Below are 284,305 nucleotides of genomic sequence, written 5' to 3'. Positions count from 1 at the left end.
GTAGTACACAGCCATACTGCAGAATATTATTCAACCATAAAAAGGAATGAAGCTTTGCTACATACTACACAACGGGGATGAACCTTGAAAGCATTGTGCTAAGTGAAAGAAGCCAGACACAAAAAGCCACATATAGTATGGTTCCATTTCTATTAAATGTCCTTACTGGACAAATCCAAACAGCCAGAAAGTAGATTAGTGGTTGCTAGGAGATGGAGGCAGGGGCAGGGGGAGTGACTGTTAAATGGGTACAAAGTCTCTTTTGGGGATGATGAAAATGTTCAAGAATTACATAGAGGTCTTTGTTACACAACCTAGTGAATATACTAAAAAACAATGAACAGCACATTTTTAAAAAGTGAATTTTTTATGTAAATTTCATTTCAAGTTTTAAAAGGCTGCTGTGAGGGTTGAAAATTATATATGGGAAGCACCCATCTGGGCACATAGCACCTTCTAAATAGCCATTATTGTTAATACATTTATTTCATCCTGCCAACAACCCTAAGAAGTAACTATGTAATTCAACTCATTTTACTGATGGAAATTAAGGTCCATCAAAGTGAAGTAACTTGCTCAAATTTGCTTAGCAAATAAATGACAGCCTCAACAACTGTGGGATGAATTAATTTATTCACTCGGCAGATGTTTGTCAGACATGTTTCTAGGTATGAATGAATAAATGAATGAATGGCATCTCAATCACCTAGAACTAGTATCTGTCACAACTTTGTGTTCAATAAGTATTTGTCAAAGGTTAAATTCTCTTTCATTACTTCTCTGGGTCTTTTGTGTGAAATTAAGAAAATAAAACCTGCCCTAATTGGTTTGGCTCAGCGGGTAGCGTGTTGGCCTGCGGACTGAAAGGTCCCAGGTTCGATTCCGGTCAAGGGCATGTATCTGGGTTGCGGGCACATCTCCAGTAGGAGGTGTGCAGGAGGCAGCTGATCGATATTTCTCTCTCATCGATGTTTCTAACTCTCTATCCCTCTCCCTTCCTCTCTGTAAAAAATCAATAAAATATATTAAAAAAAGAAAAAAGAAAAGAAAACCTCACCTACCTGCCTCCACAGAAAGCTACTGATGAAAGGTTTGAGTATCTCCTGTGTCACCACCTCTCTACGTTGGTAAATGTAAAAAGTAAAAAGAGTTGGACTCCCCTCTGAAGAAGTCCATTCCTGCTGAGAGAGACTCAACTCCCTAAGACCTAGACAGGGCAGTTCAGGGAAGAAGGAAGCCCCAGTGTGCTAAGGACCGGTGGAGGGGGCCTGGGGTGGGGCTGGGTTCTGCAGAAACTAGAGGTTCAGAAGGACAGAGTGCGAGCTCATGGGGCAAGAAGGCAGGAGGGACAGACACAGCAATGGCTTGGGGTATGGAATAAACAAAGCCCTGAGCACGGATAGTTTTCAGGAACCTTCAGGAACCCGTGATGAATCTGATGCAGCTACAGGGAAGGGAAGCAGCGCAGCCTGCAGCCCCCAGAGGGCGATGATGGGGACCCCTGTGTCCTGCCAGAGAGCTGGAGGGGCCAGGGAAGGGTGTGGAAATGATCTGTGAGCTCGATTTGTCCCTGGGGCATTTCTCTTCTTAAGTGAGTCTCTTGGTTAAGGTTTTCACACCCTGACTGAGCTGAGGAGGTGGCATTGCCTGCCTGTCTATGGCCTCTGGAGGTGGCCCAGCAGAGGCAGCCAGAGCCCAGCAGAGGGGGACAGAGAGCCTCCAGGCAACCAGGGCCTGGACCTTGAGAGGCAGAGCCCAAGGCCAAGCAAACCCCAGCCTGGGGCAGGGCCTTGGTACCTCCAGCATGTGGAGGGCAACTCTAGGTTCCCAGATCTCAGGGACTCCTGCTTTAGCCTCTCTGTCCAACATGACTGCTGCCCCCGGGACTGTGGTCCAGCCGGAAGTCCTCCCCAAGGCCTGGACACAGTCCCATTAATCCCTGGCAGTACCACCGAACCCAACTGACCAGTAAAGCCACCACTTCTGCTCTGGACTTGGCTGTGTAACCTCAGGGAAGCCATCAGGCACTCTGAGCCTCTGTTCCTAATAATATAGTAACAACCAACATTGCCTAAGAGCACCCGTGTCCTGAGCTCTGTCCTAACCACTTTATATACAGGATCTCATGATCATCATCCTAGGCATCTAGAATGTGCCAGACACTAGGAAGACAGGTGATCAAGGGGCAGACACAGTGCTTGCCCTCAGGGAGGCAGCAGTCCCTCAGGACCATTCATCATTAGACCACTTTTCAGATGAGGAAACTGAGGCCCAGGTAGGCCAAGTCATTGATTCAAGGTCACACAGCTGGTAAGTGGTAGAGTCGAGATTCAAACCACATCCCTCCAGCCCCCGACCAGACACAGCACCACTTCCCCGACCCCCTGATATTTCTGGCCCAGCTGGAACCCAAGTCCCCGTGTTCCCCAGGGCTTCGGCAGAGCAAAAACGAGGTTCCTTCCTCAAGGATTCTCGTCCTCATAAGCCGGTCTCTTCATCTATCTTCCTCTCAATCTTCTCATTTGCAAAATGGGAGAAGCTCATGGACACCAAGAGAGAGCATGCAGTGTAAACTGTAAAGCCACCCATTCATCCACTCATTCATTCATCCCGTCACCCAGGATGTATGAAGCCCCTCCTTGGTGCTTGGCTCTGTGCCAGACTTGGCAGGTGTTGGTCTGGGAACTGTACCTCCAGGTCACTGTGCCAAGTGCCCTAAGGGACATGTGCCAGAGCACAGCCAAGAAAGTACTCCTGAGTAGGCCCGAGGCAGCAGGGTGGGCGCCCAGAAGACGGGAGACCAGAGGGTGTATCAGCCTACATTTTCCAGGGGCTTGGCAAACACCCTCCCCCAACCTGCAGGCTGCTAGGAACGCAGCGTGGGCTAGGGCCTAGAAGGCACACCCATCCTCTGTCAGGATACACACACATCCGGGGGTGCCCCCCACAAGAAGACTTGGCCATCTTCCCATTGCAGGAAAAGCAGCCCATGATGCTCCTGGTTGCTAAGGCAACGGAGCCCTTGTTTTTCCTTCTTCATAAATAATCTATAAATAGACAAGGCAAACCTGGGCGCCTTCCTTTGCATGAATTAGAGCAGCTGCTCCAGGCTGCAGGGCCCGTGGCACAGCACCCAGGTGCCAAGCCTCGCCGCACAGGCCACGGCGACACCACGACACAGCTCCAGTGGGAGGGCACCAAGGGTGGGTTCCTGCCACCCGCTCCACACTCTCCTGGGGCACTTAGCAGGTCCTGGGGCCCTGCTGAGACCCACAGAATCCCAATCGCGGTAAGCAGGGCCTGGGATGGGTGTTTAACTACTGGCCCCCCGGCGATGAGAGGAGCCATGCGTTGGCCAACCCCAGCGGATGGTGACGGGAGTGGATCTCCTCCCCCCTTCCTCTCCAGGGCCTGTGCAGCCCCAAGGCACTCATGCGAATACCACCTTAGAGTTTACGAGTCCTTTCCCCAGGGATCCCGATAATAATTACCTTTAGGATGTTTGTGGTCTGGGATCCAATCAAGGATCTCACATTAAATATACTTGTCCCTAAAAACTTCAGCAAGGGTCTCCTAAAAACAAGGGCATTTGGCCTGGCTGTGGTGGCTCCGTGGTTGAGCATCGACCTATGAAATGTGAGGTCACAGTTCAATTCCCTGTGTGTGGAGGGGAAGGGGACACCAGGTTGCTGGCTCAATCCCCAGTGGGGGGCGTGCGGGAGGCAGCAATCAATGATTCCCTCTCATCATTGATGTTTCTAACTCCCTCTCCCTTCCACTCTGAAATCAATAAAAATATTAAAACAAACAAACAAACAAGGGAGTTTGCCTACAAAACCACAATACCATTATCACATTCAGGAACTTTGGGTTCAGTATTATTACCTGATACACAGTCCACACTCAGATATCCCCAATATCACCTTTAGGGTTTTGGTGATTCAGGATCCCAGCAGCACCCTCTCCCCTCCACTGAAATCGGCCGCCATGACGCTTCAGGCTGTTCCATTCGGAACAGTCCCCAGGCTTCCTTCCGTCTTCATGAGGAGCCAGCCTGCTGTTCTGAAGGATGCTCTTCAGGGTGGATCTCTCCGAGGACTGGGGCAGGTAAACATGTTTGGCAGGAGCACCTATAAGTCATGCTGCGTCCTTCTCAGGGCACCCTATCGGTGTTCAGTTTAATCCTTTGGGCAAATCGGTGTCTGTCATTTCCCCCATCTGTAAAGGTATCTTTTCTCATAATTAAAAAGCAGCATGAGGGTCATTCTCCGAGACGGTGCGTGTCCTGTGGCCGATGGTCTTCTTCCCAATGAGCTAGCACCCACCTGATGATTTTTACCCAAATCAGTTATTGTGACGTCGACTGTGAGATGCCACTTTCTGCTTTTTACTCCTTCTGTAAGGAAGTCCTTTCCCATATCCTGCCCCCTCTGTTTTTTAGATTATCTTTTTTATTTCAAGGATTTTTTTGTTGTTGTTCTATGTGTTACAATCCATTCTTGTTATTAATCGTCTTGATCTCCAATTGTCCCGAATTTGGCTCCGGGAGCACTTTCAAACTGGCCCCCAACAGTCTCAGTTCTTCTTCACTTCCTGGCGCAGTGAGATGTCCCAGGCGTGGGGTGGAGCCCTTGCTGGGTGCACCCAGCCTCACGGACCACAGAAGCAGCCTCTCGCCTCTGGGGTGGGGGGCCCTGAAGGAGGTCCGCAGGCAGCGAGGGAAGCAGCAGGGCTGGTGGGCATTCGGGGTTCTTTGTCTCAGAAGCACCCCCAGCCCAGCTTTAATTCATGGCCCGGCTTCCAGGAGACAGGGCACCAGCCTGCGTGGGCATCTCATTTCACATCTCACCCATTTGCTTTTGGCTCCCGGAAGGATGTCAGTTATGGTGCAAAGATGAAGAAAAGCTGTTCTTTTCAGCTTCACTGAGGAAAGGTAATGTAGACGATAAAAGTATGTGAGTGAGTGAGTGAGTGAGTGTCCCCAGGTTCTCCAGGCCTCTGAATCGCCTTCCTTCTTCTTCTTCTTCTTTTTTTTTTTAAATATATTTTTATTGATTTCAGAGAGAAACAACAATGATGAGAACCATCAATCAGCTGCCTCCTGCACGCCCCCTACTGGGGATCGCCGAGCTCACAACCAGGGCCTGTGCCCTCACCAGGAATGGAACCATGACCTCCTGGTTTATAGGTCAATGCTCAACCACTGAGCCACACTGGCCAGCTGGGCTCCTTCCTTCTTCTTTACCTCCCTCTTTTTCTTGTCGAGGTATAGTGTGCACAGAGTACAATGCACAGATTTTAAGGATACCGCTGGATGGGTTTGGATAAATGTGTACCCAGCACCCCAACCAAGACATGGCGCCTTTCTGTCACCCCCAGAAGGTTCCCTCCTGCTCCTTGTAGTCCATCACTCATAAAAGCAACCGCTTTCTAAAATCGAAAAATGCTAGCACTTCCCATGAACGGAATCATACAGCGAACACACTGCTTCCTCTAACTGCCAAGTACAGTGGTGGGGGAAGCCCAGCAGCGCCCCGGCGGCCCCCAAAGTATTTCCGAGGCTTTCCTGCGGAGAGAGGAAGCCGGACGCTGATGTCCTCTCTCCATCCCCGTTTCCAGGCTGGTGCTTGGGAAGGGACCCAGACCAGGCTCATCACCGATCCAGAAAAAACACCTTCCGTGGCCCAGAAACTATGGCCTAAAAACCCACTGGACAGGGCAGGAGTCTGCCTACCCAGCAGTGAGGCTCGACACTCTGTCGGCCCCCTGAGCCCCTGACCGTGGGGACCCCCGGGCCTATGGTTCTGTCCACCTGCCAGCAGGAGCGGCGAGCGCACCCGTGGCCGGCCCATCCTCCGGCGTCTCTGCTGTCAATCTGCCCGCCGCCCTGGGTTGTTTACTCGGAGCCGGCCTCCCTGCAAGGGTTCAAAGCCCTGGCCCTGGGCACGTCTGCGGCAGGAAGCAGGCCGGGCGGTAATTGGCGGCGCGGTTGTGCTAAGCGGCCGGCACTGACCCAGTATCCTCCTCCCGCAGTCGCCTTTGAGTTGCTCCATACTGACCTGCCAGGCCTGCAGGGACTTCCTGCTGAACACCAAACCGGCAACAGCAACAAATTACTCGTTCCCCGAGAAATCTATTAAAAGGTGACAGCAGTTTGGGGGCCAGGTGGCCAGGGGGCCCCCAGCACAGGAAGCCTAATGTCTTCTGTCCCCAAGAGCCAAGAGCAAACTCCTGCTGAACTGAGAGGAACTGAACTAGAACTCTAAATTGGGGACAGAAGGAAAAATGACTCCGCGTGGAGGGGAAGCTGCCATCCTTGAGGCCCAGCTATGGTTTCACGAAGCGGGAGGTGGCAGGACCTGGAGTCCCCTGGATCTCGGCTCCTATCTGCCACTTCCGCTCTGTGTGACCTCGGGCAAGCCACTTGGCCTCTCTGAGCCTTCCATTCCTGTAAGGGAGATAAGAAGCCCACCCTTCAGGTTGGCAAAAGGCCATGAAGTGCCGGGCACAGAGGCGCTCCTCGGTGAGAGTTGCTGGGACAGAAGCAGGCTGTACTTATTTCCTTCTCCAGCCGAGAGAGGAAGGCCCAGAGTGACGCGCACGTGTGTGTCCACGTGCGCAGTAATGCAGTGGCCGAGCCACGAGACCAAGGGCAGTGGAGCTGCAGCTGGACGGCCTGGGGTGGGGGCAGGACAGGGCAGCCTCTGGTTTTCCCTGGGAAGGAGCTCCTACCATCTCCAGCAAGGCTCTGCCTGCACACTGGACCATTGGATGAATGAATGAAACGAATGAATGAAGGAAGGAATGAATTCCCACATCATTGGTAGAGGCATGAGGCTGAATAATGGCCTCTCAAACATGTCGATGCCCTAATCTCCAGAACCTGTGAAGATGTCACCTTACATGGTAAAAGGGACTGTGCAGAAATGACTAAGTTAAGGATCTGGAAATGGGAAGATTAGCCTGGGTTATGCGGGTGGGTTCCATGTAATCACGTGGGTCCTTAAAGAAAGAGGCAGGAGACTCAGAATTGGGGCCTTCGGTGTGAGCTGAGGAGGCATGTAGGTAATAGACCTATGACATCCACACCTGGGCCTCACAGTCATATAACTTCTGTCCTCCGGACCTGATCAGGCCCAAACTCCAATGCAGGTTTTTCATCATCTGATGGAGGGCTGTTGTGCCCACCTGACCTTCTGCTTTGGAGGATCAGAAAACGCCAGCTCATGATGGACAGCTCGGATCTCACAGTTACTCCATGTCCCACAGTCAGGTACGCAGTAGAAAACCAGGAGCTGATTTTCTAAGGGTGAACAGTTCTCTGCTATAGAGTCATGGACTTGCTTCTAAATCCCAGTTAAAATAAATGATTTTTGTTAAATAGATACATTTGACTCATTTGGCAAATTGCACGTTCCTTCGGTGACTTAATCATTTGTTAATTGACTCTTGGTGAACTGGCCTTTGGAGAATTGGTTCTTAACAAAACTGACCGGTGCTGGCTTCCGAGCCGGCTGGAATGGCCTCAAGAACTCTTTCCCGCTCTTGACTTTGCTCTCTTGCGTGGGCTTCGCTTTCCCCTGACGCTTCCCTAACGTGTGGCAGAGGTGGCCCCATTCTTCCAGTGTGGCTGCCCTAGTTGGAGCAGGAGTTTCCCAGCAATTCCAGTATTAGATCCAGCAGGCCCCCTGGGTCCTTGGCCAAGGGGGTTGCTCTGACCTCCCGAAAGGAGGGCCACCTGGAGGCCACAGAATGAGGGAGCAAGAAACAGAGGTGTAGAGGGCTCCAGGGTTGACCTCAGGGATTATGTCTCAACCCAGCACTGCCAGTTACTCATGGGAGATGAATGTGAGTGTTAAAGTCAGACAGACCTACCCTGGCTGGTTTGGCTCAGTGGATAGAGCGTCGGCCTGCAGACTGAGAGGTCCCAGGTTCGATACAGGTCAAGGGCATGTACCTTGGTTGCGGGCATATCCCCAGTAGGGGTGTGCAGGAGGCAACCGATCGATGTGTTCTCTCCCATCGATGTTTCTGACTCTCTATCCCTCTCCCTTCCTCTCTGTAAAAAAATCAATAAAACATATATTTTTTTAAAAAGTCAGACAGACCTGACGTCAAAGGCCACCTCAGCCACTCTAGCTGTGTGGCCTTGGGCAAGTTGCTTTACCTCTCTGAGCCACCACACCAACCCCTCATATTCTGTTTCCAGGCCTGCCTTCATTCCCTGCCTCCCAGATCCATACACACCTAGAATCCCCTCTTCCTCCTCTCCCCCTCCCACCCATCCTCCAAAGGCCCACCTCGACAGCTCTAAACTCAGCCAGCCGGGGCTTAGCCTGCGACATGTCAACACAATCTCCTTGATGCCAGGATGTTCCAACATGTCCTGAGAAACAATTAAACTTTATGATTTTTTAAATTACCATGCAAAATAGACAACCTCACCCCCGCCAGAGCCCTGCCCCTGAACTACCGACCCCACCGGTGTGGGGGGTGGGTCACCCATGGGCCAGGGGCTCAATCAACAACCACCCCGTTCCCACCTGGGAGGGGCCAGGTGGTGGAGACATGTGTCCCGCAGGCCTGGCCCTTCGCGCTGGCTCCAGGCTGCCCAGCACACTGCTGCCTCCTGACCACGCAGGCAGGCTACGATCACTCCGGGAGACAGGGCTGATGCCCCTTAGAGACTACGCCAGGCCAAACAGGAAACCTTCCTTTTAAAATTATTTTTATTATGATTTCAATGTGTATTTAATTTAATTTATTATTTATTTGATCTTCATTATGCTTTGCATTTTATTATCTAAAAGAGATTATTGGTATCTTCATTATTGAAGTCCTGCATGCGTATAAAAACAATACGGAAATGAATAATCTAAACCTGGGAGCCTCCTGTAATTGGAGTGGGGCTCAGAGATGTGTCTTGTGCACACTACTTGATTAAAAAAAAACAACAAAGGAGAAAAAGGGAGAAACACAAACAAACCTGATTGTTCACTTTGTCCTTTGGAGGCAGCTGCTTCTGAGCAGCGCTGTGCCCGCACGGTCCCCGCAGCCCGAGAATCGCCCACCCCCACACAGGGCTGTGTGAGGGCAGGGGCCCGCCGGCCGCCCGTCTGTCCCGAGCACCCAGCACAGGGCCTGGTAGAGAGGGGGTGGAAGGGTGGAGATGAAGGGGGGAGACCCCCACTTCCTTGTTAAAACACGGGGACCTACAAAATCCTGCAGGAACCCACAGACAACAACTCACTTTACCTGGAGGGGCGGGCAAGTGGCTGGGGACACTGGGCTGGGCCCCGACACGTGGCTAAGAACCCGCCAGTGTTTGTAGACATCCACCGGGCAGGGAGGCGGGAGAGACAGCGCAGGCGGAAGGCAGGGCATGTGCATGTGCGAAGGCACGGCGCCTGGGCCTGTGTGGGAAGCCTGGTACAGCCAGAGGAGAAGAGAGGGGACAGGAGAGGAGGCCGAGGACATTGGAAAGGACGTCCTGAGCTGGGCCCAGGAGTTGGGACTTTATCCCCTGGATTTCAGGGAGCACCCGCCAGGTGCTCACTGAGCCTCGGTTGAATTTCAGGGACGGGGTCAATTGTTGAACCAGATTAGAAGGAGGGGGCCCCCAAGTCCATCCACTTGGAGGGGCAGAAGCCCGGGACCCCATCCCCTGCCTGGGCCCCCACGCAGCTCCCCTCCCCTCCCACTTACTCCAGCCTGGCTGTTTTCCTCGGCGCTTGATGAAGTTAAAATAAACCCTCTCTGGGGTGAATCACAGGCGTTCAAATTGGATTGGCACGCAGACGTCGAGCAGTTGGTGGCAGGAGCCAGGGGACCCAGAGAACAGGTTTTCGCTGGAGGGGACGTGAGCTTTATTTCCCTCTTGGTTGCTGACAAGGAAGCAGCTGTCCTTCCCTGATTATTTTTACCTCGAGTCACAGGCACTGATGGGGAGTCTCCCAGGCGCCCACCCGCCTGCCAGGGCCAAGGTGCAGAGCTCAGCGCCAGGCCCAGCTCTGCCACGAGTCTTGAGCTCCACCTACCGCTGCCTCCACACAGGACCGAGGAACAGTGCCTGCCACAGGTCCGGGCCCGTCCCCTCCAAGGTGGGTCCCTGCCCAGAAATGAGAGACAATATTTTTGACCAAAAAAAGAAAACATTCATCATCAGTTTCCTTCCTCTAACTGACAGCTCATTTCTTCCCTTTGCTTTAGCTCAGACTTTTAGTTTATTGAAACTAAACCTAAATACCACTTAACTGTTAACTAAGTACTTCCAAATTGGTCGTGTTTTTCTATCCTTGCAAAGCCCAATCGGTAGGAGTTGTTAGCTCCATTTTACAGCTAAAGAAACTGAGGCTCAAAGGGGAAGTGGCTTAGCTAAAATCACACATTAACAGAGTAGGAGAAATGGGGTTTGAACATGGGTGTGTCCGACTCCAAACCTTGTGCACCACCTACTGTATTTTCAAGTCTTTGTCCAATGTGTCAGTCAGAAACGCTCTCAGCTCCACTAACAACAGAGCTTTGAATAAGTGGGGGCTTGTTTTCCCTGGCAGGAGGTGGCCTCTAGGTTGGGAGGCAGCACAATGATGACATGCACCCGGGGTCTTTCAATCTTGTTGCCCCATCCTTCTCCCTCCACCCTCTTTTAAATAGACTTTAAAGCGGTTTTAAGTTCACAGCAAAACTGAGACTCACACATGCAGAGTCTCCCCTACGATCAAGACCCTTCGCCAGAGCGGTACATTTGTTACACTGATGGACGGACCTACATTGCCACATCATTATCACCCAAAGTCCATAGTTTACCTAAGAGCTCACTCTTGTTGTACATTCTATGGGTTTGGACCAATGGATAGTGACCTGTCGCCATCATTGTGGCACCACGCTGAGTACTCCACTGCCCTGCACACTCTGCACTCTGTCTATTCATCCCTCCTTCCCCTCGGCCTCTGGAAACCACTGATCTCTCTTTTTTTAAAAAATATATTTTTATTGATTTTTTTACAGAGAGGAAGGGGGAGGGATAGAGAGTTAGAAACATTGATGAGAGAGAAACATCGATCAGCTGCCTCCTGCACACCCCCTACTGGGGATGTGCCCGCAACCAAGGTACATGCCCTTGACCAGAATCAAACCTGGGACCCTTGAGTCTGCAGGCCGACGCTCTATCCACTAAGACAAACCGGTTAGGGCACCACTGATCTCTTTACAGTCTCCATATGTTTGCCTTTTCCAGAGTGTCATATAGTTGGAATCGTATAGAATGTAGACTTTTCAAATTGGCATTTTCCACTTAGTAACATGCATTTACGTTTTCTCCATGTCTGTTCATGGCTTGTTTCTTTTTAGCACTGAATAATATTCCACTCCCAGATGTATCACCGTTTGCTATCCATTCAGCTACTCAAGGACATCTTTGTTGCTTCCTCGTTTGGGCAGTTATGATCAAAGCTGCCATCCGCGTCTGGGTGCGGTGCCCCATCATTCTCGATAGGCGGCCTTTTGACATGCTGGCCGCCTCAAAGTCACACGGGGCTGCTGCAGCTCCGGGCATCTTACTTGCATCCGTCTTTTCTTTTACTGTCATGTCATTTGCAGTTTCCTTATCACTTTACAATTCTCATTGTTTATAATTTAATCATATCTCTTCAAGTGGTTAAGTTACACTGTATTTGTTGGACATAGGTAGCTTCCAAGTTTTTCAATATTATACATAATACTGGAATGAACATCTTTATGCTCATTTGCTTGGGTATCTCCCAAGCATAAATTCCATGGAGAATTACTTGGGTCAAAGATGTTAACATCTTTGGTGCTCTTAATATAGTACTCTTTTTCTAAAAATTGATTTTTAGAGTGAGGAAGGGAAAGGGAGAGAGAAACATTGATGAGAAAGAGTGATCAGCTGCCTCCTGCACGCCCCCTACTGGGGATCGAACCAGAAACCCCGGCATGTGCCCTGACTAGGAATCAAACCAGTGACCTCTTGTTGCATGGATCAATGCTCAACCACGGAGCAACACCGGCCGAGCTTAATATGTTTACTCTTGATTTCCAAGACAATTGCGCTATTTTACACTGTGTAACAGTGCCTGGATATATTGATTTCACCACAACTGTGCCAGCACAGAGGATTACCATTTTAAAAAGATTTTTACCAAATTAGTGTCATAAAATAGTACCTAAAGTAACTGTTGTTTTTATTCCTTTCAGTAAAATTGAAGAGAAACATACACACAAACCTTAGAGTCCCAAAGTGTCTGTCTCTGTGTATAGATCTGTTGGATTGTCTCTTCCGTATTTCAACAAACACAAAGTGCTCACCCTCTGAACCCCGGGCCCAGGTAAGGGGGCAGAGTAGAGACAGTCAGACTGGCATTTGTAGGGATCTGGGGGTTCCCGAAACAGATTAAGGTGGGGGCAGGGAAAGCATCCCAGAAGGTCCGAGCTGAGACCTGAAGCATGAGTAGAAGTGAGCCGGAAAAGACTCGGAGGAGGGGTGCTCCCACCCATTCCTGGGCAGAGGAAATAGTGCGTGCAAAGGCCCAGAGCTGAGAACAGAAACGCACTGTGGCCACAGGCGGGGCGATGGAGTGTGAGGTGGGAAAGAGGAAGGATACTCACCCAGTGCTTCTCACAGCCCCCCTCGGAGTCCCGCGAGGAAGCTGTGCTTCTCCACATTCCGTGGAGACACGGAGTAAAGAGACAGGTCCAGGTCACCTGGAAGTTGGTGTCCAAGCCCCAGTTCTGTGGGGCTCATGGCCACCCCAAAGTGAAAGCATCCCCGCTGCTGGCTCCTCCTTCCAAATCCCTCGCCCTGGACTATGGCCACTTGGCTGAGAGGCCAGGCCAGGCCAGGCCCAGGGATGAGGGCCCCGGCCGCCCTCACCACCCTCACCCCATCTCTGCAATGAGCCCAAGGACTCCCTGGCTATCACTCACCCACGGCCTCCAGGCCTTGTCTGTGGAGACAAGGGGCCTGTCTCAACCGCCCACCAGGAAAGCCGATGAATGGCCCTTGGCTCTGGGGAGAAGAGATTAGGCCAGGCCTCGGCCCAAACTGCTCGGGGTCCACGGAGCCCCCCCCTTCCCCAGTACCGGCCATCTCCTGGGAAATGCGACCTCACAGAAGCCAGGCAGTTGCGCTGGGGGCTCCAGGGGCAGGGGCGTTGCCAAGGATGGGAAGGTGGTAACTTGGGCTACAGGGATAAGATGTGGGATCCTAAGGCAAGGAGGGCCAGAAGACATACAAAGGACACGGGGAGAGTGGAGTCACCACCAGACTCCCAGAGAGAAAGAGCACAGGCTTAGGGGGCAGCCTGGGCCCACCTCTTCCCTGATGTGTGAGTCCCGCCTTCTTTCTGGGCTCTCCCACAGCCTCCCCTCTCGCCTGCAGCTCCGGTGGCCCCGGGGCGGTGGTGGAGACTGCAGATGGGAGATGCAAGTTCCCGGGGCCCCGGCTGAGCTGGTGGCAGGCCCAGGAGTCCTGTGACCAGCGGTTTGGCCACTTGGCACTGGGTCTCCAGATGTGGTCCTCGCTTCACGCCTGCCCGACCCCATCTGGGTGGCCCAAGGAAAGGCCCCTCTACAAAGAGCCCCACGGAGACGTGAGTGTGGGCCTGGGGGGTGGTCGAGGCTTTGGTGACCCCAGAGATGGGAACGCACAGTGGAAGCCCTTACAGGCTGAGCCCAGAGGAAGTCCCAGCACATTGACTCCTAGGCATGGGCACCTGAGCCCTCACTGCTTCCTTCCCGAGGGAGGGAGGGAGGCACCAACCCCCAGAAAGGACCCTGCAGCCTAAAGGGTCGTCAGGGGTAGGGTAGGATGGCGCGCGACGCTGGGGAAACTGAGGTCCCAGCCCGTGCGTCCCCGCAGGCGCACGAACCACGGCGGCGCTGGTGTTGGGGAGAGGACGGCGGACAGGGCGGCGCGGCTGCGGGCACCCGTGCCGGCGCTGGGGGCGCTGACGGCGAGCCTGCACGTGCAGTGGGGGGCCGCCGCGCCCGGCACCAGCACCCACCCCGCCGCGCTCTTCTCTCCGGCGGTCCCCGCGCTGCCCAACGCGCTGCAGCTGAGCGCCTTCGCCGAGCCGGGCGGCACCGTGCATGCCGCGCTCGTGGTGCGCGGGCACCACGCGCCCATCCTCGTCGCCTTCCACGCGGAAGGCCACTGGCACCATGTGTGTGCCACCTGGGAGCAGCGCGGCGGGCGCCGGGCGCTATTCGCGGACGGGCGGCGGCGCGCGGGCCAGCCGGTGCCACCGGGCGGCATCCTTGTGCCGGGTCAAGATCAGGACTCTCTGGGCGGTGGCTTCTCGGCGCGTGACGCCTTCAGTGGCAACCTCACCGATTTCCACCTCTGGGCCCGGGCACTGAGCCCCGCGCAGCTGCAGCGGGCACGGGCCTGTCCCCCCCACCCCCCCACACACACACCCTCCCCCAGGCCTGCTCTTCCGCTGGGACTTGGGCGCCCTGGACCTCACGCCCTCACTCCTGCCGCCGGTGCGGGTGCGCCTTCTCTGTCCGGGTACGGCCCACCGCGCCCCCTGGCAGCCAGACCTCATCCTGCCTTTGGCTGAACGCCCGCCCCCTGTCCCGTGCATTCCCTTTTGTCCCGTGCATCCCCAGAGCACCCCATGCCAACCTGGCCACGGACAACTCTGGCCACTTCTTCTCCAGGGGCGGGTCCCGCGAGGATTCGTCCAGGGCCAATAGCCTGAGCGCGCTCGCCCCCTAGCCGCCTATGGTGCCTGGAGCCGGCTGCAGCCCCTCCTCCCGGTTCCCAGACCACGAGTCCTGGCTCCCGCTCAGGTGCCAGGCACCTTCAAGGCCAGTGGGTCACTGGGACCGCGGAGGAGCCAGGATGCGGCCCTGACACCTCTCCCACCCTGGCCAGCGCCCTCAGAGGAGTGCCCCACGTGGGAGCCAGGACCCCGCATCCAGGGCTCTGCGCCGCTCCCGCCCGGCCCTGGGCTCTGCGGAAGGGGAAGCTGGGTGTGGAGCAGTGTAAGCCCAGGGGCAATGAGCAGTTGGCACAGCCTGGGAGTTTAGGGAGTCAAGACCACAGGTCAGTGGGCCATCCAGACCTCGGGTGAGTCCCAGATATGTGACCTTGAGCAAGTGATTTTGCCATTCTGTGCCTCAGTTTCCCCATCTAGAAACCCATCTGTAAGACTCCAGACACATAGCCGTCCAGGTGTTCTTCCTCCCCGGGCAGCACATGGTGGTGGAGATCTCCGGGAGGAGGGCTGCCCAGAACCCAGCCTGGCATCCCCTCCCTCGCAGAGCCCTATCAGCGGCTGCAGGATGCCCTGCCAGGGCCGGGGCCAGGATGTTATCAGCCGAGTCAACGCCTTGGCCAGCGCCATCGTGGTGAGCCCCCTTCCAGGGTGCTGCAGAGCCTGGGGCACTATGGGTACCTCCCTGCACCTCAGTTTCCTCCCCTGTAAAGGAACACCCCCCTAAGGTGTCTGCAGGGTTTGGGGTTGTTTATGCTCCCTGTTTTGGGACGCTTGAGAACTGGGTGACAAATGAGACCCCCACCCACCAAGAAGACCCTGGCAGAGCCCACGTGTGGTCCCAGGGGATCCCCTCCTGACAGCCAGACCTGCAGTAAGTGGATCCTCTGCCCACAGCTCCTCCCCGACCCCCTCTCTGAAGCCCTCGGAGACCTGTCCCTGGCCAAGGCCTCCGGCTTCCTAGGAATCCTGGCGAGAGTCCTGGCAAAGGAGGCAACTACCCCGGGCCCGGCCGCGCTGCTGGCTGTCGTGCACTTCCTGCGGAGGGTGACAGCCCTTGCGGCTGGGGAGCCGGAGCCCCGGACAGGACCCTGGGGGGAGCTGGGCCGGGGCGTCCTGTCTGTGGCCAGCCTGGTCCTGGAGGAGCAGCTGGCCGGTGCGTGGCTGTCGGTGAGCGAGGTGAGGCTAACAGAGCGGGTGGGGCAGGGCCTGGGCTCTGGTTCCAACTTTGCCACCAGCTTGGGGTGTAGCCCTGACTCCATCTTCCCGTCCATCAAGAGTAGTTCCGCTTTTGTCTGTTTTGTAAGTTGAACTTTCACATACAACTGCTCTTGAACAACAGTTAAAAATTAGTGAGAGCCACTAATCAATCTGGGCTTCCCCCATGGCCAAGAATCTGGGGACCACCTTATGTGGGAGGTCCTGGATGCTGGGTACTCAGCCATCTTGTCTGCCACAAAGGCTCAGACACTCCGGGGAGCCCGAGAGATGCTCTCCAGAGGGTGTGGGTGTTGGAACCTCACCCTCGCAAAAGTGGCTGTGGGCTTGGGAGTGACCAGCCTACAGAAGGGAGAAAGCAAGGGGTCGTGGACATTGCCTGCAATTCTCTGGGGCTGAAGGAGCAGAGACGATCCCCCTTTGGCCTCAGAGGGCAGAGCTGGGGCCTGAGCTTGGGGATATGGAGGGGATGACCCAGCACAGGAGGCTGGTTCCATGGAATGGTTCACCTGTTCAGGTGGTGGACTCCCCATCCTGGGGAAGGTGTAAGCCCACATTTAGCTGGGGACCTGAGGCACTGGGATAGGCTAGGATATGCTGGACTTGGAACCTCAGTTTTCTTCCCTGGAGAATGGGGGTGCTATGCTTAGGCAATGGAGAGGAGCAAATGGGTGAATTGGGTGCCTTGCCCAGCATAGAGCAAGTAGGTGTCCCATTAGTGCATTCTCCCCTCTCTGTCCTGTCCTTAACCCCCACAAGGCTTTCCTTTTAGGATCTAAAAGGTGAGCTGCTATTATAGGTCCAGCACTGAGTCAGACTAAAGAAGCAGGGGGCACGGCGCTGTCTTTAGAATGTGGCCCAGTTGGCAAAGGACAATTCTTCTCCATCTTCCTCCACTTCACCTGCTTCAGCCCCCACCTCCAGCACCGATTCCCTGATCCGGGACCAGCAAACCCCATGCCAGCCCGCCATCTCTGTGGATTCCCAGCCCTATGCCCTCAACCCAATCTCAGCTCCCCCACTCCCCAGCGACTCAGGGCTCCAGTGTCACCCCAAAGCACCAGGCCCGCCCCGCCTCTCCCCAGTGCTCTCAGCATGCCTGCTCCTATAGGATAGCTGTGGGCTGAAAATCTGGAGGGGGCTGGGCCCTGGAGAGGGCAGAATGGGCGGCAAGGTCCTGAGGTCACTTCTCCTTCCCCTAGGGGAGCCTGTGGCCACTGTGGCCATCACCCTGGCTGTCCCCCCCCCCCCCATGACTACGTGGCCACGGGCCACTGCTGGCTCAATGTGCACACAGACACCATCTGGGCCTTTGTGGGACCCGTGCTCTTCGTGCTGACTGTGAGCGGAAGGCCTGGGGGTCCTGGTGGGGAGGACAGACGTGTGAGGGTGGGGGAGGGGGGCCCTTTCCCCCACTGACACCAGGTCTCCAGGCCAATACCTGCATCCTGGTCCGCGTGGTGATGGTCACCGTGTCCCGTGATCGCCGCCGTGCCCGCATGCTGAGCCCGCAGCCCTGCCTGCAGCAGCAGGTCAGGATCCAGATATGGTGAGGCCCTAGCCTGGGGGCAGCAGGAAGAAGTGGGGGAGCCAGGTATGAGGCTCGCTGGGCGGGACCACATATGAGTCCATGTTGGTTGTAGGTTTGGCAATGTATGTTCATGAGTACAAGGCTATATATGACATGTATGTGCATGTGTCCATGCTTGTGTGTGCATGCATTCACATACTGTGGATGTGTGTAAGCACGTGCCCATGGTAAGCATGTGGGATGGTACACTGATCCTGTATATGACGGGGGGTGGACACTAGCCCTGTCCTAGGGGCTCACCACCTGCAGAAGGCAGTGATGACTGGGTAGGGACAAGTAAGGGAGTCCCCAGAAGTTCAGGTTCAGGGGATGATGCAGTCTCCAAGGCCTCGCCCTCTGGGAGGGGCGGCACCCCTGGTCTTTCTCCAGAAGCTCTGACTCCTCTCTGGCCTTCTCTTCCCCACCCACCAAGGGTGTGGCACCCAAGCCGGTGGGTCCCGGAAAAGCCAGGGTGCTCCAGGGGTCCTTGAGGAGGGGGAGAGAAAGCCCTTCCGGTCTCCATGTCCCCCTGGACCCACTGCCCAGGCCTCAGCCCTCCCTCTGGGCAGCTGTCACCCCTTCCTTCAAGTCAGGTTTGGGATGGAACCCCATCTCCCCAGAGCCATGACCCTACTTCATGCTACCTCTGGGTCTTCGGGGAGGGACAGCCAAGTCCAGCTATGCCTGAGTTCTGAGCCGGGGTCCCGGCCTGCAACTCCAGCCCCTCCCAGGCGCTTCCCACATGCCGCTCTCCCCCCACCCCCCCATCACTCCCCACCCCCACCCACCCCCGAACCCTGATCAGCCCTGCCTGCTCTCCACAGGGCCTCAGTGAAGCCCATGCTGGGCCTGCCCTGGCCGGTTGGCATGCTGGCGCACCTCAGCCCGGCCTGGGCCTACGCCGCCGTGAGCCTCAACTCCTTCCAGGTACCTCCAGGGCCTGGACCCTCTGGGACCAGGGCTCTAACGTGCACTGGAACTCAGAGGGCGACTGGTTTGTTGGGACTGGGGAGGGAGTTACCTCCCCATATGGGAGGCACTAACAGCAACCCTGGACATTATCAAGAGGAGGAGGGGAGGATGGGGGTGGGAACAAAACCTCAAATTGAAGAGCAGAATATCAGTGAGGATTTTGTGGCCCATTTGACGGTTGGAAAAACTGAGGCCGAAAAGGGAATCCTTAAGATCCCGCTGCCCTGACATTCTTGGTGAGGCGGAAGTTCCAGCCCGGGCTGGTGCTAGAGCCACTGCAGGCAGCTGGGGGGAGGGGAGCGTGTAGGACACCAGGGACCTTTCCCCTTGGGGTCTGTGCCTGCTCTGAGGTCAGCAGGAAATGCTCCACTGGTGAGGACAGCAGTTCAGCAAAGGGGTTGACCCACATAAATGAAGCAGAAATGGGGGGCCTGCAGGAACCCTCCTGGCGTGCCTGTCGGAGCCTGTGTCCTGAGCCACCGAGAAGGGGTGGCCTCGGTCGCTGTCCTCAGGGGCCTTGCTAAGGGGACAGAGCTGGGATTTGAACCCCTGGAGCTCTGGGAGGGAGCATGGGGCTTGCCTTTGTCCAGCCACGAGCCACCTCAGTTCTCAGCCCTGAGAGAGACCCGGGCTGGGGGAGCTGGGAACCGTAGGCACAGAGGTTGGGGGGACCATGTAGGCCAAGGGGATGGTGGGTTCACATTCCAGCTCTGCCCCTATACTTGTGCCCTTGCCTGGTTTCTCCACCTGGCACAGAGCGGGGAGGCGGGGAGGCGGGGGCAGTGGAGGGCGGGGGCGGGCAGCAGCATCCCGTTGCCATGGTGTTGACTGCAGCTCCATCCCTGCCTGTGGCCCTCGGCTGGACAGAGCTGCAGGCTGCCCGTGCCACCATCCCCGCCCTCTCTGCCTCCCTCCCTTCCTCCTCCGCCTTTCCTCTCTGGTGTCTCACTTCTTTGTCTCTGTCCCTGAATTTTTTTCTAAGAGAGTCTTTCTCTGTCTCTCAGCCTCTCTCTGTCACTGTCCCCATCACGTTTGGCCTCAATCCCACCTGGCTCTTCCTGGGCCTCTCTGTCTCCCTCCTGTGGGTCTTTGAGCCCCTCTTTCTGTCACTTACCCGGCCTCTCCATCTCTCTGAGTGTGACCTCTCCTGCCCCCTCCCAGTCAGCCCAGGTCTGCGGCTCTGTCCCCCACGCCAGGCCTCAGGGTCCCTCTCCATCACATGGGGAGAATGAGTCCACCCCACCACATGGAGCTACTGTGCGGGTCAAGTAAGACCCTAAGGGGTGATGCTTGGTGAGTGGTGAGGCCTCCTGGTCCTCACATGTGTGGGGAGGGGAGCCAGCTATGCCCACGCCACGGCCCCGAGCCCTGCACACACAGCGCCTCCCAATCCCATCAGGAGCAAGTCCTGGCCTCCTCCCCACTTTCCAGATGAAGAGACAGAGGCTCAGAGAGGTGAGGGCCACTGAACTAGAGGCATAGTCAGAATGCAATCCCAGGGCCCTAGCTGGTTTGGCTCGGTGGATAGAGCTCGGCCTGAGGACTGAAGGGTCCTGGGTTCGATTCTGGTCAAGGGCACATGCCCGGGTTGCAGACTTGATCCCCTGTAGGGGGCGTGCAGGAGGCAGCCAATCAATGATTCTCTCTCATCATTGATGTTTCTGTCTCTCCCTCTCCCTCTCTGAAATCAATCCCAGGATCTGACTTAGCCTTGGAGCTTCAGGAAGGTGTACCCCCTCCCACCCCCCACCTTGCAGTGGGGTGAGGCTGTGAGGAGGGGCAGGCCTGGGGGTGGGGCATGGAGGGATGCAGGGCAGAGGCTGCCTAGAGGCGAGAGGCCGAAGGGGCGGGTGGAGTGGGCGAGGCCCTCCCGGTTCTCTGCCATAGAATGCCAGCTGCCCGTCCCCAGTGCCGGAGCTGGGCTGGGCAGGGTTTGTGCCCATCAGCCTGTTTCTCTGAGGACTTCTGCGTGTGTCTCTGCTGTGGCCCCAAGCTAAGTGGTTGGGGAAGGTGGCCGCAGGCAATGACACCCACATACCTGTTGGGTCTGTCCCCAGGGGCCTTACATCTTTTATTTTATTTTATTTTTTATATATTTTATTGACTTTTTACAGAGAGAAAGGGAGAGGGATAAAGAGTTAGAAACATCGATGAGAGAGAAACATCGATCAGCTGCCTCCTGCACACCCCCTACTGGGGATGTGCTGGAAACCAAGGTACATGCCCTTGACGGGAATCGAACCCGGGACCCTTCAATCCACAGGCCGACGCTCTATCCACTGAGCCAAACCGGTCAGGGCAGGGGGCCTTACATCTTCCTGGTCTACGCCGCCTACAATGGGGAGTGGGGGGACATCGGTGGGGGCTGGGGTAAGAGGAGCTTACCTTGATGGGCTCCTGGCCCCTAGGGGTCAGGAGAGGTCCCAGGCCTGACCCCGACGCCCACCCCCAGGTCCGGAGCGCCCTGCAGAGGGTGGCTGAGAAGAAGGCAGCCAGGCGCTCGTGGTGTGAGCAGGCTCAGGGATTGAGGGGTGGGAGGTCCCCCCACAGCCGGGTCCCAGCTGCTACAACCTCTCCTTTCAGGCCCGATCCAGCCCCCAGGGCCGGGCATCCCACCCCAGGCCCTCAGGTCCCTGGGAGGCGGCCCCAAACAACCCCGTAGCCTTGGCTCCACCCCGAAGACACTTGGCTCTCAGAGGTATGGCCTCACCACCCTCTAGTGTGAGTGCCTCCCAGTGCCTCAGTTTCCCCACTGCTCAGGTAGAGCTGGGAGGGCAACAGCACATCTGATAAACAAAGGGCCTGAGGTCCAGGAAATCCTGTCACCGTGGCGCCTGGGGGTGGCTTAGAAATGGCTGGTTTCCTCCCACCACCACCACCACCACCAGGGAACAGGGGCCCTGGTTCCCCGCCCAGGGGTGGCGCTTGCCCAGGGTCGCCTTCCCTGGGTGCCCGTGCAGAAGGCAGGTGGGTGGGTGAGGATCAGGGCCCTGAGACAGGGTATGGGTTGAGTGGCTTGAAGGCCAGGGTAGGAGTTCCAATCCCGGCTTCTGGTTCACCTGCTGTGTGCCCTTGGGCAAGTTACCTTCCCTCTCTGGGCCTTCCACTTCCTCATCATCAACCTGGAGGGTAAGCCCTTGAATGGATTCCTAGGTTCTTTGATATTGAGGTCCCCACCCAGAATGGGGGAGCAGAGAGAGAGAGAGGGAGAGATTCCTGCCTCAGCCCTCCCCAAAGTTCACCTCCTTGAATGTTTTCCCCCCACTAGGGACCCACAGTCCCAGGATCCCCACAACTTTCTCCTCCATTGCAGAACCCGAGAGACCGGTGAGGCTGGGACAGGGACAACCGGGTTCTGCTAGGGGCTAGCAAGTGTGTCCAGCAGGGCTGGGGAAACCACAGGGACTAGGTGGGGTTGGGGTGGTGGGCTCCTCTGGGGACCCAGGGCCCCCATCCTCAGTTATCAGCTGCGAGGGGCTGACTGCACCCTGGCAGGATCTGAATGCCAAGGCCACTCGGAGAGGGGGAGTTATCACCAAGGTAGCTAAGGGCCCCGGGGAAGCGGGGAGGAGGAGTGGGGCCCAGCCCCCTGACCAGTCCCTCTGTCCTCAGGCTGTGGAGTGACAGCATCCAAGGCTTCAGGTAGAGCTCCCACCTCAGGGGTTCCCCTCTGCCCCTGGGCGCCTGGACACCCCTTCCCCACACTGCACCAGAATACTGGAAAGGGATCTGAAAAGCAACCACTCCTGACCTCACAATCCACGGGCCTTCCTCTCACTCCGCTCCTTGGGGGGGCCCGGAAGCCCCCCCACTGGCACCCTGGGCTCCGTCTGTGACAGTGCAGGGCTCCTTGGGAGAGGTCACTTAGCCCGTCAGTTCGGGTCCCCTTCCCAGAGCTGGTGCTTCGGGAGTGGCAGTGAGCAAGAAGCCCGCCTTCCCAGAGTCCGCCTTCCTCTGTGCGCCCACTCTCTCCGGCCCCGAAGCCTGGCCTCCTGGCCTCACCCCCCACCACGCCCCCATCCCGATACCTCGGGCTCTGAGAGGCCTTCCAAACCCAGCGAGGGGCCAGTGGTCTCCTCCAAGGCCTCGGTTTCCCCGCAGGACAGCCGATGGGGGCGTGCTGGGGCACCTGTGGGTAGCTCAGCCCCGCGGGAAAGGAGCTGCGGGGACCCCTGGGCCGGAGTTCCCCCAGTCACACCAGAGCCCACCCTGCTAGGGGCCGGCTCAGCACTGCCCGCCTCCAGCTCCGTGATCCTGTTCAGCTGGAGCTAGAGGCCTGCTGATGGAGCCCTCCCTGGGCTCTGCACCAAACCCCAGGCCTTCGCTGCCTTGAATCTGGTGACCTGGGAAAATGGAGGTGCCGTCCACCTCCCATTGTACAGATGAGGAAACTGAGGCACAAAAAGGAGCCAGGACTAGCCAGGGTCAGTGGCAGAGGTGGGGTCAGGTCCCCAGCCCAGCAGCTGGGAAACTGAGGCGCGGGGGTAATCACACAGGTGTAAGCGTGGGCCCATTTGAACCCAGGTCTGTGACCCCCAGCGTCCCAGCGGGCCTTCATCCCTGCAGTGTCCCCAGCCCCTTGGAGTGGCAGCTTCCCCTTCTACAAAGTGGGCTGGAGGCGCCCCCTGCAGGCCTGTTGGGAGGCCGCAGGCGCCTCGCCGCATGTGCGTTCCCAGGGGCGTGAACTGCTCTCCCACCCTCCGCCCCCCCAGCCCTCCCTCCCCGCGCCCAGCGGCCCCCGGACCCCCACCCCCGCAGGCACAGCGCGTCTGTGGGAGCAAGAAAGCGGCAGCAGCGCCTCTGCGCTCAAGTGACAGCGCCTTTGTCTCCCTTGAATGAGTGGGTTGCTAAGGCCGCTCATAGCAACCGAGCCGCTTCCCCCTCCGCCCCACCCGGCCCCACCCTCCGACTCCCTAGCCCCCAACCCCACCCCGGGACCTACCCTGTGGCCTGAGCCAGGGGTGCGGAGCAGTGCGGGCTGCCCGCGCGGTGCCTCACGCGCCGGCCCCGCCCTCCTGAAGCCCACGGGGCACGCAGGTGTTCCTCGGATGGAGACACAGGCTCAGAGGGGGATGAGGAAGACTCACCAGGGCACCCGGGCCAGGACTCCCACCCAAGGTCCTACCCCAGCCTCAGTTCCCAGCCCCTCCCCATCTTGGGGGGTGCCCTTCCCTCCCAGGTTTCTAGCGTGCTTGGGGACTTTTCTCCAAGCCCGAATGGAGGCCCCGGAGGGACAGACAGCAGCCATAGCCCCTCCCATCCCCCGTGCTCCCACTAAACCCACCCGGTCCCACAGCTCCGTCCCCCTTGCTTTCTGTCTGTGGCTGTCCCTCCCCTCTGTCCTCCCCACCTGCCCTGAAGTTCTGATGGCCCTGTGGTGTCTCGTAATAAAACTGTTCATGTGACCTGTCCCTCTCTGGATTACCTGGCCTGGGGACGGGGACAGGATGCCAGGCTCCCTGGGAGGCAAGGGGGGCAGGGGAGCTGCCACTTTGGCTTTGGACGCTAGATGGCCCGGCTTCATCACCAGGGCAGGTGCAGCCAGCACTTAGCACCTGCTGTGTACCCCGCTGCTGCTGAACCCTCACCGCCTTAGAGCCGCAGGTCCTCACCTCAGCCTGGGGGCCACCATCACCCCATTGTGCAGAGACCCGGTCCCCCACCCGGTTAACACTGGAGCCTGTGAACGGGAGCCACGCAGGCAGGCTGCTCAGAGGAGGCGCCAGGGCGGGCAGGCCTGGCTCCAGGTCTGATGAGAGTCTTGCTTCGGGAGGTGCCTGACTCCAGGTCTGGCTGTGCCACCAGGTCCTGCCGCTCTCCATTCTGTGCGACAGGCAGGATTCTTCTCTGGGTCGGGGTCTCCTCTTGGGCCCAGGTGAGGAACACTGATGGTGTGACCAGGGTAGGCCCCAAGGCAAGGACCAGGCCAAGGGGGCGCCCAGGGGCTGGGGCTCAGGTGCAGAGGCTAACTGTCCTGTTGACCTCGGCCTGGCTCACATGCTGCTGGGGCCAGAGCACGGGCACAGTGAGGGGCACAGGCGAGGAGCGTCAGGGCGGCCACCCTGGGGGGAGCCCCGAGACCCAGCAAGGCATAAGCTGCACCCAGCCCTCTGCAGCCTCAGAAGTTGCTTCTACCCTGGGCCCTGCCTGGGTTTCTTCTGGGACAAAATCGGGGGGGGGGGGGGGTGGACCCACCACACAAGGACAGATATCTGGGCATTTCTTTCTGGGGATGGGGGGCTGTTGAACCTCTGGAAGCCCCGTCCATCATCTGCAGAACAGGGGACATCAGGCTGCGCTGAACTGGGCGAGGCGCTTGGGGGTCCTACTGCCGGCATTTGCAATGCCCTCTGACCCCTTCCCTTCCCTTGCAGAGGGCTCAGGTCTCCCCCCACCCCCAACTAATATGGACTGATCGGGGGAGGGGCCCAGGGGCAGGGACCAAGAAGTCCTTTCCAATCTCCCCTCCACCTGCTCCATACCCTTCCTCCCACTCAGTCTCTTTACTCTCCAACCAAAACTTCTCTTGGGTCCCCAAACACACCGGCTGACACCCCTCCATCCCTTTGCTCACACTGCTTCGCCCCCTGCAGTTGTCTAACGGGTAAAATCCCGAGACTCCTTCAAAACCCAGTTTGGATGACACCCCTCCAATGGAGACTTCCTGTCGCCCCAGGAGCAGAACCAGTCACTTCTCATCATATCTGGCTCAGTCACGTGATGCATCACATTGGGTTCTGATTTGAATAAGCCTCCTACAAAAGTGGACGTTCCTCCGGGGCAGGAGCCAGGGCATCTGCTCCACTTCAGAAGGTGCCACGAGGGAAAGGGATGCTTCACCTTTGCATAAAAGCCACTGCCACGCTACGTGCCTCCGGCTACCTTGTCCAAGAGGGGGCGCCTTTTCTGAATTTGCACAGAGGCAGGATCAGGAGTGGCCCTGGGGATAAACCAGGTTGGTCAAGGAGCGTCAAGGTTTGCATGATGGCTCTGCCCCTTCTCAGTGTGTGACCTTGGGCAGGCCACTTCAGCCCTCTGTACCCACAACGGGCTCTGGAGATCAGATGAGACAAGACTGAGAAGCTGGCGAAGCCCCGGGAAGGCACCTGGAGCAGAGGAAGCCTCGGATGTTGGCCGTGCTCACTGCTGCCACCAAGTGGCTGGGGAGGGGGAGGCAAGGGAATCACGAGAGAACCAGGCCCCGGCCTGTGGCTGACCACCAGGTGGACAGAGAGGACCCGGCCAGGGCTCTCCAGTCAAGTGGACCCAGGTCTGACTGTCCCTGCCGGTCACGGACCGAGGAGCACCCTCCTGGAGTGTAACTCCTTCTCACTGGGCCGCTGTAGGGACAGTAGGTGCTCATTAAATGCTTGCTATCTTCTGCCCAAGAGGGTGGCTGAGCTGCAGGGCCAGGATGGAATTAAGGCTGAGCCCCGAAGGCTCCAGCATCTCCCAGACGTGGCAGGATCCCAGGGATGAGATGGGGCTCAAAGGCCCCCGACAGTGCCTGATATTCCCCCACACCCTGTCCTGCCTGCCCAGAGTTTTGAACCAAAGGTTATCTGAGTGTCACCTCCATCCCAGTCAGAGCATCGCCCCACCTTAGACCACCCACGCCCACACAGGAGGCTCGGCTTTGCTCCACGATGTAAACAGCCAAAGGTAGCTGGAAACTAATTGCAAAATTTATTCCGGGACTACGGGGGCTGGGGACTCTTAAGGGCACTTCTCGTTTGGGGCTGTGGGTCTCCGGCCGTGGCAGGGGCACACGCTTCAGTGGGCAGGGGCGGGGACTGAGACAGGGCGGTGGAAGGCAGGGGGCAGGGAAGCCCAGTGACTCCAACTGGGCATGCTCAGCGCAAGCTGCAATGGCGACGCGGAAGCAGGACGACGGGTGGATGCCCAGCCCAGGACAGAGGACAGCTGGGACCTGGCCCTGGTGCCTGGCCCTGGAGAGTGTCTTTCAGGACAAAGCGCAGGAGGCCAGGGAGCTGAGGTCCAGCTTCAAGAGTTTGCAGCAAGGGACCTAAGGGGACAGGGCCAACGAGGAAGGGGCTTCTCCACAATGTCCCTGATCTGGAGGCCCGTGCGCCCTCCCCGAGGTCACCTGTATTCCCACCCACAGAGCCTCTGAGCCCCACAGGGCATCCTGATGTTCATCGCATGGGGTGAGGGGCAGGCGGCAGCTCTTCTCTGGATTGGAGTGGGGTCCCAGAAATTACGGCCCAGCACCACCGGTGGGGTCCTTAGGGCGAGGGTGTTTGGGGAGGAACCGTGGGCTATACTTGGTGCTAGCCCCAAACCCCAGCCTCAATCCTCAAATCTGCCCCCTAGCCATACACACCTTTCAAGGAGCATCTCGATTCAAAAACAAACAAAGCAAAAAACCTCTTGCCTACTGCCTTGCGGACTTGCAGATAAACAGCGGCCTGGGTGGGCCAGCTGGGGGAGGGGCCAGAACGCTGATGGTGCCAAACTTCTCCGGTGAGAGAGGGATAGAAAGATGATTGTAGCAAAATTCTTTCCAGATAACGTGTCAACGTCCTCCCCGGCAGGAGTCGAAGGGGGCAGAGGGCTAGGGAGGAGGTCTTTCTGTCCTAACCATCTCCCAATGTCCTCTAGTCCCCGTTCGAGTTTGCAAACGGTTATCCCCAGTTTACCAAACAGAGGGCTTCCCTCCTGGTCCCTTGGAGGGGTTCTGGAGACCCCCTTCTCCCCCAGTTGATGCCACTCAACCTCTTTCTGTTTCCGGGAGCGGGGAAGGAATGACCTCTGACCCAAGGGACATCCAGGCCCACCAGGGATTCCCAAACCTCCTCCCCGGACCTGTGCTCCAGACTCCAGGACAGACACCTGGGAGCGGGGAGCAGCAGGAGGAGGGGAAGAGGGTGGCTAGCAGCCACCACCTGGGGGCACTTGAGTGTCAGGCAAGTGCCAGTGGCTAGCGGGGGGCCACCCACCTTGGCCAGGCGCTGCCCACCCTCCCTCATTTCCCAAACACGGGGCTTCAGAGAGCTCAGGGGGCATCGGCCTACAGGGTGGGGCTCCTGGGTCAGCATCATAAAATAAGCCATCTGGAGGGCCGAGGGGGTGGCGTGCCCCTCCCGCAGCCCCGGTCCAGGTCCGGGCCCCACCCGGCCCAGGCTCAAGTCTGCTTGGCCTGCAGCATCTCGATGAGCAGGTTGTTGCGGGGCATCTCGTTGCCCAGGTGCTTGTGGTACAGGTACTCCTTGGCCTGCATGCTCAGCGCCCGCACCTCCACCAGGCACAGCAGCAGCTGCTGGAACTTGTCCCCGCAGTGCGGGTAGTGGCACAGGGTGTAATCGAGCAGGGCGGCGTTGGCCTTCTCCTGAGCGTCCTTCACCAGGCTGTGGTTGTTCAGGAACTTCACATCTGCAAAGGGAGGAGCCCATCAGCACCGCCGCCGTCACGTCAGCCGCCGTCGCTGCGTCACCGGCCCCGGCAGCCCTCTGATCACCAAAGACCTAGGCTCTGCCTCCGTCATCGTTAACAGTGCAAGCAGCTTCCCCGTCTCCACCCATCCCCATCCCCACCGTCACCACCGTGGCTGGTGAACTCTGCCACTATCATCCATCGCCAAGAGTGACATCCCCAAACACGGCCACTGCTGCCACCATCAACCAAACCTGGCTCATCCCCATCCCCACCCTCACCATCATCGCCACCACTGTGAACACCACCGTCGCCTGTGGTTATTACAAACACATCCCCAGCCACCCAACCACAAGCGCCTGTCACCATCAGGACTGCCGCTGCCTTCATCACAGTGGTCACGGTGAACACCTCCGTCCTCACCGAGACCATCACCACCTCACCAGGTGTCTCCCTGGCCTTCTCACTTAACCTCTCCCGCTCCTCATCTGTGCCAGTAAAAGGGGCGGTGACAATGACACCATCTTACAGGACGGGCGGGAGAATTCAGGGAGTTGATGCGTGGAAGGTGTTTAGGAGAAACAGTGTCTGACCTGGAAGAAGGCCCAGCATGTCCGTTGGGCCAGCTATTACCATCCCAACTCTCACCATAGCCCTGATCACCACCGTTCCCATCCCCGAGGTCACCGTCCTGTCCCCATCGTCCCCAGGGTGGTCACCACAGCATCGCCTCCTGGCCACAGTCATCACTGTCCCCATCACCAGGGAGGGCCAGTGGGAGTGGGAGGGTCCCGCCTCAGAGCTGCGAGGCGTGTGCACTGGTGGCCCCATTCCAGGGGGTGGCAGGGGCTCTTGGGTCTACCCGCTGACCATCAGGAGGCTCCCGTACCACCAGGAGGTCCCATGGGCCCCAGGGCCATGGATGCCCACGACAGCGGTATTCATGGTGATGGGAGGTGGCCTGCAGGTAGCAGTGATGGAGCAGATAACACAGAGACAATGGATGAGTCTTTACAAGCAGGAGGCTGAGTGGAAAAACACAGACGAGGCAGATCCAGAATGAGGTCTGTAAGGCAAAGCTCTCTACATAAATTAGAAGCGCTGTGCACAAAGCAGGCAGGTTATGTAAGAACAGGGACAACAAACAAGAGGCCCGAGCTACGCAGGAAGGAACGACGCATGCCCGTGGCAGGGAGCCGAGGGCGCTGGCTCTGCGCGGGCCAACGGTCCTTCGTGCCACGGACAGAGGAGTGTGGTCAATGCACCCCCCACACCCAAGGTCCAGTGAAAAGACCAAAAAAAAAATGTCTTCGGAGTGAGACGGATGGGGGCGCAAATCCCAGCCCCATCATTCAGGAGCAATGGCCTGCATCCCGCCCCTCCCGGCCCGAAAGGCCTTCTTCCTCTGGAAGGGGCCGTGCCCACCTGGCAGGGGCAAGAGCGTGGGTGCGAGGCCTGCGCAGGTCCCTGGCCCCCGGAGTGCCGGGCGAGGGTCAGTCTCCTGTCGCCGCGTCCTCATCCCTGCTGGAGGGGGTCCTACAGCTCCCAGGCAGCACCCCCCGCTGGTGCCCTGCCTGGAGGCTGAGGGTCAGCAGGAAGCCACAGAACTGGTCCCTCGCCCCCTAATCCTAGCAGGGACTCGCCTGGGATGTGGCACCCAGAGGCTCGGAAAATGGCCGTCGGTCGGTCCACACCCCCTCTGCCCCCTCACCCCCAGCCCTACCGCTGCGGGGGAGCCGGAGCCCGACGGCGGGCCGTGTGCGCAGCCCTTGGCCCTTCTAATCCCTCTTAACACCCACTGCGCCAGGAGAGCGGGAGGCTCCTGGCAACCCTGATCCCCGGCCGCCCCCAGAGTGCCCGCTGAGGCCTGTGTTGTCCAAAGTTGGATTTAAGGAAACACGAGCTGGGCCCAGGGCGTATGGCAGGACCTGGCCCCCACCCTCCACCCCCGCTCCCAGCCCCCTCGCCTCCCTTCAGTGAGGAAGCCAGGGTCATCCTCTGCCTTGCCTCCCCAATGGCCTCCCGTCCATAAGGCACCTGTGCCACGTAGACAGCAGTCCCCCCTTGTCCACAGAAACAGCCGGCGGGGGGGTGGGGGGGTGGGCACGCAAGCTGGACTCCAGCCCCTGCTCGCTCCCAGCCTGGGCGCCCTTGCAGCGAGCAACGGGCACGCGCAGCCCTGCTCCTTAGCTTGGCCTGCTCTGGACGCACTCAAAGGTCATGGGGAGCCCCGCCCCCTCCCCACCTAGTTCCATCCCTATCGCAGCCTTTTCCCATCTTAACACTGTCCCCTCTCCCTTCACAGCCACCAACCCCCAGGCTGAGCAGTTCTCCTGACATTGTCTTCTGACAGTTCACAGTAGGGCTGGGGTCCAGGGAAGGGCAGTAGGGACCAGCTCAAGGCCACACAGCAGTAGAGGGGCCCAGAGGAAGTAGCTGAGGGGGCCAGGGGGAGGGGAGACTGGCTAGGATGCTGCAGTAGAGGCAGGCGGGGGAGGGGCAGGAGGACCAGCCGCGGCTTTTCCCGGATTTACTGTTCTCAGCAGCGGGGACAGCAGGGCGGAGGGCAGGGCTGGTGCAGGACAGGCAAGCCTTCAGGGACAGCCCCTCCCAGCAGCCTGAGGGTCCCGCGGCTCTCTGCTGGGCACCCACCAGACACCTTGCTCCCAGCCCAGCTAATCCCCACAGACACCCAGGCAGGCACCCCGCTGGTGTAGGGACAGTGGGGGGTGCCTGGGACAGAGGAGATGCAGAGTCCGCACTCAGACCCACGTCTCTCCGGCTCCAAAGCCCTAAGAGCGAGCAGGGATGGGCTCAAGCTTGGCCTTGGTTCCCGGAAGACTGGACCTGGTAACTTTACGTTTCATCCAGCCCAGGGGTCCCATCCAAGACCTCCCACCTGGGCTCCCGGGTTTCCCCAGGGAGGCTACTCTAGGCTCCGGACTCAACTTTGTGGTCCTCACCTTAGAGGAGACCACGGTCAAGTCCCGCCCCTTCTCCCAGCCTCCCAGCACCCCCCCCCCCAACAGGACTGTGTGAAGACGGAGGGGTAACGGGTGTAACAGAGGCACCATCCTTCCGAACACCATGCCCTTCGCCCATCAGATGAGGAGCAGACCTCACACAAACCTGGAGGTGCCCCTTCATGTGTCAGGGGTTCAAATCCCCACTCCACCTCCAGCTGGGTGACCGTGGGCAAGTAAGCCCCTTCCCCTGTCGGAGCCTCGGTTTCCTGATGGTCTGCAAAGTGGGGGTCGATGAACCTCTGCCTCGCAAGGCACCCAAGAACGGGATCTCCTCTGTGTGCCCCGCTCTGGCGCCGAGCTGCCGCAGCTCGGAGAGGGACACCTTCGAGAAAAGTCTGCGTGGGTCCCTGAGCCCGCTCAGCTCCCGGCAATCCTGGTGGTGGAGGCGGGAGGGGGCCAGGAGATGGCACCCCCGCCTCGGAGAGCAGCCCGCTCGCTCTGCGGAGCTGGGGGCCCCCAGGTTCTCAGAAAAGCCCCCTTTTCACGGTTTAATTGAATATTTGAATAATCCTTTCATTCCAGCGAGGCATAAAGAATGTTGTCCCAATAGCGGTGACTCAGGCAGGCGCCCCCGCGCACAATGGCCCCTCGAGTGGGGCTGCTATTCAGGCTGCCTTTTGTTGGCGCGGAGCAGTGGGTAAATTGCAAACGCTTAAGGGAATGCTGCTGCCGCCGCCTCAATGGAAGTCAGGAAATCGAATGTTAGGTCAATCCATTAAGCTTCGATTAAGTCCTCTGCGGAACAAAGCGCGCCGGGCCATCTTCATAAACACCGTGATTGCCAGGAGAGAGGCACTAATTTTAATTAAACCTTCTTACCTGCCTCCTCGCCTGCCTGAGACGGCTATTTAGACACCAAATGGCACCCTTCTGCGGAGGCAGGCGAGAAGGAGGCGCTGAGTGGGCGGGAGGGGGGGGGGCAGGCATCACCCGGGTCCAGGCTGCGCAGCCCAGGAAGGGGGATGCCCACATGCCAGCTGGAGGTCTGGGGACCCAGCTCTGGTGGTCAGGGAGGAGCCCCCTCTCACTTCCCAGACTCTGGGCAAACCTTCCCCCTCATCGTGCCCACATTTCTCCACTTGGCCCTCCCGCAGGGCTCGGCCCTTTCCCGGCCGCCGTGGGAAGCACCTTGCTAACGTGCAGATGTGCAGATTTGATCCTGTTACTGCAGCTGAAGATCCTTCCCCAGGGCAGGGTCAAGGCACTGGGCCTGGCATTCAAGGCCTTGCCCACGGCTCACGCGGCCTCCTCTCTCCCTGCCCTCCGTGAGCGCCCGCAGGCCCAGGTCCCGGGGCCTCCTCCCCAACCTCTCCCCCAACCCCCTCAGCCCCAAAGGCCAGGCCCCGTGCCAGACACACAGTGCGCAGTCAAGATGGAGACCGACTCGCTCATTCATTCACTCCATCCATTAACTTGTTCATTTGCTCATTAACTTAATAATGATGGTTATGATGAAGGCAATACTGACACACATTCCGAGGGAATTCTCTCATTCAATCCTCGTAGCAAGTTAAGGGTTATTAGGATGGGGCAACAGAGGCTCAGAGAGGGGAGTGACTTGCTCAAGGGCACACAGCCTGAGAGAGCCCAGATTTAGAATCCAGGTGGTCCGTACCTGGTCCCCATTGCTAATCACCACCCCATCGTGCCTGGCATGAGTGCACACATTGCACACGTGTGCGCGTACGCGCACGCGCGCACACACACACACACACACACACGCCCACCCCTCCTGCACCCTACCCCTCCAGCCTGGTCCCATGAGCACTGTGGACTCTGGGCTCTCAGGCCTCAGCTGCCTCCTCGGGAAAACAGGATGAAGGTTGGCATGAAGGGGGCCGGGCACTCCTGGCTCTGAGCCTGGCGCCTCGCCGGGACCCGGGGAGAGGGCTGGGCTCAGCTGTGCTGTCCTCTGGGTTGATCTCCTGCTGAGACTAGATCTCTGCTGGGCCTGCAGCCCCCGCGCCTGGGCTTTGGGGGGAAGGGACCGGGGCCATAGGGCATGGGCCTCAGGCCCGGGCAGCCTGGAAAGCCAAGATGGTCCCCCTTCTGCAGGGTGTGTCCAAGGACAGATGGAGCCCTGGACCAGGGTGGGTGGCCGGCAGCACCCCCTCCACCCAACCTCCCCAGGACCTTCCTGGTGGCCTCTTGATGGTGGTCAGGTCACCTCACAAACCACCCAGACTGCCACAGAGCCCACACTCCAATGCTGCGTGCCCCCAGCACCCAAGCAGCACCCATCAGTCCAAAGCCCTCATCTCCCTTCCCCGTCACTCCCCAATCACACTCAGTCTCCACAATGTGGCGCACAAAAACACAAGCCTGTAGAAGTTCACAGTCCGCACTTGTGTGAAAACAAAGACACAAACACAAAGGCGCGCACACACACACACACACACACACACACACACACACACGCCAAGCTCCTGGAGTCTCCCCATCCCCAACCACAGCGGTCCACGGCTTCAGCCTGAGCCTGTCCCCAGAGCCGGCAGCTCTCAGCAAGGTTGGGAGGAGGGTACCACTGGAGGCAGAGGAAGGGGGGCTTCCCCCTGCTGGAGCCAGCCTGGCCTGCGCCCCTGCGGCTCCTCCAAGGGCCTCAGGGCCCGCTCCTCGCCCCACCATGGCTGTCCCCACCAAATCCTGCACCCTTGCAGATAAGCCCTCCGGCTACCAGCCTGTTGAGTGAGAAGACCCAGCCCGGGCACCCAGGCCCATGGCCATGGGCTGAGTACAGTCAACGCTTCACAATCGCCCCCTCCCAGCCCACTTCTTCCCCGACGCCCCCACTCTTGGGTAGACACACCCTTGCCAGGCTGTGGCTATGATGCCATCTGCCACAAAGACTAAGTCTCAAATCCTGCCTCCTCCCCAGGTGAGGAGGCATTCATGCCCCGTTCCAACCTTCCATCCCATCGACCCCTCTGCTAAAGGTTTATCCCCCCAGCCAACTCCTACTCATCCTCTGAGACCCTGCTCAGATGTCCCTGTTCCCCACCCTGGGTCCCCACATCTCTGTCCCAGTCCCGATGACTGGCTGGAGGCCTTGCCTGGACGGGGAGCCTCCTGAGAGTAAGGAAAACCTCTATGTTCGCAGCATCGCTGGGCACAGGGAGGACAGTGGATAGAGATGGCTTGCTGGGTGAGGGAGGACGGAAGGAGGCCACCCTGCTGAGAGCCGAGAGGACGGTGGAGACTAGAGCAGCACAGGCTGGGCTGGGAGGGAAGGCAACGGGAGGAAATCCCAGAGCCTTGGGGCGTGGGGCAAGCTGGTGCCTGGGCCCCCCTCTCCCCCTCCCCTGCTTTATTTTCCTCCTTAGCATTTATCGCAATCTCTCAGGCTATCCATTTTATCAAGTTATATATTTTAGCCGTCATCTTCTGCTCATTGCCTCTCTCCCCAAGAGAAGGTCAGTCAGGTCAGCTCCTTGCAGAGAGGGGTTTGGGTCTTTTTTGTTCATTGCGTATCCTTGGTGCTTGCACAGGGCAGTTGCTCAGCAAAAGTTTGTTGAGTGAATGAATGAGTGAATGAATGAATGAATGGGCAAAGGTGTTTGGGCCCCAAAGAGCTCAGAGTCAGAATGTGGAGGGCCTCCTCCCCCCAAGAACAGGGAACTGGGAAAAACAGGGACCCCAGGAGGAGGCCAGGGAACAGAAGCCCCAGGAACCGCACGGTGTTCCCTGGAGGTGCAGGGGCACTTTTCTCCGCCTTTCAGCTGGGAATTCACCCAATTCTCAGAAGGGGCCTCATCTCCTAGGGGCCAGGCCTAGACATTATCTTGGCCTGCTGGACTTGCAAAAAGAGAAACTGAGGCTCAGAGAGACAGCAACCCCCACTGCAAGAACAGGTCCCCTCACGAAGGGAGGGGTCTTTGCCCCACGGAGCCCCCAGCACACAGCCCCCTCAGTGCCGGCCCAGCCACCTCCCCGTGCCCTGGCCCCGGCCACTCACCGAGGCTGAAGAGGATGAGGAACTTGAGGCAGACGAACTCCTGGCGGTCCAGCTGCAGCGCGTGCAGCTGCAGGACGAGCTCCTGCGCCCGCAGCACCAGGCTGTGCAGCAGGGAGCCCGCCTGGGCCGCCACCGTGCTCAGCTCCACCTGGGCGGGCAGACCTGGCGTCAGGGCGGCGGCGCAGGCCAGGAGCTCTCATCAGGGACGGGGAGGGCGTGGTGGGAGGCCTCCGGTGGAGGCCGGGGGTCCCAGTGCCCAGCCGTGGAGCTGCGCCAGGCGGGGGCAGCCTCTCCCCAGGCCCCAGGAGCCCTCCCAGCCCCAACACCCAGGGCCCAAGCTTCCCAGCCCTCCTCACACGCCCGCCGAGCTCAGGGCCCTGTGGCAGCAGAGTTGACACCGGGCAGGTGTGTGCAGAGGGAGGCTGAAGGGTCCTTCACGCACAAAGGCCTGCTGCCAGGCCCAGGGGCGCGCGCTGCTTTTGTGCTGTGTCTGCAAGCGAACGCCGCGTTGTGCTGGGCGTGGGGGCAGGTCTGCCTGGATACACGTGGGTGGGGCCACATGACTGCCTGGGTCCCACACGCCCACACGTGGACACTCGGCCGGGGAAGTGGCCACACCTCAGCTCACGTTCACACACACTCACAGGGTCATCCACTTACTTCACGGAGTGAACACACATATACACACACACACCCTGGTATGGTCACATCAGGGCAACACAGACAGACACGCCCATGTCTGTGTTCCCACTGACATGGTGACAGGCAGATCTTGATACCCACACATTTAAGTGCGTGGAGATATTTGCACAATAAAATACAGGACATTGCCATGGCCTCTGAGACTTCCACCTGCATGCTGACACGGCCGACACACACACACATACATACACTCACACCTCAGGCTCTTCATTTGTACTCACAGGTGGCCTCAAAGTCACACCAGTGGGACCAGCATGCCCCTGGCCTGACACCCAGGGTGAGCACTGAGGATGGGGACAGAAGGACAGGCCCTCTCCCACCCCTGCCTCCAGGGCTGGGGTGGAGGCAGGGGTGGGAGAGGGCCTGTCTCCCACCCCCACCGGAGCATCTGAGAAGCCTGCTCCTCCTTCCCTGTGCCCCTGCGAGGTGCTCCGCCCTCCGCCAGGCTAGGCCCTTCTTCCTCCCTCCGTCCTCCTCCTCGCACCTGCTGGCCGTCCTCCTGCTGGAATGGTGCCCGCCAGGTGCCCAGCATCTGAGCAGCGGGCGCTGCCTCACTTCCTCACCTCCCATCTTGCCCCCTCCTGTGCCCCTCACACCTGGCTGTGTCCTTCCCACTAGAATCTGCCCCCTTGCTCCCTGCTCCATCTCGGGAGTGTCTATGCCCTGGGCTCCCATCCTAGTGCCCCTAATTCCCTGCTCTAGGGGGGCCCAAATTCTGACCACGTCTCTTTGGGGCCCAGACCCCTCTGCTCATTCATTCACTCATTCACTCACTCAGGATTTAGGGCCTGCAAAGTCTTGCCCAATCTAGCCCTTAGCAACCTCTCCAGCCTTGTCTCTTACCTTGTGCCCCACCGGCAGGGTCCCCCAAACCCACAGTCCAGCAAACCAGTGGCTCCTGGTGGCTCAGGAGTTCCCAATGTCCCTCTCAGCCTTCCCCCATGCTCCCCCCTCTGCCTGTGTGGAGGTGGGGATATCCCCCAATACCTTTTACTACCTGGTTCCACCATCACTGGGTACCACCAAGACCTGGAACCACCATCACCTCCTCCTAGCGTCTCCCCAACCCTCCCAGCACCCCTGAGCTGCTTCCCCCAGAGCAGGGCTCCCAGAGGCTGCCTCCTCTCAAGGCCACGGCCACGGCCAGTCAGAGGGAGGTTGGACCGGTGGGTATCCCATGAACTTGGGGAAATGGGCTGATATTCAGGGTGCCCAGGGCCAGGCCTGGAGAGGCCCGGGACCTCTTGTGGGCCCAGAATTCTGGGAGTGCACAGTGGGCTGGGGAGGGCGCAGGGTCTGTCACCTCCTGCCCGATGACCAGCAGGATGCTGTCCTCCTTGCCATGCTGGATCTGGCGGTAGATGTGGTCAAACACCAGCAGCTCGCTCCAGCAGTTCTGCAGCAGCGTCATCTGGTCGGCCACCTGCAAGGAGGCGGCGCATGGGGTCTGCATCCAGCATGGCCTGGCTGGGGACCTTCCCCTCACCCCTCCTCCTCCCAACGCTCAGTGCTGAGGCTCAACTGGGTATGTGACCTGGGCAAGCTGCTTAACTTCTCTGTGCCCAGTCTGCCCATCTGTCTACTCCACCAACGTGTGGCAAGGCTCTAGCAAAAGAATAGGAGGGTCCGGCTTCAGGCCCCCGCTCTGCCTCTTACAAGCTGTGTGGCCTTCAGCAAGTTCTGTAACCTTTCTGGGCCTCAGTGGTCTCATCTGTAAAATGGGCAAAGTATGAGAAAGCGGCCTGGCACACAGCACTCAATAAATGCTGGTGCGCTTCGCCACAGAAGTGCTTTGTGAAGGACTCATCCCAATGCAAGGGAAGAGCAATATTAATTGGAACGTGTGCCCATCTGTCCTGTGGTCACATCTCTAGCAGCTCCAATCACTCATGAAGAGAAAACAGAGGGATTTCCCTGGGCCTGGAGCAGAGCCCTAGGGCTCAGGACCAGAAAGGAGGGCCGTTGGCCCAGCCCCGGGAGTGATCAGGTAGATGGCAGAGGTCTGACGTCTGAACAGCACAGACTGTAAACACTCGGGCTGCGGTTTGGCACTCAGCGCAAGGGTGGGGACTGCCCTGGGCAAGCGTCCCCGTGCTCTGGGGAGTCATGCCTTCACCATGGCAGGAGGGGACACTCACAGCTGGGGGAGGGACTCAGAACCATGCGATGACAGAGCCAGGAGGGACGCCCTGATGTAAACCACTACTTTTCAAATGAAGAATCTGCCACCTGGAGGGGGTGAGGGACCCGCCTGGGATCACAGGCCAGGGCCATAGCTGCTACTCTCCATGCACGACTCCCCACAGTGACAAACACTGAGCCCTCCTGGCTGTTCAGAACCGCCACTGGCGCTGTAGGTCACCGAGGAAGACACAGCACAGACCCTGATCCCTCTCAGCCTCTGCAGCTCACCAGCCAGCCACCATCTGCCAGCAGGTACCTCTGGGCACCTCCTGGATGCCGCCCTAGAGCGAACACAAACCAGGAGAGCTAACAGTCGCTGGACTGCAGCTCCACAACCCTATGAGGTTGGTATAACTGTTGTCCCCACCTATGGAGAGGTCCACAGAGGGTCACACAGCTCTGTCTGGCTCCAGATGCGTGCTCCTAGCCACCCAGCATGGAATAAGACCCGCCCTTGCCACCCAGGGTTTCATGGCCGGCTCTTCGCCTCCCCCACGAAGCCCTCACCAATCCTTCCTCCTTGCTCCGTGCCCTCACCATCCTCTGGCTGTGGCACCTGCCACACCTGATGGCATTATTCATGCCTCTGTCTCCCCAGTACCTGTGGGGCCTGGGAAGGCAGGACTGGGCCCCCAGAGGAGGCGTCAATGAGCAGCTGATGGACAAGCATGTGCTCCCCAAGACAGCCACAGAGAGCACAGAGGAGCCACCCCAACCCGGAGGCCGAGGGGCCAGGCAGCCCCTGGCCTGAGCTTTCTCTTCTGTGGGGTAGAAGCCCCTCCTCCTGTCTGCTCCCCTCCTCTCCTGGGGGCAGTCCTGGGGCAACAGGAAGTGGGCAAAGAGCAAAGCGAGCAGCAGGACATACAGTCAGGCCTCCCCGGCCCGCCCCTTCCCCAGTGCACACGGCTGAGGACAGGAGGGGGGTCAGTCTCTGTCCTGCTCTGAGTCCCCAGCCTCCCAGCCTCCCAGCCTCATCCCATCTTCATGGCAAGAACCCAAACCTCTCTCTCTTCTCCGGACCAAGTTCTTCCTAAAGCCCCATTATGGTCAGAACAGGAACCCAGCCAGGGGTCCCCCTGCTCAGCCACAGCTCGCCTGGGCGGCAGGGGCCAGGGAGACGGAGAACCGGGCGAGGGTGAAGCACGAAACCTCCTGTCTCGCCTCCTCTGTCCCCGCAGTGGCCAGGCCCAGAGAGCTGGCAGGAAGCCTGCCCACCCCGTCCCAGGGCGGGAGGCAAGGCGTGGTGGGCGCCTACGACCAGGCCCGACCCCAGCTCAGCCCGGACCCCACCCCTGCCCTGGCAACATTCGGCCCCCATTCCAGAGGACACAGAGGCTCGCCTCGGGCAACAAAGGGAGCTGGGCTCTGCCCAGATGCCCCCGGGGACTGGGCTCATCTTGGGAGGGGGGCGGGAGCCTGGGAGCTGCCTGAGGCCCAAGTAGTGGGACCAGCCCAGGAGTCACACTGGCCCAACCTGGGTGACCCCGCTGGAGGCAGAGGAGAAGGGAGGACGTGCAGGGCTGGGCTCTGCCCCCCACCCTTGGGGCCCTCGGGAGCAGACACCCTTGTGCCTGGATGGAAGGAACAGGAGGTGGGGAGAGGGAAGAGCGAGAGATAAGGGGGAGAATTAGGAGATAAGCGGGCTGAGCCTCAGGCAGAAAGCAGAAGGGGTCACAGTGACCCGGCTGGCCGAGCCCTGCAGCAGACTCTGGACCCAGACCTCAGGCCCCGGGGTGGGGTGGCCCTGCCCAGCGGGGTGATAGGAGCTGCAGGGGCGCAGGCGGGCAATATGGTGGCTAAGCTTTGGCGCCCAGTGCCCTCTGTGGCTTCCCACGGGGCCACACGTCCGTCTCTGCGCTGACTTCCTGTCCCTTTGGGTGAGAAAACGAGTGGGCGCAGTGCCCCAGCCGAGCGATCTTTCCTGCCAGACTTTTCACTCGCGCGTCCCCTAAGGGACAGATGGACACATAAAGACACCGAACGCCCCACGCAGATGAACACACACACACTTCCTTTCTATTAAAATAAAAACACCGAGGCCGCCGCAGCCCCTCTCCATGGGAAAGCAGGTGGCTAAGAGGCTCACTTAACCAAAGAGGGTTGGTTTCACCTTCCACAAGTTTCTCCCGAAGCAGAAGGCTCCTCCTCTGCCCGGTCCTCCCTGCCGCCCAGGCCCTGGGGTCCCTCGTCAGCCTGGCCTGTCGCCTGCCCACCACCACCCATCCCTCCTGCTGTCTGCCGCAAATCTCCCCGGAGCCTTGACACTTTGCAGCCTGCCTCGGAGCCGGGGTATTTATGGGTGCAGAGCTGACCTCCCTCCCAGCAGATCCCCCTCCGGGGCCCTCTGGGGTCCGCTCGGTCTGGCGGCCGAAGGCCAGCGGGCTCTGTAATTCTCCGGCGGCTGACAGGCCGCGGGCCGGCCACAGCGCTCTCCGGCCGAGTGGTCGGCGGGCCCGCCGTTTGTCAGTCCCGGGCTGACAGAGTTACTGCCGCGTAAATGAAACCATATATCTGAGCCGTGAAATCTGTCGCCAGGCAGGGGCCTCGGAGCTGGATGTCGGGGTGAAGCGGTGTCGAGATGGGTCATTAGGCACTCCTGGCCCTCGCCTCCCCTCGCTGATTCCTGTCTTGCCTCCTCCCAGCCTGTCCTTCCTGGGAACTGTCCAGATAGGCACTGAGCAGTAGGTACAGGTGGGTCTCCGCTATGGCAGGTATGAAGTCCTTTACAAACCCAGGGCCAGGTGGGCCCCGTCTCCTCCCAGAACCCTAGTGCCCAGGGAGCCTGCACCCCAGGAGTCTTTTCCCATGCTTCCCAAACCAGGCCGTACCCCGCCTGCACCACACAGTAAAGCACAGAGCGGCAAAGAAGCCGCAGGAGGGGAACGCTGCTCCCTGCGCTAAACGCTCTACCTGCCTCGCTCACTGAACCCTTACAACAGCTACGAGGTGGAATCCACTTCCACTCTCCCCATCTTACGGATAAGGAAGTGGAGGTCTGGAGGAGTAAAGTGACTTGCCCAAAGCCACAGACCCGGAAAGCGGCCGAGCGGGGACTGGAACACGGGTCTCTCTGATTCTGGTTGTTGCCATTAACTTCAGTGCCACTGTCAGACCTCACAGGCCACGAAGTGTGAGATGGGAAAATAGGGGCAGAGGGACATCCAAGCTGAGAGACAGGATGGAGGAGGAGAACCCCAAAAGGGAGCCCCAACAGCTGAGCCCCCAGCACCCCCGACAGCTCAGCCAAGACCCAGGCCTTCCGCTCAACAGCGGGACGTCGTTAGCTTCATAGGGAGCCGAGTGGCCTCGGAGAAGAGGGTGTGGGGCTCCAGCGAGCCTGGTCCATCACCCACTGGTCCAAGCTCTGCTTCTGGCCCTGCCAACCTCCCAGCCCCGACTCAGGGGCCACCTGGAGCTCCCTGACACAGGATGCCTTCCCACCGCTGACCGCTGGGCCTTAGCTAAGACCGAAGAAGCACAGATCAAAGAAGCCTTCCCGAACTCCCTTAGGGCCGTCCGCTCTCCCTCAGCCCCTTCCCATTGCTCTCAGGGCCTGGGCACCCTGTGTGGGCATCATCTGCGTGCACGTCTGTCTCCTCCCTAGTTTGGCAGCCTCCTGGGGCCAAGGTCCCCAGTGTCCAGCTCAAGGGCTGCCCGACGCTCAGAGCTAGGGAGCCCCCTTTGCTGTCGGCTGAAATATATCCTGCCCGGAGCCAGGGGGGTGAATGGTCGGCCAAAAGGGAGGCAGGTCACTCAGCCCCCTCCCACTTCTCTGCCTCCCCACCTGTGGGAGGTGGCCCAGTGGCTGCTGAGGGGCCCTCCAAGGGCTGGGCTGGTACGTATCTGCAAGGCTCCCTTACAGAGGGTGGGGACCATGGTTCAGATTCCTGGGCTCAATTCAGAGACTCTGGGAAGGGGAAGCAGGAAGGTTTGGACCACAGAGAAGCCAGAAGCAGGAAAAAACACTCAGCAAAGCTGGGACAAAAGCCCTTCCCATCCTGCGTGAAAAACCCCGAGAGACTAGGAAGGCGGCCAGAGGAAGTGCCCTGCCCCTGGGTCCAGGGTTCTGGAAGGCCGGGAATGCTCTGCGCCTCCTCCCTTCTGCACAAGGGGCTCATGGGAGGTCTGGCCACCAACCCAAGGGTCCTGGGATCCTCATCCCACCAGGGCCTCCAGCCACGAGAAGCAGGCAGGTGGGATTGTTCGAGGCCCTGCCTCTCGTCCCATCCACGGCACGTCCCACCCACCCCATGACACATGGCATGTCCCCAGGCCTCCGCCAAGATAGGCCCTCCACTATCAAATCACCACCAGTTCTTGACTCCCAGAGTAACCCAGGCCCCCAGCCCCACGATGCCTCAAGGGCTCAGAGCCCATCCTCACCTAATCCCCCCCCCCCCCATGCCCAGCCTGGCAGGCAGCGCCCCCGGCCCATCCGGCCACCTGCCCCTGGAGGAAGCCCAGGCCTGAGTGGCGTCAGCACTGAATGCTGCTCAAGGCTGCAGTGGCCCCAGCAGGGAGGGCGGCGGGTCCTGCTGTTTACACCCAGCCCCGGAACAGCTAGGGGGGCCGGCCTGGGCAAGGCAAACACCAGGAGGCCGGGGCTAAAGAGGGCCTGTGCCCAGGCCAGGGTAGTCGGGCCTTGGCTGGGTTTGGGGTGCCTCTGAGGTTGGCAGCACACTCTGATCATAGGGGGTCAGGGTACTAGAGGGACAGCTGCCAGGCCGTGGGCGCTTCAAACCACTAGGCAAGCTGCCTGGGAAGTTCCTCCTCGTCTGGCGTCAGTCCCTCCCGCTGCTTTAGCTGCAGGTACCTCAGCCCCGGGGGACGGAGGGCTGTGCAGTGGAGGAAGCCGGCCTTCCCGAGGACCAGTGGCGGGCCCTGCCATCTCCACCTGCCCTCTCACTCGCTCCCCACACACACAAACACGCAGATACACATACTTACACATGGGACCGACCATCGTGCACGAGAGAGGCAGGGACAATAAACTCCTTCACCTTAGCTGGGAATCAGGCCCATAAGCATTCCAAACTCCGAGACGCTAAGACCCCCACCTATGACATTTGAGGCTGGCAGGGACTGGGGGCTTCTCCAAAGGGAAAGCCAGGGTGGGTTGGACCCTCTTCCTGACGTTGCGCGGGGGCAGCCCGAGACAGTGTCCCAGGACTCAGCTAGTCCTTTGCGCGCCTCGGGTCTCAGAGGAAGAGAGAACAGTGCCTGTAGAGACCCAGACTAGGAGAGGAAAAGACGGAGACACAAAGGGCTGGAGACACACAGAGAAGCAGAGAGAGAGCACACCAAGGAGAGGGAGAGAGGGAGGGAGAAGGAAAGAAGGAGAGGGAGGCAGAGGTAAAAGGAGCAAAGGCTGGGAAAGATAGAGACTCAAAAAATAGAGGAGAGAGAGGGAGGAGAGGAGTGGGGAGGCCAGGAAGGCTGCGAAGGACCAGAAATACTCCTCCTGTCTCCAGACAGTGCCTTAGCCAGTGGGCAGGACGGCCCCATCCAAGGAGTGACCGAGATTGAGGCTTGGGCAGCCGAGAGGACCCCCCTGATCCAGCTGCTGGACAGGTGGGAGGGGGACTCACCTCCAGCTCCTTGAAGACCATGCACCTGCGCGCCCAGTCCACGATGGAGATGAAGGTCTGGTCAGCCATCCTGCACAGCAGGCCGAAGGGCGCAGGCTGGTCGGAGCGGCCTTTGGGGGGTTCCTGCAGGCAGCCCAGGATGCGCGCCCGCACCTGGTCCTCGTCTGGCTCCAGCTGCAGCAGCTGCAGGATGAGCTCGGGCACGCCAGGCCCCCCGGAGAAGGGCTCTGGGTAGCCGTAGGGCGGCCCGGGCTGTGGTGGGCTGGCGTAGGGCTCTGGGTACTCGGACTTGATGGCGCGGCCAGGGAAGGTGGGATAGAGGTAGCCGGCCAAGGGCCCGTGGGCACCCGGCACGGCCATGGGCAGTGCTGGGGCCCCAAAGTCGCCCAGTGGCCCAGCAGGTGGCCCAGAGGCCAGGCCCTTGGGCTCTGGCGCATGCAGGCCAGGGGGTAGCAAGTAGTCCGGCGGGGGTTGTGGGGGTGGGGGCACCCCCGCTGGGGGGCCTGTCTCCATCTTGAAGCCATTGGCTCGAATCTGTGCCTTCTTCTGCTGCTTCAGGGCCCGGTCCCGCTTGTACATGGGCCCAAATTTGTTCCGGCCACCCCGCATGCGGTCAGCGCGGACAGCTGTGGGCAGAGGGGAGGGTCAGGCTCACCCTCTTCAAGCCACCCTCCATACCACCCCACTCAGGGATCTTCCCCAAACAGATCTGGCTGTGTCACTCCCAGCTCACGCCCTCTGCCTGCAGGTGAAGTCGGTCACTTCAGTGCAGCGCTCAAAAGCCCTGCTCCCCTCTCTAGGTTGTCCCTCACGAGACCCTGTGTTCTTTCCACTCCGCCTTACTCATCTCTCTGCACCTCAACCCGGCACTTCTTCCACCCTCCCTTTGACAGTCCTTTTGCCTCAAACCCTTTCCTTCTCTTCTGCCTGATGAACACCCAGCCCTCAGGTCACCACCTCCAGGAAGCATTCCTGGATTCGCCCAGGCAGACTCCACTGTCCTAGCCCCAGATGTCCTGCCCCTTGCCCACTCTCATCCTGCTGAGTGGCATCCTGCCCATGGGGCCCAGGCTGAGCCCGGCTGGGGGCTTTGCAACGGGTCAGGTCCCCAGCACAGGGACCGGCAGGGAGACAGTGACGGGAAGTAGGGACTGGACAACTTGGCTTGCAGCTGACGCCAGTATCCAGCTGCTCCCGGACTGACTAGTTAACCCTGGCAAACCCCTGCTGCAAAATGACTCACGTTGGCTTTCAACTTCGAAGCTCAGTTTAGGGCTGCCCAGGCTCTGTGCTGGGGGAAGGGACCTCGCTTGCCGACAAGGTGTCCCTCTGCCTGGCCAAGAATATGTCACTAGCCAGACCGAAAGGTCGCATCTCTGAAGCTGCAGTGCAGTCCGGCCCCTGCTCGGACAGGGACCCCACCCTGGGCTCTGGGAGGAGGGAGGGAGCAGGAGGGAGAGGCGGAGGGAGAGGCGATGCTCAGCAAGGGAGGAGTCTTGGGGGCCTGCCCAGCCCCCCGTGCTGCCAGGATTGGGCAGCCCTGCTCTGAAACCTCAGGCCCCACCAGGGTTCCTGCTGCTCACAGCAACCAGCTCTCCTGGCCGCTCAGGACCTGGATCTGGGGACATGGGCTTTGGGGACAGGATAGGAGTCCTTCCTCTAGGTCAGTGGTTCGCTGCCATTCGCCGCTCTGTTGACTAATGAGTTTGCCGACCACTGTCATATACTACCCTTTACCTCTTTGCACACAATAGGCCACAATTGCCTAATCCTCACAGCTTCCAACTACACGGTAACATTTAGTCTAGTCCAGTGGTCAGCAAACTCATTAGTCGACAGAGCGGCAACGCGAGCCGCGGTTTGCCGACCCCTGCTCTAGGCAGCCAGACAGTGGTCTGCAGCTGAGTCACCAGGGCCCTTCTTCGCTGTTTAAGAACTTTAGCCCACAGCTGCCTCTGCCTATGACCGTCCACCCTCAAAGAGCTGGCGTCCTTCCTGCTGAAATCTTTCCTCCCTCTGAACTGAGAGCTGGGGGTGCGGGTGGGGAGATAAGGATGGGCCTGGGACCTCTGGGGCAATGGCTCCCCACTCTCTCCAGGTCTGGCTAAAAACACGGGGGCGGGGAATCCCACCCTCTGAGAGAATGAACTGAGTGAATTCTTGGGATGGATGGGTAGGCTGTAGGAATGAGGGCTAAACTGCCATGACAGACAGATAATAACAACGAACGATAATAATACTAATAGCAAACCCGTTGAGCCTTGACTACGTACCAGGCACGGTACTAGGAGCTATTCAGACCATTCCCTCACACTCATCCAGTGAGGAAGGCACCGCCATGGAGCCCATTTTGCAGACGGGGAGTCTGCCGTTCAGAGAGGAACCTGCCTAAGGTCTGTAAGTGACGGCGTGGGACTTGCACTGCAGCCTGTGGGAGCGCTGACTCCAGCTGGAGGTGGGTGTGGGAGCGGGTGCTGCAGAACTTTTCGCAGAGGGCGGAGCTCTGCGGGGCTCTGCCCGGCGCCGCTCGGCCCTTTGGGGGCCTGGGGTTCACATGCAGGTACTTTTCCCCTCAATCCTGGCTGGTCCTGCATACATCCCTCCCGGCCAGAGCGAGGCCCGGTCTTACCCTTCCCAGGGGATGGGGTCTAGTGCCCCGCCAGGCCCCAGAAACCTGAAGAAGGCCGGCGGCTCCCTCCCTCACCCCCCTCCCACCCTCCCCACCCGCTCTGCTCTCCTCTCCTCTCCTCCGCTCTGCTGGAGGCCCCGGGTCCGAGGCCGGCGGCGCGGGGAGCGCACCTTCCAGACGCATCCCCACCGTCAGGCACTTCTGGAAGCGGCAGAAGGGACAGCGCTTGCGCTGCGTCTTGTCGATCTTGCAGCTCTGGCTCTCGGTGCACGTGTAGTGCTTGTTGTTCTGCACCGTGCGCTTGAAGAAGCCCTGGGGGAGAGGGGCGTCAGCGCGGGCCCCTCTCCGCGCCCGGGGGCGCTTTGCCCGGCGCGGTCCCCATCGCCCCCCGCCCCCCGTCCGGCGCCGGCCAGCCCGCCGCGCGCTCCGCTGCCGCTCACCTTGCAGCTCTCGCATGTGAGCAGCCCGTAGTGGTAGCCCGACACCTTGTCCCCGCACACGGGGCACAGCTCGTCCAGGTCCTCGTCGTACGAATAGTCCATGCCCGCAGCGTCCGCCTGCGGAGGGAGGAGGGGGTCACGCGGGCCGGATGGCGCCTGGCAGCGCGCGGACCCGCTCCCCACGGCGCCCACCTCGTGTCCGGCCCGTGGCCCCGGGACCGCGCCCCGGGCAAGACCGCCGGAGGCCGCCCGCCCCTGGGAGCGCCCCGTGCGGCCCTTCCCGCAGGGCCCCGCGCCCGCCCGGCCCTTCCCCGGGGCTCCCCCAGCGCCGTCCCGGCCGGGCCCCCGCCCGGACCCTCGGATTCGATGTGCTTCGATCCGGATTCGTTCGTCTGAGAACAAAACCCCGATTCTAAGAAAACGAGTTGGGCCGGGCCGAGAGGGAGCCGCCGGGGAGCCGGGGGAGCGGGCCCGGGCTCTGGGGCTCGGCGGGGGACGGGACACGGGAGCGGGGTCCGGGAGACAGAGGTGGGGGGCACGGCTGGGGATGCGCACGGAGAAAGGACCCGGCGACCGACGCGAGCATCAGCGACGGAGACGCAGTCCTGCGGAGCCCGAGGACACTGGGGAGACGGGGGAGATGGAGAGAAAGGCAGAAGCCGAGATGGCGAGAGAACGAAACGGAGAGAGATCGGAGACTCCGGGAGACAGCGGCCGCGGAGGAAACCTGGGGAGGCGGACGCGCGCAGAGACGCGGTGGTGCAGAGACAGGCCGAGCCGGCGAGACCAGAGGAGCCCGGGAGACGATGCGGGGCCCCGAGGAGTGGAACCCGGACGGGGCTCGAGCCGAAAGGGTGGGCAAACGACGGTGCCCGGCACGGAGGGCCCGAGCGCGGGGAGGGACAAAGCCCGCGGCGGTGCCGGCGACGGGGGCGCAGCCGGTGCCGCGGGGCCGAGACGTCGGGCGGAGAGACGCGGGGAGAGCGCCGCGGGGGCGGCGGGAGCCGGGCGCGGAGTCGCAGGCCGGGCGGCAGGCGCGGAGACCTCGGGCGGAGACCCCGCGGGCAGACCTCGGGCGGAGAGGGAAGTCCCCAGCAGCGCAGCGCGCAGGGCCCGGGCCCCGAACAGAGAAGGGCACGACGGCGGCCGCGGCCCGCGAGGCGCCCACCTGGCGGCTCCTGCGAGCGGCAGCGCCCGCGTCCCGCCCGCGCGGAGCCCGCACCTCCGGCCGCGCCGCCGCCAGCGATGAGCCGCACCCGGGCGCAGCGCCTCTCGCCCGCGATGACGGCCGCTCGGGCTCGGGCGCTCCCCCCACCCGCGCCTCCCCGCCCCCGCCGCCTCCGGGGCCGCCCCGCCGCGCACCTGGGACCCGGGCCCCTCCGCCGCCAGTGCGCGCCGCGCGAACCCGCCGCCGGGCCCGGGGCCGGCCCTTCTATACCGGCGCTTGCGGTATCCGGGGGCGGAGGCCCGGCCCCCCCACCCCACCCCAGGCCGGGCCCGCGCCCTCCCCCGCCACCCAGCCCGGCTCGCGCCTTTACCCGCAGCCTCTGGGTCCCCCCATGCACACCCCGTTCTCCCGGAGCCCGGGCGCCCTGGAATCCGGGCGGGGATGGGTGCCGGGCAGCCCCGGCCCCGCGGCGGTGGGAGAAGGCAGCCCCGCTCGCCAACCCAGCTGAGCGGCGGCGAGGGCCGCGCTGCGGGCGCCGGTCGTTTGGTAGCGTGGACAGGGGCCAGGGCGGACGGGTGGGGCCGCAGCCGCGGCTCGGGTTCAAGGCGACACACCAGGTTCTCGCCCCGGCCCTGCCACGTCTCCTCCCCGGACACTGAGGCAAACCTCCCGCCTCTCCGGCCCTCAGTGTCCTCATCTGTGAAGTGGGACTAATGACCGGCCTTCCTTAGGGTGATCGTGCGTGTGAACCGAAGTGGTGTTAGCAAAGCACGGGCCTGAGCCGGGAGACGATCAGTAGTATCGATCCGGGAGACCTGGACACAGCGCCTCTCCTCCTTGGGCCTCAGTCTGCTCGGCGGAAAATGGGAATCACAGTCGTCTCGCCCTGTGAGTCCTCCGAGGTGTGGGGAGGGAGGACCCGAAGCTGCCAAGGTGCGGGAGCTGGGAGGACGGACCGGCGGAGAAATCTTCCCTGGTCCCTTCCTGGGGGCGGGGGAGGGGTCCCGGCCGCCCTGGGGACAGAGGGGTCCCCTGGCCCGTCTGGGGAATGTCCCGGTCACTTCCCTTTTTTTTCAGATGGACAGAAACGAGGAAGGATGGCTCGAGTCCTGCCCCTGCCCCTCAGGCACCTAGGGTGGGAGAGGGTTCAGAAGCCAAAATCTTCAAGCCGAGAAACAGGACAATTACGCGCTGCAGCGAGGGACCGAAAGGCCCAAATCTGCAGGCTCCGACCCTTGGAAGTGTCTGGGCCCCGTGGGAGGCCCCCGGCTGCTCTGGGAGCTGGCACCTTGGTGGTGGGACCAGAGCCCGGGAGGCCCAGAGCAGACCCGTTCTCATCTGGCTCACCCCACCGGAACGAAGGGAAGAATCACTTTGCTTCTCTGAGCCTCAGTTTCTCCGTATGTGAATTGGAAAAGACTGGCCCTGGAGAAGGGGTTCTGCGGTCCCCATGAGATTGCGGACAGTCTTGGTGAGGAGGAAGGAGAGAGGGCCACAGCCCGTTAGTTGCAGACCCCCCCCCCCAAACCCCTGAGAAAGAACAGCATTTGCCAGAGCTGGAGGTGGGGGCTCTGCCTCTGAACCGCTCCCGTCAGGGAGGGGGGCCCTGGGAAAGTGGCAAGCAGGAGGGGCACCTCCTCTGAAGGCGAGTGAAGGAGGCTGAGGGGGGCAAGGCTGGACGGGGTGAGGGGGAGGGTCCGAGGTAGACTCCTCTAGGGTGGAGCCCCTGGGGTCCGCTGGACATGGCTGAGGAAGACGAGGCAGTGTAAGCACAGCCTGGGCAGGCGGGCAGGTGGGTTGGGGCTAGGCTCCAAGCCCGTCCTCCCCTCTCTCCTCACCTGGACTCTCCTCTTCCGGGAGGTTCTTGGGTTGACCCTCCAGGCCCCACTGCACTCACCCCTCAGCCCTAGGTTCCAGCTCATGTGGGGAATCACAGCCTCCCCCCCCCTCAGCCCTAGGTTCCAGCTCATGTGGGGAATCACAGCCTCCCCCCCGCCACTCCCCCCCTCCCCCGTCAGCCTGCCCAGGGAAGCAAACATTGACCTGACCAAGCCACAGACCCTGGACTGACAGATGGACACTGGGGACAGACACACAAATCCACACAGAGACTCAGAGACACCACAGAGACAGCAGACACGCAGGCAGGGAGATCCAGGGACCACGGACACGTTCGCAGACTACTAGCCTGGGGCCAACACAGCCCTGTGAACACTGGCCACCGATCGACCGCGGGACACCACAGACCCCCGTACAGCCTGTCCCCACAGGCCCAGCTCCCCCCAGCAGCCGCCCAGGGAAAACGGGGGGGTAGCAGGGTGGGAGGGGAGGTCTGGGGAGATCCCTGACACTTCTCTGCCCAGAGCGGCGGGCACCGGTCACTCTGCAGAGCAGGCAGTGGCTGGGCCAGGCCGCAGGGAGGCACTGAGGAGGGAGGCTGGCCATTAGAGGCCTGGGCCCAGGCCCTCACTTACGCAGCGGAAGGCGAGCTCTCGCGCCGGATGAGGGTGGACAGTGGGCACCGGGGGTCCAACGGGAGGCTCTGGCGGCCCGAGCGGGGCAGTGGTGACGGTGGACACACGGGAACTCCTTCACGCCACGGCGGGCGGCGGGCGGACAGTAGGCTGGCCCTGTCCAACCGTCCTCCTCCTCCCCGCCCTGGGTGGGGGGGGCCACCGGAGGCCCAATTGGTCTCTGCCCCCACGTGACTCTGCAGGCCTCTCTCCTTCTTTGTTGGTGTTTCTCTTCATTTAGGTCTATTTTTTTTCTCCTTCTAAAAGAAAAAAAATATATCCCTATCTATCTGGGGGCCGCGGGTGGGGGTGGAGGCCAAGGCACTGTGGAGGCCTTGGCCAGCTGGCTGCTCCAGGCCGCTGTGGGAGCCCAGAGGCAGGGACCCCACGTAGGCGGGTAGGCAGCCCCGCTTGTTAGCGACTGGGTGGGAGTGGGGCCTGATTTATGGGCAGCTCCCCCACCCGGCCTGCAGCCCGGCCTCTCTCCCCTTGAATGGCTACCTCCCTGGGCCTGGCCCAGCGGGGTCCAGTCTGGCCCAGACGTGGGAGTGGAGTCAGGTAGGCCTGGCCGGAGGAGGGCATGTATAACCTGACCAGGTAGCCCTGCGACTTCGGCCTGGTCTTTTTACTCCTCCGGCGTTGAAGAAAGGAAGAGGGCGACCAAGGGCAAGCAGGTGAGCTGACGGGCCACCTCCTGCGTGCATTCCACGCTGGCTTTCTGCATGCCACCATCCACCGTGGCTGCTCATGCTCCCGTGGGTCCCTGGGAAAGTTGAGGCTGGGTCAGGGGGTTTGGCTTCGGTGGCCCCAGGTTGGGGTTTTGTATAGAACAGTGGTCGGCAAACTGCGGCTCGCGAGCCACGGTTTGCCGCTCTGTTGACTAATGAGTTTGCCGACCACTGCGTAAGGCATTACCCTTACCCAGAAGTTTTGACTTCAGGTTAAAGACATTAGTACATTATTAAAATGTTTTTTAAGTGTTTTTCCCTAGCAGTGGTCGGCAAACTCATTAGTCAACAGAGCGGCAAACCGCGGCTCACGAGCCGCATGTGGCTCGCGAGCCGCAGTTTGCCGACCACTGGTCTAGAAGGTCAGGCCTCCCCACACAGCTGGACATGTACCTGTCCAACCTCCGGGCTCAGACAGGTCCTGAACTGTCCTGGTTCCATAGGACCAGACTGCTCTGCTCTGTCCCCCCTTGCTCTCCCTCCCCCCATGCATGACGCATTCTTTTGTGCGTTCCTTCACCTCACTTTTACTGGGTGCACGTTAGGTGCCATCACTGGAGAAAAGGGAAGAAGTCTGTCCTTGGAGGATTTACCTCCCAGCCATTCATCCTGGGGGCTGGCAATCTCTGTTGAGAACCCTTCACTTGAGGAAACAGGTAAGTCACACTGAGCACCTCACTTACCTGGCTTGGGACCAGACGATTTTTCTGGGTAATTGAAGGCAACTATATTTAAAACCGAGTGTGTCGCCCTAGCCGGTTTGGCTCAGTGGATAGAGAGAGCGTTGGCCTGCGGACTGAACGGTCCCAGGTTCGATTCCGGTCAAGGGCATGTACCTTGGTTGCGGGCACATTCCCAGTGGGGGGTGTGCAGGAGGCAGCTGGTGGATGTTTCTCTCTCATCGATGTGTCTGACTCTCTGACCCTCTCCCTTCCTCTCTGTAAAAAAATCAATAAAATAAATTTAAAAAAATAAAAATAAAACCGAGTGTGTCTTCCTCATTGTGCCACTCAAAAGATATTTTTATTTTGAAAATACATACAAGAATTTTACTGGCTGTCATAACTGATCCTACCGATAAGTATATTCTAATCCCACCTACGACATGACATTTAACTGATTTCCCAACATTCATGACCTCTTAATATGTATTTTTCACTCTCAGAAGTTCTTACAAGACGCACTTCTCTTCATATGCCTGAACCTAACTAGTCTTCCCCTTTTAATGCAATGATTTTGTTTCTGGATTAATACCACTCATCCTCTGAATTTAAAAGGAAATATCTCACCCTGGCCGGGTGGCTCAGTTGCTTGGTGCATCGTCCTGTACACTAAAAGTTTGAGTCCCAGCCACAGGCTTAGGTTTCGGGTTTGATTCCTGGTTAGGATGTGTATGGCAAGCAACTGATGGATGTTTCTCTCCCCACTCCCCCTTTCCTCTCTCTAAAAAAAATCAATAAACACGTCCCTGGGTGAGGATGGAAATAAATAAATACACAAATACATAAATACATTAATAAATAAATAGAAATATTCCAGAAACACCCTATGACCAACATGTCACATACATGTAACAAGCAGGACATGTCCCTGTCCAACATGTCACATACATGTAACAAGCAGCAGCCAAGGCCCTCTGCACCTCTTTTAATGGAAGACTTTGTGAGACGGGGACCACTCTCCCTGCCTTCTTAAACAGCACACACAGGCTCTTTCAACACGATGGTGCCATGGAAAGAGCCAGCCTGGCTTTGCCAATCTCCCGGTGAGGCATTGAGCCCTAAGAAGCAGAACGGACAAGGGGCTAGTGGTGAAGACTCCGAATAAATGCCAGTTCTGCCATTTTCTAGCCATGTGACCTGGGATCAGTCACTTCCCCTCTCTGGTCTCATGTTCTCTCCATAAAATGGGGACAAAAATGAGACAATACATGTAACGTGCACAGCGGCTGCCTGGATGCTGTTTGGGCTCAATAAATGTTAGCAAACCACGAGCCAACAGCAAGCTGAAGGACCGGCCGTCTATCCTCAGGGCCCCTTTCTCTGTCGAGTCTGAGATTGCAACCTCACCCTCAACACCGCTGGTGCTTCTGGGATAGAGGCTCACCCCAGCCTGGGGAACCCTCACGGAGAGGCCCAGCGCTGCTTTTCCTGTGTGACAGCGGCCAGCACAGAGCAAGCAAGCAGCACTGAGCGTTTATTGACTGACTGCTCCCCTCTGCACCAAAGGGCCCCCACGCTGCCTGAGGTGTGGAGTTCTGCTGCCTGCCTCCTCCTGTCCCATCGCCTTCTCTGTAGGCCGTCAGCTGTCACTTGCCACCACCCGGGCTGGACACGCCTCACCCCTGATCGCCCTGGATATGTTTATCGACACCGTCTTCCTCTGAGCCCCCCTTAAGGATGAGGCATGCTGAGAGTGAATGGCAAGGCCCTGCGTGCTGGGGCTCCTACCAACCAGTCCACACCTTTGGTCAGTCTCGAACTCTGTCCACCATCCTGGGAAGCAGGTGGTATTTCCCCCTCGCCTCCCAGGAGCAGCATGTGGGAGGTGAGGAAACTCAGGCTCAGAGAGACAGGTATCTTCCCAAAGTCACAGAGCAAGGTTGGGATGGAACCAGGATTCAAATCCAGGCCTGGGAGTCCAGAGCTGGGCTTGCTGACTCAGAGTCCTCTCCACTCAGCCAGAGCTGGGTGGCCTATTTGTCCTTTCCTCCAAGCTCCAGCCCAGGTGGTCCCAGGCCATGAGACCCACCCGGAGGGGAAGGAGAAGTGGTGTAGTCCTGACCCCTCCCTCCCAAGCAAACAAAGCCCAGGGTCTCTCTTCTAAGTGGGGACTTTCCCACAGTGCCAGGCCTGTTTCCTGGAGGTGGAACAAGAGACAAACAGATCAGAGACCCAGAAACTGAAATGGAGGGGATTGAAAGACAGACAAAGAGCCCTAGAGGAATGAGGCATAACAGACCCCGAGATGAAAGAGAGAGAGAGAGAGAGAGAGAGAGAGAGAGAGAGAGAGAGAGAGAGAGAGAGAGAGAGAAGAGGGAGAAAAGAGAAGGAATGAGAAATTCAGAGAGGGAGAGAAATGGGGGGACAGAGAGAGAGACAGAGACATAGCGACAAGGAGGCAGAGAATGAGAAAAGAGGGGCAGGGCCCAAAGCTGGAAGCCCAGGGAGTGTGGATGTGGAGACCCCTCACAGGGCAGCAGAGGGGGTGGGGCTGCTGGCAGCAGCAGAGGCTGTTTCCGCTGCACCCCTTATCAGCCTGCTGCCAGATGTTCAGATCCGATGCCAATGTCAGAGAAGTCCATAGTGCCGGGTCAAGGCCGTGGCCAGCGGGAGCCTCAGCTGCGGTGTGGGGAGGGGTGATGGGGGGATGGGGGCCGGCAATAGACCTGCTTGCCCTTCCCCCTCTGCTCATGGCTCTCTGGGCTGGACCACCTGGTGGGGGTGGGAGACCAGGTACCTCTGGGGACTTCTCCAGCCTGAGAGCAGGGACTTGTGGAGGCAGAGTGGGGGCTCCTGGCAACCTGTGGACACAAACATCTTTGCACACCCACATGAGGAGGTACAGGGACACATGCACATGCAATCCACACTTGTGCACGCGGGTGCACTTGGGGCCAGCCCAGTCTGCGCACAGCTGCCGCACCCCGCTCTCCTCTGCCGGAGCCCTGCTCTGCCTGGTCAGCTGGGTGAGCCCGGCCCCTCACCTGAGCCAGGACTGCAGCCAGAGCAGAAGCGGGGACCCAGCTGGCTCTTCCATGAACAGGACACTTGCAGAACCTGCATGCCCTCAAGGGCTGGGCTGAGGCACCTGGGACCTTCTAGAAGAAGAGCAGGTGGAGACCGTCAGGAGCAGATGCAGGGACTGGGTGTCTGGTGGGCTGGCTGCAGCCTTGGGCCCGGGCCTCTCCGCCATGCTCCCGGAGCATGCAGCCGCAGCTGGGCCCCCTTCCTGGGGTGGTTTATCTCACAGTGCACACGCTCGGCCCTCAAGGGGTGACCCAGCCTTGCTCCCCGCATTCCTCTCCAGCCACGCAGCCGGTGGGCCCCCCACAGCTGAGACAGGGCCTGTACTTGGGGGTGGTCAGGAGCAATCACTCAGAGCCACGCGCTGCCCTCTTGGCCCTAGCCCTTCGCAGCCATGTCTTTGCTTCTCTCTCTGCTCTTGTCTCTGAGCATCTCTCTAATTTTGTCTGTGCCACAGTGAATCTGTCTTCCACTGTGTCTGCCTGTCTTTCTCTGGGAAGGTCCCAGCTTGTTTCTGTTTGTCTCCTCTTCTCTCTTTTCCCTTCTCTCCTCTCCTCTCCCCTCCCCTTCCCTCCCCACCTCTCCCTCTTTGTCTTTCTCTTTCTTCCTTTCTTTTCTTTCTCTTCTCTTCTTCTCCTTCTCCTTCCTCCTCCTCCTCCTCGCGCTCTCTCCCCCTCTCTCTTCCTTGCATGGGACCAAGTCTGGGGCTATCTCTGCTCTTCCTTCTGGCCCCCAGTGGCTTCCCTCAATGGGAATGTAGGTGAGAAACCGGGCTGTGGGCCAGGGCAGAGGGCCTGGGCAAGGGAGGCCTTAGACTTACAATGGATGAACTGGGGCGGCCCAAGCAGCAGAAGTCCAGACCCTCAGACCCCGACCTACTAAGTCAGCCCGATAATGGACATTGGTCAGGGTGTGGGGCTGGGGGCTCCTCCCCAGTGTAGTAGAGAGGACTGGGGGGTAGGGTCGGAGAAGGAAGCTGGGGCTGGAGGTCTCCAGGCCTGAGGGCCTCCTTCCTGTTTGTTGGGAAGTGACTGCCTCCGAAAGCTGCTCAGGGGAGAGGAGGGAGGCCATGACGACTTCCGGGAAGCTGGCGCGAGGCCACCCTCCCTGTGCCCACATGGGGCCTGCTGGCCCTGGCTTAAAATAGTGCAGTTCCTCTGCTGGGGCTGCTGCTGCCAGGCCCGGTCCGAACCTCACGGGGCTGCTCGCTGCTGCCAGGACGGGTCCGAACCTCCTGGGGCCGCTTGCTGCTGCCGGTGCTACCAGCCGAGGCCTGGGGTGGAGGGCTTCACCCCACTCTCCAGTCCGCAGACTGAGGCAGGCGGAGAGTTAGAGAGAAAGTAGGGGTTCCCGAGTCAGAAACCCTGCCTTCCAGTCTCCGCCCCAACACTGACCAGCTGAGACTGGATGGTCCATCTTGCCTCCTTGAGCCTTGGTTTCCACTTATGCAAAATAGGGTGAGTGCCTGGCTTTCAAGCTAAATGAGATCACATAGGTAGACTCTTCAGAACCTCGCCAGGCATCAAGTGGACCTAAAAAATGGGAGTTCCCTTTGCCTCTCTTGCTGGCTGTTAGTCAAACTCCTCACCTGAAGAAGGGCCTCCTTGGAGCTTCCCTCCGTTCCTACACGGCTCCTAGGACTAGGTGTTGATCAGGGAAGGTCTGTGGAGAGGGAGCTTGCAGGGAGGGCAAGGATGGGGCTGTGGTCTCCATGGTGAGACTTGTTGCCAAGGGAACAAGACTCCAAGAGCCCTGGGTCTGACAGTTGGGCACTTTTGCCACAGGATCTGAGAGGCTGATTTTAGGTGGAGCTACACCCCTGACGGGCAGCCAGGCCAAGCTAGGAGGTGGCTTCTGGCTCTGCTACTGGGGTGTGAGGGGCTGCGGCTCCCCTCACACTGCTTCCTTTCATGGATTGACTGCATTGAGCCCCAACTTTGAACCAGCCTCAGTGCGTCCTTAAACCCCTAAGACACAGGCACTGCCACTTCCATTTATCTGACAGGGAAAGTGAGGATCGGAGAGTCATCTATCTGGGTCAAGGCCACATACAGCTGGTGAGGGGAAGGGCTGGAATTACAAGACACGGGAGACTCCTGCTTGATGTGCCTGCTGTCACACAAGCTGCCTGAGGGAAATGGTCCCTGGGAGGGCCTTGGGGAGCCACACCCACCCTGGTCCCAGCACCATCCCCGGCCACCACTTCTGGAGGGTCCTGGCTTCAGACTTACATAACCTGGACGAAGCTGTCTCCTCTTCAGTTACACAGAGATGATCTTACCTCGGAGGGTTTGCTTATGAAGAAGGATCTTAGCACTCAATCAGTACTGGTTTATGTTCATTCCTGAGGTCACATACAAGCTCTATAACCGGAGACTAATTACTTACCCTTTCTGGGCCTTGGTCTCCTTATCTATGAATTGGATCATTATAGCACCAACCTCAGAGGATGGCTTTGAGGAATCAGTAATCGAATGCACAGGAAATGCTGGGCACAGTGCTCGGCCTTGCTCTGAATGTAAATTCCGTTATTCTTCTTTACTTCCAGACTATTGCCTGGCACTCAAGGAACCCAAAAGCTCAGCATCAGTTAAGTAGCAATTTATAAATTTAGAGCAGTGTCCTCAATTGTACTCCATGGAATACTGTCCCAACAATTTTAACAGGAGGAAAAAATGTTGCATGCCCAAATACTTCTGGGTAGACCCAAATTTTCTTCAGGCAGGACTTCTCAGTCTTTAATATGCCAACGAAAGTTGGGAATTGGAGAAAGGTAAGAGTAGGTGCAGTATTTCCCCGATTTTTGGCAATATTCTTTTCCCATGGGGCCATCTTGTGGGTCGTTATGTTCTGAGAAACCACAGGGCTTTGGCGTCTATAGCATTCTTCTTATATCTGGGACAGCCCTGCTTTTCACATCCATTTGGTCGGGTCTGTTCTTTCACCTCTTACAGAAATTGACCCTTTATTGTTTAAGTTTTGTTTATTGGGTTAATAGCAAAAAGTTCAACCAAAGGCCATTACTGAGCTTTGTTACAAACCCCAGACATTCATATTCAGCACTATTGAATTGCTAAGGCTGAGCAGGGAGGAAGCCTGTTGTAACTTTGGTATCAGATAGACCTGGATTCAAAAGCCAATTCTGCCATGTGCTCGAGTCATCCTGGGCCAATGGCTTCATTTCCTCGAGCCTCAACTTGCTTAGAGTAAAATGGGGCTGAGCGCTTCCCTTGCAAAGTGGTTGAGCATTACAGGAGACAGTGCAGGTAAAGCACCCGTGCCCGGCACACAACAGCCGGCCGCAGACATGCTCCTCCTCGCATCTCTGGCTTATCTGTCCCCGCTATGGGGCACGGAACAGTCTATTAATTAGTTCTGCAGCTTCTTTTGTTCTAAAACCACCTCTTTCAAACCTCAAGGGCTCTCTGGTCCCTTGTGCTGGAGGAGGCTGAGGCATGGGAAGGCAGCTGGGCTTCCCTCATTTCACACATGAGGATTTAATAGGCTTTGATCAGACTCTCCTCAGCCTTTATCTTCCCAAACCGAGGAGCCTGTCTTTCCCATTTGTCTCCCTATAACCCCCAGCCTAAGCGCGGGCCCTTCTCTGATCATATGAACAGCAAGATTACAGGACAGTCGGGCTTTGGAGTTGGCAGATCTGGGTTCAAGTCCAGACCCTGACGCTTCATCCCTTGACCTCTCAAAGCCTCCATTTCCTCAGCTCCAGAAAAACTTCATCTATTGTCTGGCAGGATAGGCATTCATCGGTGGACCACCGTGATACACTAGGCAGGCCACCCACCAGCACACTGCTGTCTGAGATGCAGCTCCTCCCTGGACCTGGTCCCTGGCTCTCCTTCCCCAAACTCCTGAATGTGCCATTCAATGTCCCAAGGGCTTCTCCAGCTCTTGCTAATCCCTCCCATTTGCCACCATTCCTGCCCAGCAATCCCTTGTTATACCTGAACAGCCCATATTTTTCTCATTCGTAGCTGGGCCTCCTCTGTCTGGTGACTTGCTTCAAGGCCCACCTTCAATCCCCGTCTGAAGTAGCCCCTCTGAGCAGAACCACTCCCTCTGCTAGGCCATTACAGCCCCGTGAGCACCCTCCATCACACCTGAGCCCACTAGACCGCAAAGGGCTGTGCTTGCCTCTCCCACGAGACTCGGTTCCTCTAGTTATGCCACTTTCTGGCTGGGTGGCCTCAGATGAGTCCCTTCACCTCACTTACCTTAGCTTCTTTACTTATAAAACAGATGACAATCCTTTCAGTTCAAGGAGATTCAGGTTTGTGAAGAGTCCCAACAGTGCCAGGCACAGAGCAGGCACCTCGGTCAGTGCTGGTTCAGGAATTCAAGCAGTTCTAAGTGACACCCCCCTACCAGACCCTTAGCAATAGGGTGGGTGTCAGGGACAAGCAGCAACTCGATCTGAAGGCATGAGCCAGCTCCTTAGGACACCCCACCGTCCCTCCCCAGAACCCCAGACAAGCTTCACAGACAGATGCCATGTGCAGGATTCACATTTATTGGTTCAAATACAGTACCTAACATTTTCTAGACATGCATTTCACACTAATTGGTCACATTTCCACAGGTAGTCAATTCACAGAAAAGGGCCCATCCCTTGCCAGCTGGCAGGGTGGGAGGTAGCAGAGGGCCTGGGTGGCCTGCAGAGCCCGACTATCCTTTGGTCATGCAGGGCTGACGGAGCCAGGCTGGCAGGCAGCCCTTGGCCGGCCCTTTGGGGACAAGGGCTCAGAGACATCCCGTTTATTTGATTCCTACACGGACTGTGGGTAGAGGCGGACCTTGGATAGGTAGCCCAGGGGTCGGCTTGTGGATGCCCGTGCCATCAGAGCCTGGCACTCAGGGTGGTGCTTCCTGTGCCCTGGATCGTAGAAAGGAAACGGAGGCCTCTTCCAGGGGGTGGCTGGTCCTGGCTGGGCAGGTGTGAAGGACTCCCTACACTCGGCCCAGACATTACAACGCACCCACAGCCCCTATCGCAGGCCTGGGATGGCAACACAGACAAAAACACCAACACCCCAGGGCAGGCAGGGTTTCTCTCCCGACAGAAACATGTAAACAGAGCAGGAGCTACAGTATTCTTTTCCCACAGGACTTTTCGGAGAGGAATCGACCAGGATGTCACTTAAGAGGTAGTATTTTTTTTTTTCTTTTTCATGGAAATTTGAGTCAACAACATTATCACCTGATAAACATTTCAGAGAAAGAAAATAATGCTCACCCAAGGGCAAAAATGACCTGGTGACAGATCGGCCATGCTGGCAAGGCTGGCTCCAGGACTTGGCAGACCAGCCTCCACCAGAAACACAGCTTTTTTTCTTGGGCTTGGAGCAGGCTCTGGCCTGACTCACAGCTTCCCTGAGCCTGCAGCTGGGTCCTGAGTGGGCTGCGGCCCATTTAGGGCTACAGATCCTGAGGGGGCAGGCCAGACAGAGACTGGACGGGCAGAGCAGGGCCCTGTGGCTCGTGTTCCAGGACAGCCAGAGTCTTCAGGCCTCGAGATAGCCTAGGCACGGCCAGAGCAAGCCCAGCTCGCTCTGACTCAGTGTGCTCGTGGGCTCCTGCCTCTGAGGAAGCAGTCCAGGTCTGGCTCCCAAGCCCAGAAAAGAAGCTGTTTGTGGCAGCCAAGAGAGGGGTTTCTGGGGACCCTGTAATTAAATACACATCCCTGAGCTGTGGCCCTAGAAACCCTTGTCTCAAGGCTAACCAGTTTCCAGCATCTGGTGGAATGATTGCCGTTTCTCATCCTGAGACACAGATAAAACATCATTTCACAGACACTGGACATAGATGCTTCAAGCCGAGGAAAAAGGGAGGAATGATCAACTGCAAAGGCAGAGGGGGGTGCAGGGGGGCACTCATGGGTCAATTTGGGAAAAGAGTAGTGGTGTTTTTTTTTGTTGTTTAGTTTTTTGTTTTTGAGGGTTTTTTGGTTTTTTACTTAAAAAAAAAATCAATAAAGAAAATAAAAGAACTGGTCTGAAAGAGTGAATTTCTTAACGCAACCGCAAAATTTTAAAAAGCAACAAAGAAAACAGACAGACCAGGGGCCCAGAGCTAAAGACTTGGAACCACTGCTCAACTTCTTGCCCTGCTGGGAGGCCAGGGTCCCTTTGCTTTGGCCAACCTTGGACATGGCGGAGATGTTGCCCATGCTGGGCTTGTCTGTCTCCATCTGTCCCACTCCCCAGGAAATCAAGAACAAACAAACTAAAGTAAGAAATAGGTAGCAGAGTAAGGCAGCTAGCTCACAGAGCCCCAGGTTTAAGGACCTGGTGACACAGTGGCCATGGCAGGTCCTCACTTCCCTAAGAAGGGGGTGGCAGGTGAGAGCAGGCTGGTGTGGAGTGGGTGGCTGTCTGCATGCCATGAAGCCCCTCGGTTCCCTCTCCCCCTTCTCTGGCTCCGAGAACAGGACAGGGAGGTTCCTGCTGCTGCTTTCTATCCCCACAGGCTCAGCCACCTCCCTCCTGGGCTGGGCATGGGGGCTGGGGCTGTCCTGCTGAGCCAGGTGGAGTGCTTTGAGACAGGTTCTGGGAAGTTTCTCCAGACCAAAGTCAAGACCACCAAACCTTGTGAAAGACTCCAACGCCTACAAAGGAGCCAGAGAACATGAGTTGTAGGCGAAGTTCCAAGATTCCAAATTTCGTCTTGGGTCAAGAAAGCATTGAAAGGGAAAGGAAGGGGAAAGCCGTGTTTCAATGCAGTGCAAGGAGGTGGGATCTCCTTGACCACACAGCTTCCAGGGTCATATTTTTATGGTGGAAAAATTCTCACTTAAAATGAGTGCTGTTGGTGGCAGGGGATCAGAGAGAGGACAGAAGAGAGGGGAATTAAGAGACCATACACACAACTTTTTCTTCTTCCACTAGCAAAAAGGCTACCTGCTAACCAAAACTTATGGGAAGAAAGGCAAAAACACAAACACAACAAACCCCCTCCAACCTTTCTGTGTGTCCTTCAAACCCAATTTACAAATACATTTAGTGGCTGACCTAACGTCTCCACGCTGCTAGCTACACTCCTACCATCTCCTCATCATACCTGAGTTTGCAATGCAACACATTAATTTTACCCTGTTTCAAAAAGCCCACGTCACAAAAGGACTGGGTGCAGAAGACATTAAAGGCGGTCCACAGGTCAGGCTCTGGCTCAGAACACACGGCCACTTGGCTCAGAGATTCTGCAGGGCACTCGGCAATGAATGGGCTCTTTGTTCTGTGGAATCTGCTGCAAACATTTGTAAAAATGGATTTGTACAATGGCAACTTGCAGAACCTTTCCCCCACTCCACAAATTAACAACTTGCTCTGTTTAATGCTGCATTATTGGAGAGACATGTTCTTCCCTCATCAGAGAGCAATTTCCTTTGATACCCAACCAACTGGTAAAGTTCTTAATTTTAAAGAAGAGCCATTTCAAAAAATAATAACTTGACAGATGGGAGTCTAAGCAAAGAAAGAAGCTGCACACAGCAGCCATCTTGGAGAAGGGGGTGTCGGATATGTGTCTCCTCCCTACGTTGACAAAAGCAGCTCAGAGTCTGACCTGTAGCCAAAGAATGTGATCTAGTTGATTAAATAAAACATGGGGAAACAAAAATATTGTGAACTGAGAAATAAACAGATACACACACACACATCTTCCCACTGACATGTGAAAACATTCTGATCAGAGCTTTTCCTGAGGAACACATCTTTCTTTCTTTCTTTCTCAGAGCAGTCAGGAGAAGGGCTTTGAGGAGTAATGCTCTGAGTTTTAGATCCATCAAAGGACAAAGTCATCCCTCTGCTGGGTACCCGTAACATTTCACTGGAAAGAAAAATTACAATCCGACATAGATTGCTCACGATGAGGTGGCCCACCGGGCAAGTTCGCGAGGCTGAGCTGGGAAGAGAGCAAATGGCCTTTGACTACACAGGCAAAAGGAGGTGCAGGAGGCCCTGCAAGCCCACCCAGGGATGCACCCCTCTCGGTAGTCAGTCTGCTGCATCGGCTGTGCGAGGTCCCTGGGTGGAGGCAGGGACAATTGCTGTGGGAAGGCAGAGAAGAGAAAAGCACCTGAAAGAGTTCCAACAGATATGGTGTGGCTGCTGGCCAAAGCCAAGAGGGGAAGGAATACTTCCTGGGACTAGGTGGGGCAGGTAGTGAAAGAACAAGGGGCCCAGGCCATCATCTGGAGGGGACAGCCAGGCCCTTAGGAACATGAGGTAGTTTAAAGCCCCCCTTCCCCTCCAGGCCTTGGTCAGCCGGGCCACTCTGGGCCTTGGGCTTTCTGTTGAGGAATCCTGGTCTCATTCTGGAGAGATGAGAAGAACTTGGAGTGGAATGTAAGGGCAAAAATTCTGGTGGGTGAATGGCCCTCCACTGTTTAAAAAAGAGACTGCAGGTTTTGGATTCAGTCCTGGGGCGGGAAAGGATGGGATGCGGGGAGAAACAGAGGACTCCAAAGGAGGAGTGTTTAGACTTTTAGCAGTGTGGACTTTGTTCCACTACCCCTTGAAGAAAGCAAGGTGACAGGAAAATGGACCAGTAGTGGGCACCAGGATTCAGAGCATGACATTCTGCTTAGCTGTTTTTTTCCAGAGGGCCAATAGGAAGTCAAATGTGTAAGGGAGAGGCAAGGAGTCAAAGAAGGTAGGCCTTGGTAGATCCAGGTAAGGAAGCTAGGTAGCTGGGAGTCCCAGCGAAGCTGGCAGGCAAGTCCAAAGGATGACGTGATTGCCAGGACTTGGCTTGGGTGAAGTCAGCAGTGGCAGTGGTGGGCCAGATGGTGGGGAGGGGCCCACAGCAGGTGTGAGAGCAGAAACCCTTCGCCCTGAGGCCTTGGGTGGAGGGAGGACACCTAACTTAAGGTTTGGTTGCTGTGCCCCACTTTCAATTTTCATGCTTTCCAAAGGAAAGAGATATTCTACATCCTCCTCTCCTGCCTCGGTCCCCCACTTTGCTCAGAGAACCTCCTGGCACCACTTTGCCCTTTTATGGTGTGTGCTTTCACCTGGCAATTCTGTGGCTAGAAAAAGGCAGTTTGCTCTCTGACAGACAAATGCACGAGTCTGCTGAGAACATGTGGAAAAGGGAGGCATGGTCACACCCCTCCCTTTCCACTGAGGTAGTCGTCTTTGTCAACATTATGGAAATAGTCATCTCAGCCCATCCCACCCTCCCGCAAAATACAAAAGAACTATCTCTAAACAATGACAACACTGTTACATTAAACATCTTCACATTCTGTAAACTGCAAGGAAATGCATCGGCTGCATTCACACAAAAGCATGTGCATCATGTTGAAGGCCATACATTCAACTCTGTCGTGAAATAAATATATAGAAAAATGAGCTTAAAAAAAAAACAGACAAACAAACAAACACTCTTCTTGCTATGGAGGCAACGGGAACGCTGCTGCCCCCATAGCCTCCACCTTGGTCTCTGGCTCTTTCTTCTGGAGCCTGTCCCGCCCACCCAAGGCTTTGTGGCTGGCCTGGGGAGGGGCGCTGGGACAGCTCACTCCTTGCTCACGCTTGTCTTGCAGGAATGCAGCACCACCTTAAAGAGCAGGGGCAGCTGCTCCAAGGGCACATTCACCATTTTTCCTGGGGACAAAGTGGGAAGAGAAGAGTTAGCAGTGGCGCTAGTGGAAGAGCATGTCCCGCTAGTTGGGCTGAAGAACAGAGATGGCCTTTTTGAGTGCCTGGGGCAAGGAAAGTACAAGGAGTATCACAAAGACACAGACTGGCTAACGTCCTGATACCCAGGCCCACTGGGTGAAAAGTTATAATCATTGTTATTATCCAGGGAATACTTACTCTGTGCCGGGTGTTTAAATGCATCATTTCACTTAATTCTCATGCTATTTCTGTGCGACAGATACTACTTTTTACCCCTATTTTACAGATGAGGAATCTGAAACTGAGAGGGATTCCTAGATGTCCTCTTAAAGCCAAAATACCATGAGAAACTTACATCCTGTTTTCTCTTTTTTCCTGATGGATGCTCGATCATTCTATAAAAATTGCTCTTCAGAGTAGTATAATGGGTTAGTAAAAGTACTGAGAAATCCAGGGTTAAAAAGGACCTACAGGTTTCTTTACTGGAGGCCTTCTCAGAGCACTCGGTGTGCTAGCTAGTGTACAAGGTGTACCAGTTATAATGCGGATTCTGTAATCAAAGAAAACACGGTAATTTCAAGAGAAACATCAAAAGTGCTTTATTCAAAGTAATGTCCATCGCTAGCTACACATTTCCTCCATCTTTCAGGTAATTTGTGGTTACCCTCCCAATAGAACTTTTCTTGTTTTGAGGCAAACCATTCAGAGACTCAATTTTCCACTTCTTCGTACGTTTTGAAGTGCTGCTCAGAAAGTGCGTGTGCCATCGATCAGAACAAGTGGTAATCTGAAGGAGCAAGGTCTGGTGAATACAGCAGGTGGGTTAATACTTCCCAGGCAAGATCTTTTAACGTGTCTTCAACTGGTTTTGAAGTGTGTGATGGTGCTTATCATGAAGCAAAATTACTTTGCCGTGTCTTCTGGTCCATTCTGGTCGTTTCACGATCAAAGCGTGGTTCAAATTGATTATTTGTTGTCGGTATCGATCAGTATTAACAGTTGCACCTGGTTTTAGAAGCTTATAATACACCACACCTTCCTGATCCCACCAAACGCAGAGCATTGTCTTCTTTCCGAAGCGATTTGGCCTTGCAGTCGATGTTGATGGTTGACCTGGATCAACCCATGATTTTATGCGTTTGGGATTCTCAAAATAAATCCAATTTTCATCGCCAGTCAGGATTCGATGCAAAAAAGACTTTCTTTCGTGCCGTTGAAGCAACATTTTACTGATGACTTTTCGTTTTTCCATTTGTCTTTCGTTCAGTTGATGTAGCACCCATTTTCCTTCCTTTAAAATCTTTCCCATCGCTTGTAAATGATTGAAAATTGTTTGCTGAACAACATTTAATCTTTCTGCAAGTTATTTTGAGTTTGACACCCATCTTCATCCAATAATGCTTGTAATTGTTGGTCTTCAAACTTTTTCAGTTGACCTGGATATTCTTTGTCTTTCACATTGAAATCATCACTTTTAAAGCATTTAAACCAGTGTTCACAAGTATCTTGAGATGGAGCATGTTCACCATAAGCTTCCTGAAGTATACAATAACTTTCAGCAGCACTTTTCTTCAAAATAAAGTAATGAATTAAAACTTCCCGCAAATGCTCTTTTTTTGGCACAAAATTCGACATTTTTAAGTGTAAAAATATCTATGATATTAACACCTTCAGCAAATTTGACATATGAAGTTTTGAAGCTTGCTGTCAATACAACAATAGCATACATATCAAATCACATATAAACATACGTGTAACTCCAGCTTTTGAAAAAAATCCGCATTATTAACCGGTACACCTGGTATACAATAAATATTGGGCTGTGGTTTTCCTTGACGCACCAAGAGTTACCTGTGGAGTTAAAAAATACTGATGCCCAGGCCCCCTCACACCAATTGAATCAGGCTCTCTGGAGGTGTAACCCACGCTCGGGTATGTTCTAAAAGCTGCCCAGTGAGCCCAAATGCTGCCAGGGCTGAGAAGCCCGCTCTGTTTATTTAAGAGAGTGCCTGATGAATATCTCATTTGGTAGAATATCACTTTGAAAATGCTGAGACATAAATATCAAAACATCCTTAAAATTCTAACAGCTGAGCTCCAGTTCACATCTGTAGATTACTCTGGGCCCAAAAAGTAGAATAAAAATTCCTTTGTCAAACTGAAAAATTTTCCCTTCAAACTTGTACTGCTGAACGTGACATGAGCAATCTCTGTCTAGAGCTCCACTTCTGAGCCCCCGGGTCAGTGCTGGTGACTACAAACAACTATCTCTACCAATGAAGTAAGCAGCAATGACAACCAAAACCAGGCCTTTCCATCTCAGCGGGCCTATTTAAATATCCAACTCTGCAGGGGTCAAGACCACAGAACAACAACAAACATTCCTTTACAAACACAGGATTTGAGGATTATTTTTAAAATATTGCTTTAAATGAATGATCCCCTAAAAACCTAGAGGCAATTCTTATGAAACAAAGTTAATGTTTAAAATTGAGATATAATTAATTCACATACCATAAAATCTACCCTTTCACAGTTTACAATCCAGAAACAGTTAATTTGAGAAACTCTGAGTCATAATACCACCAACCACCAGTCTTGCAGAGCTTGCTCTGAGGTTCAATGATAAAGGCCACAAAGTACCCTGCACAGCATAGGCGCTGAGGAAATGCTAGATCCTCCTCCCCACAAAGAAAACTCGCACTTCTCATTACGGCATGGACTGAAACCGAGGCCAAGGGTAGGACTGCTTTTACGCAGTTGGTCTTGGGCCTGGAATGAGGATCTGAAAACACTGCTTGTCTCATCCTCTTCACACAAGCTAAGAGGAGCAAGGAGGGGTGGAAAGCCAGCACCCAGAATGTTACCTGCAATATACCGAATCTCAGGTAAGCACATCATGAGGTCAGGAAAGCGGTTCGGCTGATGTGTATACTTATATTCAGTGAAATCCTGGCAAATGTACCAGTATCGCTTGTTCAACTGTTCCAGCTGCGAGGCACTGGTCAGACCCCTGATATCTGGGAAGAAAACCACACAGGATATGAGAGAGTTTTCTAATGTGGAGGAAATACCAACTCCTTGAATAGATGCATATTTCAATGAGAAGTTATTAAACACTGCCACACAGAAGATCTGTTCTCTTTATGACATGGAGGAACAAAGTTCTAAATAAGGGAAGAGAATCAGATAAAGAAGAAAAAAAAAATATACAGGACAACCACTAGACTGAGCCCCTGAGAACTAAGCGGTATCTTTCTCAACTTCATACCTGGTTTCCCAGTACAGGGCTTGACACAAACAGGCACCAGTAGATGCTGAACCACTTACTATCTGACAATCTACCTTTCCTAATTTATCCTTCACAGTATCTTTAAATTTGCCCTTTGGTGGAGCCAATCAGGAACTGTGCGGACACCTATACATTCATGCTTGTACAGATACTCACATGCTCTCCTGTGTTTCTGCTCATACTACTCTAGATAAGAGTTCTCTCTCATTTCTTTTCATACACACCTAACCCCTTTTTTATATAGAGAGTATGGATACTCTACATATTAATCTTTCCCAGCCTTTGAAGCCCAACTTAGACTTCTCCTCCAGGTAGTTGCTACTTATCTCCCCCGATCTGAGGCTCTAGTAATGTGTCACGTGCCATCAGAGTATATTTCTTGAGGCCAGAAACCTTGAATCTACTTTATTTTTCATTGTTTTTAATGGTCACCACAGGGCCTGGCCTATGGGAGGCACACAGATCAATGTACGAATGGTGCAGAAGCAGGAGGAGGTGTGTGGGGGGGAGGGGAGGGGGGGGAAGAGTAAGTAACGAGGAGGGCCGAGAGTCTCTGGACAGGGCAACTGACTACAGAACAGAGCACTTCAATGTCACAGGCAGCAAAAGAGCCCAGCTCCACTCAGAGCAGAGCACTCACACGCCGCTTTGGAAAAAAGAGAATACAAATTCTCCTTTGTACTCTGGTTACCAGCAGCTACCAAGCCACACTTCGCAGGGAATACTCCACGTTAATCACATCCAGCACACTTCTAGTTAAAAGCCATGCTTGCTATGCGGGTGTGAGCTTTGGTGAACCCCACTCTGCCCTGAAGGGGACTCAGAAGCACGGCCAGCCTGTCGCAGAGGCCTTATCTCCAATAGGTTCATCAGTCACTCTGCTCTTCTTCAGTCACTGGCGAACTTGGTACATATTTTAAATGACGCATGTACTGTCCTTGGTGTCTGCATTGAATGCATTGAAATTGACTAAACAAAGCGAATCCTCTTCCTTCCGCTATGAGTTATAGAGACTGTGGCATTTAGGTTTGAAGAAAAAAACCAAAGCACGCCCTGCACTACAGAGGGGCACAATGATGATAGGCCCTCTAAGACTGGTACCCATATGGGGTGTCACATTCTGTGTGACAGTGCTGAGGGTAAAGGGGGGCATGAAACAGGGAAAATGTTCACTGGCAAAAAAAAAAAAAAAAAAAAAAAAAGGCCCCTTCTTCCCACCCAAGCCACTCACCTTGATTTAAGAAGTTAATTGCTTTCATGCAAGCATACTCCTCATTGCTGACCTTTAGCTGATGGAACTTGTGATACAGGTAGATGAGCCGCTCGATCACCTCCATCCCTTCATCACTGAATCTGGGGAACAGACACAGGTGTGAACAGTGGGCTCCGATGCCAGCAGAGGTCAGGCCAGGGAAGGCAGGTTTCTGACAACTCTGTAAGGCATCTGACAGAGGAAAGAGGCTGAGCTCGGGAGAAATGGAATCCAGAACTATTAGTGACAGACGGGGGGTCCCTGGTTTGTCTAGAGGCCAAGCAAGGCAGCTCATACAAGCTGTTATTCCTAAAGTCAGGTAGGGTCGATCAAATCTAAATCCAGTTCCATCATGTAAAAGCTATGAGACCTTGACCTGGCCGGGTGACTCAGTTACTTGGAGCGTCATCCTGTACACCAAGCATGTCAAACTCAAAAGGCTAACACAGCCAAATAAACAAGGTTTAAATTTATGTGGGCCACAAAAAAACAAAAGCTTCAATTTTCATAGAAACGTAGGTTTATTTCGATAGAGACATGCTGAATACAAAGGGCTGAAATAAATGAGTAATTGTTAATATAAAATAATAGAACATTTTAATAAAAATTAATATTTTTTTCTTGAACATTAACTTACCAGACACTAAATAACTGCACAAATTAATAAGCGTAACACAAATAAACCTATTTTTCTTGTTCTCCGAAAGCGAAATATTTCCTGTTGCGCACGCCAAACAAGTCAGTGCAAGACTAATGATGTGGCAATTGGCTGCTAAAATATTCGCTGCTAGTATTAGTGGAGAGGAATGGTGCGCCTGCACATAAGTCACGTAAGAGAATGAATGCAACACAATTATAGTAATCAGTCATTAGCGAATGTTGTAGCTCATTATTAATAATTATGTATAACAGGATATTATAAAAAATAAGTTATGAAATTTTTATTAAAACGTTTCTTACATACCATTATATTGGCTGGGCCACAAAAATATTTGTTGTGGGCCGCAAGCAGTCGGCAGGCTGCGAGTTTGACATGCTTGCTGTACACCAAAAGGCTGTGAATTCAGTTCCTAGTCAGGGCACATACCTAGGTTTGATCCTTTGTTGGGGTATGTATGGCAAACAACCAATCAGTGTTTCTCTCTCACATCGGTACTTCTCTCTCTCCCTTCCTCTCTCTAAAATCAATAAAAGCATATCCTCGGGTGAGGATTTTTTTAAAAAGCTGACCCTTGGAAAGTAATTTGACCCCTCTAAACTTTGAGGTCCTCCTCTGTACAATAGTGCCTGCCTGCTCGGGTAACAAGGGACAGAGGAGTTTGGGATGTAAGTGTGGAGAAATATGACATCATTAACACACGGCTACTGTTGAGATGCAGCTTCAGTTTCAGTGGCAGCTGCCTTGTGATTCTATGCGAGCCTCAGCCACATGCAGAGAAAGCTGCTGATTGTATTAACGTAGGTTCACTGATGCCAGCAGGGCTGAGGTTATGCACAGTGACATATTTTATTGGCAAACGACTTCAGCTAGGGAGGAAGGGAAGCGTTAACTGAGCCTCCGTGCCAGGCCAGTCTCTGTGCTAGCACTTTGTGTGCATTATCTCATTTAACTTTCTCAGGCCTACAGGTGAGATGAGATTGTCATCACCCCTGTACAGATAAGAAACTGAAATTCAAAGAATAGAGGGGACTGGTCCACAGCATGCAGCTAGCTAGAACTAGAACTTGGAACCAGGGCCAATTTTCCAAGGCCTTGGTTTTTCAGGTATCTAAGGTGACATCCTCTAGCAGAGAACTCCTTTCTTTAGATTAAGTGTAAGCTCCCTGAGGAAAGACCAAGTTTTAGGCAAAGAGGAGCCCAGATAGGGGACCAATACCCTGGTCATAGAGGGGAATCCTATCTAATTAGAGAGAGAGAGAGAGAGAGAGAGAGAGAGAGAGAGAGAGAGAGAGAAATATGCAAACTGACCGTTACTCCAACACAAGATGGCCACCCCATGTGGTCAAAGATCCTGCCCCCATGTGGACACAAGATGGCCGCCACAAGATGGCCGACAGGGGAGGGCAGTTGGGAGAGACAAGGCCTACAAGGGAGGGCAGTTGGGGGTGACCAGGCCTGCAGGGGAGGGCAGTTAGGGGTGACCGGGCCAGCAGGTGAGGGCAGTTGGGGGGGACCCAGGCCTGGAGGGGAGGGCAGTTGGGGAGGACCAGGCCTGCAGGGGAGAACAGTTAGGGGTGACCAGGCCTGCAGGGGAGGGCAGTTGTGGATGACCAGGCCGGCAGGGGAGGGCAGTTAGGGGCAACAAGACTGGCAAGGGAGGGCAGTTAGGGGTTACTGGGCCAGCAAGGGAGGGCAGTTGGGGGGACCAGGCTGGCAGGAGAGGGCAGTTAGGGGCAACCAGGCTGGCAAGGGAGGGCAGTTAGGGGTGACCAGGCCAGCAGGGGAGGGCAGTTAGGGGCAATTGGGCCAGCAGGGGAGTAGTTATGCATCAATCAGGTTGGCAGGGGAGTGGTTAGGGGGTGATCAGGCTGGCAGGCAGAAGCGGTTAGGTGTAATCAGGCAGGCAGGCAGGTGAGCGGTTGGGAGCCAGCAGTCCTGGATTGTGAGAGGGTGCAGGCTGGGCTGAGGGACACACACACACACACACACACACACACACACACACACCCTTGTACGAATTTCATGCACTGGGCCTCTAGTCTATATATATAAAAGCCTAAGCAACCTTTACGACTGGTCGACCAAACGACTGGTCACTATGATGCGCACTGACCACCAGGGAGCAGACGCTCAATGCAAGAGCTGCCCCCTGGTGGTCAATGCACTCCCACAGTTCCCCCCCCCCCCCCCCCCCCCCCCGCCGGCCAGCCAGCCCCGATTGGGACTGGGCGAGACAGCTCCCATCAGCCCCGATCACTGGCCAGGCTGAGGGACCCCGCCCGTGCATGAATTCGTGCACTGAGCCTCTAGTGTTTGATAACAGAGATAGAAATATCACCAAACCAAGGAGGTGAAGGCTTAATGGGAAAGCCAGCATTTATAAAAGCTGGGGTCAGGCTAGCCTCCACCCTTCCAGGGGTGGGCTGGACTGTGGGCCAAGGAGCATTCCAAACAGGTCTTAGATGCATCTCAGCCACAGAGATACTCAGCCTAAGGCTGCTTCCTGGTAATTGTGTTCAGATCTGGTACTGAACATAACCATACAGCCCCATGCCAGGCAAGAAGGTCCTAACTGGGAAGGGTCCAGGACACCTGGGGATGTACTACTGCTTTCTGCATTGACTTTGTAGGCTTTGCAAGGGATTGGCTTCTGGGGCAAGCTGGCCATTTATCTTCCCTGGGGAAAGCCTGGCTCTGGTCAGGTCCAGCAGCACCTGCACTTCTCAAGCACCAGGGGGAGCCGCAGCAGCAGCTCCTTCCAATCGGATCTCTGACCCTCGGCCTCAAGATTAGGCTCCCAGTCAGTCTGCTGATCTGAAGTTCGATGGCTGATTCCATTTCTCTCTGACCCAATGGCTTTTATGACTTTATGATATTTTCCCAGACTGACTGATAAGGCAAATTTACTAGCTGTACCGCTTAATAATGCGGATTTTTTTCAATACTAGTATATTGAATAACCACTATAAATAAGCTTATCTACCACTGTACCATTTGTTGATTGTTTGCTACTTGCCAGGCACTTTGTTAAATAGTCTACATATGTTATTCCACTGTACATTCCCAATAAATCCCCAAAATGGATGCTATAATCCTCCTTGTTCACAGTGGAAACAAAGGATCAGAGGGCATTCTTACATTTTGCCCTCCTGATAACCTGTGAGATAAGTAATATCACCTCAAGTTTAGGGTGAGGAAGCAGAAGAGGTACCTTCCCAAGGTTACATAGTAATTAAATAAGTGGTGGTAGGCCAAGGTTTAAACCCAAGTTTTCTAATTCCAAACCTGCCATTTTCTCAGCATTACACCGTCTACTCCCTGACTGCCTTGCTCTTAACTGGTAACTACAAAAGGCTACCACAAGGGGACCAGAGGGCCTCTGTCTTCCCATAGGAACTCAAGCACTGTGCCCAGGAGTGAGGATCTCTCCTCATCACAGTACTTGGTTGGCTACTTCTGTTCTGGGGAGGAAAAGGTCTTTAGTGCAAACTCCCTCTAGTATCTGCTTGGAGGGGTGAGGCAGGGATGGCATGGGGTAGGATATAAAAAAGGGGGGGTGTAGGCTGAGCACCAGTATCAGCATCTGTCTGGTGGCCGAGCAGTGTAGCAAGCAAAGATAACACTCTCACCCTCAATCAGCAACCTCTGGCCCCAAGAGCTCACTCTGGCACTACAGCACCTGCAGGTGTGTGGCTACCAGCCAGACCCCTAGCCAGGAGCGCCAATCTGGTTCCTGGCCGAGTCTTGAACTAAGAGACACAAAAGAGCTCCTGAGTGTCTGGCCTGAGCATATGCCCCAGCTCTGCCCTTTCTCTTGGGGAAAGCACATCTCTCTTTTCCAAATTTCTTAGAACTGGCTACCACCATGGACCCGCAGCAGTGGTGGGGAATGGCAGCCAGCCCAGCAGCCCCCACTCACTATCCACAGCCCGACTGCAAAGCTTTCCTCCACACCCGCATCCCACCCCTTGATAAACAAATTGTTCTCTGTTTCATGGGCCGGCTTTCTCCTGCAGCCGTGCCTCCTCCACATCTGCCCACTCCACAGTTCTATCGCCCCTGTATTCCCTGTCTACAAATTATCAGCATTCAAAGCCAGAAAGTTGGACAAAAACACCCATTCTTCTTCTGGGTTCCCATTACACAAGCATGCTAGGACAAGGAAAACATTCCTGTCAGGATCCCCCAAACCACTGGACCATTCAGTCAGCAATTGAAGCTGACACTATATAAGTTATGTCCCATTACGGGGCGGAGAGGCCAGCTGTCTCTTTTTCATTCATCTAAATGCACCTAACTCCCGGGAGCAGTCACCAGCCACAACCTTAGAGGAACTGCCTCTGAGCACCCACACAGACTACAAGTAAGACTGTAGCTCCAGGACACACCCCAGAAAGTCACACTTTTGAGACCGTTAATGAATTTAGTATAGGGTAATGGCAAAGAGCCTGGGCTTTGGAGCACAACCAATTTAGGCAATAATCTCAACTCCAGCTCTCTCTAGCTTCCTAGCCTTGAGTTTTCACCTCTCTGAACCTCATGCTCCTCACTTGAAGAACTGGAATAATATTGGTGCGGCCTCTTAGGGTGGTGTGAGGACTAAAATATGTTTGTAAAGCACTAAAGGTAGAATTTGGCACAATCAACAGCCTATAATTCTTAACTATTACCATTATTAATAGCATCAGCATCAGCGCTCCCATGATCACAGCAAAAAGAAAAGTGTGTGTTTCCTGAATCTTATAGCCAGGGTCTGAGCAGGGAATCTGGGAGGGGCCGCTAGTGCTCATGAGATACAGTGCCCATTAAGGCCCATCTCGTGCAAGACATCTTCTCGTGAGAGTGAAGGAGTGTTGATTAGGGCCAGGAGCAGTCACTGGCTGGTGCTACAATCTGCTTTAAATCAAATTCACCCAGGCTCACTGTCTGATAACAGCCTGATTAAGGAAAATGGGCACCATAAATTTGATTCAATATTTGAGAAGAGAAAAGGAGGTGGTCATGCATCATCTGGGAAAAGCCTTTTCATGACAGCAGGAACTCACTCGCACTCAAGTTGTGCAAGAGTAAAGGCATTTTGGGGGAGTGGGATAGCGCAGAAGCTGGCAAGGTAGGAAAGAGCTATGGCCAATTATAAATGCCACACCCTGGGTTTCTAGCAGAGCGGGGACTGCTTTACAGTGATGAACTTGATTCCAGAGGTTCTCATGGGTCCATTTCCTCTGACCACTTGGGCAGTTCCACATGCATCTCAGATTCAACAGACCCCAAATCAAATTCAGAGTGGCTCCTCTCTCAGCCTGTTCTCCTCAGGCGCCATCATCTTGGCTAAGAGACTGTCAGCATCCCCAACTTTTCCTCTCACTGAAGTCCCACAGACTTTACCTCTTTGCCATTTCCTGACTCTGTGCTGCCCTCTATTCCCATAGTCCCTGCTGCCTTGTCCAGGCCTTGCTTTCTTTTACCTGCGCTAAGAAACAGCCTCCCACCCAGCCACTGTCCTAGAGCCTTGTCCATACCAATCCATCCTGAGCTTTATAGCCATAGAGCTTCCTAAAATGCAACCTGACCATGTAATTACTCCACTTAAAAGTATCCTATGTCTGTCTGTCTGTCTGTCTGTCTGTCTCTTTCTCCCCCACATTTTTTGAGAGGAGGCAACCAAAATTTTTGGTGGCCTTAAAAAAAAAAAAAGTATCCTATGACTTAATACTAACCATTTACACAATAAAATCCAAATTCTTTAGATTGGCATTTGAGCATCTTAATGACCTGTCTTTTCTGTACCTTTCTTTCTAGTCATTTCTTCCCTCATTCCTCTATGTCTCAAATACATTCTCTCTATACCCTAATCCACAGGACTGCTTTTGGTTCCCTGCACAAAGCAACTATCCAGGATCTCAACTTATAGGACTTTGCTTTACTCTCCTATTCTCTATAATCTACCAAGAAAAATCACACTTAAAGATGCAGCTCAAATGTCTTTTCTTCTGGGAGCATTCTTTGATAAAACAAGTAGAGGAACTTACTCCCTATAGATTCCTATCTTTGCTTCCAGCCTAAGTCTTGGCTTGTCTTTTTGCCACATGATTGAGTGTGCCAGAGGGGGATGCATCCCAGTCCTGTGTAGCAACGTGTGGGGACTGTAACCCTCTCCAGCTTTCATTGATGAGGATATCTTTTCTTCCCTTTTTCTTGGTTTTCTGGAATCCTAGTCTATGCTTGTACACTATCTTCACTTGCCCCTCAAACTCCACCAATATCACCTGAGATTGTAGACGGTATCTGCTCTGTGTCTCCCAACCCTCTATACCAAGAATAGGGGCTCTCATCTCAGAGTCCGAAACCACATCTGCACCATCTGTAATTCCCACACTCCTCCCCCAACACAGAGTAGGTACTCAGTAAATGGGAATGGAATCAGAACTAACATGTTGCAGTTTAACTCGAAATTTTCCATTGAAGGCTTCCATAATTGAGTAAGACTCCTAACAACAAATCTATTTCTTATCCTCGAACCCACTTGAGAGCTCAGCAGCAACATGTATTCGAGTCAGCATTGTTCAAAATAACTTTCCATGGTGACAGAAATATTCTGTATCTGCACTGTCCAAAATAGTAACCACTGGTGACATGTGGCTATTGAGCATTTGAAATTGTGACTAGTGCAAAAAAGGAATTGACTTTTTAATTTTAATTAACTTAAGTTTAAAAAGCCACCTGAGATTAGCAGCTACTACTATTGGACAATGTAGCTCTAGATTCTCCTTGGTAAGGAGCCTTCCTAGGAAATAAACATTTCCTCACTAACGCAGCTGTCACTGGCCCCTGGCTTACTCTTGGGGTACAAGGAATTGGATGCAGTGGAATGGAGTGCCTTATGAAGCTCAAAGCCACAGAGTCCTGCATGACCCGTGATCCCTGCCTACCTGCAGAGGGCCTAGGAACACCCATCACTCTAGAGGAAGTAGAACCCACAGACTGACTTTGTAGGCAATCCCAGGATGCACTGGTGGATTCCAGACAAACAGGGGACAGGGCTTGCTTGGCCAGCTCTGCAAACCCTGATATATTAGAGCGGGCTAACTGCTATCCAAACACTCAGTCAGCCGCAAGTTACAGAGCAGGAGATAGGAATCTGTTGGAAACAATGAATTAGAGGCTCAAGACAAGGGGTTAGGTCATTTGCAAAATCAGATGTATCTTTTTACAGGACAAAGTGTCAGCTGGGTTCAAAACTATGCCATTTATAGATCATCCTGAAGCCAGTAGGCATCACTAAAAAGGAAATATTAGAAAACAGGGGAGATAGTCAACACTCCCTCCCTCTGCTGTGCACAGGGCTTGAGGGGGTTGGAGCTTTGCTTCCAGGCTAAGTCTCAGCTTGTCTTTTTGCCACGTGATTGAGTGTGCCGGAGGGAGGTGTACCCCAGTCCTGTGTAGGAAAGTGTGGGGACTGGAACCCTACCCTCTCCAGCTTTCATTGATGAGGATATCTTTTCTTCCCTCTTTCTTGGTGCTATGGAATCCTATGACCTCCATTATTTTAAACTAGAGGCCCGGTGCACAAAACTCATGCAATGGGGGGGGGGGGGGGAAGAATGGTTGGGGGGAGGAGGTCCCTCAGCCCAGCCTGTGCCCTCTCACAGTCTGGGACCCCTCGGGGGATATCCGCCTGCCGGCTTAGCCCAGACAGACATCCCTCTCGCAGTCTGGGGCTCTCACAGTCTGGGATCTCTTGCTCCTTACTGCCCGCCTGCAGCGGAGGCAGGAGAGGCTCCTGCCACCGCTGCTGCGCTTGCCAGCCGTGAGCCCGGCTTCTGGCTGAGCGGTGCTCCCCCTGTGGGAGCGCACTGACCACCAGGGGCAGCTCCTGCATTGAGCGTCTGCCCTCTGGTGGTCAGTGCACATCATAGCGACCAATAGTTCCACCGTTTGGTCGATTTGCATATTAGGGTTTTATTATATAGGATTGTCCAATAAAGGTGAATTATTAACATATCTTTTTAAGCTTTATTTTACATATGGATAAACTAATAAGCCAGAAAGTTGTACCAACAGATCACTTGTCCTGATTTTGGGTGTCACCATGTGATCCAGGTCTCCAGAGTAAGTAAAAGACCTGCTTTACACCAGGAGATTAGAAGGATCCTGGCTAGCTGGGATGAGACTTTATGCTAGAAAACATTGAGGAGGACCAATAGTCTCCTAGTTCCATGCTCTTATCATCTCACTGCATCTCAAAGGCAGTAAAAGAACCTAAGCTTTGCACAGGCATAGGTTCAAATCCAGGCTCAGGATTCAAACCCAAAACCTTCAAGGGCAGGTCTCTCTGAACTTTAGTTTTCTCATCTACAAAACAGGCATAACCATACCTATTATGCTGGAGGCTGTGACAAACATGGAAGACAATCATATAAAGTACCAAGCCCAGTGCCTGGCACACAGTAGGTCTCACTCTCTGATTGTAAATTATATCTCAGAGCCTCTCCCAGATACATGATCTTACCTCAGTAATCCAGATGTGATAAAAACAACAACTTAGCACTCTGCTAAGCTTTGCTGCACAATACCATTTATTCCTCAGAACTACCTGTGGGGAGGTTGTTATTATCCCATTTGTTATTTGTATGATTACCCTATTCTATAAATTCAGGAACTGAGGATCAGAGACTTGACCAAGGTCACAAAGCCAGTCAGTGGCAGAGTAGGGCTTTAATGCTCATCCTTTGGAGTGCCAGGCAAGCCTACTGCCTTGTAGGGATGACAATGGTTTGGTTGCTTGGGAACTGCTCCCCAGCAGCCCTCACCTGTGTAATTCTTCATCAGAGGGTGAATACTTGGCAGTGACATCAGCCAGCTCCCCAAAGATCTGCTTGCTGTAAACGGTGAGGGAGGACAGCAGAATTAATTCCTGCCATGTAGAGCTCAGGAGGCACGTGTAATCCTTGATTGAGAGCTCGCAGAAGAAAGGCAGTTTCTTGATCCAGGCAATCTGCCTAAAGAGCAGCTCGTCAGCTAGGCGGCAAAGCAGGGCAAACAGCTCCGCCTGGGTCACAGCATATCTAAGGCGAGAGACAGGGGAAAGTCACTTCCAGTGGCCAGAGGGTAAGGACGGGGGCACAGGGAGAAGAAACTCCTGGGCACAGAGGGCACAAAGGGGTTCTGGCAGTGGGCTCCTTGCCTATCACCATGGATCTCCAGCTCCATTCAATTCAGTCTGATAAAGGGGCAGGACTGGGGCCAGCAGCAAACTCAGGGCCAGAGAGGCAGGCTTGTGAGAAAAGCCTGCTGAGGGGAATGGAGGCTTAGAAATGCGTGCAGTTATCAGGGATTATGACCTTTAATGTTGGTGTCTACTAATGCTTCATGTGTTAGAGAAAATTCCCAGTCACTCCTGCACTAGTTTTGGTAATGAGGGCTCCAGCTCCATTAGGGGAATCTGGTGCCCACCTAATACAGTGTCTGGCAGAAAAATGAGCCTGGGGCCAAATGGCTGAGAAAGACCAGAACAAATTCAGAAGCTTTTCCTGCTCTCACTGCACCCCCTGGTGGTGAGAGTTCAGGCACTAGAGTCAAGAGTTGCTAAGCCCTTCTAAGCTAAGGCAGGAGGGAAAGAGCAGGGCATTTCTCAGCTCTGGGCTGGAGGACAAGGGGGTTCCAGTGTACTTCTCTCAAGGCCCCTTAGCATGACGCTTCCCCATGTTCAGATTTATAAAGTTTTTGTGTGGTCTTCTTCTAGGGAGATTTGAATTTCCTCTTTGAAATTAGAGACTAGCTTAAGAAATCTCAGGATACCTTCTGGAGGGTTTCTAAGCTTAGAAATACTCAAACAGCATATGCTCCAGGCCAAAGGAGTAATGGGAACAGCAATGGATAGCCTAAAGGCTGAACTATTATCTACTCAGGTAGAGCTGACAGAGGAGTGAAAGAGTATTTTCTTCCATCCACACAGGCCTGCACAGAGCACATGGCACCAGGCTCCATGGGTATTTTGGCTAGGGATGCAGACAGGCTACCAGTTAGTGCCTTCAGTGTCTGGCTAAGGAGCCTAGACTTGATGTATGATTATACCCAGAATTATAGCTCATCTCTCGCTCAGAAGTGCTCAGACCCATTCCAGGGCCTGGCTTGTCTAGGCCTAAGCAGAAACAAAAGCCCTTTATTCCTAATTCCCCAGGGATTAATAAATGGCCCCAATTCTGTAAGATGCTTCATTTTGTGAAGCCCAGGACAAAGCAGCTAGGGAGGAAGGTGGATGTAGGGTAGGGAGCATTTTGAAGCTGCAAGGGCTAAACAGGACAGGGCTCACTCACCCATCTTCGATCAACATGGGCGTGCCCAGTGGCTCCAGGTCCTCAGCTGACACCAGCTGGTGAATCAGACTGTATGACTGGGGATCCAGGCTGCGAGCTTGTGGGGGCAGAAGTGGCGAGTGGGCAGAATAGCTAAAAAGGTGCGGTATGTATTGATAGTGTGGAGGCACAGACATCCCCATGTACTGCTCCCTGAATGCCATGAATCCATTTAGTTCCACAGACCTACTGGAGAGAAAAGTCTCATGTTAGTTAGAACCTGGCAGGGTCTACTTCCTACTCAAAGGGAATGAGCCAGAAGGTGGCTCAGGTGTTCTTTGGCCATGCAGCCTGTCTCCATCAAGCCGGGGACATAATTCATGGTTACATGCACCTCTCCTCTACTAAACAGGGACTCTGCGAGTGTGTGTCCATATAGGTTACCACTGGACACCCAGGATCTGGCAAAGTAGATACTGAGTAAATACTGGCTAAATGAATTCTTAATACAGGTGCCACAGTTAGAGACTCTTTAATGGATACCCACAGACTATGATGATAAAGGTGGGTATTTTGGTTTTTGCTGCTAAGGAAACTGAAGACGATGCCTTGCCAGGCCGCAAACCAAATCCAGCACTTAGCAAACAAATCTGGCATGTGGCAACAACTCCTTAAACATTCAAAGGAAGGAACAAACTAAGGAACAACTGAATGAATAAAGGTTATAATATGAAGAGAAAGGCAGATTCTTATCTTTCTTTTCCCTGTTTTTGGAGAAATATAGCCACCCTCAACCAATTTTTAAAAATCCTATGGTTTTACCTAGATGCACCTCCTATAACAGGATCAGCACACTATGGCCCATGGCCTGTTTTGGAAAATTAAGTCTTACTGGGACATAGCCACTCATTCACTGACATACTGACTCTGGCTGTTTTTGCACTATGATGGCACAGTTGAGCCCAGACCGTAGACCTGCGAAGCCTAAAATAGTTATATAAATGCCTGGCTTTTATAGACAGTTTGTTGGTCCCTTTTCTGTAAGAGATTCTGCGGAAAGAAAGCCTTCTCTGGTAGCTGATGGCTATATTTCACACCTAACAACTAACTTAAGGTACCATTATTCAACCAAAAGTCTCCAAATTGGTATTCCATGATAACAGCAAGTCTTACTAGGTTAAAAAGTTTTCCCTGCCTAACCGGTTTGGCTCAGTGGATAGAGCGTTGGCCTGCAGACTGAAAGGTCCCAGGTTCGATTCCGGTCAGGGGCATGTACCTTGGTTGCGGGCACATCCCCAGTAGGAGGTGTGCAGGAGGCAGCTGATCGATTTTCTCTCTCATCATGTTTCTAACTCGCTATCCCTCTCTCTTCCTCTCTGTAAAAAAATCAATAAAATATATTTTAAAAAATAAATAAAATAAATAAAAAGTTTTCCCTGTTTCTTAAAATTTATAAAGTGAAAAGTTTCACTCTTGCGGAGGCAGAGAAATTATAACTTAATTTAATATTGTCCGTGTGGCTTGTTTTATTTCAGTGATAAAGTAAATGAGAGAAAATAGCTACATTTAAAATGTTATACTGTTAGGTAAAGAATGTATGCACCCAGGTTGCAGCTACAGCACTTTATCAGTCTGCAGAAGAGACCTGACATTTTCAAGGTCCTTAGCAAAAATGGGTTGTGAAATGATGAACCCTACCCCAAAGACTGAGGGAGTAAGAATACAGTGGCTGAGACAGGCTGTCAGGAATACCCAGCACAGACGGTTCCTGGTGGGTCCATTCTCTGGGTGATCTCTAGATGATGCTGGGATGAAGCTCACCTGGAGGACATAGTAGAGCCCGGTGAAGGCTGGTTGCTCTCTGAAGCCCTGTTCCCAGGGGAACTGTGGTCGCTGTCACCATGGTTGCTCCAGTGATTGGCCTCTTCCTCAAATTCCTGCCCAGACATGATCCTTTCGATCTCTTCCTCTGATATCTTTGACAAGGAATTGATACATGTTAGATTGGGTGTTCAGGATTCCTTCTGTTCCTTCAAGACTGAGAACTTATTTCAACTTCATGGGGATTCCCAAACCTTCTAAAGAGAAACCCAGATACCTTTCCCGCTACCCCCATACCCCAGGCTCATCACTAATTTAGGATGGCGTGGTTGCTTGCTTCCCAGCACCGTGGTTCCCCATAGCCTTCCTCTTGCTTATTTACCTCTCTCAAGCCATAAAGCCTCTAGGTTCTTCATCACTCCTCTTTGTCCTCGAGTCTATTCTTTCCTACCTCTGAATTGCCCCTCTTCAATAATAAAGTATCATTTGCCCTTTAGGACCCAACTTAAATGTCACTTTCTTTGTGAACCCTTCTATCACTACACCCAGACAAAATTTTAGGTCCTTTTTCTGTCCACTCGTAATTCCATGCATTCTGAGAGAGGGTTTGAACAGCATAATGGTTAAGAGTATGAATTCTAGAGTGAGACCACCATTGTTCTAATCCAGTTTCTATTTCGGCCACTTTCTAGTTGTACAATCTTGGGCAAGTCATTTAATTATTTGAACCTAAAATCCTCCATATATATGGTGGAGAGAATAATAGTATCTATCTCATAGGTTTGATGTGAAGATTAAATTAGTTAATACATGATCACATGTTTAGAAAAGGGCCTAGCCAATAGCAATAATTATGAAAGGCTGACAATGATATCTTAATCATTAGTGTTATTTTTATAGCATTTATGGTAATGAGGCATAAAAATATCCTCTACAAGACCCAAGACTATGACAGGATTTTAAAAAAACAAACTAGCCCTGACTGGTTTGGCTCAGTGGATAGAGCATCGGTCTGTGGACTAAAGGGTCCCAGGTTTGATTCCGGTCAAGGGCATGTACCTTGGTTGCAGGCACATCCCCAGTAGGGGGTATTCAGGAGGCAGCTGATCGATGTTTCTCTCTCATCGATGTTTCTAACTCTCTATTCCTCTCCCTTCCTCTCTGTAAAAAATCAATAAAATATATTTAAAAAAAATAACTAAGTACTCAATAAATGCATGATGGATAACTGAACAAGTGCTCACTTATTAAATATTGACCACAAACCTTCACATGGATTTTCTTAGTAAGAAAGCTGAGATAAATGAATTGATTTGCCCAAGATCACTGGCATGCCCATGTTTGGGCAGGAGTTTGAGGAAGAGGCCAAAATATCCACGTATTCAGTCCAGTGCTCTAGCTGCTATACTATATAGGGAGTAAATAAACACTTCTATAAAGTGTCTACCCCAACTGGCTAACCTCAGCATGCAGAAGGAGAGTGAGTGCTGAGAAGGAAGGGCCAGATGAATTTTACTTCGTGTTCTTATGAAAAGAATGGGAGGACACTGTCTCCTAAGTCTGTCTAACTCATACCCACATAATTCCTTGCTCCAGGAGCCTGTAAGGAAACTTTGAGCTGTTCTGATCATAACTACAGGTGGCATTTAGAAGTGAAAGCCAGCTAGCACACAGGAATTGGAGGGAAAACAAGAAACATTTAACTGGTGTACAAGTTGAGTGATTGGTCTCAAATGGCTTGGATTGCATATTGAATTGGAGGGGTTGTCTTTCTTTTTTCAGTCACATGTTGCACACACACAAAAAACCCCAAAACCTTTTCTCTTAAGGTCCTCAGAACACTGAAATCACTGTTAGCATTTTTTAAGACATGTGAAGACAGATGGTGCCATCAAACGACAGATATCTACTGAGGCCCTGACCGAAGCAGTCTCAGTGATGGTGGTGAGAGCAAGAACAGAGTGTGGTGGGCATGGAATAACTTGAGCTGGGTAAAAAGGGCCAGTCCTGGTAACATCAGCTTATTCCAGCTGGGAGTCAAAGTCAGCCTGCACCCAACTCTTCCATGGGACACTGGGAAATCACTGATTCATTAAACAGGGGATGGAACATGTTGGGAGTGCTTGAAGCTGGGTTCAAATCTCATTTGCAATTTGACTTACTGCTGGGCAAGTCACTTAAGTTCTCCAAGCATTAGCTTGCTCCTCTTTAGCAGATACTAGAGATAATACAACCTTCCTCATAGCTCAGGGTTCCCCCACAGAGTGCTGGGGCAAAGAAATATGCAGGTTTAAGTCAGATAGACTTGGGAGGTTAAACTAAGATAATTTATAAAGTATGGGTACATAACAGGTGCTCAATAAATGGAAATTCTATTCCTTATTTTTAATTATGCTTAAACACAGTTAAGAACTTGGAAATCACAGCTCTCTCTAACACACCCTCGAAACAGTAAGAAAGTAAAAGGAAAATTATATGCCCAGTATCAAAAAGTCAAATGCAGTGACAGATGAATTAGGTTTCTCTAACATCAGTTCCTTTGATTCTAAATAGAGTTTGGAGGTGTAAGGAGAACCACACAGGGTACTCGCCCACAGTTAACCTCAAACACAATGGTGAAAAACTGAAAGCTTTTCCTCTAAGATCAGAATCAAGGCAAAAATGCCCACTCTTAATATTTCTATTCAACATAGTACTGGAAGTCCTAGCAGGACAACTAGGCAAGAAAAAGAAATAAAAGACATCTAAATAAAAAAGGAAGAAGTAAAATTATCTCTGTTTACAGATCTCTGTTTTGTAGAAAACCCTAAAGATTCCACCAAAAACCTGTTAGAACTAATAAAAGAATTCAGCAAAGTTGCAGGATACAAAATCAACATATAAAAATCAGTTGCACGTTTACACTAATAATGAATTGTCCAAAAGGAAATTAAGAAAATAATCTCACAAGAGTATCAAAAGAATAAACTACTTAGGAATAAACTTAACTAAGGAGGTGAAAAGCCTGCACACTGTTGAAATAAATTAAATACTGCTGAAAGAAATTAAAAACATAAATAAATGAAAAGACATCCTATGCTCATAGATTGAAAGGTTTACTAGATTCCATGCAATCCCTATCAAAATCCCAATGGTATTTTTTGCAGAAATAGAAAAAACAATCTTAAATTCTTATGGAAGTCCAAAGAACCCCAAACAACATAGCTACAGAGGCCTTACAGTTCCCCATTTTAAAACATATTGCAAAGGTATAATAATCAAAAGAGTATGATACTGGCATAAGGACAGACATCCTTATGGGAACAGAAAAGAGAGCCCCAAAATAAACCATGCATATACACTGAGTGGCCATCTCATCTAATAATAGACAAATATGCAAATTGACCGCACCTTCGCTATGCCAAGCCACGCCCACCAGCCAAGCCACACCCACCAACCAATCAGGATGAATATGCAAATTACCCCAACAAAGATGGCGGCTAATTTGCATATCAAGACAGTGTAGAAAGAAGCCAAGAGCTGCAGGAGGGAGCAAAGCTGCAGAGAAGCCAGCAGGCCGTGGGGGGGAGGGAGGAGGAGAAGGGAGGAGCGGAGGTGGGGCCGGGGGAGAAGGGAGGAGCGGAGGCGGGGCCGGGGGAGAAAGGAGGAGCAGAGGCGGGGCCGGGGGAGAAGGAAGGAGATCGGGCTGGTGGAGAAGGGAGAAAAGCAGGGGGGCTGGTGGAGAACGCGGGGCGGGGGACAAGGGAGGAGAGCAGGCAGGGCAGGGTAGAGTGCAGCAGGAAACCCTATTGCAGGATTTTTCCTGCAACGGGAACGCTAGTATTATTATGATTGCTGAATGCATAATCATCTGGCCACTCAGTGTATATCCTATATAATAAAAGGCTAATTTGCAAATTGTCCCCTCGACCAGGAGTTAGGCCAGCAGGCAGGCTGGCCAACCGCCCATGTCCCCTCCCCCTGGCCAGACTGGCCGGACCCCACCCATGCACGAATTCATGCACCAGGCCTCTAATATATATATTTATACACACTGAGTGGCCAGATTATAATGCGTTTAGAAATCATAATAATCTGGCCACTCAGTGTATGGTCAAAAGATCTTTGACAAAGATGCCAAGACTACACAATGGGGAAAGGATAGTCTCTTCCACAAGTGTCGGGTAGACTGGATATCCGTAAGCAAAAGAATGAAATTAGAATCTCATCATACATAAAAGTCAGCTCAACATGAATTAAATATTTAAATATAAGACCCGAAAATATAAAACTTCTGAAAAAGCACAAAGAAAAAGCTTCTTGGCAATACTTTTTAATTGATTTGAGAGAGTAAGAGGGGCGGGGAGAAGGAGAAGAGAGAAACATCAGTTTCATTTACTTACGCATTCATTAATTGATTCCTGTAGTACCCTGACCAATGATCAAACCCAAAACCTTGGGTATTGGTATGACACTCTAACCAACTGAACTACCCAGCCAGTGGAATATGACACCAAAAGCACAATCAACAAAAGCAAAAATAGGTAAATGGGATTACATCAAACTAATATACTTCAGCAAAGTAAAAGAAACAGTCAACAAAGTGAACAAACTACAGAATGACAGACAATACTTGCAAGCCATATATCTGATAAAGGATTAATATCCAAGATACATAGGGAATTCCTGCAACTCAATGTAAAAAAAAAAACAACCTGTCTTAAAAATGGTCAAAAGATTTTAATAGACATTTCTCCAAAGAAAACATACAAACAGCCAACAGGTATATGAAAAGATGTTCAACATGATTTGAAATGCAAATCAAAATCTCAATGAGATATCACTGCATACCTATCAAGATAGCCGTTATCAGAAAGAAAGAAAAAACAGGAAATATATCTGGATAGGATGTGGAAAATTGGAACCCTTGTGCATGGCAGTGTGGGAATGTAAAAATGATGTGGCCACTATGGAAAATGGTATAGAGGTTTCTCAAAAAAATTAAAAACAGAACTACCATATGAACCCACAATCCCAGTAGCAGATGAGAGGATCAAGGTAAGCTTCCAGGATGGATCAGAGTGTGACCTAGAACTCACCTGGACTGGCCCAATGCTCTTATTCCGGCCTCCAGGCATGCCATCTTCTCTGATTGCTGAAAGGAAACACAAGCAAGAGAGTGAGAAGCATGCCCACAGAAGTCTAGGCACTAAAAGAGAACTTCTTTAGCCAAAAGCACAGGGCAGTAATTAGTGAAGCCAAGACTAAAACACAAGTCTTTCTGGCCTCAAAGCACATACTCTTATTCCAGGCTACCTCATAGGCAGCAGATACTTTTTGGGCCCCAAAGTGCTGGGTACACACTATACATCCTTTCTACATTCAATATGCTCAACCAACCTGACTACATTATTAATAGTCCCACAGTTACAAATATCCTATTAGGATGACACATCTGAAGACTTTGGTAAATTCAGGAGAGGAATAGAAAGAATATTTTCATTCTTAAATATTGTTTATTTCCCGTGTAAGTTTGAGTCTAACTTGTTGAATGAGAAGAATGCGTTTTTATTTATTTATTTTTTTAAATTAATCAGAATATTGACTTTCATCGTTCCTCCCTATGAAGGCAGTCAGGAGAGTTCCCTTGCCATTGATTTTCCACTTAGGCAATTCAACAAAAGGAAAAAGTTATTTAGCATTTTCTTTTTTTCAAAAAATATTTTTATTAATTTCAGAGAGGAAGGGAGAGAGAGATAGAAACATCAATGATGAGAGAGAATCATCGATTGGCTGCCTCCTGCACGCTCCCTATTGGGGATCGAGCCCACAACCTGGGCATGTGCCCTTGAGCGGAATCGAAGCCGGGACCCTTCAGTCTGTAGGCCAACGCTCTATCCACTGAGCCAAACCAGCTAGGGCTATTTAGCATTTTCTAACTGTAAAAAGCATCCTTTAAATAGTACTAATCTCATTAAGAATTACAACTACTAATACTATTACTATCATGTTGATGGAGCACTTAGTATGGGGGCAAAAGAAGAAACCCCTAATTTGCAATTTCCAGCCTCTGGTGTCTGGAAAAGCTTCCTAAAAAAGACAACTTCAAAACTGAATCTTAACAGATGATCAGGATTTATGCAGGCAGGAAAAAGGTCTCCAAGTTGAGTGAAGAGCACACAGAAAAGCTGCAAGTGAGCATGGAGGCCTCTTTCTGGGAATTTCCAGTGGTTCAATCTGGATGGACGAGGGGAAGAGAGCCAGAGAGAGAAGAGCAGCAAGAGATGAGGCTGGAGAGGCCAACTGAGGCCAGATCACAGAGAGCTTTGAATGCCAGGCTGAGAGTATGCCCTTTAGCAGAGGAGCCTGAGGATGACAGAATGCAGGAAAGGGATAAGGTCAGGCTGCCATTTTTGAAAAATCCGTGATGGCCACTGCGGAGGGTGGTTTGGAGGGAGTAAGAGGATAAACTAATGACATCATATGAGAACAAGCTTTGCTATAATATACCTACTTGAAAAAAAATTACCATGAAGAATGTAGGAAGTCCTTGGGGTAGGTTTGGTTGCCTCAAAAGGTGAGGGCTCGAATCATAACAGTACCTGTGGTAACTGAAAGGCTGATAGGAAGTTCGTTTTCCTTAAAGCAGACGTCATTCTTGGTATCCTTAGATTATACACTTCAAAATTAAACAAGTTTGGGTCTAATCCTGTTTCTGCCTTGTCTGTACATATAGACAAATTTCTTCACATCTCTGAATAAATAAAACTTCAGAATAAATAAAATTTACTGAAGAATAAAGAGGGGCTTGTTTTATGGGCTATTGTAAAGATTAGATATAAAACAATACAGCTCAAGAACCAAGCATAGAGCCTGGCTTATAAAGTAGGTACTCAGGAACTAATCCTTCCCTCTCCCCAGCCCCTTTTCTCCAAACACAGGAGTTAAAAAACTAAGGTTCCATTCTCAACTTTGCTGGAGCCTTAGTATCTTCATCTGTGAAATGGAGGCAACATAGTCTTTCCTACTGTGAATTTGGAGGGAAAAACATACATAGCCACATACATAGCCCATGTTAGAATCATGTCTGGTTGTCTGGGAGCCCTCTTTCGATGCTCTAACTACTAAGCTACCTGGCCAAGGCCCATCCAGGCTCACCTTACATTTCCCCTGCCTCAGTCCTAGAATCAATCAATTCTCCAAGGATTCCTTTTATTGATATTTAGAAACCAGGCCGGGCATGCTCATTGCTACTGCGTTATCACTGCTTTAGCCACTTTCAATGGACACCTATATATATGTACACCAACTCATGCATCTACACACTTTCTCTCTATATTTTTATCAGTCCTCCTAAGCATGAGTCCATGTTGATCACTCTGATTTCAATCTGGCACCAGAGGTTTCATTCTATTCTTTCCCTTTCCTGATTTATCACTTCTTTCTCTGATGTGAGAAACCTGATTCTCATTATCTACAACATATTTATTTACTTGTCAGTTCAACTCTAGTTCCCAAATAAAGTAGTGAGAACTCTGAAACAAATTTACAAACTAGGGTGTTTTGTTTGCATGCAGTTCTTTTTTTCTTCAACCTTATAGTATAAAATCAATACACTGCTTTATCAAGGTCAGCTCCTTTCTTCCCATTCCCTTCAGTTAGATTTGTTTGTCACAGTCTGCACTTCCTCCCATACACAGGTTACTTTAAAAAATAAACAAACCAACAAACAAACACTATATACAGTAAAATTTGTGGTGTATAATTTTATAGGTTTTGAAAAAGGCATAAAACTATGTGTTGAAAATCACATTTCCATGCAGGACAGTTCCTGATTCCTTAAGTATTCCCCCAAATATTCCAATGGCAACTTTAATTGCACTTTCCCAGCATCAACCAGGAGGTGGCAGTGTTTCCTTCTTAGAGGAAGCCTTCACCAGGCAGCTGAGCCTGCTTGCTCAGCATTCGAATGGGCCTGGCAGGCAGCTCCCATCCCTCCCATCCCTCCCATCCCTCCAGTCATCTGGCTATGGTTACAAAGGTTAAGAGGTTAAGCTCCTTCTTCCCGAAAACAGGTGAGTTTGGCTGGAAGCCTCAGAATCTCACACACCAACCGAATAAGCAGGATGATTCATCTTAGTCAAGAATGCAACCCACAAATATGCTTTGATAAAATCTTCACAGTGAAATAAACAAACAAAACCCCACCAAAAATCAAACAAAAAAAAATTTTTTTTCACAGTGAGGGTAACAAAGGGAGATTAAAAAAAATTAGAGAACAACGCCAAATCAGGTGAAGGTGGGCAGATGACCACAAACTCTCTTCTAGACATTTCTTGTTTGATACTGGTGGCTAGTGTGGACAAAAAAAAAAAAAGGGATTCTATGGAAAGTAACCTCACAAGGTGATCTGATCATAAATTCCTAACTGGGAAGGTCATGGTGGGTAGTCACGTCCCAAACATATTACTTCTTTAGTAAAAGATTTATCTTTGCCTTAAGCAAGCCCTGTCCATTGTTTCTGTGCATCTAGGTTACCACACCTTTGAAATAAACCATCCTCAAGAGAGCACATAATCTTAACTACCCTGTAATCCAATCCACATGACCACCCTGAAGACAGCGCATAATCTTAACTGCCCTGTAATCTTCCTTACATTCCCTTCTTAATCTCAAAATTCGTAAAAGAAACAGCAAACTGTTGTTCTCCGAAGCACTGATCTCTCTCAGTCTGATATACCTGCTTCCAGGTATATTCTCTTTATGGCTCAAATACATTTTTATGAAAATTCTCTACAGGTTTGGCCATTCTTACATTGACACCACCACTAAACTAATAACTGGGGTAAATCATATTACCTCCCTAAACTGCACCTGTAAATTGAGGGTAATAGTAAGAGGGTTGGTTGTGTGTATGAGATAATGCATAGAAAGTGCAGAAGAGTTTTTGGTACACACAGTGCTCAAAAATATTAGTATTATAAATAAATGATTTAAATTTATCTCAATGACCTTCTCCTATATCTCTTTTACCTTTTTTCATAATGGGCAAATTTTCAAAAGATTCTTCTTATCCCACACAATAAAAAAAGCAATCTGGCTCTGGCCAGTGTTGCTCAAAGGTCAAAGCGCTGGCCTAAGCACCAAATGGTCGCAGGTTAGATTCCTTGGTTGCCAGTTCGCTCCCCGCCCCGTCTGGGTATGTGTGGCAGGCAACCAGTCAATGTGTTGTACATCGATGTTTTTCTCTCTTTCTCTCTCTCTCTCCCCCTTCCCACTCCCTTCTACTCTGTGAAAGGCAATGGAAAAAATATCCTCAGGTGAGGATTAACAACAACAACAAAACCCCACAAAAAACAATCTGGATGCCTGCACTCTTTAATGCTATAGATCAATTTGACCAGTTCATTAAATCAGACTAACCTCCCACCCCTGCATATTAATCAACCCCTAACACCTTGCTGGGTACTTCTTATACATTGTCACATTAATTCTCTACAGAACTCTGAAAGGTTAAGTATTATCAGACCATATTACAGGTAAGATAACTGAGCATCAGAGATAAAAAACAAACTGCCCAAGGTCACAGAACTAGTCTGTCACCAACCTCTGCCTCCAGAGCCTCCATGCTTTCCACTGAACTACTCCTCTCCACCATCCATGAAAACATCCTACAGTTGGGACACTGGCTCTCTTCTTCTGTATCCAAGTTCTCTTTGGGTGATTTCTACCCACTAACAAAATCTTACCACTTCTATGCCAACAACTCCATCTTGCAGGCAGGGCTTATCACCTCAGTTCCAATTCTAGATGTCCAATTTCCTTGGTGGACATCTGTATGTACCTCAAACCCGGCATTATCAAGGCCAACATTTTGCCCCACCTTGCTTTTTTATTCTGACTTTTTTTCCTGGGAGGGTCAGTACTATTTTTTAAAATATATTTTTATTGATTTCAGAGAGGAAGGGAGAAGGAGAAATAGAAATATCAATGATGAGAGAAAATCACTGACCAGCTGCCTCCTGCACACCCCCTATTGGGGATTGAGCCTGCAAACTGGGCATGTGCCCTGACCAGGAATCGAACCATGACCTCCTGGTTTATAGGTCAACACTCAACTACTGAGCTACACCGGCTGGGCGGGAGGGTCAGTACTATTAATACAAATCTTCAACTTCAACTTTTGGTGCTGCCCAATAGCCAGTATGTCACCAGCTCCTACCAGGTGAGCTTCTCCCACATCTCCCCATCTTATGGCATTACTTTCCCCTCTTCAAGTCCTTCTGCCCTCTGGATAAATCCTCTTAAAATACCCGTTTAGTTTTGTCATCTGGGCTAATGACTCTTAGAAAGCTTCCCAATAAATTCCAAATTCTTCACCAACATGGTTGCAGACTCCTGAGCATACCTAGCTTCTGAGTTTGCCATGATTCTAACAAACAAAATGATATCACATTCAGAGGACCTACTAACTTCTTATCTTTTCATCAAAAATCCCCGCTTCCTGTCATCACACCCTGAGAGAAGAACTAGTGGAGCATATGAATCCCAGTTAGCACTTGATTGTTAATTGGGGTCTTGCCACATGAAGACTGTGCATTCATTCTCACAGAATCCTTAACATCTCACGAGTCTTTCTCCCCACGTAGTCTGGGAGGTCCCTGTAGGCAGGAACTGTGTCAGATTCATTTTTGGGCTATGAGTACATAGTATAGAGCCAGGCATATAGTGCAGGCTTGGAAATGAATAACTCCAAGGCTTAACAGCTGACACTAAAGGTAAAGTGATGGATGAAGTGTGGATAGTAGAGCCACAAGCACCACTCACCCTTCCGGTTCATCCCCATCTGGAGGCATTTGAGCAGACGGCAGTACTGGCACCTGTTCCTCTGCTTCCGAGACATGACACAGTTCTTGTCACGGCTGCACCGATATACCCGCTTGTTGCAAATGCTCCGCTTGAAAAACCCTTTGCAGCCCTCACAGGAGATGATTCCATAGTGCAAGCCTGTGGCGCGGTCCCCACAAATGAGACAGGTTCGTTGTTCAGCCCGATCATCTGGAACAGAAACTGAACATATTCAAGTTAGAATACAGTGGGAATAATGGCTTTAAGCCTGCAGTTTTAAAACAAACAATGCTGCCCTGGATAGATCAAGAACATTACCGTCTCCAGGATAACTGACAAACAGGGGCATCTTTAGAACCCTTGTCCTAGGAACAGATCCCTGCATCTACCTGCAGATACCACAAATACAGCCTATCAGAAAAAAGAACTCGTGTTCCTCTCCCTAGTTTTTATCATCACTTGGGCCAATATCCAAGTCAGAACTGGGAGATATCCTTGACTCCTCCCTCTCCCTTAGCTTCTTCAGCCGCAGCTCATCACTTTTACCCTTGGCTGCAGTCTTCTAAATCTTAAGAACAAGCTTTAAAATTTTTTAAAAATCAGAAATTATTCTAGTGCAGGAACTATCATATTAAATTTCATTCCTTCTAATTTTAACACCCCTGCTGAGATAAGTAAGGGTAGATACAGAACTTGGTTGGAGTCTCTATGAACACAATTTTTCAGAGGCAAAAACGTCAAATCCAAAGAAATAATGAATAAGGCAGCTGATATGGTTGGCCTAGAAGATTAATAACAATCTGAACCAGGTCCAGAGCCCTAGCAACATCTTTTCAGAGCACCCATGACATACAGCTGCACAAATAAATGCAAGTTCCATCTCTACATTATTTAGCAGGAATAATAAGTAAATGAGAACAAAAATATTTATAAACAAATCTGGTCATCAATCTGACCAGAATTTTACAATTCTTAAGTTCTTGTTTTATAAAAGCAGAAGGACTCCTTACTTATAACTAACCAAGGTTACATTGCAGGTTAAGTCTCAAAGAGATTATTAACAGCAACTTCTGACACCATGATTGCTACAGAGAAAATGCTCATTTTATTGAATGAATGGACATCTATATCCTACCTAATAAAATAGTAATATGCAAATTGACCGCACCTTCGCTACGCCCAAGCCACGCCCACAGGAAAAGCCACACCCATCAGCCAATCAGGGCAAGTATACAAATTACCCAACAAAGATGGCGGTTAATTTGCATACACTGAGGGAGGGAGGAGTGAAGACTGAAGACAACTTAGAAGGAAGAGGGAGGAAAAGCAGAAAGCAAGGTGGCTGCCAGAGGGAAAGCCCAGGCGGGGCGGGATGGAGTGGGGCGGGGTGGGGCGGGGCGGGACGGGATGGAGTGGGGCGGGCGGCAGCGGTGTGCGGGTGCAGGCACCGTGGCTGCAAAGGCGGCGGCAGCAGCAGCGCACGCGGCCACAGTGGCCGCTTGCAGGATTCTTCCTGCAAATGGGCTACTAGTATATATATAAAAGCCTAATATGCAAGGTGTCCCCTCGGGAGTTCGACCGACCAGGAGTTTGATCGCTCTCTATAACGTGCGCTAACCACCAGGGGGCAGTGTAGAATGAAGGAAGGTCCTTGCCGGCAGCTGGAAGCTGGGGAAGGGAGGCCCCAGCTGGCAGCCGGCAGCCGCTAGGGACCCTACCCATACATGCATTTCGTGCACTGGGCCTCTAGTAAATGAAAAAAATGGTATGTGCAGGGCTTTCCAAATTACAAGTCATAACCCATAGTATCATGACTAGTATTTTTGGATAAAATAGAAAATATCAAAGTAAATCTCATGTAGTAAGGATAAAATATTGGGAAAACTTTCTTTTAATTAAGTTGTGTACATTTGTGTCAGTATATACATCTGCAGGAAGCTGGATCACTTCCTAGCTTTGTAACCACGGGCTCAATTCTCTAAGTCTCACTATCAACTGTAAAACAGATGACATTAGCACTCACCTCATGAAGTTACTAGGGAGTAAATGATGTAGGCATACAATAATAACAATTAACATATACCTAGAGCTTATTACATGACAAGCTTTGTTCTATATGTGTTACATATAATAATTCACTCACGCCTCATAACTCTATAAGTGAATATTACTATTATATTCTTTTGCTGGTGGAAAACATGAACTACACATAGGTTAAGAAATATGCCCAAGATCCCATAGCTAGTAGGCAGCAGAGCCAGAAAAAGCAGACAGTTCTGCACCAGAATCTGAGACCTTTCATACTGCTTAATATAATGCCTCAGATATAGTAATACACAATAAATGATAGTTGTGCTATTGTTATTAAAGATAGGTTTTCTGTAAGATTAGAACCTGACAAAAATTTGCAACATTGCTATAGACAGAGCAATTCATACAATGGAATACTACACAGCAGTAAATATATTTGAACTACTGCAACAACAAAGATGACTTGTACAATGTTGGGTAAAATAAGTCAGAAAAAAATACTATAGGATTCCATTTACATTAAATGAATCAAAACAAAACAAAACAAAAAACAAGCACAGAGGGGAAAGAAACAGTGAGGCAAGTGCTGGGGTGAAGAAGAGCTTCTGGATCCTGGCAAAATGTTCTATTTCTTGACTTGGGTGGTGCTAGCTTTATAGTAATCCATTAAACAGCACACTTGTGTTTTATGTATTTTTCTCTAAGTGTTGTATTTCACAATAAAAAGGTTAAAAAGAAAAGCTAGCAGGGCACTTCAGGAAAGGGAAATGACATCATCCATGGCAAAAGGAAGGAAAATGAATATAAGGAGTGTTTGAGGGAACTGCGCAGGATATTATCTATTACAGTTAAATAGTAAGATCTTATGGAAGAACTAGAGGCCCGTGCACAGGTGGGGTCCCTCAACCTGGCCTGTGGGATCAGGCTGAAACCAGCTCTCCAACATCCCCCGAGGGGGTCCCGGATTGTGAGAGGCAGCAACGGGCCTCTAGTATACATATAAGATCTTTGGTTAATATCTTCCCGCCTTCTCCCCTTCCCTCTAAGATTTATCAGTCTGTTCCATGTTTCCAGGCCTGTGCATTGAGCGTCTGCCCCCTGGTGGTCAGTGGGCATCTTATCTACTGGTCAAACGGTCGTTTAGGCTTTTATATACATAGATCGTCAGAGATGAGTCTAGAAAAGTAATTTGGAATAGACTGCAATAGAATTTACCCTACTCATAAAAAGCTACTGAGATTTTAAAATAGAGATATGTCTGGAATAAAGTAAGATTAGGAATATTAATTTCACAAAGATGTGCAGGTGGATGGCATGGGCCATCTAGGTTCCAGAGGGGGATGGAGAGGAGGAGGAGATAAGAAAGTGTCAAAAATAAACTGGAGATTCTAAACCAAGGTGGCTATGAAAAATGTGGTATCGCTAATAGAAAAGTTGAAAAGCAACAGCTGAGTGAGAGACAAAAATCAATGACTTTAGTTTAAGAGAGGATGATGGGTGAGTCAAGCAGAAATATTCCACAGGCAGTTATTTAGGGGGCAATGGTTAAGGCTAGAGTGAAGGATTTGGGAGCCAACAACATATGGAAGAGTTGAAATAATGGCAAATACTCCAAGAAGGAAGATGTGTGGAGAAGCAGCAGAAGGATGAAACCTGAAACAAAGAGAAGGGAAGGGAAGAGGTTAAGGGAAGGAAAGTGAAATGACATGATCAAAGAAGAAACAGGTAAAATAAAAATCCATGACTATAAGAAAGATAAGGAACAAAAGCAGTTTACAAAGAAAAGAGCACTGCCCTGGCCGATTTGGCTCAGTGGATGGAGCGTTGGTCTGTGGACTGAAGGGTCCCAGGTTCGATTCCCGTCAAGGGCACATGCCTGGGTTGCAGGCTTAATCCCCAATAGGGGGTGTGCAGAAGTCAGCCAATCACTGATTCTCTCTTATCATTGATGTTTCTATCTCTCTTTCCTTCTTCCTTCCTGTCTGAAATCAATAAAAATATGTTTAAAAAGAAAAGAGCACCGTCAAATGCAATGTAGGTCAAAAGTGTGAGGAATAAGAAAGGCTCAAAGATCACTACTGAGAGCCTTTCAGGAACTGGTTAAACAGGTGAGTGGTAAAGAAATAAAATTCGTATTTTGAGTAGGATTGTTCCATTCGATTGATAAACATTTTGTAGGAAGCAACAGATTTAAGTATATGTTTTGTTTTGTTTTTAACTAGGAGAGATTCAGGTGCATTTTAAAAAGATAAACATAAGAACAATGGCTTTTAAGGAGAATTACCTGTAATCCGGATATACTTTCAAAATAAAAACTTACTTGGAAAGTAAAAGAAGTTCAAAAACAAAAAGTTAAAAAGTTTAACGTTTTAGTTTTTCTTATGTATTTTATTTTTATTAAGAAAAAGATAGGGTGTTTCATCTTGAAGGGTGTTGCTGGTTTCTGTTCTGTAAGAGCTGCATTTAATACCAGTCATTGCAAGTGACACTCATCATGGTCTCCGCTACTCAAACTGATAATCACTGGGCCTGGTTGCGAAGAATAATGCAGAAAGGATATTCAAGTAGAATCTGCAGGCATCTCGTGATTATTTCTGGTATTATATTTCTCATCATTCACAAATGGATAGCCATTTATGACAGATACCGGGAGTCACAAGAAATTGCCACGATCCAACTAGAATTAGAGGTGTCTCATTAACAAGGATCAAATTGATGCCTCATAAAAGGAAAAACGGACAGACACCAACTCAGGATGATCTTAAATTAAACCTGGATGCCTCTGGGCTTTGGGGCCTTTTTAAAGTCTCTTGAGCATTTTTAAACAGAAATAAATTTGGGAGGGAGGGAGGGAGGGAGGGAGGAAGAAAGGAAAAATTACTTGCCCAGGTTCAGAAAAGTAAAGTGATTCACCCAAGGACACATAGTAAATCAGCCAGTGATGGAGCTGGTGCAACCTTACTACTTTTCCAAAGACAAACTTCCCATAATACCAAACTACCTTTTATGGGGGTGGGTGCAGGAAGAGGATGGTATGAATCAAAATTGAGCTTTAGTGCTGCAGCTTTTTTTTTTTTTTTAAGCCAAAGAAACAACATGAGTCACAACAAAATCTGTGAAAACAAAGAACTAGAGGTATTCTTACCATTCTGTGAGTGAACACTAAGTACCTTCATATTAGTGACCAGTTCTATTTTAATTTGGTTAAATACAGACCAAGCTTTGTAACCAAAACACTTCTTACTCTCATACCTGACTCAGCCCTGCTGTTAACAAAAATACCTCCCCCACCCCCAAGAAGAGCATTTTACCCATTCCAAGGGCTTAGGTTACACATATTACATTTGGAAACTGATTTTTATCAAAACCTGCTTTTCAGACTGTGATGAAGGCCAGATTTAGGAAATGGAGAGCACAGCTGCTCCCTTGACCAAAATTATACTGACATTTCAGGCAATCTGGAACTTGCCTAGCTAACGGGTATTTAAAACAAAGGGGATCTGTTTCAACTGGATTACTGGTTCCAACTCCTTGATCAGCTGCACAGTCTAAGGACTGACTCCACTCAGTTTCACAGGTTGCCACCATCTGAAGTGAAGGCAAAGGCCTCAGGAAGTGTGGCAGCATTGAAATTAGAAATAGGTACCCTCCAAATTTTATTTGCAAACATAGAATTTAACAGAAATAAGTAAAAATCATAGGATGTCTGCTCTACTCATAAACTTCTCCTCCACTACACAATTACTATAAAAATCCATTTCCAGGGGCCACACATGAGTTCCTCAGGAGACATTTCTAAAAAATGACACCAAAACAACAAAGTGACAACAAATATATATCTATCAATAATTGAATCTAAAAATCAAATGAATAAAAAATCTGATGAACAGAATAAATTGGTGAATGGAATAGAATCAGGGGCATAGAAATGGAACAGACTGACGATTCTCAGAGGGAAGGGGGTGTGGGGAGGTGCGAGAAGAGATTAGGCAAAGATCTTACATGCATGTATGCATTACCTATGGACAGAGACAATAGGGTGGCGAGGGCCTGGGGTGGGGTGGGAACCGGGTGGAGGGGAGATATGGGGGGGGAGGGAAAGAGGGATATCTGTAATAATCTCAACAATAAAGATTAATTTAAAAAATTCTTTTTTTTTTTTTTTTAAATTTCTTTATTGATTAAGGTGTCATATATTTGTCCTCATCCCCCCATTCCCATCCCACCCCCCTCCCCATGGATGCCCCAACCCTCTGTTGAACTTAAGCATTGGTTAGGCTCATATGCATGCACACAAGACCTTTGGTTGATCTCTCCCCCCTCCCCCCACCCTCCCCTATCCTCCCTCTGAGGCCCGATAGTCCGATCGATGCCTCCTTGTTTCTGGTTCTGTTCTTGTTCATCAGTCTATGTTGTTCATCATTTCCCCTAGATGAGCGAAATCATGTGTCACTAGAGATATACTTATAAGAACTGAATGTGCGACGAGCAATAATAGTTATGCTGACAGGCAAACGAATCAGTCTGTAGTGAGTTTCTTTCTGGTCCAACAGTTCTTTTGAGACCCAATATCAATGTCCACCAGTTCCTTATGAGTACATGTCGGCACTGACCCCTCAGCTCTGGATGGTGGACAAATGGTGGTAATGCAGGTCCGACTCCCTCTGGTTTGGTCTCGGCCGGATCCAGGGGCACGGCTTCACCCGGATCCAGGGGCCCACGGCCTCACCCGGACCCGGGATCCAGTCTCACTCGGATCTAGGGGCACACAGCCTCGCCCAGACCCAGGATTCAGCTTCATCCGGACCCAGGGGCGCATGGCCTCACCCGGACCCAGGGGCGCGTGGCCTCTCCCAGACCCAGGGTCGCGTGGCCTCACCCGGATCCAGGGGCCCACGGCCTCACCCGGACCCGGGACCCAGTCTCACCCGGATCCAGGGGCCCAGGGCCTCACACGGACCCGGGGCCCAGGCTCACCCGGATCCAGGGGCCCAGGGCCTCGCCCGGACCCGGGGCCCAGGCTCACCCGGATCCAGGGGCCCAGGGCCTCGCCCGGACCCGGGACCCAGGCTCACCCGGATCCAGGGGCCCAGGGCCTCCCCCGGACCCGGGGCCAGGCTCACCCGGATCCAGGGGCCCAGGGCCTCGCCCGGACCCGGGACCCAGGCTCACCCGGATCCAGGGGCCCAGGGCCCCCCCCGGACCCGGGGCCAGGCTCACCCGGATCCAGGGGCCCAGGAAAAATTCTTTTAATGTAAAAAAAAGGACATCAGTTGAATGTAAACATGTGAGCAAATCACAAGACCAGTGTGAACTGAATGATTGGGAGTGATCTTTACAAATCACTGAATAAAAGATGAAAAAGGACAAAAGAATATATTGCTGGCATTAACTGCTTAGGCTTGCAAACAAAGGTCAAATGGTTCACAAATTACAATTAGCTGAAGCCACAAGAAATGAATCTGGGGAAAATGCTACTCCATCACTCAACAGGTGGGGCAAGAAAATAAAAATTCTGACCACAGTCCCTAGTTCCTTCCTGTCTCATAAGGAGGAATTTCTGAATTAAGAATTAAGTTCCTATTTGTGATAAAAAGTTTTCATACTCATGCATTTAGGTTTTCCAGTTGGAGGAAAGAACCCGCAAGTCTGTGGTTTGTCCTATTTGGATTGATACTAGGAAGAGGAAAAAAAGAGTTGGTTGTCTGAGAGTTTTCTTCGAAAAAAAAAAAAGATATTTAATCATTAATAGATATCTTGGACCCACATGCTATAATTCTAAACAAGTAAGTATTTTTGAAGCTGGAAGTATAGACACTGATTCACTAATATTTACTGCTTCTTGCTTCAATCACCTCTTGACATTTATTCATTGATAACTATTTGAGGGTTCCTCTGTGCCCTTCGTGTACCTTACATTACTGGTGAGGATTCAGTGAGGCTTTTGATCTCAGGCTGGTCATTTTTCTGTATATCAGAAAGTAAAATAGTAAGTACAATGATTTTTATTAATACCAAATTTTCTATTTTTTAGATGTATTTTAATATTTATACTTTTGCTCCAGTTTTGAGACGTAATTGATATATAGCACTGTATAAGTTTAAGGTGTACAGCATAATGACTTCACTTAATATACTGTGAAATGATTACAACAATAACGATTAAAAGGATGAGCTAAGAAGTCAAACTGAGTTCAAATCTCTGCTTTTCCATGTATTAAATGTATGGCCATGCTATCTGTTCCCTCTTTGTAAAACTTGGATAACAATAGTACTTATATCACAAAGTTGCTGTGAGGATTGAGTTAATAACATATGTGCTGAGAACAGAGTTAATATATGTGAAGTTCCTAGCACATGGTAAATGCTCAATAAATCTGAGATAGTAATATTACTATTATCATATCATAACCATTTGTCTCAGGATATCCATCAGTAAAATGAGGACAGTGATTCCCCCTGGAAAGTTCCTATGAGGGCTAAATAGAAATGTATGAGAACGTGCCCCATATATTCCAAAGTTCAGGATGCCTATGAAGGGTGGTAATTCACCGGAGTGAGCTTGTAACTCTTGCATGCCTGGGACCTACTGGGTTTTGCCTATCAGTCAGGTACGGAAAAGTGCCTTCGTATAGCAACTTAACGTATCTGACTCTCCTCAGCAGCCACTTTGCTCCCCTTCACATCTACCTATGGTTTTGGAGATTATTGCTTGAGATAGAGAACCAACAACTTATGACCTTTTGCGGTAAATTATCCTTTTTTTTTAAATTTCTTTATTGATTAAGGTGTCACATATTTGTCCTCATCCCCCCATTCCCATCCCACACCCCTCCCCATGGGTGCCCCCACCCCCCTGTTGTCCTTAACCATTGGTTAGGCTTGTAAAATTATCCTTGATGGGTTTTTGTTGTTTATTTTTACTGTAATTATAAAGTCAAAAGCAAAAGCAACCCCAGCTTTGCATCCCCATTAGTCACTATTTTAGCTCTATGACAATCCCTCTGAACTTCAGTTTCCTCATCTATAAAGATAAAAATATATTCATTTTACAGGATAATAAAATGAATGAAGAGATTAAAATATGCAAAAGACTTGTAGTGTACTAGAAATGAAGATGTAGATCAACAAATGTAGTTGTCTTTTATTTTGTTGTATTGGTTTTCCCCAGGAGTTTATTTGGGCAGACCAGGGGACAGGGAGGCCTGCATCTAAAAGAAGGTGTTGGGCCTCTTGATGGTGAAGTGTGGGGCAGCGGGAACTTGATCTTGGAATCGTGAAACTGCCAGTCTGCCGAGATCTCTTCCCCCTTCATGATATGGATTGAGTGGGTGCAGGCACGGTGCCCGGCCCCCATGCCTCAGCAGCACTACGTGACCACACATGTGGTGGTCAGGCCGGTACATGTTGTGGGTGCCACTGTAGGAGTTGTAGCATAGCCAGATGCCAAAGTTCTTCACTCAAAGGGGGTATTTTTCAAACATCTACCCACAGCAGATAATTCCCCCTGCAGATTTCTTCATCTTCTTCAGTTGAGACACAAAGTACCAGAAACAGGACTTGGAGATGACATGGTCAGTTAGGTGCGAAGATGTGTATGTGGTAGAGGGGTGGTGTGGGCAGGCAGCGCCCTACCACTTGTACTCTGGTAGTGTGCCCAAGGCCTTCATAGCATTCTCTCTACATTCACTGCCACCCACAGAAGGTGTAGTTGTATTTTCTTATGATTACAGTTATTATTTCTCTACCAAGGGATCATAGCTCTTTTAAGAAATATCTTCCATGACTTTGAGTTTAATTTATAGGCCTCTATCAGAATGAAAATACACAGACTGCCATTATACCAAACAGTTAAACTAGAGTTGTCAAAATATCCTTTAGGAAATATGTATACACAAAATTGTCTTTGGGTTTATTCCAAAGAGACTCCCAGGGACTTTCATTATTCTTGCGCTTTCATCATCAGACACTCAATTAGAAGTTGATCTGGTACGGAAGGTTTCAATGATAAGGACATTACTAACTTTGAGGGTTGATGTGTTTTTTATGTATCTCAGTCAACTGTGAGTGATTATTCGGTTTGGGATTATGAAGTCATTAAATTTCAGAAACAGAGGAGCTTTAAGAAATATATTAGTTCCGCATCCTCACTTTACAGGTGAAGAAACTGAAGTCTAGAGAATTAAAGTAACTCCCACATGCTTGCCTAAGTAACCTCTACATTACAGCTGCCTCTGCATTTCATTTGGCCTTTATATCTATATAATACTCAATGGCTGCTACTCTGGATCACATGGATTTGCAAACCAAACTATTCTAGTAAATTGATGACTCTGCAAAAATTAAGAATACTGTGGATTCATCATGAGTGTTAAGATGTTCAAGGCAACTTTCTGAAATTTTAATATCAGTACGTAATATAGATGGGCCCTCAGAATCCCTATATAGCTTTCACACTGAAATCCTTAAAATATACAGTCATGCACCGTTTAAAGACAGGGATACACTTGTAAGAAATGTGTCATTAGTGATTTCATCATAGAGTGCACTTACACACACCTAGATGGTATAGTTTACCACACACCTACGCCATATGGTACAGCTTATTGCTCCTAGGTACAAAGCCTGTACCACATGTTAGTATACAAACAAGAGATTTGGTAAACACAAGATGTATAAGGCTGGCTGCCACAATAACATGGCATGTTGCTACTAGTATACAGCAAACTTTTTTTATAAGTAAACTCTTTTTTTACAAGAGTACACTCTAAAATAACAATAAAAAGTATATTATAGTAAATATATCAACCAGTAACATCATTAATTATTCTATGTGATTGTATGTGCTGTACTATGAGTGGCAGCACAGATTTTTTTTTTTACATCAGCATCACCACAAACATGTAATGCCTTGCACCATGACATTTTAATGTCCATGACATCACTACATAAGAATTTTCCAACTCCATCATAATTTTATGGGAACACCACTCATCATATCTGTAGTCTGTCATTGACCAAAATGTTATTATTAGGCACATGACTGTATATGTAAATTATATGTGAACTAGCACATGAAATCTTATAAAATAAAAGAACTCAGGAATGTTTGCTGGATGAATGAAAGAAATTGGACAAGCATCTTAATTTTCTCCTTTTTAAAACACTTTCCTCCCTTGACTTCCAGAATACCACTCTCTTGGTTTCCCTGCATTCTCTCAAACCATTAGTTTCTCAGTATCCTTTATTAAGCACTCTTTGGAACTCCTGAATGTTAGCATATCCCCAGGGGTTAGTCCCTGGAGCACTTTCCTACACATATTCTCTCTTTAGATGACTTTGGCCTTCCACCTATGTTGTGATAATTCGACAGAGTGTATGTTTACCAAAACCTCCCTTAAGTTCCAGACATCTATACCCAAATTATCTATTTAACATTCCATTTGGCTTTCTAACAGGCCATCTCAAATTTACCAAAGTAACACATAAGTTTATAATCTACTCCTATTTCCTATATCAACATGTTTCTTGGATAACCTTCCCCCCTTTTACTAACTGAAACCAATATCCATTAGATGTTCAAGCCTATAATCCAGGAGTCATTCCTTAATCCCTTTACTATATTCTGTCATTCAAACCATCAGCAAACCCTATCAATTCTCCCTTCTTCTCTTCAGCTAGATTTCAGGTGGTTCTGAATGATGGTTGTTCTGTATTTCAGTTGTAATTCTATGTGGTTGAGGGAGGTTGACGAGTCCCGCACTTTCCTATGCTCATTTTGCCCAGTATTTCCTAGCCCAATTCTTTGACTTGATCTACTAGTAATTCTTCCCTTCCTCCACTCACTATGCCATATGCTGGAAAGAATCCTTTCTCACTGTCAAAGAGCAATTTATAACTAAGTAGAGGATTACAGAGGGCTCAATCATAATACATCAAGTAGTTGTTTAACATTTCTAATCATATACAGCACTGTAGAATTGTGGGAAAACTCCACTGTGTCATAAAGGGTGGCTATTAAAGAAAAAGGCAGAGTATTGTAAAAGATCTGAGAATTACCTAGAAATATAAGCAGAACATTTTAATAACTATAGATTGTATCCCTTTTCTATCTTCAGACCTTTAACTTTTGTAAAAAAAAAAAAAAAAAAAAAAAAAAAACTCATCCAAAAAAAGGATTTATATCCAGAACACTCAAAAAACTCCCAAAATTCAGCAAAAACAACAACTAAAAAGTTTTTAAAACTTGGACACTTCACCAAAGAGGTTATGTGGCTGGCAAAGAAGCATATGAAAAGACATTTAACATCATTAGCCACTAGAGAAATGAGATACCACTACATATTAGAATGGCTAAAATTTTTAAATGACAATACCAAGGGATGGTGAAGATTCAGAGCATTGCAAGGAAGAATATAAAATGATACAGTTTGACAGATTCTTATAAAGTTAAACATATACTTACCATATGACCCATCAAGTTCATCCCAGGTATTTAACATAAAACATGAAAACTTAGGTTCACACACAAATTTGTACACGAACATTTATAGCAGCTCTACTCATATTCACTCCCAAATTGGAAATAAACAAAATGTCTTTCAAGAGCTGAATGGATCAGCAAACATACAAGGGAATACTACTCATCAATTAAAAAAAAAAAGAATGAACTGTTGATATATGTAACAATTTGGATGAATCTCAAAGGCACTATAGTGAGTGAAAAAAGCCAGCTTCAAAAGGTTACATACTATGATTCTATTTATATAATACTAGTGGCCCCGTGCATGAAATTCGTGGGGGGGGGGGGGGGTCGGGAGGGAGTGGGGGGTGTCCCTCAGCCAGCCTGCACCCTCTCCAATCTGGGACCCCTAGGGGGATGTCCGACTGCTGGTTTAGGCCCGATCCCTGTGGGCTGCTGGCTCCTAACTGCTCACATGCCTGCCTGCCTGATCGCCCCTAACCACTCTGCATGCCGGCCTGATCAACCCCAACTGCCCACCCCCGCTGGCCTGATCGCACCCAACTGCCCCCCCCCACCAACCTGATTGCCCCCAACTACCCCCCATGCCAGCCTGATCACCCCTGACTGCCCTCCCCTGCCGGCCTGTTCACCCCTAACTGCCTCTGCCTCAGCCCTGCCACCATGGCTTTTTCTGGAAGGACGTCCGGAAGGTCTCCCGGTCTAGTTAGCATATTACCCTTTTATTAGTATAGATGGACAGGAAGATAAAATTATAGTAGCAGAGACCAGATCAACGGTTGCTAGAGGGTTAGGAGTAAAACTGATCTGTATTTTTACTTTAGTGATGGTTACACAATCTATATTCATAGAACTGCACCCTAAATTTTACTGTATGTTAAATTTTAAAACGAAAGCATCTTATCCAACAACATTATTGTAAAGCTTTGGTCACTACGTCATCAACTACTAGTATTTCACCAAGATCTAGGTAAAACTCCAATGATTATCTCGGTAAAACATACACAACTTGTCCTAGAAAACCAAAAGAACCTTTTAGTTCAAACTAGTGAAAAAGTGTGGGTAAGCCACTGAGACACTATTTCTTTTCTTTTTCTTTTTTCTTCTCTTTCCTTTTTTTTGTTAATCCTCACCCAAGGATATTTTTCCATTGATTTTTTTTAAAGAGTGAAAGGGAGGGGGAGAGACAGAGAGAGAGAAACATTATGTGAGAGACACATCGATTGGCTGCCTTCCACATGCGCCCCAATCTGGGCATGTACCTGCAATCGAGGTACATGCCCTTAACTGGAATCGAACCTGTGACCCTTCAGTCCACAGGTCAACGCTCTACCACTGACCCAAACTGACTAGGGCAATGCTCTATTTCTTCATTCATTAAAAAGAAAAAAAAAATACAACAGACTCAATCTCAAGTTTGGAGCATTCTCCAGAAAACATATGGCTCCCAGGGCAGAGTATATAACTTACAACTATTTAATAGAGGACTCTCCTCTGGCAATTTGTAACAAGGTTAAGAAAGGCTACTACATGCTCTCCCTAAATCCAGCAATGGTGTCCAGGCCTCCAGCTCTGAGCAAAGTACACTAACCTCTTGAACATATTTGCAAAGGGAAGACTACCAGGAATGTGAAAAGGGCTCTCTTCTGCGTCCATTCACAGACCAAAGCTCTCTCTAGGGGTTTCCTTGCATCTAAAATCAATCAATCTTTCTGTTTTCTGAGCTTGGTAACTCACCCCATACCCTGCCAGGTTGTTTTCTATGGTCATGCCTTTGTTTATGCTCCTCTTTCTGCCTGGGATACCCATTCCCACTTTACTAGCCTGACAAACACCAACCAATCTCTCACGATGCCTTCCTGGTTAAAGCCTAACCTGACAGCCCAAATAGAAATGAGCACTTCTACCTCTGCACAAACTCTGTATCCCCCAGGACTGCTAACACTCTGCCTCCAACATGCTGCTGCCTTTTATTTATCCCCCTCTACTAAACGGTATGCACCACAGTCTGTATCCCTAATGTATGCCAAGCACAGAGCAACCATTAGTGAATGTCAGTTGAATGAACAGTGTAGCTTCTCTACTGGCAAATCAAAGCACACAATTTATAAGAACTCTAGACAACAAACCAGTGGGCCAGCCCAGAAACCCTGTGCCAATGCTCAAAGCTTACTAGTAGTACTCAGCTCCTTCGGTCCCTGCCCAATTCTAAGATCCTGGTGAAAGAGAGATCAATTAGCATGCTTTAAGTGAAACCATATGTTTCAGGAGAGTGGAAAATGTAGCTGCCACAATGCCTTACCGAAAGGTCACTTTCTCCAGAATTCTGATCAGATTTAGTAGAATGGGCCCAGAACATAGACATGTACATTAATGGAGACTCACATCCTACTGGCCATTAAGTGCTTTTTTAACTACTTCCATGTGTAAAACAATGTTCAGAATAAGTGCTGGAGTCTCTGTGCATTCATCACTAAGACCACAAATTATGAAATTTAAACAGTGCATATGAGCATTACACTCTCATGGTTTACTAATGTAGCCATCAGAACCCAAGGGTTTTGCTTCCCTGAGGCACTGGATCAATCCTTTCATAAAACTAGCACTTCTTCCTCCCCACTCCTTAAGATTCCCTAGATTTCATCATTCTCTTACTTTAGTATGGCTAATGTTGTAGAAATAAGGAATAAAGAAACTGCATCCAAATATTTTTCCACATATGACATGAACTTTTCATATAAAAACTACTCTATGGAGGGTAGTTTTTTTCTAGAACAAGGCTGATAACTTCATAGCAAGTGTCTCAGTGTACATGATCCCAAAAGGCATGTGAGGATTAGAGGAGACAGAATTAATTTCTACGCATTAAAAAAAACAAAAACCACTAGTATCCTAACAGCACAGTGATGGTCAGTTTCTTAAAGTACTGTAGTACTATATGTTTCTTAAACATATAGTACACGATATGGTTAAAACAATGGATGATTGGACTATATCCAGCGACAGGAAAGACACTAATTGTGGTACTTCATCACCTCACCTCTATCCTGCCCTAATCAAATGAAAGAGGTGAGGGTGGTAGATTTTCTTGTCAGCAGCATTTAACAACTATCTCACAGCAAACTATAAAAAAAGCCATGACTGCATATGAAAGTATGTGCATGTAAACATCCTATATAATAAACGTGTAGAATGCAAATTGTCCCCTTGACCGGGAGTTCTTCTGAGAGTTCGACCAGGGAGCAGGGCTGGCCGGGAGAAGGAAGGGAGGGAGGACCTGGCCAGCTGCCGCCAGCCAGCCGCTAGGGACCCTACCAGTGCACTGGGCCTCTAGTACTCTTATAATAATGACAATAGCCAAGATTTCAGGACTAGTGCCAAGCTTTTCATTTATATATCTCCTCTTTCCAAACTGACCCGTGTGTACATGGTTTATGATTAAATGGCCACTGTGACAGTGTTCACTTTTTTCTCTTTTTAAATGTCCAAAGCACACATTTGTTGTACAGCAGTAACTTAATGAACTGTAATTGACTTTGACTAAGTTATCCATAACTTAGCTCCTTTGAAAAGCAAAGCTAGGCTACTGTAGCCATAGCACAGAGGGCACATGCTGAAATCTCACCAACAGAAAATGTTTTGCTAACAGTAAATAGGATGCTAACAGAGAAACAGACATGACATTTCGAGTCTCTCCACACACACCTATGCCAACTACAGTCCAGGACTCTAATTTTACTATCTTAAGAAAAATTTTGAATACTCTGTTGTGCAACCATATATCGGAAGAGCAAAAATGGTTTAAGAAATGCCTGGCAAACATAGTAAAAAACAAAACTAAACTAAAAACTAAAGAAATATAGGGGCCCCAAAGTGAAAACAATTCCCACTGCCAGTTTTAAATAATGCTTTGTTAGCCAGATGTTCCTCTTTTCCCTGTAATTACTCTAAAAAAATCTATGTTTTAAGTGGTGAATAGCTAGTATCTGTTAAGCAACATTAAAATTATTTTTCCCTCTTTGTAATTAAAAAAGGGAGCTGCAATTCAGGTAAGGAATTATTCACCTATGTTCCCAGGGCTTAGAACACAGAAAATGCTCAATTAATGTTGGCTACACAAATTATAATTTTATACACATAGATCAGAATAATGAGCTTCTGAACCCCCCAGAAGGCAGGGAAACTGAAGACTCAAAAAGTAAGCAGAGCAAGGATTATCATGCTAATAGTCCCACCTTTACGGCTTCATGGTAAAGCTTCAGAGAAGGGCTATTATTAAGCATGGCCGTGGTAATTGTCTTGGCATCTATTTATCTACCAAAACATATGGAAGGAGATAGGAATAATGTGACTATCCTTTTCCTGATTATGATTTAACCTGTGTGCTCACATAGAGCCCATCCCCTCTCCTTTTTCTTCCAGTCAACACAATAGTAAAAGACTCTCTTTGGGGAAAAGCCACAAATTTTGCAGAGACCCACTAATTATTTTAATTAGCCCAGGAATACTATTGTAATCCTTTGTAGGAGATAGCTCAAGTAGCTCACCTCACTAGTTGTACAGCATTTTCAAGATAAATTTCCAAAGAGCCCACTGAATAGAGGCATCATTTCCTGGGGATTTTTCTACTTGGTATTTAAACAGCACCAGCCACAAGCTCACCCAAGAATCCTATCCTTCCTAATCTCCCTAATTTGCTACTCTTTAAACTCATTTCAATTTCAAGGCATATGAGAATGTGTTGGGCACTGTGACAGAGGTTCTTTTATTTAATTCTCATTGTAATCCTAAGAGATTGGTATTAATATCCTCTGCTGTGTACATGAGGAAATTGAGGCTCACAGTGACTTGGCCAAGTGACAGTCAGGCTGCTTAGATTCTTTCCCCAACACTGGGAATCCTGTGGCCAAGTTTTTATGAGCCATCTGGGCAGCAGGGGACAAGTCCTTACCATATAGCCCACGGGATCTGCTCAGAGGCCATGGAAGCAGCAGCAGGGTTTATTTTTGGTTTGGTTTGGTTTGGTTTGAATGGCTAAAAATCCTATAGGAATTGTGATTGGCCCCAATGACTATCCACCAAAGCCCACCAGCCGGTTGACTCCTGACCTTCCGTGCTTCTCACCCTAATTAATGCAAGGTCCTTGGATCACAGTGTTAGCATCAAGGCCCTGTTAGAGTTAGCAATGACCTTTACATCTATCCGGCTTTTCAAAATATGTAAAACAGCTGTGCATTGGGAACACCCCCAAACTCTCAACCTTGAAATATGTAAGAGTAGATGCATTTTTCCTAATTATGGTATTTTTACTAAGTCTTTGTGACATGATTTTTATGTGTCTAAAAAACATTTAAAGAGTGGCTAGTTTTTCAATTTCCTAAGCAATCCACTGAAGCATGTAAAAAGAAGATGCTTGCAAATGAACTGATTTCCTTGGCGTAAAAAGAAACCCTAGTAGCAGGGAAGACAGAGAAGAGAATGATCTAAAAAAACTGGGGGGAAGGGAAAATGTTTGGCTTCCTTACTTGTGCCTGATATCCTTTTGTTCTCCCACCGCATTGTATTAAGGACGCTAAATCAAACATGATTGCAGTGATGCTTGTGTGTGAAAATGACAAAAGCAATGGGCTAAAAATCCCAACCTCATCTTGAACCCTGAAGACTTTTATGGCTTTTCCTTCACTAGGCCCTCCCCCTAAAGCACATTAAAGACCACATTGTTCAAAGGGGTCATGGTAGGTTTCATACCCCATTTTAATGCAATGTAAATAGTAACTGAACTTCCAAGTTTTTTTTAGTAATATTTGTATCTCTCTGGAAAATGCCCATTGAAAGAACTGCTCCTTTGGTTTAAATATTAATGCAGATTTATAATATGTCAGACAGGCAAAACAATGGTATTAAGGAGGTGCTGTTTATGGTGATTAGATTTTCTTCCTATACATTCTTTTTCCCTAGGAAAGGGTTATAGGTTAGGGATGGGTTAAAAATATCCACATGATCTTGTGAACTGTCTTAAGTATTCTCCTGAGCCTCAAAAACTGTCCAAAAGAATATGTCAGGTCTCCACTCAAGAAGCATAAAATGAATTAAACTTAGAGCTCATTTCAAATGCAGGTCTTCCTCCCCTCCACCCCCCCACCCGCCGCCCCCGCACCCCTATTCCATTTGTATGTTTGTAAGTCACATTATGCCTCCACCCCAGTGTGTTTATGCATTTATTCCTGGAAGATTTCAAATTGGGAGAAGGATATTAGAGGCTCTTTATAATTCCATTTCCACAGCTGTTACCATCAGTTGTCACCAATACTTTAGGAGTTTAATGGGAAAGAGGCAACAATAACTCCATTACTCTTTCCAACTGTCATAAAGAATTCGCGTCATAGAAGTACCTACAGAATCACTACCTTAGTTGGGCTGAAAAAAGGATACAGCTAGTCCTGGGAAAGAGGATTTGGAAAAATGAAAATCTGGTCTGGAGTAAAAGACCAACAAACATGGTAGTGCTTTTCAAATTATAAATTCATTGGTGGAACTGTTCACTTTCCCAAGCTCAGATTATCTCTGTTTAACACAAATATAATATGCATTAAATGTGGCATGATATCACAACTTAAGTACACTTAAAAATATGACCTATGATTTCTGTATTTTCTTGGCTACAAGTCTGTTTAAACGATCTCAAAATAACACACCAAGAGCATCTGTTTAGCTCAGTTGAACTTTCAAGAGCCAATACCAGCTGCTGGGGGAGGGATTTCAAACATGTGTTACTCAAATCCTAACCAAATTTTTTGTGTGTGTGTTTTCATTTCCTTAATGATGATTCTAATACCAATAGAGTAAAGCAAACATTTGAATAAAAAAGAAAAAAGGTTATGGGGGAAAAAGAGAGAAAGAAGAAAGAGAAAGGGAGAGAGAGAGAGAAAGGGAGAAAGAAAGAGAGAGAGAAAGAAAAAAGATTACTCAATGCTTTGATGCATGGACTAAGACCAAAATGATCATCCTCTTCAATTCAATACAGTATTAGCATGAGGACAAAAGGCATTTAAAAATCAATTTGGAGTTATTTTTAGTGGGAACTGCCTGATTTCAGCAAAGGTGAGGAATGAGAATATTCTTAACATTAAAAAGGGCATTCTTAAGTATTGTTTTTCCTTTAAGAGCAATCTGATTTTCACAAGGAATTCATTTGATGGCATTGTTTTCAGTTTTAGGCGTCTGCCCTGCCAGGCAGGAGCTGTGCACAAGGGCTGCATCTATCTTGAAGTGTGCACAATGGCCTCTCTTGCAGCTTGCTCTCTGTTATTGATCCTTACAGATGCTCCAAGGCCCTTCCCCCACCTTTCTCCAAATCCCAACCCCCATTCTGAAAGATAGCTTAAGAAATAAGACTTCCTGCCTAGCCACTGGCAGGGCTGAAAGACCAGATTGTATGACTCCACAGATCAGGCCTGCCACAGTGAAAGCTTGAATAGAGTTAACCCTCTGTGAACTAAAACAAAACATTTGTATGCCCAGCTGTGACAAAGGTTAATTTAAATGGACAAGGGCCCAATATCTAAAACCAGGCAATGCTTCTTTACAGTAGCATTTTCACTGGTCTCTTTTTAAGTAGTTTGATTTTACTTTTTAAGCTTCCCGAGACCTCCTTCAGCTGGAATAATTCAAAAATTCACGTCCTTGTTTTATGAAAGATCTTGTTTTAATACCGTAAGTTATTTTCTGCCATTGAACAGCTAAGAAAAGTCTAAGTTTCAATACTTAATTAAATAAGCACTGAGGGAGAACTTTCTGTTTAAACCTTTTTTTCTCTTTCAGAACTTGTGGACTATATATCACTAAGAGATTCAAGCTGGCTGGAAAAAGAAGAAAAGGCCAAATCCTCCAAAGCTATCCCATCCAAACTCATATCACCACTGCTCTGGTATCTGACTACCGGTAAACTCCTATTCCAATGGACCCAGGGCAAATCTTACTTCTTAAACTACTCCTTTCTGGGAAAGCTAGTATATCCAAAATAGTTTAACAAAGAATTTCTGTGTGAATTGGGGGAAGAGGAGAAGCTGTTCAAGAGAACAAAATAACAGGTCTTGCATGTAATTGATACTTTCTTACAAACTTGGTTGTTTCTACTAATTTACAACAGAAATCAATCAAGTAATTCTGGTATATAAGAACATATAAGGGAATATTACTATAAAGTGTTACTATAAATAAGAATGCTATGAGAGGGAGTCCATTCCCACTTCCCTAGTTTGTGCATCGAGTGAGAATGAAACTGCAAAGCTGCCTGCGTATGGCAGATGTTAGCTATGCTGCAAGGGGCTGGGAAGCTTTCCCTGGATGAGCTATTTCATAGGTTAATGCCCTAGAAATTAACCAACTACCTCAAGGAATCTGACACTCTCCTGGCTATAGCTCAGCAGTGCTTGCTTATAAGAAACCAAACTCTTGGCAAGCTCTTAGATTCCATACTTTATAAACACAGCAAACAAATACAGCGCATCTTTAATACTAAAATTCATCTTCTAGATGTTTCTTTAGCTGTGTATGTCTTTCTGGCCCAAATAATAAAGGTGTGGGGCACTCTATAATAAAAGTAGGAGCCTATCTCCAAATATATGAACTGCAACACTAACTAGGGGCTATTGATATGAGAGAGAGAGAATATTTACCCTTTTAAAAACAACCCACTTAAAAAGAAATCAGCAGTAGTCTTATGCCCAAACTGCAAAGTATCTAAGTTACCCAAAGTGAATGAGGTTGCCTTATCAACAGCCTTACTATCCCAATTCTACCTATAATTAACAGTACTAAATAAGGCGTTGGCAGACAGGATGGACAGGATTAAGAAATTTAAAATATAAACAAATTCTGTCAAGAGGTAAACAGAATAATTTTTTTAAATGTAAACTTAAGGACTGTGATGTAAAATGAAGTTTAAAATTTTTTTCAAGTGACTATAAAATTTAAATTGTTTTTCCTTTTTTCCTGCTTTCTCTCTTAAAAACATCAACCACAACAATCAATTCAGTACAGTTTCCCTCAATTTTTTCTATTCCAAACATTTCTAGCCAGTTACTACATACAGGAAAACTTGCTGGCTGAATTCTGCCAAAACACAAAAGAGGAGTGGATTGCCTCCCTGCTCCCTCAAAGCTACTGTTTGCTTTAAACCTTCAAAGAATTTCTGAACCTTAGATTTGGCCCCAGTTTAAACAGTCAGTTCCCTTACCTTCCCATGTCTCCATTTCATGCTTCTTGCAGTTTGTTGAGAAGTTCTATTGCAGCCATGAAGAAACAGATCACAGGACAAGTCCAGCTTGATAACCACCCCTCCGACACTTGGCCAATTTCTCTCTCTTAGCAGGGACTACGACAGTCATCCTCACAGGTCAGTTTACAAGCCGGTCATGTGATTAGAAAGTTCAGGCGCTAAGGTCACAACGTGTACGGAGTTCGTTTATTACCAAAGGTTATCTAAGTGGAACTGATAGTCTTATTTTCTTTAGTTAACAATACTGCCTAGCAAGTCTCTAATGGAAACATTTAATGGGAAATACTACTCTGATGTTCTTTAAGCTGAGATTCTAAAATTAAAAGAACATTTTAGGAAGACCTGGTTTTCATTTAATTTTTAAAAGTTCTAATATGTGGGATTTTTCCCCCTTCCCCTTCTTTCTTTCAAGAACTATTCTATACGGAACTAGAAAATTTAGAGTTGAAACCTTTGGCACAAGGAAAAGACAAACAAGAACTCCATGTTACGCATGTGTTTGGGGGAGGGGAGAAAGGGGAGGGAGGGGCGTGGGATTCCCTGCCTTTTGTCATTATAATAAACAATGACAAGGCAGATTTTTCTGAGAAAATTACAATGCGAAGCTCTGAGTTATTTGCTGGGTTCACTTTAACTCTGGTCCTTAATTTCCATGCTCTGGTTATACACACTGGCCTGAAAGAATGTGGAGAAAGGAAACTAGGTCTGCAAAATCCTTTCAGAAAGCAAAGGTTAGAAATTCCATTCCCTGCCCCCAGCCAAATTCTTAAATCTTTAAGTAAGCTTCCGGCTTCATTCCTTTAAAACTCCGAAGATCTTAAGCAATTGTTAAGCTCTGTCTCCCTGCTTTGTGAATGGTACCAGCAATATGCGGCAGAGTGCGTCATGCCCGCTGTGCGTTACACCTTTCAAACGCTGCCACAGAGCCGCAGAGGCTGGCAGATCTGAGTCAGATGCTATCAACACATGACGCCAAACATCCAGTTATCTATTCAGATATCAGAACCCAATAAGAGGGCAAGTTCTGCCTGGGTAGATGGGATGGCCCAGAGACTGATTCCTAGGTATAAATGCTTTTTAAATGCACAGTGTTTCATCCTATGAAATCTCCCTTGCACCCTAGCTTTGGGAATAACTTAAAAGCCAGGCACATTTTACAGCATTGTTCCAAAAAAAAAGGAGACCCTGCTTGGGGTGGAGTGGAATCTGTCACTTGGCAGCCATATAATGAAATGGCAAATATTGCTACTATTGTTTACTAGAGGGCTTTTCCAACGAAGAGAGAGCATTAGGGTCAACTTACAGCATAGGTCCCAAAAACAAAGTGACCAATGATTAGAGAAGGAGAAAAGGCTATAATTTATCTGCCTAAAAATAAATGTTCTGCCACTGCTATAACACACCTCATCCCAAACACCAACACATCAACCAGTTTTCCTACCCCCACTCCTACCCAGTTAAGAGATTAATATTTTCTTCTCAATCCCTGTGGAACTTAACATATCTCTATAAATAGAATGGGGGGAAAGGCTGAACAAGGGGAAGGTCCATCAGCAAAAAGCTATTCAACTGGGAATACCCATTCAAAGGCAGCTCTCTGTTTCTCTGAAGGATACAGATTTACCTGAACTCAGCTCCTGCAAACAACAGAAGTGTAGTAATAAGCCTCTTTGCTTTATGGCACCACTCTTTGGAGGAAAAGATGAAATGGGAAGCTATTAGACTGGCTCCTAGTATCAAGACAGAAGCAGAGTCCTTGATTTTTTTATTTTTATTTTTTGAGAGAGAGAGAGAGAGAGAAGGGAGGGAGAGAGGGAAGGAGGGAAGGAGGAAAGGGAGAGAGATTGACTTTGCTATTTCACTCATCTATGCATTCATTGATTGATGCTTGCAGGTGCCCTAACTGGGGATCTAACCTGCAACCTTGGGGCATTGGGACTATGCTCCAATCCAGTTACTGGGCCCCAAGGCCAGAGTCCTTGATTTTTGAGGGTGGGTCTTAGTAATAATCCATCAATGTGAAAGAGAAACATCAATAAGTTGCCTCCCACACACACCCCGACTAAGGATGGAACCCACAACCTGGGCATGTGCCCTGACCAGGAATGAACCCACAACCTGGGCATGTGCCCTGACCAGGAATGAACCCACAACCTGGGCATGTGCCCTGACCAGGAATGAACCCACAACCTGGGCATGTGCCCTGACCAGGAATGAACCCACAACCTGGGCATGTGCCCTGACCAGGAATGGAACTGGTGTCCTTTTGGTGCACTGGACGACACTCAACCAACTTAGACACACCAGCCAGGGTGGTAAGTCTTATCTTTGCACAGAGTCATATTTCTTTAGCATCCTCAGTCCCACAGGTTTTTTGAGAGCCCTTTATAGGCTCTACTGAGAGGAAGGGGGAAGAGAATAAGACATGCATCTCATGGACCACATGAATATAAAAAACTAACTCTAAATCTTAACTAGGGCTCCCAGTAAAATTGTTAAAAACAAACGCAAAGGGGAAAAATCATTTAAAAAGACTAAAAGGATTCCTGGAATTTATGAGTAGGAAGAGGAGAAAAAGAAATAAGAAATCAGTGCATATTCTACTTGCTAATATTAATTTTGTAATGTAGAGAAAAATAGATGAACAAAATTCTGCATCCAATATCTGCAGCATTTGCATACTGCATATCTAATAGAATTTAAAATTTTAGTTCAAGTTGTGAATAGCAGAACCTAAGTTAACCTTGTAAGAAACTATTTCCACTTTTATTTTAAAGACGGGGAAACTGAGGCCCCAAAAAGGAAGAGGCAGGAGTTATCAGACCAACTGAGAAGAAAACCAAATACCCTACCCTCTCATGTCTTCCATTATACCACATATCTGGGACAGAAAAAAGAGCCTCTTTTTAGATACTATTATTCAAGATAATTTCCCATCTGTTTGTTTATCCAAACAGCAGCTTTCAAAGAAGACTGCATATTTTGAAGCTAAAGGGGGGTATCAAAATGTAATATGCTTAATCCTTCAATGTAAAACAAAAGATAGCAATTCTGGTGGCCACACGATCACTGGAATCACCTCAACCTTACTTGTTTCTAAGAAGTTTCAATGAAAATCTGATGCTAAGTGAAAGCTATATGATCATTCTGATGGAGGGGAACTATCCATTTTAGAAATCCAGAAATACGAAGAAAATGTTTTAAATCCTTTTTAACCTTGCAAACCACACACACACACACACACACACACACACACACACACACACACACACAAAAGAGCCCAAGGCCTCTGGTTCTTATCTGTCAGATCTTACGGCAAGGAAAAGAGTTTAATTAGACCAAATAGGAATAATAAAACACAGCCAAGTGAAATCTATACTATGAACTAACAAGCAAACCTCCTAAATGCAGAAAAAGAACAGAAGCAACAAAGAACATACTCAGATATAATTTCCAGGTTTGCCTTCTATTCCTGTAATTGGAAAGGTGAATTCATAGTTCGGTAAACTAAAAACACTAAGAATTTTAAACTAAAAATGTTCCAGAAATTAGGGTGTTTTTATATAACAAACATTCCCTGAGTGCCTCCTATGAGCTAGGCACTATGCTGGCTGAAGTGACAGAAATGACTTTTATGTCACTCTTGCCCTAGGTGCTAATTATGTGGTATCTCTCCAGCCTTATTTTCCGCCACTCTATACTAACCCACTTGTAGTACAAACACACTAAACAAATAGATGGCAATATGATCTTATGAGCACTGTAACAGAGGTAGGTGTTAGGGAAACAGATGAAGGGACAATTCATTAGACTGGAGTGGAATGCCACAGAGAGGACAGTACATTTGAGCAGAATCTTGGAGTTCTGCCAGTAGATAGGAAAGATATTTCAGGACTCAAGGAATGGGTAGGACTGGGAAAACCTCAAAAGACTTTTTAATGCCTATGCTATGAAGTCTGGAGTTAAATCTGTATGCAAAAGAATAACGATTGGCTATGAAAGAAAAGGCTACAGTGTATGATTTAAGAATAGCCTTATATATAACAACCAAATGCAATGTATGTACCTTTTTTGGATCCTGATTCAAACAAATCAACTGTAAAAAGACATTTCTGAGATAATCAAGGAAATTTAAATTTAGGTGGAGTATTTAAATAGATCAGTTTCCCACCCACAAATTGAAGAACCTGGAAAAAGTAAGCCTGCGCTCCTTTTAAAAATCTCCAGCCCTAGCTGGTGTGGCTCAGTTGGGTAAGCATTGTCCTATGCACTGAGAGGTCACCGGTTTGATTCACAGTCAGGACACATGCCTGGGTTGCAGGCTTGATCCCTAGTAGGGAGCGTGCAGGAGGCAACAGATAGATGGTTCTCGTTCATCAATGTTTCTCTCTCCTTCTCGTTTCCTCTTTCTCTCTCTCTAAAATCAATACAAACATATTTGAAAAATTTTAAAAACATAAATTTTCCAGTTAAGATTTTGCGCATGAGTTTTTAAAGTATCACACTCAAGAACCAATTATGTTAGTCCCTTTTGAAAAGAAAAAGAAAAAAAAACCATATACAGTATACAAACAAAATGCAACCAACTATTATATGTCCTGAAAGGTCTGAACAAGTTGAACTTACTCATCACAATATGGCATCCCTGCCTGTTCACCTTCACAATTAAGACCTAGATCAGCCCAGAGATTAATGCAAATAAATATTGTAACTCTGAGTATAGCAACATCTCAAACTGCTGTTAAGCAACATGAGCAAATAAAGTATACACACACACACACACACACGTTCCAAGTAGTAAAAAGCAGCACTTGAGGTCAGGGCAAATGGACAGAAAGCCTTTTTCCTTTGGTGCCCCTAAAAAGGAAGACCACTTGAAGTCCAATATTTTTTCAGATAAACCCTGGCCTCAGTGCTGACTTCGTAAGTTGTTTCATTTGCCTATCTACCCATCTGTCTGACTTGGGGAGGAGGGGGGTCAGGTGACACAGGAAGAGGCTTCTACCTACAAGTAACTCCTACAAGATAAAAACCTCGAATAACTGTGGCATGATCTCACTATACCTAGTCAATGGCTCCCAGGCATCTATAATATAAAGGTCCACACCCCAAGGCCCTTTACCATCCAGCCCCTGCGGATCTCTCCAGCTTCATTTACCACCACTCCCATAAAAGCACTCATCACTGGAGCCATACTGACTCACCTGCAGTATAAGGATTCATTTGCCTGGATAACTCTTCTCACTACTTCCGTATAGCTTCCACTACCACTTACTCATCTTTCTGGACTCAATTTAAATAACTGAGGTTCTACCCCAAAGTAAGAGGTATTCCAAGACTCCTACCTCCCAGTCCCCAAATCAGAGGTATTAAGACTCCACTGTGAAGTATTCTAAGGCTCCAACCTCTCAACCCCCGAATCAGACAGAGTCAAATCACATCCTTCTTCTATTCTGCTTGGATCCCTAAAGCATACCATGACAATACATATCACTTAGTATTTTATTTTACAGTTATATCTTCTTTATTAATCTGAATGTACCCCAAAGAGTCAAGCCTTGGTACTCCCCGGGTCCAGCCTTAGGTTTAGGTTATAGTAGGCTCTCATAATATGCTAAAGCAATTAGAAGGCTCTAAGTGTGTGTGTGTGTGTTGGGGGGCGGGGGGAGCTGGTGTGCAGTTATTTCATTAAACTTAATGACACATTCATAATATACTTCATTTTCACATTTTCTAACTCTTTCATCTTACTTCAGAGGAGTCTCTCCCCACCCCCATACAAACTCCACTTCAGACTCCTTTATATGTCAGGCCTTTGTTTTATATATATTTTATGATTTGTAAGCCTACCTGTCACTGAATCTTCCAATAATGAAGGTCCAACACTGGTAGTAAAAGATTTTTTTACTAATGTGTCCTATTTTCTGAGTTCCAGTATTAGTGTGCAATCATATATTGCTGGTAGTCTTTTGATTAACGTATTTAACATATCACACTAGGTTCCAAGCTACATGAAGATAGGAACTTTGTCCCCTACTGTTCATCATTGTATCCACAATACGTGACACAAAGCAGGATTTCAATGAATATTTGTTGACTAGAAAAGGGAAGAAAGGAAGGGAGTTGCTTCAGAGAGCAGGATCGTGGGGGATGGAAAGATATCTTTAAGGAATACTGATATTCACAAGAAGATTGCTCTGGGCCATTCCTGCAAAGCCAAAACCAGTTCACACAGCTTCAATTCCAACTCTAGTAAATCCCACTCATACACAGAGCTCTCCTCTAATTGAGGGATTGGGTTTAGTAAATCTGAAAACCAACAAGACAAGACCGGTTGTAAACCAGCCAAGTGGCAATCCTACCTGCAACCAACCCTGTCCTTCCTACTCTACTAGTAATTGAACCTGACTCTCTAAATATAGGCACAATTACGCCTAAGGTGCTTAATATTCTTACTTTGGGATAGAACCTGGATTTAGTTGGCAAAGGGATTGATTTTTATCAAACAAAACCCAATGTAACACACATAAACCCAATCTGAGTCAACCACACATAGTACTCTAGGGCCCTATCCTGGGCCCTAGAGTCATGAATTCTCCCCTGAGCCTCACATCTTGATATCTAGCTGCCTTCTGGGCATCTCCATCTAGATGGATCTAAGCACTTGAGACATATCCAGACAGGTCCTCCCTTTAAAACCCGCTCCTCTCTCTGGGTTCCCTGTTTCAGTGCACAGCCTCAAACACATAAGCCAAAAACCTGGGACTTTTTTCTTCACTCCTTTAAAAAAAAAAATTATTTAAGTTCTTTATTGTTTAACATATTACTTAAGTCTCCTTTCCCCCCATTGACCTCTCCCCTCCCCTCCCGCCCCCCCCCCATCTGTGTCCATTGGTTATGCTCATATGCATGCATACAAGTCCTTTGGTTGATCTCTTACCCCCTCACTCCCTGCCTTCCCTCATAGGTTGGACAGTCTATTCGATACTTCTATGACTCTGGTTCTGTTTTTGTTCATCAAGTTTATGTTGTTCATTATATTCCACAAATGTCTTCATTCCTTTCTCACCCACATTCAACCTATTATTCCTATTTTTTCTATCCTCTCAAAACCTGTCCAATCAGTCATCTTCTCACCACAGATGGGACAATTTGAGTATCCTTAAAACAATTACAATTAACTGAAATGCAAATGTTTAAATCCAGGAGTTAATAATAACTCTAAAAATTTAATTTCTCACCTCAGAGAAATTTAATTTCTCACACAGCATTTTGAAAAACTGTAAATAAAGGGAAAGAATCAAGTATTTATTCTGCCATTTCTAGATTAAATATACCAGAGTAATAAACAGCAATGGAAAAGTTACTCTTTATTCAAGGTAACAGATGAATAAGAAATACTAGAATTAGAATATTACTATGAAATAATAGATCCTAGATATTGATCATCAACCGCTAACATAAAAAGAGAGAAAACAACAGTACATATCTTCTGATGGAATAACTCAACACCCCCATAAAGTAGTCTTGCCAAAAAAGTTGAACCTGACGGTGATCAGGCCTGTAGATCCAACAAGTAAAATAAAAGAACTCAGAGTTTCAGAGGAACACATTCATCTACATCACAAGGATGCAATCAGCAAAACCTGGTAAATTCAACAAGATAAATCACCTAATCTCTTAAATTAAATTAGAAGGGAATAAAAAAGATAAAAAGAGAAATCTACAGATTAAAAAATATTTTAGAGATACACACTGGAATATGAGTGGATGAAATGATACCTGAGATTTGTTTCAAAATAATATGGAAGGGGAAGAAGTGGGTGGAAGTATGGGTAAGACAGAATTAGCCACTGGATGATGGTTACTGAGACTGGGTACATGGCTTCATTATACTACTTTATGTACTTTGATGTATATATAAAATCTAATAATATAAAGTAAAATAAACAAATCTTCTTGAACTCATTTATTTTCATCTCTACTGTCCTTTTCTCAGCCACCATTATTTCTCATCTGGCTTATTTCAAGAGCTTCCTTATAGGTCTGTCTTGTTAGCTATTGTGTGTGTTTTTTCTATATGTCTAGTCCTCCCCCACTCCCATATACCTGCCCCCAAATCCATTCTCCACTCCGACTACTTTCTAAAACTCAAATAAAACCTTGGCACTTTAAAATCTGTCAGGAAGGAATAAAGCACCTTCCCAAGATTACAGGGGGCTTCCTGATTGAGCCCCTTGCCAACCTCTCCATTCTCCTTTCTCCTATTCCCAATGCTCTCAATAAAGAGTGCTATTTAAGTTTCCCAAATGTGCTTTTGCATGTACTGTTCCTTCTGCCTGGCTAGTTTTTATGAGTTATTTAATTCTCAGCTAATTCAGACATTACATCTTCCAAAAATCTCCAATTCTTCCCTGACCTAAAGGTTTTTTCCCAGAGCACACAAAACCTTATAAGCAAATGCTGAACCATAAACCTTTTTTAAAGAGATGAACAGCAGAAGACTGATTATAGTCAATATTCAAATGTTCTTGAAATTTAGATAACTAAAAAGAGCTGTAGCTAGAATAACCTGTCAGAAAACCTGTCACTTATTACTTAAATAATCTTTAATTTTTCACCTGTAAATGAGGATAATTACACTCATTGTCCTAACTCAGGAATGTTCTAAGGAACAAATCAGAATGTGTGGAAACATTTTTATAAACAGAAGTGCCATGTACTTATTATTTTTAGTAAAATTAACTATTGGGAGAAGGAAAAGTCTTTCTATGCATAACATAAAACTCAGACATCACTAAGGAAAAGATGATCATCATATCTGAATTTATATAAATTCTAACTTCTGAAAGGCAAAGACACCTAAACACACACTCTCTCTTTAACACACCCATTAATATTTATAAGCATAAAGAAATCCTATAAATCCAAAAAGACAAGCAAACTCCTCAATGAGCAAAGATGACCTCATATGATTATACACCACTTATTATCCAACTAATTGGCAAAAAAATTAGAATGCTAAGAATATTTCAGTGTTAGAGAGGTTTGAGAACATGGATATGCTTATACAATGTTGGTGGTTGATATACAACTTGAATACAGCTTACAGTGTCTATCAACATTTAAACTGTCCACACTCTTTGACCCAAGGACCCCACTTTTACTACTCTTTCTTACAGAAATACTAACACATGTTCACAAAGATATATGTATAAAGATGGTCACTAAAACATGTTACAATTTTTAAAAGCTGGAAGAAACTCAAATGTTTGTTAATATAGGAAAACTCAAGAAGTGAGAAAATGATTAAGGAGATAAGACACCAGACTTTTTAGACTGTACCTGGTCACTTAGCAAGACTCATTCTAGATTTTAATCAGCCAATCATTCAGCCAGTCCCTTCTCTCCATTGCTACGTGCCTAAAGTGATGTCAGGCTATAGTAACAGGCAGGCAATGCATTCCTGGTCACCTGCACGAGCCTTGCCTGACCATCCCCCCAAACAATCTGGACAGAATCTCCAGCACAGCAATGCAGGCATTTCTTCTGGCGTTAAGACCCTTATGAAAATTAAATAAGGGGCAGCAAAGTACATCCTTGGGGTAGGGGTCATCTTCAGGTAAGTAGATAGCACATTTTAGCAGTAATTTTTAGATCTCAAGTGCAAAACACACTTCGAGGATTAACTCATTAGTGGGCTACTCCCCCTTGTGCTAAACCCACAGCTGAAAGCCAAGTGGTTGACCAAACCTGCTCAACCAGGCAGCCACTTCTAGAGCCCAGAGTCCCTAGGCTCTGGGCCCAGGCTTAGTCTGAGAAAGGATAACGAACAATCTACCTTATCACACCAGGAATGTTTTCCTCAACGTTGAGTACAGGGCCTAACACAGAGACTATTTGAGAAACAGGGTGATCCAGTACTTATATGACCCCAAGAGTGACTCTGCACTTTGGGTGTCTCATTTGCCTCACCCTAGCCCTGGCCCTATTGAAAACTAAGTAATTTACTTGTTAAATGAAAAGGATCCAGACATATGAGTCAATACTTATTATTCCCACCCACCCAAATGTATAATGTGGTGCTTCATTTTAGAAAACAGAAGTTTCCATTTTGCAAAAGGCTCCTCTCCCTCCTCAAGGCTCTTTACAAAAAGAAAATTCTCAGAAATATCAGATAACCTATTCCACTGAGCATCATTTGAAGTGCAGACTCACACAGGGAGGGAAGTCAGATCCTTGTCAAATCACATAAAGTAATGTCTATATTCTACCTGGCCTCTTCTATTATAAAAGAAACCACAGGTGAAGAGACTGCTCAGGAAGTTCCTGTCACAGTTGGGGTGCCTGTTTTAGTCTGTTGTTACCTTACTGTCCTAGGAAATCAGGTCTGAAGGAGGACCACGCATCATAGAAATATTTGTAGCAGGCCATTCAAGTGTCACACAGTGGTTTCAGGAGAAAAGACAGAATATAACAATACTAAAGAAATGTATGGACATACTGTTTTACTAACAATGCAATGAAACAGCAAAGGAAATCATCCCAGCTTTGACAACTAGTTTTGAGGATGCCAGATTAGCCATAGAGATATCTCCCATGACTGCAATTGCTATATTCTGCCTGGGTTTTGTTTTGTGATCTTTTCATCCTTCCATGTTGTCTTTTACATAGCAAATTTTAGCAGCTGTAAGCACAAGGCCAAGTGCTAGACACCTAAGTTTTATTATTTTGGTACTACAGATAATGTTATAATGAAAGTCTCAGTACTTGTATATTTTCTAATACCAGTGGAATTATTTTCATAGCAAGATATCTTAGGATTGGTTCATGAAGTTGGAGACTATGGAAAGCTTTATGACTCTGGCTCCATATATCCATGTCAGTCAGTTCCCTTAGGGATCAGACCTATCCCCAACTGCTGTGGCTGTCCTACAGTCCACCAGCAGAGGGCAGCATCCACCAGACTAAGGCCTTATGATAAAGAAGACTCCAAGCATGGAAGCAGAAGACAAAGGCAAAAAATCCACAGGGCAGTGCTAACCAGGGCTCCCAAGATCTGGAAGGTATAGTAGGCCCTGGCTCAAGCAGGACAATTAGGGATCATCCATAACAACTAGCAACATCGAATATTCCTGTGTCCTTGATTCTTTTACTGGCACCATGATAAAAAATTTACTTGCCCTTAAACAGGTGTATTCAATGCTATATCCTGCTAGTAACAGAGGTGACTGGAGCCTTACCCCCTGGGGGAGACTAAAAAAAGGAAAGCATTAGGCTTCTGGCTTCACTTTGGCTGTTTTTGTTGAAGGAAAGGATTGGAAAGAGTAAGCATACCTATCTATCACAGATGTCCAAGTTCTCATTTCCCCTCTCCTTAACTTCACTTATAAACTGAGTTAGCCGCAAAGTAGAGATATTGTAGGCAGAAATGAGGCAAAAGGTAACCAGGAGACCAGAAAGTTAGGGTATAGACCAAAAAAATAAATAAAAAGGAAACAACTGTAGCTGAAATGTCTCAGTGTTCATTTTAGATTGTCAACCAAGTTGAATCATCTCAAATTAATATACACTACAGCCTGGGCTACTCCAATACTGCAGCTCTTGAGAACCTAGATAAATGCTGAGCCCTTACCTGTCAAAAGGCTGGAAACCACTGGTAAGCAACTCACTACTACCCCTCTCTGGAACCTTTATATGATTGACATCAGAGTCATCATTACAGAGAGAATGCAACATTAATGAGGGTGGAAAAATAGGCTTTCTTAAATCCTGATTGCAGGGGTGAAGGGAGTCTGGGGGAATGGTATTATTTATTTACCACTTTTCAGTGTGTGTGTGGGGGGGGGGGGGGAGGAGGGGAGGGTGATTAAGAGCACCAAAATGTACAAACCCTCTCACTTGGAAATTCCACTTCTAGGATTTTATGCTGTAAAAGTAATGCCACAAGCAAGCAAAGTATTATACAAGTACATTTGCTGCAGCCATGTTCATAACAGAGAACAAAAAAAAAAGCAACCTAATGGCCACTAACAAAAGATGAATTAAACAAATCCTGGCCTATCCATTCAATGTAACCATAAAAATAATGGCTATACCACTTACTAGAAGTGTAACTTTACATTTAATCCTCAAATTTCAGTTTCCTCATAAAATGGGGAAAAACAGTATCAACTTCAAATGATTATTCCATTCATATATTCATATATATAAATGGATTGAATTGCTGCCCTAGATATATGGCAACACAGTGCCTGGCATACAGCCAGCTCAGACCACTCAGATGATGATGGTAACCATTATTACTATCATCACCATCTGTGGGAAGTGTCATTAAGGAGGTGACTGATTTACAAATTTTATACTTCCATATAAAAAGAAACTTTCAAAACAAACACCTACTACTTTTATAGTTAAAATATATGTCTTTTATACTAAAAAAATGAAAACATATGTCCACACAAAGGCTTGTATGTGAATATTCATAACAACATTACTCCTAATAACACCTATCTTGTCCATCAACTGGTGAATGGACAAAATGTATAGTATATTCATACAATGGAATACTATTCAGCAATAGAAAAAAAAACTATTCATCTATGCTATGACAGAGACAAACCTCAAAACAATTATGCCAAATGAAAGAAACAAGACACAAAGAACACACATTGTTTGAGCCATGTATATGAAATGTCCAGAAAAGGCAAATCCATAGACAGTAGATTACGGATTGCTTGGAGTAGAAGTTGGGAAAAGGCAAATCCATAGACAGTAGATTAAGGATTGCTTGGAGTAGAAGTTGGGAAAAGGCAAATCCATAGACAGTAGATTAAGGATTGCTTGGAGTAGAAGTTGGGAATAGGATTAAAGAGTAAAGGGACACAAGGGATTTTACCAGGATGATGAAAATGTTCTAAAATTGATTTATGGTGATGGTTATGCAATTTGGATAAATTTACCAAACATCACTGCATTGTGCAAAGTGAATTATATGATAAGCAAAATATGCCTCAATGAATTTGTAAAAAAAAAAAAAGTTTGGAAAAAAGATGTTTATTAACCATGCATTATTTTATGTTCATATAATGCTTTGCCTTCGGAAAAGAATATCACTTGCATTACCCTATTTGACCCTCATGAGCATCATGTGAAGTAGACAGAGTAAGGATCATGCCCTTTGAAGAGAATAAAAATGATGCTCAAAGTTATATAACTAGACTGTAGCCACTGCTTGCAAGTAAAGCAACCAAAGCGCTGCTCTAAAATACAACTAAATCAATAAATGTGGCAGAAAATGTGCCAAAATTCACCCTAGCCAGTGTAGCTTGGTTGAGTGTCATCCCGTGCACCGAATGATCACCAATTCAGGGCACATGCCCATGTTGCAGGTTCAGTCCAGGAGGCAATGGATCAGTGTTTCTCTCTCACATCTATTCTTCCCCCATCTCCTCCTTTCCTTTCTCTTTTTTATTTTTTATTTATTTTTAATTTAATAAATCTTTATTGTCCAGATTATTACAGTTGCTCCTCTTTTTTCCCCCCATAGCTCCCCTCCACCTGGTTCCCATTCCACCCTCTTCCCTTACCTCCCCCCCACTGTCCTCATCCATAGGTGTACGATTTTTGTCCAGTCTCTTCCCGCACCACCCACACCCCTTTACCCCTGAGAGTTGTCAGTCCACTCACTTTCTATGCCCCTGATTCTATTATATTCACCAGTTTATTCTGTACATCAGATTTTTAATTCACTTGATTTTTAGATTCACTTGTTGGTAGATATGTATTTGTTGTTCATAATTTTTATCTTTACCTTTTTCTTCTTCTTCCTCTTCTTACAGAATACGTTTCAGCATTTCATATAATACTGGTTTGGTGTTGATGAACTCCTTTAGCTTTTTCTTATCTGTGAAGCTCTTTAGCTGACCTTCAATTCTGAATGTCAGCTTGGCTGGGTAGAGTACCCTTGGTTGTAGGTTCTTGCTATTCATCACTTTGACTATTTCTTGCCACTCCCGTCTGGCCTGCATAGTTTCTGTTGAGAAATCAGCTGACAATCGTATGGGTGCTCCCTTGTAGGTAACTAACTGTTTTTCTCTTGCTGCTTTTAATATTCTCTCTTTGTCTTTTGCTCTTGGCATTTTAATTATGATGTGTCTTGGTGTGGTCCTCTTTGGATTCCTTTTGTTTGGGGTTCTGTGAATTTCCTGGACTTGTAAGTCTATTTCTTTCACCAGGTGGGGGAAGTTTGCAGTCATTATTTCTTCAAATAGGTTTTCAGTATCTTGCTCTCTCTCTTCTTCTGGCACCCCCATAATTCTGATGTTGGTACGCTTGAAGTTGTCCCAGAGGCTTCTTACACTATCTTCAAATTTTTTGGATTCTTTTTTCTGTTAGCTTTTCCAGTTGAGTGATTTTTGCTTCTTTGTATTTCAAATCTTTGACTTGATTCTTGCGTTCCTCTAGTCTGTATAATTTTTTTATAACCATGGTTTTGAACTCTATCTCCAGTCGTTTGTTTTCCTCCATTTCTTTGGTTTTTGATCTGTTTCTTTGTCTCCGCATTTTCACTGCTTCCCTGAGTTGGTAGGGTGGCTTTGTGTGGTAGGTGTCCTATATGGGCCAGTGGCTTGGCCTCCCCAGTTACCTGCGGTGAACACTCTTGGTGCACCCCTTTGTGGACTGTGTGTACAGCCTTGTTGTAGTTAAGTCTTGATTGTTGTTGGTATCAGTGGGAGGAGTTGACCTCCAGGCCAATTGGCTGTGAGGATCAGCTGTGTCTACGCTGGGAGACAGCCTTATTCGACTAGACTTGCAAAATTGTAAAAGCCTCTGTGCTCAGCTTGGATGGGGCAGAGTCTCAGGGTGGAGCCTACAGCCTTGGCTTCCCGTCAGCCCCACCCTATGAGGTTCCTGGGTCTCAGTGTCCCTCAGTGTCCCTCGGTAGTAGCTGCAAGCACCTCTGAGAGAAAGGCACCCTGGAGTTTCACCCGCTGCCAAACAGTCTAGTCTCTCCCCCAATGAATCTGGATTCCCAGATTCTCGCCCAGAACTGGGGTTCAGTGCAGTTGGAACTGGGGTTCAGCGCATTCCAGAGCTTTTGTCTCCTTCCCGCTAGGGCAATCCAGCGGCACAGTCAACAGTTTGTCCTCTGTGCGCATTCACGTGCGCGCCTCCTGAGCTCTGCCTTTTGCCGCTCCCCTGAGTTTCCGCCTTATAGCCCAGATTCCCCCAGTACAAGCCTGGGTCCCCAGGGTCTCGCCCGGAACTAGGGTTCAGTGCAGTCGGAGCTGGGGTTCAGCGCAGTCTGGAACTTTTATCTCCTTCCCGCTAGAGAATGCCAGCCAGGCACTCAGCCGCCCCGTCCTCTCCAGCTCCGTCCTCTCCGCACGCGTGCACCCGTGTCTCCGTACCTCAGGCTTTTACAGCTCCTCTGATTTTCCTTGTGGTTTTCTCTTTCCTTCTAGTTGTGGGATTTCCAGTCAGCCAGCTTTCCTGTGGTTCTGGATGATGTCCGTTTTGTCTTTTAGTTATATTTTTGAAATTGTTGTGCGAGGCTGCAGTTTAGGTTTTTAACTATGCCGCCATCTTGGTTTCTCCCCCTTTCCTCTTTCTCTAAAGCCAATAATAATAATTAAAAAACATATCCTCGGCTGAGGATAAAAAACACACAACTTTATCTTTGGTAAGTTCTAAATTATCAGAGGGTTTCAGGGTGGGGTGGGCAGCAACTCAGGCAAGCCAAGAGCTAGGAAAGAAAGGCGATTTCCTTCAGATGACCAAGAGTTATAGTCTATACCTTGTGAGTTCAACTTTTTAGAATTATAATATTTGCCTAAATTTCCCCTTCCTATCCCTGAGTATTCAATTTTAAAAGTCTGGTTTTATAATTCTAGCCATACCTTAGCTGTAAGATAGGGTCTTGAGGGATAAACCACTTATCACTGCTTAGACTAGAGTTTTGAAGAACAGAAGTATAATTCCCCACTGAGGCTGTCTGGTAGACAACTTAAGCCTTCCCACCCCACACTTCTACCCTTACTGGGCCTTTACTTTGTGCCTGGCATCAGTGCTAAATGGTTTATGTGTATTATCTTACCAAAATCTCGTAAGAAGTCTAGAAGTAAGCTTACTACCCTCATTTTAATGATAAACTGAGGTCAGAGAGGTTAGGTAAGTTACCCAAGGTCAAACAGCTCATAAAGGGCAGAACTAGAATATGAACTTAAGAATGTCAGTACTAAAGCACAAGCTCTTAACTACCATGCTGTAGTGGTGGCAGCAAATAATAAGACAACTCAAAGGTATAGTGACTTACAGGGAAGAGAGTCAAACTACTTGTGAAGACTTCTTTCCAGGTAAATCATGAACGTTCTTTTTCTCTTGAGGGCTGTGACAATTTCCTTGTACGTGGTGGCAGCAGTGGGACCACAGTCACAGGTTAGCTAGGCTAGCAAATCAAAGCATCCTGTTCTCAGACAGGTGAAAGTATTACTTTTACCTTTCTTTTGGTCAATTTTCTAATACCAAGTTGAATGTTGGTAAGAATTCTTTATTTCATTCTCTCTCTGAATAATAAGTTTTACATTAGGTATCTTCTCTTCTGAATACCTGTTGGCATCATGATCCTGCCCAGCCTGGGGATGTGAAGGGACATAATCCTGGGATGGGAGTTCTCCTAGAACACACTGACTGCAGAGGACCATGAAGCAGTTTTCCAAAAGCTAAAATCAAGAAAGTGGGTCCCCTGACACAATAGTTTCTCCGAACAACATGAAACAACTCTTTGAGATATCAAATATTGTTCAGTCAAACCCTGCGATTTGAGAGTTGCCATTGGTTGAGTCTCTGCAGTCTGTGCAGTGCCCCGGGTTTTGCTCCAGATCCGTCACATTGCATTAGTGCCCTTCCTCCTCATTGCCTACAGAAATAACAGGCTTGAACATGGCAGCACAATCCATTTGTCCTGCTCTAATTACTTTCTGACATTACTCTTTTTATTGCTATCAACCTCCCTCCCAACTTCTCTCCCCCTTCCTCTCTTTCTTTCTCTCCCAACCTCTCGCCCCTCCTTCCCTTCCCTTTCCTTCTCCTTCCTCCCTCCCTCCCTCCCTCCCTCCCTCCCTCCCTCCCTCCCTCCCTCCCTCCCTCCCTCCCTCCTTCCTTCCTTCCTTCCTTCCTTCCTTCCTTCCTTCCTTCCTTCCTTCCTTCCACCTCAGGGCATCATTACAGTCATCTGAAAAGAAGATGTTTAAGTTCTGCCAATATATATTTTGTTAACTTCCTATCACAAAATGGTTCCAGGAAGAGTAAGATATTAATTGTAAGAAGAAAAGCCACAAGGCTCTCAAAACCATTTCCCGAATTTCCCAGCTGTCGCAAAGAGAATGGCCAAGGGGGAAACACCTGGACTCAAAGTTACAGACTCTCAGTAAATTGTAACTCTGCTACTCACTAGCTGTGAGGCCTTGAGCAAGTCTCCTAATCTGTCTCAGTCTTAGTACTCTCTTCAAACAAATGGGGTTATACCTCCACTGTGATAAACTCACAAGAGCTATGATCAACTGAGATAATGTATGTGAAAATACTTTGAAAGAGCTGCAGTCATGTTATTAAGAGGAACAAAAAAGGTGACCAATATTGATAAGAATATCTAAGTCTTGTGTCCTTCATTTAGCCCAGTGTAGTTTTATGTGCCAATCTGGCTGGCCTTAAGTGACCAGATATTTAGTCAAACATTATTCTGAGTGTCTCTGTGAAAATGTTTTTGAATGAGATTAACATAGAAATTGGTAGACTTTGAGTAAAGTAGATTGCTCTCCATAATGTGGGTGGGCCTCATGTAATCAGTGGAAGGCCTGAATAAAACATAAAGACTGGCCTCCCCTGAGCAAGAGAGAATTCTCCAGAGGATGGCGATGGGACATGAACTGAAATATCAGCTCTCTAGGGTCTTCAGCCTGCTAGTCCACCCTGAAGATTTTGGACTTGCCAACTTCCATAATCATGTGAGTCATTTCCTTATAAAAATTTCTTATCTATGCCCTAACGGGTCTAGCTCGGTGGATAGAGCGTCAGCCTGCGGACTAAAGGGTCCCAGGTTCAATTCTGGTCAAGGGCATGTACCTTGGTTACGGGCACATCCCCAGTAGGTGATGTACAAAAGGCAGCTCATCGATGTTTCTAACTCTCTATTCCTCTCCCTTTCTCTCTGTAAAAAAAAAAATCAATAAAACATTTTTTTTTTTTAATTTCTTATCTACACCTACACAAACACCCACACACACCATATTGGTTCTGTTTTTCTGGAGAATTCTGACTAATACATTAATACTCTAGAACCTTGTTTTGTTTAGATCTCACAGTGATCATCTTATGATCTAATAATTAAGGGACAAAAATGTCACGGATAAATTAAATCCAGAGGTTTATCTCCAAAGCTCTTTTGACATGGCAGATCCTGATTTATAAATTATACTAGTGGCCCGGTGCACGGATTCATGCACATAGAAGGAAATTAATTAGAAGAAATATTTTAGTATCACTATTTGCCCTTTCTCTATAATAGAAGTGTCAACCAAATTCAAGATCAACAATGACATATAGAAACACACGCGTGTGATTGGTGCCAGTGAGTTTTATATGTATTGTGCATGCGCGAGTCAACATTTAAACTAGAGACCCAGTGCACAGATTTGTGCACCGGTGGGGTCCCTGGACCAGGCCTGCAGGTTTTGGCCGGATCCTCACAGGCCAGGTCAAGGGACCCCACCAGTGCACAAATCTGTGCACTGGGCCTCTAGTTTATATATATAAAAGCCTAAGCGTGGGTCCCTCAGCCTGGCCTGCAGAGATCGGACCGAAATCGGCTCTCTGACATCCCCCGAGGAGTCCCCGATTGCGAGAGGGCACAGGCCAGGCTGAGGGACCCCACTGGTGCCTCTAGTATGCATATAAGATATTTGGTTAATCTCTTCCCGCCCTTCCCCCTGTCCCCTTCCCTCTGAGATTCATTAGTCTGTTCCATGTTTCCATGCCTGTGGTTTCCACTCCTGCGTTGAGCATCTGCCCCCTGGTGGTCATTGCATGTCATAGCTACCGGCCAGCCGCTTAGCTTTTATATATATATATATATACTAGAAGCCCGTTGCACAAAGTTTCGTGCAATAGACTTTCACCTGGCTGCCAGCAGCAGTTTTCCTCTGGCCACCCGCCGATCAGAGCACCTCCCGCCAGCGCGATCGGCTACCCCGAGAGGAACTTCAATCGGGAGGCGCTCCGATGGCGGGTGGCCAGAGGAAAACTGCTGCTGGCGGAAAACTGGTGCCGGCAGGCACGCAATTGGCCACCCCGAGTTCCGCCACCAGCGTCTTCCACCGGCTGCATGGGTCCTTCCACAGCATCGGCCGTTTAGGCCAGTGGGAGGAGCGAGGGTCGGGGACTCGCGAGTCCCCGCCCCCCGCTCCTACCGCCAGCCAATCGGCCACCCTGAGTCCCGCCCCCCATGCCTCCAGCCGGCCCAATCGTGGGCGTAGCGGAGTGATGCAATTTGCATATTGCCTTTTTATTATGTAGGACTAGAGGCCTGGTGCATAAATTCTTGCACAGGTGGGGTCCCTCACCCTGGCCAGCCATCAGGGCTGATCGGGGCCGGCTGGCCGAGGGACCGTGGGAGAACTCCAGGGCATCCCCGGCCCATCTCACCCAGTCCCGATTGGCCGGACCTCAGCAGCAAACTAACCTACCAGTCAGAGCATGTGCCCCCTGGTGATCAGTGCGCATCATAGCAACTGGTTGAGCAGTCGATGATCAGTCGAACACTTAGCATATTAGGCTTTTATAAATATAGACTAGAGGACTGGTGCATGAAATTTGTGCATGGGGGGAGGGGAGAGGGGGGAGGGTGTCCCTCAGCCCAGCCTGCACCCTCTCCAATCTGGGACCCCTTGGGGATGTCAAACTGCCGGTTTAGGCCCACAGGGATTGGGCCTAAACTGGCAGTCGGACATCCCTCTCACAATCCGGGACTGCTGGCTCCTAACCGCTCACCTGCCTGCCTGCCTGATTGCCCCTAACCGCTTCTTTCTGCCAGCCTGATCGCCCCCTAACCACTCCCCTGCCAGTCTGATTGATACCTAACTGCTCCCCTGCCAGCCTGGTCGCCCCCAACTGCCAGCCTGATGCCCCCAACTGCCCTCTCCTGCCAGCCTGGTCACCCCTAACTGCCCTCCCCTGCAGACCCAGTCGCTCCCAACTGCCCTCCCCGGCTGGCCTGGTCGCCCCCAACTGCCCTCCCCTGCCGGCCTGCTCTTGCCCCCAACTGTGACGACATGAGGGCGGCCATCTTGTGACGTTGCAGTGGCCATCTTGTGACGACATTGTGCGACGCCACCTAGGCTTTTATTATAAGGTTAGATTGCCAGTGCGTGTCATATGTACCGGCTGGTCAGTCGGTCGGTCACTTAGCCTTTTATATATATATAGACTAGAGGCCCAGTGCACGGATTTGTGCACCAGTGGAAGTTCTTCGGCGTGGCCTGCAGAGATCGGGGCCGAAACTGGCAGTCCAACATCCCCTGAGGTATGTTGTAGTGCGCAAAGTGGCAGGCAGCCGGAGAGGAGCCCGAGCCCAGGCCAGGTGCCATGCCACTCCCGCTCATCCCGGCCCCACTGCGCCTGCCCCTGCCGCCAATGAGTAGGCTCGCTGCCACTCCACTGTGGTCTCTGCACCCATCCTAGGGCAATACCGGCACACCCATGACCAAGAAGCAACCACAGGCTTGCGCCCAGTCAGTCCCGTTGCTGGTCCCAATCCTGGTCCTGGTCTGGATGGGGGAGGGGTGCGCAGGGGGAGTGTCTGCAGGAGAGGCTCGTGCCACACAGTTGTGCTCACCAGCTGTGAGCACAGCGTCTGGCACCCATCAGTCAGCTGAGCAGTGCTCCTGCTGTAGGTGTGCACTGACCACCAGGGGGCAGCTCCTGCATTGAGCGTCTGCCCCCTGGTGGTTAGTGCACGTCATAGCAATGGGTCAATGGTCGAATGGTCGCGTAGGCTTTTATATATAGATATATATGCTCCCAAAGTCACATTTAAGCCAGCTTCCTGGAACTTAAAAGGCTTTTCTCAATAATAATAAAAGGGACCTTAAGGACAAAGGATTGAGAAGCTGTCCTTATAAGAGTGATTAATATAGTGATTAATATATGTTTGTTGGATAAATGCAAGAATCAATATTCTTCTATTTAGAAAATGCTTTTGGAAGAAAAGAATACAACATTATTGAGCACTTCCCATGTGCTAAACACTGTACTGTTTCACATAATTTTTTTCAGCACTTAACACTTATAAGACAAAAACGGTGTTTCCCATTTCTGCAAATGACAAAATTGAGCTCTGAGACAGATGAGATGTTTTGGCATAGGTCACACAACTAGAGTGTGGTAGAGCTGAGATCAGACTGACTCCAGTAACCCATCTCAGACTATAGGATAGACCAGTGGTCGGCAAACTGCAGCTCGCGAGCCACGGTTTGCTGCTCTGTTGACTAATGAGTTTGCCGACCACTGGTAGACTAAATGTTACCGTGTAGTTGGAAGCTGTGAGGGTTAGGCAATTGTGGCATATTGTGTGCAAAGAGGTAAAGGGTAGTATATGACAGTGGTCGGCAAACTCATTAGTCAACAGAGCGGCAAACCGCGGCTCGCGAGCCGCAGTTTGCCAGCCACTGGGATAGACTAATATGTCTCCACCCCCGTTTTTTAAGTGGGGTTGATGAACGATTATGTACCGCTTTCCCTTCTTCCACTCACTCCTAGATGTGAGATGGCTAAAAAGCTCAAAAGGTGGAATACAAGGGCTGCAGCAGTGAGCATTCCATTATAGCAAAATATTGGCTGTAAAGAGCACATCGTCGCAAACACAAGAAAGAAGATTTTTTTTTAAGGAAAGCAACAGACAGTGCAGTGGTTCCAATGAACTAAATGTAGATGGGGACAGATGGTGTGTGTATCTGTGGGGCTGAAGTGGGGGGGCTTTGTTTTTCATCTTAACAAGCCAGCACATCCTCTCTATGCTCACCACAGCAAGTGACCAGTCAAGCCAAAGCCAGGCCAAAAAGGCCTCTGTCTCCTGCAGCGCTTCCCCTTTCTTATCTCAGATGGCTTTCAGGATCCATCCTGAATTCACAGTCTTCCTGCCACAAATGTATGTACATTTAACAAGAAAAACTAATCCTGCATTTTGTACTGTTGTACAGAGCCTACCAACCAGGAACCAGAACCTACAGAACGATGAGTAATGAAGCAAGAATTGTTTGCTACTAGGCCAAATTAATTAAATAAATTAAATTTAAACTACATTAAAACAGGCCAAGTAAAACCAGATGGATGAGAAGGTATTTTCTTACAACTAAGTATGACAGCAGGTTACTTAAATGTAATTACTGTTGCAATTACATCACTGGCAAAATGTTGCAATTCAAGTAGTTTCAAAACATACTCCTTCATCTTGATCATTTAAAAAATCCACTTATAACCATGACTTCAGAATGACTCCATAAGAAGGTATCATTACCCCATTTTATCCCAAGTGGCAGAGCGAAGCCCTGACTCCAAGCGTTTTTCCTTTCTCAAGGCCATTTCCCAAAGCTACCAAGGTCTTGTTTGTTAGGCTTCTCACTTTAGTTGTCCTGCTCCTAACTTCCTCCATTTCCTGGGAGAAAGAATGGTTTCCTGTTGCCTGAACACGTGGTTCTGTGTACAGTGTTGGATCAACACTTCTGTAGTTAGAACTTCTTACACATTCCAATCTAAAGAGTAAAGTCATCCCTGCCAAGTTCTAAATCATTGGCATGGTTGTTCCAGACAAAGTAGTCATTGGCATAGGTAAGATTAGCCTCCAGTGATACCGATTTTCCTCCAAATTTTAGGGCAACTTTATTTCAGAAATCATTTGTTAAATTGTAAATACTTTGTGAACTAAAAGCAAGAGCCTTTTCCAAATGAACACCTGAGGTACTAAAGTATGTTTTCTACGTTTTTTTCATTTATATAATCAAGAAAGTAACAGAACCTGCAAAATGACAGTTCTAAATCAAAACAAGTACTTATGAACACACAGTTATATTGAATTCTATTGTATAGTACAATCTATACTAATAAAAGGGTAATATGCTAATTAGACCAGGAGACCTTCCGGACAAAGCCATGGTGGCAGGGCTGAGGCAGAGGCAGTTAGGGGCCATCAGGCCAGGATGGGAGGGCAGTTGGGGGTGATCAGGCCATGGGGGGGGGCACTTGGGGGAGAGCAGGCAAGCAGGGGGGCCAGTTGGGGGCAAGCAGGCCGGCGGGGGGGGGGGCAGTTGGGGGCGAGCAGGCCAATGGGGGGGGCAGTTGGGGGCAAGAAGGCTGGTGGGGGGGGCAGTTGGGGGCAAGCAGGCTGGCAGGCAGAGTGGTTAGGGGCGATCAGGCAGGCAGGCAGGTGAGTGGTTAGGAGCCAGCGGTCCCGGATTGCGAGAGGGATGTTCGACTGACGGTTTAGGCCCGATCCCTAAACCGGCAGTCGGACATCCCCCGAGGGGTCCCAGATTGGAAAGGGTGCAGGCCGGGCTGAGGGACACCCCCACCCACCCACCCCATGCACGAATTTCATGCACCAGGCCACTAGTACCTATATAAACACCACCACCCCCCATTATATTTTAATTATTGCACCTTTCTGAATTGAGCCATCTTCTTAAAACTAGTAGAGGCTGCCAACTATAGGGAAAAGAGCATGGATTCTGAGATCAGACAGACCTGGGTTCTAATTCTTGTTTTACTATTTCATACTTTTGGCCCTTGGTGCAAGTTACTCAATTGCTTGGAGCCTCAGTTTTCTCATACAAAATGGAGATATCATCTCTTACCTTTCATAGTTATTGGAGCATAAAAGAAAATGAATATATCAGGCAAGTTCAGTTCCTGGAATATAGGTGGTGTTCAATAAATGCAGTATGTGCTTAATGAATGCTTGCTATGAATTGTTTTTAAAGTCCTACAAGGAAGATGCCTATTGTCCCTCATATGACCCAAAGAGAAGGGAATGAAGATTAGTGATATGATACAAAGTGGTAAAAATAATCTCCACTTCCAGCATTTCTATGTCAGCATTTCTTTCCCAAATTAGCTAGAATACAGTCACAACTAGATGTTGACTTTAAGATGAAATCTCTGGATAACAGAATCTGTATCCGTTGATAGATAGATAGATAAATAAATTTAAATATATGTACTAAATAGCCTCTCCAAATTGCTACAAAGCAAAACCATTTCTACATAGCGTGCATTTCTGCAATATAGCTTTAAAAGAAATGAAGCCACTCTGTAATCCCATAGATTATGCCTAAAAATAGAACGATGGGCCAGCTGTCAGATGCATACATTGGAGGGGAAATGGGGCTAAGAATCTCTCCCCAAAGATCATTGCAAGTCTTCTGGCACTTCCTCCCATAAAGATGAAAAACTGAAATCTATTCAATTCCAACAGCTACTACTTTTTTTGAACTAGGACAAGGGTTTAGAATTCTGTAGACTTGTGAAATCTCCCCAAATCTGCAAAATGCTGCTCCTATCAGGCTTATAACAGAAGGGTCATGTGTAATCTGGAATTACTGCTTCAACATAGGACCTTTTTTTTTTTAAGTTTTCCTTTTTTTTTTTTTGTGAACTCTTCCTTCCGGAGTTATTCAACATGTTTTAAAAAAATAAAAAAGATGAAATGTGATCAGGACTGGGTTCTAGTACCGAGCATTGGGCTAGAGTCTGAGAAGGCCCTCAGAAAATGATGGTTATTATCATTATAACTATTGTTCTTCAGACTGGTTATTACACTTCGTGTATTATGCAACTCTGTTCCTGCTAATTGAGAACTCTCTCCCATTTAGTAGAGAAATGCCAACAAGTCCCAGGAACAAATCACCCATCACTGATACCAACTCGTGCCATTGTTCCTGGTTTCTTTGCAGTGATGATATTTGCTTGTTTACATGGATATTTCAGAGCGGTCTTTTCCACTGTACCGTGGTGGCTTCCAATGCAAGACTGTCAGCCAAGAATAGCCATACCTTAAAAGGTAGTGATTTTGAAGATCACAAGGTAGGGAAGGAGTAGGGTGAAAGAATTAGGACACTAATTCTATGGTGTTCTATAGGCCAAAACATAGACTCAATGTGTCACAGAAATTAAATCAGAGGATGAATGTAATCCCTGGTATCCTAATAAGCAGGGCCCCTGGTATCATGTCACTGGCCACGCTACAGCCATACTAGGCCTTCAATGACATCCCGTCCTATATCCCAGGATCATCCTAAATTGAGTAGGCAAAGTCCCTGCTCCTCCAAGCCAAATTCTACAGAGCTCCAATTGCCCCAGAGAGGAAAAAAACAGGATGCCAACTGCTAAATCCATTTTCATAGCTAGAGAAGGATTAAAGAAACTGCACACATGGTGATGTCCAAATCTGAGCAACGAGATTAACCTCCATGTGGACTGCCGATACTTCAGAGGTTTAAAACAAAGAGGTCTGCCATCACATTTTTCACATCTAGAACTCAAACTGGAAGGGCAGTCCCAAGAGAGATACAATAACACACCATGCTGCCTCAGAACTCTAGAAAACACTAACAAAGGGTCACTGTCCTCTAGAAAATGTGGGGGAGACAGACCAGGAAACTACAGGGCCACGAGAAAAGCACAAGCAAGGTACTGACGGGAAATCACAGGCAGGAATGATAAATCTAGGAGGGGTGGAGAGGGTCTAATGAAAACTTCACAATCAGAAGTGGCATTAGAGCTGTTTTGAAGAAGTAGGCTCCCAAAAAGCAAAGAAGGGGGAGGGAATAAAAAGTGCATTCTAGGCAAAAGCAGTAGCATATACAAATACATGGCAGCATAAAAGCACAGGTTGTTCTGAAAGTATGAGTAATTGTTTGTAGCTAGAGATTAAGGCACATGATGGTGAGTGGCAGGAGAGGAGACTGAGGGATGTTGAGGAAGGCCAGATTGGGAAAGGACATATACCAGGCTCAATAATAGACTTCTTCCTGAAGGTGGGAATAACATACATTTACTATTATTACAGTTTATTTATTTTATTAAATACTACAGTGTACTGGGCAAGGTGTTTTACATACTTCACTCCATTTAATGTTTAAAACTCTGTCCATATGGATACTTTTCTCCTCACTGTACACACAAGAAAAAAAAACTCAAGAGAGGTTAGGTAACTTACTCAAATCAAGTCTGTTAGACTTCTAAGACTATACAAAATCTCACCCAAACAGGATTATTGATATAGGAATTCCTAGATGCCTGATTTCAAACAACCTAGGGCTCTTTCCAACATACTACAGGTTATGATGTAAATTAGCACGCTCTCACTTGAGCCTAAGCAAACTGAGTGGTATCCAATCTAATAAAAGAGTAATATGCAAATTAACCACCACTCCACTATACCAACAAGCCACGCCCACCAGCCAATCAAGAGCAAGTATGAAAATTAACCCAACCAAGATGGCTGCAGCCATGGAGCCAGCAAAAGGCTTGGCTCTGCTCAAGGCTACAAAGTTTCAATTATAGAAGATAAATAAATCCCAGATACCAGGGCCTCCGCTTGGGTCGCCGGGGGGGCATGGCCGGCCTGCAGACCACCATAGGCCCCTCGCCCAGGCTGCCCCACGCCCCAAGGGAACCCCCACCCTGATCCGGGACACCCTTCAAGGCAAAGCAGCTGGCCCCCACCCATGCACCAGGCCTCTATCCTATCTAATAAAAGAGTAATATGCAAATTGACCATCACTCCAACACACAAGATGGCTACCCCCATGTGGTCAAAGATGGCTTCCCCCATGTGGACACAAGATGGCCAGCAGGGGAGGGCAGTTGGGAGGGACCAGGCCTGCAAGGGAGGGCAGTTGTGGGCGATCAGGCCAGCAGAGGAGGGCAGTTGGGAGGGACCAGGCCTGCAAGGGAGGGCAGTTGGGGGTGATCAAGCCTGCAGGAGAGGGCAGTTAGGGGTGACCAGGCTGGCAGAGGAGGGAAGTTGGAGGCGACCGGGTCTGCAGGGAAGGGCAGTTGGGGGGTCCAAGACCTGCAGGGGAGAGCAGTTGGGGGGGCCAGGTCTGCAGGGGAGGGCAGTTAGGGGTGACCAGGCCTGCAGGGGAGGGCAGTTGGGGCAAACAGGCTGGCAGGGGAGCAGTTAGGTATCAATCAGGCTGGCAGGGGAGTGCTTAGGGGGTGATCGGGCTGGCAGGCAGAAGTGGTTAGGGGCAATCAGGAAGGCAGGCAGGCGAGCAGTTGGGAGCCAGCAGTCCTGGAATGTGAGAGGGATGTCTGACTGCCCGTTTAGGCCCGATCCTACCTAAACGGGCAGTCGGACATCCCTCGAGGGGTCCCAAATTGGAGAGGGTGCAGGCTAGGCTGAGGGACACACACCCCCGTGCATGAATTTCGTGCACCGGGCCTCTAGGCTATATAATAAAAGCCTAAGCGACCATTACGGTGGAACTACTAGAACGGTCAGTCACTATGATGCACACTGACCACAGGGGACGCGCCACTCAGCCAGAAGCCAGGCTCATGGCTGGAAAGCACAGCGGTGATGGCGGGAGCCTCTCCCGCCTCCGCGGCAGCACTAAGGCGCAGCGAGCAAGCAGGCAGTAAGGAGCGAGAGGGCACAGGCTGGGCTGAGGGAACCCTCCGCCCCGTGCACAAATTTTGTGCACCGGGCCTCTAGTATAAATATGTTCATGAAGCCCTTGAAATCACTGGCATCAAACTAAGTAGGCCCTTCTCTCTTTCTTAGTCTTTAAAACACGGGGATCCTAAGAAATCTAAGATCAATTTTTCTGATGGTCCTTGTCCAAAGCCAAGCCACCTGAGCAAATAAGACGACATCCCTGCTCCTCATCTGCTCTCGTGCACTAACCAAAGCCAGAAAAGCACTAGAACTGATCTGAGGTACCTACATATAGTGACTGTTCTTTGGATTTTCTAAGAATATTCTGCTCTGTGGTCTGCACGAAACAATGTTCTCTAAATTCCAATATTCAGGAAGTCAAATGAAATCTCCATCATAAAAACCCATGTGATATCAGGAGACATTTGTCCAAATCCAAAGAATATACAACACCAAGAATGAACCCTACTGTAAACTATGAATTTTGGGTGTCAGTATAAATTCATCAATTATAAAAATGTACCATTCTGGTACATGATGTTGGGGAGAAGGAGGGAGGGTGATGTGCACTATGTCTGAGAGGGGATATATGGCAACTTCCTGGCAGGATGTCTCAGACCCTAGACATCCTTTCCTGTATCTCAGTGCTGACTCCAAGTCACATTTCAACAGCTCACTTTTGAGAAGCCACACTCTCACACACAGAAGCTAGGTCTTACACAGCTATTATTTTAAGAAGCCAGGATTAGCTCAGGGCTAGACTGAGTAATGAGATACAAGTGCCTTGGGAATCTGTGAGTTCCCAGCATAACTAATGAGTACTATCAACTGTATTCTGTCCAAGATATGGATAGACAACTCCAATCGGCCAAGAGCTCTTTGTAAAATGTAGAGGCAATGATCAGAGGAAGAATATTTCTGTCCCTTCCCATATAGCCTCTACTTGGAAAATGTACATTTTATATAGTTACTATTAAAGATCATTTGTGGTGGGTTTTTTTTTATTCAGTTCCATTAGAGGTTAGTGTCACTTGGAAGCTATATAATGTGGTAGAAAAAAAATAAGGGCTTTGGAATCATGCTTTGCATCGTCCTGGCTCTGCCACTTCCTTGCTATGAACACTGGACAGGTCATACCCTCTCAAAGCCTCAGTTTTCTCACTTATAGTGCTTTTCAAAGTTCAGGAGGCCCTGTGAGTGGGTTGTAAATTATATTTAGTGGCTCACAAATAACATTTTTTTAAGTAAGAAAAAAAGAGAAAATATCAGATGACACTACCTGTAATAAGGACAAGTACTATTTTATTAAAATGATGTTTCACATACATATAGATATTAATATATATACACACAACTATGTGTATAAGTTAAAATATATCTTACTATATAAGTTGATAATGGTCAAAGAACTTGAAAGCCACTGATCTATAAAAATGAGACTGTTGGGTATATGCAGTGTTATTTTGTGTTTTTCAGAATATTTGAGAATTTGAAAAAATAAAATAACATGGGCCAAATGTTATCAATTAACCCTCCTAGAGTCAGAATATCTGAATACAACCTTATTTAAGAATACTGGGACAGTTCCTCTTTACTTGTCAAATTCAGATTCCCATCAGTAGGATTTTAAGTACATCATAAAAATGAAACAGCCATCATCATCTGCCAAGGACATGCCCTGCTCAATTATTGACACAGAAAGATCAGGTCTAATTAAGAACTGAATTTTACCTCAAATTAATATAAAGAACCAGCCTGTAAGAGCCTATCCAGACAACAGTCATGTGTGGAATCACCCAGAAGCCATTCTTTTTTGGATAAGCCTTCTCTGATGGAAAAGCAGTGAAACCAATATCACCCCCAGAACTGTTCTAAAAGAATTATCACTCTGGTAGGACACCAAGAACTGGCTGCTACCATGTGAAAGCCTTGAGAAAGTCCCCACCTTTGAAAGGACTCCAGTTAAAGGTGGTGTCAGGAAGCCTCAGGAACCAAACATAGACAAGGACTTCTTTGGCCTGCAGAACAAGTTACTCTTCTGCTTAAAACCTTCCAATTTAGGGAAAAATACATATGGGGGAGAAATTCAAATTACAAGTTCCTACACGATAAGGCCCCATTCCCACCTCTCCAACCTCACCCTCTATCTGCCTTCACTTTACTTTAGGCCATAATACCCTTCCGGTCCTCAGACACACCAAGGTCAATCCTATCTTGGAGCTCTCAGAGCTCTTCTCACTGCTCAGATAACACTTCTTCCAGCTCTTTGTATGCCGGGATTCTTCTCATCATTTGGCTCTCAGCTGTGTATTTTAGTTCCTCGGAGCAGCATTCCCTATTTCCTCATTAAAGAAGTCCCCCATCAGACTGGGTGAAAGAAGGTGAAAGGATTGAGAAGTACAGATTGGCAGTTACAAAACAATCGTGGGGATGTAAAGTACAGCACAGGGAACATAGTCAATAATATTGTAGAACTACATATGGTGCCAGTTGGGCACTGGAAATATCAGAGGAACACTTTGTCAAGCACATGACTGTCTAACCACCATGCTGTATACCTGAAACTGATACAAAATAATATTGAATGTAAACTGTAATTGAAAAAAATTAAAAATAAATTAGATGAACATGAAAAAAAAAATAAGTCCCCCATCCCACCCACCCCTAAGGCAGTCTCCATCATCACATTACACGATTTTATTTTCTTCACAATAGTTTCCTGTTTTACTTCACACTACTTTGTTAACTTATTTTTGTCTCCTCACTAGAATATAAGCTCCATAAGAATCTTTTCTGTTTTGGTCTTGACTCTCCTTAGCACCTAAACAGTGTCAATTTGCATTAAACAATGCAACTTTCATAGACTAAGCAAAAATGTCACAACTGACAGTCCCAGTGGCCCAGAAAGATGAGAAATAAATCCCAAGGACCTCTAGTTCAGACAGACTGAAGACAGTAGACTGTGGCTGTCATGCATGATTAAAGGCTATGTCACAGCGTGATGTGGTCTGTGCTTTGGTAGCTTCCCCCCAGGAGTCCTCACTCTTATCCCAACTGAGGACTGGGATAAGAGTGACAGCTTCACCCTAGTATGTTCAAAGACTCCAGAATCCAAAACTTAACTTCTCTGCTGTCCATTTCTCCAATTTTCATTAAGAGCAATTTCACATCATCTAGAAAGCTTCAAAGTCAAATGCCATCTTTATTTTTAACTTATCAATTTCATTAAAATCAAGGCAAGGGTGTGATCTGGACATGGGCCTTAGTTAGGATCACAAAAATTCTCCAATCAAATAATTGGTTTAAGTTAGAGTCAAGTTCATCAACAATAAAATGCCAGCTTCGGGCAAAGTCGGCTGTCTTCTTGCATTTCAGAAAGACTAGCATTGCTCCTTACACACACATAGGTGTAAGCAACCCCTGGGTGGGTAATGCTACCAAACAAAAGCAACACCTTCAAAGTCTCTCTCAGTCACAGAAGCAGCCAGACACTCAAACTGCCAGTCCTGAATTACGGCCTCTGAATGGTGAGGGCTTCACATTTCACTGATCAGGGCACAGCCCAATCAGAAGACAAACCCCTGCACTGCCAGGGACCAGCAAATCCGCTTTCTTCCAGTGTGCACATGACTGAATGTGCTTCTGTCCATCATCTGGGTCATATATAGTTCAATGCGAGCTGAGCAGACAGGGCTGTAAGGAAATCTGGCGCGGTTCAATACCTCGTCTAGCCTGGGTTCCAGTATGTAATTTTTTTTTTTTTACTAACAAACTCATTTCTCTACTGGGACAGGATGCTGTGCTGGCTGGAAGTTCCATTTCTACAGCGAGAATCCTATCTGGAAACACAGAAGTTGTCCTCTAGCAACAGCAGCTCGAACTTTTTTGATTGTTGTTGCTGCTTTTCTCCCATCACCCCCATCCCCTTTTGACAAAGATCCAACTGTAAAAAGTCTTACGTAACAGTTCAGGACTACTTCGGTTCTTTTACTGGGTAAGCACTTTCTTTTTTTTTTTTTTTTTTTACTAAAAACCATTTTAAAATTGAATCTGTTAAGAGGCTTAACTAAAATCTTTTAAGTAATTTGTGTAGTGAAATACTGTCAGTGGATTTTTTAGTCTCATTTCTGCACGTGCTCCTTTGTTCTCAGAACAGAAGCTTTTTATACACACCCCATACCGCAGCTGGAGAGAGTTATGAAGTCAGTTATTATAAGGAACACAAAGGTTGCTTTGCATTCTTTGCCTTTAGATAATTAATTTTGTGTTTTCTTAAAACAGAGAATTTAATGAAGGGAGAAATTCACAAAAGAATAAACTGTTGGAGAATCTAGCAAAGTTTGAAGTTTTTACCACCTTTTCTATCTGTAGTTTTGTGTGGCCAAACACTTGTGCCGCCTGGGGCACTGGGGGTAGAGGCAAGCATAGACAGAGAGGAACTAAGCCAGACATGGACAAAGGCATGAGCCAAAACCAGACAGTCCTGGCCGTTCGATAGGCCAGCAGTGGGTGAGACAGGTCAGCCAGCTGCAGGGGCGGGAGAAGGGGGGGAATGGGGCATGGATGTGTGAGGTGCTCATGCATGCGATCGTGACTAGATTCTGAAACTGCCAGCCATTTTCCCAGCTATGCTTTGTGCAATCTAAAGGAATGCATCTCCTGGGAAGCAGTCTTGCCAGAGCCCAGTGATAGAAAGGAGTGTGATAACTACCACAACATATAGTATCAGAAAATACTGGGATCTGGGGTGGGCAAGAGGGAATGCTGAGGGTGTGGAAATTTTTTAGTGATCTGGAATGTGTTGAGTGACAGGAAGTGCCCCAAGCTCCCCCCAACCCAACTCTTCTCAGTCGCGCCTGCTTTTGTCTAACTCTTGTAATCTACACACTACTGCTTACAAAGCTGTCTGAGTTCGAGACAAAAAGAAACATAAAAGGCTCTCCATCCCACAGTACCTGTGATATGGAAGGAATGTAAAAAGTATGGCTCTTCAAACCTGTGGACATTTTTTTTCATATACAGGAGAAAGATAAAATAATTTTCCAAGTATTAATGAAAATTATGAATTATAGCCTAGCTTCCAAATCTGATTTTTAAAATCCTGATTCTGCAATACTTACAGATGCTTAAGTTGGTTCCTAATTTGAAGGGGTATTGTTTTGTTTGGCTAATATATTGCATTTAAAGTTGTTTATATTTTCTTTATATAAATTTGGACTTTGGGAGAAAAAAATGTGAATAAGCAGAATGCACTAAAAAAGGAGGATTTTTCCTCCTCGTTGGTTGGAAGGCATGTTAAAGAACTGGTTTCTTGGAAAAAGCAGCTTGCTCTCTCTCATTTTTGTATGTATGCTATAAAGATAACTTTATGCCATAATAAATATAAGGTGGAAAACTTACGACAGAAAATAATAGTGTTCTAAATGAGAAATAACATTTTCCTAAACTTCCATATTATCAACAGAAACACTAAAACTTGAAGAAAAGTAGCTGCCAAAAAACTGAATGGCTAACCCTACTTTTGGGTGATGAAATGGGAAATTAAGTGTGAATAAAATGATACTTGAAGAATGTTTCTATCTCCTACCACAAAGGATGTTAGTGGTTAGCCTAGGAGTTAATCTTTCCGAGCGTGGCTGAGCCTTCATGTCGAGCAGACGTTATTCACATGACGATTCGAAAAGTCCATTCATATATCTCACTACCTGGATTTGAATAGAAACCAGACAGCAATTCTTTAGTTCCAGCCACCATTCGCCCCACTGGACAATAGCGATTTGTTAGCACAGTCACAGGCTGTGGGACACAAAGCTTGGAGCTGCAGAAAGATGGGGGATTCGGAGAACAGGAAATTACAGGCCCGATGCACTCCTGGCAGCTCTGAGAATACAAAAAAAAAAAAAGGGCAACACAGCGATGCCATGTTTGAGAGCTACTTCTAGCTTTTTTAACCACCTCCAATGTCATAAAAGCTCTATTGTTGGAGTACATAAATTCACGAGTTCCATGTGCTCTCTTTTCTCACTACAGGGAACTTCAATGTCCTGGCACAGTTAGAAAAATCAAAAGTATTCAGGGTTGATTAGTTGTGAGCTCTGAAGAAAGGAGAGGAGCATTTTACAAATAAAATGTCAGAGAAAAAATATGCTTAATAACACAAGTGACACATAATAAAATTTGTATCTTTTACAAATTATTTCATAAGATAATCAAAATGAAACCAAAATGTATCAAGACTCCAGAGAAATAATATTTTCTTAAAAATATCATATGAAACCTATTATTTCCATCAAAAGTTTCTTTGGAAGATATAAATCAATTTAGAAACTAATCTCATATAAAACATCTGATTGGGTTGTATTTTCCAAAACAAAGAACTAAAATCAAAGTCCTATGGACTTATTTTAGAATATTAGAAAGGAAAACTACATTTTACTTTGTTGATTATTAAATTATTGTGGCTTCCTGGATAAATTTAGAAATTGCCTCTACTTCCCTCACTTTAGACATAAAAAAATAAAATTAATGGACATTCTAGGTGAGAGGAGAGAGAGAATTCTCTAATCTCAACCAACGAACAGAAGAAAACAGTAAATGGGTTCCTGTCCAGGCTCTCATACTACAACCTGAGCACCAACAAGGCCAAACTAGTGTCCATTTCAACAGGAGACCCTGCACAAGAAGTGGTAAATGATTTTGTTCTGACTCTTCTTCTGTGATCTGTTAGCAAATACGTCCTAAACAATAGCATACCTGAAATACTCATCAAATGAGATCATGAATGATCAAAAATGCTTTGGAAATATTAATTGTTCTACTCTATTTGGTTCCATGGCTTTCAGTTGAACACATGCCAAATTTGTTGCTGAAAAACACATCAGCAACTTTTCAACTACCAATTATTGGATTTTTCTTAAATTCTATCATTACTCATCAAACACAAGCATCAGTTATGACCTCAAACTACACTGCTGTCTAATATAATAGCCACCAACCACATGCGGCTATTTTTATTTGAATTTAAATTAACCAAAATTAAATAAAATAAAAAATTCAGTTCCTTAGTCACACTAGCCACATTTCAAGCACTCAATAGCCCTATGTTACTAGTGTCTATCATATTGGACAGCACAGATACAGGACACTTCCATTACCACAGAAAGTTCTATTGGACAGCACTGATCTAGATAATGCTCACATCCAGAACACCTGTCCTCACCTATACACCCAGCTGGACAGGAAAGAAATTAACCTCTAAGTAAAAAAATACCATACAAGCATCATGATACTTGAGAAATGTCTTTTTTTTTTAAAAAAAAAAAAAAAAAAGCATTTTGAAATCCAAGGTTTCATTTTTTTCCTTGGTCTACAATAAAAGAGTTTATGAAGACTATTAAGACAGTAGTGACAGACAGGTAGTAGCAGCAGCCAACATTATTAAAATGCTCCAGAATGGCATTAACTTAGTGTCAAAAAGTTCTTCATAAACACAATTCCCTAGTGTCCTTTACAGAATCATTATATGGAATAGCAAAGAACAAGGGCCTTTCAAGTCAGTCAGACCTGAGTTTGATTACCACTATCTATTTTACTAGCTAGATGATATCAGACAAATGAATTCACCTCTCTGAGATTTAGTTTCTTTATCTGCAAAATGGGGAAATAGCTACCCTGCAGGATGTATGGAAGGACTCACAATAAAATATATAAAGCATCTAGTAAGGTGATGGGAATGTAGTAGATTCAAAAAAGGGTAACTATTATTATTTTTCCCCTTACACTTCATGATATAACTCCTTATCGACAGATATATACTATTCAACACTATAGCCTTCATAAACAAGTATCCTAAAATATTAATGCTAGCCATGTCAGTAATTCAACTGGAATAAAATGGAAATATTTATATGCTAGACAGCTTTTTCTAGCCAGTGTGTGACCATACTTGGCTTAAATAACCAGCATGGTTCCTGTGTGTTCAGTCATTATATTTATGGATCTGGGCTGAAGTTTTTGATGGAAGGACAATATTTTATAGCTAAAAAGTAAACTCTACCCCGTGAATACAAAGCAACAGTTTCCAAATACTGGGAACCTGATGCCTGTCTAAGAACATGCGAAAGGCCAATTTAGAAATGCAATGATAAGCCTTATTCTCCCTTGTTGAGAGGACCAAAGCACAAAACTGTTGACTGAATCATTAAAAAAAATATTGAACTGAAGCTTTTTTCAAGGAACACTGAAATAACCTAGATTATGATATACTAAGTCATGGACTGACAAAACATCCAATGTGTTATGAACTTCAAGTCCTATGAACTTGTTTATGGTCAAGACCAGATGCAATGAATGGTGCCCCTCAAGGCTTTAGTAGTTTTTAAAAAATGCAAGTGACTTCCATTATTATTACGTGTCTTAACCTCCAAATAAACTGGATGTAATAAACATGTTTATGAGGTTCTTAAATTTTGAGCCATTCTCAACCCATACGATGCCTGCTAGGTCCAAAAAATGTGGGTCTTAGGGTCATGTTAATATTGGGTTGGAATCCTGTCTTTGTCTCAAACTCTTCATACATAAAATATGAATATTAATGCCTTACTGACAGGTCCTTTTAAGGCTCAAGGATCACATATATAAAACATCTTGAACTGTTTCTGGCATATGGAGAACACTCTGGAAATGTCAACTCTGTGAAGACACAGTAAGGGCTTGAGGTCTCAGTTCCTTATCTGAGACTCTTCCCAAACGGAGAAGAAATAGAACAATTCCATGCTGATATATAGCACAGACCATCCCCTGTTTAAATTTCAATTAAAATAAGCACATAAAGATAAAAGCTGTCAACACTGAACAAAGAATTTCAAGTCTTAAAAACATGTAATGGATTGATTGAGTGAATACAGGAAAAATTAGTATTTGAAAAGTGAGGTGGTACATCAGATTTTAATATCATAAAGTGCAATTTAATACTGATACTATATTCATGCTACTGAGTATAAAAAGCACAGAATCATTTTCTTAAATTAAGAAGTAATATTTCCTAGAGACTCTTTTGGAATAAGATTTCTACTAATTCTTGGTCATTAGAACAAAAACATTGAAAGTCTAAAATACTGCCAAAGATTGAGAAATTAAAATAGTCTCCTGTTGGTAGGAGACTATTCATGTTTTCTAAAGTCAAAGCCCTAGAAATAATTCCTGGGTAAAACATTTTCCTACTACACCTGTACACTCATTTTAAAATAGAAAACAAGCCAGCAGGAACTAGGTGTTTCTTAATAACGCAAAATAACAACAAAAATGTTGGACATGCTACACAACATTTCAGAGTGTGTGAGGCAGATTTCCAACGCAAACAGAACTGTAAGGGAGATAGTGTGGTGGGAGATCTGAAACGGTGCGTTTATCTCCCAAAAACTGGCTGGATTAGAAATGACATCAATCTTAGTTCTGCTACTATTTAACTAGGTGACTTTTAACACGTCACTTCTTAGTCTTTGTTACCAGTGGTAGTTCAAAAGACACATTTATGTTACTGGCTAAAGGACAAATAGGACTTAGAGATGAGGAATTTCAATTTGTTAGATGGTATTTAAATTTCAGTCTGTGCAAAGCCTAGCTACCATAAGATGTTTACAGGACTGCTTAAGCAGGTAGATTAGATAGACACATAGATAGATCTAACTGCAAGGATTTCCATGGATGCCATCAGCAATGATAAATAACTCATAAAAGGTTTCCTCAGCAGGCGTTTCTGGCTTCTTAATAAATGCTGATCAAGCATAACCCTCTTTTTCTAGTCATTCATCCAACAAATACTAAGTTCCCAGTAAGTATCATGCACAGTGCTAGACCCAGGTTGAGTGATGGACAAAACAGATATATTAGCTGCCTCCATGGAGCTGACAAGCCATAAACTTGGATAACTCTGGCTAGAAGCCATAGCACTTAAAAATGGTAGGAATCTGAGTTCAGAAACTTTCAGAATAGTTCCAGTGATTTGGGGAAACTGCCTTGCCATCCTATTGAAGCTGAACTAACATAGTTCATAAGATAATGGAAAAATGTGCACCTTTCGTTCCATTTGATTCAAGCAAAGAAATATACGTACTAAACTACAAGATCTTAATGAATTTCAAGCCATTAAGGAAATGAAACACAAAGGCTGGTTTCACAATGACTACTGCTCAGATCTGCGGTACACCACTAATTCAGTCTCCTTTTGATGAATATTTAAGAACAAGGTAATTTCTGGAGGGGATCGAGTAAAAGGGGTCTGTCTGGGCATGGAATGACATTCCAGGAGCATTAAATGTGATACATATTTCCTTTACTCCCTTCCCTAAGACTACATTCTTAGCATTTATCATTTCCTTTAATGGTACATGCTATAATCATCATGATTAAACAGCTAGTTAAGACTCAACCCATGACTCAGCTGGCTCTTAGCAGTCAAGAATATTTGAGACACAGATGATAAATATAAAGAGAAGGAGACACTAGGGTCACAACAGGGCTTTTATGGCAATTCATCTCACAAACCAGAACACATGTCTATGAGGTGTGTAAATATTTATCTCTTTTCCAATTGCAATATAGTCTTTTGTTGTCATAGGACTATATAAAGAAGTTACTGTTACCAATGGACTAAAATATATTCATGTACCACAATGGCACAATGTTATCTCCACAGAACCCGAGGCTCCCAACATCCAAAGTCCCAATCAAGAAAATTCCCATTCTAGTTGACACTTACAAAAGTTGGGTTTCTACCCAGACTTTTTTCCACAAAAAGATTCAATATCAAGTGTCTTGCTGTTTCATTGGATATCAAAATAAAGTGGAAAAGAGATCTGGCAAATGTACTAAGAACAAATTAGACAGTTACATCAAAAAAGACAGTTACATCTAATATTATGACCCAAATTTTAGTATAAGTACTTCCATTTGGCTTTCTAATAGCATTATATTTTGTCAGGATTACTTCTCTGTATAATTCCATATTACTAGAACAGAAAAATTTCTTCTGTTTGGCCACTTAAAAGCTTCTAGGTATATAGTTCTTCATTCAAGGGGGATAACTGTTGAGTTCTTAATACATGCTAGGTCCTGTCCTAGGCATTGGATACATAATAGCTAACAAGACAAAGGTCCTGTACTTGAGCATTGTAATCACAAGACTTGAATTCACTATCAGTTTGAGCACTCACTGACTGTGTGAACCTAGACAAATTTGCCTCTTTGAACCTCAGCTACCTTCTCTAGGAAAAGGGGAACATAATACCATTTCATAGAGCTGCTGTGAAAATTACATAATGTTTGTCAGTGTCTAGCATAGTGTTTGAAACACCAGACACTTGACAAATAGTAGCTATAATTTTACAAATAGGAGATATGTATTACTATTATATATCCTTTTGTATGCATGTATGAGAATCACTCTAGTTTTATAAGTACCGCGCGCTAACCGATTGCGCGACTGGAGCTCCCACTCTAGTTTTAAATAACAGGATTCAAACACTTAGGTATCCTATCTAATAAAAGAGTAATATGCAGATTGACCATCACTCCAACACACAAGATGGCCGCCCCCATGTGGTCAAAGATGGCTGTCCCCATGTGGACACAAGATAGCCTCCACAAGATGGCCAGCAGGGGAGGGCAGTTGGGGGGGACAAGGCCTGCAGGGGAGGGCAGTTGGAGGTGACCAGGCCTGTAGGGGAGGGCAGTTGGGGGGGGACCAGGCCTGTAGAGGAGGGCAGTTGGGGGGAACCAGGCCTGCAGGGGAGGGAAGTTGGGGGTGACCAGGCCTGTAGGGGAGGGCAGTTGGGGGAGACCAGGCCTGCAGGGGAGGGCAGTTGGGGGGAACCAGGCCTGCAGGGGAGGGCAGTTGGGGGTGACCAGGACTGTAAGGGAGGGTAGTTGGGGGGAACCAGGCCAGCAGGGGAGGGCAGTTGAGGGGGGACCAGGCTGACAGAGGAGGGCAGTTGGGGGCAACCAGGCTGGCAAGGGAGGGCAGTTAGGGGTGACTGGGCCAGCAGGGGAGGGCAGTTAGGGGTGACCAGGCTGGCAGGGGAGGGCAGTTAGGGGCAATCGGGCTGACAGGGGAGTGGTTAGGCGTCAATCAGGCTGGCAGGGGAGTGGTTAGGGGGTGATCAGGCTGGCAGACAGAAGCGGTTAGGGGTAATCAGGCAGGCAGGCAGGCAAGCGGTTGGGAGCCAGCAGTCCTGGATTGTGAGAGGGATGTCCGACTGCCCGTTTAGGCCCGATCCCACCTAAATGGGCAGTCGAACATCCCTCAAGGGGTCCCAGATTGGAGAGGGTACAGGCTGGGCTGAGGGACACCCCACTCCCGTGCACGAATTTCATGCACCGGGCCTCTAGTAACTAAAATATTTGTTTCAGGTGTTATAAATTAAGCAGAATAAAAGCCATTAGAGCAGGGGTGGGGAGTCTTTTTTTCTGCCAAAGGCTGGATATTTATAACATCACTTGTGGGCCATACAAAATTATCAACTTAAAAATTAGCCTGCTGCTATATTTAGTCAACCCTTTCATGAACTCACTCCTAATGCCTTGGCAGGGCCAGACCAAATGATTTCTCGAGTCGTATATGGCCCGTGAGCTAGATGTTCCCCATCCGTGCTAGAGGATGAAATGCTACTTCTGGTTATTAAAAAGCTTCTGGCTATAAATGCTAAACCTAAGATAGCAAGAATTCACGAGAAAAATACAGGGTGGGGCAAGAGTAAGTTTACAGTTGTATGTGAATGCAGTTTATTTTTGTACTATTATTTATTAACTAGAGGCCCGGTGCATGAAAATTCATGCACTGGAGGGGGGTCCCTCAGCCCAGCCTGCCCCCTCTCACAATCTGGGAGCCCTCAGGGGCGGGAGGCGACCCAGCGATTAGGGGAAAGCGACGCCCCCATCACACCTCTGCTGCTGCCACTGCCACTGCCAGCAGTGCAAGCCTCGGCCGGCCCTGGTTACCGGCGCCTTGGGCGGCCAGGGTGGCTGGGCAGCGGCCATCCAAGGCTTGCCTGCACCTCGGGCCGGCCCTGGGCGGCTGAGGGGACTGGGGACTCCAGAGGCAGGCACACGGAGTGGCCGGGCCCGCCTGGGGGCAGGCCCAGCCGTGCCACGCACCTGCCACCCCGGCGGGGCTGAGGGAACTGGGTGCTGCCATCTTGTGGCTGTGGGCACCGCCATCTTTGAGGGCTTGGCAGTCAATTAGCATATTCCCTCCTTATTGGCTGTGGGCACCGCCATCTTTGTAAGGGTGTGATGGACAATTAGCATATTCCTTCTTTATTAGATAGAATATTATATTTTCCATACGAACAACTGTGAACCTACTTTTGCCCCACCCTGTACTTTGAAGTTGGGATGTTAATGGTGAAATAGATCGCTGCACTGCACTCACACAGATCTGAAAGGATAGGGGACCATATCTCTAGCAGTATTACTATTTCAGCCAATTTAACCAGAAATTGCATTAAAAATATATATATAAAATAGTTGGAATCTCAAGTCTACCATAGTCATCAAGAAGGGCAAAAAAAAAAGCATGTTTTTCCTCTAAATATTATAGTCTCACATAGAAACTAATCTGAAAACAAATCCTGGTAGTTATCCAGGTAGTTTCCAATTATTCTCTACTAGAGGCCCAGTGCATGAAAATTTGTGCACTCAGGGGGGTCCCTCAGCCTGGCCTGGCCTCCTTCCAGGAGCCCTCAGGGGATGTCCTACTGCGGCTTAGGCCTGCTCCCCACAGTCTGGCCTCCCTCTGCGGGAGGGACTGGGCAGGCGATCAGGGGCTGGCGCCGCCCCCATCACCCTGCTGCCGCCACCGGCCTCCCTCTGTGGAAGGTGACCGGGTAGCCAATCAGGGGATGGCGCCGGCCAGCGTGCCCCCCCAAAGCCCCTCCGCCACCACTGGTTGCTGTCGCCCACCCCCCCATTGCCGTCCCCTCCCTCTGCCCGCTGGCATGCACCTTGACTGGCCTGGCACCGCCTGCTCCCCGGCCCCAGCCCCGGCCCACTGGTTGTTCCGCCGTTCGGTTGATTTGCATATTACACTTTTATTATATAGGATTATACTGTAGTGAACATATTTATATCACTAGCTACATTTCTGATTTTTTTGGTCTGACCAATTTACACTCCCATTAACAGGAAAGAAATGATAGCACTTACCTCACCCAAAGCTCACAAACACTGAGAATGTGCTCTACATAATTAGCTGGCATCCAAATATAATCACTTCTATTTGTTCAATAATGAGAAAAGAAGAGACTTTTAAAAGAAAACTCAAAGTGAAATAAGAATAAGAAAGTAAAAGAATCTCCCTAGAAAGACAAGTTAGACATCCCTAAAAATGTTAGGAAGTTAATAGAAATCTTGAAAACCTTCCAACAGGACACAGTGTTTAACATTAGGCTCCAAAAGTCTCAAAAGTAAAAGCTAAGCAAATCAAAACAAAGCACTCTATCTCATGGATGAGTTTCATTGCTTGGACACAATGACATGAGTCAAGAATCACTCCCACCTTGGGGAGAAAAATTACATAAAAACTGTATTGATAAATTAAGATGCACAAAAACCAGTATTTTCACATCTGAATTGTTTTCCAATTTTAGTAATGAGCAGAGTATTAAATATGAATATATATTTTTGATATCCCATGTGTAATAGAAAATTCTATAAGTGGTTATCAAGGCAAGAAGATACCCAACAACCATCATTTATCCAACAAATCTTTACTGAATGACAACTTCGTTTCAGATACTTTCATGCATAAGAAATACAAATTCTTTAAGAGTTCTTTACTCAAAAAGCTTGCCTTTCATATTCTTCACAATGTGGCCCTCTAACATCATGTAACATTTGCCTGCCTAATTGCTGAAATAGCACATATTTCAGACCATGGCTAGAAAAAGGAAATCCTTTCAGGGCACTGTACTGAGTGATCAACTCAAAAATCAAGATTCCCTACGAGAAGGAAAAAACTCAAAGTCAATACAATCCAATTGAACAGATATGGCCCCTTAATATTACATGGAAATGTTTACCCAAGTACCTATAGTCAAGAGGAATTCAAATATTGACAGGGAGGAAAAAAATCTCTTACTGCCCGCAGAATAACTAATAAAACTACTATCACTTTCATTTCTTGTAATTTTCCTGTAAATCCTGTTAATTTGAGTCTTACAAGATGGATTTCTCTTTAACAGAAAATAACTCCCCAGGTTTCCTGCAGATGTTTGAGAATATGTGTACCACACAGAAGAGAATTTGTCACAGTAACTGCATGCTCCAGAAATGAAAGCTGATCAGCTCAGTGTGAAAGGTCAGATTCCTAGGAAAGCTTTGCATCTGCTAAAAGACTTTGATACCTGCGTATACCTAATGTGTTTCAGAATCCAGCACTGTTATTAGCCTCTGTTTTATTGATGGAGATGTTGAAGCTTGGAAAGAAATGACCTGTCCATTATCAAAACTGCTAGGAAATAGCCGAGTCCAGATTTACATGCAGATGACTTGTTCTTGGGGACTGGCTCATTTTACTATACCAGTTTGAATTTCTGTGGTTTGGTAGGGCTTTCTCTTCCTTTAAAAGATTTTAACTGCTAGACACTAGATAATTTTTTTTTCTGCTCCTAATTTTAAAAAGACCTGATTTCCAAGGTCACAAGAATACAGTACATACGATGAAAATAGATTTCTGGGTGTCAGCAAGTATACAGTCTAAATTATGCATGGAATTTTAAAAAATAGCTCAATATCATTAATTTATTATGCTTCAAGTCTCCAGAAAAAGTAGAAATATATACTAGTAATCTATTTTTAAAATTTACTTAAGTATAAACAACATAGTCTAATTTGAAGAAATATATTGTTTGCTAAAATCCACTACAGTTTCCATTGCACAGATCCTCTGTGCTAATATTTTAAAGTATTTTAAAAGAATATATAATATCTTAAAAGACTGGCCTCTCTGGATTATCATATATGAATGTGAAAGCCCTTTGTAAATGGTAAAGCAAAATTATCACTAACATTATTATTTCAAGGCATTTGTTCTGCTTTAATATAGTTCCTAGAAATTCATGGTTATCTTTTGTGAACAGATGACCAGATAAGATCCTTAATTTGGGGCAAAAAGCAAAATGTGGAGAAATACGTATAGACAATAAGACAAGATGGGTTTAATCAAAACTCCATTACTAAATTTCTAACTAAAATTCCCTGAGCTTCAGGTGCTCAACTGTAAAATGGAAAAAATACTTAGCTAAACAGGAGTTTTAAATACCAAAGTGCCTAATGCCCAATACAGAGTAGTATTTAATGATCGATCGTTAGTTCTCTTCCTTTTAGGGAGTTTCTTTTTCTTTACAGGAGTCAGACAGAATTCCTAGATTGGTAGTGAATATGGCCTATATAGGAACAAGGATTGCATTGCCCAAAACTTGTGGCTGGAAATCAACTGGCGTTTTAGTAGGTTTGGGATTTTTCTGTTATTTACTGTCAGGCACTTTTTTTTATCAAATATTCATTAACAGTATAATTTATTCATTCAAAGATTCACTGAGCATCTATTCGGCAAGCTAAACACAAAAATGCCCTTAAACCTGCACAAAAGGAGCTCACTGTCTAGTAGTAGAGACAAACCTTAAACAGATAACTAAGTGCTTTGATAAAGGAAAGCCTAGGATTATGGAAGCCCAAAGTAAAAGCACTTAACCCGTAAGGGGAAGAAAAGTTGGAGGAAGAATCTGAGATGAGTCTTGAAAGATAAATAAAATTTGTAGGCCAGTAGAGAAAAAGGAGCTTTTCAGGCATAAGGAATAGTATGAGCAAAAGCAGTAACATAAGAGACCAAATCATATATTCAATAAACCACTTGTGCAATGTGGGTGGAGCGCAGGGAAAACAGAGAAGGTTGATAAGGGATGTAGGGGCTTCTGTCAGGCTCAACCTGTGAAATTCATTCCAACACTATGTAGTAATTTGCTAAATTTGTGTAAAGAGGGTGATTTCAATCTCATTTGAGAGTTGAATGTGCTAGTTCAACATGGATGAACCTTGAGGGCATTACCTTAAACAACAATAACTTGGTTTTGTGATGGGCATATGAACTCTAAACACTATTCACTTTACATCTAACAATCAGAAAACACTACTTGAGAAACCAAAGAAGTTACCTGAGCTGTATAATTACTGAGGTGCATGTAGCTGCTCAAAATGTGCAAACCTCTCTGGCAGTCTTTTACTTTGTTGCCTCATAGGACTGAATACATAGCAGGCCCTCAATACTTACTAAATTAAATCAGAGTGAATGAGAGAAAGTGAGAGAGACTTTTTATGCATTCTTTGTTCAAGGGCCAAGTAAAATGAAGACTTTAAAATAAAGAAACTTCCTTTTTCCCCCTAGCCTTCCTTTCACATGAATTTGGTTAACATATTTCTTAAGATTCTTTTGTTTGTTTTCAGATCAGACTATTTTTAATTGTTGAAAAGGTCTAAAAAGCTAGGAAATGTATTTTATACTAAATTATTACATTCTGACAATAATCTCCAAATTACCTCCATGCAGATTCAGCTGACAAAGATAGTTAGCTTTAGTAAAAGTCATGATTCATTCATGATTCACTGTCAACAAATACTGACTGGGAACATGAAAGGCAGTGTGATTAAGGAAAAAAATTCAGAGTAGATGAAGCAAAGGGTGTGTCTATTTGGGAGCAATGAGGAAAGGATGTGACTTAAGAAGTCAGGTTAAAGCATTTAGATTTTATCTAAATATAGTCAAAAAGGCCAAGTTTTAAACAAAGTCAAATCTGCATTTAGCCACTGAGTGGAGATGAATAGGTTAGAGGTGGGCAAGACTAGAAGCAAGGAGACCATTTGGGCTATTGTCATCATTCAGATGAAAAGAGGATGGTCTTGACCACAGTGGTGGCAAAGATGCAAAGGCTGTGTCACATGCTACAACATGGAATATTATGCTAAGTGACAAAGGCAAGTCACAAAAGACAAATATTGTATGATTCTACTACCACCACCTATCTAAAGTAGTCAACTTCATAGAAAGAGAAAGTAGAATGGTGCTTACCAAGGGCTGAGAAAACGGAAAATGGGGAGTTGTTAATAGGTTCAGATTTTCAGTTTTCCAAGATGAAAAGGTTTCAGATATCTGTTTTGTGTAAATATACTTAACACTACTAAACTGTGTGTTTATTTTAAAAGGGTTAAGATGGTAAATGCTATGTTACATGTTTTTCAACCACAATTCTTTTTTAAAAAGATGTAAAAGGGAGGCAAGGCTTTTTTTATTTTGTTTTGTTTCAATATTCTACTCTATTCAACCTCTGAGGATTGTCTCTTGCTATTTAACTGAACTGTAAGATTAATACAGCTAAATGGGATCTGATTTGCAGGGCACCAAAGTTTCACATTGCCCCAAATATCTTAACCTGATTACTTGTCATGCTACTCAACATTTCCTCCATCAAAGTCATTGTTTATATATATATATATATTTTTTAAAGAATGCTTAAAATATTACTGAAAAATAACTCAAAATGCTTATAAGAAATATTACACAGAATAAAAAGTGAAACCCTAGCAAGAATAATGAGAGAATTTGTTTAACTTCAATTTGTAAAATACACAACATCTGTGAAGCACAATAAAATCAGGTATGCCAACATAGTACATACAGTATTTCAAAAACAGAATTTCACAGATGAGTAAGATCTCCCCACTATAAACTTCCAGAAATCCCCTGAAGATAACAAAAAGAAATCTATAAAAAGTGGTTAAGTCCCATAAAATGGAATTAAAGAAAAAGTCAAAGTCTTAATAAAAGACAAGTTTACTATATGCCATGATTTCATGAAAACATTAGTTAGACAAGAACTCAAGTATTATCTGACACATATCAAGTTTATCTATTGTCAGAACATGAAGAAGTGAGAAAAGCCAGGTCATTGTTATCAACAAACTATGTGAGGATTAAGAATGAGGAAGAACAAAATTTGGAAGTAAGCTCTGTCCTCTGAGATTTACCTCTTCATTGGACTTATCTAGCTTATTACAGCTTCCCACTAAATATTATGTGGTAGTTAAGAGCTTGAGGTCTGGTGTCATGCAAACCTGTATTCAAATCTTAACTCTGTCACTTAGCTATTTGACTCTAGGCACATAATCTTCTCTAGCTGCAGTTTTCTCAAATCCAGAATGAGAATACCAATTACTCACAGAAGTCTTGTGAGCATTAAATGACATAAAAGCAAAGCACTTAGTATCATACCTGACCCATGGTAAGTGCTCCATAAATGTTAGTTGGTATTTTCTACTGTAAAATGTGACCAACTCACATACCCATAAGATTAAAACCACACATATAATATCTGGCTACACAAGAGAAACTCAAATGGTAGATATTGGTACCCCCTACTTTTAGAAAACTGTTTTCATTCATTGTCAAACTGAGTATGAAATGGTATATAGTGAGTGCACTGATTAAAAACACAATGGGTCTGAAAATTCTGAGTTCATATTCTGACCCTGCCAACTTATTATCTATGTGATCTGGAGCAAGTTATTTACCTCACTCTGCCTTCCTGTTCTCATCTGTAAAATGGGAACAATAATAAGTACCTATCTTATTGGGTTGTTGAGAGGATTAAGACAACCCTTCTTTTAAATGCTTTATATATAAAGCCCTAAAAATAAAACCTGGAACATACTATTAAGTACTATATAGTACTAGCTGTTCTTATTTTAATAGCAGCGGTACACATGTTTTGTCTGAGGCTGCTTTGCACCAAAGAAATGAGGAATTAAGTTTGGACGTGAATCATTCCTTTGTCCAGCATAGCCATGTGTATATGCTTCCCGCCCACTAGTCACTTAGGAGTTGTCTCAGTTATCAGATTGACTGCTGCAGTATCGTGCAGTGCTTGTGTTCCAGTAACCCTTATTTTACTTAATAATAGCTTCAAAGCACAAGAGTAGTGATGTTGGCAATTCATATATGCCAAAGAAAAGCCATAAAGTGCTTCCACTAAGTGAAAAGTTATGTACGTACAGTCATGCACTACTTAACGATGGAAATATGTTCTGAGAAATGCATCATTAAGCGATTTTGTCATGTGAGCATCATAGAGTGCCCTTACACAAACCTAGATGGTATAGTCTACTACACACCTAGGCTATATGATATAGCCTATTTCTCCTAAGCTACAAGCCTATGAAGCATGTTAGTGTACAAAATAACACAAGATTAAATCAAGCACAAGAGAAAATGATGCAATAAAGAGATGCGGTAAACAAGGAATGTATGAGTCTTCTGTGGGCATAGCACAGTTTTACCATTTTACAGAAAACTTTCTTTTTAATAAATAGGAAGAGTACACTCTCAAGTAATGATTAAAAGTATATAGTAAATACATAAACCAGTAACACAGTTGTTTATTATTATTATCAAGTCTTATATACTCTACATAATTGTACGTGCTACGCTTTTACACGACTGGCAGAGCAGGTTTGTTTACATTAGCATCATCATAAACACATGAGTAATGCACGGCCCTACCTCATTACGACAGCTACTATATCACATGCAATAGGAATTTTTCAGCTCCATTACTAGAAGCCCAGGGTAGAGTCCCTAGTGGCTGCCGGCTACCCGCCACAGCCTTCCTTCATTCTGCGCCGCCCCCTGGTGGTCAGCACATGTGATAGCGAGCAATGGTACTCCCGGAAGGTCCGCCAGTCGAACTCCCGAGGGGACACTTTGCATTTATTAACTAGAGGCCAGGTGCATGAAAATTCATGCACTGGAGGGGGTGTCCCTAGCCCGGCCTGCCCCCTCTCACAGTCCGGGAGCCCTCAGGGGCGGGAGGCAACCTGGAGACCAGGGGAAGGCGACGCCCCATCACACCTCTGCTGCTGCCACTACCGGCAGCGCCTCAGCCGGCCCTGGTTATCTGAGCCTCGGGCGGCCCTGGGCAGCTGGGCAGCGGCCATTCAAGGCTTGCCTGCGCCTCAAGCCGGCCCTGGGTGGCTGTGGGGCTGAGGGGACTAGGGGACTCCAGAGGCAGGCACGCGGGGTGAGCCTGGCTTTGCCGCACGCCTGCCGCCCCAGCAGGGCTGAGGGGACTGGGCACCGCCATCTTGTGGCTGTGGGCGCTACCATCTTTGAGGGCATGGCAGTCAATTAGTATATTCCCTCCTTATTGGCTGTGGGCACCGCCATCTTTGCAACAGCATGAGGGTCAATTAGCATATTCCCTCTTTATTAGCTAGGATGGGACCACATGTATATTCAGTCCATTGTTGACCATAAGGTCATTGCACAGTGCATGACTATAGAAAAAAAAAATAGCACATAGTATAAAAGGTTCAGTACTATTCAAGGTTCCAGGGATCCACTGGGGATTTTGGAAATGTACCCCCACAGATAAGGGGGGGACTAATATACTAGTATTTTCTTTCCACACTCCACAAATCTTTATCCCTGAGCAAGTCAGAAGAGGTATCTAAAGAAGCAAAAATACAAGCAAGTAAGCATACTTAATACTTAAGGGAAATTTCATGCTTGTTCTTAGAAGGTCATCAAGTCAGTTCTGTGAATTGGCTTTTGTAGCTGACCTACAAAGTGAACAAAATACTAAAAGACATCAGCTACAAATAAAACCGGTGAGTTATAATTTATATATGAGTCTGTGCCTCCTACCATACTATGGGCTTCTTAACAAGATCTTATTCATCACCAACATCTAGTACACTGCCTAGTGCACACAGAAGGTGTTTAATAAATGGTGACTGAATATAGTCAGTGAGTACCTCCCCCTTGTGGGAGATATTATGTTAGGGGCCAGAGAGCCCATAATGGTTCACTTTATGTTGATGCCAAATGTTTTAGACTCTTTAAACATTAAACAAGGCCAGATTTAGTTAAGGAGCTGCAGCTGCAGTTGCACCTGCTCTCATTTCAGACTTATTCCCAACAGCAAAGCTACCCTCCTCTACATGCCTCCTGAAGCAAATCAAATATTTCTCTCCCATGATGGAGAGCCACTTCCCATGCAGCTCTTGGTGGTGTTCTTTCTGCTCAGCACAGGAGGCAAACTCCAGAATCTTTGGTCATAAAATGTAATGGTTGGCAAGAGCAGGTGCTGAGTAAGCCTGGTACACTTCCAAATGAAGTTTTGCCATCTAGAATTCTGAATTGAGGATGCCAAACTCAAGAACATCTGGATTTGCTCCTCTGGCTTCAAACTTTCTCTAAAAGAGGCCAGGAAAGAGTATACTGTTGCCAGTGTGTGTATGTGTAATTGCATACTCATATACTGTCTTAGGATAAGAGTCCAAGACTTGGCAAATAGATGGAATGTAGCACATGAAACTTCCTGAACAGAGAACCATGCAAAGGGTTTCCTTGCAAAACATAAAGCAGGAAAGGTGTAAATTGTCCTTCTGTGTCACATTTTGGAAGAATTCACCCAGGTTAATAAATACTTGGAAGTTAGATGGAGGGAAATGTGAGAGGCAAAACAGCACCATTACCTAAGAAAGCAGTAAGTTTATTATATAACAACTCTTTATTTCCCCCTCCAAAGAGATTATGATTTGGTACATGCAGAAAAAAAATATTGAGGTGTGGACTCTGGCGGACAGATGGTGTTGAAATTAAACAGTATGAGCTTTGGCAGCTGCACTATGTACTTTTGCAAATTCTTACATTACTCTGGTGAGGGCCCTGTACCAACCTGGCATGAGTTCTAATGTGGTTTGGAGAGAGAATTTCTTGGCTTTTTAAAAAAGGTGACCTACAAATAGCCTTTTTTTCATACAACAGGGAAACAAATATTTCTCTTTACTCCAGATTTTGCTTTAAAAAACAAAGCCATATTGCCAAGTTTAAAAAGTATCAGAAATAATCTTGAAATTTTAAAGGCTACTCAACACAAGCTCTAAAAAGACTTCTAAAACAGTTCACAAATGTCTCTAAAATAGTTATTATTCACATCCGTGGCAATAAAAAGTCAGTTACAGAGAATGATAATTACCTTCATATTTATACTCTGACATTGGCAGCTTAGGATGTATCCTTTAGAGGCCAAGAATGGGGCACCCTCCCTACTTCAGCCATGAGAACTTAACAAGTTTCTTGACTTCAATGTCCTCAAATGCAAAATGAAATAGTAACATCACTCTACAAGACAGTTCTCACAACAGCAAGTATATGGCAAATCCTCAGTAGTAGGTATGTTTTTGAAACATAGAACCTTTTAAACTGGTGTTTAATTAGACTACCACATACTTAATGAAGTGGTCTGATTTTTCCCCATTCATATTCAAGAATGGGAAGTATTTATATATCACCTGATTTCAAGATCAAGATTGGGTTTGAGCTCTTTGAATAGTGATATCACAAAACCAGACTTGATTCTCTGTATCTCTCCAGCAACATCAAAGACAAACACAAAATTCCAAACCTGAAAAATGACAGTTAAGGAAGAAGGGGGGTGGAGGGACTTTAGTTCTCATAATGTAGATATAATTTGACATGTTTAGACTGATGGGATTTTTTAACCCTTTGCACTCACTTGCTTTTTTCTCGATTCCTGCTACCGATGCTATCCATGTCGAGTCACACTCGACATCCGAATGCAAAAGGTTAAATCTCATTTTATGACAAAATATTTCAAATTTTCATAAAAAGTGACAATTGTAAAATGAACCATCATTCATATTCAATAATAACCAAGATTTTGATAATTTGTTTCAGATACGATTGATAGTATGTTACTTTTTAAGGTATAATTTACATGTGGTAAGGCTAACAAATTTTAAGTTTGATAAATTTTTACAGTTGTATACACAGGACAAATTATGGAACATTTATAGCAACTCATAAGATTCTCTGATAACCTTTCTCCCTCAAAAGTATCTATTATTCTGAACTCAAAGATCATTATTTTTCACCTGTTAGGTCCATGGTCGGCAAACTGCGGCTCGCGAGCCACATGCAGCTCTTTGGCCCCTTGAGTGTGGCTCTTCCACAAAATACCATGGCCTGGGCGAGTCTATTTTGAAGAAGTGGCGTTAGAAGAAGTTTAAGTTTAAAAAATTTGGCTCTCAAAAGAAATTTCAATCGTTGTACTGTTGATATTTGGCTCTGTTGACTAATGAGTTTGCCGACCACCGTGTTAGGTTTTCCTTTTACTACTAATTAATCAGATCTAGACTTTACTTTTGCCAATGTCTATTTTAATCATACATATTTTAGCCACATTAATCCCATTAAACAGGAGTTTATATTGGACTCTTAATATCAGTAATAGTAGTAAAAACAGACTAAAGACCTAAAAACTGTAGTTTAAAATGTGTACATATTTAGAATGCACAAATGCCCCCTGCAACATTTTTAAAGGAGCAGAAGATTGAGAATACTAGCATAAAAGAGACCAAAAGGAAAAGTGAAATTCACTTTTATTTAAATAAATCCTAAAGAAAATGCATTAGTTATTTTTAATTACTTAGTATATAATTCTAAAATTTTCTAAACTAATTTAAAGAGAATATTTAACTAAGAATTTAAACCCTTAATATGTTAATTTTTATTGCCTGCCAGTGTCTGAATAAATCCCACCCCAATTACACTTTCTTTAAAGTTCAGGCCATGCTCAGGCTCCTATGCCTAGAAGCTGACATTCTTCCTCAATGAGCCAGATCCCTACACAATCTTAGTCCCAGTTACACATACACAAATTAAAAGACCACCCAAACCAAAAACTTTTTCATTGAGTAAAGTCCTAAGTCTAAACGATGTATATATCACCATTCAGTAACTGCAAAATTTAGTATTTCAATCAAATGATACAATCTAGTTGATCTTACACATTTAGCAATTATCACCACTATTAAATTAACATGTGACTGGACAACATATGACTATAAATTGCTTTGACATATGCAAACCAAGCACTTCTATGGTCAGCTGGAGAACTGGGGAGTGGGACAGAATATCTCAGTGCAGTGACAAATGCAATAACCACTACCTTATCAGGAGGGCTACTGGAAGTATTAAACTAAGATAACACAAAGAAAAGGTGTTGCTTCTCTCACCTCCTCAGCACTCCTCACCCTCTTAGACTAACATGGACTAAGCTATGATTTGACAGAAATGTCCTCTCCTCACCTTCACATCCTAGAGCAGCACAAATAAAGATTCTCATCCAACAGCCAAAACTTTTATGAATTCATTTGTATAGCCAAATATCTCTGAGTTAAGACAGAAACTTTGGGATAAATTCCTTTGCTTTTACATAACCTAGTTAAGACTCCATTGTGGAAATAAAAATTTAAAAAGGTAGTTAAGAAAGCCCCAAAGGAGAGGTTCACAATTTGCATGTGGCTTACAAAGAACTGACAACTACTCTCCCACCTCTACCCAGACCTCAAGTTTCCCTTCAAGATGCTAGCTAAGCATTTACAATTAGTCACTTCTATAGATGTTATTCTTCTTTTATTTTTATTATAGATGTTATTCTTGAACTAATCTTTTTATAGAGACTATACAAAAAATGGGACAATTATCATTACTGGCTGCTTCTGATCACTGTTTATTTTGGAGACATAAATAATCACCTGCCACTTACTGGCTTTACGGTAACTAACATATTATGGAAGATGCTTTGATCTCCAAATTGATTTATTAAGCTGAAAATTGATTCTCTCTTACGTTTAAAAGACTAGCAAGCTAGACTTTTATAATTTTCTTCTGCCTTGATCTAAAAAAAACAAATGTAGTATCAACTCAAGTCAGCAACACCTCCCCAAGTATCTTATCATAGAACAATCTCTAAGGGGCCAAAGAGGGCACTACTTAACATTAGCAATATAAACAAAAATGTTCATATTTTTCATTGCTTTTTAAATTTAGAAGTTGAAAATAAGACATTTGACACACACAACCCCCAAAAAATAGATGCACTCTGAAACTTGTAGAATAGGCAGATTGTGGGGTTATTACTCACATCTCAATAAAATACCGAATTTACTTAAAAATTAATAATATATTTGAATGATTTCACTTATATGCTATTTAGATAAACAATGAATGAAGCAAGGAACACTTACAGTTTAATATAAACATTTATCAAATGCCTGATATACATCTGAACAAATGTCTATGTTTTCACTGAGTTACATCATAGAAAAGATACTCTGTGCACACAATTCTAATACAAGGCTCACTGTCAGAAATGTTATAGAACCAAGGAGGAAAAACGGAGATATTGGAAGCCCTGCCAGTTGCTCAGTGGTTAGAACCTCAGACCAAAAGGTCTTGGGTTCGATTCCTGGTCAAGGGTGCATGCCTTGGTTGCGGGCTCGATCTCTTACCCAGGTCAGGGAGGCATGTGGGGGGCAACCAATCAATGTGTCTCTCAAATCAATGTTTCTCTCTTCCTCTTTCCTACCCCACCTCACTCTCACTCTCCTCTTTCTCTTCCACTCTCTCTAAAAATCCATGGAAAAATATCCTTGGGTGAGGATTTAAAAAAAAAGAGATATCAGGAGAAATCTGGAAAGAGGGAGAATTTAGCATTGGGAAAATAACTGATTCTACCCAATCCAGCCCATATTGCTTTCACCCTCTCTGGTCAATAGGCACTTATGAGAAGTTTGGCACCAGACAAGCCAAGGCTCTGTGACTCTGAGCAAATCACATCCCATATTAGTCTCATTCTTCATGTATAAAGTGAGCATAATACCAAATACCTTGCAGGACTCTCATGAAGATTAACTGTGAATGATCAACATATTTATATAAAGTAGATTTACATGTACTACCTATATATACTAGTAAATATATTTAGATATTTTATATTTTTATATATACTCAAAATATATATACTTAAATAAATATATCCTTACATATACGTGACATACATACAGGGGTGGGCAAAAGTAGGTTAAGAACTGTCACAAAGTGTGCTTGAGTATAGCAAGTAGACTACAAGAATGTGTAAATAATGAAGGCTGGCAATTTGAGGACTTACAAGAGTATACCTAAGCGTACTGCACTGTTGTGGCATTCTTTTGAGTTAATAAAGCTATCGCAATAATCTGCAAGTTTTTTTCCATATGAACTGTAAATCTACTTTTTGCCCACACCTGTATACTGAATATATATGTATATTTATATGTACACTAGAGGCCTGATGCACAAAATTTGTGCAAGGGGCTCGTCCCTCACAGCCCCAGCTTCATCCGTAAGGTCGTCCGGAATGTTGTCTAAAAGGTAGTTCAGCCATCCAGTCTAATTATCATATTATGCTTTTATTATTATAGATATGTGTATATGTATAAATTTTACATACATATAGCTATATATCACAATGCCTGACACTCAAAGGATACTCAAGAAACGGAGGTATTTATTACAAATAAATACCTAAATGCTGAGCACTATGCCAGGCACTATTAACCTCTGCATCTGAACACTGCCTGGTAGGTATGCTGTTTAGGAATGTAAAAATTCTTTGTGTGGCAAGAAATCTTAGAGATGCTGATTTTGTCTATCTTTGGTTAGTATAACTTTTTTCATAGAAATTAAAGTAACATATAACATACTCAAGACTTGAATCTGGGTCTTCTAACTTTATTTTCTGTTCAATCTAAATCACAATTCCTGAATTCACTAAGACAATGGTTTAGAAACTCTCATTCCATTCTTTCCAGCAAGCAGGAATTTTAACCAAATAATTACAATAATAACAGTAAACTGAAATTTGAATGTTATGTGCCAGGTATTTTTATATTCCTGTTAAATTGAATTCTCACAACAACCCTGTGATATAAGTGCAATTAATTGCTAACTTCCATTTTACAGACAAGAAATGGAGAATAAACTACTTGCCAAAAGTCACACAGTTACTAAATGGCAGAACTGAGATGTGAAAATAACACATCTAACAGAGATATATCAGTAAAAAAAGTTTTCTTATATTTGCCAATAAAAACATTTGTGTGGTCACCAGCAGTGGCATTTATGGAAATAAAGGACCTGTGACTAAGTATGGCCCAACACACCTTCAGATATAAGACAGAACAAAGTACTAGCCTGGAGTATGGCAAACACAAACTTAATTCTATACAGAAAATGGCAAGAAAACAAGCAACTAAGGAGATGTGCCAAACATAACCAAGCTGCTTCTCTTCTGGACCCATCCAGCATCTCTACCATCACCCATTAAAAAGAAGTGACAGGAGGCAAGAGTGAAGGATTCATCACTGACACACAGCTGGGGCAGTGAAAACTCTTGGCAGGTGTTCTTAGAGAATGCTGTAACTCCTCTCCTATGCAAACTAACCCCCAAGATGAGTCCCCCTGACTTTATCATACTGAGCTTTGACAAGAGCCATCATTAGTGTCCAAACTCCACTTTTTCCAGGCTGATGACATGTGTCAGGCCTTGATTCCTGGTGCCACTCCTGCCTGCCAACTCAGGAAAGGATTCCATAATGCCTTTGTGTTTTTTTTAAAACACCTCAAGTCACAAGGCAGCAGCTGACACCAATTCCCTCCTGAGAATGGACACTTGGCCAGGAGCCCAAGCTTAAGTGGATTTGGAGGTTCTTGATCTTTATTGAAATAATTCCTACCTTCTCACTGGCACAATTAAAATAAATTCCTCCCCAGAGAGCTGCCAGAGGTTCTGCAAGCCTCTTCCATCCAGTGATAGTCAACTTTGATTAGAGAAAAGTGTTAAAGTGTAGCAGCTGCTGGTAAATGTCAGAGCCTGGAGGGCCTTCTCAGAGTTTTGATCACTTACAGCTATTTCTCATTTCATGCTATGGACAGTTTTTAAGCAACTACTCAGCATTGCTTACTTAGTCAGATGCTTCAGGTCAGCATACCAAATTCAAGTCAATGGTCCGGTTGCACTAGTTCTGGGTGCATCCCTAAGGCTAAGTTGTTTGACCTGCCAGGCAGATTGATTTTGCAGATGTACTTTGCAGATGGCCAACAGGACATTAGGAAATTTCTGCAAAAAGCATGCTTTTTCATAATGAAGAGGTAATGTGGTCTAAGTAAACACCACAGCAAGGAAGCTCGCGCCACACACACACACACACACACACACACACACACACACACACACACACACACACGTGCGCGCGCACGCGTGCGCGGTTGAGGATTTCAATTCTCACCTGCTGTGTGTTTGGGTTTTCATTTCCCTTCTAAATCAGCTTCCTCATCTATGAAAGAAAGAGCTTGGCCTAAATCAGAGATTCCCAAATGTCCCATGAAATGGCTACATCCGAGTCCTCTGGGGGTTTTTGAAAACTATAGAACCCACTCCTACGAGATCGGATTTACTAAGTGTAGGATGATGCCCAGGAATATGCATTATTAGCAATCTACATTTCCTAACGCCATTTTTTATCCTGATGCAGTCCGGTTTGAAAATCATTAGACTAAATGATCTCTAAGACACCTGACAACTTGAAAGTTATAAAACTGTAAACTGGAATTTATTTTCTAGTTTTTCATCCCAGAATTTTCCCCCCTATCCATGAATAGCATTCCCATTCAGACATCAAAACTGTCCAATTTCAGGTTAGCAATGAAGACGTAAGTCTTAATACAATATGTCAAGTATTAATAACTTACCCAACCTAATAAATTAGTATTTCATTTATGAAAGTATGAGGTAGATCTAAGTATAGCTTTTCTAGAAAATATACTCAAAAATAAAGTTTTTACATTATATTTTACAAAGATTCAATTATAAGCTGTAACTAGGCATAAAAAAACATTTAAAGAGCATTTTCCCACCCTACCTGGTTTGGCTTGATGGATAGAGTGTCGGCCTGCCAGGATCAGTTCCAGTCAAGGGCACATACCCAGGTTGCAGGCTCGACCCCCCAGTAGGGGGCGTGCAAGAGGCAGCCCATCAATGATTCTCTCTCATCATTGACGTTTCTACCTCTCTCCCTCTCCCTTCTCTGAAATTAATAAAAATATTTTTTAAATAAAATATCTGAAGTAACTTGATATAAAGTTGCCATGTCAAATAGCAAAATATTCCAAGCTATTGAGTTTAAAATTCTATTCCTCTCTCTCAACTCTCTGGTAAAACCTCAAGCAGGGTAAACTAATGTGGAATCATTGGTCATTCTTAAAAGAATGACCAATGATTCCACATACAACCACAATCTGTGGCACACTCTTTTCCCCCTCTTCTAATATTCAAGTAAATACTGTGAATTAAGCAGACTACTTGGCAAGCATTGTCTTGAAATAACACATTCTTTCAGCCTAAGTTTAACTTAAAGCCAGAATTAGTAGTCATAGCGTTCAGATCAGATCCAAACCAAATGGTTGCTGGAAAAGTGGGGTGGGGATTAGGGGTGGGGAAGCTGTTGCAAAATAAGATAGTTAAATTCATTCAAATATTTGTGTAAGTTCTCATCTGGCAACTTATTTTACAAATTCTACTAGCATAAGCAAAGTTATGGATATCAAGATGGAGATCTAGATGCTCAATGACAACCACCAGTAGTGATAAGACTAGATTACAAAATCCTGGTCTACACCTTTAGTCAGGATTTCTTAACCTGAAGTCACAAGGAGGCTATAGATGGTTTCTTGGGAATTCATGACTGAAACTGCTTTCAAAATTTTGTTTAGGTGCGTGTATTTAAGGGAGAGAATCCACAGCTTTCCAGAGTTTTTAATTATATTATCTAACAATCCTCACAATCAATATACGGTAGGTATTAATATGATTCTCATTTTTACAGACTGAGGGAATTGAAGCTTATGGGAGATAAAAACTTCACCTAAGGTCACAAAGTGTAAGAGCATTAGTTTCAAAAATTTATTTAAAATGTACATATAATTAGCTGGTAAGAGATTGTTTTAACTTTAAAAGAAGGTTTTTTTATATTAATGTATATGGACTAGAAAGCAAATTCTGGGCAAAACAAGCAATTTTATTTAGTAACATATAAACAATAGTTGCAAATGATTTTAATTTAAATATTTTGAAATAACATAATACATATAGCTTCTAGCACACTTGACATATTTTACTGCATTTAATCCTCACTACAGTCCTATGAGGTAGATACTACCTCTATTTTCTAGATAAGGAAACACAAAAATAGGGAGGTTAAGTAATTTGCCCATGGTCAAATAGCTAGTAAGTTGCAAAGCCAAGATTCTAGCTTCAAAGTCTGTGCTCTTTATTAGGCTATAATAGTGCTTCTCCAAATACTTCATATATGAACATTTTAAACTATCGTCACTTTAAAGGAAAAAAAGAGACAGCCAAATAAGAATCCACTTTGGAGAAATCTATCATAAGGTACTTTATTTATTCTATTGTAGCACATATGAACCAATAGCAATGAGAAATGTGAGACCCAGCAATTATATTTGCATGCTACTTTCACGTACATAACCTCAATAGCTTTTCACAACTGTGTACAAAAAAAAGACGAGTGCTATTTGTCCTGCATCTTTACTGAAGCTCTGAGGGGTTAATCTCACTACTCACCATTACCTGAACTTTTTTAAAAAAAATTCTTTATTGATTAAGATGTTACATATGTGTCCTTATTCCCCCATTACCCCTCCTACCCGCCCCCTCATGCCCTCACCCACCCTGTTGTCTGTGTCCTTTGGTTAGGCTTATATGCATGCATAAAGTCCTTTGGTTGATCTCTCCCTACCTGAACTTTCTTGCCTCTACAGTTTCCTGTGCAGAGTTTTCCCTCTATTGGAATATCTTTCCTTCTGTGTCTAGTGAAAATTCAATTAAACCTTCAAGGCCCAGATCAAATGTGACCATTTAGATGTACCTTTCCTAATACTTCTTAGCAGGATTAACACTTCTTTTCTCTGTTATCTTTAACATGGATTATATCATTCTGCCAGCACAGCAAACATCCTCTTTGTCATCAGATGGGTCTATGTCTAGTTCCCTGGGTAGACAGTGGGCTCCATGATGGCAAGGGCTGTATGTAGGAGAAAGAATTCTTAGGATTCTGCTGCTGAATTAGTAAAGGAATGAAGAAGAACACTATCAGTGTTCTAAGAGGAACATGAATTCATGCTGACATGTTGCTGTCATCTTTACAACTTTGTGATCAAGGCTAGCAGCATTTCCCTAAACACTTACAGAGATGCTCCCTGCAAAGTGCCTGGGAAGTGTCTGGGCAGTCACCCACCTAAGACAGTGACTCCTATGCTACTAACCCCTAAAATACATTATTTAATTGAGTTTATGCTTCTTGTTTTTTGTTTGTTTGTTTCAAGTATATCAAGAGGCTTCAAGAGGAGTATGAAAACATCTACATCTCCAAGTTGGAGCAATGTGGGTTTCAATATTTTGTAGCACATCTGCAAAAGAAAAGAAAGGAGGTAAGTGAAACGATAAAGGATAGAATGGTGAGTTTTGGCAAACTCAAAACCCATCTAAATCAAGAACTGAATAATTGGCCTAATTTATTAAATCTGTAGCTTCTATAAGGGTAATTTAACCCTGAACTTTTTTAACCCTTAGACTTTACCTTTCCTTTGAGTACATAAACCCTATAGCCAAACTCACTTAAAAGATGCAATATGTACCTTAAACTCACTTTATGATAAAGAATAAAATTAAGGACTTAAAGCAAATTAAAGGAATGAGGATGCTGAAAGCTTTATTGCCATGCAAATTAATTATAGGAAACACTCTTATGTCATTCTAGAAACCTACCTTTCACTCTTCTCTAGTTTTTCAAGTCTATGAAAAGTGTTCTTAGAATGCCATCAATTTAAGCAATGGTATTTTGCAAATATCTAATGGTTCAGTGTAGCAGAATTTAGTATTTTTTTTAAGTCTGAATATTTATCCAAATGGTATAAAGCATTAGCATCTCTTCAGGCCAAGGGGAAGACCATTTAAAATAAACCCAGTAAAGAGTTTTTAAATACTACATAGTAACAGTTGTTTGATTTTTTTTGTTGTCATTTGTATACCATTTACTGCCCTATCACTGAGAACTCAACAAAGCTGGCTAACTGAAGTGTTTTGACATAGCGAGTGGAACAATTAAACTGATGCAGAATGTAAACAGTTTACATTCAAACAAAATTCTCAGAAGTTGATTTTTTAATATATGTACCATTTGGCTACTTTAAAAATAAATTTGAGAACAGTCAACTGTTAATATTTAAACCTAAAGCAAATATAATAACTATCCCTGATTAAAGATTAACCTCAATTCAGCCAGTGGTTCTGTAAGCCCTTTTGCTACTGAGTACTCCTGGATCCCTCCTATTATACTGGTAAACCTTACATTCTGAAGAGTTCCATATAATTAATTCATTTTCCAGATATTTCATCAAGGACCCAGCCAATAGCCAATAAAAATAATCAGTATGACTACAATAAACTGATACCCTTTCTCCAAAAGCAAAGACACCTGACATTTTAGTCCCTCTCTTGTGAACTCACTGAGAAATGCAGGCTTTCTATTAGGTAGTGGGGGTTTTCATTCATTTTTTGTTTTTTCAATATGGAAAATAGCCTGCAGACTACTATAAACCTCTGTGATAATTTAGTAATCCCAGATCTCAGCTAGGGAGATTATAAAGTATAAAGATTAATTTTTTTCATTTTCCTTTATGAAACATTTCACCTACAGACTTACCAACTATTATTACAGGCAAACAAGAAGAGGATGTTTACTCTCACAGAAGGTTCTATCCCCAGAAATTCAACAGTAAGTTTGTGGTGGAAAAGAGAGGAGGCAGTATGATCAGTGAGCTTTGCAATCATAAAGTCCAGTATTTAAGCTCTGGCTTGTAACCTTGACTTTTGGCTATGTAACTTTGGGCAACCTACTTCCTTTCTCTAAGACAGTTTTCTCATGAGATAAAAGTGAGTTCTTGAGAATTTAATGAGATAAAAATAAACAAATCTCAGCACATAGTAGGGTACTGAATTATGTTAATTCTTTCTTACCCTCACCCTTTAATAAGTAACATATACTACTATAAAATGGGGTATTTGACATTTTCAGAATTACAAAGTATCATTCAAAGCCATTTTCTCAAACATCCATCTGATGTGTGCTTGTATAAATACTACAGTCTCACAATCCTGAAGTTCATTAACTCTCTGCTGTACACAAATCAATACAGTACTCTCAACTTAAAACCTGAAAAGAATGTGAGAGCCCACATCAGCAGTGGTATCACTGCTCCTGAAATGTGGGTACGGGCTGAAGGGCTGCCAGGGCCAGGATCCCGCCTTCAGAGGACTCCAAGGAACATTCAACGCTGTCGGTGAGTTTGGTATTTGAAAAAACCACCGACCGTTGACTGTACCTTGGGATCCTTACAGACAACACTATATTTTTGAAGCAAAAGAGCAGGCTGTACCTTCACATGCCAAATTAGATCACCAGAAACAGTCCCAATGCCTGTCCCCCAAAAGTGAATTTTTTAAAAGCTCTCCTCTATTTCTATTGCCCAATATTCTTTGTTTTTTGTTGTGTTTTTGACAAGTAAGTGTTTCCTTCCAACAAGATGAGAAGAGCTCCATGATAATACTTAATGTGCCATCCTGGTAAGAAATAGAACATAGCAAGAAAACGTTTATTAAAAAACATGTATTTCATTTTGGAGCAAAATCTAAGTATTTTATACCCATTTCTCCTACATACCCTCAAACCTTTTCATTAGGGGCAAGGGGAGGATTTAATAAACAAAAATAGCACAAAACTTTCCAATGTCTGCACAGTTCTTATCACATTCTGCCTCCAATTATAGTTAATGTGGGTAAGTTTTGACAGCCCCATTAGAATATGAGCTATTTGAAAGCAGCTATTGCCTCACTATTTCCATCCACACATGCTTATTTAAATGTTTGTTAAATTCAAGTAAAATCTGGTCTGGAGTCAGATCTGGAATGCATCTTGACTCAACTCCCTAACTAGCTGTGTGACTCTAGACAAATGCTTTCATATATAAAACGGGGGATAATAAGAATACCTATCCTCATGGAGTTTTGAGATTCAATGACATAATACATAAGGTGCTTTGTACCATTCCTAGAACACAGCAAATGCTCTATATATGAAAGCTATTATTATTATTTAATCCAAAACATAACCTGTGCTAATTTAACTTGAAAAGCACTCATATTCTCGGTTCTAAAGAGACAGGAAGAACTAGGGTCCTCAACTCTTATTTACACCTCCCAGGATGCAAGCACAGCTGTGTGATCACAGGGCTACTTGCTAGCTTCTCCAGGAGCCCCTTCTCTTCTCTGAACCATGGTTTCCCCATCTTTCAGAACCTCCCAGCTCTACTGTCAATGTTATCAATAATTATGTGGCTCCTCAATGGTTAGTTACTGAGAGAGGCCAGACACAGACCTCAAAGAATCAGTGTGGAAAAGAAGAGCCAAGGCAACTCCACCAAAGGAAACACTGATGGCTGCACTCAACATTCATTGCTGTCGGTGGGTTTGAGTCTGAACCAACTCACTGATCAATGAATGCAAACTGCGGACCAAGCAACCCAAGGAAAACAAAGGCCACACGTGCAGAGAGTTCATCAGCTCCTGTGCTGGGTAGGAGCTGCCGCTGTAAGTATGGCTAATGCCTCTCGTGCTCTCTTTGGTTCTAATATGAAATAATTAACATATACTATTATAAAATGGTATATTTGACATTTTCAGAATAACAAAGTACCATTCAAAGTACCTTTGAATGCCTGGTACTTTCATTTTCTCTTTCTTTAAAGATGTTCTTTTGTTACAGAAATGACATTTTATAAGAATAAACTATACAACTTGACATCACACCATATTTTTAAAAATCAATACTTTCATAATTTTTTAAATTAAAAAGAATCATATGCTGCCCTGGCCGGTGCTCAGTGGTTAGAGCAGGGGGTGGAGGACGTGTGGCCCGCATGCCTCATAAGGCCCACGAAATTATCTGGCCTGGCCCTGCCAAGGCATTAGGGGTGAGCTCATTAAATGACCAAACATAGCAGGCTAATTTTTAAGTTGATAATTTTGTATGGCCCGCGAATGATGTTATAAATATCCAAATGGCCTTGGCAGAAAAAAGGTTCCCTACCCCTCCCTGGGTTAAAGCTTAGGCCCACAGACCAAAGGATCAAGAGTTCAATCCCTAGACCCAGTCGGGGGGGTGTGAGGGAGGAAGCCAATGGATGTGTCTCTCTTTCGCTCTCCTCCTCCTAACTCCCTTCCATTCTCTCTAAAAATCAATAGAAAAAATATCCTCGAGTAAGGATTTTTAAAAAAGAATCACATGCTATTTATTACTTAATATTCAAATAGAGAAATATATAAAGTAAAAGTTGAAAATCCATTTCCTCAATGGAAATCATCTACAAATATAGTAAGTAAACAGTAAGTTTCCTTTGTTATAAAAAACAATAAGTTTAATAACTTATTACAAATAAAATATAATAAACTTATTTATTTGTTATCTATTATGATAATAAAATATCATAAACTAAATATTTATATCCTTAAAGAACTTTTTTGTGTGTTTTTGGAGGGTGGCTTAAACAAAAATGTGTTCATTTTATACTTACTGCTGTACAACCTGCTTTTTCCCTCAGCTATACATTGTATACAGCCTTCCACAACAAACTTTTTACAGCATACTCATTCTTTTAAATTACTATATAATATGCCTTAGTATGACTGCCCTGCTTATTATTATTCAAATGTACTTAAATATTCTCTTTTGCCTTTGCAAACCATGTCCCTCAAATAAGAAAAAAAAAAAACAAGTGAAATAAGAGGTACACAACATTTTTCTTTTTTCTTTTAAATATATTTTTATTTATTTCAGAGAAGGGAGAGAGAGAAAGAGAGATAGAAACATCAATGATGAGAGGAAACCACTGACTGGCTGCCTCCCGCACACCCCCTACTGGGGATCAAGCCCGCAACCTGGACATGTGCCCTTGACCGGAATCAAACCCGGGACCTTTTAGTCCACAGGCTGATGCTCTCATCCACTGAGCCAAACCAGCTAGGGCTCAATTTTTCTTAATAAAATTTAAAATGCAGTATCAATCTTTTGAATCCTATAACATAAGCTAAGATGAGCCACTAAGTTTTTCATTTGATTATGACAGGAAAACAAGAACCCTGGTCATGAATAATTTACCATACACTTAAGTCTGAAATAGAAACAGATTCTCACAGCAAAAGTCCAATTAAAGAAGGCAGTAGGAGGAGAATATTGTCAACTTAGCCTTCCAAAATTTTTGGGACTGCAAGGAAGGAAAAATACAGGTATAGTGAGACAAGAACTAAAAAGAAAAATCAAAGACAAAAGAAAAATGGAGGGGGAAAAAGATGATTTCAGAAAAAATATGGGGCTCAGGTCAGTGTTTGGGCATCAGAATCATCTAGAGCAGTGGTCGGCAAACTCATTAGTCAACAGAGCCAAATATCAACAATACGACAATTGAAATTTCTTTTGAGAGCCAAATTTTTTAAACTTAAACTTCTTCTAACGCCACTTCTTCAAAATAGACTCGCCCAGGCCGTGGTATTTTGTGGAAGAGCCACACTCAAGGGGCCAAAGAGCTACATGTGGCTCACGAGCCGCAGTTTGCCTACCACGGATCTAGAGTTTCTTTTTAAAATGCAGATTCTGGAGTTCTTCTCTACACCAACAATAAGGCCCGCAAATCTGTATCCTATCTAATAAAAGAGTAATATGCAAATTAACAGTACCTCCGCTACACCAATAAGCCATGCCCATCAGCCAATCAGGAGCAAGTATGCAAATTAATCCAACCAAGATGGCTGCGGCCACGGAGCGAGCAGGAGGCTTGGGTTTCCCCGGCAATGGAGGAAGCCAAGCTTCCCGCACACCCTGGCCGGCCCTGGACTCCACTCAAGGCTACAAAGTTTCCATTATAGAAGATAAATAAATCCCAACAAAAAATGGTGGCAGCGCCGAAACTGGTTTGGCTCAGTGGATAGAGCGTCGGTCTGCGGACTGGAAGGTCCCGGGTTCGATTCCGGTCAAAGGCATGTACATTGGTTGCGGGCACATCCCCTGGTGGGGGGTGTGCAGGAGGCAGCTGGTCGATGTCTCTCTCTCATCGATGTTTCTGGCTCTCTATCCCTCTCCCTTCCTCTCTGTGAAAAATCAATAAAATATATATATTTTTTTAAATGGTGGCAGCCATGGAGCTGGAGAAAGCAGGAGGCTTGGGTTTCCCCCAGCGATGAAGGAAGCCAAGCTTCCTGGCCTGCCTTGGCCTCCGCTCAAGGCTACAAAGTTTCAATTATAGAAGATAAATAAATCCCAGATACCAGGGCCTCCGCTTGGGTTGCCGGGGGGCGTGGCTGGCCTGCAAACCACCACAGGCCCCTCACCCAGGCCACCCCATACCCCAAGGGAACCCCCACCCTGATCTGGGACACCTTTCAGGGCAAACCAGCCAGCCCCCACCCGTGCACCAAGCCCCTATCCTATATAATAAAAGCGTAATATGCAAATTGACCGTCTCTCCAACACACAAGATGGCTGCCTCCATGTGGACATAAGATGGCTGCCACAAGATGGCCAGCAGGGGAGGGCAGTTGGGAGGAACCAGGCCTGCAAGGGAGGGCAGTTGGGGGCAATCAAGCCTGCAGGGGAGGGCAGTTAGGGGTGACCAGGCCTGCAGGGGAGGGCAGTTAGGGGCAAACAGGCTGGCAGGGGAGCAGTTAGGCATCAATCTGGCTGTCAGGGGAGTGGTTAGGGGGTGATCAGGCTGGCAGGCAGAAGCGGTTAGGGGCAATCAGGAAGGCAGGCAGGCGAGCAGTTGAGAGCCAGCAGTCCTGGGTTGTGAGAAGGATATCCGACTGCCCGTTTAGGCCCAATCCTACCGGGATCGGGCCTAAACGGGCAGTCAGACATCCCTCGAGGGGTCCCAGATTGGAGAGGGTGCAGGCTGGGCTGAGGGACACACATACACACACCCGTGCATGAATTTCATGCACCGGGCCTCTAGTTTTATTATAACAAACTCACCAGGTGATTTTTGAGCTACCAAAGGCTGGTCCCAAGCAAAGCCAAGCTCACCAACTTAACACCAGCTTCCACCACACCACACTTCATGCCATATACTTTTCAACTATTTCCCAAACTTACCTGCCACCATCTGATATTGCCACAACTCTTCTGAGTACAGACAGGTATAGTCAAACTCATGTTACTATTAATTCTCTCTCTTCAGAGTACATAAAACTTTGCATAATGTTGTGGCAACCACATCATATCAAATTGTGTCTGATGTTATTTAAAGACTGGTGCATTTGAGTTCTTGCACTCTCAAAAACTAAAACCTCCCTAAAAAACTAATGAACAATAAATAAATAAAACATTAAGTTTAGATGACTGTTCCACCCAAGAAGTATTTATAGAAATCAAAGTTTTCTTTCTTTCCTACTGGTAGACACAGAGAAAGTGATTCAGATAAAGCTGTTTTTCAGGATACCTTGTATCCTAGGCCTTTATTTTCAAACACCAATTATTTCCAAATTTTCTGAACAAAACTGAAAAAGAATGTCTGATATGTTCTTTGAAAAATGTACATCTGAACAACATGCCATTTATTTACAAAGAATCAGTAGTCTTGAAATATGCCAATGAAAAAGTGACATATTTCAACCACCAAAATCCTATGCAGTTTCTCTTAGCTAAAACTAAATACTATAGGAAGAGAGACAATTACATGAGTTTAAGGGTATTTTCTACAGATGAGACTGTAAGTAAATACCAGCAATAGAGAAAATATGTGCGGTATATAGGGGACAAGAGCAGAATGGTTCTCAGATTGTGTCAGGGAGTCATGAGGAGTAGCACTGGATAAGTAAAAGAACAAATTACAGAAAACCTGAGAACCAGGCAGAAAAATTTAGAATTAGTACAACAGGGAGCCACTTTAAGTGCTGAGCTCTCAAAAGAGATAATGAAAGCAAGACTTCTGGAAGTTTACCAAGCTGATGAAGTGGGGAAAAGAAAAAGAAATCTGAAAGAGACAAAGAGAGAGAAAGAGAAGTGTTGCACAAATGGGCTGAGGCAGCAAGATTGGAAAGAATAGAAAGGCTATCTCAAAAAGCTATTTTAGCTTTGTTTTTCTTTTTTCAAAATAGCTGTTTTATTTAGTCACTGAAAAATTCATACAAAAGAGAAAACTAAAGTCCACTAGTTAGCTCCTCCCATCATTTTGTTCAATATGTATCCTCTCAAATATTTCAGAGATTTAAAATACATGAATTTATATTTAGATAAAATATCACAATTATACATGTTTCATAACTTTTTTTCAATTAAAATATTGTAGCCATCTTTCTGGCTCAATAAAGCTGATCCAACTTCCAAGGAACTGGCTCAAACAGAAAAGATAGCAAGAAGTCAAAATGGTGCCAAACTCTCTTGACTAGATTAAGAGCCCTGGAGTGCACTAAGCAATTAACAATTTCGAATTGAAAGACACAGGAGTTCATTTTTTGAACAGAGAATACACATTTGTGATTTATAAGCATGGAGCTAAGAGTGAATGTACAGAAAAAAGATAGGTAACAAATAGTTATTAGACACCTACCAAGTACCTCGACTACAACAAATGCCAGAAAATATGGAGGAAACAAAAGTATATAGTACAAATGACAGGCCAAATTCTAATGGACAAATAATTCCAAGTGTGAAAAGTTCTGCAAAACAGAAAACTAAGGTACTATGGAAGCAAATATTGGAAGAGACCAATCCAGTCTTGGAAGTGAGAAAGGTCTGGGAGGTAACCTGAAGAAAGTGACATTTAAAGAAGACTTGAAAGGTAAGTGCAAATTACCTGGGTGTGGCAGGTGGGGTGAGCATTCCAAGTAGAGGGAATGGATGGCATGTGTACATAGGGCATAGTGCTTTCATAAAATTAAAAGTGTGGCTAAAGCATGTAGAAGGCAGAGAAGAGGTCATGAGACAAGGCCAGAAAAGAAGGCAGGAAATTTAAAGTATTACTGATAGTCATAGACAGAATAGTTTTTTGCAATGATAGTCATAGATGAAAATATGTATCTGGAAAGCTAATGGTGAAGAGCTTGAGCCAACTATGTGAACCTCGACAAGTTAGTTCCCCTTTACTAGTAAATCTGTGTCATCATAGGAGATGTGGTAATAGTATTTACTTGACAGGGCTCCTTGAAGAGTAAGAATACATGTAAAACATTTCGCACAGAACCTGATAGATACTAAACAATATACTAAGATCTCTGTGTGTGTGCGCGCACACACACACACTGGCTGGTTAAGAAGTAAAAAGCAGCCCAGCTGGCATGGCTCAGTGGTTGAGCATCAACCAATGAACCAGTTCACGGTTTGATTCCCAGTCAGGGCACAAACCTAGGTGGAGGGCTCCATCCCCACTAGGGGGCGTGCAGGAGGCAGCTGATCAATGATTCTTTCTCATCACGGGTGTTTCTCTCTCTCTCTCCCTCTCCTTTCCTGTCTGAAATTAATGTAAATTTTTTTTTTTTTAAGTAAAAAGCAGACTAAAAGTCTGGAAGCAAACCTGTTAACAATTGAAATCTCTACATTGTAGAATTAAAGGTGACTTTTATGTTTATTATTTTAACTCATCTATGTCTTCCCAGTGTTTAGCAATAATCAGGAACTATTAAGAAAAATTATTTTTAAATGTCTGTTTTTTAAAAGCAAAGATTTCTTTTAGATGCAAGATTTACCTATGTTTGACTGAAAGACAGATGGAAGAATTCGCAGTGGAAAAGGAGGAAATAATGGACTATTTTTATCAAGAAAAGGGACCTGTAGAAAGCATAGCTGCAGAATAGTAGAAAGCGACACCTGACCAAAGCTAGGCTTATCCTCTTTGCTGAGCATTGAAAACTTGAACACAAATGCTTCAGTTAGTCTGTGTTGAGTATGGATACTGAAAAGACATGACAAAGTAGGGCAGAGCACAGGTATCCATTTTCCATCATGGACACAGAAGCAAAGACTACCAGTCTGAAGGAGAAGAAATATATGAAGTTGAGTCACCAGGAAAGCAAAGGTAAGTACCAGCATCACTTCACTCACTCTCTATTTAGACCAGTTACTTCTTCACTATTCAGCTTCTTGTGTTTAACTCATATATTTCTTTACAACCCCTAAGACTAGATCAGATTCTCAAAGCTCTGAAGTTTTCTTTGGCTATTATGAACAGGGCAATGAGAGGCACTATAGTCTTAAACTTCAGCCTTAAGTTTCTCATCTGGGAATCACCACATACTTGATAAGGTTGTGATGGGAATTATATTAGATGAGAATAAAATACTTAGCAAAGCACCTGACACATGGCAAACCCCACTAAAGGTAGTTCTTTTCTATATTACCTTGGTTTACTTATAATTCTGAACATTAGGTAACAATCATATCACTAATAAGTTAGAATATAGATCGCACCAAGCATGTCAAGAACACTAATCAGCCCAAGCCAGCTCGGCTCAGTGGATAGAGCATCGGCCTGCGGACTGAAGGGTTCCAGGTTCGATTCTGGCCAAGGGCACATGCCTGGGTTGTGGGCTTGACCCCCAGTAGGGGGAGTGCAGGAGACAGCCAATCAATGATTCTCTCTCATCATTGATGCTTCTCTCTCTCTATCCCTCTTCCATCCTCTTTGAAATCAATAAAGAAGTATATTTTTAAAAAGAAGAAGAAGAAAGCAGAAAGAAGAAGAAGATGACGAAGACGACGACGACGAAGACGACGACGACGACGACTAATCAACAGTAATTCCTGCCGGATGGTATTCTTTACACATGACAGCACTATATTACTAACTTGTGAGCAGCCATAACAACTCTCAATCCAAATCTATTTCTCCCAAATGTTTCTATTCCCATTGTATTTTTTTTCCCACTGTATTTTTGAAGCTTTGAAAATAACCCTTTGATCTTTCATCTGCATTTATAGGACCATTTCCACTAATTTATCAATGTCACTTATGAGATGTGTGCTTGGTGATATTTTTTATCCTGTTTCAAAAGAGAAAACAAAGGTCAGAGGTTGAAACTAACATCAGAATTCACATTAAGTGAAGAGAATGTAATATCTTTTTGGTGAAAGATAATTGTCAAAATTATGACTATTAGGAAAGGGTGACTAAGGCATTTTAATTTTAATTTTTTGTATATCAAAACCTCTCAGAGAAACAGAGACAGAGAAAGGAACAGAAAGTAAATCTCACAACTAAGATTATTTTGATAAAAATCATGTTTAGGGCTTGGCGTACTGCATCTTAGTTATGCTGACAGAATAATGGACAACTAAGATTCTAAACAATCCAGACACAACAAATCAACAAAAGTTCCAGCACAAAATCTTTACATAAAGGATTTTATTTCCTTTTCAATTACATAAGTCTACTCCATTCAACACAAGGAAAAACAATTTGGTGTTAGATTCACATAACTATTCTGTCAACAGAACTGATCACATAATGAGTAGCAATTCTATCAACAGTATTAGAGCTATTAGTATAAATATCTCTACATACACACATATACCCAGAATGGTGAGATTAAGTCACCAAAAACACCTCTTTTCTATTACACATCTAAGTTTCAAAGGCTCATTGCGCTAAGCCTCCTTCTAGCTAGCCTGTAGCTATTTTCCTACCTCTCCTCCTTCCCAATCTTTTAGCCCCAAGATTCTCAAATGTAAAGAATTAATTCAACATTCATCTCCATCTTATGAGTGACTGATGTTCAATTCATTTCTACTTATGAATAAAGGCTACTTGTAAGTAGTTTGTTAACTACTTATAAAATCCAACTAAGCGTAAACCTAACACCTAAAATTAATAAGAGACTCTTTCATATTATACTAAGAAGACTGGCTACTACAAAATGGGCGGCAATGTTGCAAATACCCTACTGCAAGTATATACATAAAATCGGCTGAAAATCTTATAATTCTCAGAACTGCTGGGGGAATTAACAGTAGCTTTCAATTGTTGCTATTCTTGCTTTTTAATCTTCAATTATGATTCAATCAACAACATCATTTTCAAATTAGTCTGATACATGCTGTGTATAATGATAGGTATTACTTCAATAGTATCCTTATTTTTAAAATTTACAGTAATTAGACTTTGAAATGTATATGTCGCTCCAAATATGAACTATACCACTGTCAAAGAAATGTGACTGGAGAGCCACTGAATAAGTCAAGATTCTGAAGTTTGAGGGGCAAGGGAAGGGAGGCAGTATCTATCTATCTATCTATATATCTATCTATATATCTATCTATATATATATATATATATATATATACACACACACACATATATATATATACACACACACACATATATATTTTAACTGATTTGAGAGAGAGAGGATGAGGAAGATGTAGGGGAGAGAACGATGTTTGTTGTTCCACTTATTTATGCACTCATTGGTTGATGCTTGTATGTGCCCCTGACCTGGGATCAAACCCACAACCTTGACATATAAGGATAACTCTATAACCTTTAGCTACCCAGCCAGGGTCCCATATTTTTAGAGTTTTCATACATGCTCTTAGAATGAGCTAAAGGCTCATTCCTTCTCTCAGATTTTGAGGCCTAGCAGTATTATTTTTCAGAAAATCTTGATTTTCTGTTGTTTAATTATGAGTTTTACTGTATAAGCAATGTTTTCTTTTATTTTTCTGAGTCCTTGCTCTTGGCTCTTCAGTTAGGGCTTGTTGCCACCTAGTGGACCAAATAGGAATAAATGCCAATGCATTATCACAGGTTCTCACCTCTATGCTTTCAAAAGATACCACTAGATGGAGACTTCAAACTTGGAGAGCTCTTACACCTATCCAGAAAGTTAGTAAAAAAAAAAAAAAAAAACTAACACAGGTTCACACAAATAAAATAAAAAGAAATGCGTCCAAAATAATGAGTTAAATAAAAATAAAAATCTTTTGGAGGCAGTATGGTACATAGGTTAAGAAAATATGCCTTGACTCTTATGAACATAATCACAAAAATCCACTCAAAAAATTGCCAAGTTTAATTTGCAATATATACAAATTATAATACATCTTGACTATATAAAGCTTACCCCAGGATTTCCAGGCTGGCTCAATTTTTAAAATGATAATACATTATGACCAGCAAGGAAATGGCAAAGATGCAAACTCTCACTCATTTTTCTACTGTACCATTCTACCTTCCCATTAGGGTCACTTTTATCAACATAACCCTGCAACTGCCAGGAGAGCACAATTCATATGAGAAGCTACTAAGGCTCCCCTCATTCTCAATAGTACCGTAGTGTAAAGCCTGACAATAAAGGAGGCCAATTCTGATATCCTGATTAGTGAATGGAGGCAGAGCTTCAAGCAGATGCCTGAAAATGCTACTCTAGGCTTTACCCTGGTTCTTGGGCTTCAAGATGGTTCCTGCTACTTGAAGACACTGATTCCCCTTCCTTTGAGCAATTTCAAGGAACGAGAATTCTGAATGTAAAATCTTGATCTAAGTGGGAAGTTGGAGCCCCGGGTGGTTCAATTTGGCAGAACCGCCTTGGAAACTTGGTAGCTGAAATGAGAACCAGAGATTATTTTAAACATACTGTACCTTTATTTAATACAAGAGCCTTGTTGAAAAATAAAAAATAAAATGTAGGAATAATAAAAATTACCCTACAATCCCATTCGCCCAAAGATACTACTAATAAATAATCCAGTGTATCTTCTTCCAGGCTACAATCTGCCTTCTTAATGATTCCATAGTATTCCACTGCACGAATAACCACAATCCATTTAATTACTCCCCTATTAAACTTATGAGCTGTTTCTAATCTTTTTGCTATTAAATGCTGAGAGGAATACCTGTGGATATACATTTTTGCATACCTGTCATTTCTTATAGAATAAATACCTATGAATACTTATAAATACCTATGAATATTTATTAACTGCTAAATCTGCAATTTTTAATTTTTAAATTTTAAACTGCTAAACCTGAAAAAATAAACCTATACATTTTCAGTTTTGCAGTTATTATTAGATTACACTCCTAAGAGTTCCCATTTTCCCACATCAACTACACTGACAATTATCATTCTTTAATACAGGAGCTGCAAACTCAAATGCCTACAGAAGACTGACAGGAAACATAAATGGATGAAGGAGGCCATATGGGAGTGTATGCTCACCTGAGAATGCATGTTCATTTAACTAGGGCAGCCTATTCTGTTCCAGCCAAAAGGCGCCATGTAGAATCCAGGCCCCGTGTTAGATCTTCCAATTTCAAGAAGGCCAAAGATCCAAATTTTTATGAAACTTTTGCAGGTTTTAAATGTTGGCAACAAACATGTTTTTATTTACACATCCAGGTAGCCAACAAAATACATCTATAAGCCAGACTACATTTAGCACATGGAATTATGTTCTAAGGTAAAAAAGATGTAACACATTTTCATTTTGAATCTTATTATATTCATGACTAGAGCCCTGATGCACGAAATTCATGCACGTGTAGGCCTTCCTTCCCCCGGCTGCCGGCACTGGCTTCCCTCTGGCACTAGAGACCTGGGCTTCCCTTGCAGCCCCGGCTTCCTCCAGAAGTTTGTCTGGTCTAATTAGCATATTATGCTTTTTTTTTTTATTATAGATGCTTATCTCTTCCTGTGCTTACCAACAGAAGATGTATTTGTTTACTTTTGGTTCACAGTGACTGCTAGAGCCTTCAGAAAAAAGATGCTTATCTCTTTTTTTTCCAGATTCATATCTACAAACATTGGACACCAAAAAAAAAAGATTATGTAACAGAAGCTAAAGCGTTGTGTTAAGTGACCAAAGTGTGCTCAGAAAAAGCATATGAGGTCTCATTTAGGACTGAGTTGCCTTACTCTCCTCAGCATACATACAGCACACCATAAGATTTTTTTAGAAAAAATGCTAATTTGTAAAACTATGCATAACTTAGAAGAGGGTGGCTGTAATAATCTAGGGCTCCCTCCACTTGATACATTTATCTAACAGCAAATTTTCTCTTTGGTGAGACATCAAAAAAGGAAGAGAAGAATTCCCACACATCTCCCTTTGTTACCATATTGAATTTAAACAAGCATTTTCAACTTTTTAAAATGAAATAAAACAGATGTTTATATAAATCTTTCTCTGATCTCAAAAATGTTACTGCAGTACTGCTCCGTTAGGAAGAACAATTTCAGCAACCTCTCCAGTGTCAGAGTTTCATCTCATTCCTTCTTAGTCATCCATTATAAATCTCCAGACCCAGATGTTCATTCCCTGCAGTCACCAGAGATAATGGCAGAGATCCTTGACTATCCAAGGTCCCAACAACAGCTTTTGAATGCAACTATCTTTTCATCAGTTGTAAACAAGTCCTAAACTCTTGGCTCCATAGGGAGTCCCTACCAAGTCAGTATAAACTCTGAAACAGGGGCAGAGGTCAAGGGGATGAGAGCTCAGCCTAAGCTCTGGATCTCACGCCACTCCCACCCTGTTCAAAAGAATCCTTATCAGAAATCCAGACCCAATGTTAGATCTTCCCAGCAAAAAGGTCACATTCAGGAGACTTGATCTAGCAGTGATCTAGCAGATTCAGCTGAAAAAGCAGGCTCTTGGAACAGTTATGACTGCAAAATACCTAAATCACTAACAGAATGTTGTGGAGGAAAGGTGACATAAGGGGAAAACAAGGGAGATTTGTGAACTTATCTTCATTTTTTTTCAGGAAAGAATCTATCTGATAAATGGATAAATCCTTAACCTGAGCCACAGAAGAAATCTCTTGCCTGTTCATCCTACCATTTACCCATGGATCCCTGTTTGGTGGCTATTAGTATGGCAAGAGAGGGAAAGATTAAATTTAACTTTCAAGTTTCTTTTGAAATGCTCATTTACCTACGTCCTTGATCAGGAGAAGACTATATATATAAAGTTTAGGTTAGCAAGAATCTGTATTATGCAGTGTTTTAAAAATGGTTAATAGTCAAACATTTAATTGCACAATTTTTTCCCCTCAGCATGCTCTCTATAAGGCTTTGCTACTTCCCAAAGAGAAAGTGCATAGTCTGAGTACTTGTTTTAATAGGCAGAGGATTAACTCTTTAGTTTCCTAAGAGGTTAAATAAATGGGTTGGCAGATGGTCATTTGGGAGGTTACCTGCTGCTGGTTGGGGAAAGAGGCCCAAAATATTCTAACAGTCAACCAGATGGTAAAGAACAGTCTTAGCCAAAGTGGTCAGCAGTACATGAGCTCTGCTCCTCTGAGGAAACTACTTACAAAGCAGTAACTTACACCTGCTAACATCTGGAATGACTTACCTTTGTGTCATTAAGAAACACAGGCTAGTCTAATTGAATAAAGTGCAGTTACAACAGCCCCTGAGTGCAGAGACTGAGAATTTCAACTTTACTTTGTACAGCCTAAAACAGCAAACTTAATAGTATTTACCATTTGCCAAGCATTATTCTAAATACATATATTACTTCACAACAGCCCTCACAACAGCCCTATAAAGTAGGAATAACTTTTTATTGCCATTTTACAGATGGAAACACTGAGGCACAGAGAGATTAAATAAACTTAGCCAAGATTACAGAGCTAATAAATATTGAAGCCAAGCAATCTTGAGCCACAGCCCATGCTCTTTTTTAAAAAAAATATATTTTATTGATTTTCTACAGAGAGGAAGGGAGAGGGATAGAGAGTTAGAAACATCGATGAGAGAGAAACATCGACCAGCTGCCTCCTGCACACCCCCCTGGGAATGTGCCCGCAACCAAGGCACGTGCCCTTGACCGAAATCGAACCTGGGACCCTTGAGTCCGCAGGCCGACGCTCCATCCACTGAGCCAAACCGGTTTCGGCCCATGCTCTTAATTCTAAAATATTTTGAGCTAAAGGGTTCAACTGAAATGCTGACAAAAAATTTATACAGGGGTGGGGGGGGGGGGACAATGGTAAGATATGTACACATATAATACCTTAATTTAAAAAAAAAAGAGGAACTGCTGAACAAAAAAAAAAATTATACAAAAACATGTTAACTGTAATATTATTTATAACTAGTGGCCTGGTTCACGGATTCATACACATTGAAAGGAAATTAATTAGAAGAAAGATGTGTGCGGTAATTATGTTACTGCAAAAAAACTACGTATCAAAATAGTATCCTACCTAATAATAGACAAATATGCAAATTGACCATACCTCCGACACACCCACCATCCAATCAGAGCGAGTATGCAAATTAACCCATCCAAGATGGCTACAGCCACAGAGAGCAAGGTTTCCCAGGCAACAGAGGGAAACAAGCTTTCTGCCAGCCGTTGCAGGCCTAAGCCTCCACTCAAGCTACAATGTTTCAATTATAGAAGGTAAACAAATTCAAACAGAAATGGCGTCAGAATGGAGCTTGAGAGAGCAGGCCAGGGTTGCCACCAGCAACAGGGGAAGCAAAGCTTTTCGCACACCCTGGCCAGGCTCACCCACTTAAGGCAACAAAGTTTCAATTGTAGAAGGTGAATTAACTGCCACAGAGATGGCTGCCGCCCCGGAGGGAGCAGCAGGCTTGGCTCCGCTCCAGGCTACAAAGTTTCAATTGTAGAAGGAAAATAAATTCCAGATACCAGGGCCTCCGCTTGGGTTGCCAGGGGGCGTGGCCGGCCCGCAAACCACCACAGGCCCCTCGCTCAGTCCGCCCCACGCCCCAAGGGAACCCCACCCTGATCAGGGACGCCCTTCAGGGCAAACCAGCTGGCCCCCACCCCTGTACCAGGCCTCTATCCTATCTAATAAAAGAGTAATATGCAGATTGATCATCACTGCAACACACAATATAGCTGCCCCATGTGGTCAAAGATCCTTCCCCCATGTGGACACAAGATGGCCAGCAGGAGAGGGCAGTTGGGAGGCACCCAGCCTGCAAGGGAGGGCAGTTGAGAAGGACCAGGCCTGCAAGGGAGGGCAGTTGGAGGTGATCAACCCTGCAGGAGAGGGCAGTTAGGGGTGACCAGGCCAGCAGAGGAGGGAAGTTGGGGGCAAACAGGCTGGCAGCGGAGTGGTTAGGGGGTGATCAGGCTGGCAGGCAGAAGCGGTTAGGGGCAATCAGGAAGGCAGGCAGGCGAGCAGTTGGGAGCCAGCAGTCCTGGACTGTGAGAGGGATGTCCGACTGTCCAATGGGCAGTCGGACATCCCTCCAGGGGTCCCAGATTGGAGAGGGTACAGGCTGGGCTGAGGGACAACCCCCCTCCGTGCACGAATTTTGTGCATCGGGCTTCTCGTATATAATATAGTATCCTATCTAACAAAAGAGTAATATGCAAATTGACCATCACTCCAACACAAGATGGCTGCCCCCATGTGGACACAAGATGGCCACCACAAGATGGCCAGCAGGGGAGGGCAGTTGGGGGAGACCAGTCATGCAAGGGAGGACAGTTGGGGGAGACCAGGCCAGCAGGGGAGGGCAGTTGGGGGAGACCAGGCCTGCAGGGGAGGGCAGTTGGGGGGAACCAGGCCTGCAGGGGAGGGCAGTTGGGGGGGACCAGGCCTGCAGGGGAGGGCAGTTAGGGGCAACCAGGCCAGCAGGGAAGAGCAGTTAATGGTGACCAGGCCTGCAGGGGAGGACAGTTGGGGGTGACCAGGCTGGCAGGGGAGGACAGTTAGCGGTGACTAGGCCTGCAGGGGAGGGCAGTTTGGGGTGACCAAGCTGGCAAGGGAGGGCAGTTAGGGGTTACCGGGGAGCAGGAGAGGGCAGTTAGGGGTGACCAGGCTGGCAGGGGAGGGCAGTTAGGGGTAATCAGGCTAACAGGGGAGCAGTTAGGCGTCAATCAGGCTGGCAGGAGAGTGGTTAGGGGGTGATCAGGCTGGCACGCAGAAGTGGTTAGGGGCAATCAGGCGGGCAGGCAGGCGAGCGGTTGGAAGCCAGCAGTCCTGGATTGTGAAAGGGATGTCCAACTGCCTGTTTAAGCCTGATCCCGGTGGGGTCCCAGATTGGAGAGGGTGCAAGCTGGGCTGAGGGACACACACACACACACACACACACACACCCCACACGTGTACGAATTTCATGCACCGGGCCTCTAGTCATAAAATTAAAACATGTGTGTGATTGGTGCCAGTGGAGAGCGTTATATGTTTATTTTTAGGTTGCCAGTGTGTGTCATATGTACCGGCCAGTTGGTCGGTCGGATGGTCAGTCACTTTGCCTTTTATATATAGAGATGTACAAAAAACTGGAAGCAATCTAAATGTCCAACAATAGGAGAACAGATAAATAAATCATGGTAAAGTTATTATAATGAAATATTATCCTACCATTAAAAATATTTATGAAAAATGCTTCATGACTTGGAATAATATTCCCAATCTAATGCTGAGTGGTGGGGGAGGGGGAAACAGTATACAAAACTGTATATATATTACAACTGCTACTTATTTATGCAAAAAATAAGCTCAGCCCAGGCCAAGTAGCTAGCTCACTTGGTTGGAGCATCGTCCTAATATGCCAAGGTTGCAGGTTCAATCCCTGGTCAGGGCACATTCAAGAATCAACCAATGATTGCATAAATAAGTGAACAACAAATCAATGTTTCTGTTTCTCTGTTATATTCTCAAAAAAAAAAAAAAATCAAGAAATAAAAAGTTTTAAAAATATACAAAGCCATGGCCATTTGGTTAGAGAACCGTCCCAATACGCCAAGGTTGCGAGTCAAGGCACATACAAAAATCAACCAATGAATGTGTAAATAAGTGCAATAACAAATTGATGTTTCTCTCTCCCCCTAAAATCAATAAACAAAAATTTAAAAGAAATATATTTGTCAAAGAAATAAGCTCAGATACAAATGGAAGGACATATTCCCAAAAAGAAACAATGACTATTTCCAGGTGGTGAGATCAGGGGTATTCATATATATATATAGTGTTTTCCACAATGAACATGCATTGTCCTACTAACAAAGTCAATTTTTTCTTTTCATCAAGCTATACCAAGATCTTTTTTTTAAAATATATTTTTATTGATTTCAGAGATGAAGGAAGAGGGAGAGAGACAGAAACATGACTGATGAGAGAGAATCATTGATTGGCTGCCTCCTGCAAGCCCCCTACTGGGGACCAAACCCACAACCCGGGCATGTGCCCTTGACCAGAATCGAACCTGGGACCCTTCATTCTGCAGTCTGACGCTCTATCCAATGAACCAAATCGGCTAGGGCTATACCAAGATCTTTAAGCAGTTGGTAAAAAACAGCTAAAAAGCACCTACTCTAACTTCAAGTAGTTCCTTTCCTTGGGATAATACCCTTTGAACATCGAACAATACAGTCAGCACATACCAAAAGGAATGCTCATCTTCAACTTTGAAAACTGAATTAAAATGAGTATTTTCAATTTTGGTCAATGTTTACTCTCTAATTGCTTGTAGAATTATTTTATAACTAGAGAAATGGATTTAACTATTTACAGGCAAAAAAACTCAGAAATGACTTTGCTGAAATAGATAATAAGGGACAAAAGTTTGACTTTGGAGGAAGAACAGCTGTTGCTAATCCAACTATTTACCCTTTGACCCTCTCTCTGGCCAATGACTGAACAGTATCAATTGTTTTCCTATTATGTGCTGTTTACAATCCCTGAGAGGCATGAAAGGATTAATAATTTAGCCTAGAAAGCTAACAGCCTTTATTGGGGAGCCCCTTGTCTGTGGGTCAGAAATCAGAGTAAGTAGCGGTCCTTAAGTCACAGATCCCTTTACTATTCCTATTTTATAACCTAATTGGCCCCCAAACATAAATCAATTATTTCTCCTGTTTTAAGCAACAATGACTTCTATTCTCTAACTTCCCTTGTATCAAGTCAGTCCTTGTTCTCTTGGGTTTTACAACTACACAGTAAACACGATGGCTGAGGAAAAAACTCGGGGAGCAGGGCAGACTGGGGTTATTTGGAAACAGAAGCACAGAAAGGTTATGCTGTTTTGAACTTCTCTTGACCTTTGACTGCCCTTGTCCCTAGCTTATGCTAATAAGGCAGGGTACAGAGATGCTTCTTGTAGAAATGAACTTAGCCTGAACCTGTGCCCTAACATTGGACTCCAGGAAGCCCAGGAATCATAGGAAGGCAGTCAGAGTGTGAACAGCTGCCCATATTCTAAACATGGCTACCTATCTATCTGTTCTATTACAAGAAAAGGTGTTTTAACAGAGGCCATTTGAATTGGACAAAGTAAATCCTTCCTCATCTAATTCCAACACATCCCACCTGTTGTCCCAAAAAATGACTGTCTACCACCACTGCCAGGCACAATGGGAAATCAGCAACAATGGTATTTTCTCATTCAAAATAAGCAAGTATGAGCATGTTTTCCCTATCAGGAATTGGGGAGGATTGGGGAAGCCATTGGGACCTCTAAATGGCCAAGATGCATCACAAAGAAATCCCTATTGTTCTCAATCTTATGTGCGAAAGTCATGAAGTATTAACATAGGAGATGTCATTCCTTCCCAGTCAGAAGCCAAGGAATTTGCAATATCAACAACAACCAATTTAACACAAAGACCATCTTAGTCTTGAGATTCCCCATCGCTCAGTAGGGCTGACCATGCTCATTTGAACCCCAAGATTGATTCAAATCAAAATAAAATTTTATTTCTGTCCATTTATTATTATAATATCAGACTTGCATGTATTTCTTCCAAAAGAAAGAACAAAACACTAACTTCACAAAAATATTATGAGCATTATTGAGAACATTACTAGTAAACACATAAACTAAGCACAACTTTTAAAAGAAAAGTGATCTTTTTAGGCGACTTCCATTGTGTACTGATATATAAAAGTAGAGGCCCGATGCACAAGGCTCGGCCCTCACAGCCCTGGCAGCCCCGGCTTCATCCAGAAGGTTGTCTGGAAGGTCATTCAGTTGTCCGGTCTAATTAGCATATTATGCTTTTATTATTATATATTATTATAGATGGTTAAATATTTGTTTATTCTCACGGAATGGAGAGGTTTATAATTCACATATCTAGCTAGAAAGTCTATGCAGAAATGTTAAATGAGTTAGAATTAGTTGGCCCAGAAAGAAGAATCATCCAGTAATAATCTTATGAAAATAACAAGAGCCTTTCCTAGAAGATGGGCATGATTTGTTTTCAATTGCTACTAAGTGCAGAAAAGGAGAATAAGTTTAGGTACTATGTGCTAAATTAGAGGTTTAAAATTTTTTTCCCCAATAACTCCAGATGAGAAAAGATTTTCCAATACACAGTTAATACATGAAGGCAGGACCTAGACTTGTATATCCCTGGAGCACAGAAATGGGCCTGGAGCAGAGAAAACACTCAATATCTGAGTCCTCAATTAACTGACATATTTTATGCATATGTATAGTTCTGCCTGAAATATTACAGGGCATCTTAATATCCTTTCTAGTGTTCAAAAATGACTTTAAAAAAGAAGCATAACTCAAGAGTTTACCTTTTCCTCCTCCTAAATGAAGGCTATTCATAAGAGGACAAAGAGAAATTGGCACATTCACTGATAGTACTGGAATTTCAGGTGGCAGAGCAGGGTAAACTGAGCCTATAATACCTACAAAACTGATTCCGAACTTTCCAGCTTCTAGAAAAACAAATCCATTTCCGTTGTGTTTAATAAGCTTTGTGGGATTTATTTTGTCCTGCCATTAATAAGTATTAGTTGAACAAACATAAATGTTTATACTATTAAGGTGTGTATGGAGGGCGGGGGTGGTATGTGAGAAGGTCCACAACGTCAGAGAAATGATATTAGTTAGCCAGGATGGTAAGAAGGCGAACTTCACCACTTACCCCAACAGCAGATTGGTGACAAATAGCCAGCCCCATGACCCTAAAATGTAACAGAACTAGAAAAATAACTCCAGATCATTTCATGGATTCTCAATCTAAATTATCATCAGACTTTTGGACTTTATAGCAAAATAAGGTCTATATACACTGCATATTCCCATATCCTATTTCTAATAGTTATATCAATATCCAAGAATGATGAATGCCACATTTAAAAAAATATTTTTTTTATTAATTTCAGAGAGGAAGGGAGAGGAAGAGATAGAAAATCAATGATGAGAGAGAATCATTGATCATCTGCCTCCTGCATGCCGCACACTGGGAATAGAGCCTGCAACCCAGGAATGTGCTCTGACCGGGAATCAAACCATTACCTCCTAGTTCATAGCTTGATACTCAACCACTGAGCCACACCAGCTGGGCAAATGCCACATTTTGAGAGCACTGGAAACACAAGTGATTATCTATGATCAAGACTTACATAGTCCTGCCCTGGCCAGTGTGGCTCAATTGGCTGAGCATCATCCCATGCACCAAGAGGTTGCTGGTTCAATTCCTGGTCAAGGGCACATGCCCGGGTTTTGGGCTTAGATCCCTGGTAAGGGACGTGTAGGAGGCAGCCAATCTATGTTGTGTTCTCACATCCATGTTTCTCTCTCTCTCTCCCTCTCCCTTCCTCTCTAATAATCAATAAACTATATTTTTTTAAAAAAGACTTACATAGTCCTGAAAAACATCATTTAATTAGACCTTGAAATAATTACTCTCATATCATCCCCTTAAGAATGTAGATGAAGGTGCTTCAAAAATTAAACTCTGGTATAAAAGTTATCAATTTTAAATATCTAAACCAAGCATAATCCTTTTTTGAAAGAAATTATGTCAAAACTAATAAATACTTTAGAAAAGTGGTTGTGGGTATATGGTTGTATGTGTACATAAGTGAAAGTACAATTATTGTTATTACTGGTTTCGTGGGAAGATGGATGGATATGAAAAGGAGATTAGAATTAAATAGAAATTTTCAGCAAACCAATGTTCTATGAATGGGCTCAATCCTGGCCACTGAATACGATCAGGAAAAGAAAAAGAAAGCATAACTAGGAAAGATACAATGCCCTCCCCATAATTATAAATTAAAGTGAAAATAAAATCTGAGTCAATAAAGGCCTATCCATGACATCTGAAGTTATACATTTAAAAGTACACATACACATCCTTTTTTAGTCACAAACACTGGAGAACATTCAGAACTTACTAGTGCCTGGGTCAAGCTCTGCCAAGTCATCCTGACAAAAACCTAAAGAGAAAACAACAGGAAAAAAAGATTATGATTTGTGAATTACTCCAAGGTGACACCAAATATAAAAATGCAAATATCATATAGTATTTTTTAAAATCCAGACTCAGAAGTCAAATCTGGATTTAAATCCTAGTTGTAGCGGAGAAACCAAGATGGTGGCATAGGTAAACACCTGAACTTGCTGCCTCACACAACCACTTCAAAACTACAACTAAAAGACAAAACGGACATCATCCAGAACCACAGGAAGGCTGGCTGAGTGGAAATTCTACAACTAGAAGGAAAGAGAAAAGCACACGGAGAATCAGAGGAGCTGTGGAAGTTAAGTGCAGAGGCACACGCGAGGAAAGGGCTAGCATCTGAGTACGTGGCTGTCTTTTTCAATCCAGAGGGAGACACAAGATCCAGACTGCTCTGAACTCCAGTTCTGGGCAAGACTCTGGGGACCCAGACTCATAAGGGGAGAAACTGGACTATCTGGCAGCAGCTGAAACTCGAGGGCGGCTTTCTCTCAGAGGTGCTTGCAGTGATTACCAAGGGACACTGAGACCCAGGGGCCTCTTAGGGCAGGGCTGACAGGAAGCCATTGTTGTTTGCTCCGCCCTGAGACCCCGCCCCACCCAAGCTGTGCACAGAGGCTTTTGCATATGAATGGCCTGGTCCTTTGAAATCTAAACTTACCTATCAAACTGCAGCTGAGTCAGAGAGACCCAGAACATCCAAAAGAAGGCCCAAGGCCCCACAGCAGTTTGCATTGTTTCACAGCTGGGCCGCATCTGGGCACCTCCAAAACCCAAACAAAGAAGAGGAATCTGCAGATCTCTCCCCAAACAAAGAAGAGGAATCTGCAGATCTCTCCTTAGCTCCTGCTGAGTGGCCTCAGGCAGAGGCTAAATTAGCACTTCCTTGGAGATCCAAGAGCCAGTGTACCCAGTGGTCAGAGTGGGACCATCCAGGTTACAACTCCTCAGATCCATAAGGGACACACTCAGGGGGCAGACTCAGTGAGCACCAAAGCCCCACTGAAGCAAGTCTTGCCTCATAAGGGTGTCTCCAGCACAGAAGTTCTCCCATCGTACACACAGCTGATCCTCACAGCCAATTGGCCTGGAGGTCAATTCCTCCCAGTGATACCAACAACAATCAAGGCTTAACTACAAGATTGTGCACACAGCCCACAATGGGGTGCACCAAGAGTGTCCACCTCAGGAAACTGGAGAGGCTGAGCCACTGGGCCCTATAGGACACCTAGCACACAAAGCCACTCTATCAACACAGGGAAGCAGCCAAAATGCAGAGACAAAGAAACAGGTCACGTGCTCGCTTCAGCAGCACATATACTAAAATTGGAACGATACAGAGAAGATTAGCATGGCCCCTGCACAAGGATGACATGCAAATTCGTGAAGCGTTCCATATTTAAAAAAAAAAGAAAGAAAGAAACAGGTTACAAATGAAAGAAATAAAGGATATATAGAGTTCAAAATCACAGTTATAAGGTTTTTCAAGAATTTTCTAGAAACCGCTGATAAATTTAGTGAGACCCTCGAGGATATGAAAAAGGAACAACTAGAAATTAAGCATACACTGACTGAAATAAAGAATAATATACAGAGATCCAACAGCAGACTAGAGGATCGCAAGAATCAAGTCAAAGATTTGAAATACAAAGAAGCAAAAAACACCCAACCGGAAAAGCAAAAAGAAAAAATACCACATGATCTCACTCATTTATGGAAAATAAAGAACATTATAACCTGATGAACAAAAAGATAGATACAGAGGCAGTAAAGCACTGAACAGACTGTCAATTTACAGCGGGAAAGCAGGGGAGTGATAAGAGGGGGGGAAAGAGATCAACCAAAGGACTTGTATGCATGCATATAAGCACAACAAATGGACACAAGACACTCGGGGGGTGGGATGAGGGCATGCGAAAGGGGGTAGGGGAGGCTGGGGGAAGGTAAATGGGGGGAAAAAAGGAGATATATGTACTACATGTAATACTTTAAACAATAAAAAAAAAGTTATGTTAAATAAATAAATAAATAAACATTTCCCTGGTCTGTCAAAAAAAAAGAAAAGAAAAAAGAATCCAAAGATATGAAGATAGTGTAAGGAGCCTCTGGGACAACTTCAAGCGTACCAACATCCGAATTATGGGGGTGCCAGAAAAAGAGAGAGAGCAAGATATTGAAAACCTATTTGAAGAAATAATGAACTTCCCCCCACCTGGTGAAAGAAATAGACTTACCAGTCCATGAAGCGCAGAGAGCCCCAAACAAAAGGAATCCAAAGAGGATCACACCAAGACACATCATAATTAAAATGCAAAGAGCAAAAGACAAAGAGAGAATATTAAAAGCAGCAAGAGAAAAACAGTTGGTTACCTACAAGGGAGCACCCATACGATTGTCAGCTGATTTCTCAACAGAAACTATGCAGGCCAGACGGGAGTGGCAAGAAATAGTCAAAGTGATGAATAGCAAGAACCTACAACCAAGGGTACTCTACCCAGCCAAGCTGACATTCAGAATTGAAGGTCAGCTAAAGAGCTTCACAGATAAGAAAAAGCTAAAGGAGTTCATCAACACCAAACCAGTATTGTATGAAATGCTGAAAGGTATTCTCTAAGAAGAGGAAGAAAAAGAAAAAGGTAAAGATAAAAATTATGAACAACAAATACATATCAACAAGTGAATCTAAAAATCAAGTGAATAAAAAATCTGATGAACAGAATAAACTGGTGAATATAACAGAATCAGGGGCATAGAAAGGGAGTGGACTGACAATCCTCGGGGGGAAAGGGGTGTGGGTGGTACGGGAAGAGACTGGACAAAAATTATACACCTATGGATGAGGACGGTGGGGTGGGAACTGGGTGGAAGGGAGCTATGGGGGGGAAAAAGAGGAACAACTGTAATAATCTGAACAATAAAGATTTATTTACTAAATTATAAAAATAAATAAATAAATAAATCCTAGTTCTATAACTTTAGCTACTATATATATTTCTCTATGAACTTCCATTTCATTACCTTTAGATAAAAAAATGGATAGTAACAGCACTTACCAGAATGAGGATTAAGTGAAATCCATATATATAAAAGCCCAGCGACCGGAAAGGCAGAATGACCAGAATGACTGGTACTGAGGCAGCCAACTAGTCTGATCTGGGCCCCAATCAGACCCCCCGCACCCCGACCAGTCCGGCCCCCGATCAGCCCCCAATACCCCAATCGAGGGCAAGGCCAGCCGGCCAACCGCCCGAGGCCCCTCACCCCCGCGGCCCCACCCAATGGGCCCCCTTCAGGGCGGGCCAGCGGAACCCCACCCGTGCATGAATTCATGCACCAGGCCTCTAGTACTGATACAAAGTGCTTATTTAGCACAGTCCTTGGCACACAGTAGGAGCTCAATAAACAACAGGACAAATAATTATGAGTAAGAATGTTAGTTGGAATAAAAATTCATGGGAAAATTACAATTCATTTAATATCTGTCATGTTCTACTTAGCATTATCAATTATTATCCAAAAGAAAGCAAAATATACAAAATATGAACTTACAACAAATATCAAACAGGATAATTTTACTTAAAATGTTTACAAATGCTGTAGAATTTTACCCACAACACATAAATGGAAGCAGTTTTTTATTAATAAGTGTGGTATTTAGGTTGGAAGAAATACCTCTCAAAGCGAATTTCAGGCCCAAAAGGCCTATGCTACATCTGTCTGAATTGTGCGTAACTATCACACTAAAAAGAAAAATCAACACAGCGAATGGCAAACACATAGTAAGTGTTCTATACATAGTGATAAAAAAATTTTTCTCCTATATTGACTGCCTACTTTCTCCAGTTTGCTTTCTACTCATCATCAGTTCACATATTTCTTAGAAAATGAGCTTTTCAAGGGTAGGGACCATGCCATATCCACCTGCGAAGCTTCTTCTATGCCTAGAACAGTTGCCGATACATTATGGAAGATGCTCAAATGCAGGACGAACTAAACAGAAAACACAAGCCTGCCTCTAGATCACAGTCTGGGGGAAGACAGTCATAGAATCAGAAAGTCTAGCCCTAAAAGTATGTGGAAGATATAAATGAGAAAGTCTGATCTGCAACACCAGAGTTTAGAAGCTGTTAAAAGTGACTGAGATGCTGAAAAAGCTCACCTCAGAGCAACTTTAAAGCCTTTCTACATAAAGACACTGGGAATCAAGAAAGCTGTGGAGAGATGCCAGATAATGAGGAAATAACTCATCATTCCACATAGGTTCAATATTAAACATCCTGCCAGAAGTAAAACTGAGAATAAACAGTGATTTAATATAAACTGACTCAAAAATAGGACAAAAGCACAGGAAGGCAGAGTAGTATAATGATAAAATTAGACCTCTCCTAATTCTAGTCCAAATCATTTTTAGCTTAGTTATATGACTTCAAGAAAGTCATGCCCTATCTGGACCTCAGATTCTGGACATTAAATGAAAGGACTCTACTAGAGTATCAAGGAAGAACAAAGCCCAGTACATTTTTTAAAAATATATTTTTATTTATTTCAGAGATGAAGGGAGAGGGAGAGATAAAAACATCAATGATTAGAGAGAATCATTAATTGACTGCCTCTTGCATGCTTCTTCTCCCCCCCCCCCAACCCCCCGCCACCCGCCACTGGGGATGGAGACCACAATCTGGGCATGATCCCTGACCAGGAATTGAACTGTGACCTCCTGGTTCACAGGTCGACGCCCAACCACTGAGCCACACCGGCTGGGCCCAATGCATTTTTTTGAAAACAAACATTCTGAACTCAGAGTAACTAGATAAAATACAAAGAGAGGGTGACTAAAAAACAAAGAAAATCCTAAGAATAGTTAAACTGGCTGGCCATCTATTGCTTTTATCTGCCTAGCAACCATCCCCACCTTCTTCTGTTAATGGCATCCTGATTTTTCTTTGGAGACTTATCCCTTTAACACTTTCAGTCCATATGACCCAAGAAGGATGGACCCTAACCTTAATAAATAGGGATTAAGCCCTAACTGGTTTGGCTCAGTGGATAGTGCATTGGCCTGCAGACTCAAGGGTCCCAGATTCAATTCCGGACAAGGGCATGTACCTTGGTTGTGGGCACATACCCAGTGGGGAGTGTGCAGGAGGCAGCTGATTGATGTTTCTAACTCTCTATCCCTCTCCCTTCCTCTCTGTAAAAAAATCAATAAAATATATTTAATAAATAAATAAATAGGGATTAACAACAGCATCTACCTTACAGGTCTGTCAAATGAGATAGTGAATATAAAGGCTTTGCACAGTATTTGACAAAGTCAGAGCTCAACATATGTGAGCTATTACTAATCCCTAAGAATAATCCAATCCAGTGCTATGTCTGTGGTAGCAAAGAGCATATTATAGGAGGGTAACTATTGACCTATTCATGTCATCCTCAAATACCTGGGATAAAACATCACCAATGTCACTTTAGTATATACTATAATTTTTTTATTTATTTACTTGAGATGGGGGGGGGGGGAGGAAAGAGACTTTAATTTGTTGTTCCACTAACCTATGCATTCATTGGTTGCTTCTTTTATGTGCCCTGACCAGGGATGGAACCTGCAACCTGGACATATCGGGACAACACTCTAACCAGCTGTACTACCCGGCCATGGCCATGCTGTGATTCTTGAATCCTTTTTATATGTTGAGACTGTAAATTACTTGATGCCATGATTCCAGGTGTATGCTACCTCCTGAGGAAAGGAGGACTCTTTATATCTGCCTTAAAACAAATTCCTTTCATAGTCACAAAGAGCACCGATTATGGAATTCAGTAAGTATGTCTAAAATCGACCCACCAGCCCTGAGACCATTGGCTAATAATGTTGTGTCTGGTTTTTCAGATCACTACTAGAACAGGAGGCCTGAGAAGATATGGAGAACAATGCTAACCCTACCTCCTGATAACATGGAATGGCTAGATCTGGTGACCATCCTCAGGATCTCACCCAGATTCTCAGGAAACAGATCTAGCTAGCAAAATGATTCCTAACTAGAAGAATGCAAATCACTGCCAGATTCAATTCAACACAAAGGCAAAGGCTATCAGAGTTGTTCAGTAAAAAACAGACTCCTAAGCCACATAAATACACAAACATACTCACAAAACCATCTGCCTTACAGATTATAACACATTAAACAGATTAGGAAATGTTCTGAAAAATCCAGGGTCTTTAGCTGGTGACTTAAATTACTTTAAAATGGGATAGAAAAGAGACAGATATATCACCAAGTCAGCATGCTCATAAGTCATCTAAAATCTAGTGCAAAGTTTATATTCACTTACCACATTTTAACTTAGAAGACAGATGCCTGGTGAAAAGGACATTGGTCTGAGTTAAGAGTTGGATTCAAATCCCAGATTTGCCACTATCTTTGTTTAATTAACTACCTTAGCCTAGTTCCTGAAATGGGGCAAAAATAACCATCTTATTCAATATACATTTGGAGAATATACATAAATCACCTACTTTGTGGAAAGTGATTAATAAGTCTAGGAAATTTCTTTAACTCAAAGACAGATCCAGTTGACAAGCTTTTCTCCAATAGGCATTTGGCAAAAAGAAAAAGATCAGTGATTCCTCAATCTGTGATTGGCTACAATGATAGGTTAAAAAGTTACTTATCTTTTTCTTTATTTACTATTTTGACTATACAAGTATGTATTTACATAAAAGAATTTTAAAATTTAAGTGCCCATTTTTTTTACAAATGTGAACAAATTTTATGGGTAATGCCAGTAAACAAATTCAAGCCTGAAACACTAGCTAATTGTAATCTATAATGTGTCTTTTACAAAAATAGTTAAATGTTACTCTAGGAATGTTTTAATTTAATTTGACCGTAGGAAGGCAGCATGGTTTAATAAAGACCTGGATCCTGGTCAGGGCTGGACAACCCACTCAGTCTATTTTGAAGTCTCAGCAGCCCAGAGGCAAAATTAAGGTGAGGCCCTTAAAAGGTAAAATTATACAACTGTAAGAAAAAATCGTATATTTCTGCCAAACAAAAATTATACACACAAATATCCTTCATGATCTGCCACTTCAACTTTATCTCCTGCTTCTCATCCTACCCTACACTACAGTGTATACTCCATCCATCCCGAACCATAGGCATATGTTGTTTTATTGCACTTTGCTTTGCTGAGCTTCAGAGAGGTTGCCTTTTTTAGAAATTGAAGGCAAGACCCCACACACACACCAGCAAAAAGATTATGACTCGTTTTATTGTGATACTCGCTTTATTGTGGTGCTCTGGAACCAAACCAGCAATATTTCCAAGATATGCCTGTACAATGAGCTCCCTGAATTCAGCATCTTCTTTAGCCTCCATTCATTTGCACATACTATTTTCTCCACCTGAGCCAACTCTCATTCACCATTCTGATGTAAGGGTTCAGGTCAAGTCTAACCCTCTCCCACACACACACAAGTCCAAGTTAGGCACTACAGATACAATAACTGAAGCTACTGGCTTTTCAGGAACCTTTGAAAAAGAGGAGAGAAAAACTGGTTTTAAAATCCAAGAAAAATAAAACAGACCTGCAAATGTGAAATTAAAATGTTTTAGTTAAATATGAGGTATAATATTATTTTACCCAGTCAACTATAATTCCAGTTTTATATACTGTAATTTTAAATGTGAGATATGAAATGAAGCAGAGGTTCCAGAAGGAAGTCAAGGGTCTAAAAGGATTTTGAAACTGCTCTGGTTAATTAGGTATCCCTACACAATGCTCCCACAATTCCCTGTGCTTCCCATAACACATCATGATCAGGGCCACTAATTGTGAAAGGTTCTAGAGAAAGTTGTTTTCCATAATCCCCAACACAAAGCTAAAAATCTTTACCCAGGATTTGTACTGATATACAACAGTCATTCGCTGGTCCTTTCTTGACCAACCAGCTCTGATCATTTGTATCGGTTTCCCATTTGCTTTGTCTCCTCTAATTATGATAGGTCCCCAATGAAATTCCGTATTCTTCTTTCAGTCAGATCTGGTCTCAGCCTTATCTATATCTACAGTCCCAGGGCTGAAACATGTCCCCCAGGATCCCAGGAAAATTTGCACAGTAAATGTTGAGAAACTATGTCTTTCTCCAGAAAGAAATAGTACTACACCACTATGAATTTCTTGCAAAAATATCAAATTCTCTGAGAAAGTAACAGTTCACTATTCTCTGCCTTTAACGTCTAGAAAAAGCGATATCCAATAGAAATTCTATCATGGAAATGTTCTTTGTCCAATATGGTAGCCTCTAGCCACATGTGGATACTGAGCACTTGGAATGTGCATACTGTGACTGAGGAATTGAATTTTGTAAAAAGTATTTTTACTGATTTTTGGCGAGAGGAAGGGAGAGGAAGAGAGATAGAAACATCAATCAGCTGCCTCGTGCACGCCCCCTATGTGGGAGATCAAGCCCAAAACAAGGACAAGAATCCAACCTGCAACTTTTCAGTACACAGAAGGATGCACAACCAACTGAGCCACACTGGTAAGGGTGAGACGCTGAATTTTTAACTTTATTTAATTTTAAATAAAGGTAGCCACATAAGGCCAGGGGCTATTACGAAGGACAAAGTAAAACTAGAAAGAAGTCTTCCATTCTGCTAAATTTGTTATGCCACTTTTGGACTCTGTTGCAGTTTTAAAGAAAATGAACTATGGAAATGCATATGCTAGTGTTATTTATTATCCAATTTATAAGTGTATCAGTTGTTATCAGAAAAGTATTTCCATCAGCTTGCAAATACAATCACTTATTCCTCCAAATGTTAAGTACCTGCCCACACTGTAGCAGACCCTAAGCATGGAAGATACAAGACTGACCCTACTATCAGAGAATACAGTGTGAGAATATAGAGTACAATATGAATAGATTTAATGCCACTGAACTGTACACTTAAAAATGATTAAAAAGGTAAAATTTATGTTACATATATATTATAAAAATTAAAACAAATGAAAGCCTAATAAACTAAAGATAGTGAAATAAATAATAACTTGAAAAAATTAACTGTAGAGAGTGAATGATGGACAGATAGATTGAGACAGATGGACAAGATGCAGCTGGGATGTGATGCAGAGTAGTAAGAGCATAAATTTTGATATGAGAATATGTTTGAGTCCTGGCACCATCACTTACTATATGTGTGATAGCTTAGGAAGTGTCTTCCCTCTCTGAGCCAATTTCCTCACCTATAGATTGTTGTGAGAATTCAGTGAGATGATACAATTAGGTCAGTGAATCACTATCAGTGAGCGAGCAGAAGCAGCAACCATGGAGTCAGGGGCATGTGGAAGGAATAAGCATTCACCAAACAAACAGGCCTATTTGAGAAAGCCACATGTAAAAGGCATAAATAAAGAGAGAAAACAGAATGTCATCTGGCAATTTGATCTGACTTTCGGAACCCTAGTTAGGACCATATCATAAAGGGTTTTAAGTGCCATTCGGGGGAGTTTGGGGCTTTTTTCTATAGGTAACAGTCACTGAGGAAAGAAAATAAATGTATACACCTAGGAAGTTTGTCAATACCAATCCAACTCTGACTACTTCAATATAGAGACTCCAAAATTTCAACCAGTAAACTAAAAGCACAAGGAGCTAAAAGAGAGAGAGACAAAAAAGAGCTTTGTGGGGGTAGTCAACATACATATGACAAACCATCCACAGCTCCTTAAATTCTAGGAACTCTTCCCATTTTCAAGGCCCTCCTCCAACTCCATCTTCCAGGCTCCTTTTGGTACAATGGATGGGCTTGGATAGAGGCTGAGAAGGAATGGGGGAGAGGGGGTTGTTTTTGTTGTGGGTTTTGTTCTTTTGTTTTTGTTTTTTTGAGTAACAAACATTAACTAGCCAGACCATGGCCTGCCTTACAGCCAGGTTTACAACCTGCAAGTTGTCCTAGACCCAAGCAGACACAGAAACACTTTTTCTTCCATTGGCGGAGCATTAAATTCACATCTGCCTCTTTCCTTTCTATCCAGTGTATAGGGTGCCAATTGGGCCATTAGCTTTTGCTTCTCACAGGCAACATGACAAACCATAGCTCAGGAATAACAGAAAATACTTTTCAATGCAGGGAGATAGAACCACAAGTCCATACAGCAAAAGCTGGCTGGCAAAGCTTCAAGTCTTATTTCCCTTTCCCCACCTACAAATGTTAAGATCACATTTTTAAAAGTGCAACAAAAACAATGCCCTTTTCCTAATGTTATTTTCTTGACATAAAATCTTATAAAAGGAGTGAAGGGAGGGGAAGCCAAGGATTCTCAATTATATAACCTATTGTGCCCACATATCTGCTCAGCTTAAATGCCACTTACAAGAAGTGTCTCATTTCTATGGAAACATTAATAACTTCCATATGATCAATCTACATCACCTTTCACACAGTTTTCAGGCTTCTAGCTTTGTAATTATAGCCTTGAAAACAGACTGAAGGCAGAAAAGTCAACCTAACATTATGATATTTCAATTTTAAGACATTTTTAAAAAACAAAAACAGTACTAGCTTCAAGGCTGTGACTACAGAATCAGAAGGTGAAAACTGTTTAGGAAGGCAGTTTGGTTTGATGAGTCAGAGGTCAATAGTGTTTCTATGGAAATAGAGTAGAGGCATTTCTCAGAAAACTGCATGTACTGATGCCTCTGACACTTTTCATTTACAATTTCTGGTTCTCTGGAGTAACAAAAGGGGTTGTTCATAATTCTTTATTCAGCCTGGAGGTTAAAGAAATTTCAAAATGCACACATACAAGAAAATGTATAAAATAATCTATCAGCTGCCATTTATAAAATCTTTACTATATGCCAGGCATTAGTTTGACATTTTATATAAATCTTACTGAAAGTAGCTACCATTATATATGGTATTATATTCTATTACACAGAAAAGAAAACACAAAACTCAAAATAAGGTAACTTCTATTTAGAGCTGTTTGGCTAATGAAATCCCACATTCGCACAACACATGCTTTTGCAACAGCCAGAGAGATGAGAATTTGAAGTTAACCCTGACACTCTCCCAACAACAGGGCCTCAGAGTCTACGAATACCACACTTTAGATGAGTCCATTTACAAACCTCCTCCTGTTAGCTCATATTCAATACGTTAGCATGACATGCATGGCCTTAATTACAAAAGTAAACAAATTCAATATTTGAAAAGCTACTTTTTGCAATATTTATTTCCCTGACATCTCCTGAAACTTGAAAAGAGTAATACGTAAAATCCTATTTCCAAATTTTAACTCATTATACAGAGATAAAAATGTCTATGACAACTATGATGTTAAAGCAATTTCCTAATATTGAGACATCAATAAATTAATATACTAGGGTGGCAAGTCGCCAAACATTAGCTTTGTTCTACTACAGTCAAACCTCCAATTCTGGCAAATACTATGCCATTTCATACAAGGAACTTTAACAGCCACAGATTTTGGTATCCAAAGGGGATCCTGGAACCAATCCCCCGTGGATATTAAGAGACCACTATACTAATAAGCCATTTGTGTAATGCTGTATGATCTACTGTGCTCCATTTTCTCTTCAGTAAAAGGAGAAAGTCTGGCCAATTTTTTTAGAATTCTTTTCAGCTCGAAAGTCTATGAGTTTATCAAAAGTTGGTAATTGTGTGTCCTAGGGGTACAAATCATAATATTAATACTTGAGGAACCCTTAAGATTCTTAGATTTTTTTAAACTAGAAGAAACCTTTTAGAGCACCCCTAATCTCTTTTCATTCTACCCCAACACTCATTTTACAGAAAGGAGAAATTGTGTAAAGGGAACGTCTGCAGCATCTCTCTGTGCCTAAAATACTAATCATGGTCCTAAAGGCTTTGGCATTTTCCTAATCTAAAAATGGGAATAACAAATTATACATACACATCACAGGACTGTTGAGAGGATTAAATGAAATTTTAAAAATTTAAAGCACTCAAGAGAGTACCTGGCACACAGTAAATGTTCAATAAGGGTTAGCCATTATTATCATCATAGTTGGTGAAGTCATTCTGATCTTCACCCTCCAAACCACGAGTATAAGTTTACTTAGAAAACAGAATTCTTGATTAAAAAATGTAGACCACTTTGTAGCCGCTCTAGAGAAGCTATTCCACTCTAACAAGCACAGGGAACAGTGATGACTTTATTAAGTCATCACTCAGTGCTATTATTCAGAGTTGGCTTCTTGATGAAGCTACAGCATTCATGTGAAAATTGACCTCTGGGTCAACTATTCATATCTCAGATCACTGGACCAATAAAATAAATGATCGGGGCATGTTTAATAGCTACAGATACTAGTTTACCCTGCCCCACTAAAATTTATAATCTATTTGTATAATACATGCTTCCTTATAGTTTTTAATACCTGTTATAAATTCTATCAGAGTAGAGGTAAAGTTCTTCTTCAATTAACATTAGCACAAAAATAATAATAGAGTAGCATTCTTACTTCCCTACATCTCACAACTAAGTGAAATACGGAGAGTTATCAGCCTTCCAAAGTAAGAAACCATTATTTGGCAGACAGCTGTTCTGATTTGACTTTTAGAAATTCTGTCTGAATACACCTCACATTCCTGAATAAGTCAGAGACCATAATTTTCAGAAGCAAGTATTAGTTAACAATGCTAAATGAGAAGAGCACACTTGTAAGGTAAACAAGGCTGATTAAATACAAGCTGACCTGGAAATTGGTTACTTACAGTCCCTGCCATATTATGCTTTTCATGTTTTTAGTTAAAGTTATTCACTTTTAATTTTGTTCCAAATAGTATTTAAGTAGCCTAGTGGCATTTTGCTTTACTTCCTAAAAGGCACTATTAAAATTTCTTCCCATTCCACAAAAAAAGAATCAGCTTCTGTGTCACAAGCCCAGAGCCAACACTGCCCCCTGATTGGTAAGGTTCTGTCCTAAACCCCAGAACATCGTCTCCAACAGCACAAATTGGCTTTTGGGCTTTGTTCTTTCCCTTGGAAACACATAAAGTATCTTTTTAATTTCTTTTTTTTTTTTCCAGAGAGGAAGGGAGAGTGAGAGAGAGAGAAACATCAATGATGAGAGAGTATAACTGATCGGCTGCCTCCTGCACTCCCCACACTGGCATCAAGCCTGCAACCCAGACATATGCCATGACCAGGAACTGAACCGTAACCCCTGGTTCATAGGTCAAGGCTCAACCACTAGGCCACACCGGATGGGCCATAAAGTATCTTTTTTTTTTTTTTAAATCATGACCAGTTAAGAAAAATCATGACCAGTTAAGGAAAAAAAAATGTTACAAGCAATTTTCAAAGAGCACACCTGTCCCCATGCCTAAAAATGGAGAAGACATTTTTCTGAAGTTTGGTTTTAATTTTTGCATCTGCCATTAAAGCAATGTCTTCTAAATGCTAGACTCTTTAAAGTACAAATGAAGTTAGGATCCTCCTCTACCAGAAACTTGTGCTGAGATTCCAAGAGTGTGAGCCCTAGAATCCAGAGAGAACTAGATTTGAATCCCATCTCTCCCATTTACTGAGCCAAGTCACTCAGTTCTCTTCATCTGCAAAATGACAGTAATAATGTAACTCTCCTTATAAGACTGCTGCATATAATAGCACACAGTCAGTACACAATAAATTTCACTTTAAGAAAAAGAAAAGCCAAATCCTTAAGTACAAAATTTTCAGAGGAAGACAATGGTCACAAAGTATTAGCCTAATTTTGCATACGAATAGTTGCTAAATCACAATTCCAGCTAAAAAATCAGTCGGAATCAAAAACTTTTCTTTTTAACAGGAAGAACATAAACGTATGCTCTAAGCAAGAAAGAAATTAAGTTTTTGTTTGTGATTTAAGTAGTAAAAGTCTAAGTAATATGAACTGCTAATAAAATTTCAAACTCTGCGTTTGAAGTCTCTTACTTCAAACGTAGGCATGTTGATAAAGCTTACCTTTGGCTAAACTCTGGGTTGAAACCTGAGGTTCAAAGTGTCATAATTCAAAGCAGTGAATTATATATTTTGGTTTATGCCAAGTATTAGAAAAATTTTATTAAAATATCAGTTAACCCACTGGCATGTCACACACCACACCAGTCTGGCCCCTAGTATTAGAAATCGATCAGGAATAAATTTCATAACATGATTTATCAAGAATCTACAGTAAGCTCAGTTAGAGGTTCGTCCCCATATTCCAAGGTTGCAGGTTCGATCTCCAGTCAGGGCACATACAAGAATCAACCAATGAGTGCATAAATAAGTGGTACAACAAACCAATGTTTCTCCTTTCTCCCTTTCTTTCTTTCTACAATTAATACATTAAAAAAAAAAAGAAGAAGAACCCACAGTAAATATTCAAAGATATACCTAGTATACGAAGTACAATAATCAATTCACAAAGAAAACCCTGAATAAGAACTCGTTCATCTTTACAACTGCATATTATCATAACTGATTTCTAAGAAAATTCCTCATAATTTCTTTCCAAGTGCAAAATGTTTCTATAGAGAATTGTATAGATGCCATTTAAAATAATTCAGAATGGAATCTTTTTCTTGTGTAGTAACTAGTAGAACAAACCTATTAAACAACAGAACTACAGAATTTCTATGTATTTTTAAGAAACAACTGTCACAATACAAAATTAAATAAGAAAAAATGACAGTTGCAAATGTTTTTTCTTATTCAGAAAGCTTTAAAGATTAAAAATCAAATTAAGCCCTAACCAGTTTGGCTCAGTGGATAGAGCATCAGCGTGTGGACTGCAGGGTCCCAGGTTCGATTCCAGTCAAGGGCATGTACCTTGGTTGTGGGCACATCCCCAGTAGGGAGTGTGCAGGAGGCGGCTGATCGATGTTTCTCTCTCATCGATGTTTCTAACTCTCTATCCCTCTCCCTTCCTCTGTGTAAAAAATCAATAAAATATATTTTTTTAAACTCAAATTAAAATGTAAATAATCTTTTTAAATAATAGGATTTTAAAAATTCAAACTATAGTCTAGACTGCTATTATCTCCAATGAAACATAATGCAAAAAAATGTTAATTAAATGTATAACTATTATAAACTAGAGGTCGATGCATGGATTCATGCACATTGAAAGGAAATTAATTACAAGAAATATTTTAATATCACTATTTGCCCTTTCTCTATAATAGAAGTGCCAACCAAGTTCACGATCGACAATGACAGATTGAAACACACACGTGTGATTAGCTCCAGCGAGAGCTTTATATGTATCGCACCTGCGCAAGTCAACTTAGCCTTTTACTAGTATATACATAGAATAAACTTGCTTAATTAGACCTACTTCCTGATGTAGCTAAACTTTTTCCAGCCCAATAAAGCAACTTCTCTTTCAGGTAATTGTCAGCAACACAGCAGTAAATATCAACACAAAGCAGATTATTACTGTAGATCACAAAGGGAGAACAAAGGGTAAAATATTTAACTGCAGCAGTGTTTGACTATATTCTGCACAGTGAGAAAACCTGAAGTTATTTTCAAGGTCCACCATTTCTTACTTCTTTTCAGTCAGGTCAAGTTTCTAAACTGTCTAAATCTCCGTTTTCCGGCTAATGAAAAGAAAATAGGATTCTACCGAGTTTCCTATCTACCTACTCCAGGACTTCTGTGAGGATCAAACGAGATGAGGCACGGGAAAATGCTTCACAGACATTTGGTTAAAGTGTAAAATGTTTGCACTTGGCTATAAAGCAAGTCGTGTTCCTGGGCTGAAGAAACTCCAAGGAGGCTAGTCGCTAGGGAGAGGAAGCTTGGCATTGCTATATGATGTCATTACCTGGCGACCATTTCAGGGCTGGGCTGGGGGCCACATTTTGCGCTATGAGGTTTCAGCAGCGTTGGCTGCAATTTGGTGGGCTGTCGCTCCAGGGTGGTGGCAGGACCTGTGTCCTACTTGGGGGAAGCTAGGTGTTGCTTTGTCGGCACCAGGTCCGTGGTGCTGTTTCTTTGTAAATGGCCAGTGTGCGTCATGGCAGCTCCAGAATTGAGCATTTACCCCTGGTGGTCAGTGCTCATCATAGCGACCGGTTGGACGGTCAGAGGGACACTTAGCATATTAGCCTTTTATACATATAAATGTAAATTACACAAGACAATAAAATAAAAGAATTGCCTTTTATTGCACTGGAGATAACATCTGTTTCAAAAACTGCTGGCAATATCCTTTTTCAAACTTGCTTTTCCAACATTAATTAGAAATCAAAGAAAGGTTTATAATGTCTTTAAAGGTATTTCAATAAATACTTGATGTAGGCAAACAAATACCTACAAAATTACTGTATGTTTCATACCCAATTCAAGAACTGTCATGTTTGGAGAAAGTCCTGAGTTCTTTAGGATGAAATCCTATGCCACTATAGTTAAATGGGAAAAAAGACATCAGAAAAATGCATCTAAAAATCTCCTTTTTTATACCACCTTGAGGTCAGTTGAATTCTTAGAGGATAAGGGAGAAGAGAGGAAAGGTAGGGAGAGAGGGAGGCAAAAGGAATGATAAAAAGGAGGAATAGGAATAGAGAAGAAAAAGGGAGGAGAAGGGGAACCTAGACAGTATGGTCTGTGAAACTAGTGATTCAACTTCGAACAAATTTCCTCCCCTCAGTTTACTCATGTGGACACACCATTACCTCTGTAAGAGTTTCCTAAAGCAAAAGACCATGAGAAGATTTTAAGTAGTACACAGAGTAAAGCATTTTAAAACATTCCAAAGTCATTATCTTTTCAGTTCTCTTATAATCCTAACTAGAGGCCCGGTGCACGAAATTCGTGCACAGGGAGCGGGGTGTCTCTCAGCCCAACCTGCACCCTCTCCAATCTGGGACCCCTTGGGGGATGTCTGACTGCCTGTTTAGGCCCTATCCAATGGATCGGGCCTAAACAGGCAGTCGGACATTTCTTTCACAATCTAGGACTGCTGGTTCCCAACTACTCGCCTGCCTGCCTTCCTGATTGCCCCTAACTGCTCTGCCTGCCAGCCTGATCACCCCCTAACCACTCCCCTGCCAGCCTGATTGACGCCTAACTGCCCTCCCCTGACACCCTGGTCACCCCCAAGTGCCCTCCCTTGCATATCCCCTCTTTATTAGATAGGGTTTTTTCCTTTAGCATATTGGACAATCCTAACTGGTTTGGCTCAGTGGATGGAGCATTGGCCTGCAGAATCAAGGGTCCCAGGTTCGATTCCGGTCAAGGGCATGTACCTTGGTTGGGGGCACATACCCAGTGGGGAGTGTGCAGGAGGCAGCTGATCAATGTTTCTCTCTCATAGATGTTTCTAGCTCTCTATCCCTTTCCCTTCCTCTCTGTAAAAAAACAATAAAATATATATTATAAAAAAAGAAACATTTAAGATTCCTTCATATCTGCCTGGCTGGTGTGACTCAATGGTTGAGACCCCAGGCTGCCACCGCTGGAAGGGGTTCGGGCCCTGGCCAGGCTGAGACCCCAGCCCAGAATGCCATCTCAGCCCAGCCAGGCTGAGACCCCTGCCCAGGCTTCCATCTCAGTCTGGCTGGGGATAGCCCGGTGGGGGTAGCCCAGTGGGGGTGCGCGGCTCCAGCCCAGGTTGCCTTCCCTGGCCTGAAGATCGCGCATTGGGGTTGCACTGCCCTGCTGGCCTGAGACCCCTGGCCCCCAAGCCCTAGGCCACTTTGCCCCGATCGGGCACCGGGCCTCGGGGGCGGGGCGCTGTCGGCCGGCCTGAGACCCCCAGCCCCCCAGCCCATGGCCATTTTGCCCCGGATCTCGCACTTTGTGCCGGGGCTCGGGGTGGGGTGCTGTCGGCTGGCCTGAGGCCCCGAGCCCCGAGCCCACGGCCGCTTTGCCCCGATCGGATCATGCACTGGGCCTCGGGGGCGGGGCGCTGTCGGCCGGCCTGAGACCTCAAGCCCCGAGCCCACGGCCGTTTTGCCCCGGATCGTGCACCGGGCCTCGGGGGCGGGGCGCTATCGGCCGGCCTGAGACCTCCAGCCCCGAGCCCGTGGCCGTTTTGCCCCGGATCGTGCACTTTGCGCCGGGCCTCGTGGCGGGGCGCTGTCGGCTGGCCTGAGGCCCCGAGCCCGCGGCCGCTTTGCCTCGGGGGCGGGGCGCTGTCGGCTGGCCTGAGACCCCCGGCCCCGAGCCCACGGCCGTTTTGCCCCGGATGGTGCACCGGGCCTCGGGGGCGGGGCGCTGTCGGCCGGCCTGAGACCTCAAGCCCCGAGCCCACGGCTGCTTTGCCCCGATCGGATCGTGCACTGGGCCTCGGGGGCGGGGCGCTATCGGCCGGCCTGAGACCTCAAGCCCCGAGCCCACGGCTGCTTTGCCCCGATCGGATCATGCACTGGGCCTCGGGGGCGGGGCGCTATCGGCCGGCCTGAGGCCCCGAGCCCCGAGCCCACGGCTGCTTTGCCCCGATCGGATCGTGCACTGGGCCTCGGGGGCGGGGCGCTATCGGCCGGCCTGAGGCCCCGAGCCCCAAGCCCACGGCCGCTTTGCCCCGATCGGATCGTGCACTGGGCCTCGGGGGCAGGGCGCTGTCGGCCGGCCTGAGACCCCCAGCCCCCCAGCCCATGGCCGTTTTGCCCTGGATCTCGCACTTTGTGCCGGGGCTCGTGGTGGGGCGCTGTCAGCGGGCCTGAGGCCCTGAGCCCGCGGCCGCTTTGCCTTGGGGGCGGGGCGCTGTCGGCTGGCCTGAGACCCCCGGCCCGGAGCCCACAGCCGTTTTGCCCCGGATCGTGCACCGGGCCTCGGGGGCGGGGCGCTGTCAGCCGGCCTGAGACCCCCAGCCCCCCAGCCCGTGGCTGTTTTGCCCCGGATCGCGCACTTTGTGCCGGGGCTCGGGGGCGGGGCGCTGTCTGCTGGCCTGAGACCCCCGGCCCCCCAGCCTGCGGCCACTTTGCCCGGGATGGCGTGCTGGGGCTCGGAGCTAAGAGGACTGGGCGCCGCCATCTTGTGGCCATGGGCGCCGCCATTTTGTCGCGGAGTGATGGCTCATTTGCATATTACTCTATTATTAGATAGATTACATCAGAAGAAAAATCTCAGTTTGGTGCTAGTTTGTCCATTACCTCTCTAATGATTGTTAATCACCCTTCCTTTAAAAAAAAAAAAGCCTTATCAGAGAGACATCTTAGCTAGAATTTAACACAATATTGTTTTTTGAAATTTATTTTTACTGTTGTCTTCTATTTACGGCAAATATTTTTTTCATTTAGTATAATCACAAAATTTCATTTTAAAATAAATTTTGGGTAGCAAAGTATTAACTAACTATTCAATATTTAAAATATTAAATGAACAATATATTAGGAAATGACAAAAAATCATGATGATGATACAGGGAAGACTAAAGTCTGAAAAACACTGGCTAGGGTTTGGCCCTAGCCAGTGTGGTTCAGTTGGTTGAGCGTTGTCTCATGCACCGAAAGATCCCTGGTCTGATTCCAGGTCAGGGCACATACCCAAGTTTCAGGTTCAATTCCTGATCCCGTAGGGGTGAGTCTGGGAGGCAGCCGATCAATGTTTCTCTTTCACATCAGTGTTTCTTTCACATACTCTCTCTCACTCTCACTCTCCCTTCCCCTTCCTCTTTCTCTAAAAATCAATAAAACATTTTAAAAATTAAAAAGAGCCCTAACCAGTTTGGCTCAGTGGATGGAGTGTCAGCCTATGGACTCAAGGGTCCCAGGTTCGATTCCGGTCAAGGGCATGTACCTTGGTTGCGGGCACATACCCAATGGGGAGTGTGCGGGAGGCATCTGATCAATGTTTCTAACTCTCTATCCCTCTCCCTTCCTCTGTAAAAATCAATAAAAATATATTTTTTTAAAAAATTAAAAATTAGCCAAAACCGGTTTGGCTCAGTGGATAGAGCATCAGCCTGCGGACTGAAAAGTCCCGGGTTCGATTCCGGTCAAGGGCATGTACCTTGGTTGCGGGCACATCCCCAGTAGGGGGTGTGCAGTAGGCAGCTGATCGATGTTTCTAACTCTCTATCCCTCTCCCTTCCTCTCTGTAAAAAATCAATAAAATATATTTTAAAAATTAAAAAGAAAAAAACACTGGTTTGGTGGAATAGTTTTAAGTAATTTTCAACTCTAAGCCACAGTTAACTCATCTGTAATATGGGAATATCACCACATAGCAAAGAAAAGTTGTAGAAAGGATTACTTTAGTTTAGTACAGTGCCTGGCTCACACTGAGCACTCAACAGCCTTTTGTTCACTTCCCTTTTTAAGGATATAACTAGAAAGGCCTTATAGAGACCTCCAAAGAGGTAGCGGTGGGGAAGCCAGGCTTCGTGTATTAGAGACAGGAGCATTTGTTCTGGTTGTGATACTTCCCACCAAGAATCTCTAGGGACCTGGCCTTGCTTTTTACCCTGATAAAGCTACAGTTTACTCTCCTGAGGCTCATAATTCTAGTTACAAGTAACTGGGAATAAAGTGCTTCAGAAAAGTGGAACATATCTTAAAGCACCGAGAAGTCAGATCCCATGGGGTAACAAGAAAGGCAGGGCCATTTTATAACAGATGTCCAAGCTAAAAGAAGGTATTCCATTTGGACAAATTTGACAATGGGAGGGAAGTCACTAGGTGGCCCATAAACCATCCTTTATCACTTCATCATTTGCTATTGTCCAACCAGAGCCCACAGGTGAGAAAATTCTTGCGGGGGTGGGGGTGGAAGTTCTCAAGTTCCCTGAGTAGGAGTACTTAGAAAAAAGGAACTTTAGTAAATCCAACCATTGTATAGTAATAGGCACTTTATTTTACATAGATTGCCTAATTTATCCAAATATAACTGTGAAGCAGTTCCAAGTCAACTCACCAAACGGTCAAATGTCCAAATAGCCAATTCTCTAAATTTACCAAAATTTTGTTTTAACTATTAATAATCTGTATTGATGAGGCAGTTTAATTAGCTTTTAAAGATTTCTGCCAAATTAAAACGGACAGGATAGCAGCATTTTCAAGAATGTTAAATTTATTTCTACCCCAGTTCTCTGCTGCTGCAGATGGAAGAGCCAGGGTAGAGAGACGAGTTCTACTTGCAGAAATATACAACCTGGTCTGAGCTGCAGGTGAGATGGGGAAGGGATGAGGTACAGGAAAAGATGGAGAAGGAAATGGGAAAAAAAATGGTTGAATTGAATATTTCGTAAACTGAACACATGGCAAACTAGTTTCAATTACTTGGATTTTGGTCAACTGGCTTGTTTACCTATAAACCAGGTGGTATTAACCTTACAGACAAGAAAATTAAGAAATGTTAAATAACTTTCATAAAAAGTGCACAGCTACACTCTAGGTTCTTCACACAGAATTTCATTCTCCAGTAATCTCTGCTTGGTAATCTGGGGCGGGGGGGGGGGGGGAGAGGGAGAGAGAGCGAAAGAGAGGAGACATCAATTTGTTATTCCACTTATTTATGCATTCATTGGTTGATTCTGACTGACCTGAAATTGAACCCACAATCTTGGTGTAGGAGTGGGGGGGGGAGGCGGTTAGGGGAAGGGGTAGGGGAAGCTCTAACCCAGGGGTGGGGAACCGTTTTTCTGCCAAGGGCCATTTGGATATTTATAACATCAATTGCAAGCCATACAAAATTATCAACTTAAAAATTAGCCTGCTATATTTGGTCAAACATTTAACTAATTCACACCTAATGCTTTGGCAGGGCCAGACCAAACAATTTCGTGGGCCTTAAAGGTACAGCCAATTGAGCTACCCAGCCAGGGCCTTGCCTAAATAATTTTATTTTTTTAATCCTCACTGGTATGTTTTACTGATTTTAGAGAGAGGGAAGAGAGGAAGGAAGAAGGAGAAGAAGAGGAGAGGGGAAAGAGGGGAGAGAGAGGGAAGGAGAAACATCTGTGAGAGACACATCCATAGGTTGCCTCACTTAAGTACCCCCACCAGGGATCAATTCCACAACTTAGTGCCCTGACAGGGAATCTTCTGACAAGCTTTTGGTGCAAGGGACAATGCTCCAACCAACTAAGCCACAAGGGCCAGGGTGCCCCGAGATAATTTTTAATTACCACCTCCACCAATGAAGTTTTGTCTAGCATAATACAATATCACTTACTCTAGAGTATTGCTATTCAAAAGTTGTGTGGCACTGTTGCCAGACTAAACTGGGATAATTTCATTTAGCCTGGAAAAACCTTACTTATACATATGATTTCAGATCAATTTTGCAAAACTAAAATTCTTGAGAATCCCGATTATCATCTTTACAGACTCAAACTGGCAATTCAAAAGAAAGTCTAGGCTAGTCTCATTAAATAAATGTAAAAACTAACATAATTCTGAAATGTACCACATCTATATAAGACATTAGTAGCTTGCTCAAACTATGTGCCTTACAACTGGACTCTTCAGGGATTCATCACATTTATGATGATACTAGGAGACGAGAGGCGTCATAGCTCACCCACTGACACATAAAACCTGAGTTTTCTTACAGCAACAATTATGTTTCATTATGCCAATCAGATAGTAGAGCCCAAGGCTCTCTAAACAACTGAAAATACATTCTGCCCTTTATTTACAGATCTTATGACACAATCCATATATAAAGCATTTTAAAAATATTAACATTTTTACTTTCACACTGCCTGTTTTTACTAGCAAAGTTACAATTCCTGTAAAATATTTTAATAACCAATTAAACTGGTATTTATAAAAAGCATTCAACATATGTTGTGATTCCTCATTGGATTCAAAAATCGCTTTGATGTTATGATGGGGAAAGAGATCTTTTCAGCAAATCTGAATATTGCAAACTGACACACTGAAAAATGAAGAGTTGACAAATTTAATTTTTTAAGTCCATTTCAGATGTCTCTTTTGCACTTAATAATGCCTCTTTAATTATTTCTGATCTTCACTGTACATCCAAGGCTAGTCTTAATGTTTTATCAAATAGAATGCAATTCTACCTAACCTCTTTTGAAATCAACAAAAGCTATAAATTTAACTCAAGACAGCTTTTGTAGGTCAGTTAGATTCAAGGTCATCTCAAGGCTTTTAATTACTAACCAGGGTTTGAGGAGGTATGCAATTGGTATAGTTGAGGGAAACAGCAGCTGGCTTATTCACTTTGTTATTAAAGAGCATTATAAAAACTGTGTCTTGGGCCCTGACCGGTTTGGCTCAGTGGATAGAGCGTCGGCCTGTGGACTGAAGGGTCCCAGGTTCAATACCTTGGTTGCAGGCACATCCCCAGTAGGGGGTGTGCAAGAGGCAGTTGATTGATGTTTCTCTCTCATCCCTCTCCCTTCCTCTCTGTAAAAAATCAATAAAGTATATTTTAAAAAACTGTGTCTTAGCAAATTGCAACTTCTCTGAACCACCAGTGGTAAGCACAAAGAACAGAGTAATGATCTTCAAACATTAGTGTTTACTCTAACTCCGTGGTCGGCAAACTGCGGCTCGCGAGCCACGTGCAGCTCTTTGGCCCCTTGAGTATGGCTCTTCCACAAAATACCACGGCCTGGGCGAGTCTATTTTGAAGAAGTGGCGTTAGAAGTTTAAAAAATTTGGCTCTCAAAAAAAATTTCAATCATTGTACTGTTGATATTTGGCTCTGTTGACTAATGAGTTTGCCGACCACTGCTCTAACTCAATATAAACTTTAAAAATTACTAGAAGGCTCTTTAATTTTAACAAATGTGATTTATGCTTTAACTCATAATTTGTAGATAACCAGATTCCGTTCTGAAACCAGCCTTGTTACAAACTGTGAATGCCTTTCAAATTAGCGTAAGATTCATTTAGGTCTCTTCACTATAACCCTGTGCAGGATCAGTATAGAAGTCAGCCACTGAGGAACGCATGACAATTCTTCAGATTTCTAAAGGAATAAGTTTAACTTCACTCTCCATACACTTAATTTCTAATCAAATTCATCAAATTCAATTGTAAGATTCAGGATTTATTTAAGACTTTGATGAAGATGATATAGATGTGTGACACAATCAGGCAGGCAGGCAGGCAGACACACACACACACACACACACACACACATACACACACCATCCTCCCAAGATTTTTAGAGGCAACCAGAAAAGGCTCAAGTATCTTTGCCACCACCCATTCCCCCATAATCCTATATAATAAAAGCCTAATATGCAAATTGTCCCCTGGGGTAGTCATTCGACCGGGAGATCAGGAGTTCAACTGCTCGCTATGATGTGTGCTGACCACCAGGGGGAAGCACAGAACAAGGCAGGTGTCAGTGATGCGGCACTGGCAGCAGGCAGCAGTGGAGACACTGCCAACCCAGATGGGCCTTGAGAGCAGGACGGAGAGCAGGACCGCGGCGGGGTGGTGGAGCAGGTGAGCAGCGGGCAGCGCCAGGCCAAGACGGGTGCAAGTGGGGCTGCGGGAGCAAGCTGGGGCTACGAGGCTGGGGGTCCGAGCTGGGGCCTGATCTTCACAGGCCACCCCAAAGAACCCCACCTGTGCACGAATTCGTTCACTGGGCCTCTAGGCTGTAATAGAGAGAAGGCAGCCACAGAAGAGAGCCTAAGCACTGATCTGACCAAGCTAGAGATACTGGGTTTGGGGGTGGATTTGGAAGGCAACATGCATGTGAGGCCTGGTACCAGAAATCTGAAAAGATTCAGAGGACAAAATGCATTGAGAACAATTATACAGAGAGAGAGAGAGAGAGAGAGAGAGAGAGAGAGAGAGAGAGAGAACAGACCAAATAACCTACCACAGTGACTCAATTCTATCTCAAGTACTGGGCATTTATTTAAAAAATAAGTACTGCTGACAACCCTAGATTTTAGTATACAAGGTATCTTAGTGAACTGGCTGTCGGCAAAGGTACGTATTTCTAAAAATCTATTCCCCCAAAATGAAAGAAAACACAAGATGGCCTGGGCAGAACTGTTATATCAAAAACTAATAACTATCTCAATGTCCAACAATCAAAAACAATAGGCTGTCATATAGCTATTAAAAATTTTAAAATGGTAAGATATGTACACATATAATACCTCAATAAAAAAAATTTTAAGTAATTTCATGTCGAATGAATAAAGTTCATAACATAAGAAAGGCTTTAAAACAAAAAGCATAAAACTTAATGGTATATATAATCACAATAAGCAAAAACCAAGGATTTGAAGTCCAGAAGAAAATATTTTAAAAATTTAGTGAAAGTTGCTTGGAGGCAAGACTATAGGTAATTTCCCCTTAATTTTCTGTATTTTCTACAGTGACCAACCATTTCTAAATTTAAAACATTAGATTACCTAAACAGTTCACACCTATAGACCTAAGGGCTACAGGCAATTCAAGCACAGAGCTAAGAGATCACACCATTTAAAATTTAAATACAAGATACAGCTAAATCCCTCCTGCTTTTATTTATATGCAAGCACTTCCAACTGTGTTCCCCTGGCTATGTCCCTTAGGCAATGCTCTGGAGTTGCTTTACAAACAAGGCATTGGAAGCACTGAATATTCTCCAACCACTAGTCTCATCAATGCTCCTGAAAACTAGCTTTGGAGAATAAATTTACAGTTTTTCACATATTACCCATGAATGCTCGGTAATTGTTGTTGTTTTTTTAATCAATAGGCACACTATATGAAAATCAAACTTACTTTGAAATATTTTGAAAAAGTTCACAGCAGATAGGAAATTTTATCTTCAAAAGTTAAATGCCTTTCTTCATCACATAGCACTTTCAGTAACTACTTGCCATCAGTTAGCTCTAAATTCCAGCCAGCCCAATTATCTCTCAGATTTATCTGTCAGCAAGTAAGGAAATATATTTTTGTGGGAAAGCAATTGTAATTTCCCACATTAGGTGATTGATTAAGTTCTCTCCTCTAAAAGGCTGATTGGTTTCCTGGTGCCAGTAAAATGATTGATGAATATTTCAACTGCAGCTCCCTTGCTGCCCCCCCCCCTCACTCCACCCCTCCCCCATGCACTGCCGCTCCTTTCCTGCTGGGTTCCCTTTTTTACAGACCAACAGCGTTTAAGGAGGTTTTGCAATTTTCCTTAATGAATCCACATTCTCAAATGTAGGGCATTTAGTCTTCTCAATGCTGAGTGAGTTTTGCAAATAAAAAATCCCTTTACAAGGAATGAAGGAAAACTCTGAAATTAACTATGAGTTTGAGTCAGTGAATTAAATTATACTTACAAGAGGTATAAATGGGAAGAAAGTGATCATGTTTAAAAAAATGACAACTATATCAAATTTCAAGTTTACACTATCAATGACCAAAACACTGGGAACTTTAATTGCAAACATTTCTATAACATGAACCTGGAAAATGGAATTTACATGTAAATTATGTGATCTCACAAACTTTAAAGCAGCCAGGTATTCTAAAATTAGGACAGGGTAACAGTGTAAATGTTCTTTGAGGGAAGATTGAACAGCATCTGAAATGAAAATCATCCCTGAGAAATTGGCTGTTAGCACCATAGTTGCATGCTTTAGGCAGGGCTTTCCTAAATTGCAATTTCCTGTTTTACCCAATTCATTCCATCATCAAACTGAAAAATCCCTTCCGGGATTATCTAATTTAGCGCCTTCACTTTATAGGTGGGCCCATAGAGATGCGCCTTTGAAACAGAGCTAGAATCAGAACCCAGGCAAAACCCAGGCCCATCAACTATTTTCTGGGCCACTCACAAATCCTTCCCTACTTGAACTACATTGCCATCACGATCCATTAACCCACACTGCCACATCTTTCTTTCTCGCTCTCTCTTTGCTAGGAAGTCATTTTGTATATTTCACAAGCTTTGGACAACTGGGCTCTTCTAGTTCCATTTTCAAAGGGTCACATGAACTTCCTTGGATTGGTTCTCCTCTCTTTCATATAGCCAGCTTTTGTGTGGCAGAATTTTTTTAAAAGGTACAAAAGACAAAGGCCATCTTTTCCTGAACTGCATTCCCCAATGCAGTCAAGCATATCTGTATGTATTTGGTGTATCTAGTCATTTTGGTTACAAGAAGGGCCACATTTCCACACAGAAACTACATTCTGGTTCCAGGAGGGCTCATAAAACCTTGGATTTAGCTTCAACACACTTTTGACTTATATACTGACCCCAGTTGCCTTAGTGACTAAAATACACATTCCCTCCCCTTATATTTTGTAGACTTCCTCTGACTACCTGCAAAGGATTCAGATTCCTAACCTGACCATTCCTTTACTGCATTCATTCAACCTTCATGCAACAGCAAATCTTTGTGCTTAGTGCAGAGGAAACAGATTCAAGATATGATATCCCTGCCTTGAGTAGCTCAAAACCCCTTTCTTCCTTAGCACCCCCCTTAGATTTACTAAGGATTGTTCCTGATTCTGCAAAAATGGTTTTCTGGTTGGCTTATTAAAGCCAACGTAAAAGAAAAAAGTCACTTGCAACTTTTAAGAGTGGATCTTTGTCACTCTTAATCTACAGGGAGTTGATTTCTGGGCCTCCTCAACATTCATGAGTGCTTCCTTTGGGGCAGATACTTTGCTTGGCACTTTACAGTCTTTGTCACTAATCCTGGGAACCCTACAGTCAATTTCAGAAATGTTATAGTAGGGGGAGGGAGGTGTTAAATCTAGAAAACAAATTATTAATGCTGTTGCTGTGAAGTCTGGGGCTTAACTTCTGTGGTCTTCAGTTTTCACATCTATAAATTGGAAATGATAATAAAATACCTACCTCATAGGGTTATGAGGGTAATGTGAGTTAATACATGTAAGGTGCTTAGAATATTATATAACAAGCACTACATACTGGTAAATTTTAGCTGCTATTATTAAATGAGAACACTAAAGTTCAGAGAAGTCAAGTGACAAAGTCACATAGCTGTGATCTTTGTTCTGCCACACTCCCGAGTCTCTGCTCTTTCCCTCTCACACCATCATACAAAAATCCTTCCTCCCTGGCTGAGCCTACTACAGCCACTTCCAAAAAACAAAGCCCTCTAAATAGATATCAGTGGGGGGTTTCCCCCAGGTGGTTTATTATCCTACTAAAAAGGCATTTTAGAAGAAGGGTTGTAAGGCTTTGAAAGGAAGTCTCCTGACAGGTTAGATTTCTACAGTACAGCAAGAATATGGAAGAAAAAGTATCTGCCTCAATTATTAAGTTCAGTAATTAAAGCGATTCACTTCAACTGATGAAGAATGCATTTAAATATTTCATCTGAAATCTAACATAAAATCCAAGTATTAAAATGAAAAAGGAAAGGATTGTTTCTTCTTATGACTAAACTGCAACCTCCACAGAACACAAAAATGCTTTAAGAGGTACATTATGTGACACTCTAAGAACATCAAGGTAATTACAGAGCTCTCAGGAAGGAAGCCCAAATCTCTCAATGATCTTTCATCACCCACCAAGCTTCATCTTGAATTCTGACCCAGCAACTCCTTTTTGTTATTCACATTGTTAGGTGACATTTCTTCTGCCAGCAATCTCACTACAGAATGAGTTCTACCTAGCAACTATCCTAAGGAATAAATCCCTAACTGTTTAACAACTCAGTAATTGACTTACACTAAAATGTTACTCACACTAGGAAAGGGTATTATTCTTAAGCCAGGAGAGGAGATGCTTCTCCTATACAGACTTTATTACCAGCTCGCTCAGTGAAAACCAGGTTAAAAGTCAAGCCAATCTACAAAATGACAATGCCAAAATAACAACTTTAGAAGACTCAATGAAAACCAAACATGTCTACTGAAAACAAATAAACAAACAAGCTATTTTTGATGAAAGTTTTAAAAAGCAAGGTAGAATTTTTATCTCTTATAAATAAATGGTTATTTTTATAGCAATGACCCTTAATAGTAAGGGAGTATTTTTGTGTTGTCGGATTTATTTCCATAGTTACAAATCTATCCTTTGTGAGGACACAGGTTCTATTGGAAATTTTCTGCCACAAGATAGTGAACAGGTTTCATATTAGCAGGTAACAAAATCTTATCAGAGAATTCAGTGAGGGTAAACTATGACACACTTCATTTAGTCTCAAGCAAAGATAAAACTTAAATGGTATGAACGCATTTTCAATTTTATTTTTCCTCCGTAGCACCTTTACGGGGGGGTGAGGGGGGGACAAAAAGAAAAACCCGAAGTAAATGAGTACTAATAATATCTGGTGAAGTCACCATTTTCTTACATATTAAGTTGATTAATTTAGAACAGAGGCTTTTTCACATATTTTGGTCTGAGTGGACTTAACCTATTACGAATTAATATAAATTAACATTTTTATTAAAAATAACTATTTCCCCCCAAAAAAATAGTGAAAAGAGTAGCACTGTTTATAGTTTTGCTAATCTCTTAATATCAGGCTTAATTCTGTCAGCTAGATTCTCCTATATGCAATCAGTATGTTGTGATATATATTGTTTTGGTTGAGATATGGAGGCAGAACACTGATTTGAGAGTACCTGCTTATTAAAATAATTACAGATATTTTTCAAAACTTAGTAAGTGCTGGTTTCTTAAAGGTTAGTTCAATGTGAAATCTAAAACCACATCAATGAACTTTGTATACTCTGTTACATTAAAATCCATTAGTCTAGCCCTGACTGCTTTGGCTCAGTGGATAGAGTGTCGGCCTGTGGACTGAAGGGTCCCAGGTTCGAGTCCAGTCAAGGACATGTACCTTGGTTGCGGGCACATCCCCAGTAGGGGGGTGTGCAGGAGGCAGCTGATCGATGTTTCTAACTCTCTATCCCTCTTCCTTCCTCTCTGTAAAAACCCAATAAAATATTTTTTTAAAAGTCCATTAGTCTATATAACATTTTGAACAGATATTTACCCATGCAGGATTTTGTAATATCATATACCCAGAGATTTGGAAAATACTCCGTTACTGAAATAAGATGATCTTCAAAATGTTATCATTTCCTTATACAATATTAAAAAATCCTATTTGTTAATATCACCATCAGTCTCATAAAAAAAGGTAAGTATTGGGAAGCTGTCAAGCTCAGAGTGACAGGGACAAGATTTCCAACATGCTATTGTTGCTTGAAAGCTCAACTTTTATTCACCAGCAACAAATGTCAGTTTTTCTTGGATAACAGGCTCGCTGTTTATTTTCTTAAAAACTTTCTGCCAAATACCCCAATCTGAATAAACCATAGTTTGTTAATTGTTCTTTCAAGTAAAAATGGTGTTCCATGAAAAAAAAGCAGCTAGTTCAGCTCACAACAGAATGAGCTGGATACAACTTTTCTATTTTGGTATGTAGCAGAAATGCTTTGCATGTACTTGACATAGGATATCAAAAACAAGTATACTCACGGGCTGAGATTTAATAAAATTAATCATTTTTATTGCTTCATCTAAGACATTCTTAAGTAAAAATGGCTTCTTTTTTTAAAATACAAGTATATGGAGGTGAAGAATACAACTACTACTACTACAATTTGTTTTCTTGATTTCTGCTAAGGCGCCAACAGTTTTGACCCTCCACTGTTTTTGCAACATCAGTGCAAATGTCAACATGGTGAAAAAGACAAAAAATGTCAGTATTATTATAAAAATTGTTTTGAGCTCAAGAGCTTCCTTGAAAGGGTCTCAGGGACACCCCTAGAGGTCCATGGACCACAATTTGAAAGCTACTGGTTTCAATAATACAGTAAATAACAAATTTAATGACTCAATAAGTGGAAAGAGATTAAGTCTGAAACAATCCAGTAGTGAATGGTCAACAAATGATAAATGGTAGAAAATAATACAATCCAACTGAGTACTATTTCATTAATCATTTATAAATTTAAAAGGCAAGAGATGAGGAAACAGGATAAAAGGTATATAAGGCTTCACAGAATTGTCCTATTTTTTTCTCTTATGAGAGGAAAAACTAAACTGCATAAATTGGGAGTTCATTTAGGGCTTTTTTTTTTTTTTCAATACAAGTGTATGAAGGTGAAGAATACAATGACTACTACTACTACAGTTCAGTGCCTTCATTGTGATAAAAAAAGAACAATGCATCTGATCCTGTACAGCATAAGGAATTAACAACAATGATCAAGTCTGAATTTTTAATACTTCCAAGATGATACAGCTTCAGGATTGAAATAAGTGCATGAACAAATAAAATTATTTTTAATGTTTTCCCTTTTATTGAATTTATTGAGGTAACACTGAAAATTTAATTTTTTAATGAAAACTCAATACAGGTTAAGTAGTTCCTTCACTGAAATCTGTCTGTCCTTCATTTTGGCACAGATTTGTCACTGAAATGTTTCCTGAGTCTTAAACTAAAACTCAAAGGAAATATCATAGGAAGTTTAAACATCAGTTAAATCAATCATGTCCGTTTTCAATCAATAGTGTTAGAGGAAAACATAAAGAACACAAATTTTGACACTACAATGATGGATTGAAAGAGCAAGCAAAACCCACTAGTAGACCTATGAAATGCTTCTGTAGAGATCTAAAATTCTATGGTACTATGAAACATAAGGAGTTGGAAATAAGCAGCTGAGAAAGCTATCTACCTCTTCCACATGAGGAATTTAGTTGTGCATTTCTCTCTCTCAAATGCAATTCTTAAATATATTTTTAAATGAATTATAAATCATTTCCAATGTAAATAGTTGTTCGAGCAAGTATCTATGTTAATACATCTTCTGCTAATACCATCACTACAGTTCCAATAAGCTAAAGGTTATTATGCAATTCCCTCTATCCCTATTATCACTTTGGCAATGACAGCAAAGTCACTATTCCGGTTCAAACCACCCACAGAGTATATCTTCTAATCAAACCGCCAGGATTTGTTTCCAGAATACATTACATGTTGCTGTCTAGGGAATTGGTTTTGGAAACATTACACTCACCAGCTGACTTATCAACAGTGCCCATAGAATTGACACCAACTTAAAGGCAAGAATCCTTCCAGAAAATATAAAAATATGCTACTACTGCCATCTGCGGTTTATGCTTGAATAGCTTCTCTGGTGTAAACAAACTTAAGGGTATACAATTCGCAATTAGGATCCAAAGACTCATTATTTGAAGATACTTCTTAAAGTTAACTCAATATAACAAATTGTAGCATTTAGTATATGAGAGAAGAATTTGTAGTTCTCTTTGAACTTATATAAATGAGTAAGGGGGAAAACACAAAATACCCTGAATGAAAATGGTTATAGTGCCTAAGGACTAAGTTTTGTTTTCCCCACATTTCCACACTCCTAAAGAAATTCAAAGACTTGATGCTTCCTGTAAATTTATAATTAGGATAACTTCTCTTAAAATAGTGATTGTCAATATTAAAACATTTCCAAATTTTTTTTTAAAATCCAGGAATTTTTAAAGAAATCCAGGGATTTTCTACTTAGACATGAGAGTTTGGTCAGTTTGCTTCCTTCAAGATAAATTTTAAAGATTCAATTATTCCTATAATTTTTTTAAGTACAAAAATTCCAAAATGCAAATGAAGCCTTAAAGTAGGTTATTTTCACAACTTATTTTCTCTCAGTTTGCTTTCTCAAATGACAACCACTGTAGCTTAGGGATCAAAAGATTTGGTGCAGCTGGGGGTGGGGTAAAAGGCAATTCAGCTTCCCAACAGCCAGCTGAGGAAATCCTGGTTCTCTCCCCAACTAAATCACTGTTAATTAGAATTGCTGGGTTACATAGTAAAGTCTTATTTAAATAATCGTAACGGGGGAGGGGGGGTCTGTTTTCTTGAGAAACTGTTCTACGCAGGCTACTACTGTTTAACAGCAGGTAATAAGGAAATAAAGTATGAAATTCTTTAAAATAAAGTTCTCTATTCTATAGTTATTTCTAAACCACACTGAAAAGGTTAGAGACAACGGTTTTTTTCTAACTTTACATTATTAAGGAAACTAATGTCTAACAGGCTTATCTTTTTCATAAAGACAAGCTATGTTGGAAAACAAGCAATAAATAAACAGCAGACTGATTCTATGAGTACTGTAGATCAAAGTTACATTAAGAACTCTTTTTTTTTTAATGTAAGATCAAGCTCAGATGAATCTGAAACATCAGCTCAACTCAAGATAAAGAATTACGAGCTCAGTACTTCTTGCCGACTTTTAATAATTCTGGTATTTCTAAACCCTAGTTATCAATCAAAGGCATCCATAAACCCATAAGAAATTACCTGAGCCAGGAAAAGCTATTAAGAATATGAAAGTTTAAAAGAATGTATTTTCTTTCACAATGTGTTGGTTTTATAAATACTTTCAAAGTATAACAGAGGGATGGGTGTATCATATCACTACTTGTGTGGATATATTCAGTAGTTACCTTCTGTTTAAAATTGTTCCAAGGGCACTCTTATTCTTTGCTGAAATGAAAGCTTTGTTTTTATCTGTTGAGTAAGAATTCTGATTTTTCTGATTATGACCCTTTACACATAAAAAAATGACTGGTTCACATACACACCCAAAAAAAGCATTTTTATTGTTCTACTTTAAAAGGAAAGATTGGACCAAAAATTTAAATGTATTCTGAAAAGGTATCTTCTCAAATTTAACTTTCAACATGGAAAAAATACTTAAATTGAAATGTCATTTAACTTGGCTACAACACAAAAATAAACGTAAGAACAAAACAAAATAGTAATAATAAGGCCCCTAAAATCTAGATGAGCATGCTGAAAAGGAATTCTCCTATGTTAAAGAAGCTGTCCTTAATTCTGAAGCCAGAAGTTGCCATCTGACCACAATTCATTAATGGACCAATTTATTCAATAATAACTAATAAATATCTAACCTAGTTATAATACAGGATGAAATTCACTTACTTACACAGTCCCAGGCCCCAAAACATGCAAATATCGTTAGCGATTTAAACCCGACTTGCATAACAAGCACTGTAAAGTGGTATAAGAAACTTCCCTTAGCAGTATCAAGTAGTTGGCATTTCTACCCTCCATCCCCCCACTAACCAAAATGAGGTATTTTATTTTCTGCCTTTGCTCCACAACCCCGGTAAAAGGAAAGAGGAACCAAGAAACTAGGAATAAAATATGGGAATGCATGATTTGGGCATATTTTAGGAAATGTATGTGTTCTTTTTCATTAGCTGCCATCTCAGTCCTCCTCATCTAACTCCTGTTCACACACACACATCCTTTTGCAAATTCAGAATGACTTACAGATTAGAAAGCATGTCATGATCATATTTTGATTACATGAAACAGAAATACTCAAAAAAGAATTTGGTGGATGGTAAATCTAAGTTTGGAAATGTGGTCCTCTCACATTACCGCTATTCAAAAATCAAAAGTGAATCTGCTCACTGTTGCTTTTCAATGTTCTTTGGAGGTCAGAGGACCTACCAAAAAAAAAACACAACAACCTGTGTGCTGCTTGTTCTAAAGAAAAACATTACTAGAGCATGCATTTTTTTTAAATGAAAGTAGAAATTTTTTAGGTGATTTAGAATTAATTTTCAAAGTCACAAACTGAAATTAAATTGTCATGGAAAACACTTGCTAATTTATTTTCAGGAATAACATTTTGATGGCAGGGCCATAGCAGGAAAAGGGCATCCGATTATTTAGTGAACTTTTTGCATTTCTCCTAAAGTGTAATTATATAAAACATGCTTTTAATTACTGATAATGGCTTATAACCTTTCTTTGCTTGAAATATTTAAGTCTACTTCCTCATTCTCTTAAAATAAAACAAATGCAATATTTAGCATATACTTCCTTAAATCATTCATTTTCCTTTGAAACCCCAAAAGGGAGCAGTACTCTAAATTAGTTCATTTTTGTTATGAAAACCTACAAGCAACAACTGTAAATATCTAGCGCAGTTAGCACATGGAATTCCTGGAAGGGTGATGGTGCATCAAAAGACTAGCAACTCTGTTCTGATAGAATAATAAAAACCATTTAAAGGACTGTAAATTCAACATCAATGGCGTTTCCGGCAGGAAAACATTTCTAAAATTCCACCTCCAGTTTATTTCTTCATGACAGAAACCAAAAGACCTGCTATCAAGATAGTTATCTATTGCAAATATTTCATACAAAATGAAAATCAGTCGGTAGGATAAAAAGTGAGAAAATTTCATTTTCTCTGCTTAGAACTTAAGCAGTTTCCTTTACTTTTAGAGAAAAATAAAATTAAGAAAGTATAAAAGAAAAAAATATCCCCACCATTCCAGAGATAAACTTCCCTTTTCTTTTGTTTGTGTTTTTGTGTGTGTGTCTTTTCTGTGAGCATGTTATGTTATCGAGATAATGAACATAAATTGTAAAACAGAACACAATGCTCATTTTTACACTGAAAAATAAAGCATCCTACAAGAGTCTGTTTCATGTATTTTTTAAGCTCATCAAAGTGCCAAAAGACCCATTGTGTTTTCAACAAAAAGAAAATATTTATAGCACTAAATAGGACTGATGTAAAATATTAAAGCCACCTTAGCCTAAGTGGATTGCTCCATAACAGTTTTTTGAATGGTTCTGAGCAATTGAGGAAATGAGACTATGAATAGGAAATTTGATTAAGAGTTAAAATTACCATTGGGTTCTTTAAAATGTATTAATGAATAATTAATAGCAAATGCAATTCCTAGGCTTCCCTTACAACAATTTTCTCAAGTAGAATTTAAGTCTGCAGCAAAATCCATCTATGTGTTATGCAAAGGTGGGTACAGGAAGTATACACAAGAAAAGCATTATGAGAAATACACTAATGTGGGCTATAAGATCTGGGCTTGGGTAAAAAAAAATCAGCATGGTAAAATTTAGATCAGATTTATAACATTCACACTTTAATACCAAACCAAATCTCCACTTTAAAAGCTTGAAAAGTTAAAAGCGTTAAAGAAATCCTTTGTTCCAGTATACTGTCTCCTACCCTAACTAGATTCCAGCTTCCTTTGTGACACGGGATTTTATTGATCTCAAACATGTTCACATTCAGAAATTAGTCTCCAAAGACATCCCAAGGGACTGCCGGCCACCTATATACCACACATCACAAACATCTTAAAAAAGGACAAGAGCTTTGAAAACATTATCACTATTTGGTCACAACATCAAGTGAAGTTAACCAGGCTCTCCTCTAAACACACTTTTCTCTTAACCGGTAAAAATAGCACGGCTACTGAATTGACAGTATATGTCTGAAGGTTCAGATCCACCCAAAGATTCCTTCTGTAGTTCCTCATTCACTCAACAATTGAGCACCTAAGTGACCTATATTCAGGTTCCTTTCCTCACACCTGCCAGGTCACTGTCCTGACTGAGAAACTTCTTGTTGAAGCAATTAATTTTTAGTGCCTCCTAACTGTCCCGGGTGTTTGCATTCAATTTGAAATCTGTTACTTGTTAGACACTGTCCGGTCCTAGATCTTGCAGAGAATTGCGAGTTTATGGCGCAAAGAGGGGAAGAGGCAAGGATCTCCGAGGGCCTGCCCTTTATTCGGAAATGAGATGTGAAAGGTGGAAGGCAGGGCAAATAAATAAATAAATCGGGTTTGCCGCCGGAGCGTTTGCCGGGCCCGTACGAGCACCCTTTGTAATGCGGGCCTCCCGGGGCTATCGCCTGCGCTAATTGCTCCAGGGCGCTTTCCAAGTTCAAAAGTTCACCTTTTACGACCTCACAAAAGCTCCTTACACGTTACCAATAAAAACATCCCGCGGCAAACACTGGGGGGGGGGGGGTATCAAACAGATACAAATAAAACATCCCGCAGGGGGAGGGAGCCAGGGGGCGGAGGGCGAGTCACCCCCCGAGACGGATGCGAGGAACCTGAGGACGTGGCCGGGACGTGGGGGCAGGGGGAGTGCGGGAGGAAGGGCCGGGCCAGGTGAGGGACTCTCTGGGCTCAGGGTCCTGGATCGCGAGAGGACCGGGGGAAATGAGGTGGGGCAAGCGCGGACCTGGACCCGCTCGGAGACACAGGGAGACAGGTGTCCCCCCAACACCCGATCGGGGCAGAGATCTGAGCCAACAGAAAGTTGTCGCCTAACAGAGAAGGGAAGGGAGCAGGGAGAAATGGGGTGCGGAGCAGGCACCAACGGGTGAGAGGAGGAGAGTCAGCGCAGAGGTGGAGGCTCGCAGGAGCACGGGGGCGCGGGGGAAGTGCGGGCCGGCAGGAGGGAAGGACAGAGGCTCCAGAAAGGTGTGGGGCCGAGGGGACCGAGGGGACGAGGGTGTGGCGTCGGGTCAGCAGGACGAGGAGGGAGCGTCAGCGGAGGGAGGAGGGACCCGCGTGGGGAGCGCCGAGGGGACCGGGGGGGAGGGGACGGCTCCGCGCTGAAGGGACCCAATGGGGGAGCGGCCCCCCGCGGAGGGTACCCAGGGGGCAGGAAGAGGAGGCTCTGGGCAGAGGAGACCCGAGGGGGAGGGGAAGCCCCCACTGACGGGACGCGAGATGGGGGTTGGGGGAGGATCGCACTGAGGGGACCGGGACCCCGGGAGGGTCTGCCATTACGGAACCTGGGGGTGGGGGAGTCACGCAGAGGGGACGGGGCGGGGAGGGAGGGCGAGGAGGGAAATGAAGGTCCGAGTAGAGGGAACCAGGCGGGGGGGAGGACCTGCGCGGAGGAGAACCGGGAGACGGAGGCTCCACACCGAGTAAGACAGGGGAGGAGAAGGAGGGTCCGGACCGCGCAGAGGGGACCGGGGTGAAGGTCCAAGCGCTGTGGCTTCCCAGGGTGATAGTAGGCTGAGAGAAGGGGTCTCCCGGGTCAGGGGACATGGGGCTGGTTCCAGGTGGGCCCGGACTCTGCACGCCCTTCACCCACCGTTGCGCGGCGGCGGAGGGAGCGCGGCGGGCGGCTCCAGGAACCCCGTCGAGCCCCCGCCGCCTGCCCCTCCGCTAGGAGGCCGTTCGTCCCGCTCCATGCGGTGGTGCTCAGGGCCCGCGCTCGGCTCGCTGCTCCGCCATGACCAGCGCCCTCGTCGTCGTCGTCGTCCGCCAGGGGGAGGGGGCTGTCAGGGGCCGGCGGGCTCCCGGCCGCCGCGCTCTCTGGGCCCCTAGCCGCCCGGCTCCGCGCCCCTCCGCGCCGCGCCCCCTCAGCACTGGCCAGCTCCCTCCCCCGACGTCACGCGCCGCTGCCACGCACGGGCCCGCGGGGCACGCTGGGAATTGGAGTCGGCCCGGCGAGGCCGGCCACGCGGGACTCCAGCAACTGGAGGGGCGGAAAGAACAATTAGCAGCTCTGAAGTACTGAAAGCCAAAGCCCGTTTCAATCGCAAAACTCTAATAAAAACTTCTGCTATAAAAGAGTATATATTGCTTCAGGGCCTTTTCTTTGTTGTGATTTATCCTTAGTCAACTTTTCTTATGACTCCTAGCATCCCCCCCCGCCCTGACAATGAGTCTTTCCTAGGAGGTGGGTCGCAAAGGAACCGGTGAGCACGTGCAACGAAGCCCAGCCTTCGGGGCGGGGTTGGGGGGGTGGAGTTTGGGGGTATTCACGAGGACCTTCCTCTGCGGCTTCGGGACAAATTGGACCCGAGATTAAAGGGTCGGGGTTTAACTCGAGGTGACTGCGTTCGTATGCAAATAGAATCTATAAAACTCTGCTTTCCGGGGTAGTCTTTAAAGGCTTTTACCTCCGGGTGGGCGGGAAAGACAAAAGTTTCTCTTCCTCCTCTTTCATTTTCCACCTGCCCGTTGAACAGAATGGCAAACTTAGCTCCCAGGCCATTGATGCCATTAAAGAAACTCTATAAAAACTCCTGGTGTCTTGGAGGGGCTCCTTACCCACCCTTGTTGCCCATCTCTTCTCAGTTTCCCAATCTGTAAAGCGGAGTTGGAATAGGGACGGGGTCCAATTGGGAGAACCCAAACGCCGCTCCCCGCCTCAGTTTCCCGGATTTTGTACTCTTTGCTGTTCCCGGCTGAGCCCACCTCCTCTGGCCACCAGGCGGCGCGCGGCCATCAGCCTCTGGGACCTTCCCGGGCGTCAGCCTACCGACACCCTCTCACGGAAGGACTCATCGCTGCTGCCGCCCAAGGTCTAAGCCCTTACCTGGCCTGCTTGAAAACAAAGACCCAGGACACTGATCCTCGCCCGCCTCTGTCCTGCCGGCTTATGCCGCGGCTTCCTGGCTAGCTGCCCATTTCCCGCCCTCTCCCCACCCTGCTCCACCAATCCTTTAGCTCGTCTAAGTCATTCCTTAGTTTTTAAAACGTTCTTATCCTGGCATTTGCGTCCCTGTCTGGTCTGACGTCTGCCCATATTTCTCATTACGCCCCTTCCCTCACCTGCTATGCAGGAGGTTTTGCAACACCGTTCTGCACTTGCCGGTTCCTTGCCAACATTAGTTAACCTGTATTGTGCCTTAATCTGTGCCTGCCACTGTTTTTGAGAGATTTTAACACAATGTTGCCTGAACCTCAAACCCTCTTTTTTATAAGGTAGCTCCAATATTATCCCTGTCATACACTGATGAAGTCACCTGGCAGAGGTGAGGATTCCAGACCCAAGAACCTGAACCCGTGGTTCCTCCAAGCTGGAATGCTGCTGGTTTCGCCCCACTCCCAAACCCTCATTCATCTTTCAAAATCCTGTTCAAATATCTCCTCGGGGACATCTGGGTCCCCTCTGTGTTCCCTTAGGGCTCTGTCGAGTTCTCTGTGGACTATGGGAAATGGTCTCTCTGTGGTTGCTTCCCCACTACCATTCCCCAGCCCAAGAGGGAGAGGAATGCCCTTTGTGTGTGTGTGTGTGTGTGTGTGTGTGTGTGTGTGTGTGTGTGTTGGGGTGGCAGTGGTGAGGTGGGGCAGGAGATGGGTCCTCTGAGCCACACCCTCCACTCCGGATTCTGAAATGTGTCAGGGCCAGAACTTTCCTTTCTATCACAAGCCTCTGCAGATGGCGAGTGCCCCTTCCTAAGACATCTCATCAGGCTAAATGGCAGCGCAGAAGCCTCCGGCAGCCCTGGGGTTGCAGTGGTGGACAGAGATTCTACGTTGATTCTAAGCTCAAAGGTGGGCACAGAATTCGGCCAAACACTCAGCCCACGGAAACAACTCCTCATCCTTCAGACCAACCGTGTTGTCTCGTCCTCCCAAAACCTTCCTTCGTCTCCCTGACAGATCAAACCACTTTATTCTCATGCTCATCATTTTAACTCCGATTGCTGAGCACCGGGCCTGAACATTATAGACACTCAATAAATAACTGAGTGGGTGAAAGAATGAATGAAACATATCTGGCTTTTCTAAGTAATAACTGACCGTGGGCATTTTACCTCTGAGCCTCAAAGTCTGGTTCTAAGGGATGAGGAATAATAGTAGTAGTTGCTACCTCACAGGATTATTATAAGAATTAAATAAGATGATGCATGCAAAGCAATTCATGTAAGGTCTGACCTAATAGATGGGACCTGTTACTAATATAAAGGAGGTCCTGCCCTGGCTGGTGTGGCTCCGTTGGCTCATCAACCTGTTTGTTTAAGTACATTCTGTTTAAATACCTTTTGTCTATTATTTGAATAGATAGGTCACACATTACAAAATCTCCAGGATGTAATCACACAACAGCACATCTATATATATAAAAGCCTAAGCGACCTAATGACTGGTCGACCGGTCGCTATGATGCGCACTGACCACCAGGGAGCAGACGCTTAACTCAGGAGCTGCCCCCTGATGGTCAGTGCACTCCCACAGCAGGAGTGCCACTCAGCCAGAAGCCAGGCTCACAGCTGGCGAGCACTGCTGTGGCGGCGCAAGCCTCTCCAGCCTCTGCAGCAGTGCTACCAAGCGGCAATGGCAGACGCAGTGGGCCAGGATGAGCAGGAGCAGAGCCTGGCCCTGGCTCAGGCCCCTCCCAGGCCACCTGCTTCCTTGGGCTGAAACAGGCAGTCCAACATCCTCCGAGGGGTCCCAGATTGTGAAAGGGCACAGGCCAGGCTGAGGGACCCCACTAGTGCACAAATCTGTGCACCGGGCCTCTAGTATCCTATATAATAAAAGGGTAATATGCAAATAGACCGAATGGCAAAACAACCAATCAAAGCGTAATATGCTAATGATAAGCTAAGGCTGCTCAACTTCTTGCTATGATGTGCACTGACCACCAGGGGGCAGTCAACTGATCGACCAGTCGCTATGACATGCACTGACCACCAGGGGGCAGATGCTCCAACTGGTAGGTTAGCTTGCTGCTGGGGTCCAGCCGATTGGGACTGAGCGAGATGGGCCAGACATGCCCTGTAGCCCTCCTGCAATCCCTCCCTGGCCCGATTGTGCACCAGTGGGGTCCCTCAGCCTGGCCTGCACCCTCTCACAATCCAGAACCCCTCAGGGGATGTCGGACAGCCAGTTTCAGCCCAATCCTGCAGGCCACTCCCCTTGGGAGGGCGCCAGATGCAGGCTCATGGCTGGTGAGCACTGCTGTGGCAGCGCGGACTGATTGGGTGCAAGTCCGCAGCAGGCACAGTGGGGCCAGGATGAGCAGGAGCGGCAGGTGGCATTGGACTGCAGGTTTCGGCCCAATCCCTGCAGGCCACCCAGAAGGACCCCACCCATGCATGAATTAGTGTACAGGGCCTCTAGTATGCTATAATAGAACACACTTGGAAGTTCCTGGTGTGATTCCCAGTCAGGGCACCTACCTAGGTTGCGGGTCCCATCCATGGTTAGAGCACATGTGAGAGGCAGCCAATCAATGTTTCTCTCTCACATCTATATTTCCCACTCTCTCTTTCTCTCCCTTTCTCTAAAGTCAGTAAATATATCCTTGGGTGAGGAAGGAAGGAAAGAAGGGAGAGAAGGAGGGAGGGAGAGGGAGGGAGAGAGGGAGGGAGAAAGCGAGGGAGAAAGAAAGGGGAAGGAAGGAAGGAAGGAAGGAAGGAAGGAAGGAAGGAAGGAAGGAAGGAAGGAAGGAAGGAAAGAGGAAAGACTGGTCCTAATATGCAGTTATCACTCTTCTGAAAATGCTTCTTGGGAAAAATCAACCACAATGGCCCTGGCTGGGTAGCTCAGTTGGTTAGAGCATCATCCCAATACACCAAGGTTGTGGGTTTGATCCCAGATCAACCAATGAATGCATAAATAAGTGGAGTAACAAATCTCTCTCTCTCTCTCTCTCTCTCTCTCTCTCTCTCTCTCTCTCTCCAATAAATAAAAAGAATTAGCTACCACAAATTTGAGAAAGGTGAGGGAAATGATGATGTACACAGACCCTCACTGTTCTGTGAGGTAGGCACCTACCACATACCCATCTCCTACTAAGGAGCCTTAGCCCGCCTGTGTCCCCCAACAATCCAGAGAAGTCAATACTTTTTCCCAAATTTACCAAGAGGAAATAGGCTCAGAAAGACATGAAAAATACTCTCACCACCGGCAGGACTCATGACAGAAGAGCTGGAAGGGAAAGTGTCTAAGAATAAGAAGGCATCTGCAAGGGAGTGGTCCTGAGGTCAAAGGTAAGCAGACTAACAGGATAAGGAGACAGGGATACAGCTAAGAACAAGGCAGGTATGAGCCCCATCACGGGGGCCTTGCCCTGTGGTGGGAGAGACAGACACTAATTAAATCAAATAATCACACAGAATTCAGCCAAACAGCCCACAACTGCACATATATGCTACAATAGAACACACTTGCAAGTTCCTGGTGCTATGGGAGTGTGTGACAGGGCTCATTTTGGCCCAGGGGAGGCATTTGGGGATAGGAGCATTGAAATGAGATGGGAAGGATGAGTAAATGTGGGTCAGACTAAGTGGAGAGAGATTCTGGAGGAACGAACCGTGTGAGCAAAGGTCCTAAGGCCAAGTTGGAACTGAGAGAATCCATTATGACTGGAGCCCACTGGAGGAGAGAAGGGCGGAAAGGAGGAAAGCAGAACCGGTGGGGCCATGTGGGAGAACAGCCAGCAGGGGGCAGAGTTCACTCGTGACAGCAGCCTTGCTCTTCCAGGGTCCCTAGTCAGAGAAACTGGCCAGGCTGCAGGGGGAGAAAGGGCTGGGAAAAGGACCCCGCCACCAGGTTCTGTTTAAGTACGGTTCATTTCGTCTATTATTTGAATAGATAGGCCGCACAGTACAAAATCCCCAGGATGCAAAAAAGTATTCAGTGAAAAGTAAGCCTTTAAGCCCTAGCTGGGTAGCTCAGTTGGTTAGAGCATCATCCTGATATGCCAAGGTTGCTGGTTTAATCCCAGGTCAGGGTACATACAAGAATCAACCAATGAATGTCTCTCTCTCTCAAATGAATGAATGAATGAATGAATGAATTTAAAGTCAGCCTTTCTCCTTACTCTGATTCCCAACAGCTGCCTTCCCCACTTAGTGGTAACTACCAAACCGATTTATTGTGTCCATTCCCAGATAGTCTATGCCAACCTTTTTCATCTCATGGCACACATAAACTAATCACTAAAATTCTGCAGCACACCAAAGTATATTTTTTTTTAGCGATCTGACAAAAAAATAGGTATAATTTTGATTAATTCCTACTGGACAGCTACTATTGTGTTGGCTGCTCCTTTTTTTTTTTTTTAATTTGAAAATCAAAGGGAAAAGAGGTTAATGCCCCTGATTAAATAGTCAGGTATGCATGTTTTAAATTCTTGGGGCACATCAGTTGGAAATCGGTGGCCTATGCGCATAAAAACACACGCTATACTTATTTTTTACACTATTTCTGGTTCTGACGCCTCCCTAAGGGACCTCTAGTTGTGAAAGAAGCTAATTTGTGCTGAACACCTACTGCACATGATTCTTTTATTCAGCTAGAGTTATGGCGCACCAGACCACTTGCACTAAGCTGGTGGGTCACAAACCTTAAATCCCCTGGAGGGCTTGTTAAAACACAGACAGATGCCTGGGCCCCTAGAGTTTCTGTTTCCCCGGGTCTGGGCGGGCTAGGCCTGAGAATTTGCATTTCTAACAGGTTCCCAGGTGAAGGGAACCAGCTTTGAGACCACGGAGCTGGCTGCTCTGGACAAAGCATGTGCACTGGCAACTTTCTTTCTCTCCCACAAGGGAAGGCAGCAGCTGCACAAAGAAACACATACCAAGTAGAGAGCTAGTCCCACAGAGTGGGAAATTCTATGAAGAAAATGAAGAGGGGAGGGGTGTGCGTGAAGAGGCACGCTTGAGAGTAGAGATGGGGTAGGAGTGGAGGGTAGCAACATTTGTGGCACAAACAAGTGTTCCTTTCTGAGCAGTTTACAAGGCCAGGTAAACAGACACACAAGTGTCTTGGGCTCAGGGGAGGGGTTACCAAAGAGACAGTGTAGAGAGGGAAGAGAAAGGATGCAGCCCCACCCCCAACGCGGGGTGCGCAGAGGCAGAAGGACTTGCAAAAGTCACCGAGAAGGGGCCCGGGTGAGATATGAGGGGAAATCCGAAAGAGGCCGAGAGAGGAGAGGGATGGAGAAGGAGGTGTGATCAAGAGCTGTTTATCCTGGGATGGTAGACAGGGTGCCCTCGGGCGGGCTCGGTTTCAGGAGGTCCCAGGGTTCCCAACAAAGCATTTCCTCAGTGAGCCCGACAAGCCCTGGGGAGAGGATGGGCAGGGAACCTGAGGATGTCTCCCCAACTTCCCTTCATATAGGGCCTTCTAGGATTTTCCCTGACCTGGCTCAGGCACAGGAACAAGTGAGGAGTGGCGACGAGGGACGGGTCCTCGGGAAAGTTCTGCTGCCCAGGAGTCAGAGAGCTGAGGCGCTCGGTCCTGCGGATGGGGACCAGGGAGGGTGTTTAAAAGGCAGGAGCTACTGGGGCTTGACGGGAGGGGACTTAGAGGAAGGAAGACATGGAGCACGCGGGGCAGAGGGGTATAGGGTGTTTGGAGAGCTCACAGGCCCGCTTGCCCTGGAAACCTCCCTCATCCTAACTTCACACCATTCCAAACGGAAAGCACTAGTTTTCCCATTTTACAGACGAGGAAACTGAGACTCAAAAAGGCGAAGAGACACGCCCAAGGTGCCACATTCTCACAGAATGTGTGGGAAGCCATGCTCCCCACGGCCCCGCTGCTCCTGCAGACTCTGAACAAGTCCCTTTTTTGTGTCCGGACCGGGATGCCCTGGGAGATCCGCCAGCGAAGAGGCGAGAGCTGGGCAGGGCGGGGTACCCACCTCCATCCTAGCTCCGCCCCCAGAGGCACGGGATGGGGCGCGGGGCGGGGAGCAGCGGGCGGGGGACGGGGGGCGCGCCGCGCGAACGGAGTTGGAGGCGGCACCGGGCTCGCAGTGCAGCCCGCGCTTCCCAAAGTCCGCGCCCGGCTGTCGGTGCCCGCCGTGCCCGCCCCGCCATGGCCGTGGACACCTTCCCGCCCCGGCCGCTGCCTCTGCTCCTGCTGCCGCTGCTGCTGCTGCTGCGCGCCGGCCCCGTGCGCGCCGAGAGTAAGGTACGCGCGGCCCTCCGACCGGGGCGCTGCTCCGTGGGGAACCGGCGCGAGGGGGCGCTGTGGCTAGGGGTGCGCGCCAAAGGAGGGGGGCGGGGGACCCGAGCGGAGGACCAGGAAGGGAGACCGAACCTCGCTCGGGCTTAGCATGGAAGCCGCTGGGACCTGGAGCCCAGGAGCGGAGCGCGTGGGGAAAGAAGCGCTGGGGATGGTAGTGGTGCTTGGGACCCGGACTGAGGAGGGGGCTCTGTGACCCAGTCCAGTGCAGATGGAGGTCAGCACTGAGACCCGGGACGAGGGAGAGGGGAAGGGGCTCAGACAGGAGATGCAGTCCCCAGCCGAGGGAAGGGATTCCCTGGAGCGCTGGGCATGGGCAGGCTAGAGATCTGACTCAAAGTTTCCATGGAAGGTTGACTCATGGGGGGCAGACCCTGGGTAACTGCTACCCAGCGACTCCCAGGTTTGTAGCAGCCCCTGGGCCAAGGCTTTCAGGCCATGCTGGGGACCCAGAGTCCCTCCCCGGTGACCCCATCTGGTCTGGCCACTGCCTGCCAGGGACCTCATGCACCCTCTAGAGGACACGTGTCTCCAGAAGTGGCCTGAGCTGTTTTCCGTGTTAGCTGAAAGGATCTGCCCTGGTGTCCCGCAGAAGTGGGTTCAAATCCTAGCTGGGTACCCTAGGGTCTTCAGCTCTCTGAGCCTCCATTCCCTTGTACATACGGGAACTCTGACACTTCCCGCACCCTGCATCCGCACCCATCATGATCTCTAAGTTAGTGTGTTCATGCCTGTAAGATGTTTAGCACCTCACCTGGCACTTAGTAAGTAACCAATACATGACACAGTGATTATGAAATCTCACCACATGGGCTCTAAAAGGGGGTGAGATCCAGAATGCAGAGAGAGCACCCTAGTGTCAGAGCGGGGCCCCTTGAGAGTGTTTTGGAAATGACCCAGTGAGGAGGACAGGACTGGAGTTAGTGAAGGGCAAGAGGGAGGCAGGGCCCCGCTCACGGGGCATGAGAGAGAAGGAGTGATTTCTCTCCAGCCTCTTTCCTGTGTAGAAGGGGAGGCTGTCCTGTCCACAGGCAGGTAAAGGTCAGCAGCCACTCGCCTCACAGTAAGTATGAGAGCATGGGCATTGGCAGACCCTCAGGCGGAAGATTCAGCTCAGAGTATGAAAACAACTGGGTTGCTGTCCTGACCCTGTGCTCCAAGGACAAGAAGGGAATGAGTATCATTCCCATTTTATAGATGGGCAAACCAGGGTGTGTAGAGAGGCCGCTGGCTTGTGAATAAGGAACACCTAGGTTCTGGTTCCCTGTGCTTTGGCTGTGTGACCTTGGGCAAGTCCCTGCCTGTCTCTGGGCTTCAGTTTCCCCATCTGAAAAACGATGTCTCCCCAACTTCCCTTCCATATAGGGCCTTCTAGGATTTTCCCCAACCTGGCTCAGGCACAGGAACAAGTGAGCAAAAACCCCCAGATAAGCTGATCAGCGCTTTGCCCCGCTCATCTCTCTGGCTGGGAGAAAGATTGGGTCTTGGGCATCCTCTGAGCAATGCATAGGGCTGTAGAGCTTGTGGGGGAGGGCTAGCATTCAAAACAAAGCAAAGACAAAGAAAACCCAACACCCTGTTTGTGTAGTGAGTCAGCCAAACACTTGCTGGGTTGTGTGTGTGTGTGTGTGTGTGTGTGTGTGTGTGTGTGTGTGTTTAGTTGTCCCAGGGCAAGCTGGGGCTGGTGGGGTGGGGAGGCACATTCTAGAGTTTGGAGGATGAAGCGGATGGGGGACTCAGGGTAGCTCTCCCCCAACACCTCCCACCCCACACCGCCTCCGCCAGCTGGGAAAAATAAAAATGGGTGAATTTACTTCACATTCCTCAGCACAGCCGGACTCCTGCTGGCTCTGCGGAGAGAGTTGTTTTCATTATCACCCTCTCCCTCCCACATAACAATCCTCCTTCCTCTCTAAGCCTGTCCTATTTTCCTAGGTTTGGGGAGACCTTGGGAGGGCTAGCCCCGAGACTGGAAGACGGTCTAAGGGTTCAGCTGGCCCCTCCTCGGGATTCCTGCTCCGCGGAGGTCCAGGCTCCTCTCCTGCCCAGTACTCTCTGGGCTACAGGGGCAGCTTCATCCTGATGCACCCCAGATCTCTGTGGTCTCAGCCAGCCCGCTCCGTGTGTGTTAATTCTGTGTTTACAGCAAGGTCTCTCCTAAAGAGGACTTGACGTTTCCATGTAAGGAAGTGCTTTGTCCAGCTGGGGAAGGGGAGAGGGAGCTCAGAGCCTCCCTGGCGTTTCTGAGGGGCTGCCCAGCGTGGAGGCTGGTTGGGATGGACAGAGAGGTAACCACATAAAAACCCAGCCATGCCCCAGAGACCTCTGGGAACCTGCTTCTTTGCTGTGCGTCCTTGGAATGTGGCGAATCCCCCGTTTCTACCTCATTTCCTCCATCTGCGAAAGGGCTGCTGGCGCCTCACCTGCTCCGTGCGTTCAGGTGTGGGAAGGGGGTCTTCGGTCAGCCCCACCACGGACCAAGGTCTGAGCACGCGGGGAAGGCCTTGACTTGAGGGAACTGGGCCAGGGGAACAGGAGGGGCTGGGGCACGCAGGCGGTGGTGTCCTGGCCAGGCTGGTCCCGGGGGCTTAGGTGTTGCTGTGCCTCCGCTCCAGGAGTTTCCGCCTGTGGGTGTAATTGGAAACAGGCTCGGAGCAGGCCAGGGATGCAGTGATGGAGACCTGCACACGGAGGGTGTGGGGCCAGCCCCGCAGGGTCTCTCTGCAGGGAAGGTCTCCCCCACACCCCTGTTGGCTGGGGGACCCAGGACAAAGCCCTGAGAAACATCCTGTGTGCCCCCCACGCCCAGCACTTACATTCGGGATCTTACACAACCCTCCTGCCGACACTCCGAGGCGTCCGTGGTCCCTCCCTGTCTGACGGACTTGAACACGGAGGGGCCCAAACGTCCTGGACAGGGAGCTTGAGGAGTTTGGAGACTCCTGGGGTTCCATGATTCTTGGCCTTTAGTGGGCATCCAGATGCCTGGGGGGCCTGAGAGTCTGTCAAGGGGTGTGGAATGAGCAACTGCATTTTCCAGGCGCGCCCCGGTGATTCTGAGGCACATGCCCTGGTTGAGAACTCATGGAGGTGACAGGGAGCCATGGAGGTTTGTGAAGAGAGTGACAGGTCATCAAAGAGGAGCTCTTGGAAGATGAATCCGGCAGAGAGGAGGCTGCTGTGTTGCCCAGAGAGCAGTTAATGTGGCCTGAACGCAGGCTGTTGCCAGGGAGTGGAGAGCGAGGGAGAGAGATGGGAAACACTTTGTGTGTGTTTTTGGTTTTTATTTTAAAATACATTTTATTGATTTTTCGCAGAGAGGAAGAGAGAGGAATAGAGTTAGAAATATCGATGAGAGAGAAACATCGATCAGCTGCCTCCTGCACACCCCCCACTGGGGATGTGCCTGCAACCAAGGTACATGCCCTTGACCGGAATCGAACCCGGGACCCTTCAGTCCGCAGGCCGACGCTCTATCCACTGAGCCAAACCAGTTTCGGCAAGGGAAACACTTTGGATGAAGAATCAGAAGAACATGGCGGATGGGTTGTCCAGAGTAAGGAGGAGGCTCAGCTCTGGCTGGTTTTACTCAGTGGTTAGAGTTGGCCCCAAGGACTGAAGTGTCACGGGTTCAGTTCCCAGTCAAAGGCATATACCTTGGTTGCAGGTTTGATCTCCGGCCCCAGTTGGGGTGTGTGCAGGAGGCAACCAATTGATGTGTCTCTCTCTCCCCCCTCCCCCTTTCTCTCCCTTGTATTCTCTTTCTCTCTCTAAAGATCAATGGAAAAATATCCTCAGGTTAGGATTAAAAACAACAACAACAAAAAGGAGGCTCAGAGATCTGGGTTGGGCAGGAGGGTTAGACATGGGCTTGGGAGAAGATGCTGGGTCCAGTTTTAGATGGATTAAGTCAGGGATGCCTGCGGGCATCCAGGGGGAGGTGTCCAGTTGGCAGTGAGCTCTACGGGAGGGAGGTCTCTGCTACAGGCGGACATGGAAGCTGGCCACGAGAGAAGAGGGAAGACTCGACCTCAAGGTGTCACAATTTGAACCTCTTCCAGTTCCAGAACATTTCACAGCTTCAATCTCCTCTTCCCAATTCCAGGCAGATTTCTCCATCTCTCTTAAGAAAAACCTCAAGTACACCTTCTCACCATCTCACTGTGGGATTTCCTTGCAAATACCTAGGGACCTTTTTAAACACTGTCCACCCCCACGTCTGGGGGCTTTGGCAGTGTGTGCTGGGCCAGGCTGCAGGGAGAGATGGGGGGCTGAGGTAGGGGCTTTCCTGCTTGGCAGCACCTCCTGCCCTCATGCCGAGGGCAGGGTGGGTCAGGCCTGGCGGGAGCCCCAGGTCCTATGCTCCCCCAGAGCCCCCTCTGTGTCCCAGGGGCTAGAGAAGCCCTTGCCTGGGGACTACGGGTGGTCATGGGAGGAACAGCATGTAAAACAGATCTTGGAGTCAGGCTGTGCTGTGTGACCCTTGGCAAGCCCGTAGTCTTCTCTGATGCTCAGATTTCTCCTCTCTAAGACGGGGTGTGGTGAGAGCAAAGAGAGGTAGAAAGTGTGAGGGAGGGTTGTTGGCAGCAGCTCTGATAGCAAGTGCCACTCGGGAGCAGTCACTCTGTGCCAGGCTTGGTGCCAGGCACTCTGCATGCATTGACTCATTTCAGCCTCAGGACAAGTTTACGAGGAAAGGACTGTTGCCTCCCCACAGCAGAGGAGAAAGCTGCGTCTCAGAAGGTCAAGGCCCTGCAGGGAGGAGATGTGGGAGCTGGGATTTGAGTCCGGGCTTGGCGCCTCATCCTGGAGCTCTGCCTCGTCCAAACATGCACCACAGGACGTAGCAATCCCAGGAGGTCAGGCCCAGCCTGGGCTCCCGGCAGCTGCGGCTGGGAGCAGAGGCCCTCTTCCGACTCCTGCAGGGCCCTAGGCCTTGGCTGCCCCCATCAGGACATAGCACCTCATCTGCGGAGGGAAGGAATGTTGCAGTTTGGTGTGGAGGCTGCTGCTGGGGCGGGTGGGGTGGGCGTTGGGATAATGGCTGGTTCCCAAGGAGGAGGCCTCTCTGGCCTGACCACACAGACCGCACCCACATCCACCCGCTGGGCTCTTAGCCACACCTGGGGGAGTGGGTGGAAGTGACGAGCTGGGAAGGGGGCCCAGGAGTCTCCAAGGAAGAGAAGGTACTAGCAGTGATCTGAGGAATGAATGTGCAGGCCCCCAAGCCTGGCTGTTGGTGTCATGGGCAGGGAAGAGTTGCCCTGCAGTGCCCACTGTACACTTTGCCTATTGGGGGCCCAGGACAAAGCTTCCACCCACAGCTGCCCCCTTTCCCACTGCTGGGGTTCTTGTCCCAGCATTACAAAGGGTTCAGCAATCTGGAGAAAGGCTGTGTGTAGATTCAATAAGGAGTTCAAAGACGAAAGATAGTTTTGAAAGGCATTGGGGGTCAGAGGAGCTTCAGCTAAAGGAGCTAAAGACTCTCTTTGACTCAGGACCCCTTGCTTTTTATTAACACAATTTGTCCTAAGGCAGGGTGGAGATAATACACTTCAAAGGGTAGGGTTTACAGAAGCATTGTCAGATTGAGGAATAGCCTACATCTGTTCAGGTATTTGGCCAATAGCAGGCAATAACATGTAGATTGAGATGCCCTGAGCTGTCTGGCAGCAAACTATCATCCTATTCAGGTTTGGGGGAAGTGCCCTCTAGCCACTCCAACAGGTAATTACATATGTGACTCAGCCCTTGTTGAGCCCCCAAGTTTCATCAACCTTTGATAAAACTCTTGTAATTATGACATGCTGGAATTGGCTCCCGGCACCCACTGTCCTCACTCCCCAAGGGCCTGGAAGTCCACCCATTCTGGGTTCTAATCCCCTTGAACAAGTCACTTGATGGCTCTAGGGTTCAGTTTCCTCCTCTGTAGGACGCTGCTGAGAATATCTACCAATGCACCCACATGGAGAAACCATCAGCTAACCAACCCCACTCAGGATTACTGGTGTGATAATAGCTACACTATCCAGACGGCTGTGTGTGCTCCTGGCCCTGGACTCAGCGTAGTTCTGGTGTTCCGTCTCAGTCCACACAGTCCTGTGTTGGGTAGGCACTAGTAGTAGCCTCATTTTACAGATGAGGAAACTGAGGCACGGAGAGGTTAAATCATCCACCCAAGAGCACTCAGCTGTAGGTGGCCCCTGGCTGTCTTCTAACCATTGCCCCACCCTTCCCAGCACTCAGTGTGCTCTCAGTAAATGTCTCCTCCATGGACTCTGCCCCAGGTTTGCTGCCTCCATCTACTGTCTGTCCACGAAGCAGCTGAGTAAGCTTCCCATGATGCAGATTTGATCCTGACTCCCCCTGATTAAAACCCTTCCATGATGCTCCCATGTTTTCAGGAAGAAGCAAGATCCCCAGCCAAGTTTCAGGGCCCTCCATGAGCTAGGCTCTGCCACCCCAACCCTTACCTCCTGCCACCCCAGGCTCCTTGCAAGTACCAGGCACGGTGACCCTCCTCCAGACTCCCAAGATACCAGGCTTGTCTTTACAGATTTGATTTGCTTGGAATGCCTTTCTCCTCCTTAAAGATGTCCCCAAGGGGTACCCTCCTCTGAGCAGTCTTCATGGGTATCTTTGTGCTCAGGGCTCACTATGCCAGCTTCTCCCTCCATCTATTTCTTCTGCACCTCCAGCTATCACCCAGGGCCTGGCAGAGGCCAGGGGCTCAAACAGGTGTCTGAGGGCTCAGAGACACTCCTGGGTGCCGGGCTTGGCAGAAAGCCCAGAATTCAGTTGGGCTTGGTGGCTTCAGTGAGAGCTGAGTAGCCACGAGGCTTGGGGTGTTTGTTAACTGAGCCAGGAACAGCTGCGACCCAGGAGCCCAGAGCTCAGAGTGGGCGGGCTGAGATAGCTAAGGGAGTGTCTGGTTGGGGCTCCCAGAGCCCAGCCGGTGTATCAGGACGAGGTAGCCTGGAGGCGGTGACTGAGTGTGGCTCCTGCCACTGATCTCACTGAGCTGACTCCCACAGCCACAGGCTGACCCCAGTGACCAGTGATCACAGCTAGACACTCGGCCATGCAGCATCCCAGGGGAACCGAGAGAAAAGGGAGGAGGTGAGGGAAAGCACGAAATGGAGGTCATGTTATCTCATTGGATCCTCACTACCAGGAGGCTGGGTATGGAGTGTCACCCACTTTCCCACTGAGGGAACGAGGCTCAGAGAGGTTGTGTAACCTGTTTAAGGTCACACAGGGTGTGGGGGAACAGACCTGTAGAAGCAGCAGAGCCCAGTGATTTTGATCCGAAGTCAGGTCTGCAGCCAGATCTTTCCAGTCAAAGCGGTGGGACCTTGGACATGTGACTTCACCTTCTGAGCCTCTGATTCTTTAGCTGTATTAATAACGACCCACACTTGAGACACACTCACTATGTGCGGGGCTCTGTTCTTTGCCACATTAACTCGTTTAATCTTCACAACAACCCCACAAGGCAGGAGCCCGTTTCACAAATAAGGAAACAGAGGCACAGGAGGGTTGAGTTGCCCATAAGCTCACAGTTACTAACCCAGGCTCCAGACACCAGGCTCTTAGCCCTGTGCTCTCATGTGTCTGAAAAATACAGGCCTGCTTGTCCAACAGATACTTACAGAGCTCCTCCTCCAGGCCAGGCAGGCACTGTTCTGAGGATGTACAAGGGAACTAGACAAAGTCCCGCCTCTAATGGTGCCTTCAGCAGAGTAGGGGAAACAAAACAAAAAAAAACACACAAAAAAAACCCCACACAGATATAATATTTCAGATGGTAATAGGTGCAATAAGGGAAAAGACACTAGCTAAAAGGACAGGGAATAATGGGAGGTGGGTGGTCAGGGAAGAGGTGAGATGTAAGTGATTTGAGGGAGTGAGCCAAGGAAACAGCAGGGAGATAAGGGTTTCAGGATGAGGGCACCACATCTGCAAAGGTCCTGAGGCTGGAGTGGGTGAAGAAAAGGGTGGCAAGAGGAGGGGTTGAGGGACGGATGTCAGCTCACATAGGCCTTGAAGGCCAGGGTAAGGACTTTGGAGATAACAACACCCTCCAGGCATTATTAAAGGGTGTGATGCACATGAAAACTGGGATGTGGTAAGTGCCCAATCAAAGGTCTCCATACTTTTTAGTGTTGTGGTAAAACACACATAACACAGAACTTACCATTTTAACCATTTTAAAGTATACAGTTCGGTGGCATTTAGTGCATTCACGGTGCAGTGCAACCACCACTGCTTCGCTCCAGAACTTTTTCTCCACTCTGAAAGGAAACCACGGGCCCGTTAAGCAGTCACTCCCCACTTCCCCCTCCCGTTAAGCCCCGGCAACCAGTACTCTGCTTTCTGTCTCTGGATTTGCCTATTCTGGATATTAATATAAACGGAATCATACCATACGTCGTCTTTTGTGTCTGGCTTCTTTCATTTAGCATACATGTTTTCGCATGTATCGCTACTTAATCCTTTTCATGGCTAAATAAGATTCCACGGTATGGATGTACCCCATTTTATTTATCCATCATCAGTGGGTGGACATTTGCATTGTCTCCACCTTGTGGCTGTTGTGAATCGTGCTGCTATGAACATGACTGCACAAGACTTTGAATACCTGCCTTCAATTCTTTGGAGTATATACCTAGAAGTAGAATTATCGGGTCATTTGGTAGTTCTATATTTTACTTATTGAGGAACAGTCAAATTGTTTTCCATAGCGGCTGTTAATATTTTAAATAGTATTATTATAACCCCTCTATTTCCTTGTAGTGGATGCTAGCTTCTCAGCCATCTCTAACCGCCTTCACAAAGGTGGGGGGGGGGGGGCTGGATTCTGCTACCTCTTCCTTTCCTCTTTCCCTCCCCCGAGCACTGGCCTCTGGCTCACCTGAGCCCCTCTTTGCAGGTGTTCGGAGATGTGGACCAGGTGCGGATGACCTCGGAGGGCTCCGACTGCCGCTGCAAGTGCATCATGCGGCCGCTGAGCAAGGACGCGTGCAGCCGGGTGCGCAGCGGGCGCGCGCGAGTGGAGGACTTCTACACCGTGGAGACCGTGAGCTCGGGGTCCGACTGCCGCTGCTCCTGCACCGCGCCGCCCTCCTCCCTCAACCCCTGCGAGAACGAGTGGAAGATGGATAAACTCAAGAAGCAGGCACCCGAGCTCCTCAAGGTAGGCTTTCTGGGTTGAGCGTGGGGGTGGGGACGCCTCCTGGAGGAGTACCTGGCATGGGCTGGCCCAGGCTGAACTGCCCGGGAAACGTCCACGTGCTCCCAGGCAGGTGCTGTTACCATCCCATTTCACAGGTGGGGAAACAGAGGCTCCCTGCAGGGAAGCCGCGCCTTGCCCAGGACCATTGGGTCAGGAGGTGATGGAGGCAGCATTCTTTGGCTCGTTTACCTGAATATATAGCCCCTGACCATCTAGTCCGATGATCTGTATTTTACCCAAACCAGTTCATCTGTCGGCACCTCTACATGGCATTTTACATTTTTTGTCATTGTATTGTTTTAAATTAGTAATAATATTTCCCATATTCAAGTACCACCTGCATACCAGATGTTGTGCTAAGCTCTTTTTACAGATTATGCCTCTAAATGTTTAAACCGTTCTATGAAATACGGGGTCTTTGTCCTCAAGAAAAGAACACTGAGCTTTGGAGAGGTTAGATCACTGGCCCAAGCTCTCACGTAATGGCATGTAGCCTCAAGCCTGTAGCATCCTTTAGGTGAAGTTTGTGCTCACACCATCGCCACCCCACGCCATAGGCAGATTAGAAAGAAGCACCAGCTCTCGGGGTCACGGCACAGGCCGTGCCAGCAGCGACCATCAGGACCCATGGGTGGGAGGGCATGTGCAGGCGAGATCAGCGCCCCAGCCAGCCGGGCCCCTTTGTGCCATTTGTACCGCCCACCTCGGTGCTTAGTGGGCTGGGGATTTGAACCCAGGCCCTGCTGGGTGCCGAGCTGTTCTGAACCGCGGTGCTCTCTTGTTTGCCTTTTGGAATGGCCCAGATAACTTGGTGCTTTTGAGAGTACCTTTTTATCTTGCAATTTCTTCCAAACATGTGGGTGTCATGAATTGTGAAGTTGACTGAGCTGTTTGTTACCCTCCTTGTCAGCTAACAATTCTCACGGATGCTGGCAGAAGACACGAGCCTCCTGGGTCAGAAACAAAGGACTTTATCACTCAGAGCAGCCAGAGTTTCCACATTTCCTTGCCCTGGTTCTCCCGCTCCAGTTCCCGCAGGGTGACATGAGAGAGTGCGGGCCAGATGACACCTGCACACAGAGTGGGTGTTTTTCAAAAGAGGTGTCCCGACTTGGAGAATGCACATCTTTTCTCATGGGCACTGCGCATGCCTTCCCGGCCCCAGAAGGACCCCTGTCCCTGTGTTCCAAGGCTGTTCACCGTACGACGAGATGGCCTGGAACAAGGGCGGCCAGTGCCTCCGCGTGCAACACATGCAGAAAAGCAGGAGACCCATGAAAAATGGTCTCCCGACATTGGACATTCGGCTCAAGATGTTTTCCTTACATTTAACTTTAGTTGCACTATTGTAACAATTGAATGGATACCAAAACTCTCAAAGTTGGGGTGGGGGTGGGGGTGGGGGGATTGTTGACTTTGAAGCTAAGTGGCCTCTGACAACGTGGCGGCCCCTGGAGCACACGGCCCCCTGGGGCCTCACCGGGGGGGGGGGGGGGCCTGCAGACTCCAGGCACTGGAGCCACAGGCCAGTCTTCGGCTCCAGGACAAATGCAACTTCTGCTCAAGTCCACTTCCCAATAACTAAATAGCTTCCAAACTACTGGACATGAGGCTACTCAAAACCTTTCCATAAAAGCTGGCTAACGTAGTCCTTACCACACCTCTTGGAGGGGGAACGTATGGTCCCAGCTTCACTTGTGGAGGAATCTGAGGCCCAGGGAGAGACTGTGACTTGCCTACGATCACACAGCAAGAAATGGCCAGCACTAGGATTTGAGCTCAGGAATTCTCTGCTGTGCCCCCTTGCCCATGGGAGGGGTCCCTGGCACACAGGAGCCCATGGGGGGGGGTTCATTTAGCCTTAAAGGACTGGAGCAGGGTGACAGCAGGTGGGGTTGTAGGAAGAAGAGAAGATATTCTGCCTCATTAATACCCTAGAAACAGGTGGGTACCCACAGAATCCCAAGAGGAGAAGGGGGCAGGGAAAGTATGACACAGAGCTGAGGCCTCTCCCATTTGGCTTGGCTCTCCCTCCCTCAGCAGGAGGCTCTCTGTGGGCAGCCCCGGGGAGAAGTTAGAGGAAGCCCGTGGAGAGGGTAGAGGGCACCCCTGCCTTATACCCGCCCCTCATCCCTACCAATCCCTTCTCCTCAAGCTAAGGAATCCAGCTCTGATTTGGCCTTAGTTACTTGATTCTGAGCAGGAGTGAGGGGATTCCAGGTCCCCTTTCTTGGGGAGGTTGGCTGCAGGGGCATACCTCTCACCTCTTCACTCCCCTCCCTTGAACTCAGAGCAGATATAGCCCCACCTTGAGGAATCCCCAATACAAGTCCAATGTTTGATCATTGAGAGTCAACATATAAAATTGCTCTGCCAAATGCTGCAGAAGTCTATAAATGCCTCTCACTTTTTAGAACCTTTGTGTCACAGAGTAGTCAGGAGCAGGTTGGCCCGGCGCTGGTCCGCGGACCACACTTGGAATAGCACGCTCAAACACACCATGTTTCCTCCCACCGCCAGCTCTGTGCACAAGCTGTTCCCTTCGCCTAGAATGCCTTTCTCCCGCCATCTTTGCTTTCTCCGTGCTCAGCTCAATCAAAGCTTCTTCCCTGGCAGACCTGACTAATTCATACCCGCTCCCGGACAAGGCCACACCTCGCCATGAATGATCTGGGCGCCTGTGTGTTACCGTCTGCGTTCCCAGACCCGGGCACCCCTCGGTCACTCTCTGCATTCCTTGCCGGCCTCTGAAGGACCATGTGTCTGTCTTGCTCATCACTGTCCATAGTGCCTGGCCCAGCATAAACATTTGCTGAGGCTGAAGAGGGTAGCAGGGACAGATCAAGGAGGGTGCAGATGCCAGGCTCAGGAGATGACAAGTCACTTGTGGGCAGTGGGGAGCCACAGGAAGTTATCCACAGGGGAGAGCCTCATGGTCATAGCTGAGCTTTAGGAAGCCAGTTTTTTGGTTGTTTTTTTTTTTAATATATATTTTTATTGATTTCAGAGAGGAAGGAAGAGAGATAGAAACATCAATGATGAGAGAGAATCATTGATTGGCTGCCTCCTGCACGCCCCCTACTTGCCCTTGGCCGAAATCAAACCAGGGACCCTTCAGTCTGCAGGCCAACGCTCTACCCACTGAGCCAAACTGGCCAGGCTAGGAAGCCAGTTTTGGTGTCAGCAGAGTGAAGCTGGAAGGTTCCATGTAGCCCCTGGCCAGAAGTCATCATTGCTGATATCCATGAGGCCCTTGCTGTGTGCTCACTCTGTGCTGAGCCCTGTCCAGTTCACTGCTCCTCGCAATCCTATTGCCCCATTTCACAGAGAAGGAAGCTGAGGCACAGAAGGACCTATGCGCATGGTTCTCAAACTATGCTCCACCAAGCCCTCCGGGTACTGGGCAACCTCAGGGCCTGAGCAAGGTTGTAGGGGAGCAGGGGGAGGACTCAAAGCCCTCCCCCTGCTCCCATCAGAGCCCCCACCCCCTTTTTCTGTTTTAGAGAGCCAAGTCTACTCAGAGAAAAGCTCTCTGCCTCAAACAGCTTGAATACCCCTGGGAGAATGGGAATAAAACTGTTTTGGAAACAGTGGGCCAGGGCCAGTCGGGAGCGCGGGCCTGCTCGGGCCTGAGAAAGGCTGCAGGGCTGGGGGTGGGGCCGTGCTGGAGGGTGGCTGCAGGAGCTGCCCTGCCGAGAAGCCAGGGAAGCTGATTTCCCAGCCAGCCCCTTGTGCCAAGGTGTCCCTGACACTTGCTGTCATCCTGGCCATCTGGAGGGAAATGTCATATCCTGATGAGGTGTGAGAGCGAGGGGGAGGGGAGGGGCAGCTATGGTGAAGAGCCCTGGTCTGGGCAGGGGAGACCCAGCATCGGCCACTGACCTGTTGTGCGGGCCCCACCCCCTTCTTTCTTATCCTCAGTTTGAACACAAAACAGGAGCAGTAAAGCATGATAGGGAAGAGGCTTGGGTATCTCCAAGCAGGCCTGTGCTCCAGGCCCTCCCACAGAGCACCTGGGTGGCCTTGGGCAGTCACGTCCCCTCTCTAAGTTGCAGCTTCCCAATTTCTAGGATGAAGACAAAAGGTGTCCAGACCTGTCTTTGGTTGGGTCCCTAGAACAAACCCTGAGGCGAGTGATCTGTGTGCGGGCGGCTTATAACGGAAGTGCTCCCAGGAGAAGCTGGTACCAAAGTGGGAGACGTGGGGGCAGGAAGGGAAGGTAGCCCAGCAGGGCTGTGGTCTCAGGCCAAGTGCTGGCCTCAGCCCCAGGGGACGCTGGAGTCTGAAGGATGGCTCAGTTGTCCCACTGGGGCCAGGGAGCTGGCCCTCAGATGCCCACACCAGTCAGACATTGCCAGGAGGACATATGCACCCAGACACTCTGGGGGCAAAGTGGCTCTTTCTAGAGAGTCACAGATGCAGGCCGGTCCAGGGAGAGCCCTGGAAGCCAGGCATGGGCACAAGAAGCAGTCGGAGGGAGCCCAGGGGGTTATGGTTAGAGCTGCCACTACATACCTCTGGGGGTGCTGTGAGGATTATGTGAAATAGCCCATTAAAGCCCCTGGCACCGTGCCTGCCACGTGGTAAGCGCTCAAAAGATGGACTCTGCTGCTTTTCTCGTGATTATTAGCAGGCGAGGTCTAGTGGGTGCTGAGGCCCACGCAGGCCATTCTGAGACCCTGGATTCTGCGCCGAGGTGGGACTCCTTGCACCCTTCGTGCCGGGTCCTGTGCTCTGCCCTCCCCTAACCACCCCCCTTCCCCGGCAGCTGCAGTCCATGGTGGATCTCCTGGAGGGCGCCCTGTACAGCATGGACCTGATGAGAGTGCACGCCTACGTCCACAAGGTGGCCTCCCAGATGGACACGCTGGAAGAGGTAAGAGTGGGGCTCGAGCCAGAGGCCGGGCTGGCACAGTGCCGGGGGCCTGGGCAGGGTCTATCTTGACCCCGGTGGCTGCTGAAAGCTGGACTCCAGCAGAGCTGGGAGGGGGAGACGCAGGCCATAGGGTCCAGACAGTGGGGAAGAGGTCTGACGGACTCACGGGCCTGCAGGAAACCGGAAGGCTGGGTGGAGACATGGAGGCACCTGCTGCTTGTAGGAAAGGGGTGGGGAGCGGGCTGGAACTTGCACTTGCCCTCAGTTCACCAAGACCAGGACCCACACATTGCAAACTTCAGGGCCACCCTTCTCATAAAAGCCACGTGAGTGGTGCCCCCCTGAGGTGGTGCATCATGGCGATGCCCCGTGACTGGCTGAACCCATGGGGGCCAGGCTCAAGGCACCTGCCACGGAGACAGTGTCTCTCCTGGTCAGAGCAACTGGGCTGGAGGACTGGCAGGCGGCTAGGACTGCCCCCCGAGGACAGGGACGGAGCTGGGCGAGCAGGCGTTCCGGGCTGCAGGTTCGAGGTTTGCCTCTCTGCTGGCACGGCCTGGCCTCTGCCTGTTTCCTGCATCCGGCCTCTGCTGGGAGCCTGGGACAGGCAGCTGCCAGGAGCGGGCGTAGGGGCTTCCTTTCCCAGCTTCCTTTCCAGAGGGAGGGGGCACCTGGGCATCCTGTGCCCAGGGTGGGAGATTAACCCCTTACTAACCCCAAAGTTGGGGTCACGGTGGCTTTAATTACTCAACAAGTGTTTGGTGAGTACCTACTATGTGCCAGGCCTATGCCAACATGGGAGAAAGGCAATACCGACTGAATTTCTACCGGGCACCCGTGTTTCCTGTGCACCTAGTACATGCCAGGCTCCCCTCTTGCCGACTCAACAGTTATCCTTTGATTTCTCTGCTTGCAATCTAAGGAAATGTTAACTCACTTCACATAACTGTGAGCCAGACAATCTGGAGGGGATGGCTGCTGGGCCTGGAACAAATCAGAAATGATTTCCACAGCCACCGGGAAATGGTTTTTAATTCTCTCCTGTTTTGCATTATCTGTGCTTTGCTTCTGTTCACTAAGTGATAGGAAAAGTTTGTTGCTAGCCTGGGAGGGCTGGGGGGCACAGCCTCACTCGGAGGAGCTGGCTCCCTCTCCCTCTTCCCTTTCAACAGAAGTTCTCAACCGGGGGCCCTTTGCTCCCCAGGGGGGACAGTTGGCAGTATCTGGAGACATTTTTGGTTGTCACAGTTTGGGGGAGTGGGTGGCGGATGCTATTTATTGGCTTCTAGTTGGGTAGGTGCCAGGGATGCGGCTAAGCACCCTGTAATGCATAGGACACCCCCCACCCCCCAGCAATTCACAGCTGCCTGACAAGTTTCAGCGGTGCTGCGCTGGCTGAGAAACCCGCCTTGTTACAGGTTGGCTTCTGTCTTCCAGGCGATCTAGTTTAGAACGCACTTTCTTGTTCTTAGCATCTCTGCGCGTCACCCTGATATTTAGTTGTTATGATGAAGATCCTCATTTAACAGGCAAGGACACGGAGGCTCAGAGAGGTAAAGCCACCAGCTCAAGGCTACTCAGCCAGGAAGGGGAGAGCAAGGATTTGAACCCAGCTCTGTCCGACTCCTGCCTGCTGCCTCCTGGTCCCAGGTTATCTTCTCCTCCGTAACAATGTCCATCGGTGCGATTCTGCCGCTCCAGGGCCGCACAGCAAAGAGGTGCTTCCTGCATCTGACTCTCATTTCTCCTGCTTCAGCTGAGAAGTAGACTTGACAAAGGAATTCCATACGTACCCAGACCTGCTGGGGCTTTAGGGACCTGGGGCTGATACCAGGCCACCCAGCTTCCCTGAGTCCTGCCCAATGGACAAGGTCAGCCTGGGCCACAGCCTGGCGATGGGGATCCCTGGGCTGGGGGATCCACAGAGAGAACGTGGCGATTTTGAGCAGTCCTGTTTCCAGCAGGATTCAGAAGCAAGGACCATGAGGGGGTGGATGGGGGCTGTTAAAACCAGGTGGGGTCCCCAGCAAGCTGGGGACAGGCTAGCAGATGCAGAAACCTGGGAGTAAAAGCGGCTCTCATGCAGTGGGAGGAGCCAGCGCCACCCCGGAGAGAAGTTGGAGACTGGGGACCAGGGAGGATCAGAGTCTCACCCATCGCTAAACCCCAAAGAGTTTCATTATTTGAGCATTTTATGAAAAGAAGGTATTTATGTATCTCTTGTGAAATTAAGAGGTAATTTTAAAGTAGCAACTTAAGTGACGAATTCATACGGTGGCAGACTGTGCGTCCAGTAAAGGAATGGCCGGCACTATATACACAGACATGGAGAGTTCTCAAGATCGGCTCAAGTGAAAGAGCGAAGTGTTAGGGAAGAAAAAAGGAAAATCCATAATAATTGGCTGAGAAACAAAAGTGGGAGGAGGACATATTTTATACCCATTTGTAGCTTCTTAATTTAGCACTGTGAACATACTTCATCCAGTTTTTCATTCATTCACTTTTTAAATCAAGAATCACTACAGGGTCTTTGAGCGGCATGCTTTATTCCCGCCCTGCTCGCCGGTGCTGCCCCTGCCCATGAGACTGGGCAGCAAAGCCCGATGGCAGGAGCCGGGGTGTCCCCCCAGGAGGAGGGGTGGGGAGGCCAGCAGGGGAGGCTGGAAAGACCTCGGGTCCGCCCCCACAGAGCATCAAGGCCAACCTGAGCCGGGAGAACGAGGTGATGCGGGAGAGCATGCGCCACTTCAGCGAGCAGCTGAAGCACTACGAGAACCAGTCGGCCATCATGCTGAGCATCAAGAAGGAGCTCTCCAGCCTGGGCCACCAGCTGCTGCAGAAGGACCTGGCCACAGCCCCTGCCGCCGCCCCCGCCCCCGCCCCCGGGCCTGGTAGCAAGGCACAGGTGAGACCAGGGCTGATTATGGGTGGGCTTGGGAGCACAGTGTGCCAGGGCCTCAGCCCTGAGGGCAGCTGGGTGGGTCCGGGGCTGTAGGACAGGGCTGAGGGCTGGAGCATCCATTCCAGGGTGGGGTGCAGAGGGTGCCTGCTATGCAGTGAGCACAATCAGCCAGGTGAGCTGGGAGCAGACGCGAGGATCTAGCCGAGGGGGGTCCGCTCCCTGAGCCATGCACTTGGCAGAATTCTCATTCCCATTTCCAAACTAGGGGGGACAGGGCCATCGAGATGACCCTCCCTGCCTGGCCCTGGGGGACCAGGCCTGTTGCAGCAAACCACCTCTAGCCGCCCCTGCTGCGGCTGGGCCGCTGTCTGGGTCAAGTTTGCTCAGGGGTGGACAGGCAATGCCTCGGGGATCCCTGCACAGGAACGCCACATCACCCAGCCCAACCTGGGGTGAAGGACTCCTGCAGCAAACCCCCAGACATTGCGTGTTCAAGCTCAGAGCACAAAGTGAGCAGAGGTTTGTCACAGGCACAGCCACCCTTGACATATAACACACCGTTGTGCAAATTTGGCAAAGGCCCTCCTGCAGGCAGACACACTGAGGAAAAGGGTGTCCCTCTGGGCAGATAAATGAGAAAGAGTAGCCCCCTTGAGTGGACAGACTGTACAAAGGCTCCTTCCGTTGATGGACACACCAGGTGTGTGGCTTGGCTAAAGGAGTAAGACCAGATTTCAGCCCCATTCGTGCCCCTTCGCCAGTCACCTGCATGCAGCACACAGCCCGCACCACTCACAGCGGCCTTGTTTTTGGTGTGTCTGCACTGGGACCAGAACGGGTCGTGTGCCTGCCGAGCCCAGGCTCTCCGTCGCCGCCCTCGGCCTCCTGCGCTGACATTGTGATGATGGGGCCATTGGCATCTGAACCGGAATGCCTAGGGCTGGAGCCTTGGCCCAGAGCTGGCTTTCTGCTTGTTCTCCTGCCAGTCCCACAGGCGCGAGTGAACCGTGCAGAGGTCCAGATTCTGTCCTTGCTCTGCCTAACAGAGGTTGACGTCACAGGCCCTGTGTTCTTGTGCCAAGCCAGCACCAAGGGCATTTAAAAGGAAAGGAAAAGGACAAAATTTACAAAATGTTAGAAATGGCATGCCCTAAGGGCAATGCCTGGGTGGCCAGCCGTGCCAGTTTTGCCAGTCTGCCCAGGACGGAAGGGCTCCCAGGATGCTGAAACTGGGAAAGTTCTGGGCACACTGGGAGGAGTTGGTCACCTTGCCTAGGGGCCTGAGAACTTCTCCTCTGCCCATAAACAAAGACCAATGAGCGATAGAGACAGAGAAGAGAAGCTATTGCAGTCAACCCCTTTGGGGAGTGTATAGGAGTTAGGAAATGGGAGAGGAATCTAACCCACCAGGCTGGCCTTCAAGCCTACAGGGAGCTAGAGAGCTGAGTGGGGAAACAGGTACACCCTCGTGAATGTAGCCACTGTGGGAGGAAAGCTGTGGCTATGAGCACCTGGGATGTATGGCCTAGAGCAGTGGTCGGCAAACTCATTAGTCAACAGAGCCAAATATCAACAGTACAACGATTGAAATTTCTTTTGAGCTGAAACCGATTCGGCTCAGTGGATAGAGTGTCAGCCTGGAGACTGAAAGGTCCCAGGTTCGATTCCGGTCAAGGGCATGTACATTGGTTGCAGGCACATCCCCAGTGGGAGGTGTGCAGGAGGCAGCTGATCGATGTTTCTAGCTTTTTATCCCTCTCCCTTCCTCTCTATAAAAAATCAATAAGATATATTTTTTTTAAAAAAGAAATTTCTTTTGAGAGCCAAATTTTTTAAACTTAAACTTCTAATGCCACTTCTTCAAAATAGACTCGCCCAGGCCGTGGTATTTTGTGGAAGAGCCACACTCAAGGGGCCAAAGAGCTGCATGTGGCTCGCGAGCCGCAGTTTGCCAACCACTGCTCTAGGCCAGTAAATGTTAGAGGATGTATGGACTAAATATTTGCTCTAGGGCCTAGAGCAACATGACCACTTCCAGCCCCCACATGCTGAGCCTCCATGACACCCCCACAATATCCCTTCTACCAGCCCCAAGTCTGAGATTTCCCTTCTCTCCTAGGACACAGCTGGAGGGAAAGGCAAAGACAGCAACAAATATGGCAGCACGCAGAAGAGCTTTGCAGACAGGGCCCTCTCAAAACCTCCTAAGGAGAAGCTGCTGAAGGTGGAGAAGCTGAGAAAGGATGGCGTCCAGGGCCGATTCCCCCAGCCCACAATCAGGCCCCGGGCCCTGGCCCAGCAACAGGCAGTGATTCGAGGCATCACCTACTACAAGGCGGGCAGCAGGGAGGCGACCGAGGCTGGTGAGTTGGAGGGGGATTGAAACCTTGGGGAGCGGCGCTTGCTGATGGCTGGCCACAGCCCAAGCATGCCCCACAGGGATCCAGGGTCTTCTCTACAGTCCCAGACTTCAACTCCCCTGGTTACCTGTTGGTCCCTTGGCTCATGCACACAATGGGATAATATCCCCTCGTGGGGTTGTGGGGATGAAATGCTAGAATCACCACAATGGGCCACGCAGTTCCTTTCCAGATTCACAGCCATCTCCGCCCTCACGGGACTTCTCCTCCTTCATTCAAAGATCTGCTGAAGGTCCACTGTGTACTTGCTGTGTCGCCCAGAGATTCTGCCTAATAGGGAGCTCACAGTCTAGTGGGAAAAACCGAATCCATGACCAGGCAGCTGCCACAGGTGGGGTGAGAGAGCGCAGGGGCTGCAGCCGGGCCCGCGTTCTAAACAGTGACGTGGGCCCTTTGGGACACTTCCTGTTTCCAGACTGGCCTTGCACTGGATGGCCTCTCCAGCACCTCCCACTTCTTATCTCCCCAAAGAGCCCACAGACACCTCAATTTTCCCTGCAGCCCCTTGAGGGATCACAGTGAAGGACCACAAAGTAATTACTTAGAGACAAAAGTTCCAAGAGTAGTCAAATTTCTGGGCCACCACCACTCGTGTGGCTCCTGACTCTTCCTCCAAGGCCCTCTGCAGACGCCTGCTCTTCTCTGATGTCCCTGAGAATGTCCCAAGCCTGCTCCCCTTTGCTGGGTCCTGCTGACCACCTCCTCCATGAGGCCCTCTGCCCAGCCCATGTCCAAGGGAGCTGGGAGGTGGAACTGTGAGGAGCCTGTCTCCTTCAAGAGCCCCCTCAATTCTTGGTTTCTCGGGGCTCAGGGGAGACCGCCCCCCCCCCCCCCAGCCCCCGGTGCCAGCTGCTGGCCCTGAGTCCTGCCAGCTCAGCCTGGGCCGAACGGAGCCTCTGACCCCTGGCTGGGACACTGCCCAAGAACAGCTGCAGGCATCTGACTCTGCCAGCGAGGCCCGTGGGAACAAGCCCCTGCCCTGGCAGGCTGCCCAAGCCAGGCCCCCAGGAGGCCCCCCGACCAGAGGGTGTGCCCCCATTCCTGAGAGACTTCAGGGGCTGCCCTGCAGTGAGTTGTGGCTACATCTGTGCAAAGAGGAAGCCCGGGACAGGAAGAAATCAGGTCCTGGTCCTGGAGTCAAGGGGCCTCAGTGCACCCCAACTCCATCACAGCAACACCACCATTCCTTTGTCCCGGCATCACAGTTTTCTGTACTTTCACCCAGTATCATCCTTAACCCAGGTGCACCAAGCTTAGAGAGGTGAAGTGATTGGCTCCACGTCTCACAGTGAGTTGTTGGGACTGGAACCCAGGTCAGCAGGCTGCAGAGCCTGCCTTGGACCCCAGAGCTGAGGGGTCTTTGTCCCTTTCTGTGTGTCATTGAGCCTGCTTTCCAGACCCCATCCAACCCAGCCCGGAGAAGTGTATGGGTCAGGGATGACCCAGATGGCTCCAAACCAGAGTTCAGCCCACAGATGCTGAAAAAGGCCTCCTGTGAGCAAAGCCCGTGCCAGCAGGGATGGGCAAAGGCGGGGGGGAGGGGTTGCCAAGAAAGCTGAGAGATGGGAGATGGGAAATGAGTGAGGGGACAGAGAAAGACAGGACGGGTCCGGAAGGTGGCGGGAAGCTGGCTGCACCCGCTCCTCCGGCTGGAAGTGTCATATACCAGGTAAGAGAAACCAGAGGGTGGGTTCCAGGGGGCAGGGCTGGGAGAATGTCCGGAGATGGCTTTCTGCCTCCTGGAACGGAATCTAGGAAATGAAATAATTGGCACAATGTGTTTGACACTTGGGAGGAAAGCGGTCTTGCATTTGGCAGAATCGGTGCAGATGTACACATTTTCCTATAATCAGCACAGCAGCCTAACACGGTGGGCCTTTCACTTCACAGAAGGGGAAGCTGAGGCCACTCGGCTGGGGGGCTCCGAGCTGGTCTGCTGCCCACGAAGCCCACTCTTCGAGGCCTTCCACTCCCAGGCCTCCCCTGTCCTCCGCAGGGCCCCAGCGCTGGGCGCCTGCCGGCCTGGGGAGGAGCCGGGAGCAGCAGGTGCTGCTGGGATGTGAGCTCAGGCTCTTCTCTCCACAGACAACGCCCTCAGGGGCACTTCCTGGCTGGAACAGCTGTCGCCCAGGGAGGAGGGCAGGCCACCCGAGCCCAACTCCGCGGAACATGAGGAGGCTGGGCCCAGGGCTTCTGAGGGAGCAGACTTGGTCCCTGGCACCCCCTCCTCGAAGCCAGCCATCACCCCAACCCCCAGTCCCACCACCAGTCCCCTGCCCACCGAGCCACCGTCACACCCAGAAGTCCCCAGGCAAGGTGAGTAAGCCTCCCAGGGGTCAGCAACCTACGCCCATGGGCCAGACCCAGCCTGCAGCCTGTTTTTCTCCAGCTCTCCAGCTGTTTCTACATTGTTCAGGGGTTGTTGAAAAAAGGAGAAGATGGGGCAAAAGTATGTGGTCTGGCAAACCTGAAATGTTTACCATCTGATCCTTACAGAAAAAGCTGTAACAACATTTACAACGAAACAGGTATTTTCAACAAGTTCTTTAAAAAAAAAAAAATTTTATATATATATATACATATATATATATATACACACACACACACACACACACACACACACACACATATATATATAAATATATATATATATATTATTGATTTCAGAGAGGAAGGGAGAGAGAGAGATAGAAACATCAATGGTGATAGAGAATCATTGATCAGCTGCCTTGTGCATGCCCCACACTGGGGACCGAGGTCACAACCTTGGCATGTGCCCTTGACTGGAATCGAACCTGGGACCCTTTAGTCCGCAGGCTGACGCTCTATCCACTGAGCCAAACCGGCTAGGGCTCAGCAAGTTCTTTTTAAAAGGTCACCTAGAATCCCATCATCAAATCCAACAACTATTTTCACTTCTTTATTTCCTGTGTCCAGTCTCTGGCCCGTTTTTAGGTACACATATGTGGGTTTCGGCTGGTGCCTTTGGTAGAAATCCTCCTCCGTAAGTCATCGAGCCTATCCTTCTTGGGCATCTTGCCTGCCCGCGACAGCAAGCCGCCCTGGGCCCGAGCACATGCCATTTTTAGGAATCTTTCCTAAGGATCCATCAGCGATTTGGACAACAGCTGCCGCTTAAACTGGTTTCCACGCAGCCTATTTCTAATGTCAGAAAATTGGACATAATCTAAAGCTCTGACACTGAGGGGTCTGGTTTAATAAATTCGAGGGCACAGCTGTCGGGTGGCCTGGTAGAACCTAGAAGTCACATCATTAAAAGGCCATCTACTGATGGGAGAAATTGCTAAGTGGAGGGGAAAGACAGGATCTAGTCGGAAGAACCATAGTTTTCAGAAGTACATCTGCATGACTGTACATGTAAAGGAAAGGGAGGAAATGTTACATGCTAGAAAGTTTCTTTGGATGATGGAATTCTGAATGATTTTTATTATCTCCTTTGCTGAATGTTCTGTGTTTTTTTACAACCATCAGACATTGCTTTGATCATGGGGGAAATAAAAACAAGAGGCTGCAAACAAAACATCAGGAGGGGTTTAGGTTAGACCGGATAGTGTTCCAGGACTGTTGCTTGGACTCGGGGCCCGTGGGTCTGAGTACCAAATGCTGCTCCCCTCGCTCCCCACAGGCAGGGAGGCCAGCTGTGAGGGCACCCTCCGGACCGTGGACCCCCCTGTGAGGCACCACAGCTATGGGCGCCATGAGGGAGCCTGGATGAAGGACCCGGCCGCGCAGGATGACAGGATCTACGTCACCAACTACTACTATGGGAACAGCCTGGTGGAGTTCCGCAACCTGGAAAACTTCAAGCAAGGTCGGGGCCTTGGAGGTGGGGGCGGGGCAGGGTGTGGGTGGCCTGGGAGAGCCCCCCATGGAGGGTTGGCCCTCCTGGCCTTGCGGTTTCCTGTGGCCCAGACTGCCCCAGCCTGGCCTAGCTCCACATGGTCAGCCACCCCGAGAAGGGGAGTCTGGGGAACCCCCTAAGCGCTAGCACCGTGCCAGGAGCTAGAAGCCTCAGCAAAGAAGATGGACAAGGCCCTGTTCTCATGAGGGTAACTCACTGCCAAGGGAAGCAATACTTAGTTTCCACTGGTGCGTATTACATGCTACTCACCTGTGTGAGTCAGCGCATGTTGTCTTTATAATCCAGGAGGTGGGGGTTACCACCCTGTTTTACAGGTGAGCAGGGCCCCAGGCCTCAGAGGAGCTGCAGGTCTGGGCAGGGAGGACAGAATTCTGGTTATCAGATCTGGGGCACGGTGGGGGAAGGGGTCATTTAGACATGGCCCACGCTCCAGAACTGCAGTCTTACTTGGAAGGCAGAGACTTAAAGAAACAATTTGAGCACATACAGTGTTAGAGGGAGAGCTCAGGGGGGCAGTCACAACCCTGCCGGGAGATCAGGGAAGACTTCCCAGAGGAGGTGATGCTGAGTTGAGCCCTAGGGGAGGGAGAGAAAGGAGAAGGAAAGGTGTTCCAGGCAAAGGCCCAGGGTGTGCAAAGGCTCGGCAATGAGAAGGAGCACTGAGACACAGAGGGAGGTGGAGGGCGTATAATGAGAATGGCTGAGGCCGGCTTTGCGCCCCATGAAAGATTTTGGACTTACCCTGAGAGCTGTGGTGTCACAGGGTGTGACCTGGAACAGCTAACGTCACTCCTCTGCCAGATCAAATTGGCCTGGTCCCTGCCTCGAGGGGCGCAAAAGCCAATGAAAGGTGCAGAGACAAAGGTGTGGGAGGACAGAGGAGAGGCCCTCGCTCAAGCTGAGGAGATCAGAGAAAGCTTCGTGGAGGAGGTAGATTGGCCCAGGGCTCTGAGAGATAAGGAGGCCCTCCCAGGCAGATAGGATGGGGCCTGGCAGTCCCGACAGAAGGAGCAGCATGAGCCAAAGCACAGGGCCTGGCGTCGGCCTGTTTCCTCCTGGGCAGACGGGATACTAGTCCTTCCTTCGGGGATAGGATGGTAGGCCCAGCTCCAGGCCCACAGCACACTCAGTGTCCATGGCTTGGGGAGCCATCCCAGAGCCCTGGGTGGCCTCACTGGGCCCTGGGTGAGCTGAGGGTTGGTGTGACCAGCTGCCCTCCCTGCACACGCAGGTCGCTGGAGTAACATGTACAAGCTGCCCTACAACTGGATCGGCACGGGCCACGTGGTGTACCAGGGCGCCTTCTACTACAACCGCGCCTTCACCAAGAACATCATCAAGTACGACCTGCGCCAGCGCTTCGTGGCCTCCTGGGCGCTGCTGCCCGACGCCGTGTACGAGGACACCACGCCCTGGAAGTGGCGCGGGCACTCGGACATCGACTTCGCCGTGGATGAGAGCGGACTATGGGTCATCTACCCCGCGGTGGACGACAGCGACGGGGCCCAGCCCGAGGTGATCGTGCTGAGCCGCCTGGACCCGGGGGACCTCTCGGTGCACCGTGAGACCACGTGGAAGACGCGGCTGCGGCGCAACTCCTACGGGAACTGCTTCCTGGTGTGCGGCATCCTGTACGCCGTGGACACCTACAACCAGCGGGAGGGCCAGGTGGCCTACGCCTTCGACACGCACACGGGCACCGACGCCCGCCCGCAGCTGCCCTTCCTCAACGAGCACGCCTACACCACCCAGATCGACTACAACCCGAAGGAGCGGGTGCTGTACGCCTGGGACAACGGCCACCAGCTCACCTACACCCTCCACTTCGTGGTCTGAGCGGGGACCAGCACCCACACACAGGAGAGGAGTGGCGATGGGATCGGGGCTCTCCATAGCGACTCCTGCGAGGAACTCCATCAGCAGATATTTATTGGGGACCGGGGGTGGGGGGGTGGTAGCCAGGAGCTAAGCATATGGCATAGCCAGCATAAAGCTTCCTTAGTGCCCAGTGGAATAATCGTTGCTTCCACTCCAGAGCACTGTGCCGAGAGCTTCATGAGCACTAACCCACCTCACCCTCCCAGCAGCACCCATGGAGGTAGAGATAGTTAAGCCCATTTAACAGGTGAAAGACACTGAGGCTCAGAGAGACAACATCCCTTGCCTAAGGAGCCAGTTTGGATCAGGCAGGCCATGTGTCACAACAGCCCCCTTTGACAGATGAGACGTGACCATGCTGTCCCCTGTGTCTGTCCCTCTCCCCTCTCTCCTAATTTCTCTTGTTCTCACAACTCTGTCTCCCTTCCCGGGGCTTCTGAAAACCGGGGCCTTGGGAACCAGGGCGCTCGTGTTGGGTGGAGGCCAGGCTCGGTGCCACCCCAGGTCCCCGTCCTGGCGGAGCGTTGGTGGCCCTGGGCTTCGGGCCCTTTGGCTACGGTCCCTGCTCCTTGGCTGTGGCCAGGCCTCCCACCCTACCCCACCCGCTGTCCAACCACATTCCAAACCTCCATGGTCACCCAGCCACTGAGCCGAAACCACACCCCAAGAAAAATACCAGCCCCCCGTTCCAAGTCCCCCCTCCCTCTGTACTCAATTCTATTTTCTCTTCGTCCTCAGTGCTGTCATTTGTTTCTGCAGCAACAGCTGAGAAGGCTGCAGACAGCTGCCTGCCAGCAGCGACTCTACCAGGGCAGGGAGCCGGGCCAGCCCCCAGGCTCCCTCTCCACCCACAAGAGCTGACCCCGGCCATGGGGCCGCTCCCCAGGCCCTTCCAGAGCCTTTGGGCCTGGGGTCTACCTTGTCCTTTCACTCGGGGCATTTCAAGCCACAACCTATGTGCACTCAGGGATACCTCCAGGGCGGCCGGGAGCAAGACGCTAGGCCTGAGGTCAGGGTGGGGCCAGGACGAAACAGATTCCCTCTTCTTTGTCAGTCCTGACCTGGTCATTTGGTGAGGTGGCCCAGCAGCCCGGGGGGCTGGGGAAGGCTGAGATCGGAGCAGTCGGGTCCAGGGGAGGCTTCGGACCTTCTGGTTGCAGGGAACAGCCGGAGCCCTATTCCTGGCTTCAGAGGTGCTGGTGCCAGGGCTGCCCCGGGCCCAGGACCTGGGGCTGAGGCAGCACTGGTGGAGCTCCCACCTGGAACTGCTGCTGGCTCCCTGGGCCTCAGATCCAGGCAACAAGGCCTTGAAGCCGCCCCTCACCTGCTTCGGACAGTCCTTTGAGAGCTGGGACGTTCTCCAGTCCAGCTCCCTGTTTCAAAGGAGAAATAGGCCCAGGGAGGTTTAGAGAGGGCACGGGGCCACACTGGGAACAGGATACAGCCGATTTCCTTCCAGAAGGTCTTTGTCTACGTCCTTTACGCTCCTGGCTTAGAGGCAGCTCTGCCTGGGAAGGCGATAGACCACCCAGCACCCAATCCATCCCGACACCTCAGAAAGGTATTTACTGCTGATCCCTACACACCCAGACCCTGCTCCCCCGCATGCCGGCTCCTGGGTATCTGTGTATTTGGACACCCTGTTGTCACGTGAGGAAATCTAACTGCATACCTAAGAGGGCAGGGAAAGGCATTTTGTGCTGAATACATTTCTTCGTGTCGTCAGGTGGTTGGTTGTGTATCGTCAGGCACTGTCCGGTGATGTTGTTTTGCTTAAGCTGTAACTCACCCCGGAAATAAAGGGGAACGATGACGCCCAGCCGAGCAAGGCCTGACTCATAGCAGTGGATACATCCAGCCTCCTCCACCCAAGCATCCCGCTCCACTCACAGGCTCGTAAGGGGGCTGCGTTTCCCTTGACCCTGGGTGTGGGTTTTACAAGACTGTGTCTTTTATGATATCACAGCCCAACCATGTGAGAAGTGTTCAGGCTCCTCTTTCTCCATTAGTCTGAGAAAAGGGAAAGTGAGAATGGACTGATTTTGAAAAATTAAAGGACAAGCAAAATGGTTGTCTGGGAAGATGATTCTGGCTGGCTGCAACCTCCAAACACTTACTAAGCCTCTTCTGTTTTCAGGCCCTTGTACGTGGGTTATGTGGTAGGAATAGTTCTTTTCCTCGTTTTACAGAGAGTCAAACTGCAGCCTAGAGAAGTTAAGTCATGTAGTCAGTTAAGTTTCAAAATCAGGTAATAAACCATATTCATTGACTCATCAACCGTGTGCTAAGCATGCCATGGGCATATTCTTGCATCTCCACAACAATATAAGGTATATACTCTGAATATGCCCATTTTACAGATGGGGAAACTGAGGTGAAAGGACTTATCTAAGGTCACAGAGCAGCTTAGTCTGTGGCAGAGTCGGGGTTTCAGGGCTGGTCACTGTATTTTCTATGCTAACTGTACGCCACCCTAGCAGCAGCTCTAAAAAATGGTGGCTGTTGCTTTTATTCAGTGTGGCCAGGCCACAGATTACATCCACATATGGGACCCAAGAAGAAGGTTGGGGTCAGCTTGGAAAGAGCCTTGAATGCCAAGCCAACCACATTTAGAACAAAGCCAAGTATAAATTAACAGAGAAAAGAAAATTCTGAGGCAATTAGGTGTATATCAAAGCCCCAAACTAACTGTTGTTAGGAATTCTGTAACCAGTCATGTTTTCTGTTTTGCTTTGGCCACTGGGAAGCTCAAAGTCAAATTTGTTATTATTTTTAACAATTGTACTGAGTCTCCCACTGGACTCTGGCTTCGTTCTAGTCTTCCTGCTTTTACCTTTACCCTCATCTCTTTATTTTTATTCTATTGTATGTTATCTATTTTTGTAAGTTGCCACAATCCCTTGTTTGCAACCAAGTGGCGTATACCTAAATAAACACATGTTCAAAAGCTTGATTTGAAAGTCTCGACTAAATGCAATGGTCTACATCCTTATCATAACACAGACATTTAATAACTTTTTAAAAATATTGAGTTTGTTATGAGACTTGGCCTCGTCACTCTACTGATCTGAATAATGAGTGAGGGCAGGAGAATCCGAGGCCGCCTGAAAGCTGCCCCTCCCGGCGCAGAGGAGAAGCCAGAGCCATTCCCGAGGTGTTCAGATACCGCCTGCACCCCACCTTCCCCCATGGGCTGCAGAGAGAGGGGTATTTACACTCAATCGCTGGGGGAGAAGTAAAAACAGAAAGAAATGCTTTCCTGGAAAAAAGCACCATGGCATTGGGGAGGGGGCCTTTTCCCAAACTGGAGTCATTCACTCACAGGTTCCTTTGCAAACACTTATTCCTGAAGGTCATCCATAAGTCAGGTTCCACTCTAGAATGCTATCCCAGATCATTAAGGTTGGGAGCAGATGGGATATTTCCAGTGACTTTCTCCACCCTGCAGTTCTAGGAGAGGGAGAAACCCCATCTTCATGGGAAGATACCCAACTAAACACTCCACCCTGGTCTGCAAGCAGGGCCTTGCTAGGCAGAGAGCTGTGGCCTCTCTGTTGTTGTGGCAACAATACTCTCACTCACTGGACCCGACAGGCACGCAGCTCTGTGCCCCCTTCCGTGTTCACGGCAGCTCGGCGGCTGACAGAGGACAGAGGCTGTGGAGTTGGTTGGGTTTGGGGACCAGGCGGCGTTATCCCTCCCCCTTACCTACGTGGCTGAAGGCCGAAAGAGCCATGGCAATTCCTGGGTGGTTTTGTAAACCCTGAGCGAGACGGCCAGCATGCAGTGGGCATTCAGGGAGTGGTAGCTACTGCTGCCCTTGTGACCAGGTGATGCCCTGCTCAGAGAATCTGCCAGGTCTCCTGGCAGGTCCATGTCATGCACTGTGGACTATCCAACATGACTGTCACCCGTGTGCCGGCCACAGGGGCACCGAGCTGAGCGGGTCTCATCCCTCCCCTTGAGAGCTCACCGGGAGGTGGGCAAGCAGGTGCCCCCACCTCCACGTGGTGCTCTTGGTGCTCCAAGAGCTGAGGACCCAGAGAGGCGCCACGTGCCTGGCTAAGGAGTGCGGGCTTCTCTTGGAGCCACAGGAGCCACGGAGCCACGTCGGGACCAACACCTCCCCACCCGCCTCCAAGTCGGGGCAGAGCCTCCTCGGGTCACCTCTAAAGCCACGGTCCTCCACGGGGACCTCTCTCGGCACTTTTGACTTTCTCCCCGGCACATCAAGCCCTAAAATCTCCCCTTGGCTGGAATGAGAAAGGAGGAAACAGTAGCGACTCCCCGGAGAAGTGCCCACATCTGAGTGTGTGCGCTGTGCCGGCCGCGGTGCCACGTATGTACGGTGTCATCTCATCGAATCCTCCCAGGAGCCCCAGGACACAAGCACTGTTGCTGTCCCTGTCGCACAAAAGGGGAAACTGGGGCACCACGTGCTACGTCACCTGTTCAGGGTCCCATGGCTGGTGTGGCTGAGCTGCAGTGCTATTCTCTCAAGGCCTCATGCCAGTGGTTCTCAGCCCCGGCTCCCAGCAGAATCACTGGGGTTGTTCTAAAGGTGCCAATGCCGGGCCCAGCTGGCATGGCTCAGTGGTTGAGCATCCACCTGTGAACCAGGAGGTCACGGTTCGATTCCCAGTCAGGGCACATGCCCGTGTTGTGGGCTCCATCCCCAGGTGGGGGCGTGCAGGAGGCAGCCCATCAATGATTCTCTCCCATCATTGATGTTTTTCTCTCTGTCTCCCTCGCCCTTCCTCTCTGAAATCGATCAATAAAAATATATTTAAATAAATAAATAATAAAAGGTGCCAATGCCGGGTGCGCCCCAGACCAACACACCATCCATTCTGGGGGCAAGGAGTGAGCGTTGGTGTGTTCTTAAAGCTCCCCAGGAGATTTTGCCATGCTTTCGAGGCTGAGGTCTCCTGCAGCTCAGAAGGAGCAACCTGGGCATGATGGGAGAGGGTAGATTTGTCAGATGCCAGGCCGCACCCAGGAAAGCACCCTCTGCCCAGGCTGTCCCAGAAGAAGGAGCAGAGAGAGCAAGGGTGAGTGTCAGCTATTTCTCCTCAATGGAGCCACTCCGCCGGGTGGGGGTGGGGCTCCGAGGGCCCAGAGCACAAAGGCTCCCTCTGCCCCAGGCGGTGCCCAGACACTGCCCTGCTCACCCAGCCCAGTCTGAACTCTGCCCACAACTGGGGCCAGCACCTCGACCCCCCACATTCCGACAGGGACCCCACGAGGCAGGAACAGACAGGGCTTTCAGGATGCACGCCTGCGGGGGATGAATTATTACCGAGAATTATCTGCCATGAGCACGGGGTGGCATTTCACGTGCCAAAGGTTGGCTGGCCCCGCCCTGGCCCTGGCTGCTTGGCTCCAGGGCCCTCATTCCAACTGTGCAAGGACAGAAACTTTATTCTCTTCCACAGCAAGAGGCCTCCACCCCTCACCATCTGTGCAGCAGCCCCTCAGGGAGCCCCCACCCCCACCCTGGGGCCAAAGCCTCCCTTTTCCATGGCTCAGCACGGAGCGGATTAGGTAAGGGTGACTCAAAAGTCAAGTTTCCCAGGTCTTCTTAAGCCGGGGATTTTTACTGACAGGGAAAGTCGTTGTTACCAAGATGTCAGCCCCAACCTGTTCTGGCTTTTCTGCACGAGGCCCTGACAAGGGCAAACAGCTGGGGCACGCGCTTCTCCGGGAAGGAGCCATCGCTTTTGGAGCCAGACAGATCCTGGGTCTGTCCCGGTTCCGCCACCTGACGCCAGGGGGACTCAGGCACTCTACGAGAAGTCTCTACCTCAGTTTCCTCATCTATAAAGTGGGATGACAACCTTGACCTCCCAGGAATGCTGTGAGGTTGAAATGAGATAATGGGCGTGAAAAGCTCTAAGTGGGGACATGCAGGGCACACAGCAGGGCGAGGCACAATGACTGTAAGGGACCTCAAAGACTTTTTAAAAAATATATATATATGTATATATTTTTATTGATTTCAGAGAAGAAGGGAGAGGGAGAGAGAGACAGAAACATCAATGAAGAGAGAGAATCACTGATCAGCTGCCTTCTGCACACCCACACTGGGAATCAAGTCCACAACCCAGGCATGTGCCCTTACCGGGAATCACACCATGACTTCCTGGTTCATAGGTCGATGCTCAACCACTGAGCCACTCTGGCCAGGCCTCAAAGACTAATGTAAGGCATCACCCTCCTTCTATCCCCAGGGCCTCAGGTTGGGGCAGACCCAGAGTTGTCAGCAAACCCAAGCATATCCTCACAACGGATGGCTTTCCTTGCCTCCTATACCAGAGAGTTGTTAGAGTGTGGCTGCTCAGATCGATGGGTAGTGGCTGTCCCTGGGCGCTGCCCACCAGGCCCACGGAGGACACCGAGCAATCAGCAATGCCTGCCACTATAATAAGAAGTCGGGTGGTGGGATGCTAACTGTCACCATTTCTATTTTCGGGCAAGGTCTAAATAATACTCTCGCTCTAGTTTTTGCCTGGATTTCTGTGACAGCCTCCACCCTGATCTTTCTGCTTCTTTCCGCCCTCTGATCCTCAACTTCAGCTGCCCGGATGAATTTGAAAATGGAAATCTGACCATTTCACTCCTTTTCCTATCCCTGTCCCGCGGCTCCTCACATTGCTCTGAGGATCAAACCATGCTCCCAGGGTAACATTCAAGGCCGCCACGCACCCTCCGGTCTCATCCATGGCCACTCACTTCCAAATATCCCAGCCTCAAACCCCATTACCTGAGGACCTTTCAGAACTGAGATGAGAATTTGAGGAACTTGGAAAGTCAGACCGAAAACCATGTGCCCTGACTCACAAGATCAGATCAAGATCAGAGGGGCAGCCCCGAGACCTCACTGCATTTGGTGAGTGCGCTGAACCAACGGGAGGGAGCTGGTAAACTTCCAACGAACCCTGAAGTGCACTTGAGCAAAGCTGTCATCCGGTTCACCCCTAACCACGCTGATGAGATTAGCCCTGAGTTGCCCCTGCCGAGGGGAATTTCTCTCCTCTCTCTCCTGATTGCCCATTCCAAGGCAAATCCCTTCGTCAGCAAGACACAGGGTGGAGGCCTCCAGGCCACTGCTATGTGCAAAGCTTTTTTGTCCAGGATCCAGGCATGCACGAGGGTCCCTGCCCCACCAGAGTCTAGTGGGGTTCTTCCACATTCCCGCTCAGTCCCAGCTCATGCTGTTCCCTGGATATTTCAATCTTTCAACTTCACAGACTCCTGCCCTGATCTCCTGCTCTGGCCTGGCGGGGGGATGAGCCTTGAAGATTCGGATATGGCACAGTGCAAGTGTACACTGGATATTGTCAATGACCCTGACAGGAAGGGGTGGTGGTCGAGAAGCACAACCCGCATTGCATGGCTGGAGAGCGAGGATCTTATGAACACATCTCAAAAGATGTGCGTCTGTTCCGAAAGATTGGCATCTGTACTGAAATCGCTGAGGAAGAGTCTAGGCTTGCTAAGGAGGCAACCATTTGAATTAGTTCCTTGAGGGAAAATAGCTTCTTTAAAGAAAAGAATCCAAACAGGTTTTCTTCTTTCTTGCTTCTGTTTCACTTTTTCCATTGATGTAATGTAAAAGTCACAAGAACAGCACAAAGGATTCCCATATACTCTTCCCCCAGATTCACCGATTATTCACATTTTGTGACATTTGCTTTATCATTCTCTCTGTGCTTTTTTTTTCTAAACCATTTGAGGGGAAATTGCAGTTATGATGTCCCCTTTCCCCCTATATTTCCTGAGAAAATGGACAGTCACAAAACCACCGTACAATTAGCAAAATCAGGAAATTGAGCGTTGACATAACATTATATCTAATTTACAGGTATTATTCAAATTTGGAAAATGTTCCCAATGACGCCCTTTAGAGCAATTTTTTTCTAGTCCAAGTCCATTATCTCATTTTCTATTTTATTCTCATGTCTCTTTAGTCTGCCTTACCTCCCGAGCACTTCCTCAGACTTCCTTTGCTTTTCATGACGGTACCATTTTTTAAAAATGTGTTTTTATTGACTTCAGAGAGGAAGGGAGAGGGAGGGAGAGATAGAAACATCAATGATGAGAGAGAATCATTGATCGGCTGCCTCCTGCACGCCCCCTACTGGGGATGGAGCCTGCAACCCTGGCATGTGCCCTGATCTGGAATCAAACCATGACTTCCTAATTCATAGGTCAACGCTCAACCACTGAGCCACACCAGCCAGGTGACAGTGCCATTTTTTAAGAGTATGTGGCATTTATTTTGTAGAATATTCTTTAATTTTCATTTGTCAGATGTTTCCTTATTCAGGCTATGCACTTGGGGCAGGGATACTGCAGAAATGAGACTGTCTTTCTCAGGGCATTAACATGATGTTAAGAATCACTTGATGTTGATTTGTCCTATTATTAGTGAAGCTTACTTTCATCCCTCCATTAAGGTGATGTCTGACAGTTTTATCTTCTGTACAATTGCTATTTTCTCCATATAATTAATACAGAATTTTATGGGGAATACTTTGAGACTATCCAGATATTTCCACCATACTTTCACCCTCTAGCTTTAGCACCTTGATAAAATTCTTACCTATATTAAGTATTACTCTGATGATGACAAATTTGTGATTTAAAGTTTCTATCATTATTGGTCACCCACTCTCACCACTCCTGTTCGACATAGTACTGGAAGTGCTAGCCATAGCGATCAGACAAGAAGAAGAAATAAAAGGCATCCAAATTGGAAAAGAAGAAGTAAAACTGTCCTTATTCACAGATGACATGATATTATACATAGAAAACCCCGAAGACTCCATCAAAAAACTACTAGACCTAATAAATGAATTCGGCAATGTAATAGGATACAAAATTAACACCCAGAAACCTGTGGCCTTTTCATACACCAATAATGAACTCACAGAAAGAGAAACTAAAAAAAAAAAAAAATCCCATTTACCGTTGCACCAAAAAAATTAAGATACCTAGGAATAAACTTAACTAAGGAGGTAAAGACCTATACTCAGAAAACTACAGGCCATTGAAAAAAGAGATAGAGGAAGACATAAACAAATGGAAGAACATACCATGTTCATGGATTGGTAGAATCAACATCATTAAAATGTCCATACTAACCAAAGCAACCTACAGATTCAATGCAATCCCCATTAAAATACCAATGGCATATTTCACAGATCTAGAACAAACTCTCCAAAAATTCATCTGGAATAAAAAAAGACCCTGAATAGCTACAGCAATCCCGAGAAAGAACAAAGTTGGAGGGATCACAATACCAGATTTCAAGCTGTATTACCAAACCACGGTTCTCAAAACTGCCTGATACTGGCACAAGAACAGACATATAGACCAATGGAACAGAACAGAGAACCCAGAAATCGACCCAAGCCATTATTCTCAATTAATATTTGACAAAGGAGGGAAGAGCATACAATGGAGTCAAGACAGTCTCTTCAATAAATGGTGCTGGGAAATTTGGTCAGATACATGCAAAAAAAGTGAAACTAGATCACGAACTTATACTATACACAAAAACAAACTCAAAATGGCTAAAGGACTTAAACGTAAGATGGGGAACCATAAAAATCCTACAAGACTCCATAGGCAGCAAAATAGCAGACATATGTTGTAGCAATATCTTTACAGACACAGCTCCTAGGGCAATGAAAACTAAGGAGAAAATAAACAAATGGGACTACATCAACATAAAAAGCTTCTGCACAGCAAAAGAAGCCATCAACAAAACAACAAGAAAGCCCACTGCATGGGAGAACATACTTGCTAATATTATCTCTGATAAGGGTTTAATCTCCAAAATTTATAGAGAACTCATACAACTTAACAAAAGGAAGATAAACAATCCAATCAAAAAATGGGCAAAGGACCTAAATAGACACTTTTCAAAAGAGTACATACAGAAGGCCGAGAGACATATGAAAAACATGCTCAAAGTCACTAATCATCCGAGAAATGCAAATCAAAACAACAATGAGATACCATCTCATACCTGTCAGAATGGCTATCATCAACAAATCAACGAACGACAAGTGCTGGCAATGATGTGGAGAAAAGGGAATCCTCCTGCACTGCTGGTGGTGCAGCCACTGTGGAAGACAGTATGGAGTTTCCTCAAAAAGTTAAAAATGGAACTCCCATTTGACCCAGTAATTCCACTTCTAGGACTATATCCCAAGAAACCAGAAATACCAATCAGAAAGGATATATGCACCCCTATGTTCATAGCAGCACAATTTACAATAGCTAAGATTTGGAAGCAACATAAGTGCCCATCAGCAGATGAGTAGATTGAAAAACTGTGGTACATCTATACAATGGAATACTACACTGCTATAAAAAAGAAGGAACTTTTACCATTTGCAACAGCATGGATGGAACTGGAGAGCATTATGCTAAGCGAAATCAGCCAGACAGAGAAAGATAAATATCACATGATCTCTCTCATATGGGACATAATGATAACATAATTTAATGAACAAAAATAGATCCAGAGACAAATGGCAGGGAAGGTGGGGGGCGGGGGTTGTTGGAGAGCAAACAAAGGACTTGTATGCATGCTTATTAGCATAACCAATGGACACAGACACTGGGGCGGTGAGAGCTTGCCTGAGGTGGGAATGGCTGGGGGAGGGGGAGGGTGATCAATGGGGAGGGGGGGGAGTAGACATATGTAGATCTTTAGACAATAAATAAATTTAAAAAAAAAAAAAGAGTATGCCAAAAAATGTATGTTTGTGTGGACAATGGGCCATGCCTTCTTATTCAATGTGTTATTTAATATTGCCATTATTTATTTGATAACCAAATTGTTCCAGATTTGGCCAGCGAGAGCTCAAACTATGTCCTTTTATAAATTATTGAAATTATTGACTTGAGTGAGAGAGAGGGAGAGAGAAACATCAATTGTTACAAACAAAAATATCTCCAGAAATTTCCAAATATCCCCTGGGTGGCGGGGAGGCAAAGACACTCCCCACCCCTGTTGGTTGAGAACCACGGCTAACATGTATTACCCTCATTTAATTCTCACAACAATCTTATGAGACTGGTACTTTGATTATCCCCATTCTACAGGTAAGGAAACTGATAAGGTTCTACTGCTAATTAGCAGTAGAGAAGGGATTAATACCCAAGCAGTTAGAGCCTTAGCTGGTGTTGCTAAACGGTTAGAACATCAGCCCACAGACCGAGGGGTCTCAGGTTCCATTCCAGGTCAAGGGCATGTACCTGGGTTGAAGGTTTGATCCCAGAAACAGGGATGTGAGAGAGATACATCAATTGGTTGTGCATTCGGGAGGCAACCAATTGATGTATCTCTCTCACATCCCTGTTTCTCTCTTCCCCCCCTCCCCCCCTCTCTCCCACTCTCTCTAAAAAGCAATGAGGAAAATGATCCTCTCGTGAGGATCAACAAAAACTAAACAACAAAACAAAACAAAAAAACCCCAAACAGTTAGAGTCCAGAGGTCAGAATGCTTCACTGTAGTGGACAGCCCATCTGACCCAACAAAATGTTTTTTAAAGTAAACACGCACAGCATTTGGACCGCAGCCATGGCTAGGACTTTACGGAAAGGAAACGTGCACACAGGATGCTCGTCTCACCATTTACACTCACGTAAAGGCTCATCCAGGGGGGACTCCTCTGGCTCCTCCTGGGCCTGAACACTTGAGTACTGAGCTCGAGCCAGACTTTCGTTTTAATCCTCCCCCAAGGATATTTTTTGCATTGATTTTTAGAGAGAGTGGAAGGGAAAGGGAGAGACAGAGACGTGAGAGAGGAACATCGATTGGTTGCCTCCGTGTGCCCCTGACCAGGGCTTGCAGCTTGCAACCAAGGTACGTGCCCTTGACCGGAATTGAACCGGGGACCCTTCAGTCCACAGCCGACGCTCTAACCACCGAGCCAAACCGACTAGGGCCAGATTTACTTTTTTAACCACATAATTTATTCTGCATACATTAGAAAAGGTTATGCAGATCTGTAGTTGCACAGAAAGATGTCTGATACTTGATCACGTAAAAAACTTTTAAAAACCACATGCATAGTATGGTTTTATTTCTATAAAATGTTGTGTGCCTATAGGAAGGGGGGGGTGCTATCTGTAACAAGAGGGGGTTGCAGTAGCTCTGGTGCTTGTTTAGGACTTGATCTGATGGGATGCTTGGTGTGGAAGGAAGGCCGGGCACAAACGCCACATGCCGTGTGATTCATATGAAAGGTCAGAATAGGCAAACCCATAAAGGCAGGAAGATCCGGGGCTTCCGGGGGCTGCGGGAGGTTATGAGGGCTGGTGAGTGACTGTTAATGGGTATGGGTTTCTTTATGGGGTGACAAAAATGTTCTGGAATAAGATAGTGACAATGGTTACACAACCTTGGGAATTTACCAGAAGCCACTGAACTGTATACTTTAAAAGGATGAATTTTATAGTCTGTGGGTAGTGTGAGCCCCATCCCTCCCTGTGTGAGCCCCATCCCTCCCTGTGTGAGCCCCATCCCTCCCTGTGTGAGCCCAGGAGGCTCTTGGGTGAGAGGCTGCTCCCTTTAATGGCCTCCAGTGGAGCCAAAGGACAGTTTGAGGGGTGAAGCTCTAGCCCCACCCTCATCTCCACCAGCTCCACTCGCACTCCCAGTAAACCCACAATCCAGGTAAAAACGATGTGCTCATCGCGTTATCTAATTACTACAGGAAAACCCTCCACCCCCCACTTCCAACTAGCTGACATCCCAAACCCAATTTAAAGTCACTTAAACCACAGAAGGCCCTAGGTAGGGCGGTCGGGGTTGTTTATCCAAAGTCTGGATAACATCATGAAGGACCCAGATTCTCGTTCTGTTTGCTTGGCCTCCCTCATGTGTTGGTCTCATCCTCTGGGTTGCCAAACGACTGCTGCAATTCTGGACATCACATCCTCACCACTGGTGTCCAGAGGCAGGAAAGAGGCCGGCCAGCCTTCCCAGAAGCCCTCTGGAGGACCATCCATTCTCTCCTCATAGCCAGAACCTGACCGCGTGGCCTCCCCCGCCTCCCACCACTGGCAAGGAGATGAGGACCACTGTGATTGGCTTAGACCCCGTGGTCGGCAAACTGCGGCTCGCAAGCCACATGCGGCTCTTTGGCCCCTTGAGTGTGGCTCTTCCACAAAATACCACGGCCTGGGCGAGTCTATTTTGAAGAAGTGGCGTTAGAAGAAGTTTAAGTTTAAAAAACTTGGCTCTCAAAAGAACTTTCAATCGTTGTCCTGTTGATATTTGGCGCTGTTGACGAATGAGTTTGCGGACCACTGGCTTGGACTCATCAGGATGTACTGAGTCTATTAGTAAACTCGCTGATGGAGGGGGCTACACCAGCACATCTGGTCTCTGCAGCCAGGGAGGAAGAGGAACCAGCAGCCGCGGGGGCCACACTGGAATTCCTTCGCCAGAGGCCTTGCCCTCTGCCTGTCCTGTCCTGTCTCCATCTCTCCAGGTCAAGGCCTCCTCTTCCTTCACACCAACTCATTGCCTCCTCCGAAAGCCCTCCCCGCCCCACTGGCCAGGTCAGAGAACCAGCACTCTCTCCATAGCTCGGCCATAGTTACAACTAAATAACTACATGGTCCTTGTTTGAATGAAGTGGGCCCCATAGAGGCAGCTCTCTCCTTTCTCCCCAGGACCCAGCCAGAGCCTGGCACACAGTAGGTACTCCCTCAACGGTTATTGGCGAGACAAAGGAATCAGTATGTTGCAAGAGGCAGATGTGAGGTTTGGAAGATGATTGCTGGCGCTTCCTCTGGGCGGGGACGCGTTTTATTTTATTAAAGGGCACACGCAGCGGAGGGAGAGCTCACGCTTGGGCGGAGCTCCGTGACGCACAGACGAATTCACTTGCGTCAGCAGCTGGGCAGTGTGATGTGAGGTCATCTTCCTTTCCCCTCAGCTCTTTTTCTGGGCGGTTTAAATCTTTTCCCAATGATGTGATGAGCATCACTTTCAAGGGGCTGGGTCCTTTTTACAAAAACAAGGCCTTTATTATTACTGTTTTAAACAGAACGTCATTTTCATCTGTTCAGATGTGGAAGGAACCCACGAGGTGCTAAGAACTTCCTTCCGTTGTTTTATTTTTCATCCTCCCTCCCCTGACCTCCTTCCTGGCGTTTTAGATAACCTCCTCCTCCTTCCAGGGGTAGGTATGAATTTGTGACAAAGGCCCACAAGGCTGCACTGGGCTCAGAATTAAAAGTGAGGCAAGCCCTAGGTGGTTTTGCTCAGTGGTTAGAGCATTGGACTGAAGGGTCCTGCCTTTGATTCTGGTCAAGGGCACATACCCTGGTTGTGGGCTCGATCCCCAGTAGGAGGAGGGGCATGAGGTGGGGAGACCAAGCTGAGGCTGGGGAAGCTGATGGGGGCCAGGGCAAGTTTTCAGCAGGAGAATGACATGATCAGATCAGGGTGCCTGCAGGAGAGGGTGGGGGTGGGCTGGAGGGGTGAGTAGAGAGAGTCGACAGTGGTCAGAGGATAGTGGTGAGGCTGTGAGCCCAGGGAAGTTGGGAGACTCAAGAGAGTCTGTTAGGAGCAGAATGTGTCCCCTCAGAATTCATGTGTTGAAGCCTTAACTTCCAGTGCCTGCGAATAACGTCCAGATATAGAGATACAGTCTTTCGAGAGTAATTAAGATGAAATGAGCCGAAACCGGTTTGGCTCAGTAGATAGAGCGTCAGCCTGCGGACTGAAAGGTCCCAGGTTCGATACTGGTCAAGGGCATGTACCTTGGTTGCGGGCACATCCCCAGTGGGGAGTGTGCAGGAGGCAGGTGATCGATGTTTCTCTCTCATCGATGTTTCTAACTCTCTATCCTTCTCCCTTCCTCTCTGTAAAAAAATCAATAAAATATATTAAAAAAAAAGATGAAATGAGGTCATTGGGGTGGTGCTAATACAGTATGACTGGTGTCCTTATAAGAAGAGATTAGGCCATAACCGGTTTGGCTCAGTGGATAGAGCGTCGGTCTGCGGACTGAAAGGTCCCAGGTTCGATTCTGGTCAGGGGCATGTGCCTTGGTTGTGGGCACATCCCCAGTAGGAGGTGTGCAGGAGGCAGCTGATCGATGTTTCTCTCTCATCGATGTTTCTAACTCTATCCCTCTCCCTTCCTCTCTGTGAAAAATCAATAAAAATATTTTTTTTTAAAAAGAAGAGATTAGGACAAGACAAGCACGCAGGGAAGACAGTGTGAAGACACAGCCAGAAGGTGGCCGACTACAAGCCAAGGAGAGAGGCCTTAGAAGGAGCCAACCCCATGAAACCTTGATCTCAGACTTCTGCCTCCAGAGCCGTGAGAAAGTCGATTTTTGTGGATCCAGCCATTCAGCCAGTGATCCTTCGTTATGGCCGCCCGAGCAAACTAACAGAGTCCAATGGTGGAGAGACTTGGGGTTGACTGGATGTAGACCCTAAGGGACAGAGAGGACAACCCCTGGATTCTAGCTGACAGAAGAGGTGGAAGGAGGTGC

General features: G+C 46.9%; 4 protein-coding genes across 8 annotated transcripts; 2 read left to right on the top strand and 2 right to left on the bottom strand.

Annotated features, from left to right (window-relative positions):
* Window positions 1–12,588: 12,588 nt before the first annotated feature.
* ADGRD2 (adhesion G protein-coupled receptor D2) lies at window positions 12,589–22,122 on the top strand (the record flags this gene model as incomplete). The annotated part of the gene is given in 18 exon segments (XM_079790814.1): window positions 12,589–12,595; window positions 13,378–13,518; window positions 13,521–13,607; window positions 13,877–13,900; window positions 13,903–14,408; window positions 14,410–14,527; window positions 15,286–15,323; window positions 15,325–15,372; window positions 15,636–15,917; window positions 16,729–16,738; window positions 17,159–17,199; window positions 17,202–17,297; window positions 17,390–17,505; window positions 18,351–18,453; window positions 20,802–20,868; window positions 21,014–21,196; window positions 21,767–21,825; window positions 22,111–22,122. Coding segments are annotated over 18 exon segments (1,938 nt in total).
* Window positions 22,123–27,643: 5,521 nt separating this feature from the next.
* NR5A1 (nuclear receptor subfamily 5 group A member 1) lies at window positions 27,644–46,523 on the bottom strand (the record flags this gene model as incomplete). The annotated part of the gene is made up of 6 exons (XM_079790315.1): window positions 46,413–46,523; window positions 46,143–46,284; window positions 43,344–43,969; window positions 36,875–36,994; window positions 34,870–35,017; window positions 27,644–27,891 (listed from the first exon to the last, which is right to left on the bottom strand). Exons 1-6 carry the CDS (start codon window positions 46,512–46,514, stop codon window positions 27,644–27,646), a joined length of 1,386 nt encoding a protein of 461 aa, XP_079646441.1. The 5' UTR covers window positions 46,515–46,523.
* Window positions 46,524–59,108: 12,585 nt separating this feature from the next.
* On the bottom strand, window positions 59,109–236,236 carry NR6A1 (nuclear receptor subfamily 6 group A member 1). 5 transcript variants are annotated; one of them, XM_079790891.1, is made up of 10 exons: window positions 235,947–236,236; window positions 198,072–198,113; window positions 92,333–92,575; window positions 86,605–86,660; window positions 81,527–81,681; window positions 79,727–79,954; window positions 78,221–78,475; window positions 68,729–68,850; window positions 67,073–67,225; window positions 59,109–64,190 (listed from the first exon to the last, which is right to left on the bottom strand). In XM_079790891.1, exons 1-10 carry the CDS (start codon window positions 236,044–236,046, stop codon window positions 64,102–64,104), a joined length of 1,443 nt encoding a protein of 480 aa, XP_079647017.1. In that variant the 5' UTR covers window positions 236,047–236,236; the 3' UTR covers window positions 59,109–64,101. The 5 variants fall into 5 exon arrangements, with proteins under 5 accessions (XP_079647017.1, XP_079647018.1, XP_079647014.1 ...); XM_079790892.1 differs by having other exon boundaries at window positions 79,727–79,951; XM_079790888.1 differs by having other exon boundaries at window positions 59,109–67,225.
* A 7,041-nt stretch (window positions 236,237–243,277) lies between these two features.
* Window positions 243,278–271,716, top strand: OLFML2A (olfactomedin like 2A; the record flags this gene model as incomplete). The annotated part of the gene is made up of 8 exons (XM_079791256.1): window positions 243,278–243,517; window positions 252,504–252,767; window positions 257,575–257,682; window positions 260,372–260,587; window positions 262,704–262,947; window positions 265,090–265,320; window positions 266,651–266,836; window positions 268,119–271,716. The coding sequence occupies 8 exons, from the start codon at window positions 243,278–243,280 to the stop codon at window positions 268,721–268,723; spliced, it is 2,094 nt and encodes a 697-aa protein (XP_079647382.1). The 3' UTR covers window positions 268,724–271,716.
* Between the last annotated feature and the right edge of the window lie 12,589 nt (window positions 271,717–284,305).

The sequence above is a fragment of the Cnephaeus nilssonii genome, assembly GCF_951640355.1.
Source record: "Cnephaeus nilssonii genome assembly, chromosome: 14".
NCBI classification, from domain to species: Eukaryota; Metazoa; Chordata; class Mammalia; order Chiroptera; family Vespertilionidae; genus Cnephaeus; species Cnephaeus nilssonii.
The sequence above is the reverse complement of the archived record's forward strand: the minus strand, read 5'-3'. Positions and strand labels throughout refer to the sequence as shown.

Coding starts and splice junctions, on each gene's coding strand:
- NR6A1 (XM_079790888.1), bottom strand. CDS start 236,046: ATGGAGCGGGACGAACGGCCTCCTAGCGGAGGGGCAGGCGGCGGGGGC. Junction 92,576..198,071: donor AGAGCTTGACCCAGGCACTA/GTAAGTTCTGAA, acceptor GAATATGTTCAG/TTTCTGTTCCAGATGATCGG. Junction 78,476..79,726: donor CCCATGTTGATCGAAGATGG/GTGAGTGAGCCC, acceptor CTCTCGCCTTAG/ATATGCTGTGACCCAGGCGG.